The sequence below is a fragment of the Muscardinus avellanarius genome (assembly GCF_963383645.1).
Source record: "Muscardinus avellanarius genome assembly, chromosome: 7".
Lineage (NCBI taxonomy): Eukaryota > Metazoa > Chordata > Mammalia > Rodentia > Gliridae > Muscardinus > Muscardinus avellanarius.
In genome coordinates, this window is record NC_137793.1 from 104,101,601 (window position 1) to 104,389,958 (window position 288,358).

The 288,358-nt window shown below is 47.4% G+C and overlaps 3 protein-coding genes across 3 annotated transcripts in view; 1 reads left to right on the forward strand and 2 right to left on the reverse strand.

Moving 5' to 3' along the window:
* Nucleotides 1-28,294, reverse strand: part of SMG7 (SMG7 nonsense mediated mRNA decay factor) — a gene marked incomplete at both ends in the record, with an annotated part of 85,804 nt that extends 57,510 nt beyond the window's left edge. The window contains one exon of the mRNA XM_080699174.1: nucleotides 28,266-28,294. Within this exon, the coding sequence (XP_080555300.1) occupies nucleotides 28,266-28,294 (29 nt within the window). The remainder of the gene's footprint in view (nucleotides 1-28,265) is intronic.
* A 44,943-nt stretch (nucleotides 28,295-73,237) lies between these two features.
* On the forward strand, nucleotides 73,238-222,348 carry NMNAT2 (nicotinamide nucleotide adenylyltransferase 2; the record flags this gene model as incomplete). The annotated part of the gene is made up of 11 exons (XM_080699287.1): nucleotides 73,238-73,322; nucleotides 190,244-190,332; nucleotides 191,117-191,184; nucleotides 194,115-194,193; nucleotides 196,141-196,267; nucleotides 197,244-197,324; nucleotides 198,960-199,004; nucleotides 203,264-203,340; nucleotides 219,318-219,419; nucleotides 219,561-219,628; nucleotides 222,246-222,348. The coding sequence occupies 11 exons, from the start codon at nucleotides 73,238-73,240 to the stop codon at nucleotides 222,346-222,348; spliced, it is 924 nt and encodes a 307-aa protein (XP_080555413.1).
* Nucleotides 222,349-232,833: 10,485 nt separating this feature from the next.
* LAMC2 (laminin subunit gamma 2) overlaps nucleotides 232,834-288,358 on the reverse strand; it is a gene marked incomplete at both ends in the record, with an annotated part of 74,835 nt that continues 19,310 nt past the window's right edge. The window contains 22 exons of the mRNA XM_080699003.1: nucleotides 232,834-233,087; nucleotides 235,781-235,880; nucleotides 235,973-236,131; nucleotides 238,841-239,040; nucleotides 240,752-240,866; nucleotides 241,379-241,528; nucleotides 242,595-242,739; nucleotides 244,356-244,505; nucleotides 245,763-245,842; nucleotides 250,465-250,670; nucleotides 250,942-251,098; nucleotides 252,479-252,624; nucleotides 255,182-255,427; nucleotides 256,397-256,579; nucleotides 257,256-257,474; nucleotides 259,184-259,296; nucleotides 260,791-260,980; nucleotides 262,269-262,391; nucleotides 264,001-264,137; nucleotides 267,682-267,780; nucleotides 274,502-274,637; nucleotides 283,278-283,466. Of these exons, the coding sequence (XP_080555129.1) occupies nucleotides 232,834-233,087; nucleotides 235,781-235,880; nucleotides 235,973-236,131; nucleotides 238,841-239,040; nucleotides 240,752-240,866; nucleotides 241,379-241,528; nucleotides 242,595-242,739; nucleotides 244,356-244,505; nucleotides 245,763-245,842; nucleotides 250,465-250,670; nucleotides 250,942-251,098; nucleotides 252,479-252,624; nucleotides 255,182-255,427; nucleotides 256,397-256,579; nucleotides 257,256-257,474; nucleotides 259,184-259,296; nucleotides 260,791-260,980; nucleotides 262,269-262,391; nucleotides 264,001-264,137; nucleotides 267,682-267,780; nucleotides 274,502-274,637; nucleotides 283,278-283,466 (3,497 nt within the window). The remainder of the gene's footprint in view (nucleotides 233,088-235,780; nucleotides 235,881-235,972; nucleotides 236,132-238,840; nucleotides 239,041-240,751; nucleotides 240,867-241,378; nucleotides 241,529-242,594; nucleotides 242,740-244,355; nucleotides 244,506-245,762; nucleotides 245,843-250,464; nucleotides 250,671-250,941; nucleotides 251,099-252,478; nucleotides 252,625-255,181; nucleotides 255,428-256,396; nucleotides 256,580-257,255; nucleotides 257,475-259,183; nucleotides 259,297-260,790; nucleotides 260,981-262,268; nucleotides 262,392-264,000; nucleotides 264,138-267,681; nucleotides 267,781-274,501; nucleotides 274,638-283,277; nucleotides 283,467-288,358) is intronic.

Genomic DNA, 288,358 nt, shown 5'->3' on the forward strand with positions numbered 1-288,358 from the left:
AAGTCCAGAACACAGGCAGAACCAACTGCCAAGTGGAGCAACAGGAACTCTCATTTACTGGTGGGATTAAAAAACAGTACAGATAATCTGAAGGACAGTTTGGCAGCTTCTTATAAAACTAAATATATTCTTAAAATAAGAGCCAGCCAGCAATTGTGCTCCCGGGTATTTACCCAACAAAATGAAAACTTATGTATACATAAGAACCTGCACACATGTTTATGACAGTTTTATTTATAACTGTCAAAACTTGGAGGCAATCAAGATGTCCTTCAGTAGGTCAAGAATCTGTGATATCTACAGGCAATGGTTATTTATTACTCAGCACTAAAAGAAATGAGTTTTCTAGCTATGAAAAGCCATGGAGACCCTTAAATATTACTAAGGGAAAAGAAGCCAATCTGGAATGGCTCCATGATACAAGATTTCAACTATATGACAATCTGAAGAGGAGACAGTAAATGATCAGAGGCTGGTGGGCTGGTGGGAGAACAGGGCAAGGATAAATGAGGGAAGCTCAGATTTTTTTGGGGGGGCAATGAAAATACAGATACTCCTTGGCTTATGAGAAGCTTATATCCCAATGAATCCACTGGAAGCTAAAACTATTATAAATTGAAAACACATACAATACACCTAACCCACCGAATACCATAGCTTAGAAGCAAACACACTCTGGCTTGCTGCTAGGGCCCAGCATCACAAGAACACTGTACAGCATCTTGCTAGCTCAAGAAAAGATCAAAATTTCAAATGCAAAGTTTCTATTGAATGCATATGACTTTTGTACAATAGTAGAAAAAAAATCATTAAGTTGAACCACTCTACATTCAGAAATGTCTATGCTCTGTGCAGTACTATAATGGCAGATACATGTCATTACACATCTGTCCAAACCCATTACAACACCAAGACTGAACCCTAATGAACACTGAGCATTGTATATGTGTGATGTGTAGAAGTAGGCTCATCAAGTATGACAAATGGACCAGAGTGGCAAATACTGGTAACAAGCAGGGATCCCAGTGTGCAGCAAGGGGAATACAGGAAATCTCTATATTTTCCTCTTAATTTTACTTGTGATCTTGTAACTGCTCTAAAATTTCAGAAAAAAATCTTAAGGAAAAAATAAAACAGGTATGTGGTATATGCCTGTAATGCCCCAGTATTTGGGAAGCAGAGAATGGAAGATCACATGTTCAAGGACAGCCTCAGCAAGTAGTGAGTTTTTCTTATCAACCTGGTGAGATTCTGTTTCAAATAAAGACTAGGGCTGGGGGTATGGCTCAGAGGTAGAATGCAGCTAGTTTCACCAGCACCACTAAAAATGAATGAATGAATGGAAAGAAGGAAGGAAGGCAGGCAATGGTGTGAGCAAGCAAGCTGGGTATGGGGACATACACCTGGTGTGGAAAGCTGAGACAGGAGGATCACAGGCTTGAGGACAGTCTTAGAAGTGTATCAAGACTCAGCAACTGAAGGAAATCCAGTTTCTTTCCTTTTTCTGCGCCCGCCCCTCCTTCCCTCTCCCCTCTCCTCCCCTCCCTTCCCCTCCTCTTCTCTTCTTTCTCTTCTCTTCTCTTCTCTCTCTCTCTCTCTCTCGGTACTAGGAGTAGAACCCAGGGGCTTTTCTACCTCTGGGCTATACTCTCAGACCTATTTTTATATTTTATTTGGAAACAGGGTCTCACTAAGTTGCTGAGAGCCTCACTAAATAGCTGAGGCTGGCTTTGAACCTGCGCGATCCTGCGCGATCCTCCTGTCTCAGCCTCCCAAGTGCTGGGATTACAAGCCTGTGCCACCACACCAGGCTCCCCAGCCCTATTTTGAAACAGGGTCTCACTAGGGCCTCACTAAATTGCTGAGGCTGGCTGCAAACCTGCAATCCTCCAAGTACTGAAATTATAAGCATATGCCATCACGCACAGTGACCTTGTTTTAAAATGAAAAATAAAAAGGCTTGGGGGAGGTGTAGCTTGGAGGTACTGGGATCAATCCCTAGTACCAAAAGGGGGGGGGGGCAACAAAGGTATAGCTATGTATCCTTTGACAAGCGACAGGGAGCAAAAATTGGTTTGGAAAAAGAAACAGCAAATTGTCAGTTATGTAATATAAAGCAACAAATAAATCTGGAGTAGGGAAAAACAGAATTCAACTTCCAAACACAGAATAGGTATGGCCAAATTAATTCAGCGATTAGCAGAAATATTTAAGATGCTGTTTGATTTAACTAAAAAGGATCTATAAATTATTATGGCACACATTGAATATTCTCTACTTCTAGGTATTCTCTGAAATTAAACAATAAAAGATACACAAAAATCAAATGTGATCTTCAATCAAAGGACCATTAACTTAACCCATAAATTCATAACTTTGGGTTCAAACTAAACTAAGATAGTTTTATCTAGATAGTTTCCTGTTTATCTTCCTATCTGAACAAAAAGGTGCTATATTATAAGCAAAAATATAACAAGTCAAACCCGACTCAGAGATAATACATAGCCTACAATGAATTATTTCATTAATGACCCCCAAAGAATCACATTGACACTGCACACTCATGAACTCCCTTTCACCTGTAGCCTTGGGTTTGGTCATGTGACTTAGTCAATGGACTTCAGCAAATGTGACAGAGAGCCTCAATGAGCAGACTTGAGCACTGGTAACACCACCAACACGTTACGGAGCTGAGGATGTGAGAACACTTGGAAAGAGAGGCTCACTTTTCCTAGTTATCAGAGCCACACCACTGCAGGCCCAGGCATTTGAATGAACTGGACCATGAAGGTCAGGATCAAATTTATCTATTCTGAGAAGTAGACCACCTCTGGGCAAAATCTTCAGAGATTTTACAGAAAGATATAACATGATCTAACTTAGATTTTGACACATTCCACAAGGAATTTTAAACATTTACTGGCTTGCCATTAGGCAGCAGTAGAGACAGTGGGAGGTGGGCAGACACTGACCAGTAATATTTGTCAAAAGACAATGTTGAGTGGAAAAAAAAAAAGATGACTGCACAGTTTTCAGCCTAACTAGTTGGAACAGAGGATTTGCCATTCACTTACTAACATGAGGAAGGCAAAAGAAACAGGTTTAAGGGGACGAGTCCATTTGGGGACAACAATGTTTGGCATGCAATGTAAATGAGCATTTGTTATTATTTTTGATAACGATACATCTAAGATGATTCATTAGACACTTGAGGAAATGTAACTAGCAGTTTTTTAAAGTCTGGGGTTCACAGAAAAGATTGGGAATACAGATACACATTTGGGAATCATATAATTTAAAGCCAGAATGGCATTATCAAGGAAATGAAAGAGAAGTTTGAGAAACTCCAGCATGTAAAGGCTAAACTGGAAAGGCAACAGTGAACAGTTTTATTAAAACTGGCCTTAAACCTATGATTCCCCAGTCTCAGCCTCCCAAGAACTGAGATTATAGGCTTGCACTACCACGTCCAGCCCACATTTGATTATTATTATTTTTTTTTTTTGCAGTACTGGGGATGGAACCCAGGGCTATTCTACCTCCAAGATACACCCCCAGGCTTAAATTTTATTCTTTATTTTTGAGGCCCTGAGTTGCAAAGGGCCTCACTAAGTAGCTGAGGCTGTCCATGAACCAGGATCCTCCTGTCTCAGCCTCCCAAATGCTGGGTTTACGAGTTTGCACCATCACACCTGGCTCACATTTGATTTTTTGACAGTGTAAGATCCATGTACAGCCTCTTTCTTTCCCTCAAACCTGAAATCCTTCTGGTTTTAGCTTCTAGCATAAAATCTTTTCTAGGAGGTATCTCTCTAGTTCTTCCTACTTTCTCTTCTTCAACACAATGCAAAATAAAAACCTAATTTTAGAAATCTTTGATTAATATGACAAGTACCAGATGACACTAGTTCCCTAACACTTCTCACATAAATTATAGACGGGAAATAGAGGCTACAAGAGCAATTGTACAATGTTCTTAGAAGTGAGTCTCAGTCATCATTACAAATAATTTTTCCTATGATTTAGGGCAAAAAACCACTGCTCAGAAAAAGTTCTTAAATACATGACGGAGTGGATGACAAATTTTCATGCTATGCAACTTTCTTCAGTAGCATCGGAAAAAAAGTAAGATCAAACAAATTCTATTATACCATCTTCCCATTCTACGAGTCAAAAGTAAAGGCACAGACCACATCACTCCAAATCAGTTTGTCTCGATTAAACAACTAAAAAATTATCAGACCTTCTTAAGTTACTAAATGTGCAGGAGGCAAAGTACAAGTCTATACCATATAAACAAAATCAAATTACCAGTTTACTTGGGCAACTCACCCCAAGAAGTTAGAGTTCATAGCAAATCTGGTGGATATCGATTATTTTTTTAAACAGGCAAAAAAACAATGACCAAATATTTTCCAAATTTGATAAAATTTATAAAATCATAAATCTACAAAACCCAATAAACTGTAATTAAACACAAAAGAAAACTCACAAAGGCATTTTAATCAAATGGTTGAAAAACAATCACAAAAGAGAAAATCCAAAAAGCAGACAGAGAAAAAAGACATTCAATAAGATGAACGTCATAAAATAAATAAATAAGAGCTGGGCATGGTGGCGTACACTTGTAATCCCAGCATTTAGGAGGCTGAAACAAGAGGATCTGGGTTTGCGGACAGCCTCAGCTAAGGCCCTTTGCAACTCAGTGAGACCCTGTTTCAAAATAAAGAATAAAAAATAGGGCTGAGGGTAAAGCTCAGAGGTAGAATGCTCCTGGGTTCCATCCCTAGTACTGCAAGCAAAAAAAAAAAAAAAAGAGAGAGAGAGAGAGAGAGAGAGAGAGAAAGAAAAAGAAAGAGAGAGAAAGAGAGAAAAGAAAAAAGAAAAAAGAAAAAGAAAAAAGAAATATAAAGGCAGGCATATTCAAAGTGTTGAAAGAGAAAAACTTAGTCTATGGTTTTATATTCACTGAAAATAGCCTTCAAAACTGAGGTTAAAAAAATACATCTTCAGAAATAAAATCTAAGGAAATTTGATACGAAACAGATCAACACCACAAGGAATGTATTTAAAAGGAAGCTTCTCAGGCTTAAGAAACATGATACCACCTGGAAACCTGGAATGAAATAAAGAAATGAGGACTGCCAGAAATGATAAACATGTGAGTAAATGTAGTTTTTTGTTCCTTATTTTAAAATTTATTTAAAAATTATTTAAGCCAGAGCTGGGCATGGTGGTGCACGCTTGTAATCTCAGCATTTGGGAGGCTGAAACAGAAGGATCGCAGTTCATGGACAGCCTCAACTACTTAGTGAGGCCCTTTGCAACTTAGTGAGACCCTGTTTCAAAATAAAGAATAAAAAATAGAGCTGGGATGCAGCTTAGAGGTAGAATGCCCCTGGGTTCCATCCCCAGTAACACACACACACACACACACACACACACACACACACACACACCACACACACAATATGTATGTATACATATGTATATGGTATATATATATTTAAATCAAAATTATATGTTGGAGCGTAAAACAAATTTAAATGTTTTACGATAATAGTACAAATAAAAGGAAAGGGAAATGAAAGTATGCTGTTGTAACATTTTATATTATATATAAAATGGCATAGTAGATGCGCAGCATAAATCCTAAAGCAACTGAAAGTGTGAGACAAACTTAAAAAACAATAGAAGAGGTAAAGGAAAACAAAGAAACAGAGAAAAGAGAAATGGATAAATCTACAACTATTTGGAAGTTTCAAAACTCCCTCTCATTAAATAAGAGAACAAACAGAAGACCAGTAAAGGCTGACGAATACTATCAACCTCAACCAAACTGATCTAACAGCATTTATGGAACATTTTACTCAACAAAATAACACACCTTTGTTGCAAGGGCACAAAGGAGTCTCCAGAAATTAAAAACCAGCAAACCACAGAAACTAAAATCACAAAAGCACAAATCAATATCAAAAGCCAGCTGGAACTGGCTGTCTAAGTTGAGGAATAAAGTTACATAACTCTTCAAATATTTGTACATAAGACAATGTATTTCTAAATAACCAAAGGTCAAAGAAGAAATATCAAGAGAAATGTGAAACTACTTTAAACCAAATGAAAATGGAGACATACCTAATGTGTAGGACGCAAAAAAAGTGGAGCTGCCGTATTTATAGCCTTCAATGTTCATATTAACAGAAACATCCAACAGCACTGACCTAAGCATCTCCCTCGGGAAGCTAAGAAGAGCATATTGAGCCCAAATGAAGAAGAAAAATCTAGAGTAGAAAACATATGAAAAATATGTAAAGCCAAAAGTTGAGTCTTTGGAAATACCTGTAATTCTTCCCATACTGACCCATACTTATAATTCAAGTCCAGAAAAAACAAAACAAAACAAAACAAAAAACAGAACAGGCTGTTTTGGTAGAAACTAGTAGGCTGATATTAAAATTTATCTGGAAATCCATATATCTAGAAGATCCAAAACAATTTTCAAAAGGAATAAAGTTAGAGAACTTACACTATTTGATTTCAAACCCTACTGAAGAGCTATGTAGTCCTGGAGATGTAGTTCTATTATTTACACACACACACACACGCACACACACACACACACGCATATATGTGAAACAGAGATCAGAAATAAACTCATCTACTGTAGCCAGTCAATTTCTGACAAAAGTGCCAAGGAACTTGATATGGGCAAATAATTTTAACAAATGAAGCTAAAACTGAATGAAAAATTTTAAACTAGAAAAAACCTCAAGCAATACAACATACACACAAATTTAAATGGATCAAAGATTAATTTATAAGATACTGGAAGATTTTTTTTCTTTTTTTTTTTTTTTTTTTTTTTGGTAGGTCTGGGCATGGGACCCAGGAGCATTCTACCTCTGAGCTACATCCCCTGCCCTATTTTTTATTCTTATATTGAAACAGGGCCTCACTAAGTAGTAGCTGAGGCTGTCCATGAACCCTGATCCTCTGGCCTCAGCCTCCCGAATGCTGAGATTACAAATGTGTGCCACCATGCCTGGCTTACTGGAAGATAACTTAAGAGTGAACTTTTAAAATTTATTTTTCTTTTGGCAGTGCTAGGGATCAAACTAAGGACCTTGAGCCTAAGAGGGAAGCTATCCACCACCGAGCTATACCTCCATCCAGGAGTAAACTTTACCAACTGCTATGATTGAAAGGCTATGTCGCCCCCAAAATGCATGTAGAAGCTTAATTTCCAAAACTACAGTATTTAAGAGGTGGGGTCTCCAGGAACTGATTAGTCAATGACAGTGCCACCCTCATGGATGTGAGTGGCCTGTGGGCTAAGAGAAGCCAGACAGTGTGACACATGCTTCGTAATCCCAGTACTTGGGAGTCTGAGACAGGAAGATTGCGCTCTGAGGCCAGCCTCAGCAACTTAAGTGAGCCCTCCACAACTTAGAAACTGCTTCTAAATAAAATAATAAAACGAGGCTGGGAGTGGAGATTGGAGGTAGAATACCCCTGGGATTCAATTTCCAGTACCACTAAAAATAAAATAAAAAATAAGGAGGCTAGGAGAGAATTGGCTAGCCCTCTGTTGCCCTTCGGTACCTTCCCATGTGCAAGGACAAAGCAACTGTCCTCTGTGGAGGATGCAGAAATAAGGCATCATCCTGCAAACGGTCGCTAAAACAGAAATTTCTGTTGTTTATAAATTACCTCTTGTCAGGTATTTTGTTATCAATAGATGCACAAATGGACAGAACCATTACCCCACAGTAAAGAATTCTTAGATAAGACTCAATAAAAGAAGTTAATAAATTGTTTTGATCAATATTTAAAACTTCTGCTCTTCAAAAGACACATTAGCAATAGTTTTTGATTACTGTCCTTTGGTTATGAGAGTAGCTGGGTAAAGGTACAAGTGGGGGCCTTCTGAACTACTTTTCCAATATGGAACTATAAAAATATTTCAAGATGAAAACTTTAAAATCTGAAAAAAAAAGACATTAAGAAACTGAAAAGGCGAGCCACAGATCGGAAGATATACACATATTTACATATGTTTGTATATTTGTGAATATGCATGTATGTATATGTATATACTTTGGGTTAAAATCTTTTGTACTAACACCCATCCACCCATCCATCCAGGCTGACATTGAGGATACAATCCTAACACAAAATTTGTATCTCAAAGATACATACAGTCATGTGTTGCTCAACAAGGTATGATGTGAGAAATACATGATCAGGCAATTTTGTTGCTGTGTAAACATTATGCAGTGTATTAGCATAATACCTAGATGGATAGTCTACTCCACATGTAGTGTGTGTGTGTGTGTGTGTGTGTGTGTGTGTGTATCATATATATGTAGCATGTAGCGTACACACATACATACATATATATCTTTACTCCTGGGTTACAAACCTGGCATACAACCCATAGTGTAGACAATAAATATTTATGTATCTAAACATAGAAAAGGTATAGTAAAAATACTAAGTGATGGGAATTTTTCAGCTGCTGTATAATCTTATGAGACCACCCTTGTATATGCAGCCTAACATTGACCAAAATACCCTCACTTGGCACAACCATACAAAAATGTATGCATACACACACACAAATCAAGAATGATGAAAAAATATATTCACAAAAAGCCTTTTAGGTGAAGCTTTATTTACAATAGCAAAAAACTAGAAACAGCCCAAAGGTTTATCAAAAGGTGAGTGGATAACTGGCATGTCCATGCAATGGAATACGATTCAGCAGTAAATGTATGCAACAATGTGCATTCATCCCTTGACATATTTTATGCCACACAAAAGAATTCAAACCTAAGAGTACATATTGTATTATTCAACTTATGAAATACTCTAGCAAGCAAAGTAATCAAGAGTGATAAGAATCAGAGTAGTAATTTGCCCAAAGCACAGAAGACTAAATTAAGTCAGGACTGACTGCAAGGGTGCCTGAGAACCTTTCAGGGATTTGGAAATGTTCTGTATCTTGATTAGGGTGGTGTCTGAAGAAATGTGTCAAAATTCAATATATATATATATATATATATATATATATATATATATATATATATATAACAGAACCCAGGGGGCATTCTACCTCTGAACTATACCCTCAGCCCTGTTTTTATTCTTTATTTTGAAGCAGGGTCTCACTGAGTTGCAAAGGGCCTCACTAAGTAGCTGAGGCTGTGCATAAACCACGATCCGACTGTCTTCGCTTCCCAAATGCTGGGATTACAAGCCTGTGCCACCACGCCTGACTCCAAACTATATTCTTATTTATTTTTTGTGGGTCTGAAGATGGAACCCAGGGGCATTCAACCTCCAAACTATACCCCCTGCCCTATTTTTTTTTTATTATTCTTTAATTTAAAACAGGGCCTCACTAAGTAGCTGTGGCTGTCTGAGAACCATGATCCTCCAGTCTCAACTTCCCAAATGCTGGGATTACAAGCCTGGGCCACCATGCCCGACTTCCAAACTATATTCTTGAAGTGCATTTATTATATAAAGATAATCTGATTAAAAACAGGTACATGCTGGGCTGAGGGTATGGCTCAGTGGCACAGTGGTATGTGTGCCTAGTATGTGTAAGGCCCCAAGTTTAATCCCCAGCATCATTTACACACACACACACACACACACACACACACACACACACACACACGACAGGATATGCTTATAATTTTGGGTTTTTATCCATGGTTTCTGGCTTATAACAATCTCAACCTGTGGGATCTGTGCCATTTCCAGGTAGAGTGACAAAACTAAACTGGATCAGAAGACACATGGCTGGTGTCTAATGCTGAACTACTGACTTATCTTTATGGCCACAGAAGTTAAAGCGTTGATTGTGATGTGACAGTAGAGAAAAAAGTTTTGTGGGTGTTTTCCTAAACACAATACTTAACCTAATTAAATTCATTAACTATATATGATAAATGCCTATTTTTACACTTGTTGGGGGTGTAGATCAGAGTGCGTAGAATGCCCCTGGGTTCTACCCCCAGTACCGCAAAATAAATAAACAAATAAATAAATGAATAATTATTAAAAGTCATCAAGAATGGGAATTGGAGCTGGCCCGGGGGTGCACGCCTATAATCAAAGAACTTGGGAGGCCTCAGCTACTCAGTGAGGGCCTCCACAACTTGGTGAGACCCTAAAGAATAAAAAATAGGGCTGGGGGTGTGGCTCAGAGGTAGAATGCCCCCGAGTTCAATGCCCAGTGCCTCCCTACACACACAATACTATTTTCTTTATAAATTACCCAGTCTGTGGTACTCTCTTATAGCAACACAAAAGGGACTAAGACAGTGATAGAAATAATTGTATTATACAACTTGCCACTGAATTCTTCAACAAATTTTGGAGGGCTTACTATATCCTAGACACTATTCTAGGCCTGGGGACACAGCAGTGAAGAAAATGCAGAAAGCTGATTTCATGGAACTTACATTTTTGACCAGAGGTTGTAGGAAGATGAATTAAGCATATCAATATATAAAATAATCTAGTGGGAACTACTAGACTGGGAAATGTCAGATCTTTCCCTGGAGGGTGAGGCCCCAATTCAAGCTGTCAGGCCCAGGAGTTAGGTGTACAATAGCTGGGGTCATCTACAACCAGTCTCAGGGAAACTACACTTGGCCCTTCCCAAGCAGAGAGATTAGACATGAGCTTGAGAATGAAGCCCAGAACTGAGCAGAACACCCAGATCTTTTGCTATTTTGGAAAAGGACTTCCCAGATATGATGAAATGAAGGATTTGGGCAAAGGGAGACTATCATGGATTATCTGGGTGTGCCCAACGCAATCACAAGGATTCTAGTAAGTGAAAGAGGGAGAAAAGGGTGAGAAGAGATGAGGGAAGCAGAAGGCAGAGATTCGGGCAAGGGAAAGGATTCTCCCCAGGGGATCCACAAGGAGCAGCCTCAAGTTTAGCCCAGGGGGACCCACTTCAGACTTCTGACCTCCAGACCTGTAAGGTAACACATTTGTATTGCTTTAACTCTTAACACCAGTGGTAATGTGTCACCGTGCCAAAAAAAGCTAATACAGTTGTTAAACATGCCTCCAGCCCTTTCATGTTTAAATGAAACAGAATAGTTTCATTCTTCACGATTAAGACTCTAACATAGTCTCATGTTCCCATCCTTACACCTTAAAAAGATAATGTGGTTTTTGCTTCTCTATTGCTTAAAGCAAATGTACTTAGTTTTGTTTACATACTAATGAAGAATATTACTGATTCAGACTACTATTCCTTGAAGACCAAGAAATGTCAATTATTATGAGAAATTCATGTAATTCAAAATGATTGAACAAGCTCATACATTAGTCAACATTTACTGAACATCAGTGTGGCTCTAAGGTACTAAGAGAAAGCCATCTCTTCAAACGCTATTATGGGAACAAACATGGTGAAAACACACAAAAGTAACATGACCAATGTAGAAGACTACACAGAGACGCATCTAGTCATTTATCTGAAAAAAAAAAATCAGGATGATTCAAACAAAGATTTTCTGGAAGCATTTTAAAGACAACACATGAAGTCACATTAAAAGAAAAAAAAAAAAAAAAAAAAGACAAGCCGGGCCTGGTGGCGCACGCTTGTAATCCCAGAACTTGGGAGGCTGAGACAGGAGGATCGCACAGGTTGGAAGCCAGCCTCAGGTACTTAGTGAGGCTATCAGCAACTTAGTGAGACACTGTCTCCAAATAAAATAGAAAGTAGGTCTGGGAGTACAGTCTGGAGGTAGAAAGCCCCTGGGTTCCATCCCCAGTACCACATACAAAAAGTACAACAGTAATAACTGGTTACTTTTAATTTAAAAGTCACACTTGGGACTGGGGATACAGCTCAAGTGACAGAGCAGGAGGCCCTGAGTTCGATCCCCAGTACAGCAAAAATGAATAAATCCCAGGGAATTTTCCTTTTGAAGCAACTTATTAAGATTGGCATTTCACACATGACAAATCATATCTTACAGTGCTAGAAGCTGGCATCTAAACATCTCTACGTAATACCACTGAGACAATAAGAGAGCTCTAAGTTATAAAAACTGGAATGCCATTCTCTTGTCCCATTAACCCATGTGGGTCTGAATTAGGAGTTCACAGAACAGGGGGTTCTCAATATTCTCAAGGGTTCTGGGAAGTAGAATGTATCTAAATATCAATACCAAAGGGAGCCAGGTGTGGTGGCTCATGTTTGTAATCCCAGCATTCAGGAGGCTGAGACTGGAGGATCTCGGTTCATGGACAGCCTCAGCTACTTAGTGAGGCCCTCTGCAACTCAGTGAGACCCGGTTTCAAACATAAAAAGACTATATAAAAAAAAATAGGGCTGGAAGTGTAGATTGGAGGTAAAATGTTCCTGGGTTCAATCCCTAGCAACACACACACACACACACACACACACACACACACACAAAGGGAGAAGGTGCAGAAAGAGTAGGTATGATAAAGGAGAAGTCATAGGTCAAGTAGTCAGTAATATAGAGCAGTCAAAATAAATTTATTTCAAATATAAAAGAAAATAAATCTCCCCTACCTACTCCCTTACAGAAAATAAGTGCACTGGAAAGGTTGCAATTGATGAATCATGTATACTATGCTTGATATGAATATAAGAAACACGTAAAACAAAAATAAAAATCCTACAACTCTAAGCAAAAATGCAGCTACAGAGATCCAGTTGGTATGATACACAGTTAAAAGCACGGGTTCTGAAGCCAGACTCCTGGGTTCAAACTTCTGTGCATGACTTCGGGTTTAACTATTGTGAGCCTGTTTGCCCATCTGTAAAACAGGGCAAGAGCAGTATAGACCTCGTGAGACTGCTGTGAAGATTAGAGAATAAACATAGCGTTTGAAATGGTGCCTGGCACAAAGTAAGTGGACGGCACCACGCTAAGAACTTTTACTGTTACCTCACTTATTCCTGGTCAACCCTAAGAATCTTATTATCTCCATTTTGCACTGAGGTAACTAACCCACTGGAATCTGAAAGGCTAGGTAACTAACCCACTGGAATCTGAAAGGCTAGGTAACTAACCCAAAGTCATACACTCAGTATTCAAACTCAGGGCTGCGAGAAAGCAAAGGCTTTGCTCTTAAATCACTATACTTTTAAGTGCTGGACTTGAGCAATACTCCATTTGAAGTATCAAGTTACACTTTCTGACAACAAAGCTCCATTTAATCAATTAATCAATTAATTAATTATAGTTCTGGGGAATCTACTGGCACACTACTTCTGAGCTACACCCCAGCCCTATTTTATTTTTTATTCTGAAACAGGTCTCACTAAGTTGTGATGCCTCGCTCAGTTGCTGAGGATGGGTGCAAACCTGTGATCCTCCTGTCTCAGCCTCCCAAGTACTAGGATTACATAAAGTTCCATTTTTTAAGGTAAAGTAAGGAACTGATAAGGTTTGCCTTATCACATGAAACCTGGGCAAGTACAGATAGTTTCAGGGAGTGTGGGGGCAAAAACCTAAAAGCAATGCAGTAGAGAAGGCACTAACTACATTTTTAAGGTGCTAAATACAGATGAGAGAGGAATGGTTGGGAAGAATGTAGAGGTTAAGGGGAGCTTGTTTAAATATTTATGATGAAGCTCCCAAAAAGAGAAGTTAATGTAAGAAACACTGATATCCAGACCAGACAGCAACCTTAATATGGAAGAAGGGAACTTTTTCCATTACACTACAAACAGAAGCCAGACTAGTGGAAGAGGCAGCAGGAATAAGATCAGTCCCACCAAAAGCATTCTATTTTTATGTCAGCTGAAAAGGCCATCTGCTAAGGGGAAAGTTCAAGAAAATAGAAGTTTAAAATTACTACCGTAAAAGAGTAAGCAAGCCAGAGGGAAAAGAACTAACAGATATCCCAGTGGAAAGCTATGTATTTAAACAGCAACTACCCAGTCTCTAAGATTCCCCCCTCCCCCGTGAAAGCAGTGCTCGCCATAACACCCCAAGAAGCAACAACGCGTACTGTCAAAGCACCCCCCAGTCTCTCCCGCAGTCTGGGAGCCAGGTGGCCCCAGTGTGAAGGGCAGTGGAGCATGGACTATCTGCGTCCTTGGCTCCAGGTCCCTAGTGGGCTGCAGGCACCCACATTTTGAAACAGGGTCTCGCTGCATTGCTGAGGCTACCCTCCAACCTGTGCTCCTCCTGCCTCAGTCTCCCCAGTACTGAGATTCCAGGTATGTGCTACCATGCTGGCTTGTAACCTTTTCTTTGACACCCTGGACGAAAGCGTGGCCTACACCAGTGTCCGCCTGTTTTTGCAGGTGTGGGGTTTTTGTTCATCCCCTAAGCTTTTCTTTTAGTCTTCGGCTGCCCTATACCTGTCAGTGGGACTGTTCCCAGTGAGCTTACTTACAAGTCAGTGGCCTTCTGTATGGTTTAAAACCTTCTGTGGTGAGCCAGGTGTGGTGGCGCACGCTTGTAATCCCAGCGTTCAGGAGGCTGAGACCTGGAGGATCATGGTTCGCGGACACCCTCAGCTACTTAGTGAGGCCCTCTGCAACTCAGTGAGACCCGGTTTCAAAATAAAGAATAAAAAATAGGGCAGGGGGTGTAGCTCAGAGGTCAAATGCCCCTAAGTTCCATCCCTAGACCCGCAAAAAAAAAAAAAAAAAAAAAAAAAAAACACCCTTCTGTGGCTCTGAACAAGAGATGCTCGAGACTGTTAAACCCCAGAGCCAAGGTAGCCAACACCTGGGAAGCTTCTCTTCCCAACCAGCCACTCTCCAGCTCACTGAGCCCCACACATGGCCCAGAATCATCACAAAAGCAGCTCTAAGTGCAGATTTGAAGAGAGTTGAAAAATGATTTTGCTACAGAAGTCTGGTTTGGGCTTAAGGAAGCTGCACCCTGTCCCACTGGGCTGGCTGCTTTCTGTGGCTGTAACAAAATGCCTGGGATAGTCAACCTGAAGGAGGTAAGGATTCTTTTGGCTCGCAGTTTCAGAGATTTTTTCCATGATGGTCTAGGCCTGTGGGGAGGTGGCAGAGCATGCTGGGGTGTCTGGTGGAGCAAAGAGAGGAGGGTGGGGTCCCAACACACCCTACAGGGCAGTCCTGACCTGTGACCTAACTCCCTCCCACGGGGCCCCACCTCTGAAGGGTGGGTCCAACCTTTAACATAGGAGCCTTTGGGCGACATTTAAGGGCTAACCCACTTTGAGGGGGGCAGGGGTGCTGATTACCTCTCCCCCAGAAGGAGCCAGGGGAAGGAGTAGTTGTCCCATCCTGGGTCTAACTACTGTCAGGAGACCACCCTGCCCTTCCTACACATTGGGTCCTATGTGGTTGCCATGGGTAACCCAGCTGCACATCAGGAAGCAAGACAGTCTTTGGGTGCGGTGTGTGCAGATCAGCCTGGGACAGGCCAGGAGGAGGTGGACAAAGGCCACGGAGGCCCAAAGGGAGGCAGAGTTTCCACGGCATTGAAAACTCAGAGCAGAGGTGCCATCAGGGGTGCCTGGGCTCCGCTGTGCACTAATGTCCAAGACCAGGGAGTCCTCGGAAGCAGAAACCTTCCCCTCAACAGACTGCATTTAGAGTGGCAATTGAAGATAGAGGGTAAGAGGACAAGATTTTAGCAAGAACCAAGTTTCCATCACTAAAAACCCACCTTGTATGGGCAGTGCCAGTTCTAGCTGCTAGTCTCCATCCAGGCCTCTGGGGTCATGGAAGGTCATAAATACTCAGAAACAGCTCAGTTCCATAAAATCACTGAATCCAACTCCTCCTCATGCCCTCCTGTTCTGTCAATCTATCTGTCTACCTACCTAGCATCTATCCATCTGTTGGTTCTGAATCTACAGCCTTTTAGCATCCCATAACATTTTGCATTCTTGGCTAACTAAATCAGGACCTTCCCTTTTATCACCTGCAACTGTTGGGTGCGGAGACCAAGGAGAAAACACTTGGCCATCTCAAGCCCTGGAGGAGAGAGTGCAGGATGGAGTCCTGAAGTGCCTCTGTGGCCCTGGCTCTGTACCTGACCTTCCCTTTGGCTGTGGGTGCTTCTGCTTCAGGTTCCCAGGAGGCCCATGCTGCCAGGCCCCCTTCCCAGCAATGTGTGGGGCTCCCACATTGTAAAACGCCATCTTCCACCTATTTCCCTTCTTTCCTTGGCCACCAATCCTCTTCAAAGACTTCCTACCCCTACAACTCTACCCCCTGGCCTTCCCCTAGAGAGTCCAGCTGTTCACCAAGTTCTAAAGAAAGACTCTGCTTCTGGAGTATCTCTGGTTTCAGGTCCCCTCTTCCATTTGTACTTTGTTCTCAGTTTACTGGGCAATGCCCATGACTGCAGATCAGTCTCAGCATCCAGTGGAACCTGAAGTCTCCTTGCAATTCATTTTCTCAACTGCCCTGTAAGCCTGTTGCACTTGTCCTACAGAGCCACCTCAGGTTCTGATAAAGGCTTGCTTCCTACTGGGGTCATTCACTGACCATCCCGCAGGCTTCAGGCCATGCCTCTGTTTTTCTGACATTTCTATCAAAACCCACATGTAATGATACTGTATGAAACTTCTCAGGTTTCCCCAACCAAACAGCCATCTCTTGGATCCCTTTACCATCAGATGCTTCACGTAGGTGTTTACTTGTTTTCCACTACAATTTATCATATGCAAAATTTATTTCTTCTGCTAGACTCTAAGTTTCTGAAGGACCAATGTCTTAATGAACTTTATGCCTCTTACCCTATGTGCTAGCTACTCAGAGTCCATTCAACACACATTTGTTAGTCGAGCATGGTAGTGAGTAATGCATGCCTGTAATCCCAGTTCTTGGGAGGCTGAGACAGAAGGATTGCAGGTTCAAGGCCAGCCTTGCATCTAAGCAAGGTCCCTTAGCAACTCAGCAAGACCCTGTTTCAAAACAAAAAATAAAAAGAGTGTAGCTCAGAGGTAGAATGCCTTTGGGTTCAACGTTCAGAATCAACAAAACAAAACAAAACAACAGCATAAGCCAGCTGTCATGAGCGATGTCATGATATTCACATAGACCAAACATTTTTGTCTTTTTCCCCTCCTTTTTTTGTGGTACTGGAGATGGAACCCAGGGGCATTTTACCTCCAAGCTACACCCCCAACCCTATTTTTTATTCCTTATATTGAAACAGGGTCTAAGTTGCAGAGGTCCTCACTAAGTAGCTAAGGCTGGCCACGAACCCGCCATCCTCCTGTCTCAGCCTCCCGTGTACTGGAATTACAAGCGTGTGCCACCAAGCCCGGTTCAACTTTTGGGGCTTTCTATAATGTCAGAATTTACTATATAACAATAAATTCACAAGCTCCACTACTTTCATCAGTTTTTAGTTGCTGAGTACTTGTAGTACTTAAGTTCTTTTATTCCAAACTTAATATCTATAATGCTCAGCGCACATAACATACTTCACTCAATGATATGCATAGGTTACAGAAAGGCAAAGGAAGGGTTAGGTGGCCTCGAGGGCTCAGGAGGCTTTGCAAAAGCAAAGGCAGAGCAGATAGGAATGCAAGGAGTCGGTGTAGGTGGTTAGATAAGAGTTTTAACAAACCAGTTCTGCAGACATGTCAAGGCCAGGCAAGGATGCAGACAGAGAGGAACAGCAACTTCAAAGAGGCAGCTTGAGAGGCAGCTTGGAGTGGGCCCTGCACTGTCTTCACAAGCAGGGAAGCCAGGCTGGACTGAAGCCCAGAGGTGTGCGGCTGGGGTGACATTCCTGGGCAAGGCCTGTGCAGAGTGACTCCGTGACCGGGTCAGTGTGCTGCGGCGGCCAGTCTTGGGGTGCTCCCCCTTTTATGGGTCTCAGGTGATGGGATGCTTCATTTGGTGGTCTGGTGTGTTTCATAAGCGCCTGGGCCTGGTTTTTCTGATACGGGGCTGAAATGCATTCACACACTACTGATTTGGTAAGTTCACAGGTGATCATTTTTTATTTATCAGTCTGCGTCTTATGGTATGCTGTGCAGACGCTGAATGTTTAGTTGTACAAACAAGGTGCAGAGTAATTTTACTTCAGCACTTACATTCTCAAAATAGAGTAATTCATGACAAAGATACCATGGAATTAAAACATCATCAAGAACTGTGACAGAAGCCTAGAGGTACAGCTGAGCGGCAGAACACTTGCCTATCACGTGTGAGGCCCTGGGTTCAATTCCCAGCACAAGGAAGAAAGAAGAGAGGAAGGGAAGGATCAAAATGTGCACCATCAGAGAGGAGCCCGCCGGCCAGCTGGTGCGGCCTGTAAGCTGAGACAGAAGGATCTCAGGTTCGAAGTCAGCCTCGGCAACTTAGTGAGGCTTTCAGCAATTTAGTGAGATCCTGTTGCCAAATAAGAAATGAAAAAGGGTATAGCCTGAAGGTAGAAGGCCCCTGGGGTCCACCCCTTGTACCACAAGAAAGAGAGAGAGAGAGAGAGAGAGAGAGAGAGAGAGAGAGAGAGAGAGATATCCTCCAAGTATTTTTCTCTTTCTTCCTTTCTTTTTTGTGGCATTGGGGATGGAACCCAGGGACATGCTACCTCTGAACTACACCTTCAGCCCTATTTTTTATTCTTTGTTTTGAAACAGGATCTCACTAAGTTGGGGAGGGCCTCACTAAGTACCTGAGGCTGGTCGAGAAGCTGCAATCCTGTCTCAGCCTCCCAAATACTGAGATTGTAAGGATGTGCCGCCACACCTTGCTAAGTATTTCTTTCTTTATGACAGACTTAAGTTAAATCCAGAGAAACTCCACTTTATCTCAGTAACTAAAGACTTACGGTGTTTCATTGGTCCAATGCTATGGAACTCTTTTCCTCTCCTCTTACCTCCATTCTACAGCTGCTGTGTTGAGAGATGTGGATTCTAAAAAACAAATCCTATCAATTCAAAGTTGGTTTCAGAATTAAGTGTATTTCTTAAAATTCTCAGTATCTGCCACATAATTCAATAATGTTCTGGATAAGTAATTTTTACTTAAGATAAAGCTACTTATGAAAGTCAGGGGAGGAAACCTAAAACCTGCTTATCTCAAAGGAAGTATTACAAGTACTGCAATAAATACCCTTCTCTTAGCCAGGTGCAGTGGTGCACACCCATCAGTAACTGGGAGGCTGACAGAAGATACAAAGTTCAAGGCCAGCCTTAGCAAGTGAGACTCAGCAGCAAAATAACAGCAACAACAAAGGTTCTGGGGGTGTAGCTCAAGGGTAGAGTACTTTTGGGCTCAATCCCCAGTACTGCAAAAAAAAAAAAAAAAAAAGTTTATCTTGTGTCTCCCTATTTCAGTAGGAATGTGTATATCAAACATTAGCCATTTCCATTTGAATATAAATTGCAAGCAGGCATGGTGTCACATGCTTGTAATCCCAATATTTGGGAGGTTGAGATAGGAGGACTGCAGGTTTGAGGACAGCCTCAGCAAGTGGTGAGATTCTCCTCAACCTAGTGAGACTCCATTTCAAAATAAAAATAAAAGGGTTGGAGGTAAAATGTCCCTGAGTTCCATCCCCAGTACCTAAATAAATAAATTGTTCCCTTATGATTAATAACCAGGTTCTTGGAAAGAGAACCTTGGATTCCCAAGGGAAAACACAGAATAAGATGGAGACTAAGCAAAATCCCTTTAATTTAAAAGATATAATCTGACTGCCAGTCTCATCTGATCATATTGTATCAAGCAAGCTCTCAATCATTCCTAATACTGAATGTCTGTGTGTATGTGAGTGAGTGTGTTACTGGGGATTGAACCCAGGGGCATACTAACTCCAAGCTATACCCTCAGCCCTATTTTATTTTTATTTTGAAACAGGGTCTCACTAGGTTGATGAGAGCCTCACTACTTGCTGATCTGTCCTAGAACCTGTGATCCTCCTGTCTTGGCCTCCCAAGCACTGGGACCACAGGTGCACTACCACACCCGGCTCTAATATTGAGCTTTCTAAGAGTTCTAAGGAAATACTGCCCTGGGACACTTAATCATTTTGTTCCTCTGGTTTCTACATTCTCCCTTCTTTTTTTTTCCCGCCTGGCTAATCCTGCTCACCCTTTAAAACTCAACTCAAGCTGAAGACAAAAAGTAATGCTGAGGAAGGCCAGGGGTGGGGCATGCCTTTCTTTTTGTCACTAGTGGGATCAGGCAGGCCAGGAAAGCTGAGCAGGCAGGGCAATCAGGATTTCCTTTGAGTGCCAGAGCTCACAAGCATCCCACAGGCAGAGGGGATACCTCAGAGCTGGTATCCTCAACAGCCCTTCTGTGAGCTTAGTCAAACTACTGGAGGCCATTTTCCCTGTGTATCCCCAGAGACCTAGGATATATACCTTGGCCCCAGCAGGATGTTTACTAGTAGGATGGATGGATAAATGGATAGGAGAGAGGGACATAGAAAGGAGAACAAAAGTGTGCTTATGACAAAGGAAGGGAAGCAATCCGTGGGTTAATGGTCACTATAAGGTCTTTGGCACCTTTGGAAATACTAATTTCAATAAAGTACTAAGAAAAAATAAGTGGATGGCAGTAAAAAGAAAAACATAGTAAACTTGAAATGCTACCCTTCCACCCCCCCCCCCCAAAGAAGAACAATTAAAGAACAGAATTTAAAGGGAAAAATCAAACTTGGAAAAGACTATTACGGAAAAACTTGAGACTGGTTCACAGAAGAGAAGACGAGTAGAGGGGATAATTACAAGACTAGAAGGAGGAGAGCGCAGCACAACTGAGAAGCCTCCTAGAGGAGTGCTACGCGTGTATTCAGAGCCAGGCGACAAGGTGTCTGCAGCACCGACTGAATGCTTTCCTCTCAGGGCCTTTACCAGATAGCAAGTCTTCACATCTACCTCCTCCACATCTCTACTTCTCTGTCCAAAACTTATCTAAGAAAAACTTAAAAGCGGCCTGGACAAATTTTGAATAATTCTTTTGGAATAAAGGAGCCATGAGATGTTCCTCCTGCTTGAAATGCCAATTTGCATTAAGATCCACTTTTAACACGCCCACCCAGCTTTCAATACTTAGGTCAAACCCTGCCTCTTTCAGGATGCGCTCCTCATCCACCTCCACCTCTGGGGAATAAACACCCTGATACTCACACAGCACCTCTGCTTCTCCATCATAGCACTTACCAGTTCATCAGCTATCTGCTACATAAGTGTCCTTCTCCAGCCACCTTGAATTTGCCACAGGCAAAGCCCCAGTAATTGTGCTCCACACATAGTAAGTACTCAATAATTGCCAGTAAAAGAAAACTCAGATTAAAAATTAAAACAAGTCCGAGTATTTATGGGTATAGTATGAACATAACTAGCCTACTATTACCTAAGAGAAGACTGATCAGAAAAAGCTTAAGAAACACTCTGTGGCTGAGAGGAGGAAAAAAGAAGATGGACCTATATAAACTAGCTGTTATGATTTGGTTCTAGAAGGCCTCACAAGGCCCTGTACTAAAAAAGCTTGGTTCCTACATGATGCCTGCTACTGTGAGGCCGTGGAACCTTGAAGGAAGAAGCTGCAGGTCTCTGGGGTGCCCCCTTAAAGGACACTGTGGGGAACGAGCCAGGCTCTCTGCTCCGGTAGCCAGTGAGCAGCTTGCTCCACCACACACTCTCCACCAGGAGGCGCTGCCTCGCCACAGGGCCAAAAGACCACGATGGAGACCCCAAACTGAGAGTCAAAACAAACCTTTTCTCTTGCTAAGTTTACCAATCTTCCCTTGGCTATTTGTTACAGTAATGAAAATCTGGGAAGCCAGCTGACACACTGTGCATAAGAAATACATCTTCATCTTCCCTGTATTCATATTTGTGTGTGTGAATAGAGAGAGAGAGAGAGAGTGAGAGAGTGAGTGTGTGTGTGTGTGTGTGTGTGTGTGTGTGTGTGTGTTTTACTGGGGGTGGAACCCAAGGGCCTTCTACTGCTGAGCTACATCCCAGCCCTGAGTTTTTTACTTAGAAACAGTCTTGCTAAGTTGCTGAGGCTGACTTTGAACCTGCAATCCTCCTGTCTTAGCCTCCCAAGTGCTGGGATTACAGGCGTGCACCACCACACCTAGCTTCCTGTATATAAATTTTTTGTCACTGGTTCTCAGTTGAGGGTGAACTTATACTTCCAGGGAACAATCTGGATTCCATCTGGCAATCTGTAGAAACATTTTGGTTGTCACAAGTAGGGGGAATGATTTTGGCAATCTAATGGGGAAAGGCTGGGAATGCTGCTAACACCCTACAATGCACAGGACAGCCCCTGAGAATAAGGAATTATCTGGTGCCAAGAGTCAGCAAATAATAGAGAAACCCTGCTCTAAATGAAGGAAAAATGAAAAAGAAAAATCCAGTTGCTATTGTCCTGAGATTCCTAAGCTCTTTTTAAACAATGTTAGCAGAATCTTCTCTTCTTCTGACTAAAAATTAGTTCCAAGGGAGAGTGCCTAAGCAGCTAATAAGAAAGGAGTCGGTTTTAAGTTCTCACTTACAAGCCACTGGTGTCTGTCCACAACAATACAGCAACTAAATGTAAATACAGCTTGAGTGCAAAACTTAGTGATATGTGATGTGCAACTGCCAACATACTTATATACAAATGAATAATCCACTGTATGCAAGACATCTGCTTAATAATTCAGTCTCTGAACAAGACAGACTACTCCATCGAAACTTTCAGACACTCATTCATGCCACTAATAACAAAAATCTGAAATGTAGCTAGGGTTAGAGATGTAGCTGAAGCTGCAATTACTACAGTATAAAACAAACTAGCCCTTTTAAAGTCTGAACTACCCTCTTATCCTAAAACTGCCTCATGAGAAACTTGCTATACTGGTGGGTCTAGATCTTACAGGCCCATTAAAAGCACCAACAAAAAGCTCCACAACTGCTTCCTGTCATGAAGGTAGAAAGCAGTAGCTATTAGGAAACAAAGAAATGAAACACAGGCTAAGACAAGAAGTATATATTTTGAATCCCACGAAAACCACAAGGGAAGCAGAAATCAACTGCCAAAATAACTCAGCCAGTCAATATCCACACAGGTAACGTACTACTATCACCATTACAGCAAAGACTTAAAATCTGCAAGGGACAGTCTTTATTTCAAATATTTTACCATATTTGGTAAATCAGCCATGCTTAGCTGATTTTCTGGGACCAAAGCTACTTTATATCCTAATAAAAGATATGCCTGATGGGAAGAGGGAGATAAATCACACATATTAAAACCAGTATGTGGTACAGAATTTTCTTTTGCCAGGTGTAGTGATATACACTTGCAATCCCAGTACTTGAGAGGCTAAGACAGAAGGACTGCAGGTTCACAGCCAGTCTCCACAACTTAGCAACTGTTTCAAAATAAAATAGGGCTGGGGATATAGCGCTCAGAGGTAGAATGCCTCTGAGTTCAATCCCCAGTAAGAAAAAAAATTTTTTTTCTTTTTCTTGGGCTTTTAGTGGGGGAGGGAGGCTTACTGGGGACTGAACCCTGGGTCATTCTACCTCTGAGTCACACCCCCAGCTCGATTTTATTTTGGAACAGGTCTTGCTAAGTTGCTGAAGCTGGTCTTGAATCTGTGATTCTTCTGTCTCTGCCTCCCAGACAAGGAGATTCCAGGCCTCTGCACCCAGCTGGCAGGTTTCCTGAAGCTTCAGGGGCAGTGAACAGCCTGGAGCCCCCCCCCCCAATTCACTCACCCCTCAGTGCTCACTGGCCTTGCAATTCCTCTCCCCAGAACAGGGGAGGCCATACAGTTACTCCATCCAGTCTCATTAGTGACACATCTTATCTTACAATACAGTGGATATTTTCAGTACAATTTAAATGAAAACCACTTTCCTGCTATCTTAGAAATTAACTCTGTTACATTGTTTCTACCACTGGAAACAGTTTCTGACATTGAAGGGCCACTGGAATGGCCTATTCACCAGATGTAGTTTAAAAAAACAAAACAAAACCTTAACAAAACAATTTGTGGATCTTCCCAATAAAGGCATCAAACACTATGGGTTAACAAAGTGGATCTCACTGAAATAACCACAGCATAGGAAGAAATGAAAGAAGAGAACAGGGGCGGAGGGAGAGGCAGCTGAGGGCGTACCTGGCAGCAAGTGTCACTGGTGCCGCCTTTACAAGGACCTGCCTTCTTCCACTGGTCTTCCTATGGCTATGCTCATTCTACTTTCTCCTCCTCCAAAACGGCTCTGATGATGCCTTCTCTAGGCTACTTTCCCACTCTTGCTTTCCATCTTTGATATGTTAACATCCCATTTCTATTCTTTCAAATTGCCATCATTTAAATAATAAATTGTAGCAATAAATTCAGAATGTCAGTCAGCCTAGGAGAAAATGATAAGTCCCTTGCCAGGCGTGGTGGCGCACGCTTGTAATCCCCATGCTTGGGAGGCGGAGACAGGAGGATCGCACAGGTTTGAAGCCAGCCGCACTGGGTTTACGAGACCCTGTTTCCAAATAAAAAGTATAAAACAGGTCTGGGAGTGTAGCCCGGCAGTAGAAGGGCTTCCAGGAACCCCAGTACCCCCCCAAAGAAAAGTCCCTTCTAACAACAACAACAACAACAACAACAACAACAACAACAAATCTCACTATCACTGCTTGTTCAGAACATCCCCTTTCCCATGTGGAGGGGTTTTCATTTCATCTCTGCTCTGTTTCTACAACTTGGGACTATTCAGTCCTCCTGACCTTGACTTCCCTCTTGGTCTGACTGAGGCTTCTTACTTCATATCATTTCTTACTCTTTTGAGACTGCGTATTACTCCCTGGTTCCCACCACCCTCCCATTCCTCCTACCATCCCCCTTCCCCCCTCCTCAGGATGGTACTGGGGATGCGACCCAGGGGCATTCTACCTCTGAGCACACCCTCATCCCGATGTTTTATTCTTTATTTTGAAACAGGGTCTGAGTTACAAAGGGCTTCACTAAGTAGCTGAGGGTGACCATGAAACGGGATCATCCTGTCTCAGCTTCCCAAAATGCTGGGATTACAAGCTTGCACCACCATGCCTGGCCCAAACCCCAGCTCATTTATTCTAAGATATTAAAATTCAGCAAAGAGTAAAACTTAATTTCATTGACATGAAAGAAGATCCATACTATGCATTTCAAAACTGCCAGGTCAGGATTTTCTGCCATTGACAAAGGTAGGCAAAAATCTTCTTGAAGTCAAGGTCATGCCGGGCATGGTGGCACAGGCTTATAAATCCCAGTACTGAGACAGGGGGATGGCAGGTTCACAGCCAGCCCCAGCTACTTAGTGAGGCCCTCTGCAACTTAGTGAGACCTTTTTTCAAAATAAAGAATAAAAAAGTGTTGGGGGTGTAGCTCAGAGATAGAATGCCCCTGGGTTCAATCCCCAGTACCAAACACGAAAAAAGTCAAGGTCACGGATAACAGCTATATTCCCAACCACATTCATTCAGCAATACCCAGCAGCCTCCCTGAGCTCCTATAAAAACCAATAGTTTTTTTTCTCCTAAGACTCGCGTTATTTCCTTGGGAAATCCAGACAGGAGTGAGAAAAAACTGATGCCTAGGAATCTTGAAGGGACTCCAAGTCCTATGCCTCCTTTTTGCTGATTCAAGCTCAGCTGGGAATACACAGGTTAAACACCTTGTCCATCCCCCTCCCTTTCTTCAAAGACCTAAATTCATCACACACTGTCTCCCATTGATTTCATAACCTAAGGATAAGTCTTCCTGACCATGTGGACTTAGAAGACACATTAGCACAGAAGCTTCTCAAAGCCCACTGATCTTCCCATTAAAAATAAAACCAGTTTCCCAATCTGCTTTTCATCACACCTTTCTAGCCTTACTGCCAAGACCTCAGTGCTGGCCCTGGATACACACCATTATAATATACAGAGCAGTTTTTCTAATATCTAGCTATGAACGTGGGAGATTCCCAGCAATCGAATTATCTTGTGTTTTCTACGGTCTACTCATTTCAACTATAAACTGTAGATCATGACATTCAAGACCTTCTTAAATATGGACACCTTATTAAATAGAATTTTCCTGAACACTGTGTATATAAAACAATACATTCCTGTCTTACTTTTTCTTCCTTGCACTTGCAACTACCTGGTGCATATTTATTGCCATGTTTACTGCCTACATCCCTCTACTGGCATCAAGCCCTTCCATGTTTACCCTTTGGTTCACCAGTGTATCCTCAGCACCTAGAATATAGTAGGCTCTCAATACACTGGGAAGAATGAAAACAGACATGAAATACAGTATAGCTAACTTGAAGTAGGAAGACCTACACCTGAATTACAGTTTCTACATACCAACTACTGGTCCCCAACAAGTTTAACTTCTTTGGCCTCACTCTCCTAATCTGTGACAGGAAGGGGTCAAACTTAATACAACCCTAAGCTTTTCCAGCTACACTACACTACATTCTTTTGTCTAACTAAACATCTCTCCCCCTCTCCAAACTTCCTTATATGCATATCTCTTTCCAGTTTCCTTCCATTTGGAATCTCCTCTTCTTAATCCACACCTGTCAGAATATCATTCATCCTTAAAGTTCACTAAGTGCAATTTTCTTTGTTAAATCCTAACAAACTGGAAGCCTGTAAAAGGAGGGTGGAGTTCTTGCTTTCTATTCTCAGCAGCTGGTACAATGCCTCCCATACAGGTGATCAACCAAACATCTGATGAATCATGAGTGTACAAATGAGCAAACCAACCAAGAAGCCTTTCCTGATCCCCCAACTGCTCAGGCAGTCTGCCTTTGGACTCATAATATTAGTATCTTTTATGGTCCTTAACTACATTACACTGTGTGCTGTACTTAATATACTCACCCATTTGATACTAAACTGCAAATGTCTTAAGATTAAGGACTGCCCTGATGTTTTCCATATCTCTATGCCACCTACCATTGATCTGTGCCACAGCTGTACTTAAGTGTATATGCTAAAAAAAAAAATAGATAATAGGAGAAAAGGTCTCAATATATAGATACCATTCCAAGTATTGTATGGTCACCGCACATACATGTTGTGTTAAACTCAGGCATTCAAACATAGCTCTAAGATCTCATCCTTTATTCCTCTCCATACTCTGCTTCAAAAAACTCTGGCTACTTTCTAAAGTAGAATAGAAATCCTGTGCGGCACATAACTGCATACCTTCTCGGGTATGTGTGTGTATATATGTATGTATGTATGTATGTATGTATATTTCCACAGGCATTAAAATTTCAATTCACTAAACAGCTAAAGTGACTCTTGTATTCATTTCAGACTTCTACGCCCATCAATTCCCTCCTCTGCAAGGTATGAAACCACTTTTTTTAAAAAAAACATCTTCCATAACGCCTGCCTTTCTTAGTTCTGCTTCTAAAGGACAAAAAGGCAGTTTTAAAGCCTTCCCCTTTTCTAAGCGGGAGCAACTCCCCCATTAGTCTCAGGCTCCAACCTTATTTTTCTCTGCCAACAGGCTTTTGATCGTCTTTAGCTCTACCTCCAAGCTCTTATTCAGCTGCCACGGAAGCTCACTGGCTGCACAATAAGCTGATGTCTTTCCATTCAACGTGCTCTACCAGGTTCCACTAAGTTTCGTTGTATCTGCACCTTCCCCTTCCTGAAATGTGCACCAACCGCCGCCCTCCCCGCCCCGGCACACACCTCACAGACACACTGCACCCAGGCATCACTGTACCTCCACTCAAGTTCCTTACACCACTCTTATTGAATGCACACGCCTCTCAGAATGGTATCTTCCAGTTACACCGATTCTAAGCCAGTTTCTTCGGGGGAACACAACCTTGTTCACCGGATCTCCCTCTTCCCTCCCTTCCCCATCCATCCCCCTCTTCGCAGGACCCCCCACCCCGCCAACTAACTACCCAGGGCGTCCATTCCCCGTCCTCCCGCCCGCCCAGCAAGAACGAGCTCCGGTTTCCTGCGGCCTTCCCCCGCTCCGGCGCGCCCTCCCCCAACACCAGGTGCGCCGACTTCCAGCCCGGGCTCCCGAGCGCCGCCCCGGCCGACCCCCGCCGGCCAGTCCCCGGCCGGGCGCGGGCCCCCACCCGCTCCGCCCGGGTCGCGGCGGCCCGGGCCTCCCCCGCCGGGCGCGCGCTCGCCCGCGCTCCCGCTGCTCCCAACCTCCCCGGCGCCGGGAGCCGCGGCCGGAGCAGGGCGCCGCTCCGCCCCCGCCGCAGGTCCGCAGCCCCCGCGGCCGGCCGAGCCCGGGCGCCCGCGCCGCCGCCGGCCGGCCCCCGCCACTCACCGGAGATACTGCGCGCTCTGCAGGCTCATCCTCCGCCGCCGCGTCTCCCCGCGAAGCCTCCGGGGGTCTCTCAGGCTCCTCGGAGCGGCCCCGCGGCCCCGCGGGTGCTGGCGGCCGCCGCCATCTTCCTCTCCTCCGGCTCCTCCTCGCCCGGCGGGGGGTGGTGAGTGAGGCGGCGGAGGGAGCGGGGAACGCGGCGGTGTGCGGCTCCGGCCCGTGGGGCGCAGGGACGCTCCGACCCGGGAGGGGGAGGAGGCGGAGGGAGCAGGGCCGGGGCGGGGGAGGGGGCCACCGCGGAAGGAAGCGGCTCGCTCTCGCGAGACTTCAGCAGCGCCGGCCGCGCGGGCTGGCTTCCGCCGCTCTAGAGCGTTCCCCCCCGGGCTCCGCCGGCCCCGCGGCGGCTCTGCGGCGGCCGAGGGAGCTGCTGCTGGCCCCGGGCGACGCCCCGCCGGTCCTGCCCCTCTCCTCCCGCGCGAGGGGGCGCCCCCAGTGTCACCAGGAACATCGAGCCCAAGTCGACCGGGAGTCACACTCAAAGTCTTCCCCCGTCTCTCCACTCCGCCCGATTCCTCGCTTCCTCTTTCCCTTCTTCCACTCTTCCCCACCGGAAACGCTGCCCCTTCCTCCTACAGTTCCGCCCGCCAGTCCGTCGACTCTCGCCTTCCCTCGCGCGCTACTGACGCGGTGGCCTCCCCGCTCTTTTTAGCTGCCCCTCCCCAAGCACGCTGGGAGACTTTTGGAGGAGATAGGGTGGAGTCCGGGGAGGACGGGAGAGTAAAGCCATTGGGTTGGATAAACCGCTGCCATGGCAACTGGAAGATGTGGTTGTATTGTCATAGTAACCGGTGTGTGCGGACCGGGTGACCCTCCCCTTGACGAAAGGATTCCCGGGAAACCGCTCAGGATTCCCCCCGGCTTCCCTTTCATCTCAAGACCTCCCCGGTGTTGGGAGTCAGGTAGCGGTCCCCGGCCACGGAGCCATTCCTCCTCCCTCCCCCTTCCCGCCCCCCTCCCCCTCCCCGCCGCAGTTGGGGGGGGGGTCACGCTGAGGCCTTCGCGGGGGGCATCTCCACTGCCCGCGGGCGGGAGCCACCTCCGAGGTTTCCTCCCCCAGCGGGGCATGGAGAGGGCCGGGCCTGCGGAGGAGATGCAGGGCCCGAAGGCGGGGCTGGAGCCGGGAGGGCGAGGTGACGGCGCCGGGCCGACCTGGAGGGCGAGAGGCTGCCCACCGCCGCCTCGGGCTGGGGTATCCCGCCAGGACGGGGTCCTCGGGGGAGGAGAGCGGCAGCCGATGGCCGCGATCGCTCTCCCAGCCACCAGGACATCAGATTTTTCCTGCCCAGCTGAGCACTTCCTGAAGTCATCCCCGCCGCACCCCCCTCCCCCCCCACGGGGCGACTAAGCTTCCTCCTGCGAGGAGGAGGCCCCTGGGAGGGTGCGAAGGCCTCGGAGGAGGCTAGTAGGTGGTTTTCAAGCTTTCAGGACCGAGGACGAGCTCACTACTGCCATCCCTCCTAGAGGGATCCCGCGTGGACCCCGCCCCAGTCTCCAATTTCCCGCCTCTGCAGCCTCTTGTCTCTGTATTTGGGGGCGAGGGGAGGAATCTTTAGTAAAAATCGTACCCAGAAGAACCTAGGTATATTGGCACAGAGGTCCAATGAAACGAGTCTAGGAAAATAATTTTTCATTGTCTTGAGCAAATCTTCCTGAAAGTCTTATGTGTACGTTGTGACAGGTGGGGGGGGGGGCTAAGGCGTAAGCATTAAGGATGAGACCAATAAGAAATACTAAGGGATGCATGGGAATATGGCTAGAGAAGTCGTTCCGATTCTAAATGGGTTGCCATTTTACAAATTCTATTTCCACCTCAGATTGCGGAGTCATGTAAACAGCCGTCCCCAGACTGAGAATATGTAAGGGCATAAAATCCTCCAGGAACACAGCCCTCACTGGATAGTTAAAGTCAGGATTCGAATGGACTGTTCGAATCAGGACCTGATAACTGCGACCTTTCCGTGATAGCTCCAGAGACCCTTTCTAATCCTCCTCTGAGAGGTCACCTATTAAAAGGCAGGACCCGTGTTTATTTGGAACATGATGCCTAAATTTGGAGGAAAGGAAAGTACAGGAAACTAATCCCAAGGACAGATTGTCGTAAATGAAACTAAGTGACCTATGCCCCCGCAGCCGCCAGGAAGCGCCTAGTGTGATGCGCTGTGACGCGCAGCGGTTGCCGAGGTACCTTACCCGCACCTTCTTGCCGGGCACCCAGGCGCCGCCCACCCCCGGGAAAGAGGGCCATCTAGCGAGAGGTGGTTCTCATCGCTGGAAGAGCGAGCCTGCTCTTCCTTTAACCGCGAGAGCCCTAGGAGGGTCTGTTTTGGGCAACCCCAAATACCCTACATTTCTCTCCCTGAAACTTGGTTAGATTCTTAAAGGGTTTTAACCAAAATACAACTTTTATGTCAAATAATTACACCCTTACTAATCATCATAATTGGTTAGTAAGGACACCTGACTTCAAATGTCTGGGTCACGTGTCTCCACTACACCGTGTATGAGCAGATCTCTGACACTTGTAATATGAAATGTATGAAAATATTACTGTCTTCTCATTATGGAAATAAAATGGGATCAGAGAGCTGAATGCTGTTGTTATGCTTTGCTGGTTGAGTTATTCAATAAACATTTACTGAGCACTTTCTATATTTTAGGCACTGTCCAGGTTACTATGACTACCATGATGAAAAAGACATGGTTCCAGTCTGGGAAGACCCTACCTTCTGGTAGTGAAATTTTAGTAGAGAAATAAATAAGATGCAAAATGATGGATGCAATAATTGAGGTAAGAAAAATAGGAACACAGATGAGGTCAGAAGTAATCAGCCTTGTATTTTATAGCATCTTCCATAGGCATTTTAAAAGATTCTCTGATAGTATCACACCTCCACAAACTACATAGAACAAGAGTAATGTTTTATAGATTATTACACACTGCTGCTAATCTTAAAGATAACTTTAAAATCAATAGGACTCAGAAAATTAACACCTGGAATTTCCATATTGATAATGCACATTTTTCTAGTCTCGTCTATTTCTACAGCCCCCATCATCTATAACTAACAATCAACAATTTGTAGAATACAAACCTCTTTCTGCAGGGGGCTTTATTTTTCCCCCTAAAGAAGTAAATTACATCTAAACCAAAAGAAACCAAAGAGTTACCTCATTTCTATTAATCCTACCTGCTTTTAAGTTCTTCAGTTTGTGTCTTTGACATAAGCTGACAGTGGTGAGACTCTCATCAACCTAGCGACAGCCTATTTCAAAATAAAAATGAAATAGAGTTGGGGGTGTAGCTCAGAGGTAGAATGCCCCTGGGTTCAGTCCCCAGTGCCAAAAAAAACCCCTAATACAGCATAAAAGGGGAATTCTACCTCCAAGCTGTACCCCAAGCCCTATTTTATTTTTTATTTGAAGTCTGAATCTAAGTTGATGAGGCTACCTGTGATCCTCCTGTCTCAACCTCCCAAGTACTGGAATTACAGGCTTGAGGCTTTATTTTTAAGTAAGATAATTTTTAAGTAATACTCTTGTCCTTGTCCACATTATTCACAGATCTGAGGACACATCCGAATTTATCATGCTAGGAGATAAATTTCTTTATCCATGACTTTGATTATAAAGAGCACTGTGTCAAGACATTTTGAGTCAGAAGTTTGAAACTTCAGAAATCTCACAACCAAACACCCTCATATAATAATATTTATGCCTAAGTAAATTGACCACTTGTCAACCAAGCACTGAGATCTTGCTGAGATGCTACTCTTAACATTTTCACCAAATATGTATGGAACTTCAGTAACCTGATAATTCCCACATAGCAAGCCTCCTCCCTGTTATGATGACAGATCTCACCTGTGTGAAACCATAACAGGCTCTCATTTATTTTAATATTTAGCCTACATATTCTGAATGTTTCCAGATCGTGTGCACCATTAGGCACTTAATAGATATGTTTCTATTTTGATGGGAATCAATTGCATATTCAAGCATGCAGTGTATGGGAAGCTGGTGTTCTGTAGCCCACACCTTCAACCATGGCACTGAGTCAGTCAAGGTAGTGATTCATCCTTGTCAAATAGTGAGTCAGGTGAAGACTGACGTTTAAACTTAGGTCTTCTGTTCCTAAGGAGTCCCTGTTTCAAATATAAAACATAAAACTAAGGCTGGGCTCAATCCCCAATACCATAAATAAATAAATAAATAAATAAATAAATAAATAAATAAATAAATAAATAAATGGTGAATTAGTGTGTGTGTGTGTGTATGTATGTGTGTGTGTGTGTGTGTGTGTGTGTGTGTGTGTGTCTGGGGATTAGACCCAAGGCATTCTGAGAGCTACACCCCCAGCCCTCTTATTTATTTTTTTATCCTGAAACAGGGTCTCACTAGGTTGATGAAAGTCTCACTACTGTTTCTGAGGCTGTCCTTAAACCTGCGATCCTCCTGTCTCCACCTCCCAAGTACTAGGATTACACCCATGTACCGTCATGCCTAGTTTTTTACATTAAGTTTTTAAAATAGTTTTTAAAGTATCCATTGGCTTTCCAATACCCTTAGGATAAAGGTCCCAATCCTTAGAATGACCCGAGTGTCTAGCCCCTGGCTGCCTAACCACCCTTCACACACTCTGCCCTAATGGGTCCCTTAGGTCTCTGAACAGGCAGTGTTCTTTTTTTCTCAGAGACGTTAAACAAATTGTTCCCTCCCTATGAATAACTTTTCTCTGCAGACTATTCTTCTTTCTTCCTATGTTTCAAGTCTAAATCTAAAATTATTTGGAAAACTTTTCTCTGCACCTCAGGCCCCACCATCAAGCTCGGAAGCTCAGAAGCTCCACTCCTGTCTCTTCCCACAGCACCAGGCCCTGCCGCTTCATGGCATTCGTCATGTGTGGACCACTTCGTTCCGGGTCTCCACTAGATGCTCTGTCACGATAGCTCTGCCTGCTTTGCTTACGTTTGTATTATATCATTCCCTAGCAGAGTGTCTGATAGAAAGGGTGATCAGTAAATTTTGAATCAGTGATTTTGGGTCTGAGGATTAAACCCAGGGCCATTCTATCTCAGAGCTACACCCCCAGCCCTATTTTTACGTTTTTTTTTTTTTTTAAATAGGGTCTTGCTAGGTTGATGAGCGTCTCATTACTTGCTGAGGCTAGCCTTGAGCTTGCAGTCCTCCAGTCTCAGCCTCCGAAGTACTGGGATTATAGACATGTGCCACCATCCCCGGCTTGAAGTAATGAATTTAAGAAAAATTAGTATCTGGGCATGGAGGTGCATGCCTGTAATCCCAGTACTTAGAAGGCTGAGACCGGAGGACTGCAGGTTCAAGGACAGCCTCAGCAAGTAGTGATACTCTCATCAACCTACTGAGACTCTGTTTCAAAATATAAATTTAAAAATAGGGCTGGGGGTGTAGCTCAGAGGTAGAATGTCCCTGGGTAACACAAACACACACACACACACACACACACACACACACACACACACACACACGATGCACTGCTAGCAGAAGATGGCAAGAAACAAAAGCTAATCAGAAAGTAGGACATGGAAGGAAATTGGATAGCATTATAGAATGAAAAGCTCAGTGGCCTCTATTTTTACCAGAGAGTATTTATAAATTCTAGCATTATTAGTTTTTTTCTCCTGTAATGTGATAGGGCTAAATAAATTGAATGTAAGATTCTTAAAGAAAGAGCCATATCCAATTTCAAAGTAAATGAGATCACTAAACTATGTTTCTGGAGGCAAGTTGTCCAATTAAATAACATATGTAACATACCTTGCCGTGCCTGGCAATTAATAGAAACTCAACAAATGGTGCTGTTCTTATTTTGCACATAGGGTGAATAAGAGCTTCCTAACACACTCAAATGAATGTGGGTTAAGCTTGCTTTTTAAAAACACACACCAAAAAAACTTTCATAGAATTGCATTGGCAGAGAAGAAAATACACAGCACGCTGCCTTGACATCAATAATGTCATAACAAAGTATGAATTGCCAAGAGAAGGCTGGATGCACTGAGACTGCAGGCTCAGGCTTATAATCCTACTACTTGGGGAAGCTGAAACAGGAGAATTGCAGGTTTCCCAGCCAGCCTCAGTAACTTAGTGAGGCCCTCTGCAACATAGTGAGACCCCGTTTCAAATTTAAAAAATAAAATAGACTAGGAGGTCACTCAGAGGTAGAATGCCCCTGAGTTCAACCCCCAGCACCAAAAAAAAAAACACCAACCAGCTCCAAGAGAGAAAATAGCTTTCACCAAGCAGACAGGGCCTCATAGGGACAGAAAGCAGCTGCTCCTGCCTCCCTGCCTTCTTTCAAACTAACATGAAATGGCTCAGGCTCACATGTGGCTGCCCTCTCCGTAGCCTGCAAGCTTGCTCTCATTCTCGCTCGACCATTGGCTGATGTCTCTGTAATGGGCCTGCAAGTCCTCTGGTCCTTTGTCCAAGAGGACACGCGTGGTTTCAGTTCTCCTTTGACAGTGTTCCGAGTCTATAGCATGCCACATTGCCAAAATGGAGGCAGCAGTGGTCCTGAGGTGTCAACAAAGGTTATTATATGTCAAAAGAAAGTGACGTTAGTGTAAGAACTGGGCATTAAAGTAAGAATACTCGGGAACGGTAAATGTTCAGGGTCTGTAGAGAACGTTCAATCGATGAACTATCTCTACTTTTCCAAGACAAATCTATATCTAAATGAAAATGTTTTCTACTTTGGGGAACCTTAATCTGTATGTATCCTGATACTAAGGAGAAGTTTGCTGAGTTATGGATTCTCTAGCATTTTAGTGTTTAGTCATTTATTCTTTTTTTTTCCACGTAGTCTTCAAAAACATCAAGGCCAGGCATGGTGGTGCACTCCTGTCATCCCAGTACTTAGGAAGCTGCAACAGGAGGATCGCAGGCTCAAGGACAGCCTCAGCAAGGAGTGAGACTCAGCAACCTACGGAGACCCTGTTTCAAAACAAAAAAATAAACTTACAAAACAGGGGCTGGGGTTATAGATTAGAGGCAAAATGCCTCTGACTGCCCCAGTCCCCCCAAAAATGGAGAAAAGAAAAAGGAAAATAATATTGAGAATTAATTGAATCATATGCCAGTCTCTTGGGATGCCAATGGTGAACAATACAGTCTTGTGCCAGAGATAAAAGTGTAGAGGAGAGATAAGAAAACGAGCAGTTAGCCAGGCATGGTGGCGCACGCTTGTAATCCCCGCGCTTGGAAGGCAGAGACAGGAGGATCGCGCAGGTTCGAAGCCAGCTGCGCGCGCTGGCTTAGGAGACCCTGTTTCCAAATAAAAATATAAAAATAGGTCTGGGAGTGTAGCCTGGAGGTAGAAGGGTTTCCAGGAACCCCAGTACCACCAAAAAAAAAAAAAAAAAAAAAAAAAGACCCCTAGCCTCCAAAACAAATGGTATCATTAGAATTTGATCTTTGAAGCCAAATGTAGTTTAATCCCAGGTACTGGGGTTGAGGTGGGGTACTGAGGAAGGAGAATAGTGAGTTCCAGGCTAGCCCAGCAATGTAGTGAGAGCTTCTCTCAAAATAAATAGATGGAAGGCCGGGCATGGTGGCGCATGCTTGTAATCCCAGCATTCGAGAGGTAGAGACCAGAGGATTGTGGTTTGCAGACAGCCTCAAGTACCCAGGCCCTTCACAACTCAGTAAAACCCTGTTTCAAAAAAAAATAGACTTAAAAAAAAAATAGGCCTGAGGGTGTAGCTCAGAGGCTCAATGCCCCTGGGTTCCATCCCCCATACCACAAAAATAAATAAATACATACATACATAAATACATAAACACATAAACAGATGGATTTGAGTACAAAGTAGAATGTCACCCAACTTTTAGGAAGAGTAGAAACATCATTTAAAACAAAGCAAAAAGCAGGTGGGGTCGTAGCTCAGTGGCAGCGTGTATACATGCTTGAACCACAGTGGGATTCCAGCACTACAAAATGGAACCAAAACGGCAACAAAAATCGCAGTGCAGTCTAGACAGTTTATTAGATTGCAAATGCTTTCCAGATAGGGTCTTAAGATAAGAACCTTTTACCTAAATATTATATCATTTTTTTTTCAAACTTTCTGAATCATTTGGGAATACTAAGCATGAATTGTGGTGGATTTATTGAAACTATTTTTTTTTTTTTGCCTTGAATCTAGTGACATAATTTCTTTATTCTACCACTTAACCTCATTTTTGTTTTATTTTGCTTTTGTGGTACAAGGGATTGAACCCAAGGGCATTCTACCTCCAAGATGCATCCCCAGAGCTTTTTTATTTTTTATTTTGAAACAAGTTCTCATTAGGTTGACAAAGACTCTTGCTTCCTTCCTGAGGCTAACCTCAAACCTGCAATCCTCCTGTCTCAGCCCCCCGCAAATCCAAGAATTTGGATTACAGGTGTGTATCACACCATGCCTGGCTTGGATTTTTGAAATTTTACCATGCTCTTCCAATTCAACAGTTCTCTCTCTGGGACACGTTTAGTGTTTGTCTCATTTTTATTATCACATCTCTATTTTTCTATCATTTTTTCTACTTGTCTGTCATATCTTTTGCACTTATTTCTGTGTGGATCTGTGTTGGGGGGGCACTGGGATTGAACACAGGTGCATTCTACCTTCAAGCTACACCTTCAGCCCTATTTTATTTTTATTTTGAAACAGGGTCTCACTAGGTTGATGAGAGTCTCACCACTTGCAGAGACTTGTCCTCGAGCCTGTGACCCTCTAACCTCGGCCTCTCAAGAACTGGGATGACAGGCGCAAAGCACACCTAGCCTTCTGCATTTGCTTCTTTAATGTTGATTATTTCTTTATATTTTTACTGCACTTATTTTAAAGACATTTTAAGATTATTATTTCATCTCGATTTCTATTCCAGTAGGAATGGATCACCTCCAGGAAATAGAAGACTTCTGGAATGCATCCGTGCATATTTAAAACCCACCCACCCAGCCAGCCAATAGTAAGTATTCTTTTCAAACACATATCAAACATTTATATAATTTGACCATATACTAGATAGGTCAAGTATTTCAAAGAATCACAGTACAGATCACATTCCTTGGCCAAAATTTATTTAACTTAGAAATTGTTTTCATGTTGGAACCTTAAAAACACATTTCCTTTTATAATGATTTTTAATTATTATTTATTTATTTATTTATTTATTTATTTATTTATTGGCAGTACTGGGCCTGGAACCAGGGGCATTCTACCTCTGAGCTACAACCCCACCTCTATTTTTTTTATTATTTTTCTTTTTTTTTTTTGACAGGTCTATGGATGGAACCCAGGGAATTTGACCTCTGAGCTACACCTCCTGCCCTATTTTTTATTCTTTATTTTGAAACAGGGTCTCACTAAGTTGTGGAGGGCCTCAATAAGTGGCTGAGGCTGTCTGTGAACCACGATCCTCCAGTCTCAGCCTCATGAATGCTGGGATTGCTAGCATACACCACCATGCCGGCCTTATTCTTTATTTTAAAACATGGTCTCACTGAGTTGCAAAGGGCCTCACTAAGTCGCTGAGGCTGGCCACGAACTATGATTCTTCTTTCTCTGCCTCCCGAATGCTGGGATTACAAGTGTGCACCACCATGCCTGGCTAAAAACACATTCCTAAATAAGCCTTTTATTTTAGTTATAAATTATAAAACCTTTAGAAAAGAATAACAAAGAAAATACTGCATGAAAGCACTTATATAAGGCACGCAAGGCAGTCATTTAAGTGAAATTTATGGCATTAAATGCATTTATTCAAAATTATTTCCAGAGGATGGGCTAAGCATTTACCCTAAAAAGCTAAAACGCGTGAACAGAATCAAAAAGTAAAATTGATCAATAAGATCAAAGCTGGTTCTTTGAAAGGACCTATAAAATACACAAATCTCTAGCAAGGTACACTGTAAAGAAGATGAAAAGCATAAATAAGCAACATTAGGAATTCAAAGAGGGCCATAACTAGAGATACATGCCATAGATTAAAAATACCATCCATCATAACAAAATTTATAAGGTTGAATGGTTTATGCCAATCAGTTGAAAACTGAGGGGAGCCAGGCATGGTGGTGTACACTTGTAACCCCAGTACTTGGGAGGCTGAGACAAGAGGATCGAAGATTTACAGCCAGCCTCAGCAACTTAGTGAGACCCTGTTTCAAAAGTAAAGAATAAACTGGGCATGGTGGCGCATGCCTGTAATCCCAGCACTTGGGAGGCTGAGACAGGAGGATCGTGGTTTGTGGACAGCCTCAGCTACTCAGTGAGGCCCTTTGCAACTCAGTGAGATCCTGTTTCAAAATAAGGAATAAAAAATAGGACTTGGGGTGTAGCTTGGAGGTAGAATGCCCCTGGGTTCCATCCTTAGTACTGCAAAAATAAAAAAATAAAAAACAAGAATAAAGAATAGAATAGGGTTGGAGTTTGGAGGGATAACTTGGAGGTAGAAGGCCCCTTGGTTCAATCCCGAGGACCAAAAGAAAGAAAGAAAGGACCTGACAATTTGTCAGAGAAATACAAATTAAATGTGACTCAAGAAGAAAAAGGAAGTCTGAATAAATCAGCCATCAATAAGAAAATAGATCAGCGTCGGGTATATCCCAACACTTCCCTATCCATCTTATCCCCTCCTTTGCCAAAGGAAGCTGACTACTTGGTTTTTCAGGCAAATTTCACCAGATTTTGTGGAATAGATTACCCTTCTTTATACAATATTCTAGACAATAGAAGAGGAGTCAGCCAAGCGTGGTGGTCCATGCTTGTAATCTCAGTACTTGGAAGGCTGAGAAAGGAGGATTGCAGGTTTTCAGGCAGCCTCAAAACCTCATCAGGCCCTCTGCCATTTAGCAAGACTCTGTTTCAAAATAAAAAAATAAAATCAGGCTGAGGGTATAGTTCGGAGGTAGAATACCACTGGGTTCAGTTCTTAATACCACCAAAATAAGTAAATAAATAAATAAGAAGAAAGTAAGGGCTGCTGCACTTATTTTATGATGTACTAATCTTGATACCAAAATAGTAGTGGCCCATGCTTCTAATCTCAGTATTTGGGAGGCTAAGACAGAAGGATCACTGGTTGATGGCCAGCCTCAGCAACTTAGTGAGGCCCTCTGCAACTAAGTGAGACTCTGTTTCAAACTAAAAAATAAAATAGGGATAAGAGTGTAGCTCAGAGGTAGAATGCTCCTGGATTCAATCCCCAGTACCACATGCGCGCGCACACACACACACACACACACACACACACACACACACACAGAGGAGCTGGGTATGGTGGCACACACTTGTAATCCCAGTACTTGGGAGGATGAGACAGAAAGATCACAGGTTTGAAACCAGCCTCAGAAATTTAGTAAGGCTCTTAGCAACCTCCCGAGACTCTGTTTCCAAGTAAAAAATAAAAATAGAGCTGGGCGTGGTGGTGCACGCTTGTAATCCCTGCGCTTGGGAGGCAGAGACAGGAGGATCCCGCAGGTTCGAAGCCAGCCGCGCTGGCTTAGGAGACTCTGTTTCCAAATAAAAATGTAAAAATAGGTCTGGGAGTGTAGCCCGGAGATAGAAGGGCTTCCAGGAACCCCAGTACCACCAAAATAAATAAATAAATAAATAAATAAATAAATAAATAAATAAATAAATAAATAAATATAAAAATAGGTCTGGGGATGTAGCCCGAGGTAGAATACCCCTGGGTTTCATCGCCAGTACCACAAAAAGAAAATTAGAAATGAATCATTTTGAACAGTGGCATGAACATCCTACAGTAGTCATGACATCAGATCCAGCAAAGAATTCAAGTTAATACATCAAAGAGAAGTAGTTCAGCATAAATACAAAGATGGTGCCACAATTTATTTTTGTTTTATTTTATTTTACATTCCCAACTCTATTTTTTAATTCTTTCTTTTGTGGACTGGGGATGAAACCCAGGGGCATTCTACCTCCTAGCTATAACCCCAGCCCTATATTTTATTCTTTATTTTGAAACAGGGGCTCACTGAGTTGCAGAGGGCCTCACTAAATAGCTGAAGCTGTCTGTGAACCGCGACCCTCCAGTCTCAGCCTCCTGAATGCTGTGATTACATGTTGTGCCACCACGCCCAGTTTATTCTTTATTTGGAAGCAGGGTCTCACTAAGTTGCGGGGGCCTCACTAAGTAGCTGAGGCTGGCTGTGGACCTCCTTATCTTGTCTCAGCCTCCCAAGTGTGGGATTACAAATGTGCACCACAATGCCCAGCCTTACTACAACTTAAAATCTAATTTACCTCATTGTCAGATTAAGAAGACCTAGATAGTCCTCTTACTAAATGTAAGTATTAAAAATCCAAGAGTTGGATTGTGGTGGCACATGCTTGTAATCCCAGTACTGGGAAAGCTGAGACAGTAAGATCACAGGTTCGCAACCAGCCTTAGCTCCTTAATGAGGTTCTCTGCAGCTTAGTGAGACCCTGTTTCAAAATAAAGCATAAGCGCACTCTTGTAACCCCAGTATCTGGGAGGCTGAGAGAGGAGAATCGTCATTCGAGGACAGCTTCAGCTACTTAGTGAGGCCCTCCACAATTTAGTAAGACTCTGTTTCAAAATAAAGAATAAAAAAATAACACCGGGCGTGGTGGCACACGCATGTAATCCCCACGCTTGGGAGGCAGAGACAGGAGGATGACACAGGTTCGAAGCCAGTCGAGATGGCTTAAGAGACCCTGTTTCCAAATAAAAATCTAAAAATGGGTCTGGGAGTGTAACCCGGAGGTAGAAGGGTTTCCAGGAACCCCAGTACCACCAAAAAAATAATAGTAATAATAATAACAAACAAACAAGCATGCATGCATGCATAAAAAAGGAGTAGGGGTGTAGCTTGGAGGTAGAATGCGCCTGGGTTCAATCCCCAGTACAACACACACACACACACACACACGCACGCACACACGCGCGCGCTCCAGGAATTGTAATTAAAAGCAAACATCTTTTTAGTTAACTGGAAATATTAACTTGATCTGAGTATATATGAAAAGTCTAAAACAACATATTTAATAATGAGATTCCAAGCTGGTAGTGGTGTCACATGCTTGTAATCCTAGTGTTTGGGAGGCTGAGACATGAGGGGCATAGGTTTGAGGGGAGGCTGAGACATGAGGGGCATAGGTTTGAGGTCAGCCTTAGCAACTTAGTGAGGCCATCTGCAACTTAGTGACCCTGTGTTTTATTTTTTTATTTCAAAGTAAAAGAATAAAATAGGGGTGGGGATGTAGCTTGGAGGTAGAATGCCCCTGGTTCCATCCCCAGTAAAACACACACACACACACACACACACACACACACACACACACACACACTCCAGAAGCATTCCTATTAGAGGAAAGGACATGAGCCTGTTATAACTTCTACAATTAAACATCGCACAACAAGTTCTAATCACTATACTTAAGAGAAAAAAGATAACAGATAATTAGCAAGAAAATATAAGAAATCTTGGTAGACAAAATAATTTCTTAGCTAGACACTCCAAGAGGCTCAGCAAGAAAAAAAAATAGAAAAACTATTTAAGCAATCTTGCTAAATGCACGATCAATATGAAAAATCAATAGCGATTCTACATACCTAAGTGATAGGAAATCCTTATACCTATGTAATAGTGGAGGAAAGATAATAATTACAATTGCAATAGAAACAATAAGATATTTAGGAATCTAACAAAAATGTGTAAAACCTTTATGAAGAATATTGTGAATCCTGAAGGGTAAAAGAGAAGACTATCATACAAAGTACTTAAGAGTAAATCCACAGAACAGGAAATCAGTCTTTTAAGGATTATGATTCTCCACGATTCTTGCAGTTTCAGTCAAAAATCCCAACAAGGTTTGTGTGTTGCAGTACTGGGGATTGACCCCAGGGGCATTCTACCTCTTGAATTATACCCCCAGTCCTAATTTTTATTCTTTATTTTGGAATAGGGCCTCACTAAGTAGCTTAAGCTGGCCTCAAACCCTCCTGTCTCAGCCTCCCAAGTACTAGCATTACAAGTGTGCACCGCCACACCCGGCTCCAACAAGGTTTTTTAGTGGAACTTGAGAAGCTGATTCTAAAGTTACTTATATCAAGAAAAGGTTTAAGAAGAACCAAGATAATTCTTTGTGTGTGTGTGTGTGTGTGTGTGTGTGTGTTACTGGGGGTGGAACACAGGGGCTTTTCTACCTCCAGGCTATACTCCCAGACCTATTTTATACTTTATTTGGAAATAGTATTTTGGTCTCACTAAGTTGCTGAGAGCCTCACTCAGTAGCTGAGGCTGGCTTTGAGCCTGTGCGATCCTCCTGTCTCAGCCTCCCAAGCACTGGGATTATAAGCGTGCGCCACCACGCCCGGCTAAACCAAGATAATTCTAATAAATGAAGGAAGTGCAATTTGCCCTCCCAAAAGGAAGATTCCTTGTAGAAGTGTCGTCATTAGATAATTCAACCTATCCCAGGAAGAGGATAGGCACAGTATATATGGGACATTGGCATCTGATAGAGGAGTTATTATCGACCTGGTGGGTTTGCAGGACTTTCCATACCAAAAAAGGACAAATACTAGGTATCTGTCTCAATTCTCAAATTTTTTGGTTTTAGGATTCCTTTACATTCTTAAAACTTATTGAAGACCTCATAGATTATTTTGCTTATGTATATTATATACATATTAAAAGTTAAAGCTAAGAAATTTATAAAACACACGAATAAACACATTTTATTTGCCAGGAGTGATGGCATCATTACTTTTTGGTAGACCTCTAGAAGATTCCACTCTGCTTGAGGGAATGATGAGGAAAAGGATAAGTAAGTCTTAGTAATATTATTAAAATAGTTTTGACCATGAAAACCTCCTGAAAGAATTTGGGGAAATTTCCAATTTCTCCGTTTGATTCGCACTACAATTTGAGAACCATTTGTATAAATTAAGTTCCAGATGAGGAAGATCTAAACCTGGAACAAAACCTTCATTAGAAGAAAGTATAGAGCCTGGTGTGGTGGTGCATGCTTGTGGATTTCAGCATTCGGGAGGCTGAGACAGGATTGTGATTCAAGGACAGCCTCAGCTACTACTTAGGCCCTTTGCAACTCAGTGAGTCCCTGAGAAGAAGAAAGAGGAGGAGGAGGAGGAGGAGGAAGAAGAAGAGGAGGAGGGGGAGGAGGAGGAGGAGGAGGAGGAGGAGGAGGAGGAGGAGGAGGAGGAGGAGGAGGAGGAGGAAAGTATAGGAGCTGGGTGTGGTGGTGCACACTTGTAATCCCAGCACTTGGGAGGCTGAGACAGGAGGATCAGTCGTGATTTATGGACAGCCTCAGCTACTCATTGAGGCCCTTTGCAACTCAATGAGACCCTGTTTCAAAATAAAGAATAAAAAATAGGGCTGGGAGTGTAGCTTGGACGTAGAATGCCCCTGGATTCAATCCCCAGTACAGAAAGAAAAAAAAAAAGGAAGAAAGTATAGGAGAACGCACATGTGATCACAGAAGATTACTTAAATGTGAGATCAGAAGCACAAATTATGGAAGAAAAGCTTAATAAATTTGAACACTTCAAATTTAGTACTTCTGTTTGATAAAATATCCCATAAACAAAACTGAAAAGAAAGCCACAGACTGGGAGAAGTTAATTATAACATATATATCAAGTGAAACATTAGCATTCAGACCATATAAATCTACTTTTATAAATAAAAGGAAGAATCCCCAATAGAAAAATAAGTTAAATCAAATATGCTCAACCTCACTAGGAGGAATACACATCAAATCCTGCATCAGATGCCAAAATGTCCAAGTCTGAGGATATTACGTACTGGCCTGGACCTGGAGAAGAGGACACTGACCCATACTGATGGCAGTGTAAACTGGTACAACTGACAGAGTAGAAGAAATAAATAGGTAGAAAGAAGACATAAGAGAAATGGAGGGAAATGTAGCTTGACTGCGTGCGCGCGCGCGCGCGCGCGTGTGTGTGTGTGTGTGTGTGTGTGTGTGTGTGGATTGAACCCAGGGCCATCTACCTCTGAGCTACACCCCCAGCCCTATTTTATTTATTTTTTATTTTTTTATTTTTTGGTGGTACTGGGATTCCTGGAAGCCCTCCTACCTCTGGGCTACACTCCCAGACCTATTTTTACATTTTTATTTGGAAACAGGGTCTCCTAAACCAGCGCGCGCCACTGGCTTCGAACCTGCACGATCCTCCCGTCTCTGCCTCCCAAGCGCGGGGATTACAAGCGTGCGCCACCACGCCCGGCCCCTATTTTATTTTTTATAAATAAAAAAGCCTCCCGAGTACTGGGATTACAAGTGTGTGCCACGATGTCTGGCTAAATGTAACTTTAATATGGAAGCCTGTAACAAGGCCCGGCGGACCCAGAGTCCCTGAGGAATCTGTAAGAGATCCTGAGCACTGTGGACCATCCTTAGGGTAGTGTCTGTTTATCAGACAACAGGTAACACGGAAGAGGAGTCTCCTTAGTCACTACTAAGAGGGCAATCTTGTCATCTTGTTGGTTATCCTTGAATAGTTTAGAAGGACACCTGATGGTTAGAAAGTCAGCTCAGGACCAGGGTACCCTAAATCATCTTGTGACATCTAGAGGTCATCCCACTTAAGACCTGCCCACCCCTCATGGAAGTCCTCCATAAAGGAAGAGTCTTGCATTCCCAAAGTGCCTCCCTCCCTCCTGAGATGATTCACATTCTCCCTTGAATGTGTATTTCCTACTTTCCTAAGTAAACCTCTGTTCTCGTCTCTGACGACATGGCCAAATTCTTTCAAGTTCACCAAGGACACCCCAGTCCTCACCTCCCACACAACGGCTCAGGAGAGCCATTCGGAAACGCTTTGCTAATTGAAACCGCATACAGCCTGTGATCTGGACACATTGATAGTTTAGAAAAATGTTGAAAATATGCACTAGGAAACAAAAATTCATTTATTTAGTGAAAAAAAGTTTACCAAGTTCCTGTCTAAACCAAATACCATGCTAAACCTTGGGAATAAAATAACATGCGATACTTCGCCCATGAAACGAGACCGCCTCAGGGCAAGCACGCTTATCAGCCCCGGTAGTGGTGACTGGGAAGCAGGGTCTACAGTCCAGGGGGTGAAGGATCAGGCAGGAGGTTGCGGTTCTAGGCAGGATGCGCAGGAGAGTGAATCTGAAGTAGGCGAGGGAGCAAGGTCTGTGCTTAATTCTGAGGAAGGCGTATTCTAGGCAAGAAGGAATGGCAAAGTTAATGCTCCGAGGAAGAGCTTGGAACGTTGGAAGAGACAGAGAAGGCCTGTGCAGTGAGGTGTACACTGGAGCAGTGCGTGGGAGAAGACGAGTCTGGAGGGTAAGCCAGGGCTGGATCACTTAGGCCTTAGGCTGGTGGCGAGTTGGACTTTTTTTCTAAGAATGAGAAGCCATTAGAGGGTTTTGTGCAGGGCTATTGTTCATCTAATTTGCATTCTGTGTGTGTGTGTGTGTGTGTGTGTGTGTGTGTGTGTGTGTAATTGAATCCAGGAGTATTTTTTTTTTTCTCTAGTAATACTACTGATGGAACCCAAGGGCATTCAACCTCCAAGTAACACCTCCAGCCCTATTTTTTTTATTGTTTATTTTAAAAGAGTCTCACTAAGTTGCAGAAGACCTCACAAGGTAACTGAGGCTGGCCACAGACCTGTGATCCTTCTGTCTCAGCCTCCCAAGTACTGGGATTACAGGTGTGCCCTGCCATGCCTGGCTGAGATTTGATCTTTATCTGTACTGTTTTATTTCTTTGAAAAAATATGTGAAGGAATTATAAAGAGCCGGGTGTGGTGGTGAATGCTTGTAATCCCAGCACTTGGGAGGCTGAGACAGGAGGATCCCGGTTCGAGGACAGTCTTAGCAACTACTTAGTGAGGCCCTTTGCAACTCAGTGAGACCCTATTTCCAAATAAAGAATAAAAAATAGGGCTGGGGGTATAGCTCGGAGGTACAATGCCCTTGGGTTCCATCCCCAGTACCACCAAAAAAAAAAAAAAAAAAAGAAATATGAAGACATAGTAGCATCTATTCATTCTGGGTCATAATGCATGGATGGTTTATATTTTTTGTACTTTTAAATATTTTATTTTCATAATGAGGTCCTCCCAACTTAATGAGACACTGTTTAAAAATAAAAAATAAGCTGGGTGCCGGGCGTGGTGGCGCACGCTTGTAATCCCCGTGCTTGGGAGGCAGAGACAGGAGGATCGCGCAGGTTCGAAGCCAGCCCCGCGCGCTGGCTTAGGAGACCCTGTTTCCAAATAAAAATGTAAAAATAGGTCTGGGAGTGTAGTCCGGAGGTACAAGGGCTTCCAGGAACCCCAGTACCACCAAAAAAAAAAAAAAAAAAAAAAGCTGGGCATGGCAGCGCACGCTTGTAATCCCCGTGCTTGGAAGGCAGAGACAAGAGGATCGCGCAGGTTCGAAGCCAGCCTCGCTGGCTTAAGAGACCCTGTTTCGAAATAAAAATATAAAAATAGAGTAGCCCAGAGGTAGAAGGGTTTCCAGGAACCCCAGTACCACCAAAAAAAAAAAAAAAAAATAGGGCTAGAGTTCTGTCTCAGAGGTAGAATGTCCCTGGGCTTAATCTCCAGAACAACAACAACAACAAAAAATTATTTTTATGAAAGGACAAAGAAGGACAGAGTGGTACCCAGGACCCCTGAAGCCAGCCTCTTGCAGTAGTGCAATGGCTTCCAGTATCTCTGAGGGCCTGTGGAGCTGGCAGCCCCAAAGTCCCAGCTCTGCTGGTGATCATATGGCTGATGACGGTGATCTGCTGGCCGCCGGTGCATACAGTTGATGCCTGTGGTCCATGACATGGGTCTCCCAAGCCGTATCCCACTCTTTATGGCATGCACAGTCCCCAAACTCTGAAATTTAGATACAACCCCCAAGAAAAGGAAGTAATTAGCCAAGATAGATTTCTGCCAGTGTTAGGTTGGAGGCATATAGCTGACGTCAAATGTATTTATAGAAAAACAAGATTTTATGGGAGGGTTATGGGAATTGAACTCAGGGGCATCTACCTCTGAGCTAAACCCCAGCCCTATTTTATTTTGAAACAGGGTCTCACTAAGTTGCAGAGGGCCTCACTAAGTAGCCAAGGCTGGCCACGAATCTGCGATCCTCCTGTCTCAGCCTCCCAGGTACTGGGATTACAAGTGTGCGCCACCACGCCCGGCTAAAAACAAGATATGCGTAAGGAAAAAAAGAAGCAAGGATGGGTAGCTGCGTACATAAATTTCTCACTGGAGAGAAGAGCAGGAAGTATTGGGTCAGGGAAGGAGAGGAAAGGGGAAGGGGCCTAGGAAACTGAAAGGGCAGTGTGATTGTAGCACCGGAGAAAGTAGCTGTGGCCAGATATGGAGAGGCGTGAATTAGAAGCTTGTGAGGTTCAATGCCTCCAGCTCCTTTTTATTTTATTATACTCATTTATTTATGATACTGAAGATTGAACCTTGGGCATTCTATCTCTGAGCTACATCCCCAGGCGCGCGCGTGTGTGTGTGTGTGTGTGTGTTGCCAAAAAAAAAAAAAAAAAAACAGAGGCATTCTACCTCCAAGTTATACTCACAATCAGATTTTATTTCTCATTTGGAAACAGGTCTCATTAAGTTGTGGAGGGCCTCACAAAGTAGCTGAGGCTGGTTTCAAATCTGAGAGATTATCCTGTCTCAGCCTCCCAAATACTGGGATTACAAGCATGCACCACCATACCCGGCTGAAAAAATTTAATAATTTGGTAATAGCGATTACATCTGATGAGGAAAATAGGATTGCTGATGGATAGAGTATGGAGACAAAACTACTTTCCATGATATGCTTTTTTATACCACTTTATTTATTTATTTATTTTGCTATACTGGGGATGGAACCCAGGGACATTCTACCTCTGAGCAACACCCCCAGCCCTAAATTTTTATTCTTTATTTTTGAAACATGGTCTCAGTGAGTTGCAAAGGGCCTCACTCAGTAGCTGAGGCTGTCCGCGAACCACCGTCCTCCAGTCTCAGCCTCCCAAATGCTGGGATTACAAGCATGCGTGCGCCACCACGTCCGGCCATTTTTTATACCTTTTAATCATGCATATATGTGCTACCTTTTTGAAAATAAGCAAAAACTTTAAAAAATCTATAGTAACGCAAAAATAGCCATTTATTTGTCCATGAAATATAAGTAGTTAGGTGTGGTGGCACATGCTTATGATCCCAATACTTGGGAGGCTGAGACAGCAGCATTGCAGGTTCAAGGACAGTCTCAGCAAGTAGTGAGACTCTCATCAACATAAGGAGATCTTGTTTCAAAATAAAAATAAGCCGGGCGTGGTGGCGCAGCTTGTAATCCCAGTACTTGGGAGGCTGAGACAGGAGAATCGCACAGGTTCAAAGCCAGCCTCAGCTACTTAGTGAGGCTCTTAGCAGCTTAGTGAGACCCTGTTTCCAAATAAAATAGAAACTAGGTTTGGGAGTGTAGCCTAGAGGTAGAAAGCCTCTGGGTTCCATACCCAGCACCACAAAAATAAAATAAAATAAATAAAAATAAAATAGGACTTGGGGTGGAGCTGGGAGGTAAAATGCCCTTGAGTTCAATTCCCAGTGCCACAAAATAATAATAAGTAAATGTAGACACAACCCCCTACACTTAAGTTACTTATGAAACACTGTACTTGCAATTCTTGAACTGTTGAGAAAATATACCACAGAGTTGAGCATTCGGACTTCTCCAAAGAGAGCATTATCCAGCCAATTGAGTTTTCTTCATTTAAAAAGATAGGCAACCTCTTAAACTGGGCATGACGGGGCATGCTTGTAATCCCAGTACTTAGGAGGCTGAGATGGGAGGATCATAGGTTCAATAATATAGTGAGACTGTCGGCAACCTAGTGAGATCCTGTTTTCAAACAAAAAATAAAAATAGGGCTGGGGAAGTATCGTAGAGGTAGAATACCTCTGGGTTCCATCCTCAGGACCACAAACCAAAAAAAGAAAAGACAGGCGACGTCTCAAGCGGTACCTCCGAGAATCATTACGGAACCCTTTATTTAACCCACAACACTTTGTTCCGTTAACTTGCTCCAATTCTGGAAACCTCTTACCTTGAACTTTTCTAGGTCTTTTAGTGGAAGGGCATTACATTCTCAGGAAGCCCCTGTCCTGCTGCAGATGCATAACCTGCCTAACCTGGAGACACTGAGATGGGTTTCTTTGTAGGTTCCCAGGAGAGGACTGTTTCTGGAGGAGTGAGGTGGTTTGAGGAGAGGGCGTTTAAAATCTCTGATGCAGGCAACCCTGCAAGGGAACTGTATACCCTGGAGATTCACCACCTGGGATTCCTGTGTAGTAACAGACATCGTAAAGGTACTAAGCATTTAGAAGAAATGGGGAAAAGAAGGAAATTTTGTTGAGAGTGTCAAATACAGATTTATGAAGCAAACCCTCCCATATAATAGTAGGAAGGTCACAAGTCACAGCTCTTCAATACAGGTTGACAATAGGGCCGCAGCCTTCATAGGGTTTTTTTTTTTTTTTTTTTTTTTCTGGGGGTGGAACCCAGGGGCTTTCCACCTCCGGGCTATACTCCCAGACCCATTTTATATTTTATTTGGAAACAGGGTCTCACTGAGTTGCTGAGAGCCTCACTAAGTAGCTGAGGCTGGCTTCGAACCTGCGTGATCCTCCTGTCTCAGCCTCCAGCACGGAGATTACAAGCGTGCGCTACCACGCCCGGCTTCCAGTATGGATTTTTAAGATTGTTTTACTGTAATAATAATATGACCTGTTATAAAATGGGTTTATATATACCATCTGCCTCAATATTAATTGATACTTGTTCTGGATAATATTATACTAGTGTCTTCAGATATTAATAAATATTGCTAAAATTATATATTCCATGATCAAATAAGTCTGGGTAACAGTAGTTTACATCGGCTTTTCTTTTTCTTGGTGGGATTTCTCAGAGCTTATAACACAGAAGTATACATTTTCCCAAGGTAGAAAGAAAAAATGTACTGTGCCCAAAATTGTCTTTCCACAGAACTCTTTTCAACATAGAGCATCTTACAGATAAATGTTATAGGAGACGCTTGGGAGTCGCTGATCCTTCCTCTTTTGGTCCTGGCCCTTCCCATTTCTTCCTCCCCTCCCCTCCCCTCTCCTCCCCTCCCCTCCCCTCTCCTCTCCCCCTCCTTCTACCCTTCCTTCCTTCCTTCCTTCCTTTTTTGTACTGGTGGTTGAGCCCAAAGGCATTCCACCTCTGAGCTACACCCCCTAGCCCTATTTTATTTTTTTTATTTTAAAGCAAGATCTCCCTAAGTTGCAAAGGATCTCATTAAGTTGCTGAGGCTGGCCTTGAACCTGTGATTCTCCTGTTGCTGCCTCTCAAGTGCGAGGATTACAGGCATGTACCCACTATGCCTGGCTCTGGCTTCCCATATATATATATATATATATATATATATATATATATATATATATATATATATATATATATATATATTGGTGGTACTGGGGTTCCTGGAAGCCCTTCTACCTCCAGGCTACACTCCCAGACCTATTTTTACATTTTTATTTGGAAACAGGGTCTCCTAAGCCAGCGCGTGAGGCTGGCTTCGAACCTGCGCCGATCCTCCTGTCTCTGCCTCCCAAGCGCGGGGATTACAAGCGTGCGCCACCACCACGCCCGGCCCCCATTTATTTCTTGATGCTCACTTTTGTGTTGTCCACTTTACTGTCCCCCGAATCTCCACATATCCTCCATTATGATGTTCAGACCTGGAAAATACTGCTGGCATGAGAAGTGACGATGGCGCCTTCACCCAAGGTTTCTCTTCACAGTTGTTACCATCCTCCTGTGCATGCGTATAAGGGAAGGCTGTGCAGAATTTTCTCAAGCGAGTAGAATGCAATGACTCAGAGCTCAGTGTCAGTGGGGGCTGACCTGGGAGCCACATCTTACGGGCACGGAGGCCACTGCATGCTCGCTGGAACCTCGTCATGCCTTCTCTTAGGACTCAAAACCTGCATCCAGGGCTTGGCCGTCGGCCTCCCTGAAGCAATCAGAGTGTCCTTTTCCACCCTTCCTTGTTTGATTCACCCGAATTTTTAAATCCTTTAAGGCTAAAATTAAAGTTAATTAGAGCTAGAAAATCCAGACCATGGAATGTCACCTCTCTAAAAATTTTTCATGCCTTGAGAGTAGAACAATCTGGTCAACAATCTCCAAGGGTAAAAGATGGAAGTAGATGGTGGTCCTACCGATTAGCTTCCTCCAGAGAGTCTGAGGGCTGAGGATATAGATCATTAGTAGAGCACTTGCCAAGTATATGCAGAATTCAATCCCCAGCACTGAAAAAATAAAACAAGAAAGAAGAGAGTCTGGTTACATATATATTTGTTGTTGTTGATTTCGGTGCTGGAGATTGAACTCAAGGCCTTACATGGGCTAGGCAAGCACTCTACCACTGAGCTACTCTACAGCCCTCTGATTGTGTATTTGTGAAACCAGAATAGGGCTTTCTTCAGCTTTAATGTTCATCTGAACATTTTGTCTCATTCAAAGAATCACCAGTCCATCTTTAAAGAGCTTTGAAAACTAATTTGTCTTCACCAAAGTTGCTTGAAAAAGTAACAAAGCAATTGCTCATGTCACAGAACAACAATAGAACTTAGTTGAGATCCTTTTCCTAGGCATTTCCCAAAAACCCCGCAGAGCAGCTGCTTCCAAATATCCCTGCTCTGCTTTCCAGTCACACTCTCCTCCTCACTTTCCTACTTTATCCCTTTCTTCTTCCTTCTGGACCTTATATACTGCAGGTAATTTTTCTGTTTTCTTTAATTCCATTTCTGCTATCTCCCGTCACTCTTTCTTTCCATTAACTCTCCCCATGTAGCCCATCCACTGGATGAGGAAGGTGGAAACAGAATGAAGATGGTCAGTTCTGACAGGCATACCTGTGTCTGACCTACAGATGCTATGTGCAATCTATTTGTCATGCATAACACATCAAGCCAATGTATATGACATATACATTGTGCTATGCCGCGTTTCCAGCAGAGTGTCATGGTAACAGTCTTTGTCATCTGTCCTGCAGTCATCTGATTGCTAAATTAATGGATCAATAAGGTATTTTCTTTGGATGCTCCAGTAACTAGCTTCCTTTTAACTATTTATACTCTTTACTCGATTCCACAGTGTAACAAATGGTGTTCTTAGTAGTTTCTCCAAAGGCTGTGTAATTGAGCTGTATGTGATTAAAGCAAATGGGCAGTACATTGATGTGTTGGTCATTTGTGTGAATAAATGTCCGTCTATGGCTTCTCTGGTCAGATAACCTGAGCTCCTGGAGCAGGACCCTTTTGTGTCTTGCTTGTGCTAAGCGAGATAAGAGAACCATTGAGCAGGAACTAGGTCAGCCGCCTTGACTGCTTATTACCATCATCAAAGCAAATTTCTTAGCGTGGAAGTTTCCTGTCTTTTAAATGGATTCCTTGTTCTCTTCTATTCAGACCAGAAGGGCATGTGCTTATCATCCCACTTCCAAGCAAGTTAATACATCAAAGTGGTATGTGTGTGTGTAGGTTTACAGGATTTTTCTCAAATTATTATTTTTGGCTTGAATATTGAATTATTTGCTGAACAATGGCTTCATATGTAATAACTATGCAAATATACATATTCAGGCTGAAGACAAAATGTTAGAATAAAAAGTAGAAACTTCAGAGAGAGACCAGACTTGAAGAGAAAATGTCAAAATATACTCCCGAATCCTTCTGCTGCTTGATCTTGGTCAGAGAGGAATCAGGACTCGGGGTGAGGACCACATCCTGTTGCCATGGAAATGATTGTGCTGTCACAAATTTAGCACTATGACTTCATGGTGAAAAGAAACAGATGGTCTGGAAGAGAATGGAAGCCTAGGGTTAGTGCAATTGTTTGGGAAATAAGCCAGCCTGGAGCCTTTCTGGAAGTAGGTGGGAGTATAAATAATAGGCAAAATCTACTTCATTGTAGCTTTTACAAAGCTACCGAGCAAGAAAGAGCTCAGCCAGGGTAAAACTAGAGATTTTTTTCAACAAAAGGGAAAAAACTAAGCATTTTAACTAGGCATGAAACAGAGGTAAGAAAAGAGAACAGCTTTCAGTAAGTGCATATTCCAAAGCCACTTCTCCACCCATCCCGGCCTCCCACTGTCTGAACACTATTGAAGTCAGTAATACTTTGAATGCTTACGACTAGCCGTAAGGCCCAGGTGGACTATACATTTTTTTTTTTTTTTTTTGCAGTGCCTCGCACATGCTAGACCAGCACTCTGCCACTGAGCTACCTCCAGCCCTTACGCACTTTTCCCACTGCCTCCCTTCCAGCATCTTAGCCGTTCACAGTGTTGGTTTTTGTTTTGTTTTACTGGGGATTGAACCCAGGGCATTCTACCTCTGAGCCATGTCCCCAGCCCAATTTTCTTTTTATTTTAAATTGGTTCTCTACGTTGATGAGAGTCTCACTACTTGCCGAGGCTGTCCTTGAACCTGCAACCCTCCCGCCTCAGCCTCCCAAACACTGGGATTACAGGCGTGCACCCCCACACCCTGCGCTTGCAGTGTTGCTTGATATGTCAAAGCACAGGCCTGGGCTTGAGCTCCCAACTGGGCTGGTAAGTTTAGAGCCCGCACAGTAAAACCAGGGACACGCGCAGCTCACTCACCTCGCCCCTGAGAAGTCGTGGAGACAGTGCCAAATCTCTAGCCACGATGGCACTCGAAACTAGTCTCTGCTGATAGGACAATAAAACTGAGGTATCTCCAGCCACTCCCTATCAATGGACATTGATTCAAAGTACTAACCCTTACCTGCATGTGATGACACATACCTGCAATCCCAGCACTTGGGAGCCTGAGACAGGAGGATTACAGGTTCGAAGCCAGCCTCAGCAACTTAGCCAGACCCTGTTTCAAAACGAAAATTAAAATAGGCTGGGAGGCGTACAACTTGGAGGTAGAATGTTTCTGGGTTCAAGCCCCAGAACCACACACACATACACGCACACCACTGTCTTTTTATACTGTCAGCCTGGTATCTTTCATTCATGATTTTGCTCATTAAAAGGTCAAATAGAAGTCATATATGGGAGCACATGCCTGTAATCCCACTACGTGGGAGGCTGAGACAAGAGGATCACAGGTTCAAGGACAGCCTCAGCAACATAGTGAGACTCTCATCAACCTAGCAAGACCCTGTTTTAAAATAAAAATAAAATAGAACTGAGAGTGTTGCTCAGAGGTAGAATGCCCCTGGGTTCAATCCCCAGTGCCCAAATATATAAAAAAATTTTTAATCAAAACTCCAAAGTTTGAGTGTGTGTGCATATGCACGTGGGCGTGCGCACACACACGCGCGCGTGCGCATGCTAGAAAAAACCAACAAACCCCACTTAATACTCGGGAAAACCCCGTCCTGCCCAAGCATGCCTTTTCCCTCGGTGAAACTCTCAGGAAAGGTTAGGTACAAGTGAGCGTCACTCTTCCCAGGCTGATGAATCGGGTCCAGGTCACGCTCGTGTGGGAAGCGCGTCCTGTTCTTTCAGCCTGCAGACCTGCTGGAGAGCACAGAGAAATGGCAGGCACAGCCACCAGCCCATCACTTACCGCTGCCTGTGTGGTGAATCGCCGCCTTCTGGTCGCATATTTAATTTTAATTCACATTATGGCTCCTGCACTTTCCCCAGAGAGGCTGACAAAGCAAAAGACCCATCATTCCTAATTATACGAAGTTTGATTACTTCAAAGTACCCTTGCAGTGCCATTTGTATACGGAAATGAGCCCTCCAGTGTGGCGTGCTGACGCCTCCTCTCTGTGATGAATCGGCTCAAAGCATTCTGGAAGCCTCTTTAGCTCATAGGCTTTCTCCAGCCTGGAGGGGATTTTAAAGCATTTTCATCTCAAACGGTCTGCACTTCCCTTCTGTCAGAAGTCTTTCTTGAAAGCCAGGTGTGGTGGCAAGTGCTTGTAGCTTGTAATCCCAGTAGTTGAGAGGCTGAGACAGGATCGCGGTTCATGGACAACCTCAGCTACTTAGTGAGGTCCTCTGCAAATTGGTGAGACCCTGTTTTGAAATAAAAAATAAAAAATAGGACTGGGTAATTGGATGATGTGTGCTTGTATATCCTCTCAAGTCTTGTATTCCAATGTGATATATGATTACAATGCACCAATAAAAATAAATTTTAAAAAATAGGACTGGGGGTGTAGTTCAGAGGTAGAATGCCCCTGGATTCCCTCTCCAGCACCACACACACACAAAAGTCTTTCTTGAAAGAGGTGTGCTGTGGTTAGGTGTGGTGGCACAGGCCCATGATCCCAGCACCTAGGAGGCTAAGATAGGAGGACAACAGGTTCAAAGACAGCCTCAGCAAGTAGTGAGACTCTCATCAACCCAACCAGCCCTGTTTCAAAATAAAAATAGGACTGGGAATGTAGCTTAGAGATAGAATGGCTCTGGGCTTAATCCCAAGGAAGGAAGGGAGGGAGGAAAGGAGGCCTGTGCTGAGACTTAGCAAAGCGTTGTCTCTGAGGAGCTAGGGAGGACTCAGCAGAGATGTGTGAGGGGACGGGGAGGCAGAAGAAAGCGCTGATGATCACCCACACGGAGCGCTGCCCGTGGGGCCCACACTCCACGGGGATTCCACCTGGGACTCTGGCTGGGGTCACTTCTACACACACAGATGCCCTCAGCTGCTGGCTGGAAATGTTATTGGGCTAGAGTGTGGGGCGCGCAGTTGCGCCTCCTGCTCCAATTCAAGATAGTCATCAAGAGCCCAAAGGAGCTGGGCGGGGTGAGTCATGTCTGTAATCCTGGCATTTGGGAGACTGAGACAGGAAGACCGCAGGTTTGAGGCCAGCCTCACAACTCAGGCCCTTTGCAACATAGATTCTATTTCAAAACCGAAATAAAATAGAGCTGGAAATGTAGCTCCAAGGTAGAATGCCCCTGGGTTTGATCCAGTAATGTAAAAAAAAAAAAAAAAGCCTCAGGTAAACCATTGGAGAGCCTCACTACACGCTCAGTTCTGCGGTGGAGAGGCAGCTGCATGCTCTGGTCTACGAGTCTTCTTTCAAAACTGCAGCGTGGGTGAGAGGAGAGCGCCGGGCGCAGGTGCACCTGGTGCAGATCCCGGCTCTGGCAAAGTATTTGACCCCTGTGACTCTTCTCATAGGGCAGATTGTGTTAGAATCCCTGCTGACCACTCTCGGCCCTTCTGTGACACACACAGGTAAGAAGTCAGAAAGTGTATGGCTGTGTGTGTGAGAGAGGCTGGAGGTCGAAACCAGCGGCATTCCATCTCTGAGCTGACCCCCAGCCCTATTTTATTCTTTACTTTGAAATATGGTTTGGCTAGATTGCTGAGGCTGGCCTCAAACCTGTGATCCTTCTGCCTCCGGCTCCCAAGTCCTCAAATTACAGGTGTGTGCCGCTATGTCCAGCTCATGTATCACTTTTAAGAGTCTCCTGAGAGTTTTTTTTCTTCCTTCCCTTGAAAATACATTTCCTGAGATGCTATGGAGAGCCAGAGGAGCCCCTTCCAGAGAGATGGCGGGAGGAAATGAAGGCTACTTTCCCTGCACAGGCTGGTGAGGTGTGCCCAGAGCAGTTTAGGAGCGCATTCATTTCCAGGTGTGATAGCCCATGCCTGTTATCCCAGGATTTGAGAGGCTGAGACAGGAGGATCACAGGCTCAAGACCAGCCTCTGCAACTTAGTGAGGCTCTCAGCAACCTAGAGAGACCCTGTTTCAAAATGAAAAATAGAAAAGGCTGGCGCAGAAAAGGTGGCATTCTGGAGGCAGAATGCCACCTGGTTCAAACCCCAGTTGAAAAAGAAGAAAAGAAGAAGGAGGACGAGGAGAAGGAGGAGGAGGAGGAGGAAGAGGAGGAAGAGGAGGAGGAGGAGAAGAAGAAAAGAGCACATTAATCAAAAGCAGCTAAGGATGGGAGAGAGTGGTGGCACACATTTGTAATCCCAGTACTTGGAAGATTGAGGTAGGAGGATCACAGGTTCAAAGCCAGCCTCAGCAATTTAGTGAGTTCCCCAGCTATTTAGTGAGACTGTTTCAAAATAAAAAATAAAATAGGAGCTCAGAGGTAGAATGCCCCTGGATTTAATCCTTAGGACAAAAAAAGCCATTAAAATGAGTCACATAGCCGGGCGTGGTGGCACACGTTTGTAATCCCAGTGCTTGGGAGGCAGAGACAGGAGGATCGCGCAGGTTCGAAGCCAGCCACGCGCGCTGGCTTAGGAGACCCTGTTTCCAAATAAATTGTAAAAATAGGTCTGGGAGTGTAGCCCGGAGGTAGAAGGGCTTCCAGGAACCCCAGTACCACCAAAAAAAAAAAAAAAGATGAGTCATATGAGTCATATAATATACACTCCCCACATGCTTTACCAGATGAGATCTCAGAACATTTAAGGCTTGGAACCTCTAAGCGCATCTTTTCCTCCTCAAGCAAAAGAGCCATAGGCCATCTGTCAGAATTAAGACTGAGGATGTACATATTATTACAGCTATCCAATGTGAATAGTGTCCTTTGTACATCTTTCTAGAATAAATCTGTCAGTAATGTTTAAAACTACACATAGAGCTGGGCATGGTCGCGCATGCTTCTAATCCCAGCATCTGGGAGGCTGAGACTGGAGGATCGCGGTTTGCAGGCAGCCTCAGCTACTTAGTGATACCCTCCGCAACTTAGACCCTGGCTCAAAGTAAAGAATTAAAAAAAAAAAAAAACAGGGCAGGGGGTGTAGCTCAGAGGTCGAATGCCCCTGGGTTACATCCCCAGACCCACAAAAAAACAAAAACAAAACAAAAAACTACACATTGACACGCAGGGTGGCTCTCAATCCCCAGGCTCCCCTCTCCTTCCTTGAGTTCCTTTTAGATTCTCTTTTCTGAAAGATAATTGCAGGTAAAGTAAGCTCATTTCTTCCTTCCTTTCTCATTTCTTTATCTACCAGGGTAGCTCCAATTCCAGCTAACCCTAGGATCACTGTCGCCTGGACTTTCCAGGACAGGCTAGACAAGGGCAACTGCCACCAGACCTGACGGAAGTGGGGAGCCCATATTCCATTATCTCCCTAAGAAAGTGTTTTTCCTTTCTTTTGTGGCTCAGAGGTAGAAAGTTCCTGGGTTTAATCCTCAGTACCAAAAACAGAAAGAACAACGTGTGGAGCACTATTACCGCTAAATTACTCATGAAAAAATTATTAGATCTTCGTAACTCTTATTATTCCAATTGGCTCTGCTATTCTTGTACAGAACCCTAGAATTCTCTGCTCACCCCAGCCCTCTCTTCCCAGTCATCTACATCATCCCGTCTGATTCATCTTTTCAACCTCTTCCTTCCCTGACTCATGAAACACACGCGTGCACACACACACACACACACGCACACACGCACGCACTCACACCCTGTAAGTCTTTCATAGATTATTCCAATTCCTGTCAGTCAGTGTCTTACTCATCACACATTTACATTTCCCAAATAATTGCATTTACATGTAATTTTCTCTTGCCCCACACACAAAGTGGGTTCAGCAAGACACAGCAATTAAGGGGGTGTGCCATCCAGGCTTCATTTCAGGAAACGGAAACAGCTCTAGGTATTTTAAGCAACAAGAAATTAAAAATAAGGAGTTAAGTGCTTATGGAATTCACTAGAAGAGCTAAAGAAACTGAAATTAGTGGCCACCATGAACTCTAAATTTCAAAGGCACAGTACCATAGCTACAGAGCAGAGTCAGCTGCCGATACTGCCTCTCGATGCCGTCACAGTGATGACTGGAATTCCGTGAGGACTGAAGTGTGGGTGCTGGCCTCAAACACACATGGACAGTGCTGCTCAGCAGCAGTCACAACAGGAAAATGAGTTCTTACTCTGCCTCCTAAACCTCACAGAAGGTCATCTTCCTGGTAGAATCTAATACATACAAAAATGTAGCTGCAAGGGAGTCTGAGAAATGTAGTTTCTAATTTTGTAGCCTCTGAAGTTCAAGCATGACCATAGGAAGCTTGGAGAATGGATGTCTACCTTTGGCTGACAATGGCACACACAAAGGAAGAACTCTTTTTCTAACGAGAATGAACAACACAGCCAAGGTCTAAAAGAAAGCTTAAGGAGAGAATGGAAAGGAGCTTAAGGAGAGATGGAGAATGGAAAGTAGTGTATACTGATCTTATGGTTGGAGGCTTCACAGATACCTGTTGGGATTCATTATGGGCAGTCTTTTTCTTAGTTTTTGAGACATCTCAGAGTGGGAATAAAAAAATAAATATGTATGGAGAATGGATCCAGCCATAAGTCAAAACCATTTCACACTTATTATACAAATATTTTTAATACTATGTGCTAGACTGTTAAAGACACTGGAGGTATAATAGTAAATAAGACAGAAGCAGTCCCTGGAGGGTTTGCAAGAGGAGAGTATTGGGAAAGCCTAGCTGACCACCCAGAACCAAAGCCCGCCTCCGCCCCTAGCTAGCTGTATTGCTTGAGTGGTCTAGTTAACTTAATCTGTACAACAGATGTAATCAATGAACCTATATCAGAGATATAGTAAAAATTAAATGAAACAATGTCTAAGCATACTGCCTGGTGCATGGTAAATGAAAAACTGTTGATGGTCTGAATAAATGTTGGTGGGAAATATAATCAAAAGGCAGTTGCAACCAGGCATGGTGGCACATGCCTGTAATCCCAGGATGATCACAGGTTTAAAGACAGAGAGCAGTAATTTAGCAAGACCCTGTTTCAAAACAAAACATTAAAAAGGGCTGGGGGTAGCCAGGTGTGGTGGCGCACTCTTGTAATCCCAGTACTTGGGAGGCCAAGACAGGAGGATCACGTTTTGTGGCCGGCCTCAGCTACTTAGTGAGGCCCTCTGTAACTTAGTGAGACCCTGTTTCAAAATAAAGAATAAAAATCGGACTGGAGGTGTAGCTCAGAGGTAGAATGGCCTTCGGGTTCAATCCCCAGTCCCCCCCCCCCAAAAAAAAAAAGAAATAGGGCTGGGGATGTGGCTCAGTGGTAGGAATTGCCCCCCATTTCAATCTGCAGTAACACACACACACACACACACACACACACACACGGCAATTCAACATAAGGCATTATGATAAGTGCTACAATGCAGGCAAAACAGCACATATGAAGAAAGAGGCTAATGTGGCCCCGGGGGCTCCTGAAAGGTCGAGAGGTAAATTCTGGGTTGAGCCAGAATTAGCCGTAAGGGACAGGGATGAGAGAGTAGTGAGAGCATGTCACTTTTGGGGACTAAGTTCCTAATTTAAACAAATGAATAAGATAAAGATAACTGAGGGTGAGCTGGGCGTGGCGGCACACACTTGTCATCCCAGTACTTGGGAGGCTGAGACAGGAGGTTCACGGGTTTGCGGCTGGCCTCAACTACTTAATGAGGCCCTCAGCAACTTAGTGAGACCCTGTTTCAAAATAAAGAATAAAAAATAGGGTTGAGGGTATAGCTTAGAAGTAGAATGCTCCTGGGTTCAAGTCCAGTACCACAAGTAAATAAATAAAAATAAGTTAGGACACAAATTTTGACCTCCGAGCTATACCCCCCTGCCCTAGTTTTTTTATTCTTTATTTTGAAACTGGGTCTCACTAAGTTGCGGAGGGCCTCACTGCCGTAAACCAACTCAGTCCAAATGGGACGCGAGTCCACTCGCAATCGAGAATCTCAGAAAAGATGGGGAAGGATAGGGTGACGTACTGCAGCCTTGCAGCCTCTTATCTGCAGCGATTCTTTCCCTTCTAGGAACTAAATTTCTTTAAGTTCCTACTGGCGGCGCTTTCTGGAAAGAATCTGATATGGACAAGAGCTTCTTGAGCTAATGACACTTTATTACAAGAACCCTGAAAAATTTATACCCTTCACCAGTAAAGTTAATAATAAGAGAAAAGGAGGGGAATGCAATCATTGTAAAACAATAGTGAATAACATGTAAACAAAGGTAAAAAAAAAAACTTTCGGCTTTCAAGAGATTAGCTCCGGATCTTCTCCCGGATTTTGCAGATAGGCAGTTCCAAAGGGCAATCTTCCAGAAGAAACGGGCACGCCCAAAGGCTTAGAGGCCTCTCGGGGAATCTTCTTTAACTTTCTTGGAACTTTCCATTTTTGGGGCTCAGTCTGTATGGCAGGCATGGGGAGATGTGGTGATTCAGGTGGATGTGATAGAGTTTTCTCAGGTGTTGCCGTCTTACCTCCTAAAATCTGAAAGCTTAAGCAAACTCACAACACAGTTTGGCAGACAAACACCAAAAATACCATGTAGTTTTTATATTTAGTTGTCAGATATACTTCCTTGGCTGTGAAACACTTTTCCCCCAAATGATAGGCTTATTAGAAACCTATTCATCTTATAAATAATCCATATTCCTGTCCCAGACCCTTTGCAATATCCTTTCCTTGGCCACGTGGCACCTCTCCCATCTCGGGCAGGGCTCATACTGGGTGTAAAGGTCAAGAATCTTCCTAGCCTTCAGCTCCATTGTATTGGGCAGTATTAGTTGCTCATAAACTGGGTTGCTTTGATGTTACACCCAACGTTTGTCTTCCCGTATCTGGGCAGGATCACAAAGAGAGGTAAATAGAGGCATCGGGTCGCCTCCCCCTCTAGGTTAGTTAGTGATTAGGTTGAAGGTCAGAGATTGAGAGGAAATCTGCGTTTGTAATTATTGACTGGAATGCCACAACTGCATCTAATTTCTAACTAAGTTCTATTACCATTTGAACAAAGCCAAGGACATTTAGAGGTTTGGACGAATTACCAGAAATTTTATTTTCCACGGACTCAGTTTCTCTCACAGTCCTGATCTTACACCACCGGAGCAATTCATGTGGAGAGTTAAAAGAATCATTATTAAAAGAATAATAGTTATGAAAGAATATCTAAAAGTGGAGAGTACTTTCGGCCAGCGACCACACCTTCTCTCAGGGCTATTTCTCACTTTGAGATTCTGCCTATGGACTGCATGAATAATTTACATGCAGATGCCGAGAGGGCGTGGCTGTAGCTGGTATCTGCACCTCACTAAGTAGCTGAGGCTGTCCACTAACCGTGATCCTCCAGTCTCAGCCTCCCGAATGCTGGGATTACAAGCGTGTGCCACCACACCCAGCTCAGGAAACAAAATTATTTAGATGATATATCCTTCTGGATAACAGTATGTGAGTGGCCTCCAGAAACACATATCCCATGGTAGTAATTTTTTTTTTTTTTTGTATTGGGGATTGAAGCCAGGAACATTCTACCCCTGAACTACACCCCAGCCCTATTTTATTTTTTATTTTGAGACAGGATCTCACTAAGTTGCGGAGGGCCTCACTAAGTTCCTGAGGCTGGCTGCGAACCTGCAACCCTGCTGTCTCCGCTTCCCAGCTACCGGGATTACAGATGTGCGTTACCACACCTGGCTCCGTGCAAGCCACTTCACATTATTGCACATTTAGGGCCATGTGGGGGAAAAAAAGATGTGCGGGGACTATGTTTGCAGTTCACTTTTGCTTTGGTGTCACTCAAATCCTGCAATGAGTGCAGTTTAGAAATGGCCATCCGTCTCTTCTTAGGGAAAGCTCTTTATCTGAGCTACATCTCTTAGGGTAAAAAGAGGGATCACATCACACCATCCTTACCATTCTCTTCCTAGCTCCTGGCCTGGTGGAGTTTAATTTGGGGTGTGCTTTGGGGAAGGTATTAGAAGTGCAACAGTAGCCCTTAAAACCCCCACCGAAGTGGTAGATAGAAGCAGACCCATTTGGGGGTCCCAGATGAGTGAACAAAGACAGTCCCGCGAGCTTAGAGGATTCTGCGTTAACAGGATTCCTTCTACAGTGTGAGCCAAGACACAGACACTGAGGTCAGTGGGGCCAGGAAGCTTCCAGAGGAGGATGGTACTGATGCACGGTCCGAACAACAGATTATAGTGGGAGGCAAGGAGAAGGAGAGGCCGTGAAGGGCATGAGAAGCTCCTAGATCCACCCAAGCTCTCATCCTCCAGAGGCTCTTTCCAACATTCCTCTCCATCCCTGAAAGCTGCAGCATGAACACCTTGCACTGATGGAGGACCACATTTACCTCGGAGTGCCCGCGCCTTTCTCATCAGCCTCTGTCCTCCTTCCACAGTCAGTAAAATCTGCCTATTTCCTACATGGTACTCGAGTTCTAAATACTAAAAAGATATTTCCTGAGCTGGGTATGGTGGCATGTACTTGTAATCTGAGTACTTGAGAGGCTGAGATAGGAGGATTGTGGGTTCGTGTCCTGCCACACAACTTAGTGAGACCCTATTTAAAAATTAAAAATAAAAAAGTTTGGGGGTATAGTTCAGAGGTAGAAGTGTCCAGGGTTCAATCTATCTCAAGTACAAAAAAAATAATAATTCTGGATTCAATGATCTTGTTGAGCTGCATGTCTAAGTCTTTTTAGAGCAGTGATAAATAAGGATATTATTTGCATAATTTTCTTTGCCTTAGAATATTACAGACCCAGCATGTGGGTGCAGTCGGCTTTCCTGCCTGATGAGGTTGGCCAATGAGAATATTTCCTCTTTCCAGTCACAGCCATGATCAGGGAGGGCAGGACTAATCAGAGTTTCCCTTGAGACTTTCACCAGTGTTCTTGAAAGATGCTGTCTCTTTCAATGGGATGAGGTCTGTAAAGACAATGTCATTTAAGGCTGCCAGCATTCTCCTTGCTTGAGCGTGGCAGCAGGCCCCTGCAAATAAAGCAATCACAGAGAAAAGTAGAGATGTTGAGAGAAAGAAACGGAGACTTGATGTTATTTGAACTCTTGGATACAGCTGTGCTGAAAGCTAGATCAGTCCTTTAGACTCCTTGGTCACATGGATCAATCAATTCCTCTTTAGCCTAAACTCTAGTTTCAGTAGAGCTCCCATTATTTACTTTTTGGGGAATTCAAGCAACTTAAAAGTCCAAGAGTGTACAGCTAGTAGCTCTGAGTCACCTCACTGTGTGACAAAAGAATGAACAAGTCCTGAAACTTGAGACCAGTGAGACCGAGTGTGCAAACTTTTTTTTTTATGCCTTTGTTCCCTCTGGAATTAGTTTAGTTATCACTGGATTCGTGACAAGTGGTTAGTGTAGCTCACCTGCTGCACAGCTGTTTTTTACATCTAAGTTTCAGGAGACATGGGATGGAAATTCCAGGTTGAATCTGACTATATTGTGAAGTAAAGACGTATTGGAAAAATCCTTTTGTATTTTAAGTTCCCTATGCTTAATGCTGCCTTGAGTCAAATGTGTTTTTCATTTGAGTAACTTAAAGGAGGGAGCCAGAGTACTTTCAGATGTCACTTCAGGGAATAATTTTGCTTCTTGATGAATGATACTTCTTTCCAAGTCTGTTGGAACTGACTTTCCGATCTCCTATTTCTGTTTTTTGGGGCCAGCCTCAGCAACTATTTCTGCTTAGGGGAAAAGAAATATAAGTAGTGATATTTATAGTCTTTAGATTAAATAATTATTGGTATCACCCCCAAATAATTAAAAGAAATCATGATGAACAAAAAACCAAATATCTGAGTTAGCTGCAGAAAGTGGCCTTTAATGGTATACAAAGCTTATTGGCCGTGGAGACCTGCCTATTCCCATTTTACCACAGTAGCAGCAGAATTGTTATGTTCATCATTGATAATCAGGTTTTAAAATTTAGAAACATGGCACCCCAGCCATTTTTAAATTTTGAAACAGGGTCTCTAAGTTGCTGAGGATCTGAGGATCTTCCTAAGTTTGCTAAGATTGGTCTCAAACCTGCAACCCTTCCGTCTCAGCCTCACAAGTAGTAGGATTCCAGGTGTGTACCACACTGCCTGGCCCTAAAGGCATTTTTAACTGCAAAGGAGGCAAAAATATTTGCTTGTAGGGAAGAGGGGGAGAGTAGTGTCAGTCATTTTACTCTACCCCAGAAGATGTTTATCTTGAAGAGAAGTGGGGAAAGATAAGGAAAGAGGTCTATACAAACGCAGAGAACTCTAGTGAATCCTAAGAAAAGTAATGGCTCTCTCAGAATAATATCATTACTAGGAAAACATAATATAAACATTTAGCATCAGACTTGAGCCCATAACTGAGAGGGCCACATTTTGTGCGTGTCTTCTTATCCCTCCTATGGAGGATGGTCCTTAAGGTTATTTTGGAAGTCAGATTATAAACATGGAATGTTCTCACCCTGATTTGTAATGAAAATGCATGAGTAATCTTCACTAGGTAAATAAGGAGATAAATGAGCACACATATTCACTGTTAGACTTTACATATGCACATTTCAAATCAGACCCAAAAGACACTTAAGCCTGCCCCATAAGAGCAGACCTTTACAGCAGGGAAAATTCTAGGCTGGACTGTCCACCTCGAGTCATTAGGAAACTAACCTGGCTGGAGCAGACTGCAAAGTTGAGGCAGTGGGAGAGTGACTCTAGCTCCTTCTTTTCACCTTAAAGCAATTCCCAGCCATCAGAAAGTTGAAATAGCAGACCAATTTCTATTGCCTAAGTTAAAAAAAGCACTCCTGAGGATAGATCGTGACATATATTAAGGTGCATCTATTATGCAAGAGCGGACACGCCTATTTCTAAATCTCACACACCAGTGTTGGAATCTTGACTGAAGACAAATTCATGGTTGGTATGTTTTGGGCTGTTTGTTTTCACTGCAGATATCTCTCTCTCTCTCTCTCTCTCTCTCTCTCTCTCTCTCTCTCTCTCTCTCTCTCTCCCTCCCCCCCCTCTCCATATATATATCTATCTGCATTCCAGAATTGTTATTTTCTAGAACAGGTACTTCTGGAAACATCTCTGACAAACCAATCAATAGAAACAATGAAACATTTAGAAACAATAGGTTTTCTATCAACTGTGCAGTTTGACCTAAAGCTAACAATATATATATTTTTTTAATTTATTCATTTACTTAATCTATATAGCAACCCTGTAAAGTACACAGGGCATGTACCATAATATCCCTCATTTGATGGATAATAGTGTGGCGTGTGTGTGTGTGTGTGTGTGTGTGTGTGTGTGTGTGTATTATCTTTCAGGCTCTGGTCAATTTTGTAACACACACACACACACACACACACACACTCATTCACACATACAACCTAAAGGTAGGCACAGTTCAGTTGACAAAAGACAGGCTCAGCAATAAAGGACTGGTCCAAAGCCACACAGCTAGCACGTTGCAGAGCCAGGTCTGGCTCTCATGTTTTCATGTTCAAATTCCAGAACCCTCTTTAGGTATACATGACTTAGAGACAAGAATAATGAAAATTGCAGGAGACTATTAGGATCACAATCTAATATCAGAATGTAAACTATTACTTAGTATACAACCTACAAGGCTAAAAATATGTCCATTGCATGGCATTACAAATCCTCACTGTTGCTCCCTGGGCACTGAGCTGGCAAAAAGATTTTTGTGTTTAATTCATCAGTATTTACTAAGCACTGTTCTGTTTGGAAATCTGAGTTGAATATTCTTCCGTCTTCCCTTTGTTCATTCTTTTTTTTTTTTTTTTCTGATACTAGGGATTGAACCCAGAGGCATTCTACCTTCAAGCTACACCCTTAACCCTATTTTATTTTTTATTTTGAAACAGGGTCTTGCTAGGTTGCTGATGGTCTCCCTATGTTGCTGAGGCTGGCCTTGAACCTGCAAACCTCCTGTTTTCAGCCTCTCAAGTATGTGGATTATAGACATGTGCTAGATATGTGCCACTACACCAATTTATTTTATTTTATTTTACTTTTTGTGGATCTGGGGATGGAACCCAGGGGCATTCAACCTCCAAGCTACACTCCCTGCCCTATTTTTTATTCTTTAATTTGAAACAGGGTCTTACTGAGTTGCGAAGGGCCCCGCCAAGTAGCTGAGGCTGTCCGAGAACTGCAAACCTCAGGTCTCTGCCTCCCAAATGCTGGGATTACAAGTGTGCGCCACCACGCCCGGCCCCCAATTTATATTTTTAACTAAAATTAACTTGAAGAGTTGAGTGTCCAGTCATTGCCCAGTTGTCCATCTTTTTCCTGGATACAGAGGAAGGGAAACCCTGAAGAGCTAGTGTCTTAGCCCATTCGGCTACCTCAAAACGTGCCGTAGACTGGGCGACTTATGAAAAGAAGCTCATTTCTCACAGGGCCGGGGGCTGGGAATCCAAGTCAAGGCACCAGTAGGTCCAGTACCTGGGGAGGGCTGGTTTCCCGGTTCCCAGGAGGCACCTTCTCAACGGTGTTCTCCCATGCTAAAGGGGGCTATCTAGCTCTCTTGGGGCCTCTTTTATAAAGGCATTAATCCCATGCATGAGAGCTCTACCCTACGCCCTGGTCACACGCTCCAAAAGCCTACTTCTCCACACTATCACACTTGGAATTAAGTGTCAGTGAATGAATTTTAGGGGGCACAAATCTTCAGATTGTAGTACCCGGCAAGGCAGTTCTCAGTCTATCCTTCACCCTCTGCTACAGAGTCCCATTCCATTGCTTATCTTCTGTGCACTCACTGTTCTACCTATGCCAACTCGATCTTCACGTCTCTGAGGTGTGGCGGGTACTGTAAATCCTCAGATTTATTGATTTATTTATTATTTGCTAAGGATAAAACCCAGGGGCATTCTGCCTTCAAGCCATACTTCCAGCCCTATTTTGTTATATTCCCCCCAGTACTGGCGATGGAACCCAGGGGCATTCTACCTCCAAGCTACACCCCCAGCCCTATTTTCATTGTTTATTTTGAAACAGGGTCTCACTGAGTTGCAAAGGACCTCACTAAGTAGCTGAGGCTGGCTGCAAACTGTGATCCTCCTGTCTCAGTCTCCCAAACGCTGGGATTACAAGCGTGCATCACCATGCCCAGCTATTCTTTTTTATTTTGAAAGAGGGTCTCACTAAATTGAGGATGGCCTAAGTTGCTGAAGCTGGCTTTGAACCGGCCATCCTCCTGTCACAGCCTCCTAAAGTACTGGGATTACAAGCCTGTGCCACCACGCCCGGCTTAATCCTCAGTTTTAAAATACTGTTTGTAGCCGGGCGTGGTGGCGCACGCTTGTAATCCCCGCGCTTGGGAGGCGGAGACAGGAGGATGGCGCAGGTTCGTAGTCAGCCTTGCTGGCTTAAGAGACCCTGTTTCCAAATAAAAATATGAACATAGGTCTGAGAGTGTAGCCTGGAGGTAGAAGGGCATCCAGGAACCCCAGTTACCACCACCAAAGGAAAAACAAAACAAAACATGGTTTGTATATCACGAGAGTGAAACAAGAGGAGAAAATAGCCTTGGTTCTAGAGCAGGGCCTTTGACCCAAACTACTAAATGTTGAATCTGGCTTCCTACATACTATTTAATCTCAGACCAGTTACTTAAATTCTGTGTGCCCCCTGTATGCTCCTCTCCATTAGGGATACAATCACATATAGTATTTAAAAGGCTTGAAATAGGAGGACTGAAGGTTCGAAACCCGCCTCAGCAACTTAGTGAGACTCTTAGCAACCTAATGAGACTTTGTTTCAAAACAACAACAACAACAACAAAAATCTGGCAGTGTATCTTGGAGGTAGAATGTTCCTGGGTTCAATTACAAGTGCCACAAAATTAATGAATTAATTAATCAAACAGCTTATAGTGCCAGGGCTTCTAATAACCACTAATGAAGGTTGGTTGCTGTTATTAATTTGGTGTGTCCCAGGGCTGAATCTGAGGGCCTCTCCTCTGTATATCTGTTTCTCCCTAGGTGACCCCATTCTATCTCATAACTTTACATATAAACTATGTGGTAACTCCAAAATGTCTATCTCCTACCAAACTAGTACATCCTGAATGTAAGGTAGCTTACATCAGGCCCTCCAGTCTCTATCAGCAAAAAAGTCAAGAACCTATCCAGTGAAAAAGCCAGGACCAGCCGGGCGTGGAGGTGGAGACAGGAGGATCGCTCAGGTTCGAAGCCAGCCGCGCTGACTTAAGAGACCCTGTTTCCAAAAATTAAAAAGTATAGCCAGGCGTGGTGGCGCACACTTGTAATCCCCGCGCTTGGGAGGCGGAGACAGGAGGATCGCGCTGGTTTGAAGCCAGCCACGCTGGCTTAGGAGACCCTGTTTCCAAATAAAAATATAAAAATAGGTCTGGGAGTGTAGCCCGGAGGTAGAAGGACTTCCAGAAACCCCAGTACTACCAAAAAAAAAATAATAATAATAATAAAAAGTATAAAATAGGTCTGGGAGTATAGCCCGGAGGTAGAAGGGCTTCCAGGAACCCCAGTACCACCAAAAAAAAAAAAAAAAAAAAAAAAGCCAGAACCCTAACCTGGGCCTCCACAGTCGGTCCTTGCTTTTCTGTCCTGCCTCCCGGGTTTCTGTGTTCTCCACTTCAGCCTCGCCCTCACTGCGCGTTCCCCAAGCTCCCTCGCTCTTCTGCCTGGTATGCTGGTTCCCAGACACACAGAGGACATTTTCCTTCACTTTATTTAGGTCCCTTCCCAAATATTGTCTGGTCGGAAAGCCGCCCCTGACTACCTTAAGTAGAAGAGGACTTCCTCTCCTTCTCTTTTCTTTGTTTTCTCCTCCTTTTCTTTTTCTTTGTGGTGCCTAGAGCTGTTATATCTATCCATTTGATCATGGGCTGCTGTTCTTCTCTACAACATGAGTTGCATTAAAGCAGGAACTTTGTTTTAGTCACAGCTTTTATTTCTTTAATTTTATATTTTGTGGTACTGGGGGTGGAACACAGGAGCTTTTCTACCTCCGGACTATTGTATATTTTATTTGGAAACAGGGTCTCACTAAATTGCTGAGAGCCTCACTAAGTATCTGGGTCTGGCTTCGAACCTGTGCGATCCTCCTGTCTCAGCCTCCCAAATGCCCGGCTATTTTAAAAATTTTGCTGAATAGCGAATCAACCCTAATATGCATAAAATTTCTGGCTTTAATACAAGAGTATTAAACTGGGCATGTACCACACCTGCCTGTAATCCCAGATATGAGGGAGAGTGAGGCAGGAGGATTGCAAGTCTGAGGCCAGTTCTGGCAATTTAGCGACGCCTACTTGAAAATAAAATTTGTAAAAAGAGCTGGGGATGTAGTTGAGTGGTAGAGTGCTTTCCCAGCATGATTGAGGTCCTAGATTCAATCTGCAGTACCACAAAAATAAATAATAAATAAATAAACAGAACCTCAGAACTAATATATAAAGCTGGGTGTGGAGGCACATGCCTGTAATCCCAGTACTTGGAAGGCTGAGGCAACAGAATTACAGGTTCGAGGACAGCCTTAGCAACCAGTAAAACTCATCAACCTAGTAAGACCCACCCTGCTTCAAAAATAAAAATAAAATAGGGCTGAGGTATAACTTGGAGGTACACCCCCAGTACCACACACACACACACACACACACACACACACACACACACACACACACACAAATAGCCGAGCATGATGCCAGATGCTTGTAATTCCAGTACTTGGGAGGCTGAGACAGGAGGACCACAGGCTCATGGCTAGCCTCAGCAACTTGTGAGGGCCTCTCTTCATGAGACCCTGTTTCAAAAATGAAGAATTAAAAATATATATATATTCAGGGCTGGGGGTATAGCTCGGAGATAGAATGCCCCTGGGTTCAATTCCTAGTATACAGCCGGGCATGGTGGCGCATGCTTGTAATCCCCGCTCTTGGGAAGCTGAGACAGGAGGATCGTGCAGGTTCAAAGCCAGCCTCAGCTGGCTTAAGAGACCCTGTTTTCAAATAAAATATAAAATAGGTCTGGGAGTGTAGCCCGGAGGTAGAAGGCCCCTGGGTTCCATCCTCAGTACCACCAAAATAATAATAATAATAATAATAATAATAATAATAATAATAATTCCTAGTATACAAAAAAAAAGAAACTGTATATTAGTCCCATACATAAGAGCTTTAGTGCCTTCCTTTTGTGATTCTGCTCTAAGTCTTTCCACTCAGAAAACCTTCTGGGCCATCATCCCAGCCTCCCAGCTGTACTCAGTTTGGCCCTGACCACCAGCACAGTGTCGCCTACCTTTTCCCTCGTGCCCGCCCAGTCTGTCCACCTGTACCTTCTTTCTATGGGCATGGGAAGCCGTTCCCTATCCTGAATACTGGCATCAGCAACTCCATCTCGTCTAAATGGTCTCACCCTAAACATTGTCTCTCCAGAGAGGCTCTCACAGACCACCTTATCTGTCCCCGCCTGCCCCCTATCTGATCTGTCAGAGAGGGAATTACATCCATTTTTGTGCATCACACAATGGCAGTGTCTCCCTCCAGCATAATGTAAACTCAATAAAGAAATGGGCAGAATAGCAGTGAGCACGCAGTACTCAAGCAACACTGGTCGAATGGCAAAGCTTTGTCTCAACTGGATAGCTTAAGACTACAATCCTCTCCTCCTCCTCCTCCTCCTCCTCCTCCTCCTCCTCCTCCTCCTCCTCCTCCTCCTTCTTCTTCTTCTTTTTGTGGTACTGATAATTGAACCCAGAGGCATTCTACCTCTGAGCTACACCCCCAGAACAATTTCTTTCTCTCTTTCTTTCTTTCTTTATTTTGAAACAGGGTCTCACTAAGTTGCAAAGGGTCTCACTTAGCTGATACTGGCCTTGAACCTACATTTTTTTTTAATCTCAGCCTCTCAAGTACTAGGATTACAAGCATATGCCACCATGTCTGGCCCAATTTTATTTCTTATTTGGAAACAGGGTCTTGCTAGGCTGATGAGAGTCTCACTACTTGTGGACACTGTCCTCGAACCTGTGATCCTCCTGTCTTGGCCTCCCAAGTACTAGGCTTACAAACGTGTGCCACCATTCCCCAGGTGCTGCAATCATTTTCTAATACAGCTTTGTAACCCTCCACATCCTCTCACATGATGCTTCAAAGCACACAATGGGTGTGTGCTTTGAAGCATGTGTCCCTCTTTCTTTCTTTCTTTCTTTCTTTCTTTCTTTCTTTCTTTCTTTCTGGTGGTAGTACTGGGGTTCCTGGAAGCCCTTCTACCTCCGGGCTACACTCCCTGACCTATTTTTACATTTTTATTTGGAAACAGGGTCTCCTAAGCCAGCGCACGCGGCTGGCTTCGAACCTGCGCGATCCTCCTGTCTCTGCCTCCCGAGCAGGGATTACAAGCGTGCCCACCACGCCCGGCCTCTATTTCTTTCTTGGTAACTGCTAGGCCGCAATATGGATTCAGTTCAACAGTTCAGAGTCATTCGATCAGGAGGAGAAAGAGCGGCAGGAAAGGAGCCGGCTGAAACGGCCCACTGTCACCTCTCACTTAAAATGTCGAGGAAGTGAGAAATAAGATCCATGAGATCAAGACATATTTGGAGTCAGAGATGTTGGAGAAAGTAGATGGGAAGAAAAAAACCCATTAGCTGAGGGAGGAGGACAAATAGAGGAGTCAGGAGACAGCGCGCACTCCGTGCCCTGAGCACCCAAGGTTCTGGGCTTGGGTACCAAGTCCTGCCCTGCAGATAAACACCAAGGAAGAGAGGGTGACCGAGTGGAGTGGGGCCGGGGGAGAGAAAGGCGAGGGAGGGGCGCCAGGACCAGAGATGTGGGGAGCGGGAGGAAGCTAGAAAGAAAGAAGGGCTGAGCGGAGAGGGAGGGCGCCGGCAGCCGGAGCTGCAAGCGTTAAGGGGAGGCGGAGTGACGCGCTGTGCGTCTGGAGCGGCTCCGCGGAGTCCACAGCACCCACAGCGAGCCTCGCCTTCCTCTCTCCTCCGCAGACGGATCGAGACACAATAAGAGGCCACCGGTGGACCAGGCGAGGGGCCCACCCGCACCATGACGGAGACCACCAAGACCCACGTCATCTTGCTGGCCTGCGGCAGCTTCAACCCCATAACCAAAGGGCACATTCAGATGTTCGGTGAGCGCCCCTTCGCGGCGCCGAGGGGCGTGCGCCCACCGAGGCGGGGGTCTCGGGGCCTGGGGCGGGGCGGCGGCGGCGGCGGGGGTCCCTAGCCGGGGCGGGGGCTCTAGGCGGGAGAGCTGGGGCGCGGCGGGCGGGCGGGGGGCTGGGCTGGGCGGCCGGGCGCGGGGCGGGCCGGGCGGGGGGAGCGAGCTGTTTGTTTGGGCGGCGAGGTCTGCGGAGTTAACCGCGCCCGGGGCGGCGCGCGTGGGTTTGGGGATTGTGACCCTGTGCGGCCCGCGCGGGGCGGATGCCGCGTGGACGGGGAGGGGGCCCGGGCTGCCCACGCTGGGCCGCCGCGGGGACCGTGCGCGAGCGGGTGTAGACGGATCAGGCCCGAGCCGGCAGGCTCGCGCGTGCGGGGCGTGTGCACGGCGCGCGTGGCGGGGCGGGGGCGCAGCAGCGCGCGTGTTTCCTCCAGGCTTCGGGGCGTAGAGAGCGGGAGCGAGCCGGGGCCTGCGGGTCTGAGGTCCAGCGAGGCCGGGCAGGGCGCTCGCTGGACGCGGGCTGGACGCTCCCCCTCGGCGGAGAAGCCGCTGCTCCGGCAGCACCCGGAGCCCGCGGGCGCGTTTCGGCCCCCGGGGACAGCCGCGGGGGCCACTTTAGAAGCAGGATGAGAAGTTGGGAGTTGGGGTGCTTTGTCCTGGGCCTCGGGGCCCGGGAGCGGGCACCGGTGCGCTGGGGCGGCGGGCCGGCCTGGGGCCGGCGCTCTCCGCAGCCCGGTGCTGAAAGCCGGGTTTACCGAGCCCAGCGCGGCCGCAGCGACCCGGCGGGCGGCGGGGGCTCCAAACGCCCCTAAGCCGAAAGGCGCCGGCCCGGGCCCGCCTGGTCAAAGCCCCTCGGGAAAGAACACCGGCACCGAGCGGATCTGGGGGTCGCTGTGCAGGTGGAGGGAGGGAACCCGAACGAGACCGAGCGTCCCTTCCTCCGGCTCCTTCGATTTTAACGTGGGCTTCTCGTGTTTGTTTTGCGCTAAGGCCACTCGGTGCAGCGAGGCTGTTCGGGGCTCGCCAGCGCCCAAAGGAACCGTCCGCGCCCTAGAAACGCGCCGTCCGCTTCCCGGGGCGGCCCCGCGCCCCGCCCGCCGCCCGCACCTCCTCTGCCCCGCGTGGATGCCCTTTGGTCCCCTCCCTCGGCCAGGCCGGGGAAGCGCTTTGCGGGGGAACTCCTGAGCTGCAGGAATCTGCAGGCTCTTCTCTTCTGGGGCCTAGAGAAGTGGCTAATCCTGCTTGTTTTACATTAGAAGAGGGACCGATTTAAGGGGAGAACTCGGGACTCTGGCTCTGTCCTGCAGCTGAAGAAAGTTCAGGAGCAGCAGCTATAAAGGCCTTTGTTAAGTGGGTGTTGATCTGTCAATTCTCCAAGAGCTTCGACTTGTGACATGTGAATAGAGGCCCGAGCTGTAGCAGAAGGGTTTATGCAGAGAATAGGCCCAAGAAGATGTGGACAGCGGTGATTATTTACTTAGTATAAGCACTTAGGACCAAGCAAGAATATCTGTCCACAAAGCCCTTCGAGTGCCTGTTAGTTGATTATAACCCAAAGAGCAACACAGAAAAAAAAAAAAAAAAAGTGATGTGCTGACTGGCTTCAGGGCGCTCAGTACCTAATGAAGGACTCGGCACATAAAAGCCGAGAAGAAAGCAAGAACAAGAAGGCAAAATGCATATTCTAATTATTTTTGTTGAATCTCTTAAGGGGTTTTTTGAGCTCTCTCTCTCTCTCTCTCTCTCTCTCTCGAGCGCGCTCACGTGTGTGTATGTGTGTGTGTGTGTGTGTGTGTGTGTGTGTGTGTGTGTGTGTGTGTGTTTTACTGGAGATTGAACCCAGGGGCATTCTATCTCCAAGCTATACCCCAGCCCTATTTTATTCTTAATTTCAAAACAGGGTCTTATTAAGTTGTAGAGGGCCTCACTAAGGTGCTGAGGCTGGCCTTAAACCTGCGATCCTCCTGGCTCAGCTTCCCAGGTTTTGGGATTTCAGATGTGTGCCTCCATGCCCAGCTACCCCACATTTTTGATCTCTGAGTCTTCCATACTGCATGACAGGCAGGAGGTGCTCATTAGCTTTCTGATTGCTAAACTCTGAAACCCTCCATTTCCTTCCAACAGATACTAACAGATTAGAATCAAATTTGCCATTAACTCACTGGATTCCTAAATATGCATTTCCTTAAGAGCTCATTTCCATCTCTAAAGAAACAGATTACCTATGAATGATTTCCTTCTTTTAAATAGGTTTTTAGAAGCTGGGCATGGTGGCCTTTTTATTTTTTTCCAGTACTGGGGATGAAACCCAGGGACATTCTACCTCCAAGCTACATCCTCAGCTCAATTTTTTATTCTTTTTTATTTTGAAGCAGCATCTCACTGAATTGCAAAGGGCCCCATTAGGTAGCCAAGGCTGACCTCGAACCGTGATCCTCCTGTCTCAGCCTCCCAAATGCTGGGATTACAAGCGCACACCCCCACTCCTGGCCTCCAGCCCTATTTTTTATTCTTTATTTTGAAACAGCGTCTCACTGAGTTGCAGACAGTCTCACTAAGTAGCTGAGGCTGGCCGTAAGCTGCGATCCTCTTGTCTCAGCTTCCCAAATGCTGGGGGTACAAGTGTGAGCCACCAAGCCCAGCCATAAAACATTTTAAATGAGTTTTTCTGTTACTCTGAAAGGGAAGTTGATATGACTTCTGCTATGTTTGACTATGGAAACACACAGGAAAAAAGGTTTGTGCTAAAAATATTTAAAGCCAGACATGGTGGTGCATACCCGTAATCTCAGTACTTGGGCAGCTGAGACAGGAGAATGGCAGGCTTGAGGACAGTCAGCAGGTTGTGAGACTCTCATCAACCTAGTGAGACCCTGTTTCCAAACAAAAAGTAAAGTAAAAAATAGGGTGGGGTATAGCTGGGAGGTAGACTGCCTCTGGGTTCCATCTCTAGTCACACACACACACACACACACACACACACACACACACAGGTGTTTGATATGTATATATTCAAATTATAACTAAAATGTTTTCAGGGATGAATAAAATTTAGGGCAAAGTAAACCCATAAACTAATGACGTCATGTGCCACTAATGATGTCATGTGTCACTAATGACGTCATGTGTCACTAATGACGTCATGTATCATGGGGCTGCTGCGTTATATAAGAAGCTAATATGAAGCTAGAAGTTATTTTTAATGTAAATTATTTGTTTTGACAACTTTTTTTGTGTGTGTGGTACTGGGGTTCCTGGAAGCCCTTCTACCTCCGGGCTACACTCCCAGACCTATTTTTACATTTTTATTTGGAAACAGGGTCTCCTAAGCCAGCGCGCCCGGCTGGCTTCGAACCTGCGCGATCCTCCTGTCTCTGCCTCCCAAGCGCGGGGATTACAAGCCTGCGCCACCACGCCCGGCTTGTTTTGACAACTTTAAGGAAAGACATACCCAAGTATAATCTTACCAAACTGTGTAGTTTCTACATGTTTAATCACTAAGAACTTTCATTACTGTATTTGTCAAACCCACCACTGGAAGTCATATAGCAAGTTTAAACAGTAAGACAGAACTGATAAGTTATTTGGCCATTAAAACGAAAAGAATTAGGGGATTTAATAAAAGTAGAAATATATCCTGTTTTTTTATGGTTGCTAAATAAGAAAGGCTTCATTTTCTCTACTTTACAAACAGTAAATACTGAGGCTTCCAGTATTCCTATTTCAAAATAATTCTGCTTCAAACAAGTTAAGTCTTTTGAAAAGATGCAGGATCCAATTATGCTCCTCTTAAACGTTAATGAAGAGGGCTCTCTGCTCGTGTGGTTGGAAATGCAGCTCCTGTTGCTACAGTTAGAATCTTGACAAAAAGGAATCTGAGTGGCTCCTGATGCAGAGAAGGTTCAGAAATCAACAACGTCTTTAATAAGCTCAAAATGCTTCTATCAGACATGTTGGCTGTGCTGGCACATGCCGGCAATCTCAGTACTTGGGAACCTGAGACAGGAGGATCACAGGTTTGAGACCAGCCTCAGCAACTAAGACATTCTCAGCAACCTAGCAAGACCCTGTATTTTATTTATTTATTTATTTATTTATTCATTCATTCATTCATTCATTTATACTGGGGATGGAACTCAGGGGCATCCTACCTCTGAGCTATGCCCCCAGCCCTGTTTTACTCTTTTATCTTGAAACAGGGTCTCACTAAGTTGCAGAGAGCCTCACTAAGTTGTTGAGGCTGGCCATTAACTTGCAATCCTCCTGTCTCAGCCTCCCAAGCACTGGGATCACAAGCATGCACCATCACGCCTGGCTAAGACCCTGTTTTAATATTAAAAATTTAAAAAGGGCTGGGGATATAGCTCAGAAGAAAAATGTCCCTGGGTTCAATCCCCAGTAGCAAAGAAACAAGCAATATGTTTACAGTGTTGTCTTTTATACTTTTGTACCACAGTTTCACAACTATGAGACACGATGAACCTACTTAGCGAAGCTCTCAGCAACTCAGTGAGACCCTGTTTCTAAATAAAATATAAAATAGGCCGGGGGGTGTAACCCAGAGGTAGAGGCCCCTGGGTTCCATCCCAGTGCCACAAAACAAACAACAACCTCAGGAAAGAACTAGTTTCAGGACATACAGACTGGCTCTCATTCATGATTCATTTTCAATATTCCCTTATAATTACAAGAATGATATTGAGATTCATTCATTAACTCCTCTGAAAGGAGGAATCATCCCAACTTAGCTGTCAACAAAGAGTAATGGTAACTTTGTACATTTTTTTCCCTTGGCAACACAGGCCAAAACCAAAATATATTTAACAAAGATAGCTATTCCCAATATCTCATGCTTAAGAGAAAAGACAGCCAGGCATGGCAGCGCACTCTTGTAATCGCAGGACTTGGGAGGCTGAGACAGGAGGACTGTGCAGGTTGGAAGCCAGCCTCAGCTATTTAGTGAGGCTCTCAGCAACTCAGTGAGACCCGGTTTCCAAATTAAAATATAAAATAGGTTTGGGAGTGTAGCCCAGAGATAGAAGGCCCCTGGGTTCCATCTCCAGTACCACACACATACAAGAGAGACAGAGAGACAGAGAGAGAGACACAGAGACAGAGAGATGGCAGCCAGGCACAGTGGCACCCAACTGTAGTCTCAGTATTTGGGAGGCTGAGACAGGAGGACCACAGGTTTGAGGCCAGCCTATGCAATTTATTTATTTTTTTTATTTATTTATTTTTTTTGGTGGTACTGGGGTTCCTGGAAGCCCTTCTTCCTCTGGGCTACACTCCCAGACCTATTTTATATTTTTGAAACAGGGTCTCTTACGCCAGCACGGCTGGCTTCGAACCTGCGCGATCCTCCTGTCTCCGCCTCCCAAGCGCGGGGATTACAAGTGTGCGCCACCACGCCCGGCAAGCCTATGCAATTTAGATCCTTAGCAACTTGGTAAGACCCTGTTTTAAAATAGAAAAATCAAACAGGGCTGGGGGTGTAGTTCAGGGGTAGAATGCCCCTGGGTTTTATCCCAAGTACAAAAAAGAAAAACTTTCTTTTCTTAGTTCTCTTGGGTTTTCTATTTAACTGGGTCCACAGACCGTTCTTTCCACCACTTCTCCCATCTTCTCCTTCTTCCCTACTCTGTCACCTCCAGTAGCCCCTGTCCACCTTCAGCGTTTAGCTTCAGCAGTACTCTGTCGGGGCTCTCCACTGCCTCTGGCTATACTCACATTCGTGCCCACAACCCTTCTACTTTTTCTCTTTAATTAATTAATTCATTAATTTGCACTTAGGATCAAACCCAGTGTGGATTCTAATTCCAAGCTACGCAGCCAGTTCCTGTATTTCTGTTTTGAAGCCAGGTCTCGCCAGGCCGATGAGAGCCTCGCTGCTCGCTGCGCTGCCCTGCCACCTGCTCCCATTCCAGCCTCCCAGACGCTGAGGGTACAGGTGCGCCCAGGCCTGGACCTTCTACGTTTTCAGGCCACTGATCTCAGCCGGTCTGTGTTCTGGCTGTCTTCCTTGCTAGGGCTTTGTCTCCGTGAGAACAGAAACAACCCGTCATCACACCACTGACATGTTCCTCAGTACCAATAGTGGCTGAATAAATAGAAAATAAACGAATGGCGAGAAGCTCGTGTCGGCAGAGGAAGCGGCCGTGTCCGAGGGCGGGGCTGATGGCCCGAAGAGTCGTGCATGGTACGACCGACCGAGCAAAGGTTCAGAGGACTCGAGGCAGAGACCAGTGAGCCGTGGGGCGGAGGGACAGAAAGGTGGACGTCTGATCCGTTACGGAGGCTCACAGGGTGTGTTAAAGAATCTCAACTCTACCTCATGAGGAAGAGATAGTCATATATTGATTAGGATTTCGTTGGATTTGGGACGTGGATTGGCACAGGCCAGGGTGCAGTGACTACTTGGGCGCAGTGTATCTCAGCAATACAGAGTGAGCTGGAGAAGATGGTCGCCTGGCCCCGGCTGGAGGCGTTTGGGATGGAGAAAGAATGTGTTTGAGAGTTATCTAGGAGGTCAGAGAGATGCTCACTCGGTAATTTGTTGCTCTCTGTTCAAGGGTTGTAAGTAGAAAACAATAGATGTAGGAAATGCAGATTTGGTTGGTTGGGAAAGGGAAGACCCGTGTTTCTTATTCTAAAATATTGGAAATACAGCCGAGCGTGATGGCACACCCCCGTAATCTTAGTCCTCGGGAGGCTGAGACTGGAGGATTGCAGGTTTGAGGACAGTCTCCATAAGTAGTGAGACTCTCATCAACCTAACAAGACCCTGTTTCTAAATAAAGAATTTTAAAAAAAATAGGGCTGGGCTCTAGCTCAGAGGTAGAATTCCCCCTGGGTTCAATTCCCAGTACCACAGAAAATATAAAAATAAAATAAAATATTGGAAATATGTGTTCTAACTAAGCCTGATGCAAAAGAAAAAAATACCTAAATTCAAAGTCTCTTTGTAGCCTGAGATAGCTGAGTCTTAGAATAAAAGCTCCCAGGAGGCTCTGGTTGGATTATTCAAAGTTATTCATAAGAGAAAGAGATCAAGGGTTAGCAAGTCAGTGAGACCATGTTTCCAAAAAATAAAGAATAAAAAATAGGGCTGGGGGTGTCGCTCGGAGGTGGAATGCCCCTGGGTTCCATCCCCAGTACTGCAAAAAAGAAAAAGGAAAGGTCAAGGTTCATTAACATTATGAAGACAAAAAGAGGTGGTTATTTAGCATTAAATGAGAGAGAACCAAGTTCGTAAAACTGAGTCAAGTTCTTAGAATGTTGAGCTCTGCGGCCGGCAGCAGCTGACAGCCCACAAACCCTCCAGCCCTTGCCGAGAAGGCGCCCGCCCGCGGTAAGAGCCTCAAGTTGCTCTTTTAGAATCTACCCAACTTGTTGATAAGTTGAAGGGCCAGGGAGGGCAGCGTGTGGGTCACTCAAGGGCGTCTTCCAGGAGGAGCTGACGTAAGAAGAGTGGGTTGAAAAGGAAGAACTTGACATTTTGGCTCCTGCAAGCAGGTGGCTTGACTTGCGTTCTCCTGCTGATTTCTTGGCTGAGCCTCCTGTGAACCTGAGCTGGGCGAGTGGCCGCTCTCCTTCGCAGGCGTCCGGCCCCAGCCAAGCGACAGGAGGCAACCCACTTGTGCTCGGAGAGTTTGGCAATGAAGAACTCTTTATTTCCAGTTCTTCTTTGCTTTTACTTGATCCCATTCTGCATAGATAAACTTTATGCTTAGAATGAAGAGGCTCATATGTCCTTCTTCCTTTTCTCTTCTCTTCTTTCTCTCTCTCTCTCTCTCTCTCTCTCTCTCTCTCTCTCTCTCTCTCTCTCTCTCTCTGTGGTACTGGGGATCGAAGCCAGGGGCAGTCCCAACCCTATTTTTCTTTCTTTCTTTATTCCTCTCTCTTTCTTTATTCCTCTTTCTTTCTTTCTTTCTTTCTTTCTTTCTTTCTGTTTTTGTTTTTGTTTTTGTTTTGGTGGTACTGGGGTTCCTGGAAGCCCTTCTACCTCCAGGCTACACTCCCAGACCTATTTTATATTTTTATTTTGGAAACAGGGTCTCTTAAGCCAGGGAGGCTGGCTACGAACCTGCGCGATCCTCCGGTCTCCGCCTCCCAAGCGCAGTGATTACAAGCATGTGCCACCACGCCCAGCTCTTTCTCTCTCTCTCTTTCTTTCTTCCTTTCCCTCCCTCCCTTCCTCCCTTCTTCCTTCCTTCCTTCCTCCCTTCTCTCTCTCTTTCTTTCTTTCTTTCTTTCTTTCTTTCTTTCTTTCTTTCTTGCAGTACTGGGGATGGGACCCAGGGGCATTCTACCTCCGAGCTACGCCCCCAGTCCTATTCTTTTATTCTTTCATGGTCTCACTGACTTACAAGGGGCCTCACTAAGTAGCTGAGGCTCTGTTTGCAAACCGTGATCTTCTGGTCTTAGCCTCCCAAATGTTGGGGTTACAAGCACGCGCCACCATGCCCAGCCTCTCAGCCCTGTTTTTTATTCTTTGTTTTGAAACAGGGTCTAACTGAGTTGCAAAAGGCCTCAATAAGTAGCTGAGGCTGGCCATGAACCCGGATCCTCCTGTCTAAACCTATGGTATTACATCACCATGCCCGGCTTCATATACCCGTTCAGAAATAGACTGGCACTTTCCAACACAAAGAAATGAGAAATGTTTAAGGAAAAGAAAAACCTGATTTCGTTGTGTCTATCATATGTATGGACAGATGTGAATTATTACACAGTGCTCTTTAAGTGTGTACAACTATTATGTGTCAAAAAAAGAAATAGTTTGAGCTCTTGTTTGGTAGGAACAGCCTTTGAAATGTTCTAAATCTTAGAGAAACATTTATATACAAAACCCAATCTTAGACCAATTCAAATGAACAGCCCAAAGCGTGGAAGCGAAATAAAAAACATAATCTGCCAACAGAAAGAGTTTGAACCTCTCTGCTTCCAAGACACCCTGAGACATGAGAGGAAGTACAGAAGGATGGAATATATATTATATATATATATATTATATTATATTTATTTTATTTTCTATTTTCTTTTTTGTGGCACTGGGGTTTGAACCCACCATGCCTTCCTCCTTCTGATAGCCAAGAGTTGTGGGGAAAGAATCTGGAGGACTGGGAAAACGGAAAACGAATGATGAAAACTCAGTTTTGAAAATGTTTCTTTGAACCAGGCGTGGTGGTGGACTCTTGTAATCCCAGCATTCGGGAGGCTGAGACCGGAGGATCATGGTTCGCAGACAGCCTCAGCTACTTAGTGAGGTCCTCTGCAACTCAGTGAGACCCGGTTTCAAAATAAAAGAATAAAAATTAGGGCAGGGGGTGTAGCTTGGAGGTCGAATTCCCCTGGGTTCCATCCCCAGACCCGAAAAAAAAAAAATGTTTATTTGAGCCAGGCATGGTGGTGCACACCTGTAATCCCAATACTTGAGAAGCTGAGACACGAGAATCCCAGGTTCACAGCCAGCCTCAGACACTTAGCAAGGTCCTCAGCAATTTGGTGAGACCCTGTTCCAAAATAAAAAAAAACAACAGTCGGGTGTGGTGGCGCACACTCGTAATCCCAGCATTTGAGAGGGTAAGACAGGAGGATCTGGGTTTGCCGCCAGCCTCAGCTACTCAGTGAGGCCCTCTGCAAGTCAGTGAGACCCTGTTTCAAAATAAAGAATAAAAAAATAGGGCTGGGGTTGTAGCTCGAAAGTAGAATGCTCCAGGTTCCGCCCCCAGTACTGCAAAAATAAATAAATAATTAATTAATTAAAAATAAAAAATAACATAGGGCTCGGTCTATAGCTCAGAGGTAGAATGCTGCAGAGTTCAGTCCCCAGTACTCTACACACACACACACACACACACACTACACCACACCGCACACACACACAGAGGGAGGGGGAGAGAGAGAGAGAAAGAAAGAATATATTTCTTTGAAAGATTCAAGTCTCTTCTGTTTTTTTTCTTTTTTGGTGATGCTGAGAATCACCATTTATGTGCTAGTCTATACCCACAGCCCTAAGATTGAGGTCTAAATTCCATACTGTTCTCTCAGCCGCCAGTACAGTGTTCTGTGTGTGGTGGTTGCTTAATTAATATTTGCAATGCCATGAGATATTCCTTCTAGTACAGTTCTTCAATTTTAGAGTTTGCAGATCACCCAGAATTGCTCAAAAAGGATTCTAAATGCACCGAGGAATGCATTCGCTCTTTTCTCAATACCTATTTTTGTAATCTTCAATAAATTTTGTTGAGACAAAGGAATCTAGAAAAATTCCTTAGGATTTGATGTCAGAGCCTAAGACCTGGGATACAGAAGTTCACCTTATAAAGGATTGCATAACTCTACTTAGGGATCTGATCCCTAGCTCAGCCATGTCCACGCAGCATCAGTTCACAGGGTGGGAGGGGATTTCTACTGCCAGAGATCTTCCAGTTACAAGCGTTCAACTGCGTGGAACACATTTCCTTCTTTGGGGTACAGTTTGGCAGCTAGCCGCAGGAGTGTTTTTGCCTTAAAAGCTGTTTCCACAGCTTACGTGGTGTGACCACGGCCAGCCTCTTGCTTCTGTATTTTGCATCTCCATGACTGATGAGCCCTGCCGCAGAGGCACACACTGTAGTGACCAGCATCTTCACGGTCTTCGTTATCCTAACAGCAGAGCTGCCTGATTTTGAGCTTTTGAAAATCCTACTGCCACTCATCAGGTTTCCAATAAGTGTATTGCATAATTCTCTTTAGTTTTAGATAAGTAAGCCAGCCCAGGCAGTTCTTACAATTCTGAAGAGAGAAGGTTAAGAGGAGGGGGTAGCCAGGGAGCCAGACGCCAAGGCCAGACCCTGGACATGGTGGCAGCTAGTCAGCCCTCTTGTGGGGGAAGGGGGATATTGAGGATTGAACCCAGTGGGATTAGACCTCCTAGCTATACCCCCAGCCCTATTTTCTTTTTTTCTTTTTTCTTCTCTGGTCTTAGGGATGGAAACCAGGGATGCTCTACCTCTGCGCTACACACCCAGCCCTATTATTCTTTTATTTTTTAAAGGGGTTCTTTTTGTGTGTGTGTCTCTTTGGAACCAGGTGCTTTGCTACTGAGCTACATCCTGGCCCCTATATTCTTTTATTCTGAAACAGGGTCTCACTAAGCTGTGCAGGGCCTCACTATTTTGCTGAGGCTGGCCATGAACCTGTGATCCTCCTGTCTCACCCTACCAAGTACTGGGATGACAAGCGTGCGCGCCCACACCCGGCTTACTATTTTTATTTTGAAACAACTCAGTTGCTGACGGTCTCGCTAAGTTGCTGAGGCTGGTCTTGAACCTGAAGTCTAGCCAGCGCTCTTGTTTCCCTCTTTTCTCCTGCTTCATAGTGCTTCTGTAGACGTAGCCATTTGACCATTTACCGGACAGTAGGACCATGAGTGAACCACATCCCCAGAGAAAACTAAGTGCTCGTAGCTTTTCAAGTGTGTAGACCAAAGATCTTGGACTAACGCTCCTCTCTTCCTTCTTCTGCACCCCTGGCTATGTCAGCAAATATTGCGGAATCTTTTATGGTTGTAATGGTGCTATAGACTCTTCTTCCTCTATTCAACTATGATTTGTTGAATAGGGAAATTAAAACTAATAGGCAGCTTGGTGCAGCTTTAACAAGTCTTTATTACAAGCTCAGTAAGAAACAGAAAGAGAAGAGAAGAAAAAGCAGTGTGCCCAGGGCATGCTAAAGAGCCCAAAAGTGGAACTCTGCCCCCCTCTCCATCCTTGGCCTTTAAGTAGATTCTGTATTGGTACGTTTTTATCAGCGTTACCAAGGCAATGGGCGAGGAACTTATTTCTTAGGCCAGTGGTGCCTCTTTGCCTCTGGACAGTGCACTTACTAAGTGCAGGGGTCGATGTCTACCTGGCTTCCACCTCTATTGTACTAGGCCGCATTGGCTGCTCATCAACCCTGGATGCTTTGAAGCAGCTCGTAGAGTTTATCTTCCCTATACCCAAGCCAGGTCACAAAGGAGAGGAGGTAAGCAGAATGCCTCTACTATTTTTAGGGCTAAAGGCTTTAATTGTGTCTAGGGCTTCTAAGGCCAAAGGCCTTAATTTCCTTTACGTTCTTACTATAGGTTAACCACTAAAGCAAAGGGTGGGGCAGGGGGAGCTCTGCAGTGTAACAGCAGCCCCCTCCCCGCCTGAGCGCCTGCGCAGCACCCGGACTCTGACTGCTTTTGACATTTTGGAAACTGATACCAGAGCAATTTTTTCAATACCGGTATGATTTTTCTTTCTTACAGTAGTAACCTGGATGTCAGGTGTGCCGCCCTGAGGACCCCCACACGGAGGGCACGATATTCAAGAATAAAGAGCAAGAGCTTAGCATGGCTTGGTTTGGCTTGGTTTGGTTTGGTTTGGCTTAGTTTGGCTTGGTTTGGTTTGGTTTGGTTTAGCTTGGTTTGGTTTGTTTATGTGGAACTGGGGATTGAACCCAGGGACATTCTGCCTCTGAGCTACACCCCAGGCCTCTTTTATTTTATATTTTGAAACAGGAACTCAGTAAGTTACTGTGCTCTCAGCCCAGACAGCTGCTCTCCAGCCAGGCCACTGGGTAGCTCTGGCTTCTAATCTCAGACTCTCCCTAGTACCTGCCCTGATGGCCCTTCACCATCCAGAGGGCAGCTTCTTCCTCTGGGCATCCTTTTACTCATTCTCACCTGTCTTAAGATATCTGAACTGCTGTGCTTAGTTCATTACCCCAGGGCAGAGGAAACACTCTCCTCCATGTGTCTATTCCCGGCCTAGCACAGTGCCTGGGGCACATCCATTGAACTCGCTGAACACTGACAACAGCCACTGAGCCCCTCAGGACTCACCCTTCCTGCCCACAGATCTCCCAAAGACCCCGCAAGGCTGGCAGGGAATTCTGACGTTTTATTCATTCATCACACATTTATTTAGCAAAGTAAACAAAGGACCCCGACCATGGGGAACGCCATTCTCACTAAGGAGACAGACATTAAATAACAGACATAGCAAACAAGAAAATAACGTGTTTGTTAAAGGGTAATAAGAGCCTATAATTTCAGTACTTGGAAGGCTGAGACCTGAGGACCATGGGTTCAAGGCCAGTCTCAGCAATCTAGTGAGACCCTGTTTCCAAATAAGTAAAAAGGAAGCTGCGTGTGGTGGTGTGCACTTGTAATCCCAGCATTTGGGAGGCTGAGACGGGGAATCGAGGTTCAAGGTTTGCAGATGGTCTCAGCTACTTAGCGAGGCCCCTGGCAACTCAATGGGACCCTGTTTAAAAAAAAAAAAAAGAATAAAAAATAGAGCTGGAGGTATAGCTCAGGGGTAGAATGCCCCTGGGTTTCATCCTCAGTACCAAACAAAACAAAACAACCCCCCCCCAATAAATAAAAAGGGCCAGGGTTGTAGCTTGGAGGTAGAATGCCCCTGGATTCAATCTCAGTACAAAAAAATTAAAATTAAAATTAAAAAAAGGTGCTAGAGCTCAGAAAAGACAGAAGCATTGGCGGACAGGGGCTGAGGGCACCATGTGAGATTCTCTATTCTGTGAGGGCAGGAAGCTGGCCCCACGGAGCAGCCTGAAGAAGGCCACACCAGAGCGAAGAGGGAGGAGAGTGAGCTAGATGTGGGTGCAGCCACTCGAGGCAGAGGGGCCCTTGGTACAGAGACTCAGGCTGAGGCAGGGACATCAGGAGGGTGGCCAAGGATGAGGCGGCAGAGGTGTGGGCGGGTGGCAGGTGTGGAGGCCTGGGGGTCCTCGGGGGCCTGGAGTCTTCCTCTGAGCCAGAGTGGGAGCCACTGAGGATTTTGAGCAAAGGAACACCTGGCTTCCGTTTTCAAAGGATCACTCTGGCTATTTGTTATTATTTTTAATTTTTTGTGGTACTGGGGGTTGAACTCAGGGGCATTCTACTTCTGAGCTACATCCCCAGCTCTATTTTTTAAATTTTATTTTGTAACATAGTCTTGCTAGGTCAGTGACTCACTACTTGCTGAGGCTGTCCTTGAACCTGTGATCCTCCTGTCTCAGCCTCCCAAATATTGGGATCACAGACCTGTGCCACCACACCCAGTTTATTATATTATTGTTTAAATGTGCTGACTTTCCAGCGAGGAGTGGGGCTTCCCAATGCTTTATTCCTCAATATTTTTCTAATCCTTCATCTTGGTGTCCACAGAAAGGTAGAAGAGACATTCCATGGAGCCCGAGATTAAACTACATCAATGCTATTGCTGAACTATTTATTTTTTTATTTTTTATTTATTTTATTTATTTATTTATTTATTTTTATTTTTTTATTTTTGGTGGTACTGGGGTTCCTGGAAGCCCTTCTACCTCCGGGCTACACTCCCAGACCTATTTTTACATTTTTATTTGGAAACAGGGTCTCCTAAGCCAGCGCATGCGCCTGGCTTCGAACCTGTGCAATCCTTCTGTCTCTGCCTCCCAAGCGCGGGGATTACAAGCGTGCGCCACCACGCCCGGCCTTGCTGAACTATTTATGTGCTGATAAATATTTGGCAGACTGTCACTCATCACATGCACTAGAAGTTCTTTGAGATAAGGCCATTTTGCTGGGTGTAGTGAGACATACCTATCATCCCTGCTAACCTTCTAGGCTGAGGCAGGAGGGTGGCAAATAAGAGGCCAGCCTCGGCATTTTTAGGGAGACCCTGTCTCAAAAACAAATATTAAAAAAGGGCTGGGGGTGTAATTTAGTAGTCAAACACTTGCCTAGACTGTGAGGCCCTGGGTTCAACTCCTAGTAATGAAAGAAAGAAAGAGAAAAATGAAATAAAGAAAATGAAGACAGGATTTTTTAAAATTCAGAGATTGTCACCCACTATAAATGAAAATGCAGAAAGACAGTAAAATCTTGTACCTATAAATTCAAGCCATAATTGTTTTATTTACCAGGATCCAACCTCGCTAAGCATCATTTGAAAGTTGTTTACTTGTTATGCCCCAGGGAATCAAAGTTGATAGTTATTATATGGTTGTTTCATGCACGTATAAACAATGTGGCTTGAAAAAGTAGATGAATATTCCAGTTTTTCCTATGACTCCATTTCTTTCTTTTTCTATGAAAACTAATAAGTGAATGATTATTCTTTTTCACATACCCTTAGTCTCCAGGAGCCCTATTCTCTTCCTTTGTAAGAGAGGGTGACTGATAGAACCCAGGAACTGGCCAACTGGCCTGTGGCCCAAGGTGGCCTGCCACCTGTCTTTGTAGGACATGAAAGCTAAGAATAGCTTTTATATTTTTAAATGGTAGGAAGAAGATGTAAAAGAAGAATCGTATTTTGTGACACATGCAAGTTTTATGGAATTAAAGTTTTAGTATTCATAAATAAAGCTTTATTGGCTCATAGCCACCATCATTCACAGGTGGATTTATGGATTTATTTTTGCACGAAAACAGCAGAGTTGAAAAGTTGCAACAGAAACCTTGTGGACTGCAAAGTCAAAAACATTTGCTATCTGGACCTTTAAAGAAAAAGCTTGCCCACCGTTTATTTAACTTACCTGTGGGGTTGGAGTGAAAGTTAATCTAAAAGGTTCTTAAAACAGGAAGTGCTGTTGAAGTCCATTACCCAGAGTACAGCTTAATGAACAATTTTCATTCTAAACTAAATCTCTAAAAAGACTCATTTAAGCAGTAAATGTAGTTTCAGTTTCATAATTGTAAATTTTCTGGCTGACTGGATAAACGATCATGTTCACAGTGGAGATGGTTTTCTGGCATCTGATTTACACTGGACGTTGATTAGCCCCTCTGGCTAATGCCGGACATTTATCTGATATTAGTAGACTTTCCCATCCTTTTCTTGATTCTCAGCTACTACCTCTTTTAAAAATGTAATATTCAAGCTTAGTGTGGTAGTGCACACTTGTAATCCCAGTAGTGGGAGGCTGAGTCAGAAGTATCATAGGTTTGAGGACAGCCTCAGCAAGTAGTGAGACTTTCATCAACTGAGAGAGATCCTGTTTCAAAAGAAAAATAAAATAGGGTTGGGTGTGTAGCTTGGAGGTAGAATGCTCCTGGGTCCCATTCCCAGGGCCACACAAAAAAGTAACAGTCATATATCTCATGTTTGAGGATAAAAAACTTAGCACAGTATTTGCATGAGGGCTTGCAGGAACATCCAGTTTTTCTGCAGCCTCTCGCCTCTTCTGAACTTGGATAACACTTGATTTGTACCTCTCTTATAGCACTTAGCACATTGTGCTGGGTTGGAGCTATTTATGCCATACTTCTATTCCCTTTCAGACTTAGCCACTTGCCAGGTCTTCTGGTTTGTTCTCAATCTCTCTCTCTCTCTCTCTCTCTCTCTCTCTCTCTCTCTCTCTCTCTCTCATATATATATATATATATATATATATATATATATATATATATATATATATATAATCTCCGAAGGTACCTAGCATAGTGCTCTAAGCACCTGGCAGATATTAGAAATATTTAGCAAGTGAATGAGTTATTAGACCATTAGGAATATTTAAAATCTCAGCATCTACACAAAATAGGTGGTTAGGAAAAAGACAAGTCTTTGGGAACCAGGAAAACAGAGACTCAAGACAGAGCCAGGGAACAAGACAGGTAGCAAACCCAAGGTGCTAATGGTGCAGGGGCTTCAAAACGGAGGTCATTCTTGCCGCAAGGCAAGAGAGATGGAGCTTGCTTCTTAGGATGGAGCCCCAGTCTGGAATATAGTCGTCCCAGATCTGCAAGTCACATGGTAACCTGAGAGACATGTTTGGGAGCCGCTGTGAATGTATATGTTAGATGTTACATTAGTGGCCATACGGTCTCATAAATCAGAATAGAAACTGTTTGCAGTATTGCTTTATCATTATTATTATTATTATTATTATTATTATTCTTTTGTAGTACTGGGGGTTGAACCCAGGGGTGTTCTACCTCTGAGCCCTTTTATCTTTTATTTTGAGATAAGTTCTTGCTAAATTATTGCCTGCTGACCTCGATCTGGTCCTCCTGCCTCAGCTTCCCAAGTACTGGGACGTTTGCAGTACGTCTAAGCACAAGCATTCACCCTCAGACTGGTGCCTTCTAGCTAAGTACTCAGCTTCTGGGCTTTTGCTTGAGTTGTTATCAGTTTGGATAGGCCAGTTCATACTGATTCAGAGTCTGGATCGGTAGCCATAGATAATGTTTGATGGGTGAAAGAATGGGAGGACTTTTTCTTCCATGTCCTCACAGATGGAGAAAATAACTAAACAAACCCCACCTGGTGACAGAGTTGACGCCTTCTGAAGTCCTGGCTTGTTTGGCCTGACTTTGAACTCTGTATAAATTAAAAGTTCAGCCCTTTTTTACTGGTCCCTTAATCCTTCCCTCCTGCTGCTTTAAATCAACTTTGCAAAGTGTATTGTTACGCAGTTTTGTTTCATTTGCATCTAAATGTAGTGAAGAGACAGCTCCTTGACTACACCCTGTTCACCCAGTGAAAGTTTAAACCCAGTGGCGTCAGTAAATCGCAGGGCTCTGAATATTCATTTAAGAGGCCAGCCTGCGTTCTCGTTTGATAAGAATGGCTCTTTGTGGTTTTGTTTGGGGTTCTATGGCGCTCCGGCAGATGGGGAAGGCATGAATGGTGAGGAGTGGGTAAGGACGGTGCCCCCTCAGGCCACCTAGTGCTGATTATCTTTCTGGTCTTGGTCCCCTCCTCCACTTAATGCAGCCCACACTTCCTTACACACACACACACACACACACACACACACACACACACTCACTCGTGCTCGTAAACCCTGAGCAGCTGCAGGTCTCCAGCCACACCTCTGCACGCATGGATGGCTACAGGCATCACTTCACACTTGGTGTGTTTCGCACACGCTCTGTCTAAAGGAGCGGGATGGATGGGTTGATACCAGCAACCGTGGCCAGTGTCTGCCCTGTGATGCCTTGCGGGTGGAAGGCTGGAGAAGCGGCTGAGAGGCAGAGCAGGGCTGGCGACTGCCATCCAGGCACGTGGGGGGGCGGGCTGGGGTCTCAGAAGGGCCTCAGACATGTGGACATAGTCAGCCGGCATCCAGAAGCCACCACGAGCGTCCCCAGAGTATTATTCAATAATCAAGTTGTCCCGTCTGGAGCCCTTTGCTCTTCTTTTTTATGGGTTCACGAGTGGCTTATCTGTCAGTGAGAACAGAGGGACTGGCTGAGACATCTGCCGTGTCCAGTGGGCAGAGGACCTCCTGAGACGTGGGCTCCGTGGGCCTGGGGAGGCAGGGAGGCTCGCGCCCCAAGGATCAGGCCAGCTGTCAGGTGCCAGCGCATCCTCCGTGAGGCTGGCGAGAGAATCATGGTGTGCGCCTATCCCCACCTTGTCACCCTCCGTCGCCCTTACAGAACCTCTCACTGGAACAAAAGGTGGCTTGGGGTGGAGAGAGGCGCTACGGAACAGAACTAATCAGGTTTGCCCTGGAAGCGGCTTCGGAGGTCATTCATTCCCTTACTGGATACCTTCCAGGACAGGGAGCTCATTCCCAGTCTTGCTTCATTGCTGGGCAGCTTCATTTGTTAGAAAGCTTTTCTGTCTCGAACTTCATCTGTGTGCCTACCTCTATGTCTGCCCTAGCGCGACCTTTTGCAGGCATTGTTTTCTTTAGCTTTAATATCAGCCCATTTCCTACACCTAGACTGGGAGTCTTGAAGTCTTTGGTACCCAAGGTGTATACTACATTTGTAGCCGTGTGGAGCGCAGTCCAGGACTTGTGAGTAGCCTGTTATAGCAAATGCTGGCCGTCTACGGCGGCTGTCCAGCCTCCCCGCCGGCCTCCATCAAGAACATAAACCCCATGACAGTGTGGCCTTGCCCCGGCCTATAATGTCATGTTCCATATCCATATCCTATGTTTAAATATCCTAGAATACAAGAAATTCTTGGTTAGTATTTGTTGAATAATTGAAGAGCCAAATTAGGATGGTGACAACCCTGGATTCTGTTGGTACTCATCTCAGCACTCTAGAGGGACAAGTGGAGTGTGTGTGTGTGTGTGTGTGTGTGTGTGTGTGTCACTGGAGATGAAACTCAGGGGCGTTCTACCTCCAAGGTACACCCCCAGCCTGATTTGTTTATTCTTTATTTTGAAACAGGGTCTCACTGAGTTGCTGAGGGCCTCACTAAGTAGCTGAGGCTGGCCATGAACCCGGATCCTCCTGTCTCAGCCTCCCGAATGCTGGGATGACAAGCGTGCATGCACCGCCACATCTGGCTGATTTTTTTAATTAAATTAAATTAATTAATTTTATGGTAATGGGAATTTCCAGGGACAGTCTACCTCTGAGTTACACACCCAGCCCTTTTAATTTATTTTATTTATTTATTTGTTTATTTTATTTATTTTTTGGTGGTACCGGGGTTCCTGGAAACCCTTCTACCTCCGGCTACACTCCCAGACCTATTTTATATTTTTTTTATTTGGAAACAGGGTCTCTTAAGCCAACAAGGCTGGCTCCGAACCAGCGCAATCCTCCTGTCTCTGCCTCCCAAGCGCCAGGATTACAAGCGTGCGCCACCACGCCCAGCTTATTTTATTTATTTTTTAAACAGAGTCTCACTATGTTGCTGAGGCTTGCCATGAACTTTGAAATCCTCCTGTCTCCAACTTCCAAGTGCTGGGATTACAGGCGGTCCGCTGGTATAGCAGCAGTGATCCTAGTCCTGGAGTCCGGATTTAGGCTCATCCCAGCTTTGCGCTTATTATCCAATGACCCTTAACACCACCAACAACCAATACCTGAGCAGCGACTGGGTGGAAGCATCATTCCACTTGCTAGATGGACAGCAGGGAGAAAAACACAAAAATCCCTCTCCTCATGGTCAGTCTAGAGGAGGCAGAAAGACAACAAACAATAAATAAGTAAAATATACAATGTAAGATTATAAATGTCAAGAAGAAAAAGAAAAAAAGATGGGGAAGAGGGAGTATGGAGATGGGGTTGCACTTAGAGGGTAGCTGGAATCGCACTGGGTGACACTGGAGCAGACTTGGGGATAAAGGATTTGCCCTGGATGCTGGGGGAGAAAGCATCGCAAGGAGAGGACACGGCCAGCGCAGAGGCCCACGCCGACAGCTGCCTTCGTATTTCCAAATGAATGGATAAGTAAAAACAAGATAGCTAGGCGTGGTGGTGCACACCTGCAGTCCCCGTACTTGGAGGCTGAGATAGGAGAATTGAAGGCTCAAAACCAGACTCAGCAACCTAGTAAGACTCTTAGCCAGACTCTTGGCTGTAAAAACTCCCGCCATCCATTATCTTTCTTTCTTTCTTTACTTTTTTTTTTTTTTTTTTTTTTTTTTTGTGTGTGTGTGTGTGTGTGTGTGTGTTACTGGGGATGGAACCCAGGGGCCTTCTACCTTCAGGCTATACTCCCAGACCTATTTTATATTTTATTTGGAAACAGGGTCTCACTAAGTTGCTGAGAGCCTCACTAAGTAGCTGAGACTGGCTTTGAACCTGTGTAATCCTCTTGTCTCAGCCTCCCACGTACTGGTATTACAAGCATGCGCCACCATACCTGGCTTCATCCATTATCTTTCTAATACCACCTATCACTCCATCTCTCTTCCCTCACTCCAGACACACTAGTCTCATAGTGTGTGTGTGTGTGTGTGTGTGTGTGTGTGTGTGTGTCTGTCTGTCAGTCTGTCTCAGCTCTTTTTTTTGGGGGGGTACTGGATGAAACCCAGGGGCATTCTACCTCTGAGCTATACCCCAGCCCTATTTTTTAGTCTTTATTTTTGAAACAGGGTCTCATTGAGTTGCAAAGGACCTCAGTAGCTGAGTAGCTGAGGCTGTCTGCAAACCACAATCCTCCTCGTCTCAACTTCCCAATGCTGGATTTACAAGCATGTGCCACCATGCCTGGCTATTTATTTTTGTTTTGAAGCAGAATTTTACAAAGTTGAGGCTGGCACCAATTTGTGATCTTCCTGTCTCAGCTTCCTGATTATTGGGATTTACATATGGGTTCTACCATGCCTAGATTAATATATAATACATATATGCCAGAGATTGAACCTAGGAGCATTCTATCTCCAAGCTACACCTCAGCCCTGTTTTCTTTTATATTTGGAAATGGGATCTTGCTAAATTGCTGAGGCAGATTTTGAACCTGTGATCCTCCTCCAGTCTTAGCCTCCAAATAGTAGGATTACAAGTGTGTGCTGATTTTTAAATTTTGAAACAGTGTCTCTAAGTTACTAAGGCTGTCCTTGAACCTGAGATGGTCTGATCTCAGCCTCCCAAGTACAGGAATTACAGGCGTGTGCCACTGCACCTGGCTAGCCATTTGGAAGTCTTTCCGAGGTGCGTCACATGATCTGACATCTCCCTAGATTTATTCTGTCTGCAGTGATGGTTCTAGACCAGAGTCTGGCATCCAGATGGAATGGGTTAAGGAGATGCTGCCTGCAATCTAGAGGAGAGATGATGGAGGCTTAGACGAGGGAAGTGGGGGTGAGAAGTGACAGGATTCTAGACGGGCTTTGTAGGGACTGCCAAGAGGATTTACTGCCAGGTCTGTTTGGGGGAGAGAAGAGACAGCAGGAAGATGCGCCAAGGGCTTGGCCTGAGCCCTGGGAAGGAAGGAGTCACCATGTACTGATGGGACTTATCGGGTGCTTAATCTCAGATGTGTTACTTCTGAGAGGATGATTAGACATTTGAGTGGCCAAGAATAAAAAATAGGGCCGGGCGTGGTGGCGCACGCTTGTAATCCCCGCGCTTGGGAGGCTGAGACAGGAGGATCGCGCAGGTTCGAAGCCAGCCTCAGCTACTTAGTGAGGCTCTCAGCAACTTAGTGAGACCCTGTTTCCAAATAAAATACAAAATAGGCCTGGGGGTGTAGCCCAGGGGTAGAAAGCCCTTGGGTTCCATCCCCAGTATCACAAAATAAATAAAATAAATATAAAAAATAAAAAACAAATACATCGGGAATCATCAGCATGGAGCTGGTATTTAAAGCCACATGACTGGCTGGGAATACCAAGGGAGTGAGTTCAGACGCAGAGGTCGAGGACGCTGCCACCTCTGGAGCCTGCGGAGATGGGCAAGGGACAGTCGTGACAGAGAGAGGAGAATCGGAGAGTGTGACGCCCTGGGCGCCAAGGGAGTGTGTGCGTCAGGGGACTGGTCAGGTGTCAGGAGTCCCCTTGAAACGTTGAACTTACTCTTGGCGTCTCAATGCGGAGCCGGAGACGCTGTGAAGGGAGCACAGTTCTGGAGTGGTGGGGACGGAAGCTGTGACTGTAAGGTAGAGAGGGGCGTAGCTGTGCAGCACATACTTAGACACTCTTTTGAGGATACGTTAGAGGGGGACAGGGAAGGGGATGGCTGGTGAGGCCATGGGTCAAGAAGAGGTCTGTGTAGTTGGGCATTCCGGGGCATGCCTGCAATCCTAGTACTTGGGAGACTGAGACAGGAGGATCACAGGTTTGAGGCCAAATGCTGGTAACTTAGTGAGACCCTATTTCAAATCGTAAAAAAAAAAAATAGGGGTAGGGGTGTAGCTCAGAGACAAAATGCCCCTGGATTCAACCACCAGTACAGAGGGATTGATTTACTTTTTCAAGATGGAAGAAATAACAGCATGTTATTTATATTGATGGGACTCATCCAAGAGATAAGGGAAAACCTATAGTACCAAACACATAGGGGAGAGATCTTTGAAGGCAGTCCTTGAGTAGGTGAGAGGTGTTGGATCAAGGCAAAATGCCGACCAGCACTGACCACGCATCCATCGTAGTAGAAGAGAAGATGGAACGCGGCGTCACGCACAGGTAGGGGACGCGCAAGGTGGGGGAGCATGGGATGTTCTCTCCCGAGAGCTGCTGTTTGCTCTTGAAATAGAGAGAAAGGCCTTCCTCATAGAGTAGGGATCGGAGCTGGGACTTGAGGTGAGAACTATGTGAAAGGCAGGGGAGGGAGGCGGCGTTCCTCCAGGGCTTTGGGCATTCCACTCTGGAAGGGAACTCCTCTGTGCAGATCCAGATGTCCCTGCCTTTTCTTCCAGCTTTCCTGGTCAGACTCCTAGCAACTTTCAGGCCTAAGTTCTGCCCGAAGCTCACCGTCCATCACTTCACATGATTTCAGGCCCAGGCGCTATCCAAACAGTCGTGCTATTTTTAAAGTTTGACTTTGTGAAAAAGAATGTTTCATACTGACCTCAGCTGTCCTGAATTTCTGCAGCATTGCATGGTTTAATTTTGCCTTCACACTGCTGGTTCGGAGGTCAGTCCTGGTCTGGGAGAGGAATCATTGCTTTTGTTTTGGACAAATGTGCTACCTTTTACATTTCTTTCTGGCAAAATGGCTTTGGTTTATCTGGCTTGACATTTGCAGTTCAAGTTACTTTATGTATTTTTCAAATTTTAGGGGCTTACTCGAATCACTACCTTTTAGATTTCAGCCAAGAGTCCTCAATTTTGGTTTTAAGTATAATTTGCACACCTCCCTTTAGACTCAGTCAGCATTTGTGAGGCAATTATGACGTGGGTGACAGAGTGCTCATGCCTGGCCGTTACAAAGTGCCAATGACAGCAGGGTGGGGTGCCTTCTCAGCTCAACTTCTCATTGTAAGAAGACTGAGGACTGGGGAAGGGGTGACAGGTTTAGGGCACAAAGGTGACCTTGGCTAGTGACATTTTCTCACCATAAGAACTAAAGAATATTCCTTCAGATTGTTAAGATGGGTCTGTCCCTTTCCAAGGGCTGCCTGGCATGGTGGCATTTTCAAGTGGCTATATGAACCAGTGATGCCCATGTTACTCACCCTACTCAGTAACCACTGCAGCCCACAGGAACTGCCCGGTACGGCTGATGACTTCAGAGGTCCTGGTACCCCAGAGACCGTGTTCTAAATGGCAGTGTGTTTATATTAGATATTCTCTTGGTCCCTGTGTTAGTCAGAGTTTCAATGCAGTGGCCAAAATACCTGACAAGAGCAATTTAGAGGAGGAAAGATTTATTTGGGCTGATGGTTTTGGAGACTCAGTCTATGATTGACTGGCTCTAAGGCCAAAACATCGTGGCAATAGGACAGGTAGAGGAAGCTGTGTGGCTCATGAAACACACACACACACACACACACACACACACACAGAGAGAGAGAGAGAGAGAGAGAGAGAGAGAGAGAGAGAGAGAGAGGCGCGCAGAAAGGGGCCAGGTACAGATAAAGTCATCAAGGCCATTGACCCCTTCCCCAGCCATGCCTCACCTCTGCATTTCACCATGTTGCCTAACACATGAGGCTTGGGGGACACATTTCAGGGCCAAGCCCAAATGACCTTCATGGTTTCTTTTAGGTTGTTGAGAGTTTACTTGAAAGACAAAGAGAAAACGAATGTCTTCCTACTGCCTCCTCTGCACCAGCTGCTTTTGCCTGTTTTGTCCTGTTTAATTCTCAAAAGAGCCAAGTCAGTTTTATTCCCGTATTTATAAGACAAGGAGACCCAGGTGGTGAGATTTATGTCCTTTGACCGAGATCATTGCAACTCTAAAATGGTAAAGACTGGGCTTCAAATTCAGGTCTCTGTATGGGATAGGAAAAGATAAAGATATTTGTAAGAGAGAAAAATTATTGTTAATTTTCATGCTCCTTTCTAAGGAGAGGGATCCCAAGGGGTATGTCCTTTGCTCAATAGGGAAGACAGGTGTGAGGAGGTAAACTAGAAACTCTACATCGCTCAGCAAAATGAGAAGAGGGATTTGGAGTTACAGGAGAAATGAAGATTGTGACCGGCAGTGCTGGAGGCCTGGCAGATCAGAGGGCGTAGGGAGGGCCAGCTGGCAGGCGAGGAGCTTGCTGGGGACAGTGGGCCCAGGAGAGATGCAGAAAGGACCAAACTGCTGTGCTCCATGGGAGGTTGCTTCCCCCATCCCCAGCTCCTCTAGACATCTCCATCAAACTCCTTCCCTGTGGTCCACGGAATGTGAGCTTCATGACACGAGGGTTTTAAAACAGCGCCCACACACTAACTCCGAGCTGGCTGGCTGCTCACAAGGGTCAGGGGAACATCTTCAAAGCCCATTCTTTTTCAAATATTCACTTCATGAATATTTGCCGAGTTTTTTCTATGTGCCAGGCATTATTCTAAGGTGCCAGAAATACAATGTTAAACAAGAATGAAGTCTCTGCCTTTATGTAGCTTCTATTCTAGCCAGAGAAAGAGGGAGAGAAAGAGAAAGAGGAAAAGAAAGAGAAAGTGAGGAGGGAGGGAGGGGAAGAGAGAGAGAGAGAGAGAGAGAGAGAGAGAGAGAGAGAGAGAGAGAGAGAATGCTATAAAGAAAAATACAACAAAATTTTTGAAATGTTGGGTAAAAATCTTTTTAAATATCTTTAACATGTGTCTGCTTTAGTAAAGAGAGACAACTGAATTGAGGAATACTGGCTTATGGATATTTGTTTAGCAAGAGTTTTATTGATTAGTTGCAATGTGCAAAGTCTAATTCTAGATACTTTGTGAGTTGAATGTGGATCTTCAAGGAGCATCTATTTAATAGCAAAGATGTGACAAGTTTTATTAGTTATTTTAAAAGGAATGAATGGAGCATGGCATGCACACCTGTAATCCCAGAACTAAGGAGGCTGAGACAGGAGGATCCAGGTTCGCAGGCAGCCTCAGCTACTTAGTGAGGTCCTTCACAGCTTAATGAGATCCTGTTTCAAAATAAAGAATAAAAAAAAATTAGGCTGGGGGTGCAGCTTGGAACTAGAATGCCCCTGCATTCAATTCCCAGCACCCCAAGAAAGAACGAAAGAACGAAAGAGGGAGGGAGGGAGGGAGGGATGAGGAGCTGGAAGTGGTGGCGTACGCCTATAATCCCTGTACTTGGGAGGCTGAGATGGGAGGACTGCAGGTTCAAAGTCAGCCTCAGCAACTTACAGCAAGACTCTTCATAACTTAGTGAGACCCTGTTTCAAAAAAAAAAAAAATTAGGGCTGGAAGATTAGCTCAGAGGTAGAAGCCCCTAGGTTCAACCTCCAGTACCACAAAATAAATAAGTAAATAGAAAAAAGAAAAACAATACAAATGCAGCAGGTATGTACACTGTATGGGTCTTCCAGTGTATCTGGCCAAAATGTATTTCTTTAAGACCCTGACACTGGGCCAGAAAGGGGAGAGAGCCCTTGCGGCTTCCCCGTGCACCCTCAGGTGACTGTATCTCTGCCTCCGAATGCTTCGCCTTTGGTCCCCAACGAAACACGTACAAAACACGTGTGCCTCTGCCCCCTGCCTTCCAACCTGCCTTCCTGCACCTGGCTGTTCTCTTACACCACCATAGGAGGCGTCCTCACCAAGACAGAAAGCCCAAAGTTTCTGTCCATGATTTCTTTCTTTTTTTTTTTTCTTTCTTTTTTTTTTTTTTGGTGGTACTGGAGTTCCTGGAAGCCCTTCTACCTCCGGGCTACACTCACAAACCTATTTTTTATACTTTTTTATTTGGAAACAGGGTCTCATAAGCCAGCGCGTGCGGCTGGCTTCGAACCTGCGCGATCCTCCTGTCTCTGCCTCCCAAGCACGGGGATTACAAGCGTGCGCCACCACGCCCGGCCTTCTGTCCATGATTTCTTAGCAGTACCAGTGTGGGTAATACTATACCTGCTTCGTGCAATTCTTGTGAAGATCATATTTATTTATTCACTTATTTATTTACTATTTTTATTTTTTGTGGTGCTGGGATTGAACCCAGGGGCATTCTACCTCCAAATGTTTTTGTTTTATTATTTTATTTTATTTTATTTTATTTTATTTTTGTGGTACTGGGAATAGGACCCAGGGGCCTTCTACCTCCGGGCTACACTCCCAGAGCTATTTTATATTTTATTTGGAAACAGAATCTCTTAAGCCAGCTGAGGCTGGCTTTGAACCTGCGGGATCCTCATGTCTCAGCCTCCCAAGCATGGGGATTACAAGCATGTGCCACCACGCCCGGCTCTACCTCCAAATGTTACACCCTCCCCAGCCCTGTTTTATTTATTTATTTATTTTTTATTTTAAGTCAGGGTTTTAAATCATGGTTTTGCTAGGTCGAGGATAGTCTCATTCCTCACTGAGGCTGTCATTGAACCTGTGATCCTCCTGTCTCAGCCTCCCAAGTCCTGGGATTACAGGGGTGCACCACCACACCCAGCTGAAGATCAGATTTATGTAAAGTAACTAGAAAAGCACCCGGCACACAGCAAATTTTGAGTTAGACTCAGCACTTATGACTTTGGTGTTATCTAAGTGTCCGTTATTATTTGGCTTGACCTCACTTGCCAGGACCTTGAGATCAGCTGGGCTGAGAATCCACCTCCCCACTCCAATCCCAACAGGAAGGTCACAGTGCCGAGCCATTGGCTGTGCAGAAGAGGTTTACTTCTACTAGAGACCTGCAAAAGTATGACCAAGTGGTACCTGGGTTGGACCTCAGAGACAGGGAGAACACGAACGTCTTATGGGAAAAAGAGAGGAAGGCCATGCTGGTCAGAACACCAGGAGCACAGCACAGTACTAGAGTGTTAGACAAAAAAAGAACACAATCTTTTTCATTTCTTGGCACAGTCTTCTCAGTGGGCATCAGGGATGAGCGTTAACCCTCTTCTCTCCGGGGCTTCTGTCACGTGGCTCGGCGTGATGCGATGCGGGCTCTCAGCACCGGGGCCCTCAGCCATGGATCTTGAAGTCTGGATTGACTTGTCTGGCTTTTTAACTGGATGTGAGGTGATCTGAGGGCAGACGCGGTGTCTCCATTACTCCCTCAGTCCCTGGAATTCTGCTTGAGAAGTGAGTAAACAAGAAAGAGCCACGCAGCCGCGGGCGATGAGGAGCATCCCAGTATCTTAGAGAGGCGGTCCGCATCTGAAATGCTGCCATACGCAGACTTTAATGTCTGTTGATCTCAACCATGTACACACATTCAGATTGTCCCCATCTGTTGCCTGGATGTACTGGTGGCCAAATCTCGTACGTGAGGTGAGGGAGGGAGGCCAGGCGACACCGGCAGCTTCAGTGTGGAGACTCTTCTGAAAAAAGTCCAGGCTCCTTCATTTATTGACATGCAGGGCATTGGCTGTGTGGTGGTGCCGAGCTGCCCGCCTGCCTTCATGGAATACATGCAAATTTAGCCAGTCCGTGGATCGCTACCCTCCTTTGGTTTTTGTTTTATTGCTGCTAGACCTGAACCCAACTTTATCCAAGGCTGTCTTCTGAAAGTGTGGTTTTAGATGGTTAGTAGCTGATGATTTTCCAGGAATTTCTGGCATCTATGGAGTGTGTGTGTGTGTGTGTGTGTGTGTGTGTGTGTGTGTGTGTGTGTGTGAGAGAGAGAGAGAGAGAGAGAGAGAGAGGAAGAGAGAGAGGGGAAGACTGAGATTGAACTCAAGAGCGTTCTATCTCTGAGCTATACTTCCAGCCCTATTTTATTTTTCACTTTGAAACAGGGTCTCACTAAGTTGCCGAGGACCTTGCTAAGTTGCTGAGGCTGCCTGCGAACCTGCGCCCTGCCTGTTTCCACCTCCCAAGTACTGGGTACAGGTGTGTGCCACCATACTCAGCTGTGTCTGTGGACTGGAGACCATCACTTTATCCACCCCAGCCACTGTCAGTAGCTCACATTTCCCAACCACACAAGCTCGTATTCTCTGCCGGCATTCGTGTTCATAACGTTCTTGCTTTATTCTGTAATTAATTAATTAATTTTGTGGCACTGGGGATTGAGCTACACCCCCAGCTCCTTTCAGTTTTTGTTTGGAAACAAGATCTCACTAGCATACTGAGAGTCTTGCTACTTGCTAAGGCTGTCCTCGAACCTGTGATCCTCCTTTCTCCCAAATACTGGGATTACAGGCATGGACCACCATCTAGGCTATTTCATATTTTATTTTATTCTTTTAATTAAAAAAATTTTTTGGTACTGGGGATTAAACCTAGGGGTGTCCTACCACTAAGCTACCCCCTCTTCAGCCCATTTTACTTTTTATTTGGAAACAGGATCTTGCTAAGTTGCTGAGAGTGTTGCTGAATTGCTAAGGCTGGCTTTGAACCTGCAATCCTCCTGTCTCATCCTCCCAAATACTGAGATTACAGGCATGCATCACCATGCCCGGCTTCTACTTCCTATTTTACATTGGTCGTGATCACAGTTCGTATGGCATCTTTCCCAGCACTCTGCTCAGTCGTCCCTAGTGACTGGCTGGGCACAAAGTATGCCTATGGGCATTCATCTTCAGCACCTGCTTTCACATTTGTGTTACCCTCTCAGCCAGAAATATCAGCATTTTCTACTTCGGGGCCGTGAGGAGTGCTGGCTGGGTAACGATGTGCACTGGGAAATGATTACTGGGACCAGAGTAATCAACGTTAGAGCACGATGGCACAGGGCCTGGATGCAAACCCAGATGCCTGCACTCGGTCATTCACCAGCTTCGTGATCTGGAGCAAGATTCTTACTCTCTCTCAACCTCGAATCCCTCCTCTTTTAAGTGGGTGTAAGAGTCTCTAACTTGTAGGAATTCTGCAAGGAGCGTTGCATTAAAATATGTGAAGTACCCCCCACAGATTAAATGTTATTCTAAGTCTTGGTTATTTATTTACATATTTATTGTCGTGGTACAATAGTAGCTATTTGCATTGGCTCTGGCTAACTGGAAAGGAGCTGGCTACCATGATCAGCACAAATTGGGTCATTCCCTCCCTGGCAAGGGAAGGCAGAGGTCAGCTGCGCTTCCTCTGCACTCAGAAGTGGGAGCGGCGAGAAGACCATCAGCCTGCAGTCTTCTGTTCAGGACCACGATCATGACGGCGTCCATCATGGAGAGCCTATTGTGTAGGCCCATTGTTGCCCACAGTAATGGAACAGGCCACTGGGCTTGGAGAACCTCCTGTAGAAGGATGAGGGGCTCAGGCCCCATACCTCTCACTTGCCTTCTGCTCTGGCCAAAACCTCTATCTCTTGCTTCATACTTTTATTTAAGCCATTTTTCTTTCCAAATTATCTTTCCTATCACTTTAGCCTATCAAATTTCCACCTTTAAAATTTAAAGAGAGAGATTACATTTTTTTTTTTTATTATTTTTGGTGGTACTGGGGTTCCTGGAAGCACTTCTACTTCCGGGCTACACTCCCAGACCTATTTTTACATTTTTATTTGGAAACAGGGTCTCCTAAGCTAGCGCGCGCAGCTGGCTTCGAACCTGCACGATCCTCCTGTCTCTGCCTCCCAAGCGCGGGGATTACAAGCGTGTGCCACCACGCCCGGCTAGAGATTACATTTTAAATGAAGCTGTCTTCCCCAACATTCGCCCTCCTGAGTCCATTTCTCACCCTGTCAGAATTTTCCTTATTTCTCCATAGTATTTTCATTTTTGTAGTGTGTGTGTGGTACTGGGGATTGAGCCCAGGGGCGTTCTACCTATGAGCTACACCCCAGACCTTTTTATTTTGAAACAGATTCTCACTAGGTTGCTGAGAGTGTTATTAAATTGCTGAAACTGGTCCCCGACCTGTGACCCTCCTGTCTCAGTCTCCCAAGTACTTTGATTACAGGCAAGAGCCACCGTGCCTGGCTTCCATAGTAATTTTTTTTGGATCTCCATGATAGTACTTAGTACAGATTGACTTATGATATTTGCCTTTACTTATTTCAAAACTACTTTTAGATGGCTAACAAAAAATGATATAGTAAATTTGTCAAAACTCATTTAATAATGCTTTGAATATGGGTTCATTTTATTATTCACAAATTATACTTCAATAAAATTGACTTTAAGGGGAAAATGTAGTAAAAGCATGGCAGAACAAATGGATGGAAAAATTGGGGTGAGAGAAAAAAGATGGAAAAGTAAAATAAATTCAAGGATAATGTTAGTACCAAAAAATGCATGCTACAACTTTCCACGGGCTAAAAATATTTCCTCTGAATCTCCTAGATGCCAAAGGAAATAGAGAGTTATAACAAGAGAAATAGAGACTTTTCTAGTTTTGAAACATGAGCAAAAATCCCTCTCATGAGCCCTCGTGAAGAGAACATCGTGTGAGCTGTTGACAGTTTCTTTTTCCACCAAAACCCTCTGTCAAACCCAATAAAGAGTGATATGGGTTGTTTCTTATCTCAGTTCAAATTACTGGCAGAACATCAAAGTGCAATTAAGAAAAGGGTCCACGAAGGACTAAAATAGTACGGTTTAAGTGCACAGCTTTCTAATGGTTTGGCTGGATTAGGAGGTATATTTTAAAACAGCTATAAAAAGAGATAGACTGCTTATCCTTTAAGCAATCCCTGGAATCAGTACGACTCTATCACCAATACATCTTTTGTCACTGAGGGAGTTTAAGGCTGAAGAGTTGGCCAAATGCTGGAGCACAAGTGACTGCTGATACCAGGCGGGGCAGACCTTTGTTTCTGAAGCTCTGTTGTAAGGTGTTGTGTCTTCTAGTTGACTTGACCCCTTGATCATTATATAGTATCTCTCTTAATTCCTGACAGTATTCCTTGGTCTGAGTTGTGCTTTGTCTGAAATTAATACCTCTACGTTAGCTTTCTTTCAGTTAGTGTTCACCTGTGTGTCTTTCTTCATGCTTTTACTGTTAACTTAGCTATGTGTTTATATTAAAAGTGAGGTTCTAGGAGATAGTATAGAATTGGATTCAACCAAGAGGCAGTCTAACTCTGAGCTACATCTCTAGCCCTATTTTATTTTTTATTTTCATTTTGAAACAGGCTCTCACCAAGTTGTGGAGGGCTTCACTAAGTAGCTGAGGCTGACAGCAAACCTGCAATCCTCCTGTCTCAGTCCTCCCAAGTACTGGGATTCCAAGCATGCACCACCACACTCGGCTAATATCTGTTTTATTTTTATTTTTTGTGGTCTGGGGATGGAACCCAGGGGCATTCTACCTCTGAGTTACACCCCCCCGCCATATTTTTTATTCTTTATTTTGAAACAGGGTCTCACTAAGTTGCGGAGGGCCTCACTAAGTAGCTGAGGCTGTTCATGAACTGTGATCCTCCTGTCTCATCCTCCCGAATTCTGGGATTACAAGCGTGCGCCACCGCGCTCGGCCTAATATTTGTTTTTTAACTAGTGTGTTTATACTATTCGTGTTTAAAGTGATTATTGATGTGATTGGGTTAAACGTTACCATCTTGCTTATGATTTCTGGTGGTTCCAGTTGTTCTTTGCTTATATTTTCTTTCTCTGTCTTCTCTAGGTTTAATTGAGAAGATTTTATAATTCTATTTTATCTCCTTTTATACTTATTTATATTAGTGATTATGCTTAAAGTACATATTTTAAATAGTTTGTATCTTAAAATGATATAATACCACTTTAAATGAAATGTCAGGACCTTACAACAGTGTATTCCAACTCCTTCCCATTCCTTGTGCTATTGTTATTATATTTCACTTTTTTTGGGTGTGTACTGCAGATGGAACCCAGGGGACTTCTACCTTCGAGCTATAGCCCCAGCCCTATTTAATTTTGAAACAGGGCCTCACTAAGCTTCTGAGGACCTCACTAAGTTGCTGAGGTCAGCTGCAAACCTGCTGTCCTCCCGTCTCAGCCTCCCAATCTCAGTACTGTGATTACAAGCGTGCACCACCAACGCCTGGCCTATATTTCACTTTTACACATGCTATAAACATACATGTTTCCCTTTATGTTTCTCAGGTGCCTTTTAAGAGAATTTAATAAATAAGAGAAAATATTTTATATTTCCTTCTTTCTTTCTTCATGTTGATTCAAATTTCTAACCTATATTATGTATCTTCTGCCTGAAAAACTTTCTTTAATATTTCTTATAGAGTAGGTCTACTGGTAATGAGTTCTGTTTTTGTTTGTGTGAGAAAGTCTTTATTTTTCCCTCACTTTCAATATCTATTTCTCCTAGATATTAGAATTCTGAGTTAAAAGTACATCTATAGCCCGCCCTCCCTTTCTTTCTCTCTTTCTTTCTTTCTTTCTTTCTTTCTTTCTTTCTTTCTTTCTTTCGTGGGTCCGGTGATGGAACCCAGGGGCATTCGACCTCCGAGCTACACCCCCTGCCCTATTTTTTATTCTTTATTTTGAAACAGGGTCTCACTGAGTTGCAGAGGACCTCACTAAGTAACTGAGGCTGTCCGCGAACTGCGATCCTCCGGTCTCAGCCTCCTGAATGCTGGGATCACAAGCGTGCGCCACCACGCCCAGCCCCTGCTTTCCTTTCTTCCTTCGTCTCTTCTCTTTCTTTCTCTCTTTGTGGTTCTAGGAATCAAATCTACTTTATTTTGAAACAGGGTCTTGCTATGCATCTGAGGCTGGCCTTGAACTTACAACCCTCTTGTTTTAGCCTCCCAAGTAATGGGATTATAGGTATGCACCACCATGCCAAGCTTTCAACTTTTTATTTTTTAGACCAGAAAAGCACAAACAAATAAATAAACAAACGTGGGACTTTGAGGAACCACCCATGATCACATTTCAGTATGCAAGGATATTTCATATATCCACACATACCTGCCAAAATATGAAAATTGTACTTTTAGAATAGTCAACAGTCCATTCATTACTTGTAATAATTTTAACTTTCCATACTGTGAACTTAATTTCTTTCCTCTGGATAACAGATCAGTGGATGTTTAGTTATGAATTAACACAAGTCTTATCTCAGTACTCAGGAGCCACTAATACAAAACTTAGCTATTTTTGTATGTGTGTGTGTGGTACTAGGGATGGAACCCAGGGGATTCTACCTCTGAACTACACCCCTAGACCAATTTTATCTTTTATTTTGAAACAGGGTCTCACTGAGTTGCTGAGGGCCTCACTAAGTTGCTAAGATTTGCTGTGAACCCGCAATACTCCTGTCTAACTAACATATCTGGCTGGCTACTTTTTTGTATATTGCTGGCTTCTGTGTTTTTGTTGTAACTTCCTAGAAAACAGAATCATGTCACATTTACCTTTCTATCTCTAACTTGACTCTTAAATGTGGGCCACCTAATAGGTGCTCAGCTGATGATATATCAATGGCTAATATTAATTATTCATATAGTAATTATCATGGATTTATTATATGAATATGTATTTTTTTTGCGGGTCTGTTATCCCAGACCCGCAAAAAACCCAGAGGCATTTGACCTCTGGGCTACACCCCCTGCCCAATTTTTTATTCTTTATTTTGAAACAGAGTCTCACTGAGTTGCGAAGGGCCTCACTAAGTAGCTCAGGCTGTCCCCACGCCACATCATTGTCAAAATGACCAATGTGGAAGCCAAGCAGAGAATCTTAAAGGCAACAAAAACAAAGGGCCAAGTGACGTTCAGAGGCAAACCAATTAGAATCACTCCAGACTTCCCAAACCAAGTCATGAGAGCCAGAAGGGCTTGGAGTAACATATTTCAAACTCTGAAAGAAAACAACTGCCAGCCAAAAATTTCCTACCCAGCAAAACTTTCTATCAAATTAGATGGAGAAATAAGAAGCTTCCATGACAAACAGAAACTGAAGGAATTTATGTCTTCAAAACCAGCGCTAGAGAAAATACTCAAAGAGATTAACTACAAAGAAGAAATAGGTAACACACACCAGAACCAGAGAAACAAGATTTTCCATCCAACAGACAACTAAGATTGGTTATCTGTGGAGATTCATTATTTATGTTAGTCTTTTACCTATCTCTAAATGGTATTGTTTGCCTTTATTGTTGTCATTTTTAGGATTTCTAGTTGGAATATTAATATACCTTCAGATATAGCATTTGGAAATATTTTATCCCATTCTATTAGTAACTGTTAACTCTGTTTACATTGTCTTTGGATATGCAATATTTTTTTTTAATTTTTTAGGGAGTTTGTATACTCTTCTGTTGCCTGTGCCATTGAAATCATATCCAAGAAATCACTGCCAATTTCAGTGTTGTGAGGTTTTATGACCCAGATTTTCTCCTAAAAGTTTATAGTCTTAAGATTTATATTTAGGTCTTTTATCTATTTTGAGTTAATATTTGTATATGAGATTAGGTAAGGGTCCAACTTTATTCTTTTCCATGTAATTATTATGTTTCAACAATATTTAGTTAAAAGATTATTATTTCCACCACCAAATGTTCGTGGAAACCTTGTCAAAAATAACTTGACAATATAGGGAAGAATTTAGCTCTAGGCTTTTATTTAACTCCAATGGTTTATATATCTGCCTTTAGAATAGTACTACACTGTTTTAATTATTGTAGCTTTATATGGTTTGAAATCAGAAAATATATATCTTCTAGCTTTGTTCTTTTTCAAGATCGTTTTGGGTATCTAGAGTCCATTTTCCATATTAGGATAGATTTTTTTCTGAAAAATAAATATATAAATATATGATAGTTTCACCTAAAAAAAATAGAAAAAAAATATTCTCTGGTAAGAAAGAAAGTAAAAAGAAATATTGAAATGTTATCTTTAAGTCATCAAAAGCTTGGTATCAGACAAATGAAACTGTTATGTGAGATTATCATTTTTAATTTTGGATAAATTGGTATAATACTATATGTCAACCACTAAGCCAAGCATGGGAGGGAGGGATGGGGAGAGAATGGGGTGGGGATCGGGTGGGGGCTGACTGGGCAATGTGTACATGTATGTCTACAAAAGTTTGTATCCCACTATGATGTATGAATACAGTGCACCAATTAAAAAAAAAAAAGTGAACTGCTCTCCTGGGACACCCTCCCCAGCTCTCCTGATGCCCTTTGCTAGAGTCTCTCTAGGCCTATCTGTGACGACAGAAACAATGTTATCACCTCCCATCTTGGTAGCATTGAGCAGGCGCCCTCTTTTATTTATTTTTAGTAGTGCTGGATATTTAATTCAGGGGTGCTCTACCACTGAGCTACATCCCCAACCCTTTCCTTCATCCCTTCATTTATTTATTTAGACAGGGTCTCACTAAGTTCCCCAGGCTGGCTGGCCTTGAACTTGTGATCCTCCTGCTTTGGACTCCTGCGTAGCTGGACTAGTGTGTACCACTGTGCTCGGCTTGGTTGCCCACTTTTAGATGTTATGGAAGATTAAAAAAAAAAAAAAAAAAAGATATGTAAGCCAGATGTGGTGGCGCGTGCCTGTAATCCCAGTACTTGGGAGGCTGAGACGGAAGATTGCAAGTTTGAGGCCATCCTTAGTAACTTAGCAAGACTGTTTCAAAATAAAAAATAGAAAACTCAGAGGTAGGATACCCCTGGGTTCAATCCCTATTACCGAGGGGTGGGGGAGGTACATAAGTTTGCCCTTAAGTAATTATAAAGGCTGTGTACCCAGGTGTTTACAGCACTAAGCAGAGCGTGGCTCATGCTCTAATTATGAATGCAGGTGCCATGAGAACAGAAGAGAGTGTCCATGTGCCCGTTTTCCTGTGAGTACTCTCTAGTGGCTGTTTTGTTCTGGGTTTATGTGGAGGCAGGAGAACATAGACTGCTTTTGATAGGTGGTGGTCAAGAAGTAACACCACCCAGGCATGAGGAAAGGACAGAGGGATGTCGAGGAGCGCAGTGATGCGGCGAGGGGACAGGCCCTTCTAGAGGACGGGGGATGGCAGGTGGCCAGAAACAGAGCTAATGCTGACCGCGGGAAATTTGAGGTGGTGTAGAGAAAAGTGGCACTGGAATCGTCCTTGAGGCTGGGTACTGCTTGGATGTGTGAGTGTGGAGGAGGGGAATTTGCCATTGGGCAGAGCCCAGGGAAAGGCACAGAAAAGGAAAAGCACCGGTCAGAACCAGGACATGGAGCCGGGCATGGAGGTGCATGCCTGTAATCCCAGTACCTAGAAGGCTGAGACAGAAAGGTTACAGGTTCAAGGATAACCTCAGCTACTTAGTGAGGTTCTCATCAATTTAGTGAGATGTTTCCAAGTAAAAAATAAAACAGGGCTGGGGGTGTAGGCCAGAGGTAGAACACCCCTGGGTTCCATCCCCAGTACCAAAAATAAAGAGAGAGAGAAGAGAGAGAGAGAGAGAGAGAGAGAGAGAGAGAGAGAGAGAGAGAAGAGAAGAGAAGAGAAGAGAAGAGAAGAGAAGAGAAGAGAAGAGAAGAGAAGAGAAGAGAAGGAAGGAAAAGGAAAGGAAAGGAAGAAGCTGGGAGTGGTGGTGCATTCCTGTAATCTCAGTACTTGGGAGGCTTGAGACAGGAGAATCGTGGTTCATAGACAGCTGAAGAAAGAAAGAAAGAAAGAAAGAAAGAAAGAAAGAAAGAAAGAAAGAAAGAAAGAAAGAAAGAAAGAAGAGTGTGGTGGCTCATGCTTGTAATCCCAGTACTTTGAAGGCTGAGACAGGAGAATCACGGAGAATCACGGTTCATGGACAGCCTCAGCTACTTAGTGAGGCCCTCTGCAACTCGTGAGACTCTGTTTCAAAATAAAGAATAAAAAAAAAAAATAAGGCTGGGATGTGGCTTGGAGTTAGACTGTTCCTGGGTTCCATCCCCAGTATCACACAAAAAAGAAAGGATGGAAGGAAGGAAGAAAGAGAAAGAAGAAAGGAAGGAAGGAAGGAAGGAAGGAAGGAAGGAAGGAAGGAAGGAAGGAAGGAAAGACGATCAGGACATGGGTAGGCGCACCGTGTTGGTGGGGGTAGGAGCATGGATCCGGGGTGGGATGAGACCTGGCTGGAGAGGGTGTCCAGAACCAGATGGCCAGCACAGAGCAGCTGCTCAGTAAATATCTGTCAAATGATTGGATAAAGAAATGGAGGCCTTTAGACATAGGTTGTAGTTACTGTATTCATTTTGGTGGATAATGGCTTTGGACAAGGGGGTGGGGCGGTCGCTTCTGGTGTCAGACCTGAGATGAAGGTGAGACCGCGGGCTGAGGGGGCAGCCGTGAGGTGGGCAGCTGTGGCCTCCCTGCTCCCAGACCGGCTCTCTGGATTCGCTGCCTCTCAACAGGCAGCTGGCACGCTTCCCGCTTCTGAAATGTTTATGGGTCAGTGGCTGCCAGCGTGCCAGCTCAACACAGCGCAAGTTAGATGCACGCTGGAACATCGACACGGGTCGGCTTCTCGGAAGAAGGCTCAGGCTGCCCAGTTGCATTCGGGCCAGGCCGGCCGGCTGCACAGAAACCGGGAGAGGGCAGCTGAGTGTGACCGCGGGTCCTGAAGGCTGCCTCGGCCTCCGGGAGTCCTGAGCTTGACGGCGCTCATTTTCTTTTCCGGGGACAGAAGACAGAGAGCTGTCTGACGTTGCTCTTAATTCTCATCCACTCGGTATTGACATCCACACGCAATGAAATCACAGGACCCAGATGAAATGAATCTATTTGCTTCGCATGTGGTGCAACACAGTTGGAAAACAAGAAACAAATCAAACGCTTTGAAAGCAAAACGATGCAAAGGAAGGTCTGGAGAAATCTGTCAGCCGCCAGCGCTCGTCTTGCCTTCCTCTCCCCTTTATGTCTAACCAGCACCGACTTCCTGAAGCTCGGATGTGAATCACAGCCCCATCCGGAGTGTCTGATCACGGCCGTGCCCTGGTTTCGGCACACTGTCGCCTACATGTGGGGGGAGAGGCTGGCGTCCATGGGCGGGAGGCATCGGGCCCTCCTAGCCTGGTCCCTCGTGCTCCTCGGGAGGCCGCTCAGAGCCAGGGGCATGCACAGATCCCGAGAGTCTGTCTTTCCTTTTGATGAACAGCAATCTGTATTTTTTTTTTTTTTTTTTTTTTTTTTTTGGTGGTACTGGGGTTTCTGGAAGCCCTTCTACCTCCTGGCTACACTCCCAGACCTATTTTATATTTCTTTTATTTGGAAACAGGGTCTCTTAAGCCAGCGAGGCTGGCTCCGAACCAGCGCAATCCTCCTGTCTCAGCCTCCCAAGCGCGGGGATTACAAGCGTGCACCACCACGCCCGGCTATTTTTTTTTCTTTTATTAATGTTTCTTGTTAAAAATTTTAAATGGAGCCGGGCATGGTGGCGCACGCTTGTGGTCCCCGCGCTTGGGAGGCGGAGACAGGAGGATCGCACAGGTTCGAAGCCAGCCCCGCGCTGGCTTAGGAGACCCCGTTTCCAAATAAAATAGGTCTGGGAGTGTAGCCCGGAGGTAGAAGGGCTTCCAGAAACCCCAGTACCACCCCCCCAAAAAAATTTTTTTTAAATGAAGCCAGGCATGGTGGCTCATGCTTGTAATCCCGGTACTTGGGAGGCTGAGACTGGAGGATCATGGTTCTGGGTCAGCCTCAGCTACTTAGTGAGACCTTGTTTCAAAATAAAGAATAAAAAAAGAAGGCTGGTTCCATCCCCACTATTGCAAAAAAAAAAAAATTAATAGCATAATAGCGTACTGCTTGAGAGCATGCCTCGGGGTTGGAGAGGACTGGTTCAGACCCGCATCCCCAGATATGCGTGATCTTTGGAACAGTTCCTTAATTCCTCCAAACTTCATTTTCCTCCCCTGAAATGGGGGACAATAACTCTCAACAACACCTGGTCCTTGCGTAAGGGTTGGGTGATAGGATACACCCCATGAACTTAGCCAAGTGGCACGCAGGGAGTGCTCAGCCCGAGGGAGCTCCTCCTCACTAATAACAATGATTAAAGCTCTCCTATCTTTTGAAAAAATTATACTTTTAAAAAATATTTATTTATTTATTTATTTATTTTGCGTGTCTGGGGATGGAACCCAGGGACATTTGATGAAAAATTACACTTTTATTGGTGCGTTGATGTCTCACAGCATAATGCAATTCAGAGTGACAGGGACGCGCGCGCGCACACACACACACACACACACACACACACACACACACCGCACTCCCTCCCGCTCCTTCCTCTTCCCCCGACATGATCTTGAGATTGGCGTTGATAACTCCGTGTTTACCTAGCATCAGTGGAGGCGTTTCCTTCATCTGGCCTCCCTCCCTGTCCTCGTCTCTCTCCCCTAGAGGCTCCACTGGGGTTTCTCCTCATTTACCTGGAGTCTCTCTCATTTCTCAGTTTCTCCCCACACGAGAGAAAACATACAACCCTTCACTTCTGTGGACAATAGTCTCTAGATCCACCCATCTTCTTGCAAATTATATAATTTTGCTCATCTTTATGGCTGAGTAGAATTCCACTGTGTATATAGCCCATAATTTTGTAACCCACTCATTTGGTGATGGCACCTCGGCGGGGCCTGTGACTCGGCTACTGTGAATTGTGCTGCTCTAGACATGGATGTGCAGCTGGGCAGAGTGGTGTGTGCCTGTGATCACAGAACTTGGGAGGCTGAGACAGGAGGATCGCAGGTTTGAGGCCAGCCTCAGCTACTTAGTGAGGCCCCCTGCAACTTATCAAAGCCTTATTTCAAAATAAAATAAGGCTGGGGATGTATTTTGGAGGTAGAATGCCCCTGAGTTTAATCTCTAGAACCATACACACACAAAAATAGGAAGAGACAGACAGACAGACATTTTATTTGGCAATGTTACCACTACCTCTTCCTCTTTAAGATGACCAGGAAATGAACTTGAAGGCACGCTGGGGTGGATAGAGAAGCCACCCTCAGCAGGTAGGGGGCCCGGGCCCCTTATCCCACCTAGGGTGGAGTGCCGCAGAACCTCAGCTCACCCAGCACCCTCCTGGGTCCTCCAGCCCAGTAGCCACGTTTAGATTCCGTCGGTACAGAAGGGGGACAGTTGGGCTCTGTGGCCTGCCTGGGGAAAGCCGCACCTTCCCCTACTGAACCCGGAAAATGAGATACTTGGGCCTTCTGGGTCACAGGAGGATCCCAGGAGGCTGTTTGCAGCCCCGGCAGGCCCTGGGGGTTCACCTTGAACACTCCTTCCTGCCCCGTCTCCAGCCACTCGCTGTGTCAAGGCCCAGTTATTTTCCCTGCCCCCAGGATCTTATCTCTGCATTGACATCCCTGGAAACCCAGCTGCTTGCTCCTGCGCTTTCCAGCTTCACACTTTGGGATTTGCAAGATTTGCCTTGGAAATTATCTAACCATTAAATTAAAGAGAGAGGGCATTTCTTTTTTTCTGTTTTGTTTGCAGAAGTAGAGCACGTGAAGGGAGGACAGGGACCCGAGGCTTTTGCAGCGGGCTCTGAACATTGTTTCCCTGAAAATTGGAATCTGTTTTATTTTGAGGAACAGAAAGGACCTGGGGCTCCATCTGCTGCTGCACACGGGCGGCCCCGCGCAGGCAGATGACAGCTAGCGCTCTGCAGGCTGGCTCCCAGGCTGGCTCCCGCCCGGTCTTGCCATCCTGCTCCTGCTCCTGGGCTCGGCCTCCCCTGGCTCAGCCAGTCTCTGCCTTTGCCTTGCTGGAGCTGGTGTGGACGGCCATTATTGTTGTGCCTGTGTCTTTCTGATCTGCTGGGAACCTTTTGTTCCTTCTCCTCTTCCTCCTCCTCCTCCTCCTCCCTGAACACACACACACACACACACACACACACACACACACACACACACACACACACACACACTACTCCAGGGGCCTTCTACCTCTGAGCTGTACCTCTAGCCCTTTATTTTTCCCTTTATTTTTCCTTTGTGATTCTAGGAATGAAACTCAGGGACATTCTACCTCCAAGCTACACCCCCAGCCCTATGTTTTCTTCTTTATTTTGAAACAGGGTCTCACTGAGTTGCAAAGGGCCTCACGAAGTAGCTGAGGCTGGCCACAAACTGCGATCCTCCAGCCTCGGCCTCCTGAATGCTGGGATTACAAGCGTGCGCCACCACGCCGAGCTCCTCCAGCCCTTTTTAGTTAGTTTTGAAAGAGAGCCTCGCTAAGTTGCTGACGGTCTGTTACTGAGGCTGGCCTCAAACCCATGATCCTCTTGTCTCAGCCTTCTAATTACTATAGGTATGAGCCTCTGCATTCAGCTTCACACTCCTTTGTTTAAAAAAAAAAGACTTCCATTTTTTTAAAATGCCATTTTCATCTCTTCTCTGTGGTTAGTAACACAATACCACAGGCCGGGGGAGTTTTAAAGACAAGAGGTTAATTCTGTCTGCGGGTGCTGGAGGTGGCAGGTTGCGGGGTCACAGCTGGTAACGGGCCTCTTTCTGCCAGGGTCCACGTGGCGAGAGACGGGGAGCACAAAGTCCACCGTGACTCAGTCTTGGGGGCCCCACCCAATGACCCGATCTAATCCTAACCGCCTCCCAAAGACTCCACCTCCAAACACCATGGCCTGATTGAGTGTCCACCCTCCGAGTACCGCGCCGTGGGGATGAAGTCCAACCTGAGTTTCGGAGGGGATGCGCCGTGTCCACACCGCAGCCTTCTCCGGGGGCCTGCTTTCAGCCGGCCACGCAGCCCTTCTTGGATTTAGAGTTGAGTGATTGAGACCATCAATCAAAGCCAACCCTTGTCCCGCTTTTGATTCCTTGTGGAATCCCATCTGAACCCTAACCCTAACCCTAACCCTAACCCCTGTCCAGGCAGTGGACCTGCTTCTCTTTAACAAAAGCGCACCAGGCCCTGTGGCCGGGCACAGGCTCCCTCGGGGCGGTAGGTGCATCTGCCCCGGGTGCCCTGGGGGTGCACTGGAGGACCCCGCGCAGCAGGAGCTGTCCAGCGCCCGCTGGCCTGCAGGGGTTTGGTTTCCCGCAGCATTGGCGGCACCAGGAGCCATCAGCATTCTCTTGCGGTTTTCCCACCAATACTTGGGAAGCCAGAGGCAGAGCACACTTCCCGGGGATTTCATCTTATCCCCCGGGATCGATGGGTCCTGCTGGAGGTCTCCCCACTCCAGGGCCTCGCCCTGTACCTCAGTCCTCTCTCCCTCACGCACTTGGCGTGGCGAGCAGCTGCAGGCTGGCTGGCCTCCTCGTGCTCACGGAGGCCTTGCAGTTTGCCTCCAGGGCAGGGTTTAGTGGGAAGGGGACGGGGTCACAATTCCTGAGTTTCTGCTGCGTCAGGCGCTCGGCTCTTATTCTGAGCAAACCTGCGGTAAGTCCAGGGAAGTCTCTCTGGATCGCTCCCTGTCCTGGGCTGCGCTGTCTGCTCTCTTCTGAGCGCCCAGGGTCTTTGCACACCATGCAGTAAACATTGATTTGAACAGACTCGGGGTGTTTGGGAGGATTCCCTGCAGGGAGTCTGCAGGTCTGAAGGATCTCCGCCCCTTACCAGGGTGCAAACCCCATCCCGTAGTCTACTGTGCGCGTCCGCCTCCCTCTGCAGTCCCACCTCAGGCCCCTTGCTCCCCACCCTCTCGCCCTCCCCACCCACACTCCATAAACATGCGCTGGCAGAGTCAGCAAAAACATCCACACTTCTCAGACAACAGGAACCGAGGTCACTTAACTGGATGTTTTCCTCTGTAGGTTTGTAATTTTGGGGGCGGTACTGAGGATGGAGCCCAGGGGCAGTCTACATCCGAGTTATATCCCCAGCCTTATATTTTATTCTTTATTTTGAAACCGGGTCTCACTGAGTTGCGAAGGGCCTAAGTAGCTGAGGCTGTCTGCGAACTGTGATCCTCCTGTCTCGGCCTCCCAAATGCTGGGATCACAAGTGTGCTGCAGTTTTTTTGTTTTTGTTGTTCTAGTTTAACCACCAAAATTGGCCAGGCACCAGAGCCCACTAGTCATGGGCTGAGTTTGTGCAAAATGGGGACATTTACAAGCAGTGCTCCATGGGAGACAGATTGCTCCCAACGTGGACGTCCTCTCTACGCTCACTGTGGGCTTCCAAATGGCTGAAATGTTGAGATCTGTGTTTGTTTGTTTCTAAGAATATTTTACCATAACTGAAAAACCTTTCTTGAAAGCCGGGCGTGGTGGCGCACGCTTGTAATCCCAGCATTCAGGAGGCTGAGACCGGAGGATTTTGGTTCACAGACAGCCTCAGCTACTTAGTGAGGCCCTCTGCAACTCAGTGAGAACCTGTTTCAAAATAAAGAATAAAGAATAGGGCAGGGGGTGTAGTTCGGAGATGGAATGCCCCTGGGTTCAATCCCCAGACCCACACACACAGAAAAAAGAATATCTTTCTTGAAGGATTTGGGGGAGGCTAGAAGGAGATACTGTGTTAAGCACGTAGGGTCAAGCCTGGCCCTTAAGTCAGTACTCCACAAATGGACTGCTCTGTGCTCCAGCCTCTGCCTCCTTCAGGGAAGTCCTGGAAGCCGAGGCAGGGTGGGCAGTGCACGGCTGTCTCTCGGCTCCAGTGGCCATGAGAGGGGCTCTCAGCAGCGCCCAGAGCAGTTCCTTGTCCCGGAGATTACAGGGCTGTCAGGACAGGGACGGAGACTATGCACGTCCCTGGAAGAGCGCTCACTGCCAGCGGGCACGGTGGCGCATGTCTATTATTCCAGTATGTGGGAGGCTGAGACATGAAAATCACAAGTTCGAGGCCAGTCTCAGAAACTTAGTGAGATCTTTTTTCAAAAATCAAATAAATAAATAAATAAATAAACAAAGAAAGAAAGAAAGAAAGAAGGAAATGGGCTGGGGGTGTAGCTGAAGTGTAGCTCAGTAGTAGAATGGCCCTGGGTTCAATCCCCAGTACAAAAAATAATGTCCAACGCCAAGGTTATAAACGGAGCGCTGCTTGCTAAATTTCCCCACTTTGCACAAACAGCCTATGACTTGTGGGCTCTGGCGCATGGCCAAATTTGGTGGTTAATCTAGAACAAAAAAATGTACAAACCTCCCCCGGAAAATATCCAGTTAAGTGAGCTCAGTGAGCGATGTCTGAGAAGAGGGTGCAGTCTGGATGTTTGTGCTGACTCTGCCAACGCCGCATGTTTGTGGAGTGGGGTGGCAAGGGGGAGGAGCTGGGCTGCGCGTAGAGCTCAGGTCAGGAATGGCAAGGGGCCTGAGTGGAGCCGAGGAGGGGAGGGAGACACGCGCAGTAGACGTGGCCACTGGACCCGCATCGTGCTAAAGGGCCAAGGTCCTTCAGACCTGCAGACTTCCTCAACGGATCCTCCCAAACACCCCAGTTCTGTTGAGACCAACATTGATTGCATGGCGTGTAAAGACTCTGGACGCTCAGAAGAGAACAGACAGCCCAGCCCAGGGCAGAAAGCAGGCCAGAGGAAGACTTTCCTGAGTATGGCCTCCAGACCCTTCCCAGCACAGCCGTGGTTCTGGACGCAGAGGACCCGGGCTCTCTGCAGGGACTCCCTCCAGCATCCTCCGGGCAAAGGACCCAAGGCTGCTCTAGAACTTCTCAGGCCCTTTTGAGGGGAAAGATTCGATTTCTGGTTTGTTTTGCTTTGTTCTGAGTTTCCAGTCTACAGTGGAATCAATACTTTCATATGATTAGTGTGAGTGATTGGTTAACTTCACTTGGTAAAGAAAGGAAGACATCAATTAGAAAAATGAAATAAGAAACAGAGAACGAAAAAGCTCAAGCCGATGTCTTGAAATTATTGCATCGGCATTCGCACACCCCCGGCTCTGTTTCTGTACGGGTTCTTGGGTGCACGCTCTTTGCTTTGGCATTTTTCTGTGTCACAGACTGGTGCCCAAACGGCCTGGGCCTGGTCGGGGGCCCTTGGCAGTGGCTCTGTTCTAGGTCACTGGTCTCCGGAAGGGCGTGCCGAGGGACCCATCAGGCACGGGACAAACACTGGCACTTCTACTTATGTTTCTTCTTTATCTCATTCTCTTCTAATATTTATCTTTGTGGACTCCAATAGTAAAATAAGACCCAAATATAATATATCGGCACATACATGTTATAGATACACAGATTATCTATGGTGAGTCTTACTTGGAATCTTTTTACTGAAAATTATGTGGTCAACAAAATTTGAGGTCTGCTGCCTTTATTGATGTAAAAAGTTGTTGCTGGGAAGGGGAGGGTGTGGGGAGGGACCGTGGGAAGCTCACTAAGTGCTGTGTGCACTTGTGTCCCCATCACTCTGACTAGATTAGGATTTAACGCCTACAATGCACCAAAATAAAGGTATATTTTAAAAAATTAATACTTTTTTTGCGGTACTAGGGATTGAACCCAGGGGCATTCTATTGCCAAGCTCTACCCCCAGACCTATTTTTTAGTCTTTATCTTGAAACAGGGTCTCACTGAGTTGCAAACAGCTTCACTAAGTAGCTGAGGCTGGCCGCGAACCGCGATCCTCCTGTCTAGGACTCCCCAAATGCTGGGATGACAAGCGTGCGCCACCACGCCCGGCTTGATATGTATTTTTAAAAAGTTGTTGCTCTGAGTCTTAAGATCTCATACATTCAAGCCTATCCTAAAATTATACTAAAATTATAAATTCTGCCATGGTGGTACCTGCCTATAATCCCAGTACTTAGAAGGCTGAGGCAGGAGGATTGCTGTTTTGAGGCAAGATCTTCAGCAACTTAATGAGACCCTGTTTCAGAATAAATTAAAAAAAATTAAAAGGGACTAGGAGTAGTTTGGAAGTCCCATGCCCTGGGTTCAATCCCCAGTACTACCCCCAAAATTAATAAATTATTTGAGGCACTATGCTTGTTTATGCTCGTGAAGGTGTTTATTAAACCGAGAAGAGCTTAGATGGGAGGCCAAAATACTGCGTGAGGGTGCGGGAATATGACGATAGCTAGGAATCCATGTCCACTCCCTAGGATGCGCATGGCTAGGTCTGGACCGAGATTAGGAAGTTGATCATTGCTCCCAATACAAAATGCAGTCAAAATAAGCTATTGTGGCCCAGCGTGGCGGACCACACTTGTAATCCCAGTACTTGGGAGGCTGAGACAGGAGGATTTCAGGCTCGAGGATAGCTTAAGCAAGTAGTGAGGCTTTCACCAACCTAGTAAGATCCTGTCTCATAATAATAATAATAATAATAATAATAAAATTATTATAATAATTATTAAAATAATTATTAAAATAATAAAATAATGGTGGCGCATGCTTGTAATCCCCGTGTTTGGGAGGCTGAGACAGGAGGATCGCATAGGTTTGAAGCCAGCCTCAGCTACTGAGTGAGGCTCTCAGCAACTTAGTGAGACCCTGTTTCCAAATAAAGTATAAAATAGGTCTGGGAGTATAGCCTGGAGGTAGAAAGCCCCTGGGTTCCACCCCCAGTACCACCAAAAAATAAAATAACAACAACAACAACAACAATAATAATAATAATAAATAGGGCTGGAGTGTAGTTCCTAGGTAGAGGGCCCCTGAGCTGAATCTCCAATATCACAAAACAAGCTGCTGTAAGAAGCGAGCCCTAGACATGGAGAGTGGGCATCTGTCCGGGGTGTGCTCGGCGGAGGCTTTGCATGCGGCGGGCCCGGGATGTTTGGGTAATATGAACTAACATTCTAAAAGGCCCAGAGGTCTTCAGGGCTGCCAGCTCTCCTTCCCTCCTGTGGCTGTTTACATCTCGGTGATCCCCAGTCTCTATTCCAGATCTCTCGTCTTAGCATAAGGTCTGTTAATCCACCTGCCCCCCCCCCCCCGTCAGCTCACTCTCGGCGCCCCATGGCACCGCCGTCGGCCCCTGTGCCCACTCTAGACCCTCCCCTGCCACCCACAGCCATTCTGTGCCCGCCTGTTGGTTCCACCCCGTCTCTGGGTCTCAAATGCACCCCCTCTCAACATCAACAATGACTGCACCCTTCCTAAAGCCGCTGTTTTTTTGTTTTTGTTTTTGTTTTTTTACCATTATTTGTTCTTCCAAGGCAGGGGCTGGACTAAATCATCTTAGAATTTCCAGTGGCTGACAGAGTTCTTAGCGTACCAGAGCACGAATATCAGGGATGAGAGAGAGGGAGGGAGGGAGAGCGAGAGCAAGCGCGAGCACACCAGAGAGAACAGGAGTCTGATGTGGATGGTCTTGATGGACGGGAAAAGGAGGTTGGCTGGTTCTGGTTTGGTTTTGTTTTCTTTGGGTTCTGGGAATTGAATCCAGGGACAGTCTACTTCCAAGCAATATTCCTGGCCTTTTTTTTTTTTTTGCAGGTCTGGGGATGGAACTCAGAGGCATTCCACCTCCGAGCTACAACCCCTGCCCTATTTTTTTATTCTTTATTTTGTTTTGTTTTTTTTTTTTTTTAATTAATTTATTTTTTAAATTGGTGCATTGTAGTCATATATCAATCACATTGGAGTACAAGACTTGAGAGGATATACAAGCACACATCATCCAATTAGCCCTCCTCCAGCCCCCGTCCCATTCCCTCCCCCTCCCTCCATCCCACACTTCTTTGGTGATTTACTTTGATACATTTGTTTATGTACCTCCTGCATTTTAAAGAGGCTCCGTCCTCCAGTATTACATACCCTCTGATTGATCACATTAGTTGCTTCACTATAGGGCCCTTTCTATAGCTCAACCTCTTCCTGTTGCCCTTTTCCTCCTAGTTATTGCTGATTAAGAGAAGCGTCTGATTTATATTTTCTGCGATATTTCTCTGTGCATGCTGCGTTGCAAGTACCAATCCCACTCTTGATGGTCCCAGTAGTGGCCTGGCTACTCAGTGGACTGATCCAGACCTCGCTGGCTCACGCAGCGGCCTTGCCTCATGGGAGGACCCAGTTCTGGTCTCGCTGGCCCCTGAACCGGTCAAACCCCTAAGCTGGCTTTGGTCCCGACCTTGGAGGCCGCAGGAGTGAACTTGCCTCACGCCAGGCTCCGATGCTGGCCATTGGCCCCTGCACCGGTCTAACCCCTTGGCAGGATTCCAATCCCGGCCTCGGAGGCCCCAACACTGGTAATGCCTCACGGCAGGCTCCGATGCCGGCCTCACTGGCCCCAGCACCGGCCTAACCCCTTGACAGGCTCTTATCCTGGCCTCAGAGGCCCCAGTACCGGCCTTGCCTCACGGCAGGCTCCGATGCCGGCCTCGCTGGCCCCAGCAGCGGCCTAACCCCTCGGCAGGCTCCGATCCCACCCTCGGAGGCCCCAGCACTGGTCATGCCTCAAGGCAGGCTCCGATGCCGGCCTCGCTGGCCCCAGCACAAGCCTAGCCCCTTGGCAGGCTCTTATCCTGGCCTCGGAGGCCCCAGTACCGGCCTTGCCTCACGGCAGGCTCCGATGCCGGCCTCGCTGGCCCCAGCACCGGCCTAACCCCTCGGCATGCTCCGATCCCGGCCTCGGAGGCCCCAGGACTGGTCATGCTTCACGGCAGGCTCCGCTGCCGGCCTCGTTGGCCCCAGCACCGGCCTAACCTCTCGGCAAGCTCTTATCCTGGCCTCGGAGGCCCCAGTACCGGCCTTGCCTCACGGCAGGCTCCGATGCCGGCCTCACTGGCCCCAGCAGCGGCCTAACCCCTCGGCAGGCTCCGATCCCAGCCTCAGAGGCCCCAGTACCGGCCTTGCCTCAAGGCAGGCTCCGATGCCGGCCTCGCTGGCCCCAGCACCGGCCTAACCCCTCGGCATGCTCCGATCCCGGCCTCGGAGGCCCTAGCACTGGTCATGCCTCACGGCAGGCTCCGCTGCCGGCCTCGTTGGCCCCAGCACCGGCCTAACCCCTCGGCAAGCTCTTATCCTGGCCTCGGAGGCCCCAGTACCGGCCTTGCCTCACGGCAGGCTCCGATGCCGGCCTCGCTGGCCCCAGCACCGGCCTAACCCCTCGGCAGGCTCTTGTCCTGGCCTCGGAGGCCCCAGTACCGGCCTTGCCTCACGGCAGGCTCCGATGCTGGCCTCGCTGGCCCCAGCACCGGCCTAACCCCTCGGCAGGCTCCGATCCCGGCCTCGGAGGCCCCAGCACTGGTCATGCCTCAAGGCAGGCTCCGATGCCGGCCTCGCTGGCCCCAGCACCGGCCTAACCCCTTGGCAGGCTCTTATCCTGGCCTCGGAGGCCCCAGCACTGGTCATGCCTCATGGCAGGCTCCGCTGCCGGCCTCGTTGGCCCCAGCACCGGCCTAACCCCTCGGCAAGCTCTTATCCTGGCCTCGGAGGCCCCAGTACAGGCCTTGCCTCACGGCAGGCTCCGATGCCGGCCTCGCTGTCCCCAGCACCGGCCTAACCCCTCGGCAGGCTCTTATCCTGGCCTAGAGGCCCCAGTACCGGCCTTGCCTCAAGGCAGGCTCCGATGCCGGCCTCACTGGCCCCAGCACTGGCCTAACCCCTCGGCAGGCTCTTATCCTGGCCTCGGAGGCCCCAGTACCGGCCTTGCCTCACGGCAGGCTCCGATGCCGGCCTCACTGGCCCCAGCAGCGGCCTAACCCCTCGGCAGGCTCCGATCCCGGCCTCAGAGGCCCCAGTACCGGCCTTGCCTCACGGCAGGCTCCGATGCCGGCCTCGCTGGCCCCAGCAGCGGCCTAACCCCTCGGCAGGCTCCGATCCCAGCCTCGGAGGCCCCAGCACTGGTCATGCCTCAAGGCAGGCTCCGATGCCGGCCTCGAGGCCCCAGCACCGGCCTAGCCCCTTGGCAGGCTCTTATCCTGGCCTCGGAGGCCCCAGTACCGGCCTTGCCTCACGGCAGGCTCCGATGCCGGCCTCGCTGGCCCCAGCACCGGCCTAACCCCTCGGCAGGCTCTGATCCCGGCCTCGGAGGCCCCAGCACTGGTCATGCCTCAAGGCAGGCTCCGATGGCGGCCTCGCTGGCCCCAGCACCGGCCTAACCCCTTGGCAGGCTCTTATCCTGGCCTCGGAGGCTCCAGTACTGGCCTTGCCTCACGGCAGGCTCCGCTGCCGGCCTCGCTGTCCCCAGCACCGGCCTAACCCCTCGGCAGGCTCTTATCCTGGCCTAGAGGCCCCAGTACCGGCCTTGCCTCAAGGCAGGCTCCGATGCCGGCCTCACTGGCCCCAGCACTGGCCTAACCCCTCGGCAGGCTCTTATCCTGGCCTCGGAGGCCCCAGTACCGGCCTTGCCTCACGGCAGGCTCCGATGCCGGCCTCGCTGGCCCCAGCAGCGGCCTAACCCCTCGGCAGGCTCCGATCCCAGCCTCGGAGGCCCCAGCACTGGTCATGCCTCAAGGCAGGCTCCGATGCCGGCCTCGCTGGCCCCAGCACCGGCCTAGCCCCTTGGCAGGCTCTTATCCTGGCCTCGGAGGCCCCAGTACCGGCCTTGCCTCACGGCAGGCTCCGATGCCAGCCTCGCTGGCCCCAGCACCGGCCTAACCCCTCGGCATGCTCCGATCCCGGCCTCGGAGGCCCCAGCACTGGTCATGCCTCACGGCAGGCTCCGCTGCCGGCCTCGTTGGCCCCAGCACCGGCCTAACCCCTCGGCAAGCTCTTATCCTGGCCTCGGAGGCCCCAGTACCGGCCTTGCCTCACGGCAGGCTCCGATGCCGGCCTCACTGGCCCCAGCAGCGGCCTAACCCCTCGGCAGGCTCCGATCCCGGCCTCAGAGGCCCCAGTACCGGCCTTGCCTCACGGCAGGCTCCGATGCCGGCCTCGCTGGCCCCAGCACCGGCCTAACCCCTCGGCAGGCTCCGATCCCGGCCTCGGAGGCCCCAGCACTGGTCATGCCTCACGGCAGGCTCCGCTGCCGGCCTCGTTGGCCCCAGCACCGGCCTAACCCCTCGGCAAGCTCTTATCCTGGCCTCGGAGGCCCCAGTACCGGCCTTGCCTCACGGCAGGCTCCGATGCCGGCCTCACTGGCCCCAGCAGCGGCCTAACCCCTCGGCAGGCTCCGATCCCGGCCTCAGAGGCCCCAGTACCGGCCTTGCCTCACGGCAGGCTCCGATGCCGGCCTCGCTGGCCCCAGCACCGGCCTAACCCCTCGGCAGGCTCCGATCCCGGCCTCGGAGGCCCCAGCACTGGTCATGCCTCAAGGCAGGCTCCGATGCCGGCCTCGCTGGCCCCAGCACCGGCCTAGCCCCTTGGCAGGCTCTTATCCTGGCCTCGGAGGCCCCAGTACCGGCCTTGCCTCACAGCAGGCTCCGATGCCAGCCTCGCTGGCCCCAGCACCGGCCTAACCCCTCGGCATGCTCCGATCCCGGCCTCGGAGGCCCCAGCACTGGTCATGCCTCACGGCAGGCTCCGCTGCCGGCCTCGTTGGCCCCAGCACCGGCCTAACCCCTCGGCAAGCTCTTATCCTGGCCTCGGAGGCCCCAGTACCGGCCTTGCCTCACGGCAGGCTCCGATGCCGGCCTCGCTGGCCCCAGCACCGGCCTAACCCCTCGGCAGGCTCTTATCCTGGCCTCGAGGCCCCAGTACCGGCCTTGCCTCAAGGCAGGCTCCGATGCCGGCCTCGCTGGCCCCAGCACCGGCCTAACCCCTCAGCAGGCTCTTATCCTGGCCTCGGAGGCCCCAGTACCGGCCTTGCCTCACGGCAGGCTCCGATGCCGGCCTCACTGGCCCCAGCAGCGGCCTAACCCCTCGGCAGGCTCCGATCCCGGCCTCAGAGGCCCCAGTACCGGCCTTGCCTCAAGGCAGGCTCCGATGCCGGCCTCGCTGGCCCCAGCAGCGGCCTAACCCCTCGGCAGGCTCCGATCCCAGCCTCGGAGGCCCCAGCACTGGTCATGCCTCAAGGCAGGCTCCGATGGCGGCCTCGCTGGCCCCAGCACCGGCCTAACCCCTCGGCAGGCTCTTGTCCTGGCCTCGGAGGCCCCAGTACCGGCCTTGCCTCAAGGCAGGCTCCGATGCCGGCCTCGCTGGCCCCAGCACCGGCCTAACCCCTCAGCAGGCTCTTATTCTGCCCTGGAGGCCCCAGCACTGGCCTAACCCCTCGGCAGGCTCTTATCCTGGCCTCGGAGGCCCAAGTACCGGCCTTGCCTCATGGCAGGCTCTGATGCCAGCCTCGCTGGCCCCAGCACCGGCCTAACCCCTCAGCAGGCTCCGGTCCCATCCTCGGGGGCCCCAACACTGGCCTTGCCTCACGGCCGGCTCCGATGCCGGCCTCGCTGACCCCAGCACCGGCCTAACCCCTCAGCAAGTTCCGGACCCGACCTCGGAGGCCCTAGCACAAGCCTTGCATCATGGCAGGCTCCAATGCCGGCCTCGCTGGCCCCAGCATCGGTCTAACCCCTCTGCAGGTTCCAATCCCGGCCACGGAGGCCTCAGTAGTGGCCCTGCCTCACAGCAAGCTCCGATGTCGGCCACTGGCCCCGGCGCCCGCCTAACCCCTCAGCAGGTTCCGATCACAGTCTCTGTGGTTAGTATTTCAAAGGTTCCAGTTGTAATGTATCAGATCTCTGCCTCCCCCGAATATTGGCCACTGGCATTGCCACTGCCTCCACCGTTTCAAATCCTTCCCAGGCTCTTTTTCCACTCTGAATGTTGTCCAGTGTTCCTAAGCATGCGTGATGGTAGCATTCGACATTTGGTGTAATTTCTCCAAAAAAATAAAGTTGGTAAGATCCGGTTTCTGCTTCTCCTGAATACAAGTCTCTACCACCATCGCGAAGAACTCTTTCAGCACCGCATTTCTCCTTGGTCTCCGCTAAACTCTCTCCTTATATGTGGTGTCTGAGATTCTTAACAATATAGAGAAATAGCAGTCCTCTTTCACGGCGAATTTTTCCATAAGTTCCAGTGCATTTAGATAAGTTTTGTCTGCATCTCCAGTGTCCTGGCATCCATAACGGCTTTCTTACCACCTCTCCGATATTTTTCTTTATCTTTTTCTGTTCTGGGCCCGGTTTCTCCAGGGGTCTGGCGTGCTACTCGCAGTTCTGCCTGGGGCCCAGAGTCCCGCAACCCGGGCCCCATCTGGCGTGCCCAGCCCGCGACCCCTGCCCAGAACCCAGCGTCTTACTGGGTCTGGTTTCTCCAGGGGTCTGGCGTGCTACGCACAGTTCGGCAGGGGCCCAGAGTCCCGCGACCCGGGCCCCATCTGGCGTGCCCAGCCCGCGACCCCCGCCCAGAACCCAGCGTCTTACTGGGTCCGGTTTCTCCAGGGGTCTGGCATGCTACGCGCAGTTCGGCAGGGGCCCAGAGTCCCGCGACCCGGGCCCCATTAGGCGTGCCCCGCCCACGACCCCCGCCCAGAACCCAGCGTCTTACTGGGCCTGGTTTCTCCAGGGGTCTGGCGTGCTACGCGCAGTTCGGCCCGGGGCCCAGGGTCCCGCGACCCAGGCCCCGGCTTTTGTGCGCCGCGCGCGACCCCTGCCCAGAACCCAGCGTCTTACTTGGCCCGGTTTCTCCAGGGGTCTGGCGTGCTACTCGCAGTTCTGCCTGGGGCCCAGAGTCCCGCGACCCGGGCCCCATCTGGCGTGCCCAGCCCGCGACCCCTGCCCAGAACCCAGCGTCTTACTTGGCCTGGTTTCTCCAGGGGTCTGGCGTGCTATGCGCAGTTCGGTCTGGGGCCCAGAGTCCCGCGACCCGGGCCCCATCTGGCGTGCCCAGCCCGCGACCCCCGCCCAGAACCCAGCGTCTTACTGGGTCCGGTTTCTCCAGGGGTCTGGCATGCTACGCGCAGTTCGGCAGGGGCCCTTATTCTTTATTTTGAAACCGGGTCTCACTGAGTTGCAGAGGGCCTCACTAAGTAGCTGAGGCTGTCCGCGAACCGCGATCCTCCAGGTCTCAGCCTCCCGAATGCTGGGATTACAAACGTGCATCACCACACCCGGCTTTCCCAGCCCTTTTTATCTTTATTCTGAAACAGGGTCTGGCTGGGTTGCTGAGGCTAACCTCAAGCGTGTGACCCTCCAGTCCCCGCCTCCCAAGCACTGGGGTTACAGGTGTGCACACGTTATTTGGTTGGAGGTATGAGTCTGGGCGGATTATCTGCAGTTGGTACCTGCAGAGCCACGTTGGCATCCTGCCTCATCCAGCCCTTGCCACAGAAACATCGTGACGAATGTCTCCCAGGGAGCCATATACCTGGGGTTTATACTGAGCCATGCCACCTGTCATTGTCCCTTATTTTAAAAACCCATTCTGTGCGCGCTTGTGTACAGACACACACACACACACACACACACACACACACACACACCCCTCCCTATCCCCTTTGGAGCCTGGTTACCACAGACTGTTGGTTATATATCGAAGGGAAAGCAGTGGAAACACTCCCCATGCCCTCGCTGCCCTCCGCCACCAAGTAAATGCTAAGACACCTCCACTTCTCCTGCTCCTCGTTTCCTTCTTTCGTCCTGGCTAAAAATAAATACATGAATAAACAGCCCACTCTGATATGTGGTTGTTGGAATCATCGGGACAGGTTGGTTCTCCCTCTTCACTTTAAACATGAGCAAACAGGGTTCTAGAGAAAACAGGGGGCACAGGTTGGATGAGAACCCTTATCAGGTTCTGGGGGACATGAGAGGTAGAAATCATTCTCCCCTTGCCTAAATTTCTTCCTGCAATTTCTGCTTATATGTAACAAATCAAAATGCAAACTGCCAAGCGTGGTGGTGCATGCCTGTAATCCCAGTACTGGGGAGGCTGAAACACGAGGATTGAAGGTTTGAGGACAGCCTCAGCAATGTACTGAGACTCAGCAAACTAGCAAGACCCTGTTTCAAAATGAAAACATAAAAAGGGGCTGGGAGTGTAGCTTGGAGGTAGAATGCACTGTGTTCAATCCCCGGTAACTAACACACACAGGTGCGTGCACGCGCACACACACACACACACACACACACACACACACACACACACACGCTTGTGTGCACGCACACCAACAAAAACCCTGCAAGCTGATTTTAATACTTTTGTGTGGTTTCACCCATTTTTCTATTTAGAAAACCCACTTAAAGATTATTTATTTCTGCCGGGCGTGATGGCGCACGCTTGTAATCCCCGCGCTTGGGAGGCAGAGACAGGAGGATCGCGCAGGTTCGAAGCCAGCCGCGCGCGCTGGTTTAGGAGACCCTGTTTCCAAATAAAAATGTAAAAATAGGTCTGGGAGTGTAGCCCGGAGGTAGAAGGGCTTCCAGGAACCCCAGTACCACAAAAAAAAAAAAAAAAGATTATTTATTTCTTCTCTGCTGGTGTCCTTCTCCAAAATATGCCTTAGCGTGGAACGGTGGAGAGCCGGCTGTGCGTACCTCTCCTGTCTCCAGGGCCGTCTCTTCAGGGAGGGCTTGCCCTTGGGACACCTGCGGGAAGATGGCCCCTCGCTGCCTGCTCTTCTTGCAGGTCCCACTCTGTGGGCTCCAGTGTCGAAATTGCTTTAGAGCGATCATTGAAATACATCCGTATTTGTAGATATCTGTTCGCCCGACACATCACGAGCCCTTTGGTGGCACACGTCTGTATCATGGCTCCATCTGTGTTCCTAGCACGTGGTGCCAGGTCTTGCCCGTGGTGCCTGCTCAATAAATGATGGCAAGATTAATGGCTGAGCCAAGCATAGTGGCGCACACTTAATTCCAGCATTCGGGAGGCTGAGACAGGAAAATCGAGGTTCGCGGGCAGCCTCAGCTACTTAGTGAGGCCTTTTGCGACTCGATGAGACTCTGTTTCAAAATAAAGAACAAAAAATAGGGCTGGGGGTGTAGCTCGGAGGTACAGTGCCCCTGGGTTCCATCCCCAGTACTGCAAAAATGAATGCCTGAGAGCAGTTATCAGTCCGGCCATTCATTCTGGGTGTCTACTTCCTAATAAGGAAGACTACTTAGAGGAGAAGGCATTTGAGCCACGTTGTAATGGGAAGAAAGACAGCAGAGGGTAGCAGGAGGAAGAAGGTTGTTTTGATGCACGTAGAGCCAGCCAGACAAAGGCTTAGAGTGGGAGACTAAAATTACTAGGTTGCCCATCAGGAAATTAAACAGCCTATCCATTCATTAGAGAAAGAACAAATGACAGGCCTATGCCTTTCCAGACACTTAATAAGCCAGGGCCAGACTGGCTGTCACGGGAAGCCAGACTCGGGATGTCAGGCTCCCCAGCACTCTAGGGCCACCGGTTCTCAAAGGCTTGCCCTTCCAGACTGCAAAGCCCGTGCAGCGCGCCGCTGCCGGAAGGAGGGTTGGTCCCCCTCCTGCGACTAGGTCCTCTTTCCTCCTGCTTCTCAGGGACCGACATGGGCTGTGTCTGTTCAAATGATCTCATGCTGAGATCAGCAGGGCCATGTTACTCTCATCCCCAAGTGGAGGCTGTGTGTGTGTGTGTGTGTGTGTGTGTGCGTGTGTGTGTGTGTGTGTGTGTGTAAGGGAGACCTCAGAATATGACCTTCCAAGCAGCTGGGCATGGTGGCACACACCTGTAACCCCACTACTGAGTCAGGAGGGTCACAGGTTCCAGGCTAGCCTCAGCAATGGAGGAGGCTTTCAGTAACCTAGTGAGACCCTGTTTCCAAGAAAAACAAAATAAATTAAAAAGAGCTGAGGGTGTATGCTCCTGGGCTCAACCCCCCAGTACCACACACACACACACACACACACACACACACACACACACTACTCCGAGTTGGGAGACTACCTTTTAGACTTCAGTGCCCTCCATTAGCCATGTGGAAATTTGTCTGTGAGGTCAAAGACAGCTTCCTAAGGAAAACACCTAAAATGAGAGCAGAGAGCCGGGCGTGGTGGCGCCTGCTTGCAAGCCCAGTCCTCGGGGGCTCGCGGCCAGCCTCAGCTACTTAGTGAGGCCCTCCACAGCTTAGTAAGACCAAGTAAAAAATAAAAAATAGGGCTGGGGATATAGCTTGGAGATAAAATGCCCCTGCGCTCAATCGTCAGTACCCCAAAATTTTAAAAATAAAATGAAAGAAGGGGGCTGGGAGAGTCTAACAAACTGCCGACTGTCTGTCAAAGGCCGAAACGGCGTTGGGTGCTCTGCACTGCTCATTTGTTCCTCGAATTAGCCCTGGGAGAGGGATATGACCCCCTCTTTTTAAATTTTTTAATTTTTTTCAGACCATAAGGCTAAGGCTCAGAGAAATGAAACAATCTTTCTTGAGGTCGCAGAGCCAAATGATGGAGTCAGAATCCAGCACGGGCCAAATGCAGGGAGCCCCTGGCCCTCCCAGTATCCTCTACACACCGTGGCTAGACAGACACATGCGAGTAGCCCGAGTTAGAATGGGCAAGAGATTTGAACATCCCTCCAAAGGAGGCATCTGAATGGCCCAAAGGCGTCTGCGAATGTGCTCAGCAGCGTTAGTTATTAGGTACATGCAAATCAGAACCACTTCACACCCACTAGAGTGGCCATCATAAAAAAATGATCCGTCGGGAGCAGCGGTGCACACCTTAATCCCAGGACTTGGGAGGCTGAGATAGGAGGGTTGCAGGTTCAAGACCAGCCTCAGCAATTTAGTGAGATCGTTTCAAAATAAAAAAACAAGACAGGGCTGAGGTGTAGCTCAGAAGTAGAATGCCCCTGTGTTTAATACCAGCACCATGAAGAAAGAAAGAAAGAAAAAAGAAAGAGAGAAAGAAAGAAAGAAAGAAAGAAAGAAGGAGAGAAAGAAAGAGCCAGTCACCAAAACCATTGTATTTAAAAACCCCAGAAAGGGCGTTTTTATCTGTAGGAATAAAAGGTAGATTAGTGTTTGCCAGGGGCTGGCAGGGGTTCTGAGAAAAGTGGCAAGTGACTGATAGGGCCATGAGGTTTCTTTTTCCCAAATAATCTTCTTGGGGTGATGGGAAGGGTCTAGAATTAGATAGTGGTGACGGTTGCACGACTCTGTGAATACATTAAAAACCACTGGCCCGTCCGCACGAAAATTAAGGATCCAGCTTATGGTCTCTGATTTATATAATCAATAAAGCTGTTTAAAAGTGCACCTGAGGCCGCGGGCTGGCATCAGCAGGTGTCAGGGAGCCACACTCAGGGAGATGCTGGGCGTCGAGCGGCCTCCGCCATGACTGAGGCATCAGCCATGGGCGGCTGCCGGCGCCTGCTGGGAGCGTCTGGACATGGAAGGCTGGGCTCTTCATAAACAGCCCGAGGGGAGAACAAACGATGCTCCACTCACTCTAAGTCATATGTATGTGTCTCAGGTGCAGGTTCTAGGGAGGATGCTGTCAATTCAGAGACAGGATTGTTGTTTACTTATTTGTACCTTTTTGTGGTACTGAGGATCGAACCAGGGCATTCTACTGGGGATTGAACAGGGACATTTTATTCTGAGCTACACCCTCAGCTCTTCATAATTTTTGTTTGGAAACAGGGTCTGGCTAGGTGGCTGAGAGTCTCCCTACGCTGCGAAGGCTGTCCTCGAACCTGCAATCCTCCTGTCTCAGCCTCCCGAGTACAGGGATTACAGTCGTGTGCCAGCATGTCCATTATCTGTAATGCAGTAGTATGATAAAGGTAAACTTAGTACTAGGATTCACTACTGCCACTTTCATTTATTAGAAAATATTCATTGAGCACCAGGACGGTGCCAGGTTCTTGGCCAATTGTATTTTAGTTTTTACATTTATTTCTACACAAACCCCTCATGCTGAGGGGATTAGTGTCCCCATTGTACAGAGGAGAAGACTATGCTCGTCGAGGTCAAAACAACTGCCTAACACCGCGCCGCTACGGAATGGTAGAGACAGGATATATGCCAACATTGTCTGATGTGGAAGCTGAGGGTCAGGTTACAGAGTTAACCTGAGTAGAAGCACCTTGTCAGGTACGGACAGCTTGAAGACAAAAAGGATGGGGGTGGGGGGTGCGTGGCGTCCAGCCCAGACCCTGAGGTTAAATGCCTGGCTCCAGTCTCGCCTCTTTCACGTCTTGGGTTGTTGTGCAGATTTAATAGGTGTGTGCGTGTAAGAAGGCTCACGGCAGTGCTTAGCACGCAGTGCACACTCAGTGCACAGATTTTATTACTCCTCTCTGCACAAGCTCAAGGGCAGGGCTCTGAGGTTAAGAACTGTCACAAAGACAGAGAAGCCTCTCTGACTGAGAGTCAAAATGTGGATGAGTCTGGGGTGTGGGTTTGGGAGAGAGGTAAATAAAGATGATGATGGCTTCTCTCTTCCATTAATTAATTAATTTATTTATTTTGCAGTACTGGGGATGGAACCCAGGGGCATTCTACCTCTGAGCTATACCCCCAGCTCTGTTTTTTTACTCTTTATTTTGAAACAGGGTCTCACTGAGTTGCAGAGGGCCTCACTAAGTAGCAGCTGAGGTTGTCATCAAACCGTGATCCTCCCGTCTCAGCCTCCCGAATGCTGGGATTACAAGCGTGCGCCACCACGCCCGGCTCCTCTTCCTTATTTTTATAAGGTTTGAGTTTTCTTGCAGTCACACATGCATTGCTTTTTAAAATAAGGAAAAATGCATCTGATAAAATGCTTCTACTGATTAAAGAATGCTTGTACTTGGGGGGTGGGGGGCAACCCCCGGAGAGCTGTGTTTATCTAGTTCTTAGGGAAATCCAGAGAGTCCGTCTTCTCCCTGCAGCCACGGGCCAGAGTCGTTGCAGGGAGGGCACGGTGCCAGTCTTATAGGTCCACTCTTTGCTCCTTCGGCCTGTTTTCCACTCTGGGCAAATGTGCTGTCATCTGATCTTGACATGACCTGGCAGATATTTCTAGACCTCAGCTCTGCACCAGGCACCTCTCGGATGCCTCCCTGCTGGGTTTGCCCCAGATGGGCGACCTTGGCAGGAGTCTGTGAGCAGGGTCTTCCTCTGGGACCCGGGGAGACTCGTGTAGGGGGACCTGGGAGTCCATCGGGGTGGAAGCTCCGGCTGAGTGGAGGGAGGAAGAGGAAAGGAGGAGCAGCTAGCATCCTTCTGGATGTGAGAAGCCGGGGGTGAGGAGTGGCTGTCCAGCCCACCCGGCCCGGAATCCCCGTGTCAGCTCCGTGGTACTGTCCCACTGTGGCTGAGACTTGGTTTTTCTCATCTGCGAAATGGGCTTCATATATACTTTGTTCAAAGAATTTAGGGAAACCAATTTAGCTTTGGCCCGAAAGGTATTGTATAGTTCCCAGAGTTAAAGTACTGAGCTTTTTCATGATGGAGAATGAAATGATAGAGAAATGAGGACAGGGCAGAACCGAGTAACTTATCGTTGGGCTTGGAGGAGCCCCAGGGTGTGTGAAGACTCCCAGCTCACATTTAGATTTAACAGCGTCCAGAATAGAGTCTGTAACTGGTGACAATTCAATGCACCATACTTCGTGTCGAGCAAGGGTCTGCTTGGCACAGACGTCAGGGGCACGAGAGGAATGATTATTTTACAATGTTGTAAAGAAAAAGAAAAACCAACAAGCAAAAAGCTGATCAGATCGCAGGTCTCTATAAGAAGAATAACTAGGAATTTTTATATCCAGGCTAAAGTTCCAAGAACAAATGTCTCCCAGCGCTTCCTGCTGAGCCAGATCTTGGCAAGGCGAGGGCAGCAGGCAGCGGGAAGGCTGCGCTCGCACAGCCTGGGCTTGTCTCCGTCTCCGCATCTCTTAGGGTAATCATGACGTGGTGTCCCGACCTGTTCTCCTGCGCATGCGCAGAGCTTTACCCAAGGCCAGAGAGTGTCCCCAGAATCCAGGGATCACATGACTCAGGATACAAAAGGACCCAGGCAGTCAAGAGAGCAAGCTGGGCGCGGCGCACGCTTGTACTCACCGCACTCGGGAGGCTGAGACTGGAGGATCGCAGTTCACAGCCAGCCTCAGCTACTTAGCGAGGCCCTCTGCAACTAGTGAGACCCTGTTTCCAAGTAAAAATAAAATAGGGCTGGGGAATGTGTAGCTCAGAGGTAGAATGCTCCTGGGTTCAATCCCCAGTACCCAGAGAGAGACCACACACACACACACACACACACACACACACACACACACACACACACCCCAAGGCCTAGACCAAGGGTATCTTTTGCCTATGACTTTTCCTCTGTTCTGTTTGTTTGTTTGTTTGTTTGTTTTGCCGGTCTGGGGATGAAACTCAGGGGCATTCGACCTCCGAGCTACACCCCCTGCCCTATTTTTTATTCTTTATCTTGAAACCAGGTCTCACTGAGTTAGAGGGCCTCACTAAGTGGCTGAGGCTGTCCGCGAACCGAGCTCCTCCTGTCTCAGCCTCCTGAATGCTGGGATTACAAGCGTGCGCCACCACGCCCGGCTTCCTCTGTTTTTTATCCCCATGGAACCAGACAGGGCAAGGTAGGCTGTTACAGTTGATTCAGCTGACCAGCAAATGGGGAAAAGAAGGGATTTCCTTCTGAATTTTTCACTCCTTATGGGAAGGTGTCTAGTAGTAGCACGCATGCGGGCTATGGAAAAGTTCTTCATCTATACTGTAATCTGTGGGGAAGCGTGGCCCTGGGAAGGCCGGAAGGGACCCAGGGTACAGGCTGGCCCCCACTTCCAAAAAGAGAGAATGTTTGGAAATGTGATAGAATTGTTAAAATTCCATAATGAAATCAGCTATATAACAATGACAGTCTGTGTGTTCTGTAATTGGTATTCTCATTTTAAAACAAACATAAAGACTGAGCTGGGCGTGGTGGCGCACGCTTATAATCCCAGGACTTGGGAGCCTGAGACAGAAGGCTCACGCAGGTTCAAAGCCAGCCTCAGCCACTTAGTGAGGCTCTCAGCAACTTAGTGAGACCCTGTTTTCAAATAAAAAAATATAAAATAGGTTGGGGCTGTAGCCTGGAGGTAGAAGGACCCTGGGTTTCATCCCCAGTACCACATACAATAAATAAATAAATACATACATACTGAAAGGGAATCATTTAAATTCACTGGATTATATCAACAATCAATGATACTTTTTTTTTCAGTACCTAAGGGCATTCTACCTCTAAGCTATACCCCCAGCCCTATTTCACTTTTTATTTTGAAACAGGGTCTCACTAGATTGCTGAAGGCCTCATTAAGTTTCTGAGACTGGTCATGAGCCTGCAATCCTCCTGTCTCAGCCCCCCAAGTCCTGAGATTACAGGTGTGCGCCACCACGTACAACACAGAGGTGCCTGAATAGCACCATCTCTGTCCAGATGTTTCCTGCCCACCTACTTGCACTAACTTTGTTCAGATGAACGCTGGCTGAGCTCAGCGTCATCGTGATGCCACTGACCTTGGATCATTTACACACCTAGCCTGAGTGAATGAGGACAGGCTTTGAACCTCTCAGTTTACTACCATCCAAAGAGAAAAAGGAAGTAAGAAGGCAGGATAAGAGGACCGTCACGCTCTCGCCCTGACTGGACATCCTAGAAACCTTTAGGACCCAGCATGTTTGGGAATGGAGCGGGCAGACACGCAGAGAGGGAAAAGCGACGAAGCGGACCTCCCTGAGTGCCCCCCGGTAGCTGCTTCTCACTAGGTGTGGTGGTATACCCTGGTAATCCCAGTGCTTGGGAGGCTGAGACAGGAGGATTACAGATTCGAGGCCAGCCTCAGCAATTTAGTAAGACCTGCGGCAACTTAGCAAGATCTTGTTTCCAAATAAAAACAGGCTTAAGAGTGTAGCTCAGTGGTAGAATGCCTTTGGGTTCGATCCTCAGTACCACACATAGACTCGATTCTATCTCTACATATATACATACATACATATATATATATATATATACACACACATACATACATATATAAGTATACATATGTACTTAATCACTTTTTTTCTAGTATTAGGGATAGAACCCAGGGGCATTCTACCTCCGAGCTACACGCTCAGCCCTATTTTTTATTCTTTATTTTGAAACAGGGTTCACTGCATTGCAGAGAGCCTCACTGAGTAGTTGAGGCTATCCTCGAACCACGATCCTCCCATCTCAGCCTCCCAAATGCTGGGATTACAAGCGTGCGTCACCATGCCTGGCTTGCACGTAATCTCTTTAAGGCGCATTTAAGAAAACTTTGAAAGAAACAGCCCACTCCATTGCATTAAGACTGGACGAAGTGGAGCGTCAGGCACTCAGGTAATGCCCAGGACATGCCAGCTCTTAGGAGCTGACCACGCTGCGTCCTGTGCCCTGCTCCTGGCCGCAGCCCTGCACTGGTCCTGGCTTCCCAGCAGGAGGCGCTGCTCTGGGAGGCCTGTTGTTGAACCTGGGCAGTCGGAGGAGCTGTGCAGGGAAGGAAGGGCCTGGCCGGTGGGGAGGACAGTGGCACGACTCTGGTTGCTCAAAACATTTCCTGAGTGAGGCTGAGGGCCGCCGGCCTGCTGCGTCCCGAGGCCAGCAGGACCCGCGCAGGCTCAGGACGCACTGTGAGCGGAGCCTGGCTGGGCACCTGCTGGACAATTAGGCGCTACCGTCCCAGCGCACAGCAAGCTACGAGGACCAGAAGCCACCAGGGCGGCCTTTCAGATCTTGGTCTCACTAGCATCCTTCCCAACCAACCAATGTGACGCCTGTCTATCAGTGCCTTCACTCGACAAAGCTTCATTAAGCACCGGCACCATCCGAGTCAGGCTCTGAGGCTCCCAGGGTGTTCACTGACCCGGGGACCAGGCGTCCGTCAGTTTGCCACAGGAAACGCAGAGCAGTGGTGCTCAAGCCTCAGTGTCCAGACTCACGGCCTCTGCGTCGCCCTCGAGCCTTATCTGCTGAGCTCAGGACAGCCACAGAATGAGCTCAGTGCTGCTACCTCTGCTTAACCGCGGCCACGCTGAGTCGTGCTCTCAAAAGCAGCCTAGCCCAGCTGCAATGGCGCACAGCCGCAATTCCAGTACTTGGGAGGCTGAGAGAGGAGGATCCTTGGCAGTTTAGCAAGACTCTATTTGTTTATTTGTTTGTTTGTTTTATTCTTTATTTAGAAACAAGGTCTCACTAAGTTGTGGAGGGCCTCACTAAGTAGCTGAGGCTGGCCGCAAACCTGGATCCTTCCAAGCCTCCCAAGTACTGGGATTACAAGCATGCACCACCATGCCCGGCTCAAGACCCTGTTTAAAAAAACAATAGGGCTGAGGTGTGGCTTAGAGATAGAATGCATCTGGGTTCAACCCCCTGTACCGATACATACATACATAATACATATTAGATCACATAACCAGGTGTGGTGGTACATGCATGTAATCCCAGTACTTGGGAGTCTGAGACTAGAAGCAAGGAGATTTGAAGCCAGTATACCATAATTTAGGGAGACCTTGTGTGTGTGTGTGTGTGTGTGTGTGTGTGTGTGTGTGGGTGTGTGGGGGTGTGGGGGTGTGTGTGTATGTGTGTGTATGTGTGTGTGTGTGTGTGTGTGTGTGTGTGTGTGTGTGTGTCACTGGTGATGGAATCCAGCGGCTTTCTACCAGTAGCCCTATTTTTTATTCTTTGTTTTGAAACAGGGTGTCACTAAATTGCTAAGGGCCTCGCTAAGTAGCCGAGGCTGGCCTTAAACCTGTGGTCTTCCTGTCTCAGTTTCCCAAGTACTGGGATTACAAGTGTGTGTCACCACACCCGGCTGGGAGACCTAGTTTCAAGACAAAAAGAATTTGGGTGGGGACATAGCTTAGAAGTAGAAGGCCCCTGGGTTTTATCACCTGTACCACATGCACACTAAGTGTTGTAGGTTATTTTGTTGGGCGTGGTAGTGCACTCCGGTAATCTCAGTATTTGGGAAGCTGAGACAGGAAGATCACAAGTTCAAGGCCAACCTCAGCAACTTGGCAAGATCCTTTTCAAAATTTGAAAAAGAGCTGGTGGTTTAGTTTAGAGGTCGAATATTCCTGGGCTCAATCTCCAGTACAAAAATGAAAGCAAGCAAGAAAGCAGGAAGCAGGAAGGAAGAGAGAGAGGAAGGAAGGAAGGAAGGAAGGAAGGAAGGAAGGAAGGAAAAAAAAAAAGAAAAGGCGAGGAAGAGGCGATCCGCGAGGGCGTGTGCGGCATGCTGGCTCCCAGGTAGAAGTAGGTCACAAGCTGCAGTGGGAACAGGAACAGGAACAGGATGTCCCCAGCCGGGGTTTGGACACCGCTGAGTCAAAGTGGAGGTTCCCATGGCGATGGAAGGCCGCCTCTCTTTGAGCCCAGCAGCCCAGCGATGCGGGGGCCGGTCAAGCGCTGCTCTGAAAACCCGCTCGCTTCTCCTCTCTCCCGTCCCGATTGGAAATGCCTGTGCGACTTGCCCCGGGCCTGTGTGGAGTTTCAGATGGCTTCCCACACGGTGCCATGATCTGCAGATGAAGCGCTCCAGCCACACACGGTCTTTCCCCACAGCCCCCGCAGATCCCTAGACAGTGGTCCACTTTAAGGCTCCAGCGGTGTGAGGCTTTCTGCTAGCCGAAAACTCGAGGTATATTCCAAGTTTTCTTATTTTATTCCTTCAGTACTAGGGACTAAACCCAGAGGCATTCTACCTCGGGGCCACACTCCTAGGCCTTTTAATTTTTATTTTAAAGCAGCATCTTGCTAAATTGCTGAGAGTCGTACTAAGTTGCTGAGGCTGGCCTTGAACCTGCAATCCTCCAGTCTCAGCCTCCTAAGTGCTAAGATTACAAGCATGTACCACCAGCTAACTTTTCTGATTTTAAAAAATATTAAGAGAAAGATGAATGAACGAGATCCTGCTGTTTCCAAAAGATCTCTGAGAACTTTGGCCCTGGATTTTTTGTTTCTTTCTTTTTAATGTCTCTTGGGGATATATTCAGGAAAAGATGGTTAGGGCCTCTTCCCTTGCTCCCTCCCTCCCCCGCCTGGTTTCCCTTGTTCATCCTGGTTCCCCTTGTTCATCCGGTTGGATCACATGCCTAAACCACCCATGCACCCGCACCCGGTGCTCCATCTTAGATAAGACATAGAATTCTCAGTTCACAGGATCTCAGGGCTGGAAACTGTGTTACCCCAGAAAGGACTGAGCACAGAGCTGCTGGAGACTTTAAGACTTTAATTAGACGAGGCGCGCCCTTTTGTGCAGGGCTTTGGTGTGGTTGCTGTCTTCTTGGGTCCTGCCATTCGTTTGATAAGTCCTGGTCTTATAAACCGACTCACAGTAACCAGGCTTAAAATAAACTAACATATAAAACCAAAAGCCCATATTCGTGTTTTACAGTAGGGGATATTCATTTTCAGTGATAGAATTCTTAGGCTTCTCTTATTCAGTGGTAGAGTATTTAGGAGGTTTAATTAGTAAGCCAACACTCGATTATCGATAAAAATCCTCAGCACACAGGGAGGCAGACAATCTGAAGATTCTTAGCTCTGGAACAGAAACCCCTGATAAATATCCCTGCCCAAGACAGGATCATAGAAGAATACTCTATGATTCTCTTGCCAGGACACCCCTGGGAAAACAAGGATTGCTAAGTTCTGCTCCTTTGGGCTTCTAGAGGGTCCCCTGAACCCCGTTCTGTTGGTAACACATCGCAGTTGATCGGGTTTCAACTGTCCCCAGGCTAAGATGATTTGCAATGATAGTTGTTTTCAAACTGCGTCTTGGTCACTGTGAGTCCTGATTTACTGATGTTCTGGTAGAAGGGATTGGTTGCGAATTGCATCTCTTTCCAGGGCATTGAATTTCCATATTCCCACAGGAAGCCTCCTAGGGCCTCCTCCGGCGCTCACTCAGTCCAGCACTTTAGAACGTGAATCCCCAGCGCCGTCTCCCCACCGCCATGGCTTGGGTGTGGAGCTCACCGCTCCACGGGGCTCCAGACTTTCCAAGCAAGATGTCGGCAGAGAGTGGGAACCAACCAGGAGATCTGATCGATGCCCCATCACGCGCGGCTCCCACCCTGGGGACGAGATGTTCTAGGTGCTGTGGGATATAAAACATAAGTGCGATCTGGAATCAGTAGCTGGCCTGTTCCCAAAGCTCTGGGACACGAGGGCTCGGGCCTTTATGGACTTGGCACTGTGTCCGTAGCAGCCCAAAGCTCGTTCAGTTTCCTAGAACAAAGCTACTGGTGTCTGTCTAGGGGTCTGTCCATCAGGGCTCTGAGTGTCTGACACTCTGAGGGAAACAGCTGAGCGTGTGGCCCCCGTGAAGAGCTGGGAGGATCTGGGTGCGGTGGTGGCGCACGCCTGTACCCGGTGCTTGGGAGGCTGAGACGGGCAGAGCACAGACTCAAGGTCAGCCTCAGCAACTTGGCAAGCCCCTCAGCAACCTAGTGAAACCCTGTTTCAAAATTAAACAGGGGGCTGGGCGTGGTGGTGCACACTTGTAAACCCAGCGCTTGGGAGGCTGAGACAGGAGGATCGTGCAGGTTCGAAGCCAGCCTCAGCTACTTAGTGAGGCTCTCAGCAACTTAGTGAGACCCTGTTTCCAAATAAAGTATAAAATAGGTCTGGGAGTATAGCCCGGAGGTAGAAAGCCTCTGGGCTCCATTCCCAGCACCACACACACACACACACACACACACACACACACACCACAACAGGACTAGGGGTATAGCTTAGAGGTAGAATGTTCCTGGAGGGCCAGGACCCTGGGAGGCTTATCAGAGTATTGAAAATCCTCTCCTGCTTTGTACCCTCTTGGCAGGGCTATAGCACTTTCTTTCAAAGATTCTTGTTAGAATGCAAATAATTTTGCATGAAATCAGTAACAGGAAGACCTAAGTATAGGAGCAAAGAGTGAGACCTTAAGATAAGGGGCGGGAGGAGGGGCTTGAATGACCTGGGTCTGCTGAGGATGGTGCTGAGACACGGCTGCCAAGGGCTCCGATCCCCAAAACAAGATTCTGTGCTGAGGTTTCTTTGGCCTTTTTTTTTTTTTTCTTTTTCGCTGACACAGTTCTAAAACTGGGGAGTTTTCCCTCCACATCTGTCTTGAACCCAGGGAACTGGCTCCTGGTTGAGGCCTCAGCTCTCCAGCCTGCTGATGGCAGTGCAGCCTATGCCAAGGTACTTAATTTCTCTGAGCCTTAGTTCACCTAACTGTGAAAGAGAAAAAGCAACGCCTCCCCAGCGGGGCCGTTTGTGAAGATTAAGGGAAATTGCCTGTACCGTGTGGCACGCGGTAGACATGCAAAAACAGAAGTTATTATTTCTCCTTTAAAGTCCTAGCCTCTTCCCTTAATGATGTCCATAAAGAATTCCTTCTGCTCCGTTCCCCGGGGCTTATCTAGGTACCGCATTGTTGACTCACGTAATGCGGGAGCCGAATTATAATCAAGGCTATTAACAAACGTGACTTCTGACAAATTAGCGTCGGCCTTGGAGGGTCAGAAATGCAAGCGCCTCGCCACGGATAACTTACACGCTTACATGGTAAAATCACGTTCAGTCAGGCGTCCTCTTCCTGAAGGAGGGCCTCATTCTTTCCTGCTATCTTCCTCCTTTTCCCATCATTAAGATGGTAACCTGCAGGACATCTTTGAGCAGATTTCTCTCCCTATTTCCCCCCTCCCAGGTTGGTCAGGGCTGACCACGGCAGCTCCCCAGTCTCTGGGGGTGAGTAGGAGTGAGGTTCCCGTGCCCTGGATATTCAAGGTCACAGCTTTTTTCTTGGTGTCTGATGGAAAGAGAAAGAAAAAAGGGCCCCCGCTGTCATGTCAGGTTACCCATAGCTCTACCCGCCATCCTCAGTCATCCCCCCCGGGAAGGTGAGCCCCAGGAGGACCGGGACACGCATCAGTACATGGCGGCTAAACAGCTGCGTGATTGTCTGAGGCTCTGGCTGCTGGAGCAAGGTTGCCTGGCACATCTGGGAAGTAGCCCCGCTCTGGAACGTCAAGCCACACCCGCCAGTCCAAGCAAGGGAACCTCCATTCTGGTCCTGAGACCGCATCTTCCAGCAGCAGCAGCAGCAGCAGCAGCAGCAGCAGCAGCAGCAGCAGCAGCAGCAGCAGCAGGAGGAAGCCTCCTGCACCTTCCTTCCCAGGAGAGCCTCCTAGGGGCGGCTCTGAGTCCGCACGGCCATTAATCATTTTGAGGAGGAAATCAGAATGTAGTGTCGCCTTTCCCCAGTGTTGGCCTACGGTGTGTGTGAACCTCACACCCGGCTCTCGCCAACCAGATGGGAGGTTTCTCCTCTGGCGTTTGCCTTCTGGGCCCGGGCCACCCACGAGTGCCGGGGAGTTTGGCCACATCATTTTCTGCTGCTCTGGATGCCAACAGCACACTCAGCAATAGAGCCAAACATGCCAAGACACGGCTCTCGCCTGCCCCAGAGGCTTGTGGGGTAAGTTAAACAGACAATAAAAAGCAGGCTTCAAATCTGCCAGAGGAGAAGGCACTTAAAACTCTCAGCGGGGGCTGGAAAGAGAAGGCTTTTAAAGTCTTTTCAATTCCTCGTCTTCGCTTGCCTTCAGCATCCGAGCCGTCTGGGAATTGTCCTGCCTCTTCTCTGTCTATGTGACCATTTCAGGATGACTGACTGGTCCTTTTGTGAGCAGGCAAAGGTTTGGTGATGTTGGCTGTGGGTGTGCAAAGCTCGTCCCGGGCGGCCCAAAGCAGCGGAGGCGCCTACACTTGGCAGCAAACACCTCCGCGCCTGCTTTTCTTCCCAGGCAAGACGCTATTACTGAGCTGATGATTCAAGATCACCAATCAGCACAGCTCTGTCCTTTGGGGGAAACATAATCCATAGGACAGCTTTCACCTGGGCTATTTCTGAACACCGCGAGCCAGGGCCCAGGACGGGATATTTTAGAAGGTAGGAGAGCCGGGCGCTGTGGGCCAGGCAGCTCCTGGGCTGGCGTTTCACGGGTGACTCCTCACTGCCCGGCTGTGAGTCAGATGTCCCTGGGTCACCTGGGTGCGCCAAGCCCACGAAATGTCCCTTCTCCTCACAGAGTCTGACCTGGATCCCGTCCGGCTCCTGAGGAGCGTGAGGGAAACTGCAGTGTCCTCTGGGGTTTCGCTTTCTGGTTCCTGCTGGATGGCGTTTTAAATAAAAGTTATGTTCGCTGGCCAGTGAGAGCATCAGAAGTAAGATAGTGAATTCAACAAGTCAGGCACGAAGATGGCACCAGAACCCGAGACCTAGGAAGCATCATGCTTCCTCAGATCTGGAGTGGGGCTCCGCCCGGCCCAGTAAATGAGGGGGCTCCGTCTGGGTTGTGTTAAAGCCAGAGAGCTGGCCTGAAAGTTCCTTCTCCCTGCATTTCTCCCTCCCTTCCTCCCTTCCTCCCTCCTTCCTCCTTTTCTTCTTCCCTTTTTCCCTCCCTCCCTCCCTTCCTTTCTCCCTTCCTTCTCTCCTTCCTTCCTCCCTGCCTCTCTTCCATCCTTCCTTCCTTCCTTTATTCCTCCCTTATTTCCTCTCTCCCTTCCTCCCTTCCTTCCTCCCTTCCTCCCTTCCTTCCTCCCTTCCTTTCTTCCTCCCTTCCTCCCTCCCTCCCTTTCTCCCTTCCTTCCTCCCTTCCTCCCTTCCTTCCTTCCTGTTATGGTTTGAAATGGTGGGGGTTCTTTTTCATATTCAACTAAGGTTGGTTGAATAGAAAAATTTAAACTAACAGGCAGCTCAGTGCAGCTTTAACAAATCTTTATTACAAAATTAGGAAATAGAGCAGTAAGAAATAGAGACGAGAAAGAAAAAGCAGCATGATGACCCGCGGTGCTGGAGAGCCCGAAAATGGAACTCCGGCCCCTTTTGGGGACCCCAACCTTTAATAGATTTTGTGTTGGTATCTTTCTCATCAGCGTTACCAAGGCAATGGGCTAGTTACTTATTCCTTAGCCAGGTGGTGCCTCTTTGTCTCCGGACAGTACGCTTACTAAGTGCAAGGGTCAAGAATCTACCTGGCCCTCGGCTCTATTGTATTGGGCAGTATTGGTTGCTCATCAGCTAGGGTGCTTTGAAGCCGCACACAAAGTTTACCTTTCCTATGCCCAGGCCGGATCCCAGAGGAGAGGAGGTAGACAGAGGCACTGGTTGCCTCTATTGTAATTTTAGGGCTAAAGGCTTCTGTTGACTCTAAGGCTTTTACTGTAGGTCAGTGATTAGAATGAAGGGCAAAGACAGGGAGGAACTCTGCATTGTAATCGCTGCAGCCCCCTCCCTGCCTGAGTGCCTGCACAGCACCCAGGCTCTGACTGTATTTTACACTTTGGAAATTATCAAAGCAATTTTCCAATAACAGCATATTAATACATTTCGATGCCTCTTCCCAATGCTGGCACACTTCCTTCTTTCCTCCCTTCTTCCCTCCCTCCCTCCCTCCCTCCCTTCCTCTCTCCCTTCCTCTCTCCCTTCCTCCCTTCCTTCCTCCCTTCCTCCCTCGCTCCCTCCCTTCCTTCCTTTCTCCCTTCCTTCCTTTCTCCCTTCCTTCCTCCCTTCCTCTCTCCCTTCCTCCCTTCTTCCTCTCTCCCTCCCTCCCTTTCTTCCTCCCTCCCTCCCTTCCTCCTTCCCTCCCCTCCTTCCTCCCTCCCTTCCTTCCTCCCTCCCTTTCTTCCTTCCTTCCTTTCGGTGCTAGGGGTTAAACCCAGGGCCAGTCTACCTCCAAACTATACCACAGCCCTATTTTTTCTTTTTTGAAACAGGGCCTCACTTAGTTGCTGAGGCTGACCTTGAACCTGTGATCCTCCTGCCTCCGCTACCCAAATATTGGGATTCCAGGTGTGTACCACCAGGCCCTGCTAATCTTGAGGATTTAATACAGTGATCTCAGGGGCTGGAGCTGAGGTGCCCACCCATAAAGGGACATTGGTCACTGGGAACCTGGGGAAGGGACTGAGGGGCAACCGGCGGGACCTTGTGAATGGAGCCAGCAGAGGAGAGCGTGAATGGATTCTGACCTCCTCCGACATTTCCCTCTCTCCTTTCAGCCCTGCCCTCCTTAGCTTACTTCATCTCCTAACAGCCTGAGGTCAAGTGGGCAGCCTGGGAAAGGTTTCCTGGCCAAGGCTTCAGACACAGGGCAGTTTCCAGAGGCTTCTTGCTCTCAGGGGTCAGCCACGGCTCCTCCTCCGCAGCCTCTGGAAGCCAGAGGCCGCATCCCAAGTCCCCAGGTGAAAAATAGATTTCTGTCTGAGGTCGGCCGTGTAGTCTAGGAGCCGTTCCTCAGCCTGATGGAGTGTACTCGGGAGACCTGGTTCCAGTTTTAGCTTCTCCACTTACCAGCTTGGGCCATAGTAATAATAAACATTAATACAGAGTTGACAAAACAGCTTCTCACCCCTTCCCGGATTTGATTCTCCTAAGATTGTGTGAGTAATCAGGACAGATTTTGTTATTTCTACTTTATAGAAGGAAACCTGAAGTTAAGCACGTGACCAAGGTATCATTTCTTGCTGGCATATGTCTGTGATCCCCATACTTGGGAGGATCACAGGTTTGAGGACAGCCTTAACAACTCAGTAAGGCCCTTTATTCCAAATAGAGAATAAAATAGGGATGGGGGTATAGCTGCCCTGGGTTCAGTCCCCAGCACACCACACACACACACACACACACACACACACACACACACACAGAGTGTTATTTCTTTAATAAGTGAAATCCAGGACACAGAGCTATGATTTCTTAAGTTGAAACTCCAATACGATTCCACATTGTTGTTCCCTGTTTCTGCCTTTGTCTCTGTCTCTGTCTCTATGCCTCTGTCCCTCTCATTCATTTTTGATGTGTTAAGCGAGGGTATTTGGAACAAATGATCTCTGAGGGCCCTTCTAGCTCTCAGCTAGACTCCAGTGTCTTTCCGTTTTCTGATGCACCTGTGTTCATCCAAAGGACTCGGAGTCATGACCGCCGCAGCAGCGTTATGATCATTCAGATCCCTTCCCACTCTGTTATCTGTATCCCGTAACACTTTTTATAATTCATGGCAGACACTTTGTACAAGGATGGGACCTATTTGGATCAACAATAGAGGACTACTAGTTTATTTCTTGGATTCTACTAGCAAATAAAGAAACAGCCCACAAGGGCGTGCACACCCCAGCATTCCCATTACATGAGCCCTGAACGTCTAAACACAGCGTAGACCTCAGCTATCCTTCCACACAGATGCCAAGTTCAGAACATCTCCCTCATTGTCTAGGATCTAAAGGCATTTAGATCCTTGGGAAACGGCAGTAAGAGTGCAAAGGGATGGAGAATATTGATGCACACGGCCTCTAAGTGATGAAGAACAGAAATGGAGCAGGGAATGATTAATGCCAGCAGAGAAGCTCCAGCTGAACACTCAGTCCATTAATTGCAAAAGCCACAGACTGAAAGCAGCTCTCGCTTACAGAGGCTTCTTAGACATATGGTGTTTTCTGCTGCAGAGAGGAGGTGGTTAAGGTTATTAGTGGAAAGAAAACCTAGATTTAAGATCTCATTTATTAGTGCATGGCTTAACCTCTTTTTGTTTTGGGCTTGTTATTTATCACATCTAATTTGCAGTCATAAAAAATGATGTATCAAATAATGGCATAAAGTTTTTCAAGGCAAATTTGTATTGTTTCAAAATAAAACATAGTCACGGCCTTCAAAGTAGCCTGGGATCATCAGCCTGGCATGGTGGCACACACCTGTAGTCCCAGTATTGAGAGGCTGAGACAGAAGGATCGCAAGTTCAAGGCCAGCCTCAGCCTTTAGTGAGGCCCTCAGGAATTTAGTGAGATCCTGTTTAAAAAAAAAAAATAGTTTAAAGGTCTGGGGTGTAGCTCAAAGGTAGAATGGCCCTGGGTTCATTGCCTGATACCAGAAAAAAAAAAAAAAAAGTATCATAGACAGTGATAAGCAGCAGGCTTTGATTACTTCTGATAGGAACTGACAGTAGACTCTCCTCTCGCCCTGAGTTGCTGTGGTTAAGAATCCATGGGCCATAAGCGTGCAGGTCTCTGTAAAGCCTTTAAATCAGATTGAACTTCAGCGTTGACTCTCTATCTTTTTTATGTCTCTCCTATTGTTCTTTGTCTTCCTGATTTACTTCACGTGATGTCCTCAACCTGTTTTTCCAGAGCTGTTTAGAATTTTCAGTTTGGGCTGTAATTTTATTTTATTTTATTTTATTTTTTAGTACTGGTTATTGAACCCAGAGACATTATGTCTTCGAGCTACACTGGCAGTCCTTTAAAAAACATTTTTTTTTTTCCTTCGAAACAGGGTCTCGCTAGGTTGCTGAGAATTTGGATAAATTGCCGAGGCTGGTCTTGAACCTGCGACCCTCCTGTCTCAGCCTCCCAGGTAGTAGGATTACAGCTGTAGGTTGCCGCGCCAGCTTGGGCCGTGGTGCTGTTAATCAGCAGGAGTCTTTGCTTCTCATATTTGTTCTTTGGCCTCCATCAGGTCTTTGCTCAGATGTCAACTTGCCAGTGAAGACTCTCTGATCACTGCATCAAATTTATAAAACCCCTCTGTGTTTCTGCCAGCCCTGCCTAACCCCATCCCGTGCTATTTGTTTTTTTCTCGGTAGCATTTATCATCCTACGGCATATTATGTTTAACTTACAGTTTTATTACTTCTCTGATTCTGTCCACTAGAATGAAGGCTTCGCAAGAACCATGATGTCTAAGTGTCCTGTACACTAGTGCACTGCTCCTAGGACCTCCAATGGCCTCTTATACAAATAGGTGCAGCTAATATCTACTGAATGCACTAACGGATCATCCTTTTTTTTTATAGTATTCAGTTCTTGTTTCATGGACACAAGATCTTCTTATAGGCCTCTGAGGCTATAACGACATCTCTGATTTTTTTTCTTCTATTCTGGGCATTTCCTCTGTTCCTCTGAGTTCCTCCCACCCCACTTGGTTAGTTGGTTCTCCCTCTTTCTTCTGGGTGCTTCCTTCTAATGCCGAGTGATCTTTGGCTGTTCCTTCACTGGGCCCAGGTGAGTGAGTCACGGATGGAGCTCGCTGACCAGCCAGCTTCATGGATGTGTGAAGATGTTTCCATAAATACCTACCTACGTTTTCTCTTGAGCAATTCATTTTCTGCAAAGACGAGTCTTCAACTTTCTGCTTGAGGATCATAAACCAGTCAGCTAGTGTTCTGGGAGCCTCATGGGAAAGAGGACTGTAGGTCTCACTGTTTAGCAAGGAGACTTCGTGCACCTCCCTTCTGCCCCTTGCTTGTCTGGTGTCTCTGGATTTAGAGCCTCTGGGGATTATTTGCTCCCGACAATAAGATTCCCAATTGCTGTCAGGATTGAGGGGGTGCAACAAACCTGCTCTGTAGAGAGGTCGGGGAGCGGGGCCTAACAACCGGATTTCCACCCACTGCACCTTTCTAAGGTAACTGTGCCTCCGACCCCAGGCTCTGAGTCAGCGGCGCGACGTGGCTGGCTTATCATTGGCGTTCCCCCCGAGCACGCTCGCTTGACTTTCTCCCTTCTGCCGAGTCAGTTGCCGTTCCATGACTCAACTGTCCACTTTCCAGACCGTGGACGCCCACTGTCTAGGGTCACGCTCCTCCATGTCCTGGGCCCTCGTGTTTTTCCTGTTTTATTCCTTTACGATCACTTCAGTGGTGATTCAGAGAGTGGAAATCGACGCCTGTATTTAATCTGCTATGTGTAACAGAAGTCTGGGGTAAGGACCACATGAAGTGAAGGGACCCACTGTGTTAATGCTTACTATGTTTAATCCAGTCACCCTGGCTCCATTTCTGAATCTGCTGGGATTCGGGTACGGTGCTGTTATACTCGAGGAACACTGCCACGCTGGTGCTGGTTAAAAACCAACAAACTCGCTTCGCCGTGCAGATTTAGGAAGCCCTTAGAGTCTGGTGCCAGGAAATAAAGTAAGTGCGAGAGGAAATCGCATAAATCCCGGGAGCAAGTTCCGAGTTTGCTGCAGTCCTTCCCAGAAGGGAGTGCTGCCGAGTTTCGGATGCTCTGGCTGGGAAGTTCTCTGCTTCCAACTCCCCTTGGAGACCTCCTCAGCCCCCGAGTCATCCCGTGTCCAAGGGGAAGGTGGGTTTGTTGTGCCCATGGATCGTTTACCCAACACACTTTGATGAGTGCCTCTACTGCGTGAGCCGCTGGCAAGGTGGGGGTTAAAAGTTGAATTCTGAGCTTCTGCAATCTAATTGGCAAACATACATTACAAAATAATAAAATAAGCTGGGGGCTGTGGCACATGCCTATAATCCCAGTACTTAGGAGGCCGAGGCAGGAGCACTACCATACCTGGCTCTTATTTTATTTATTTATTTATTTATTTATTTAATTTATTTTTGGTGGTACTGGGGTTCCTGGAAGCCCTTCTACCTCCGGGCTACACTCCCAGACCTATTTTTACATTTCTATTTGGAAACAGGGTCTCCTAAGCCAGTGCGCGCGGCTGGCTTCAAACCTGCGCGATCCTCCTGTCTCTGCCTCCCAAGCGCGGGGATTACAAGTGTGCGCCACCACGCCCGGCTCTTATTTTTAACGTATTTTATTTATTTATTTGTTTATTTATTTATTTATTTATATTTATTTGTGGTACTGGAGGTGGAACCCAGAGGCTTCCTACCTCCGGGCTATACTCCCTCCCAGACCTATTTTACATTTTATTTGGAAACAGGGTCTCAGTGAGAGCCTCACTAAGTAGCTGAGGCTGGCTTCGAACCTGCGCCATCCTCCTGTCTCAGCCTCCCAAGTGCGGGCATTCGGGGATTACAAGCGTGCGCCACCACGCCCGGCCTTATTTATTTATTTATTTTTAGTACTGGGGATGGAACCCAGAGGCATTCTACCTCCAAGCTACATCCCCAGTCCTATTTTTTATTCTTAATTTTGAATAAAATTAAAACAATTAATTTTGAATAAAATAAAAACAGGGTCTCACTGAGTTGCAGAGGGCCCCACTAAGTAGCTGAGGCTATCCGCAAACCATGATCCTCCTGTCTCAGCCTCTCAAATACTGGAATTACAAGCATGTTCCGCCACCATGCCCGGCTTCTTATTTTTTATTTTGAAACAGGTGTCAGTAAGTGGCTGAGCTGACCTCAAGCCCATGATCCTCCTGTGGTGGCCTCGCAAGTACGGGCGTGTGCCACCACACCCAGCTAAAACCTTTGTGTTAAGTTAGGCCCATGTGAATGATCATTAACTTAATCACATCTGCAAAGTAATTCTCACCATGAAAGATGATATATTCACAGATCCTAAAAATTAGGATGTGGACGTTTCTGGGGGGCCAATATTCTGCTTATTGCAATAGGGGTAACCCTCTCAACCCACTGCTGGCTTGCATTTTCTCTTAACCTACAAGTCTATCTTTGGGCCTTTGGGCCTCTCTGGGAATGCTCAGTAAACAACAGAGGTGCTGAAATATTCAGGACTTCATTATCATTATTATTATCATTATTGTTGTGGTGCTGGTAGTGGTACTAAGGATCGCACCCAGGGACATTCTACCTCTGAGCTACACCCTCAGCTCCATCTCATTTTTTTATTGTTGAAACAGGGTCTCCCTAAGCTGCTGAAGGCCTCACTAAGTTGCGGAGGCTGGCTGCAAACCTCGGATCGTCCAGTCTCAGCCTCCCAAGTCCTGGGGTAGTGGTGTGCACCCCCACGCTCAGCTTAGAACTTTACTTTTCTGGGCTCTAGGTAGCCTGTGTGTAGCAGGGTGTCTCTGGACACTAGCTTCCTCCTGGGTTTCGCTTCTTCCCCCAAAGGGAAGTTGTGCAGCTGGCTGGGCTTCTTCTCTGTGGGATTTTCCAGTGGGAGCCAGATGTGTCCCAGCTCTGCCAGAGCGGGAGCCATGGCCCAGATGCTGACATCGCAGCCTGGCTAACAGAGAGGCTGAGGGACAGCTTTCTGCAGCCATCATCTCTCTGTGCCATTACTAGCAGACCATTGCTACTATAAACCAGAGGAGACCCATGCAGACACAAGCGTGGAGGGCGGAGGAGAGGGCACCCAGAGCGGGGCGAGGCTGGGACGTTTCCATGCAAAGTTTGGATTCTTTGAGAAATGGCTAGATCCAAAGAAGCTGTGGAATTTCCTTTTGATCTGGAAGAGTTTAAAGAGATTTGGAAGCCAGTCGTGGTAGTGCATGCTTGTAACCCTAGCATTTGGGAGGCTGAGACAGGAAGATTGTGGTTTGAGGACAGCCTCCCTCAGCTTCGTGAGGCCCTCTGCAACTCAGTGAGACCCTGTTTCAAAATAAAGATTAAAAAATAGGGCTGGGGTGTAGCTCAGAGATAGGATGCCCCTGGGTTCCATCTTCAATACTGCAAAAACAAACAAACAAACAAAAAAACAAACAAAAAAAAGCAATTTGGGGTAGTCCTCATGGCCTTGGCTCAAAAGTGGCTCAGGCTCAAAGGTGGACAAGTGTCTTTAGGATGTCTGTAGAATCTTTCTCCCGTGGCCACAGAATCTGGTTACATCTCGCTTTTATCCTAGAGCCCACGAAGACGCCAAACCTCATTTTCAATCTCTTCTCTTCTTGCCTCAGTTTCCCTTTGGTTCCAGTCCGCATGACTCAGTAACTCTAATTTATTCAGCATTCAGTGCTTTTTAAGCTGAATATTCTCAGTGATTAATAGCACATCCTGTACCTTATAATTTAATTCTGCGGTGCATCCTGGGTTACCATTTCCCCGAAAGACAGATAAGGTAAAACTGCCAGTTTTTTTTTTTTTTTTTTTTTTAATATTCCCATATTGGTGAGAGCAGAGAAGACAGAAAGGAACAGATTTAACTTTAAGAGTCTGGGCTCCACGTGCAAATTCTAGAAAAGACCCACTGCCCTTCAGGGTAAATAAGCAGTTCTCTAAAGAAAGCTGGACGGCTGGCTGGTCGGGGGTGCTTGGATCTGAGGCCACAGGTTCAGTTTGGTGCACGGTAGGGGTGGCTTGTGCCTCTGGCCGGGGTGGGCTGGGGAGATGCGCTAGCAGCAGCCACCTTTGCGAGGCTCCTGGAAGCTCAGCCTCACTGCGGGGGCCTGCAGTAGCTCATCCCACAGCCCTTCAGGAGAGGCAGGAGCCCAGAGAGAATGCCTGGTGGCTCTTCATTAGGAGAGAAAAGGTGTTTCTGTTAAGGGCTCCTGGACTCCCCTGGCCACCCCTGCTCAGCTTCCCTCTGCCACTTAGCTCCTGGCTGTCTCCTCTCCCATCATCCTGCCTGTCCAGCAGACACTCTGCCTGCTCATGAGCAGCCCTCCTCCTCCTCCCCCCTCCTCCTCCACCTCTCCCTCCCCCTCCTTCTCCTCCTCCTCCCCCCTCCTCCTCCACCTCTCCCTCCCCCTCCTTCTCCTCCTTCCCCCTCCTCCTCCACCTCTCCCTCCTCCTCCACCTCTCCCTCCTCCTCCTCCTCCTCCTCCTCCTCCTCCTCCTCCTCCTCCTCCTCTTGTCCCCAGCTGTGAGCTGAAAAACAGGCTCTGGCTGCTCTGAAGACCCCTCCTGGCTGCCATGCATGTTTTATGACTGCGGCTGTGATTGATGTCTGTTGCTCCCCCAGCCGCCCTCGCCCCCTACAGCTCTGCATGCTGGGAGGGGTTCTTTTTGGGGATCTCAGCTGAGTCTCAGCCTGAAAACCCAGCCTGGACCTGGAATAAACCCAGGGAAATGGGTGGGGAGGGAGAGGCAGACAGAGGAGGTTTCTTCGCATTTCTAAGAGTGCAGATGGGCATGGGCTCCTTAGACAGGGAAGGGGACTCTGAGCCCTGAAGGGGGGGACATTTCTCTCTGCATATTTTACTGTAGACGTCTGAGAGCACATGAAAGGGGAGGACTCTACCTACTGGAATAGACTACACCTCTCTAATCCCGTTTGCATTAACCCTTAAAAAGCCAGGTGGGCAAAAGAAATAGACACTTGTAGTTTGATAAGAAACAGCGCGTTTATTCCAGAGTCCCTTTGGACACCACCCCTCCCAGCTGCTCACTTAAAGTCATGGCGAGTTGACTCAGATTTCCTGTTACTACCTGCCGCCTTCTTCAGCAGGAACCTCAGGTGCCAACCCCTCCACCAGGACCCGCTCAGGAGGGGACAGGAACTGATGATCAGATCAGCCTGAGGCCCAGGGGCACCACCGGCTAACGCTGAGGAGGAGTTTGGAGGGCTCCTGAGGAGGAAACAAGGGGAAGCCCTCTGCCAGCCAGCCGCTGCCCCACCCTCCTTTGTTCTGGTCCTGGCCTGGCTGCTTTTACAACACAGCCTGGTACTGAGGGACCCCTCCCCTGGTGTCCCCATGGCTCCCCACCAGATCTAGGATCGGAGAGGCTCCGCGTTTGTTTAACAAATGCCCATCTGCAGTGTACCATGTGCCAGCGCCTGTTTAAAACACACACAGCCCTGTGTGGCGGGGACCAGCTTCATCTCCCTTCCATGGATGGGGCAGCTGAGGCCACACAGGTTACGTGGCTGGCCCGCGGGCACACAGCGGGAGTGCTGGAGCTGGGATTGGACCCTGGGTGCTGGGGCTCCAGACCCACGCTCCCCATCACTGCCGCATCTCCCCGTGCTCCCTGCCTCCCTGTTGGCCGTCCACCTCCCCACGGGAAGGGGGAAGAGCAGTGGGAGCAGAGTGAATTGAGCTCAGAACTGGGGGTGGATGACCCTGGGCCGTGTGCTGTGTTGTGTCCTATCTGTGCACTTAAGCTTTCTAAGCCCGGTTCTGCATCTTGCTGAGGAGGGGCTGGAGTGGGTGACCCCTCCACTGGGCTGAGTTTGGGCCTGACTATCACTGTAGCTGTTTGGACCTCACCTTGGGGATGACCAGGGGAAGGGAGAACAGGGAGGAGGGCAGACTCCCTCAGCAAACAGTGGTGGGTGGGCAGCCTGTGTCGGAGAGGTGTAGAGCTTAACGTGGCTCTGCCTGTGGCCCTCCACGGGGGGACAGCAAGGCCTTAGATAATGATCCTAGCAGGTTATCCGCATGGCAGTCTAGGGATTGTTAAAAGCTACTCTTAGGCCTTCTGCCACACAAGTGGTGACACAGATTCTAACTACTCGTGAACGGCTTAGAGACATAGAGTTTAATTGGGCTGATGTAGACCATTTACTGAATTAAGGACCAAGGAGTTTTTTGTTTATTTGTTTTTTTGTACTGGGGATGGAACCCAGGGGTGTTCTACCTCCGAACTGCAGCCCCAGCCCTATTTTTTATTCTTTGTTTTGAAACAGGGTCTCACTGAATTGTGGCGGGCCTCACTAAGTAGTAGCTGAGGCTGTCCACAAACCCGGATCCTCCTGTCTCAGCCTCCCAAGTGCTGGGATTACAAGCGTGCGCCACCATGCCTAGCTGGACCAAGGAGCTTAAGATTAAAGTGTACTATTTCTTCCACACTAAAGTATCTCCTTTTTCTATGTACCTGTCTGATATTGGAATAAGTCTTATAACCATCAAATATTATTTATTTATTTATTTATTTATTTATTTATTTATTTATTTATGCAGCCATGGGAACTGAACCCAGGGCCTTACACATGCTAAGTAAGCCCTTTACCACAAAGCATGACCCTCAGCCCTTTTTATCTTTTACTGTTGAAACACACCTGCTGTTAGGAATCAATGGTGCATCACCTCAGGGGAGCTACCATGATCACCAAGGTGGTTTTCCTAGGGCGAGGCTTTTCCATTGCACTCCGGATGTGCTGACCCCTGCGATTTCCCCAAATGTGGGAAACTCGACTATATAATTTGTGGTAGTTGGGGACCATGTTCGCGCCTTCCCCTGTAAAGAAAAAAAAAAAAAAAGAATCGATGGTGCTTGTCAAAATTAAGAAAATATAATAGTATTGCTCTTGTTCTGATCTATGTTGGTGGTGGGTTTAGAAATCATTTCAGTAAAAAAAAAAAAAAGGCACTTTATAAATAATCATGAATACATACACAGAGGCAGAAGTGGGTCTCAGGGAGACTAGAATCCCAGACCTGGAAGGTTGTCATCTCTCTCTTCCTTCCACGTATCTTTGTGCCAACTTCTTTCCTCTAGATGTACAGCATGGCCGGGCGTGGTGGCGACGCTTGTAATCCCTGCGCTAGGGAGGCGGAGACAGGAGGATCGCGCAGGTTTGAAGCCAGCCGTGCTGGCTTAGGAGACCCTGTTTCCAAATAAAATATATATTTATAAAATAGATCTGGGAGTGTAGCTCGGAGGTGGAAGGGTTTCCAGGAACCTCACTACCACACACACAAAAAGTACAGCATGGAAATGACCAATCACAGTCTCACAGAGAAGGTAGATCCCTGTGTTCCCAAGCCTGCCTGCCTGCCTGCCTGTCTGTCTGTCTGTCTCTCTCCTCCCATTGCAGAGGAGGGAAGGAATCCTGTTGGCACCTCTGCCCACTCAGCCAAGGATGAGTGAGGAGTGGGGTCACAGTGTCCAACCTGGCAGCCAAGTTCCTACCAATACAGGCCCACTGGTCCATGCAGAAAGATGCCGTAGATCAAGCAGACACTTCACAAGGTCTCTCCCAGAGGGGACATAGACGTACAGGTGCACAATATCATTCCCATTGGGCTGGGAAGGGCCGTGGTCAGGGCACTGGGAGACGAGGGCACCTGAACTTGAGTCAGAAGGATCCCAGCTCCTGACCAAACCCCATGGTCAGATCAGCAATGACCATGTAGATACAGCCTGTGGCTGGCCAGGGCTTCATTCTGATCTCCACCCCCATCAGAAAGAACTGGAGGACGAAGGGCAGAGGTGGCGCGTTCCAAAAGAAAAGCTATTAGCCTTTTTGTGAGCACCTAGAAGGCCCTTTTCAAAATGCTCTCCCAGGGACCAGATTTTGCTGATTTCAGCCCCTTTGTGCAGAGGAAGCTCAGCCCCTCCACAGAGGTGAGAAGGAGTGGGGAGGAAGCCAGGCAGCCAAGTTCCTGGGCTGCAGAATCTGGCCCCTTGCCTGTTTTAGAGTCAAGTATGTGGGCAGACGGCTGCAGTTCCACCAGGTGGTGGCCCCCACAGGGCTCTGCCTCGCTCCCCTCCCTGCAGCCCGGGGAGCCCAGGGGAGCTGACGTGAGCACCAACCCAGAGCACTGGCAGCAAAGCGGCTTGCTGCATCAGAGAGGACGTCAGGCAAGAGCGAGTGACATTCGGGGCCAGCACCTCCCAAATCTGGGGAGCCAGGGAGCAGAGGGCCAGAGAGGATGGGCCGAAGCTTCCTGGGCAAAAGAAGAAAACTGGCAACCAAAAGGTCAATTTTTCTATCCAGTTCTCCAGGCATCACTCCCAGGAGAACTGCCTGAGTCACTCGGAAACGTCCTTGCGACACAAAGACAGCGGCCAGTGTGTGAGTACAGAGGACTCTGGCTGTCGAGTAAACATTCCCATGGCACACGATTGTCTTGGAAAAATACTGGTCTCGCGGCCTCTAAAGATACCCGAATTTGGGAAGACGTGCTGGGACACAGGCAGTGAGAAGCATTGCTACAAGCAAGCTGTCAGCCTCAGGAGAAGGCATGCGGGCAAATGCGGCCCACTGGGCACGCGGCGTTGGTGATTCTTATGCCAACATTTCTCTATAAGAGGCTGTGTGAACTGAGAGAAACGATGTCACCAATGTCTGTCTACCTGTTTCTGCTTTTCCATAAGAAAAAACAAAACCAAAAACTTCACTTTTGGAAAATGATCATGGTAATGGCTATCCCAACTCTTTGACTCCTGGGTGTGTGACCGGAGACTAAATCTTTTTTTTTTTTTTTCCTGTACTGGGAATTTAACCCAGAACATTCTACCTTGGACTTATACCCACCAGCCCACTTTACTATTATTATTATTATTATTATTATTATTATTAATGTGGTGATGGAGATTGAACCCAGGGGCATTCTACTTCACAGCTACACCCCCAGTCCTATTTTAATTTTTTATTTTGAAACAGAGTCTCACTAACTTGTGGAGGGCCTCGCTAAGTTGCTGAGGCTGGCTGTGAACTTATGATCCTCTCATCTCGGCCTCCCGGGTACTGAAATTACAAGCTTGAGCCACCACACCTGGCTTATTTTTAAATTTTGAAACAGGGTCTTGCTAAGTTGCCGAGGCTACTGCCATCCTCAGGTCTCAGCCTCCCAAGCACTGGGATTATAGGCATCCACCCTGCACCCTTGGCTTGGAGACTAATTCTTTTCCCCACATTACCTTGGTCCTCTCCCAGGCCTCTTCCTCCTGCCCGGTTATCCAGTCTCTTCTTTATATTCAGAGCCAAGGCTGCAGCCAAGTGGCTGCTCCTTCCTGCGTGCATATCTGGAGGCCCCTCTCCCTTCCCCCTCCTCGGCCACCGCAGTGCTGGTCCCCTATCTTCTCAACCCATTTTCCACACAGCCCGGTATTTTCCTTAGGAGATAAGTAAGATCATGGTGCTCCCTTCTCAAGTCCCCTCAGTGACTTCGCATGTCCCTCGGGGTGCGCCCAGCATGAGAAGGTGCCTGCCGAGCGCTCCAGCAGCACTGCACACTCCTGGTCTAGAACGCCCAGATGCCCATCTCAGGTCTCTGTCCACACTGCTACTTCCATTTGGAAAGCTAAGCTCCCAAGTCTCAGACCCCTGGATCCTCTCCTTCGTTTATGTCTCCACGTGAGCTTTCTTTCAACATACCTTCCCTGCCAACTATCTAAAGCGTTCTCGCCTGCCTCCCGTGTGCCTGATCGCTGCGCTCTGTTCATTTATACAGCTTTCTTCATTTGCATTTAGAAACATATTTGTGCACATACTTCAAAATAGATAGCCATGCCGTGTGTCTCCCTCCCCCAGGCTGCAGGAGGCTCTCTGGGCAGAGACCGTGTCTGTTTGGTCCAGTTCTGAGCATCAGCACCCATGCCGGTTGCCCAGGATACAGCAGTGCTCCATAAATATTTATTTACTTCCTTTTAGAGCACTCACTCAGCGTAGCGAGCTGCCTGATGTGCTGAGCACAGGAAATAAAGCACACTTCCTGTGTGGGGCCAGCAGTCATAGCACATGATCTATTATTTGAGTGCCAGCAGAGAAAAGATGGAGGCACTTTAATATCCAAAGCACACTCAAATTACATTTAAACACCCAAATTAGAGCAGGCGTGGTGTAATCCCAGTACTTGAGTCAAGAGGATCACAGTGTCTAAGCCAGCCTCAGCAACTTAGTGAGACCCTGTTTCAAAATAAAATAAGAGCCGGGCGTGGTGGCACACACTTGTAATCCCAGCATTTGGGAGGCTGAGATGGGAGGATCGAGGTTCGCAGACAGCCTCAGCTACTTAGTGAGGCCCTTTGCAACTCAGGGAGACCCTGTTTCAAAATAAAGAATAAAAAATAGGGCTGGAGGTGTAGTTTGGAGGTACAATGCCCCTGGGTTCCATCCCCAGTACCTAAATAAATAAATATATATATAATATACATATATATATGTGTATATATATATATATATATATTGGAGGTATAAAATGTCTCTGGGTTCAATCCCCAGTCTCTCTCCTTCTCTCTTACACACACACACACACACACACACACACACACACACACACACACACACAGGAACATACCAAAACAAAACAGAGGAACAAGACTTATCTTTTTTTCTATATTTTTCTATGTGTGAAACACTCCATTGGGGAAGTAATATGAGATGAAAGATAAAAGCCAGATGTAAAACTTTGGGCCCATTGGGCCATTTTCTCTAGAGGTTTCTGGAGTGGTTTTGTTTTTGTTTTTGTTTTTGGTCAAGCCTTCACAGCATTAAACCAGTGAAAACCTTAAAGATGGCCCGGAATCTCTTAAAACACATGCTATTTTCATTATTTTCTCGCAGATCTATGTATGCATCTCTCCAGAGTGGTCATGGATTTTGGTCCTTTTATCAGTTGGCCACATTTGTGTTCAACTACAGGAGAAAACCCCTCTACCTATACCAAGGAAGAAATTGAATTAGGTTGAAGCTACCAGATGTGGGGTGAGACGCTGCTGAGTAAAGGAGGCTCAGATGCTGCGTCCAGTTCTACCACTAAGCAATAGCATGTCAGCCAATCTCAGTAACCTAGCTTTTGCACTTGGAAGGTGAAGAAACTGAACTAAATTTGGCATCACGCTGGTAGATCAGAATGGAAACTCTGGGCTAGGACCCCCTAGTCATATACTGCATATCCAAAGAGATAACTGGTGTGACTGTGGTTCATGGGTAACCATGGGGGATGCTTGGTTGAACGACAGTCATTGAACTCATGTTTACCCTGCAGTAGACACACTATTGGGCGGGCCTGGGAATCCAGAGGTTTATTAATTCAACAAATATTTTCCAAGCATCTCCTATACACTGTGCTAGAAGCTGGGTACCTAAAGGTGACAAAAGGATGTCTAGTCGCTGCCCTCAGGAAGTTTAAGTCTAGTGGGGAGACAAGTAGCAAAAATTAAAAGAGAAGTACAATGTGAAGTGCTATTTTGGTCAACATTCTCACTGTTGTCAGCCAAAATAACTGCCCACATAACTTAGAGGAAGGAAGATTTATTTGCTCACAGTGTTTGGAGATTTCAGGGTTCCGTTCACATCAGGCTGGGTCTGCAGAGCTCAGGGCACAGAGGCAGGAAGCATAGAGAGGGAGAGAGCAAGTCTCTGTTCTCACACCATGAAGGATAGAAGCCAACAAGGGGATTGAAAGACAAAGGCACAGCCCCTGGCCACACCCCCAGGAACCCCTCCTCAACCAATCCCTACCTCCAACATGGCTGCCTATTCTCCAAGAGGTCTCAGGAGGCATTATAAACCCAAACCATTCCAAGTGCTAAGAAGACAGAAGATAGAAGACAGCACAGGGAAACCCCCTGAAAGTGGTCCCAAAAGACTTCCCTGAAGGATCGGGAAGCAGGAGGGGAAATGGAGAGTAGGCAGGGAAAGAGCTCAGAGTGGAGGAGAAACAAAGAAATCCAGAGAGGCCCCAGATGGAGACTTGACCTACGCATGGTGTGGAAAGCGGAACCCAAGCATGCAGGGCCTTCTGGGTCATTTGGAATTTAAGCAAAGGAACTGGTATGATCAAAGTTGCATGTAACAAGCATGAAATTTCCCACTTCAAACAGTATGCAAACATTTAATTTTGTTTTCCCGTGGTGAAACTTGGCTTAGCCCCTAAGAGTTATCTCTTCCTCATCAAGGCAGGGAGCATATTCACTTCCAGCACCCATGCAGCAGTTTCAGAATTCTTCCTCTCTTCTTTCTTCTTGATTTCTCCATGAACGTGCTTAATGTTCCAAGGGGCTGTGTGTCTTCCTCGTGGCAAAGGAGGGTCACCTGCCCCTGCTGTTCCTCCATGACCACCTAATAATAAACCTTGGCATCTGCCCGGAACTATATAAAGGGGACTCTCTAGGGGAGCTGAGGGGCCTCGGCTCTGTCCTCATCTAAGCTCTTACTACTACACTTCCCGCAGGCCTCCAGTTTGGGCCATCCATCTGAAGCTTCAGACACTGTGTCCCTGGCCTGATTTGCAGTGAGACCCCAGCAGTCTCCCAAGCTCTCAATCACAGGCAGCTTTTGTTCTACACTGGCCCCGTCCCCAACCTCTCTTCCCATTTGCCTAAATAGATTCCTCTTCTCTCCAGATTCCCAGGCTTCCTCTCTTCTCCTTTCTCCTCCTCCTCTTTCTCCTCCTCTTCACTTACCTCCTCCTCCTCCTTCTCTCTCCCTACCCCCCTTATTATGTATGTACTTTGACCTCTCCTAGGAAGAGAGAATTTTTGTACACAGGATTCTTTTGCATACAAAGATTTTTGTATCCAGGGAAATAAATTTTACATCTTTGTCAGAAATATTCCGTGTCCTAGGAAGCAAAAATGACCAGGGCCCGGGGGAGGTTGTAGGGAAGATGGTACTCAGGCCTCTTTCTGCCTCGATCTTCTCATTTACGTGAACAGAGCATCTCCTGTCGGTGCAGGAATCCCCCTCCACAGCTGCGGAGGGGAGTCAGGCCAAGTGCTTTCCATTCTCAAATGCCCATAATTCTTGAGTTTTGATTCCATGCATCAGGGATTGGGGGTAGGAGCACTTTCTCGTCTCCTTCCTCTCTTGGCCCCCTTTACCATTGGTCTTTCAGACAAGACATGGAGCCTCCTGGAGTATGATTGGGGGTGGAATTCAGAGGCTCTGGATGGGTTGGCTGCGGGGGTTTAGGCAGAGAAAGAGGACCCTCTGGTTTCTGGCTTCAGCGGGTGGGTTGTTGGGCAGTGCCTTTGCTGCAGGTGGAGAAGGGGCAGGCAGTGGTGGTGGGATGAATATGGAGATTCTGGTTTTGTATGTATTAGATTTGAGATGTTTTTGAGAGACACCCAAGGGATAGATGTCAGGCAGGTAATTAGATTTCTGAGATTAGCACTCAGAGGAAAGGTCTGCAAGGTAATATCAATTTGGGAGATGTCAGCAGGCAGATGGCATTTTAAATCTTGGGAATAGACCTCAGATGGTCTCAAGTGTGCCGGTGGGGCTTAGGCTTTTCCGTATGGTCCTAAAATCTCACCCTGCAATTTGAGTGAGAAAAGCTTGGGCTCCAGATGGCTGTTCCGGGGCCCTCAGGACCCAGGGGGGTGGATCATGGATCCCCTGGCAGCTCCTGCTGCTCAATCTGTAGACTCGATTAGTCTGGCAATATATGGGAGCTCCCACTGGGGAGAGCAGTTGGGACAGGGCCAGCTTTTGAGGAGCAGGAGGAGCAGGAGAATGTGCCTAGCTAGATGGGGTGGTAGAGGAGGGGAGTTCCAGACAGGAAGTAGGTGCTGACCCGTAAACGATCTCAACCATTCCTTGAGCCTCAAGGCTCCAGGTATAGCACAAAAGAATGAAGTAGAGCCCAGGGCCCACCTTACCCAGGTCCGAGGAGAGCCTGGGGCCATGCACCTGAGCATGGCCTCCACGCAAGGACCTCAGAGTCCTTCACACTGAGTGTCCCTCACACTGGTACCCCTTAAAAGTCCAGAAAGCCACCTGCATCAGTCTGAGAAGGAGTCATGTTCAGGGAAGTCAGTTCAATCCTCGTTTATAATTTAAAAGGAATTCATCAAAGTTAATAAAGCCATTTGAATATATAGTCCAAGTTACATGAATTACCTTCTTAGTTCCTTGCTGTATACCTGACACACCAGAGCTGCTCTGTACCACCATCCTCAAACCTCTCCCTCACTCACCTCAAGAAACTCTTCTTCATCATTCCCCAACCCTACCCTACCCTCTCCTCTCTTCTTCTCTTCTCTTTCTCTCTTTTATTGTGTATTTGGTTTGGCTCCCACTTACAGATGTTCTTTGACTTACAATGAGGTTGTGTCTCAATAAGCCTATTGTGAGTTGAAAGTGTATTTAGTAGCCCTACCATATACTGAGCACCACCGTGCACTGGGGAGTGCCAGTGGCTGTTTACGGTCCTGACTGCGTGGCTCCCCGCTGCTGCCCAGCGTAGGAAGAAGGCGTATTGGAAGTCAGCGACAAGACCAAAAGCCAGAGTTCTGTTCCTTTTGCATGCATGGGCTTCTGCATCATCACAGAGTCAAAAACAAAACAAAACAAAAAACCACAACTGGAAAACCTCATAGGTCGGGGATTATTTGTACATAATAGAGAAAAGAATCTACACTTTCCACCAAAGTAGAAAAGCTCCATGGAATCCGCCTGAAATTAACAGACTCTCTTTGGTGGGATGAAGGAGGGGTGTTTCAGCTTCAGCTCACACTTAAGGTCCAAGTACACTTCCATGATTTCATGGGACTTCCCCCAACATCTAGCGATATTGTTCTTTGTGTTTGGGGTGGGTGGGGGGTGTCTGGGGATGGAACCCAGGGGCATTCAACCTCCGAGCTACACCCCCTGCCCTATTTTTTTATTCTTTATTTTGAAACCGGGTCTCACTAAGTTCCGGAGGGCTCCACTAAGTAGCTGAGGCTGTCCGCAAACCACGATTCTCCAGTCTCAGCCTCCCGAATGCTGGGATTACGAGTGTGCACCACCACGCCCAGCTAATATTGTTCTTATTAATCCAATTTTTTTCACTCCTGGGGATTAAACCCAGCAGCATTCTACCTCTGAGCTACATCCCCAGCCCTACTTTTTGTTCATTATTTTGAAACAGGGTCTTTCGAAGTTGCCAAGGGCCTCACTAGGTAGCTGAGGTTGTCCTCGAAGCTGTGACCCTCCTGCCTCAGCCACCCAAGTGCTGGGATTACAAGCGTGCACCATCACACCCAGCCACTAATACAATTTTATGTGAGAATAATTTACAGTTCAGGTATGAAGTGATGTGCTCAAAGCCACATCATTTTAAAAAAAGTTTTTAAAGGCAGAACAAGATCCCAGCGCTTGGGAGACGGTGACAGGAGAATCTCACAAGTTTAAAGCCAACTTAGTGAGGCCCTGTTTCCAAATAAAGTATAAATAAATATAGGTCTGGGAGTGTAGCCAGGAGATAGAAAAGCCCCTGGGTTTCACCCCCAGTACCACCAAGAGAGAGAGAGAGAGAGAGAGAGAGAGAGAGAGAGAGAGAGAGAGAGAGGAGGCAGAGCAAGGACTAGAACAGCTTGCTTGCTCATATGAAGCTGGTTTAGATGTTCAAAGTCCATGCACGGTGGAGAGAAAGAGATGGTCTCCCTCCTCAGCAGCAGCAGGACAGAGGAGGTCCCACCCTCTGGCTAAGAAATTAGGTGAGAATCAAAGAACCAAGAGCGAGGAGCAGGCGGGCAGGCGGGCTTGGCTGGCTCAACCTCAGGGAAATCAGGGTAATCCGTGGATTCGCTAAGCACTGCGACGTGTCATCTCATGTAAACTTACAACACTTGGGCCCGGAGGCACCGTGTCACAATGATGATCTGTTTCTAAGTCACCCTCCCAGCTGGTGTCTCAACTCCGCCAGGGCAGGATCTTCATCGTTGAAATCCTGGACTCCCTTTCTCAGCCTCAGGCACCGGCACGTAGTAGGTCCTCGATGTTGGCGATATGGCAACAAGCAAAGCAGATGTTTTTTAGGTGAGCCAGTTAAAGTCTGGACCAGCTGCCAGCTTCTGGTGAGTTAGGACAGTCGCTCAGTAACCTTGACTCTTATTTCAGTGAAGTTCCCATTGCTGTAGGGTCCTGTGAGTGAGGAGGGCGGGGCGCATGCACCTGCGTCCCCACTGAGCCGGAGCAGGACAGTGAGGGATGCGGGCTCTGACTGCCATCCTTTCTGTCCTCATCAGCAAGGGCTTGGCTTCTCATCTGTAATTGCTTAATGGCGCCACCCCCAATAGAGCTGGTGTGAAAATCACAACAGAAGGGTGAGTTTCAAATCCTTGGCTGGCCCACATTTCTTTATCCTTCTGTCTTTCTTGCCCTGGGGTTCCCAGGCCTCAGGCCACACAGATGTGTTTCTGGGGTGTGAACACCCGCTGGCCCTGTATCCAGTTTTAGGAAGTCCATCAAAGGCCTGTGATTTCAGAACTTGAGTGGCTGAGGCAGGAGGATCGAAGCTTTGAGACCAGCTTCAGCAATTTAGTGACACCCTGTTTCAAAACAAAAAGGGCTGGAGGTGTAGCTTGGAGGTAGAATGCCCCCTGGGTTCCATCCTCAGTACCAAAAAAATAGGCAATGTGGAGGTGAGCAGCAGGGCGCGGTCCTTCTGTGGCTACAAGCCCTCAGTAGATGGAGCCCGAGGCCTCCTGCTCGCTACAGGCAGGAAGGACTCAGGCCTTTCCCAGGGAGGGGGAGTTGTGCCTGCCTCCCTGCCCCTCCCAGGCCTGCCCTGCCCTCAGAAATTCCTCCCACCACCCCTTTTGGGGGGTTTTCTTTCTCAGCGGGAACAAGATGACCTCTCTCTCTTTTTCAAAACTGACTAGGAATAAATCTTCCAGAGCTGACCTGGCTTTCAACACAGAACTCAATTCCCTCTTCGCCTCCACATCCTTCCTTCTTTAGCCATTTCCACATCTGGCCTGGGCCTTTTCCCTAACAGACTGGGCCAGGGCCTGCAACAGGCAAGAGGACTTTCCGGGGGGCAGCCCACAAGGCCCGCCCGAGACAACAGAGAGAGCGCTCGCAGGATGCGGGCTCAGGTTATACCATGGGGTCCCGGGCCTGCCGGGGTGAGGAGCCCCGTTTCCCCTCTGCAGGTGGGTCCCAGAGCTTCCATAGCACAGGGGTCGAGACGCTTTTGAACAGTGGTTGGTGTTAGCATGGATAGAGGACTGTCCCTGAGTGAGGAACAAAGGCCCTGAGGTCACAGCCCTAGGCAGCGGCTCATGAATCCTTTTCCAACCGTGGGGTTCTCTTAGACACTCACTGGACCTTCTCTACTCTTTCAATAAAAACGAGAGGAAAGTGGTGTCCGTGCTGTAGGGCTTCTCTGCTTCCAAAGACTGTCCAGAAATGGCTTGGTCAGGAGGTGAGGAAGGACCCCAGGAAGTCCGTAGAAATCAAGGTAGGCTTAAATCGGCTGTGGATCCGAGGCGTGGCAGGGTGATGCCGGGCCTCCTTGCTGTGATGAAGGGGCCAAGCAGCCAGGCTCGCATGTCCTGTGGCTGCCACTTTTGAGGTATGACCAGAGAACTCCAACCTAAAAGGTCGCCCCACTTTGACCAGAGTCCATTTTATTTGGTCCTGGGGATTAAAGCCAGGGGGATCCTACCTCCAAGCTACATCCTCAGCCCTATTTTATTTTTTTATTTTGAAACCAGGTCTCTCTAAGTTGCTGAAATTGGCCTTGAATCTACGATCCTTCTGTCTCAGTCTTGCAAGTACAGGGATTACAGGTGTGTGCCATCACTTGGGGCTCTGAAATTCCTACCTTAGATTCCCTCCTTTGGCGAGAGAAGCTAGGGGCTCTTGTGAAATGCATGTGTGTGTCATGGATCAGGTAACCCATATCAAATACATGCATGTCCAGTGACGAGATGTGTCAGGTTACTAAGTCACAGGAACCGAGGAAGGGGCGCAGAGCTGAGATGCCAAGGATGCTGAATTCAGGTTCCGAAATGTGGGGCCAGAGACCAGCGTGAGGACTGCGGAAAGACCTCAATGTGGAAAGAAGGAGAATCAGATACAGGGTGATTTCCAACCAATTGTGCCCAGCACACGGCAGTCCTACGGCCAGGCCGGCTCGGGTCAAGTCCCTTGGCTTGCTGCGTATCAACAATTGAAGGTGCTCTGTTAAAGGCTGGGGTGGGGTGAGGAAGACAGCAACCTGGACGAGATACTTTCCTGACCTCCAGAAGGCCAGCTGAGATCCACACCCCAGAACAGGCCACCAGCTATCCACACCCAGCCGGCTCCGAGGCCCTGGGTACCCAGCGAGGTGGACTTGGCCCCGCTAACGTGGTCTTTGAAGGAAATCTGGAGCTATCATTTGGCCTGGCATATGATCTCCATAGACATGAAAGAGAAATAGGTCAGAGACTGAGAGACAGAGAGACAGAGAGAGTATGTGTGATGAATCCGCTCCCCTTTCAAGCCGAAGGGCCTGGCGGGGAGAGAGGGGCCGGCCCTCTTCTCTGCCTCATGTCCCACAGAGCGGCCATTGATCTCAGGGAGGAGCTGGGGCGGCAGACCCCGGGTGACACAGACATTTGGCCTGCCACCCGCTCCACCCTCATTGTTCACACGACTCTCTGTGACCTGTGCCAAAATGAATTCCAGATTCCAGGGAGGAAGGTCCCTGGGAACTGAGCATGTGGGGTCAGAGAGGGGACTCTGGGCTCGTAACATCACCCCACCCCTCCCGAGCCAAGTGCGCCTTGCTGCCTCAATACCCAAGGTGCAGACAGTGCCAGAGACCGGCACACACGGAGCCTGACAGAGAGAAGCCAGGACACCCCTCCCCGGGGACAAAGTTTTATTTCAGTAGTCATTAAGAAGAAAAATAAACTCTGAGAATCAAGGATTGCAGACTTTGGTCACTCTGAATTTGGTGGGTTTTGCTGTTCATGGGCTATTTTAATATCCTAAAAGTAGTTTGGGTATATATATATATATATATATATATATATATATTTTTTTTTTTTTTTTTTTTGTGGTACTGGGATTCCTGGAAGCCCTTCTACCTCCGGGCTACACTCCCAGACCTATTTTTACATTTTTATTTGGAAACAGGGTCTCCTAAGCCAGCGCGCGCGGCTGGCTTTAAACCTGCGCGATCCTCCTGTCTCTGCCTCCCAAGCGCGGGGATTACAAGCGTGCGCCACCACGCCCGGCGTTTGGGTATATATTTTTAATTAGACTAAATTAGAGAGATAAAGAGAGAGGACAAGTTTATTCTCCATGACTTATTCCCACTAAAGCAATTCAGGGCTGGTTGTTGTCACGTTACTGGAACGAGCAATGCATTTGTGAGCGTCCGCCAACGTGGAAATGGTTTGTCAGTGGTGCAGGACAGAATCGGCTTCACCCCTGCGGGTCAGGGAGGGCGGCATGGTGAGCTGGATTTTGAAGGTTGGCAGGTGTTACCAAGGTGAGGAAGAGCCTCTCACCAGAAGGAACACGTAGGTGAAGGCACACAGGGAGAAAGGGTGTGTAGGCGTACAGGAGAGAGCCAAGGACTCAGATGTAAAGAACCTCCAAATGTTGGGCCTTATCTTTGAAGAAAGTAATTGGCATGGAAGAGTATGAACGGACGCTTCTGGAAGTTACCAGAAGGTTCCAGGAGGGGGACATTAAAGGCCGCCTCTGACGTTCACCTGTGTCTGCTTCGTGAACACGCGGCCCAAAGCTTTTGCTCAGCAAAAGCCACCCTGTTCCCAGTGGTTGCGTAGCCAGCAGGTCCCTGGAGACAAAGCCCAGCTGCAGCTGTTGCGCTTGGGTTCGGGGCTTTCTGCTTCAAGTTTTTGCTTGAACCGCCCCCATTAGGGCCGCACACTGGAGGTAACGGGTGAGTAATTAATACGCGCTGCTGGTGTTGGAGTCTAAGAGGTTTATTGTCAAAAGAAGTCCTTGAAAGTGAAAATATCTAAACATTTACTGAAGGTGCCAGGAATAGTAAGTTTCTATTAAAAACATGTGTCTTCCTTTCTAACCAAATACCCAGTTATCCATGCCTAAGGAAAGAAGGTTCAGCTGGTTGATCTCAATACCAGAGGCCAGGTTTCTGCCTTCTCACAGTGATAATAACTCACACCGCGTCCCGTTGCTTGTTAAGAGATACTGAATCTCAGGCCCACTGGATTCTTTGCGGTTGTCCTGCTTAATAACCTTCAAGAAGTGGTGTTTCATTCTATTTTGCTTTATTTTATTTTAGTGGTATAGGGATAGAACCCAGGGGCTTCCTACCTCCAGGCTGTACCCCCAGACCTATTTTATATTTTATTTGGAAACAGGGTGGGTCTCACGAAGTTGTTGAGAGCCTCACTAAGTAGCTGAGGCTGGCTTCGAGCTTGCGTGATCCTCCCGTCTCAGCCTCCCAAGTGCTGAGATTCCAAGCGTGCGCCACCACGCCCGGCTTATTCTTTATTTCAAAACGGGATCTCACTGAGTTGCGAAAGGCCTCTCTAAGTAGCTGAGGCTGTCCGCGAAACCGCGATCCTCCTGCCTCAGCCTCCCAAATGCTGAGATTCCAAGCGTGCGCCCCCATGCCCGGCGAGTGATGTTTCGTTCTCATCTGGTCTGTAGCATGCTCGCACATTCCTGACTTGGTCACGGTTCGTGGAGTAGAAGGCGAGGATGCGTGCGTGTTGGAGAAGCCGGTGATGAACTGGCTGTGGGAGAAATTAGGGAAGTTGTGTTTAGTGAATGTAGACTCCCCCAAGGAAAATGGGGGGCTGGACCTCATTGGAAAGGACACTGGTTGGAGGAATACTGAAGAATAGTAAACTTGAACAATTACAATAACATGAAGAGAAGAAAAGAGATGATAGTACCAATAACAGCAGTGTGGACTGTGATCCCAGTACTTGGGAGGCTGAGCCAGGAGGACGGCAGGTCCAAGGACAGCCTCAGCAAATCGGCGAGACTCTCTGCGACCTAGGGAGACCCTGTTTCAAAACAACAACAACAACAACAACAACGCTAAGTATGAGGGTGTAGCTCAGAGGTAGAGTGCCCCTGGGTTCCACCCCCAGTACCACAAAAAAAATAAAAATAAAGAATAAAGCAATGTGGATCTTGAGCGTGGTGTCTCATGCACGTTGAATCTAGGCACAGTCATAGTTAGTGACGTGATCTTCACGGCACAGAGGCACATCACTATCGCTGCTTTGCAGGTGAAGAGTTTAAAAATTCGAAAGGTGCCAGGCAGGGCAGTGTGTGCCCATCATCTTACTACTCGGGAGGCTGAGACGAGAGAATCGCAGATTCAAGGCCAGCCTCAGCAAGGTAGGTGGGGCTTGCATCAACTTAGCAAGATCCTGTTTCCAAATATAAAATAAGCCTGTGATTGTAGCTCAGAGATGGAATGTCCCTGGGTTCCATCCCCAGCACCATGCAGAAATAAATTAAAAATTAAATAGATGTCCGAAGTCACAGTGGGGGAATGTACTAGAGTCAGGATGGGACCTAGACACACTAGAGAGCCTTGGGGAATCCCATCCTTCAGGCACAGACTTCTAAGCTGTTTGCCAAATGGCCATGTTTGGAATGCCCCCTCAAAAGCTCATGGTCCCCAGCGCAGGGCGAGTCGGAGGCGGGCGTTGCTGGACGAGGTGAGTCGCTAGGCAGGCGAGGACTGTCCCGCTGCCTCCTCTAGCTGACTCCGCGTCCGCTGGCCAGGAGTTGACTGGTTTCCTCCCTATGCATTCCGCCTCAGTTTCTCCCTGGAGCCGGCTGACCTCGGATCAAACTTCTGAGACCATGAAGCAAATAAATCTTTCCTCCTCTACACTGTCCTTGTTCGGTATTTTGGTCACAGCGACGAAAAAGCTGGCACCAAATGTTTATCCTTTCCTCAGCTGGAAGTGGGTGAGCTTGGCCAGCTGTCGCTAAGATGCCCTCCTCAGGAGCACACACCGCCGAATTCGCAGGAAAGAGGGAACTTGCCAGCAAAAAATATAAAACGGAATAATAGTGTGAATATGCAGATGGTAAAAATAATTAAGTAAACGTGGTAAGATGTTAAAAACGAGGCATTTGGAAACGGGATGCAGGAGTCTTTGTCTTCTGTGTGCTTATAAATCTGAAAGTATTTAAAAATAAAATGAATTTTTAAAAACCCCAAACCCTATGACTAATGTGCCTAGGAGAAATAAAGGTTACCCTTTTCTATTTCATAGTACGCTTAGACATTTCTAAATTTATTGTGGTCAAATTGAGCAGGATGTGAGAAGGGATGGTGTATGGTGTATGCATGGTGTGTGTGTGTGTGTGTGTGCGCGCGTGTGTGCGTACGTGTGTGTGTGCGTACGTGTGTGTGTGTGTATGTGTGTGCGCGCGCGTGTGTGCGTACGTGTGTGTGTGTGCGCGCGTGTGTGCGTACGTGTGTGTGTGTGTGTGTGTGTGTGTGTGTGTGTATGTGTGTGTTTACAGAGCCTGAATTCAGAACTGGCATCTTTGCTCCGTTCTGAGAGGGAGCCCATTTTTGGGGACGTGCATGAGAAAAGAAGAGTAGTAACTGGATTGCACAGCCGTTCACCACCCAGGCTATGAAGTGAGAGCCCGTGACAGGCGGCGGCAGGTCCCACTAAGGAGCTTGGCTGGGGATAAGCTCCTTTGTTCACCCCTACCCGTATAAGTTCAAAGAGGGCTCTGCCATTTGAACTTTCAGGAGAAAAAACAAAGGAAAAGAAAAGAAAAAACCTTATCAGTGGAAAGGCAAGAAACCAGGGCAATGAATTTTACCTGATTATTATACAATATTATTTTGAATCTAGAAAATAGACACCTGCTGAAAAAATCTTGTCACTGCTGCTGGCTGAATTATTCCCTCCCTGCTTTCCATAAAGAACCAATTAAGTAGGGCCTGGAAAAAGAAGGGGTCTCTCTTGATCTTTGGCCAAGAATTCCCCAAATCACCTAGTCTGCTCGTTCCAAAGGCCTGTGCTCTTAACTGTGGGCACAGAAGTCGGCTGCGTCAGGTCCGGGTGGGTTTGCGGCTTGGATGTCTGACACAGGAGGCTGGGATTTGGCTTGTAAAGCAAAGGGGAGAAAGAAGGAAGGTGCACAGAAGCCTGTTTCAGACGGCAATCTCCATGCGCAGCCTCGCGGGGGCAGCAGGAGCTTCAAGAATGGCCTCTCTGGACCCTCTTGTGTGGCTTGGAAACCCCTTTCCATGCAGAGCATTTATCGCGCTGGTGTTTGACTCAGTCGTTTTTTCCAATAACAGTCCCTTGTGCTAAGAGAGGCGGGGCGGAATGGCAAGCTCCGAAATCCCAAGGCCCTCGTTTTATCCTCTCGGCCATTGATTATTCCCCCTGTGTTAGCACGGTTAGTTTCCACTTTCAGATGGGAGCCTTGCTTTATGCACCTAAAATAGGCTTCCTCGACCTTGGATCTGTTCAAGGACAAAAATCACAACCATTTTTAAAGATCTGAATTGGCTTTATTCTCTGGCCTAGAATCTGGCAACATGTCATTCCGTAAAATAGAAGAAGTGCTCTAATGAGCTGAGCAGATGAGGTTTTATAGACAGAAGAGGACTTGGAGAAAGCAGAAGCAGAAGATAAAAGGCTGGGTGGTCACGCAGTCGCCTCCCGTGTGAGGCAGAGACGGGGACGCAGCAGCAGGACAGTGACTGAAGGCTGACAACCCCTGCTTCAAGGTGACTTTTTCTGTGAAAGGATTAAGGCAGAGGAAACTCCATTATGCTAATTAAAACTGGCTTGTTTGGGAGATTAGGCTGTTAATCTATAGTCTTGCTTTCTCGGGTCAGATAAACAGCTTAGTTCAAGCTTGGAGATGTGGAGTTTAAGCATGAGAGGCACCATTTTGATTTTTAGTCTGGTCTGTGGGGTCCAGTGCAGAGCCGTAGTTCAAAACAATGAAGTCGGCCATTTCTGGCCTCCTAGAATTTTTAACAGCATTATTAACATATTGGACCAGATAATTCTTTGTTGTGGGGCTTGTCCTGTGCATTATAGAATATTTTGCGGCATCCCTGACCTCTACTCACTAGATGCCAAGAGTCCCCCCATCCCAGTTGTGACAACCCCAAATGTCCCCTCCAGATGCTGTCAAATGTGCACGGCAGGTAGTGCTCACTCTGGCAGAGGGTGATGGGTCTAGAACTCCTGCAGGGACAGGGGCCTCCCTGGTCCTCTCGGGAAACCACAGGATACAGAAGAGAGACCAGAGCGGGGCGGCGGAGTTTAACTCAACCCTCGGCTAGTGGGGAAGGAGAGATGGCTCTGATTGATGTCTGAAGCGTTTTGGAGACCAGCCTGGGAACCATGTGACCCTCTGCACCGCTGTCCATCAAGGAAAGGAGTCCCGAGATGGATGCCGACCTAGAGATGCGGAGATCCAGTCTGCCAAGCCTTGGTCTTCAAACAGTTTCAAAGAAGGCACCCAAAGAATGTCAGGAGTCTATCGGAGCGCCACCCAGGCTAACTCTTCCACTCACCTAATCCTGGCAGTCTTTCTTCTCTTCCCTCTCTAATTAAAACTGCCCTATGTGCAAAAGGTCACAGAATTCATCTTTTACATTCCAGGAACTGAGCTGTGGACCGCCTGGGGCGAACACCCATGATTCTACAGGCGTCTGCTCAGAGGGCTCACCTGACAGAAAATATTTGCAGTGCTTTAAATTAGGCTGCAAAAAACAAAGTCCTCTCTTCTAGAGGGCATTGCAACTTTAGCTAAAGAAAGAACTAAAACAGTCAGAGAGCAGTGTGTGGAAGCGCATGCTTATCGCATTTATGAGCATGAGAATATTGGACCATACTTCTACTTACAGGTTTTGTTCAAGTATTCTTAGTTCCTGGGGTCTCTCATTGACTCTTGGGGTGGCGGGGCAGCGCTACTACAATAAACACATAATATAATACCAGGCTGATGAGTACAGTTCGGCATTCTGGGAACGGAATTCACCCAGGTCACATACAATCCTAACAAAATCATCAGCATAATTCATGAGCTATAACAAAGTTCAATTCTATCACAATGCAGTCATACGTCATTTAACATCATTTAACGGGGACACATTCTGAGAAATTTGTCCTGGGGCAATGTCATGGGGTTTTGCAAACATCCTAAAGTGTACTTATGTACAGACTTGATGGCTACATCACTAGGCTATATACTCTGAGGCGACCCGCAGCGTACATGCCCTTGGCCAAGATGTCACATGGTGCGTGACCTATCACCCTCCACTTAACGTTGGCTTTCTGGGTTTTCACAATAATCTCTGGTTATCAAGCATTCCAGGATGCCTATTAATGTATGTGACTCAGAGGGAGATGGTGGGAGACCCAGAGGCTCGTGAGCTCGGCCGTTGTCATTCCTCTCCTGGACTTCCCTAGTCATCTCCTATGGGTCGTGCTGCTCCTGCTCTTAGCCCTCGTCGTTCATTCTCCCCATAGCCAATGGCCTTTCAGAAACGTACCTCTGGCCCTTCTCCCACACAAAACCCTCTGAAGACCGAAATCCCGAGCTTCTCGGCAGTGCTTGGCTCCTGCTGAACTGACCAGACTGGCCTCAGATCTGTAATCCTCCTGCCTCGGCCTCCTGAGATGACAGGCACCCGGGCCTGGTCACGACTTGATTCCCACTCCACCCACACACCTAATAATGTCTTAGAAATCGTCCTGTGCTAGACCATAGCTCTACTTCATTCCTTCCCGTGGCTTGCTTTCTTTAGATATGTGTGCCATGATTGGTCTAACTGCTTCCTTATTTAGTTCTAATCTTTTTTTTTTTTTACTACTACGAATGATGCTGAAGCGACGCGTCTGTCCAGTGCGTCTATGTGCACAGGCGCGAGTCTTTCCCGTAGTAGAGATTCCTGGAAGTGGAGCTGCCGGGTCAGAGGTCGTGCTCACTTGTCATCTTGATAGATGCTGCCTGCCACATTGCTTTTCTAAAAGGCTTCATCAGTTTATCCTCCCACCAGCTGTGGGTTAGTGTGCCCGCTTCCCCTTCATCCTCATCGACGACGATGCTAATTCATATCAGTTTTTTTGTTTGTTTTGTGGGACTGGAGATGGAACCCAGGGGCATCCTACCTCCGAGCTACACCCCCAGCCCTATTTTTTAGTCTTTTTTATTTTCGAAACATGGGCTCACTGAGTTGCAAAGGACCTCACTAAGTAGCTGAGGCTGTCCATGAACTGAGATCCTCCGGTCTCAGCCTCCCGAATGCTGGGATTACAAGCGTGCGCCAGTTTTTAAAGATGTTTGCCTTGAGCAATACGCAACAATGGTATCTGATTCCCCGGCAAAAATCCTAAAGGGCATTTCGTGCTGCCTCGGTGAGCTCGGAGAGTTTCCCAAGACAAATGAAACCTCTTGGAGTGGCCTCATCCATCCCAGAAGAAACTTCTGTCCTACCACCAGCAGAGCCCAATCAATAACCCTGCGAGCAGTGCGCCAGCCCGATACTTCCTGCCTGCAGCTCTCTCTCCCATCCATCATCCAAACACACCCAGCAGCTCAGCTGAGGCTCTAAGTGAGTCCATTGGCTCAAGCACAGCACACCGCCATCCCAAGGGCTTCTCCCACAATGCTCAGAACCTTTTGTCTGGGTCACTTAAAGTTTCAGAATAGTCAGGCCCTCTCTCTCTCTCTGCAGATGGCTTTCCCAAGCTGAGGGGGAACATCTGCTCTCTCCAAGGGCGACAGGACAAAAGAGACAATGAGCACCAAGAAAAACATCCCCACCGGGCATGGTGGCTCAGGCTCTAATCCCAGTACTTGGGAGGCTAAGATAGGATCACAGGTTCAGGGACAGCCCCAGCAGCTTAGCGAGACTCTCGGCAACCTAGTGAGACCCTGTTTCAGAACAATAATTGAAAAAAGGGCTGGGGGAGTGGGGTGTTATCTCAGAGGTGGGAAGCCCCTGGATTCAATCCCTTATGCCAAAGAGAGACAGAGAGGATGAGAAAGGAAAGGAAACTAAAAGAAAAGGAAAACATCTCCTTGGGGCCACTGACACGTTTTGCTGGCCAAAAGTATGATGTGTGTGTGTGAGAGGAGAGAGAGAGAGAGAGAGAGAGAGAGAGAGAGAGATTGATTGGGATTAAATCCAGGGACATCCTATCTCTGAGCTATAACCCCAACCCTATTTTATTCTTTTATTTGAAAACAGGGCCTCACTAAGTTGCTGAGACCGGCCACAAACCTGTAATCCTCCTGTCTCAGCCTCCCAGGTACTGAGATTACAAGCATATGCCATCACACCGGGCTCAAAAGTACGACTTCTCAGATTTACCATTCTCATGTTGGCGAGCTGCATATTTTTAGAAGAGTTTTTGAGCGTTTTGAGCGTTCCTCATCCTCTCTGCCTTCCTCCCCAAGGGAGCCGTGGGACTTCCCTGGGAAATAAAAACTTGGCCAGCAGTTACTGAATGCTGATATTCTGCGAAGCTCTCTACATTTATTTTCTAACAACTCTACGAGCTGGATAATATCCCTCCAGGTTAGAGACGAGTGGGCAGCAGAGCTATTGAGCAGTGAGTTGGGTCACCCAAGATCACCCAGCTCGTAATGCAGGGCTTGAGCCCAGGACCTATAAGCTTATGCCCTCTTGCCTCCTAGCTGGGGGCTGGCGTCTTTATCTAAGGAACCGCAAAAGCTTTATGTTGGGGTATTTAGAGGTTATTGTGAATTTCTTTAGTTTTAAGTTTTTTGGAGAAAAGCACAAGATAATGGTGGAATTATTTTATTTAGTTATTGAGACAGGGCCTCTCCATGTTGCCTAGGCTAGTCTAGACTCCTAGGCTCAAGGGATTCTCCTGCCTCAGCCTCCCCGGCATTGGGACTGCAGGTGAATACCACCTCACCCAGCTGGAATTCTTTTATTTATTTATTTATTTATTTATTTATTTATTTATTGTGGGTCTGGAGATGGAACCCAGGGACATTCAACCTCCGAGCTACACCTCCTGCCCTATTTTTTATTCTTTATTTTGAAACCGGGTCTCACTGAGTTGCAGAGGGCCTCACTAAGTAGCTGAGGCTGTCCGCGAACCGGGATCCTCTGGTCTCGGCCTCCCGAATGCTGGGATTACAAGCATGCGCCACCAAGCCCAGCACTGGAATTCTTTTAAAATTATGTTCTTTCTGTGTTCCCCAAAAAAGTCCCACACATGGTGTATTTTCTCCACTTCTGTGGTAGTTGGTACCTGTTCTTTGGTTCTATGCTCCAGGGGTTCACAGATTCTCTGGGCAGCCTGGTCCAGGGAAGGGTAACCGCTAACTGTATTAATTTCCTTTGGTGCTATAATGCATTCCCAGAAACTTACTGGCTTAAGACAACACTGATTTAGCTGGGTTTGGTGGCACATGCCTGTATAATCCCATTACTTGGGAGGCTGAGACAGGAGGGTCACAAGTCTAAACCAGCCTCAGCAATTTAGCAAGACACTCAACAACCTAGTGAGATCCTGTTTCGAAAAAAAAAAAATTAAAAAGCCTGGGGTATAGCTCAGAGGTAGAACGCCCCTTGGGTTTAATCACTAGCACCACAGAACAGACAAAACCCCACACAGATTAAGTTTTCCTATAGTTTTGGAAGTCTTAAAATCAATGTGCATTCTCTCTGGGAGCTCTGGGGGAAATTCATACCTTTGCCTTCTATCAGCTCCTCAAGGACATCTACATTTTTGGTTTCATGGCTCCAACTCTGGCTTCTAAGCCAGCACTGTAACAGCGCTCTCTCTCTCTCTCTCTCTCTCTCGCTCTCTCTCTCTCTCTCTCTCTCTCTCTCTCTCTCCTCCTCCTCTTCCTCCTCCTCTCTTTTTTCTCTTTCTCTCTCTCTCTTCCTCTCTCTCTCTCTCTGTCTCTTTCTCTTTCTCTTTCTCTCTCCCTCCCTCCCATCTGCCTGTTTTCACGTCTTCTTGTCTAGCTTTGACCCTGCCGTGTCTCCTTTATGATTGAGCTGTGCCCATCCACAAAAATTCAGGCTAATTTCCTCTCTCAAGGTCCTTCCGTCACATCCGCAAAGTCCCTCTGCGCTGTAAAGGTGACATTCACATGTGCCAGGAGCATGTTCTTGGAGGGCCTGAATTGACTGATAACACCACCGTCTCAATTTGTCAGGGACTAAAGTCTCCTAGGACATGGGTGTGTGTGTGTGTGTGTGTGTGCGCGCGCGCGTGCGTACGTGCTAAAACCACGAAAGTGGCCAGTGAGCCTGTACAGTTCACTGTACAGAGGGGAGCTTCCACTGCAGGAAAATACTTCTACTTGGGGAAGGAGAGAGAGACGGTGAACACCAGTAGCAAAGCTGTGAGGGACCCAGGTTTTCTTGATAGAAATCTTGAAGGCAAGAGCAACCTTCCTCTTTTTCTGTGATTGAACCGGGCCTAACATATTCTAGGCAATCACTCTCCTGCTGAGCTACATCCATAGCCCTTTTTTACATTTTGTTTGGAAAGAGGGTCTCACTAAGTTGCTAAGGCTGGTCTCGAACTTGCCTCGGCCTCCAGAGTAGATAGAATCACAGGTATGTGCCATCGTACCAGGTCAACCTTTAACCTTTAAAAATAATCTCAGCACTTGGCTGGGCATGGACACATACCTGTAAATCTCAGTACTTGGGAGGCTAAGACGGGAGGATCCCAGGTATAAAGACAGCCTCAGAAAGGTAGCAAGATTCTCAGCAACTTAGACTCCGTCTCAAAATAAAAACTAAAATAGGGCTGGAGGTGTATCTCGGAGGTAGAACATCCCTGAGTTCACTCCCCAATACCACAAAGGGAAGAAAAAAAAAACCCAGCAGGACAGCCCCCGTTGGACCACATCCTCACAAAAAGAAAACTTCTGTGCTTAATACTTGCACACCTGCTTTACCTGATAGAAACAGAGGTATTTCCTGAATAAACGATTCCAAACCTGAATCCCTAAGCAGGAAGCCTATATGGTAAACTTGTATTTTAAAAAAAGGTTAATAAACTGTGGATAATAGAACTGTGGCTAAAAATACAGCCTGATTCCAAGCAAATGACAGAGACTTGATAGGCGACCGCGACGCCGGCGGGCTGACACCAGTGTTCTCTGCCCGGCCTTATCCTCCCCTCGCCGCCCAGTCCACCCACCATCCACCCAGTTATATTTAGTATTATAGTCCGTGGGCTTCTAAAATAATTCTCTCATGTGTTTCTGTGTCTCACTGAAGGAAGAATCTTCATTTTTGTGTCATATTTTTATGTATATATTTAGTTTGTCATATTTCTATGTTTATATTTAGTTTGTGTCTTATTTTTACCTATATATTTAGCTTTCCACTTCTGAAGATATATATATATATATATATATATATATATATATATATATATATATATAATTTTTTAAATCTTTTCAACAGTGGGTGAATTCCAAGCAGCCAGAAGCCTAGTTTCAAGCGGCTGAGTGGGGATGGGGGGTCCTGGGTCATTTTTCCAGGGGAAAGGATTTAAATGTGTCAGACTTCTGGGGTGGCTCCTCCCAGCTGGGATAACACGAGAGGTTCTCTCTGCAGAGCCTGTCAGAAGTGACAGTTGAGGAGGTGACGGTCATAAATCATTTCTGAGCCCTGAAGACAGGGACTCCCGTTTTTCCCAGCTACAGGTAGTGGAGTAAGCAAGACCAACAGTAATACGGGAGCGCCCTCTGCGTGGCTCGCGGGCGGCCAGTGCGGGCTACAATCAGTGGCTGCAGAAGCCAGAGGAAGGGCTAGAAATTGGAAATTAGAGGAAATTGAGGCAGGTGAGAGGCTCTGGGTCAAGGTGCACGCCATGGGGGGAGGGCTGGAGGAGGCAGAGATGGTTGTAGAGCTGATTCTCATCTGTAGTGGACCAGAGACTGCTCCGTGCACAGGTGTCTATTTAGCGGCCTCAGCCCATACCCGGATGCAGGCAAGCCCAGCCCATCCCTCTGCTGGTCCACCACTGGCACAGAGTCTGGGAAGAAGAACATACTAGATCCAGGCACCCCATCATCCCTGTGCACACTCCAGCTTTCACCATATGCCTTCCCGATGCAAAGACGCAGGACCAAGAAGGGAGCTTTCACCCTAAAGAAGAAACTGGCCTTGTCACCCCAAGGGATTTCATATGTTATAGCTTCTTCTATAGTTAGAGGTGAAGGTCTGAGAGAGGAGAGAGGCATTGTGTTGGGGTGTCCACGTCTAAATCCGTAACTAGCCCATACTTATTTGGGGCCTCAGCCTACTTAGCTAATCATGGCCAAGGGATGCCATGGTAGACTCCCATGGCCCCACCTCTGGGTCAAGTGTCAGAAACATCTGCTGCATCAGTCAGCTCTTTGGTCACTGTGACCAACGATCCCTGACAGGGACAACTTGGGGAGGAAGGTTTATGTGGCTCATGGTTTCAGAGGTTCAGTCCATGGTTGGCCGGCTACAAGGCAGGCACATTATGGCAGCAGGACGGGGCGGAGGTAAAGCTGCTCAACTCAGAGACAGAGAGGAAAAGACCAGGCACAGACGTCGTCCTCGAGGCCACGCCCACAGTGGCCCACCTGCCCCATACGCCCCACCTCTGAACCTTGCTGCACTGGGGACCAGACTGTCAACACATGAGCTCTTAGGGGGACATTTCAGATCCAAACCACAACACCTACCCTTTTATACTTATTTCAGATTTGAGTAGAAATCTCACTTGAAAACTGTTTTAAGGTAAGACATAGCCTGGACAAAATAACAAGGAAGGGTCTGGAGTGGTCGTCTATTTCATCCACCCAGGAGAATGTGATTTCCCAGCTCCCTGCTTTCCCAAACCATCCAGTTGTGATTGGAGCATCTAGGACTAGCAGACAGCCCAGGAAGGTGCTCCAGGTTGTGTGGGACGGTATGAGATACCTTAGTAGAAATAGAAAGTGGGTAGAAATGGCATCATTGCTTTTTTTTCCCTTTTCTGATCATTATTTTTAATATTTATTTATTCATTTATTTATTTATTTTGGTACAAGTGGCCTTGAGCCTGTGATCCTCCTGTCCCAACCTCCCAAGCGCTGGGATTACAGATGTTGATCGCCACACTCAGCTTAAGTTTATTTAATTAATTAATTTATTTATTTTGGTGGTACTGGGGTTCCCGGAAACCCTTCTACCTCCGGTCTACACTCCCAAACCCATTTTATACTTTTTTTAAATTTGGAAACAGGGTCTCTTAAGTCAGCGCAGCTGGCTTCAAACCTGCACGATCCTTCTGTCTCCACCTCCCAAGCGCGGGGATTACAAGCGTGCGCCACTACATCCAGCTTAAGTTTATTTTCAATTGACAAATAACTTACACATATTTACAAGGTACAGTGTGTTTATTAATTGAATACATATATATTGTGTGTAATAACGAAATTGGGGTCATTTAGCATTTCCATTTCATTAGGTGTCATTGCTTTTCCTCCAGTGGCACCCGGAGGCTTCATTCTTGACTCTCTGTCCGCTCACAGTGCCTTTCCACCCTAGAATGAGTGCCTTCCTTCTGCTGTGGGGTAGAGGTTTTATTATTTTTTTCGGAAAGGCAAGACCATCAGATCAAGAGATGACTACCCTTGAAAAGACGGTGCCTGCTGCTCACAGATCCCAAGAGGAGGGGCGTGCCCCACCAGGGGGACACAGGCAACACTACTAGGGTCAGCCAGGAGGCAGAGGAGTGGGGAAAGTGGGCCCAGGCGTTGGCTGTGGCTTCTGTGGGAGGAACAGGTGAGGCAGCGTGTGCAGACTCACCGTAACGCCTCGGCAGGCTCGGGGGCATAGGCAATGTCCCTGGTTTTCTGGTATCTGGCCCAGGGGTGATTAGGCCAGGGGAATAGTGGCCCCCAGTGTGAGAACCTAATAGGAAGCTGGTTGGGGTGCGATTTGTGTGGGTTGCTGAGTGTGCATGGAAAAGTTGTGCTCAGGGACCCATTGTTTACTATCTTGTTTACTTTTTACTAACCAGAGAGGAGTATTCCCCCAGGGTCAGCAGGGGCCTGGATGTCGAGGCATTGAAACACAGAAAATTAACCCAGCCTGGTGGGTCACACCTGCAATCCCGCTACTAGAGAGGCTGAGGCAGGAGGGTCACAAGTTCTAGGCCGGCCTGGGTGACTTAGCAAGACCTTGTCTCAAAACTAATTTTGTTTAAAAGGGCTGGGATGTAGTACCGTGGGTTCACTCCTCAGTGGTGCCACCAGTAGAGGAGGAAGAGGAAGGAGGGTACAAGGAAGATGGAGGAGGAGGAAAGTAAGAGACACGACTTCCTCTTCCAGCCGGCATCCCGCCCAGCCCAAGGTCACGTGTCCTAGGGATGCTTCCTCTTCCACCACCTCCTGGGCTGGCTGCCTCCCCCACAGTCCAATAGCACTTAAGGTCCCTGCTGTTCACTTTGTTATCTATTATCTGTGCTGTGTCCACCTGCCAAAACCCTAAACTCCTAGGAGATGAGGATGGTGTCTTATTTCCCTAGGTCCCTTATGGCAACTGGCACAAGAGTGAGTCCTGAAATACTCACCACAGTTTGTCAGGGAACATTCAAGTTTCAGTTTGGTAGGCCAGAGGAAGGACTACTTTTAAAAAATATATTTCTTTTTCTTTCTTAATCCCCGAGCAGAAATAACTCTGCCTAGAGGGGCTCACCGCTTGATTTCTTCCTTATTATCCAGTATTTAATCTTTCCGCAATTTAAAATGCTTACAAATCCACGGGTCTTTGTGAAATTCACAAACAAGGGAAATGCAAGTAGCTGCAGCTGTGAGCACAACTGAGAAGGGGTCATTTCTAATTGCAACCGAAAAGGACAAATTGAGTCAGCATCGATGCCCTGACCACAGCGCTTCCTCCATGTCCTCTCTGGAAGGGGAGAGTAGATTGTACACGCGAGCCAGGTGCGCCGGGTCGGCAGGAGGCAGATGAGACATGCCTGACTCATGCATTTTCGTTAGTGGGCAAATCATTTGTGTCGTGTCTGTCTTCAGCTGGTCAGTCAGGCCCCAGCTACCGGGGAGGAAGATCTGCCTGGGTCCGAGTGGCCTGGAGCACGCCGTGGGGTGCAGCGGACGCACAGGGTGTTGAGGTCAGCACAGGGTGCTGCTGCAGGCCCTGGGCTCCTCTTCCACCAGAAGAGAAGCAAAGAGGGTAGACCAAATAAATGTAGAGCGGGCCAGACCTGAGTGCAAAGTGTTAGAGCAATTTGGCTTCTTCCCTGGGACAGAACTGGGAGACAAAAATAGATGACTCTGTGGGAGGGGCCTGGCATGAAATTAAATTCCAAGGCCCAGACTACAGCTTTGCCTATGGCCCAGCCTCCTGCCTAAGTCCAGAAATGCCTCTGTCCTGCAAGGCAGAGGTGGCGGTGGAGTGGGGGAGGAAGGAGAGCTTTTGTCCTGTGGGGACGCTGCATCACGGGGGCTGCTCCATCTGTCTAATCCTGGCTCTCCAAAGTGGTCTTGCAGACCAACCAGCAGCATCGACCCGTTTGGGAGCTTGTAGAAATGCTGAATCCCAGGCAAGGCTGCGATCAGGGTGAATCGGGGGAGCTGCCCCCTCGGTGCAAAATTTAAAGGGGCGCCTAAATAGTAATGAGATAAACCCCTTAAAATCCCAAAGTAATGCAAAAAATCTATGATGCACAAAATCTACAATAGTAATGAGATAAACCCCTTAAAATCCCAAAATAATGCAAAAAATCTATGATGCACAAAATGTACATTTTAAATAAAGGCAGGAGCTGACCTCCCCTCACGTGAAAAACCCCAACACACTCACCTCCCCCCTATTTTTGGCTCTGATCTCAGATTCCACCCTAGATAGCTACAGAATCAGAATTTACGTCCTAACAAGACCTCCAGAGGATTCCCATGCACACCAGAGTTTGAGGAGCAGAGCTTTAGAGGGCACCTTCATGCCATAACAACCCCAATGCTTGGAATCCACACAGCAACAAAAAATGGAAACCAGAAAAGAAAGGGGCAGAGATCAAGTTCCAGAAACATCCAACTGGAACCAGCTTGCTTTGCCAATTGCCTGGATTTGCATGCCTTAAATTTGCAGCATTTCATAGTTTACCATAAACTTTCTTTTTTTCAGTACTGGGGATGGAACCCAGGGGCATTCTACCTCCAAGCTACACCCCCAGCCCTATTTTTTTTATTCTTTGTTTCAAAACAGGGTCTTAGTGAGTTGCAAAGGGCCTCACTAAGTAGTAGCTGAGACTGATCTCAAACCACAATCCTCCTATCTCAGCCTCCCAAATGCTGGGATTATAAGCGTGGGCCACCATGCCCGGACACTATAAACTTTTAAAGAACATTTTATTTTGAAATAATTATCAACTGATGGGAAGTTGCAGGGACACTAGAGAGTGATCTCATGCACCTTCCCCCAATTTCCACAAATGGCTACTGTCTTGGTCCATTTGGGAGGCTATAGCTAAATACCTTAGACTGGGTAACTTGTAAACAACATAAATTTAATTGCTCAGAGTTCAGTGGCCGGGAGGGCCGCGTCAAGGCGTGATTCCATTTGGGTGAGGCTCTGTTTCTCATGGGTGGTGGCTTCTGTGTCCTCCAACGATGGAGGGCAGCAGAGGGCAAATGAGCTCCCTCGGGCTCTTCCATCAGGGCGCTGATATTCACGAGGGCTCCGTTCTCGTGACTAGTCGCCTCTCCAAGCCTCACCTCTTTTATTGTTAAATTTAATTTTTTTGTGGTACTGGGGATTGAACCCAGGGACATCCTACCTCTGAGCTACACCTCCACTCCATTTTTACTCTTGTTTTTTGAAACAGTCTCGCTAGGTTGCTGCGAATCTTGCTTGCCGAGGCTGGCCTGCTTCAGGCTTCTACGTACTGGGATCATGGTTGTGCATCATCATGCCTGGCCAAGCTTCGCCTCTCAGTACCAGCGCGATGGGAGTCAGAATTCAGTTCAGGGACTTGAGAGGATGCGAACATTCAAACATCCACATGGCAGTTACACTGTGTGTAACTTTAGAGCGGTATCAAAGTAAAGAAACTGACATTGGTAGAAGGCATATGACTATAGTGGCAGAAGATATGCATCATTTTATCACAAATGTAGATTTGTATAACCAAAACTATGCAGGCACCGTATGTATTAGCCAGCTTTCCTTTGCTGGACCAAAATACTTGACCAGAACAGCTTAGAGGAGGAAAGGTTTATTTTGGTTTATGGGTTCAGAGGTTCAGTCCATCGTCGGCCAGCTTCAAGACAGAAGCATTATGGCAGCAGGATGTGGTAGAGGAAAGACGCTCAGATCATGGCAGCCATAAAGCAGAGAGAGAAACAGGAAGTCCCCAAGGACACACCCAAGTGGCCTCTTCCTCCAGCCATGTCCTACCTGCCCCTTGTTTTTACCGCCTCCCAGTAAATCCATTCAAATTATTATTATTTGTGGTACTGAGGGTTGAACTCAGGAGCATTCTGCCTCCCAGATACAGTCCCAGCCCTATTTTATTTTTGTTTTGGAACGGGATCTCACTAGGTTGATGAGAGTCTTACTACTTGCTGAGGCTGTCCTCAAACCTGTGATCCTCCTGTCTCCGCCTCCCAAGTACTAAGATTACAGGGATATAACCCCACGCCCTGCTTCCATTTGAGTTATTATTCCATCAAATAGATTACTCCAATGATGACGTGTTGAGTCTTCTAAGTATTAAAATTATATCTAAGTATTTCATATTTTTCAAGTAATTACAAGTTGCCTTGCATTTTTATTTCAGTTTCCATGTGTTTGTTGTGAGCAAATAAACACAATTAATTTTCTTATGCGGATCTTTTATGATCATGCTGAACTCAACTCACTTATTGGTTCTAGGGGTTTCTTTGTGGATTTCTAAGTAAATCGTTTCATCTAAGCCAGTCATGGTGGCATACATTTGTAATCCCAGTACTTGACAGGCTGAGACAGGAGGATTGCAGGTTTGTAGTCAGCCTCGGCAACTTAGTGAGGGCCTCCACAATTTAGCAAGATCTGGTTTCAAAATAAAAAATAAAGTAGGCCTGAGCGTGCAGACTGGAGGCAGAATGCCCCCAAATTCAGTCCCCAGTTCCACACAAAAAATCACGTCATCTACAAACGGAAAGTTTCTAAATTCCCCTTTTGATCCATATGTCTTTTATTTCCTTCTCTTGCCTAGAAATAGTGATCCTACGTCAAATAGTAGTGTGGGAATCAGACACCCCTGCCTTGTTCTTGATCTTCAGGAAAAAGCATTCAGTCTTTCTTCATTAAGTACAATGTTAAGCATAGGTTCTGTGGATGTTTTTATTAACCTAAGAAAGTTCCTTTCCATTCCTACTTACTGCCAGTTTTTATCATAAATGAAGGTTGAATGTGTCAACCGTTTCTTCTGCATCGGTGGGCGAGATGATGTGATTTCTTTCTTTAACCTGTTAATATGGTGGATCACATTGGATGCGATTTCAAATACTGAAAGGGCCTTGCATTCCTGGAGTACATGCCATTTGGTCATGGTGTATAATTCTTTATAAACACATATACACACACCATATATCTATAAACAATTGAATTCAATTTGCTATTTTGTTAAGAGTTTTTGTGCATGTGTTCATGAGGGGTATTGGTGTGCGGCGCCTTATTTTTGGACTGTCTTTGCCTGGTTTTGGCATCAGGGTAATACAAGCCTTACACAGTGAATTAGAGAGTATTCCTTGCTTTTCTGCTTTCTAGGAGAGATTGTGTAGAGGGGTGTGTGTGTGGGGGGGTGTTATTGGGGGTTAAATTTGGAGGCATTCTAACTCTAAGCTATATCCCCAGCCTTTTCATAGTTTTTGTATTGAAACAGGGTCTCACTATGTGGCTGAGGCTGGTCTCAACCCTGATCCTCCTGTCTCAGCCTCTTAAGTACTGAGATTGCTAGCATGTGGCACCAAGCCCAGCCATAGCGTTGATTTTAATTTGTGTGTTTGTTAGGGCCCTCCAATAGAACCGTCTGGGTGCTGTGTACTTTTGTATTCAGCATCTGAGTTGATCCTCTTAAGGATCCCACAAAGAGGGCATTTTAAGGTTCAGAGAAATCGAGTGGCTTGTCTGAGATCTAGAAATAGTCCCATCTCACATTCAGCATTACTTCCGGTATACCGCAGACCCCGAGTTAGTCTAGGCAGACTTTTCAAGCATTTGGAATGTCTTTGGGAAGCAATAAAAGAGAATAGTCTTACCTGCATCCGGCCCTTTTTGTTTAGCTGGGTGCTAGATTTTTTTTCTTGGCTGACCTTCCATTTAAATTAAAGGTTAACAAGGCAACTAGCAAATTGCAGAGATTAAACCTAATTCCATTAGTACAATCACAAAGGCACAGTCTATAAGATTAATGCTGGGGGGGGGGGCACGCCAGGGATGTGTCCAGCTGCAGAGCCCCAGAGGCAAAACAAAAGAGTCTGAAGGAGGAGAAAACCCTGCTTTCAGTTCCTAAGCATTTCCTGGGATGTTTCCATGGGTCAGTGCCCGCATCCTGCCCTCCCATCCCTTCTCAGCCCACCTCCAAATGTCTATCTTGGAAAGACATTCGTTCTCTCTGTGTCTGTCTCTCTCCATGATAGGCAAGTGCTCTACCACTGAGCCATACCCCAAACCATTTTTAAAAAATAAATTTAAAAATTAAAAAAATTAAATTAAATTGTATTAGTTATACAAATAAGTCCAGAGACTTAATTAAGCCCAGGGACTCTCTGCCACTGAGTACCCCCCAGCCTTTTTTAAAATTTAAATTACTTACTTTTGTAGTTCTAGGGATTGATCCCAGCTGTGCTCTGCTGCTGACCTACATCCCCAGCCCTTATTTTATTTTTGCTTTTTGAGATGGAGCCTAATTTGCCCAAACTGGCCTTGAACTTGCCCCTCCCGCCTCCCTCAGCCTCCCTACCTGGGATTACAGACCTGCACCAGCACACCTGGCAATTGTTTCTTTTAAAAGAGGCTTTTTTTTTTTTTAACTTTTCCAGACATTTTTTATTGCCTTTTCTATGTCGCATGTGAATTTTTCTTTTTTCTTTAAAATAGGGTCTTGCTGGGTTACTGAGAGTCTCACGTCTGTCCTTGAACCTACCTGCTGTTTCAACCTCCCAGGTACTGTGAATACAAGCCTATGCCGCCAGGCCTGGCTCCTGTGACCAGCTTTTTGCTCAAATTTATGACTATTGGAATAGAATACACAAGAGATGTCAGTGGGCAGTGCTGTAGTCAGGGTCTCACGGTGTTCGTTTCAGTTACATATATATACATGCACACACATATGCATGTTTTGTCATGACTTTACATGTATTTTGCACCGCGGGCTGCAGCACAACACTGCAAGTCCCTGCTGTAGCATTCATCCCACTTTGACCTCATGGGCACCTTCAGGTCAGTAGAGCTCTCCCCCATTACCGTGAACCTTTGGAGAGTAATAAAGTCCTCTTTACCCTCACACCCTTAGCATCCATCCGGAGGCTTTATGTTCAGTAAACATTTACTAAATTGGATTGATATGCATGATCACAATAGTTCTTCAGGGCTTCACTGCTGCAGATCAGGGATCGGGTTTATACCTTTTGGAAACTGTCTTCAGTGTGGTGAACTCTGGGCCTTTGCCAGGGGCAGCGGCTCCTCATCTTGGCCGGGAGAAAAGCTCCTCAGGCAGTTCATTGGGGGAATGTATTTCCCTGGGAAATTCTGGAGTGTGGTTCGAGGAGCGCAGTGGGCAGCTCTCTGGACCACGGTGCCTCATGGAAGGACACCCTAGAGGTGCAAGGGCAGGGTGTGGCCCTTCTTGAGCTTTCTGGGTGTGAACATTTACTGGTCATCTTGTACTGCTCGGTAAACAAGTCCTTGTGCTGAGTGCTTAACCGACAAGGAAGTCTTTGGCTTGGTGACAGACTGAACCACATTTGGGCCACAGATACGTTGTCTCCGCCCCTCACAGTGGTTCAAAAGGCAACGTCGACCTTGTTTGACCTTGATTCGGCTTGTTTTACACACAGCCAAATGCGAGTCATTTTATGCTGGCTTGCTCTTTACCTGTGTGTTAACTGTGCATCTCCCAAAGCCATGAGTTTGGGACCTCTTGCCTACAGCAAATCCAAGAGAAGTTGGGGCAAAAATGCCAGAGACTATTTCTAAGCCCCCTGGACGGGACGCACGGAGAAGTAGCAGGGCTTAAGTGAGAGGAAGGGGTGCTGGACAAAGCAGTGCTGGACTTGGGGGTGAGCTGGGCTTCCGTGGGGCGTTTGCGTAAGAGAAGAGCAAGGAGAGGGCGCTTTTTGGAGGAATGGAGAATAAGTCAGGCCTGGATTATTGCAGTCAAAGGTCTGTGACAGCCAAGGATCAGATGTACGTGATGCTGAAGGAGACGGGGACCACGCACGGTGACGCACACCTGTGATCCCAGTATTTGAGAGGCTGCGACAGAGGGATCCCAGGTTCAAGAACAGCCTAGCAACATAGTGAGAATCTCAGCCAACTAGTTAGAATATTACGCTAAGTGAGATTAGCCAGTCTCAAAGTCAAGCTAGAGAGAGAATAGGTAGCAAAAGGAACTTCAGTGAGAGGAGGAGAGAGACCAGCAGATGAGTAGAAGAGGCTTGCTGGGAGAGGGAGGGAGGGAGAAAAGGAAGACTGGGGAAGGGAACAGTTCAAAGAAGGTCCTGCCGGTACTAAAGGCACCATTACCAACCTCACTAAGTCGGGAGGAGTCGGAAGCTGGGTGCGGTGCCCGGGTGGGGTGCCGGGTGGGGTGCCGAGGGAAACACACCAAGTGCCGCGTGCGTGTAAAGTGATGTTGCGATCACTTTAAACCTATGACGTATAATTACAAGGCACTAATCAAAGTATTTTGAAAAATTCCTTCCCTGTAGGATTCAGGCCGATTTCAGTACAGGCTCAGGTCCGGCTGGGATTTGTACAGCCAGCCTCCTAGACTTCTTAACCCCTTCCTAGTTTGCAAAGCTTCATGATGGAAATGGAATTATGCGTTTCTGATAAATACGGTGTCAGCAACATCACATTCCTTCCAAAAGTGGGGACCAAAAAAAAGCCTTTTCTCTGGCCACACGTCTTCCCCAGTCAACTGTAAGGACAGTGGGTTTACAGGGCTGATGGTTAATTCTCCACAGTTATGTATGAGGGCCCTTAAATTTGTTGTGTGGCTTTTCTCTTCTGAGTAATTAGATGAGGCAATCAGCACATCTTTCATATTATAAGGAGGCTTTCTCTTTTTTAAAATGACTGTTCCTCATTGGAATTTCTGCTGGTGACAAGTGGGGTAAATTCTAATCAGCTGCTCTAATGGCCCTTAATGAGCTGCTTGTTTTAAACCCCTCTGAGCTCCACGAGGCTCCTCCTACAGAGAACCTTTAAGACTGGATTAGTCCTAAATCCTTTCGCTTGGGGACTGAAATCGGCTTCCAGGACCTTTTGAATCACCGACGACATTTGCTTTCAAAGCTGACACTTACAACTTAAATGGCAAGAAATAGACCTTAGCCTTCCAGAGAGGGCCAAATTGATTTCAATTATCACCTTTATTCACACCTTTCCTCTTTGTCATGTGCGGCTTTCTTCTTTTAATTAGAAAGAGCCAGAGACTATCTGCACAAAACCGGAAGGTTTATCGTGATTGGTGGGATCGTCTCCCCTGTCCATGACTCCTACGGAAAGCAGGTGGGTCCCTGACTTTGCCGGCTCCTCCTTCTCCCTCCAAACGCCCATAGCTCCTCTGGATAAAACTGGTCCTTGGTCATCTCCGCTAAAATTCCCGCAAGTGTAAAATGGGGGGAAACAGGTGTCCCAGCTCCAGACAGGTCGGTCAGACCTCAGCAAGTGTGTGTTGTGGCTGCAGCTGGGAGAACAGCTGCCAGGGACAGCCTTCCATTCATGGCGCCAGGCCTGGCCACAGCTCCTTAAGAGGAGCGGTGCGCCTGATTGGTGTGACGCCACCGCGATGCCAAATTGGCAGCTGGTTCCTGGCTGAGCTGCACTGGACAAGCCTTCCCTGGGATTTTAGGGGAGGATAGCTCCTTCTAATCGGATCTGAAATTCATTTCCCAGCCCCTACCCTCCTGTTGCATATGCCCCCCCAAATTCAGAAGCCCTCCCACTCTCCCCCTTTCTGCACCCTCGTAGGCTCTGGGGTCTGACCAATCAGACTGTGCCATAAGTCGAGGCAGCACTCGGTGAGTTAATCCTGGCGTTTATGAAGGACGTGCCCGACGACCTCAGAACTTGAGACTATGGATTGGCCCCGGACGGGTGGCACTCAGCAAGTGTCCTTCATCCTTTCTCTTCCCCTCTGCCACTCCATCTCTGTGTGTGTGGCAGGGGGACACGTGGAGAGGACATGGCCCTCCTTCCCTCCTGCCGCCAGAAGCTGGCTGTCCCGTGCTAATGGGTTGCAGGGCCCCAGGGCGCAGAGCAAGTGTGCCAATGACTTCTGTGTTGTTTCCAGGGTCTTGTGTCCAGCAGGCACCGACTCATCATGTGTCAGCTGGCTGTCCAGAACTCCGACTGGATCAGGTAGGGTGGGAAGAAGTCTCTGCGGTAATCTGGATCCTGTATGTGGAGGGAGGGATACCCCCGTGAGTGCAGTAATGAATCAGACCCCAGGCAGGGTCCAACTGCTAATCTGATTTTTTAACCTTGCCACAGTGCTCATGAAACTAAAGAGGGGGCCAGGCATGGAGGTGCACGCCTGTAATCCCAGTACTTGGGAAGCTGAGTCAGGAGGATTGCAGGTTCAAGGCCAGCCTCAGCAAGTAGAGAGACACTCATCAAACCTAGTGAGACTGTTTCAAAATAAAAATTAAATAGGGCAAGCCGGGCGTGGTGGCACATGCTTGTAATTCCAGTACTTGGGAGGCTGAGACAGGAGGATCACGTAGGTTCAAAGTCAGCCTCAGCTACTTAGTGAGGCTCTCAGCAACTTAGTAAGACCCTGCTTCCAATAAAATATAAAATAGATCTCGGAATATTGCCCAGAGATAGAAAAGCCCCTGGGTTCCACCCCCAGTACCACAATAAATAAATAAATAAATAAATAAATAAATAATAGGGCTGGGGTGAAGCTCGGAAGTAGAATGCCCCTGGGTTTGCTCCCCAGTACCCCCCCCACACACACACAAGAGGGAGCTCTCAGGTGCCATGTGCTCTGGTGCCCTGGGAGGGACCTGGCATGATTCTTAGAGCATCCAAAAGCACCCATGGGTTTTGGTCGGGGCATGGCTGGACAATCCCGTGCTCCCCTCCTCTTATCCCCCTGACTCCCACGAACTCCCGCTTCCTTTCAGGGAATGTTCTCTGTCCTTGGCAAATGCTTATTCCCAAGCAGGCTCCGTCAGGGGCCCACACCACCCGGGAGGGATGCAGGACCTGCAAGGAGCGCCCTTTGCAGCGTCCACACAGCCATACGCAGAGATGGCTTTCTGCTCAGCGCTTTGCCTGGTCAGGCGGTGGTGATGGCGGAGCCCTCGCCCACCCCTGCTGAGCTTGCGGCCGTAATTAAAGCAAGCTTCCACTAATTACGCTCATTATGCTCTCCCTAGTTCCTACCGTTATAATTTGCATGAGATGATGTTTAAAAAAATAGCAGTGCACGGTGTGCTTTAATTTCCCCCTTTGGAAGGAGCCGGGGCAGGGGCTCCTCCATGAGAGCTTTCCATGAAAGGAGGGCAGGCCTGGGAAGGGAACTCAGAAGGAGGGCTGAAGTTTGAGGGAGGGAGGAGGAGAGGGAGAGAGAGAAGCGACAGTAGTAATTACACAGCGATCCCATCCCAGCCACTGGTGCTCAGTGACTCCTGAGACGCACATGCCCTTCATAGTCACTCAGATACAGGTGGCCAGGGAGGGAGCTGCTTTTTCTCAGAAGAGAGAAAGGCTTGGAGAAGTCTAGGCACTTGTTAAATTCTAATTGAAGCCGGGAGCCAGGCGTGGTGATGCAGGCTTGTAATCCAGCATTTGAGAGGCTGAGACAGGAGGATTGTGGTTCGTGGCCAGCCTCAGCTGCTACTTAGTGAGGCCCTTTGCAACTCAGTGAGACCCTGTTTCAAAATAAAGAATAAAAAATAGGACTGGGGTGGCCAGGCGTGGTAGCGCACGCTTGTAATCCCCGCACTTGTAATCCCCAGGACACCTGGCAGAGAAAGGAGGATCGCGCAGGTTCGAAGCCAGCCGCACGCGCTGGCTTAGGAGACCCTGTTTCCAAATAAAAATGTAAAAATAGGTCTGGGAGTGTAGCCCGGAGGTAGAAGGGCTTCCAGGGATCCCAGTACCACCAAAAGAAAAAAAAGAAAAAATAGGACTGGGGTGTAACTCAGAGGTAGAATGCCCCTGGGTTCCATCCCCAGTACTGAGATAAAAAATAAAGAATTGAAGCCAGGCTTGGTGGATGCACACTTGTCATCCCAATACGTGTAAGCACAGGTTCCAGGCCAACTTCAGCAACTTAGAACGAGACCCTCTGCAACTTAATGAGACCCTGTTTCAAAATAAAAAATAAAATAATGCTCAGAGGTAGCACTCCCCTGGGTTCAATCCTTAGCGTGGGAGCATGTACACACACAAAAGAAATAAATAAAATAAAAAATTAGAATTGAGATCACTAGAGAGGCTACAGACAAGCTCTAGGCCCCACCCGGCAGTCTCTGTAGCCAGCCAAGGGTCAGAGCCTCTTCAGCACCGTGCGCGCCCACAGCAGTTGGCACAGGGCAAATCCTTCGGATTCAGAAGAGATCTGTCCCCGAAAACCTGAGGTATGCGGATGCAGTAAGGGGTGGACGGGGAAGGCTCAGTGCTAAGAAATGTTTCATCCCCAGTTATCAGCTGATTCCATTAACGAAGCCTGAGCCCCTCAGTCCGTGGCTGAGCCCCACTCTGTCGCCAGCTAGTGTGCCCACGGCTTGGCCGCCCTCGGGTCCCTGCCATCTAGTCTGACTACAGCACGTCAAGCCCATGCCCTCAGCCGCCCCTCTGCGCAGGGAGGCAGACCGGGCTGATTCTCCAGAGCTGGCGAGGGAAACCTCAGCCCTGCTGGATGAGGGCCTGGCTCATTCCATCCTTATCCCAACCCCGTGGGGTCCAGAGGACTCCCTTCTGTGGGTACGAACAAGGCAACGCACTCTACTAAGCATTCGATGCGATGCGTAAGATGTCCAGAGTCCTTCTAAGGAAGCCATAAGATAGTTGCAATTGCCACGCCCATTTTACAGATGGGAAAGGGAGGGCTGACTCTCCCAAAGGCGCACAGCTGGAAAGTGCTGAGGCTGGGGTTAAACCCACGTGGATGGCTTCAGCATCTTTTCTCATCACCGAGGCTTTGCAAAGTTTCGCACCCAGGTCTTACCTGATTGAGATCTAAGCACACGGTGTGTCAGGGCTGCTAAGCTGAGCTCTGGTCTTTGGGAGGAAAGAGTATGGGGATGGAAACCAAGGGAGACCTCTCTCGACACTAGGGTGGACCCATGGGAGTGCTACCAGGACACCTGGCAGACGACGTGCAGTGTGTTGGAACACCATCGGGACCTCATGAAGGTGAGCGGGGCCATGGCTGAGGGGCGGGCGGGCCCCTGGGGTGCAGGAGCGGGGCACGGAGCCAGACAGAGCAGGGCAAAGGGCAGCTGGCCTGATGGCCTGGTGTCAGCTCCCTGCTGCTCTGCGGGCGATGAGAAAGTCCGCCTGTGAGTGGCAAAGGAAGGAGGTGAGCCAGGAGCAGCAGCAGGGTGGCTCCCGCCTCCCACCTCTACCAGGGCGCCACCTGGATAAGCTGCTGCTGCTGCTGCTGCTGATGATGATGAGATACTCGGGCAGCCTTCACCTGCTGGGAGCAAGTCTAGGGTGGGATTGAGGGGGCCATAGCTGGAGGACATTGGAAAGTGAGGCAGGAGGAGGCCGGGCAGAGAAAGGTAAGAGCAGGGAGGTGCACTTGGAGTCGGTATACACTGCCAGCTTCCTGCCCCACGTACTGAGGACAAGGGGGTCCCCTTAACCCAGAACAGTGCTCAGCAGCCCTGGCACCATGGGCCTGCCGGCCGTTGTACCTCATTCCTGTTTGTCCCTCCTGGTCAAGCCCCTGGGGGAACGTGGCATCTGGTCTCTGTTTTAGTGGGCAGAAGGAAGCCCAGAGAGGAGCCCCTGTACCCAAGGACACGCCGTGAGCCCCTGTTGAACCTGGCTGGATGATTGCTCCTGTCTTCCCCCTGGGCCTGCATCTAGGCTGCAGAGACTCAAGGGCTGGCTGCCAGCATAGAAAGGGCCATACACGCTAGACGTGGCGGTGCACACCTGTAACCCCAGTACTTGGGAGGCCAAGATAGGAGGATCGCAGGTTCAAGACCAGCCGCCACAACTTAGGCCCTCAGCAACTTAGTGAGACCCTGTTTTTAAAATGAAAAATTAAAAGGGCTGGAGTGTAGCTCAGAGGTAAGATGTTCCTGGGTTCGATCTCTAGTATTTCACACACACACACACACACACACACACACACACACACACACACACACAACTACACACAGCTAGAAGCACCAGCCAGAGGGTGCAGAAAAATACATCAAGCTCATCTCCCTGCATGTGATGCAGAGCTCTTAGGCCCAGAGAGCAGACAGCAAGGCACTGCCCTGACCCAGAGAGCCCCTCCGCTCTCTTCCTGCTGTTAGAAGGCTTCCGGGGAAGGAACTTTGAATAAGCAGATGGAGTGACCGCTGCTCCTGGTGCCTGTGCCCTACCGCTGGTCTCTGACACACCGTGATCAAGGCAGGGCGGGCCGCCTCTGAGCCAGCTGTGCAGAGCACCCTGTGGTCACTTTTCTGGGCATTGGAGGGAGCGGCAGGCCTGATAACACAGGACAATGCATAGTGAGTTTCCGCTCAGCTCTGGAATGCATGTTCACAGGGCGAGTGGGCCAGAGAGGGCTCCAAACCCACCCACCTCCGCACCCACCACTTCCTGCCACACACACACACCAGCTCTGCCTGGCATGGCTCTCTGGCTTGGCTGTGTTCCTGACATCACCACAGGTGGTGGTAGCACCTTGTGCCTGCAGACCTTTCCCAAGCTTGCAGAGCCCTTTTGCAGACGTGATCTCACGTGAGCCCCCAGCAGCAGGCAGGGAAGGCCGCTATCACAACACGCAGGTTACCCCGTCGGCCATCTGTCAGGCTTGCTGTGGGCACCTTGCATATATTTGCTTGCATCAGCCTGCCAGGGCCAAAAAGGCAGGTGCGTGGTTAGGCTTGAGTGGAGGTGCAGGAGAGATTAGCTGTCGAAGGCAAACACGGAGCCCAGATTTGCATCCACGTCTGGGGACCGCCACGTTCCGTGCTTTCCCCACGGAGCTACCCCGTCCCTGGCTGGCCGAGTGACTACGTGGTGCAGCAGGGTCTGGAACCCGCTCCAGGCCCCCCGAACACTTGAGGCCCCTGGGAAGCGCTTTGCAAAGTCGCCTGGCTGATGGGCTGGCTGAGCACGTCTCTTTCTCCCTAGAGGGTGACCGGCTGCATCCTCTCCAACGTCAACACACCTTCCATGACCCCTGTGATTGGACAGCCACAGAACGAGGCCCCCCAGCCCATCTACCAGAACAACAACGTGCCGGCCAAGCCCACCGCAGGTAGGGGAGCACTGGTGCAGTGTGGGACAGAGCCAGGGCAGGGGCTGGAGAGGAGGAAAGGAGGATTGAGGAAAGGAACAGCTCAAATGATGTTGTGCGGGCCGAGTGTGGTGGCGCATGCTTGTAATCCCAGCATTCAGGAGGCTGAGACAGGAGGATCGCAGTTCGTGGACAGCCTCAGCTACTTAGTGAGGCCCTGTGCAACTTAATGAGACCCTGTTTCAAAATAAAGAATAAAAATTAAGGCTGGGGGCATAGCTCGGAGGTAGAATGGCCCTGGGTTCCATCCCCAGTACTGCAAAAATAATAATAATAATAATAAATAAGATAAGAATAAAAATAAAAGGACTAAAAAAAGTAGGGCTGAAGGTGTAGCTCAGAGGTACAATACCCCTGGTTCCATCCCCAGTACCGCAAAAAAAATTAATAATAATGTTGTGCATCTATATGACGGCATCACTACCAATCTCATTAAATGTATGGGAAGGGGGTGTGTGAAGGGAGTTTACCAAGTGTTGCGTGCATGTACATCTGTATCACACTGAATCTCAACTACAGTGCACCAACAAAAGTATGAAAGATGAAAAACCCAATAACACATACACCCTTTATATGTAGAATCCGTTCCAGCTTAATGTTGACATACCTGCCTGGCATACATTCTAAAAATGGAAGAAAATAAAGAATTTACCAGATGTTTACAGTGGTTATCTCTAGAGGTGGAATTGCCGGGACTTTTTTCTTGTCCTCTTCTGAATTTTCCAAATTTTTAAAACATAATAAGCGTGACCAGAAAGCAGGTTCCAGCCTATGGCTCAGTGCGCTTGACTGTACCTCGGACTGTGAGTGAGGAGGGACTAGGGCTGCCTGTTTCTGATCCTTCTGCCCTCCGGGCCCCAGCGCCCCCTGCTGTTCGCAGTGTGAGTTGCCAGCGGCTCTTTCCCACCGTCCCTGTCTCTCTTGTTCTCTCCTGTAGCCAAGATTTTGGGAAAGGTGGGCGAAAGCCTCAGCCGGATCTGCTGCGTGCGCCCGCCTGTGGAGCGCTTCACCTTTGTAGGTGAGCAAGCAAGGGCCGCTTGAGCGGGCCTCTCTTTCTTCTTTCTTCCCTCATTCATCCCATCCCTCCCAGCACCTGCGGCATGGTCTGAATGTTTGTGTCCCCCTAAAATTCATACATTGACATTTGAGCCCCCAAGGAGATGGTGTCATTAAGTGGGGCCTTTGGGAGGCCAGGAGGGTGAGGCCCTCCTCAGGGAGATTTCTGCCCTTCGAGAAGAGGCTCCACAGAGCTCACGCGTCTTCTCTTCTACCATCTGAGGACACGGTAAAAGGTGCAGCCCACGAACCAGGAAACAGGCCCTCGGCAGGTACCAAGTCCGCCTGCATCTTGATCTCGGGCTTCCCGGCCTCGTCCCCTTCTGTTGCGTACAAGCCACCCGTTTGTGGTGTTTTGTAGCATCCAAGACAGACAAGACAGCCCATTATTGGGTGACCATTTGTAGAGCCGTGATAAAGACGAGAGGCTGCGGGAACACGCCGAGGCCCTGAGAGCCGAGCTGTGATAGTGACTTGTACACGCCACGCCCCCCCAAGCGGAATCGCACACGAGAGCACAGCATTGGCTCCGCCTTGCACATCTTCCTTGCTCTCGCTACATTCTACCAGAGGAGACTCAACAGCCCGAGCTCTTCCCGTTCTGTAAAGCAGGGAGCCTGTGAGGAGAGGCCCCTCCTGTGACTACAAACGCTGCCCGCCAGGTTGCAGCGATGTGGCTCCTGTGGGCAGTTTCCTTGAGATAAGGGTTATGGGGCTGGGGGTGGAGCTCAGTCGTGTACTTGTTTAGCATGCATGAGGGCCTGGGGGAGGGGAGGAGGAGGAGGAGGAGGAGGTTTTGCTGGGCACAGTATTGCAGGCTTGTAATCTCAGTATTTAGGAGGCTGAGACAGTAGGATCACAGGTTCAAGGCCAGTGCACGGTAACTTAAGACCCTGTTTCAAAATTAAAAAATAAAGCCAGGAGTGGTGGCGCATGTTTGTAATCTCAGTACTGGGGAGGCCAGTACTGTGTTAGTACTGGCAGAAGTTAAGTTAGACAGGAAGATTGAAGGTTCACAGCCAGCCACAGCAAGTTAGTGAGACCCTGTTTCCAAACAAAAAGTAAAATAGAGCTGAGGTGTAGCTCAAAGGTAGACTGCCCCTGGGTTCCATCCCCAGTACCACACATATACATAAAAATAATAATAAAATAGGTCAAAGGGTGTCACTCAGAGGTAGATGCACCCTCCCTATCCTGGGCTCAGTCTCTGGTACCAACAAATAAATAAATGACACAGAGTGTGCCCATGTTCATCATCGGTTCCTCAGCAAGATGAGTGAGAGCCCAAAGTGTGCAGCTGTGCCCAGGGGTGCTCTGTGTGCTGCGGTGCACTGTGTGCCGGGGATGCACCATGTGTCAGGTGTGCACTGTGTGCCAGGTGTGCTTTGTGTGCCCAGGGGTGCACTGTGTGCTGTGTGTGTACCATGTGCCAGGGTGCACTGTGTACTGGGGGTGCACTGTGTGCTGGGTGTGCACTGTGTGCTGAGTGTGCATTGTGTGCTGGGTGTGCCATGCTCCATTCACTCCTCCACGTCCGCGTGCTACGCCCGCGCCCCTGTCCCCTCCCTAACACTCCTGTCCCCCCTTTCCTCCTCAGATGAGAACGCCAACCTGGGCACAGTGATGCGGTACGAGGAGATTGGTGAGTGGGGCGGTGAGGGGGGGACGCCTGGAGACGCAGGGAGGGCAGAGGCTTGAAACCCTGGGCCGTTTGCAGCCACATCTCCTCGCAGACGAGGCTGAGATCCTGGCCTCACCTACTCAGCCCCCCAAGTTGCTATCCTAGCTGTACCTACTCCCCCTTAGCGTCCTGAACTAGACTCAGGCCAGTCCCGGAGGCAGGACCACGTCAGCGGGCAGCTTTCCCTTCCAAGCCTCCCTCCCTCGTCTAAGTCAGACTTCGGTGCCAGCTGGAGCCTCTTCATTTGCCACTGTTCCCAAGCAAGAGAGGAGAGCTCGCCACCTTCCTCATCAGAGGTTTTCATCCCTGGATGGTGGAGGAGGTGGAGGGCCCAAGATCCGCCTCCACAGCCGCCCTGTAGGCCTGCCCCGGCTGCGGGGTCCCCTGGCCACCCCAAAGCCAGAGCGGTGGAGGACGGTTACACAGCTTTCAGGAAGAGAAGGTGCTGACAGCCTGTCTCAGCAACTGAGAAGTAAATCAGTGACTTGAAACCTTTCCAAGGACCAGCGTGGGAGGCCGGAGCGGGAGCCGGTGCCGAGGCTGGGAAAGGGCAGACAGTCGCCAGGATGGCGCTGGCATGGGTGTCAGGTGACAAGGGGGGGTGGGTGACAACAGGAACGACTGATGTCCACAGCCATCCTCAGCCTAAACTCCCAACTTAAAAGATCCTATGGAGCCAGACAAGGTGGCGCTTGCCTGTAATCCCAGTACCTGGGAGGCTGAGACAGGAGGATTGCAGGTTCAAGGACAGCCTCAGCAAGTAGTGAGATTCTCAGCAACCTAGAGAGACCCTGTTTCAAAATAAAAATAAAACAGGGTTGGGGGTATAGCTCAGAGGTGGAATGCCCCTGGGTTCAATCTCTAGTACCTAAGATAAATAAATTCATAAATATATACATATATGCATACATGATCAATCCTGTAGATACTGCCCTCCCACTCCTCCATTCTCTAAAGACCTGGAGGTCAAGGCCTCCACCATGACCCTGAGAGGTACAGGTGCATCTGCACACCTGGCTGCCCCAGGAGGCCCAGCAGGGGCAACCTCATTTTGAGGTGCTTCTCCTAGTCTCATCCTCCGATCTGAGATGCAGCTGTGTGCCTGAGTCAGCTTAGCTTGGTTTGCTTGAACCATGTAAAAAGTCTTAAGGAATTTTGCAAACCAATTGTCAAACTTACAGTTAAGTTGGGTGTGGTGGCACACACTTGTAATCCCAGCACTTGGAAGCCTGAGACAGGAGGATCACACAGGTTCGAAGCCAGCCTCAGCTACTTAGTGAGGCTCTCAGCAACTTAGTGAGACCCTATTTCCAAATAAAGTATAAAATAGGTCTGGGAGTATAGCCCAGAGGCAGAAAGCCCCTGGGTTCTACCCTTAGTACCACACACACACACACACACACACACACACACACAAAAAAAAAAAAAAAAAACTTACAGTTAAACTGTGTTAAAAACAAAGGTTTGATGCTGGGTGTGGTGGCACATGCTTGTATCCCAGCATTCAGGAGACTGAGTAGGGAGGATCACAGTTCACGGCCAGCCTCAGCTACTTAGTGAGGCCCTTTGCAACTCAGTGAGACCCTGTTTCAAATTAAAGAATAAAAAATAGGGCAGAGGGTGTAGCTCAGAGGTTGAATGCCCCTGGGTTGTATTCCCAGACCCGCAAAAAAAAAAAAAAAAAAAAAAAAGTTTGAATATACAAACTACACTTGATTATTTGAATTATTGAATTACTTGAATACCCAAACTGCACCTAATTATTTTACTATACTCTAGTATGCTTTATTCACAAGCACATCACTGTCCGAAGGCCACAGGAAGGAAGGCCTGGCCTCCTGATTGTTCCCTAAACAAGCAGGGGAACTTGACTCCACAGTCCCAGAGCACCCAAGGGCAGAGACGGGAGCAAAGGTGCCAGAGGAGGGCTGAAGGCCCCGCACTCCATCTCCCCGCAGCACCCGGGGCTTGTGCTGGGCCATCCTGCCCCAGCTCAGGGAGCTCCCCCTTGCAGACAGGTTGACGGTGACCCCCGCTTGCACAGTCCGCTCCTGCCATTAGCTCTGCATGGCGCTTATATTAGCGTGCAGCAGCTCTTGAAAGCAGAGGTGGCCGGCCTGCTCCTGCTGTGTCCTCACCGCACGGCAGGTTTGCGAGCCCGCCACCATGGACACGGAGCTGTCAGTGGCTCCCCTGAGGCTCTGCCTGTCCACCTGGCAGCCCCTCTGCTCCCTGAGTGCGTGTCTTACAGGCAGGAGAGAATGAGGAGCTCAGGTCCTGAGGCAGGGTGGCCACTGCTATCAGTTGACCTGGCTGTTGCAGGGGCCTCTGCCTTGGGGTGCCCTGGGCGTGGGTGGGCTGCAGGACCCGGGCTTCACATAGCTGGGATTCCTGGCCGGGTGTGTGGAGGGAGAGCTGGTTTCTGGCTGCTGGCCCTGGATAGGGGTGAACTGGGGAAGGAGGCGGGCCCAGCAGAGGGAGAGGGAGAGAGCCAGCCTGCCTCCTGACCCTTGAGCTGGGCCGGGCCCTGAAATTCACCAGGCCTTCTTTTAAGAATCCAAGAAAAAGCCGTCTTCTGGCTCCTTTAGCATCTGTGACCCCATTGTCAAGTTCTAAAGAGCTGGCTGCTCCTCCAGGCTGCCCCAGGCCAGGGACTGTGGGCTGGAAAGGTGTGAGGTTCATTTAATAAACGGGAGAAATCACTGCTGCCCTCCAGTGGCCTCACATGGAACCTCCAGCCCAGCCCCTGCTGCGGATCAGTAAAGACACATTTGTTCCGGTCCTGCAGGCAGAGACCACATTCTAAATTTCTGTGCTTTGGCTAATTTATTTTTAAATCTCACATTATACTTGGGTGGGCAAGTGAGTCTTGACCCGGGAATAGAAAGATTCATTTCAAGGCCATAAACAGGGTGCCATAACCTTGGCACTACCGACGTTTGTAGGAGTTTTCCTATGCATTTTAGGGTGTTTAGCAGCACCCAAGGTCACTGCCTACTAGACACAGTGCCTACTGTGTGCCAGCCACTCTGCCAGGCCTTGGGGGTATGAAGCTAGGTGAAGGTTTCCGCACATAAACAGATCCTTGGGCCGCAGTATTCGGGAGGAGGCGGGATGCTGCATATCTAAGGCTCCAGCCTCAGTGGGGTTTCCCTAGGCAGCCCCTGGGGCAGTGAGATGGTGTGTCCTCAGCCCAGCACCCTGCCCCTGCCTCAGAACACCAGGACTGCATTCCGCAGCAGGAACGTGCCCTGGGGTGGAGGGCAGGTCGTCTCACATCCGGGTGGCAGTGGGCTCCAGCCTGGGACCCACACACAGCCGCCACCCTGTCGCATCCCAGGTGGAGGGCTCTTCCTAGACTCCCTGGATTCCTTTATCCCCCGTTGCTCTGTTTTAAGAAGCACAGTTTGTTGCCTGTTGTGTGTGTGTATGTGTGTGTGTGTGTGTGTGTGTGTGTGTGTGTTACTGAGGATGGAACCCAGGGCATTCTACCTCTGAGCTACACCCCCAGCCCTATTTTTTTACTCTTTGTTTTGAAACAGGGTCTGAGTTGTGGAGGGCCTAAGTAGCTGAGGCTGGCCACAAACCTGCGAATCTCTCTCAGCCTCCCAAGCGCTGGGATTACAAGCGTGCGCCACCACACCCAGCTCTGTCGCCTGTTTTAAACGGGCCTCATTAGGATCATTCCTAGAGGGCTTAGTAAGGGAAGAAAAGCAATCAACTGGCAGGAGGGGGGAAGGGAAGAGGAGGACGAGGAGGGCTCTCCTACCTCCCCACCCTTTGTGGAGGACATTGAAGAAGAAAGCCGAGGCCGGCCCCAGGCCTTGACTCCATGCTGTCCCTACAGCGCTGGCACTTGCGACTGCAGACAAACTCCAGAAAACAAGGGAAGAGAAATCCAAGCCCTGTAGCCCTTGAGCTCAACAGAGAGCAGAGAGAGTCTCTCAGACCCTAGACGTAGAAGGGGCGCTCTGCTGGCTCGGGCTCTGCAGGCCTGTTAGGGTGACCAGCCAGGAAAGACTGATGTTCTGAGGACAGGAACAGCTGGCCACCCTCCTCTCCCTGCAGGAGCAACTCCCACAGGAGACCGGGTGGTCTGGACAGGAGCCCGAGGGAGGCGGGCAGAGGTCTCCGCACCGTGCACGCCTCGGGCAGTGCTGAGGGTCCCGTGTCTACCACCCGGCCTCGCAGGCCCCCCTCACTCTGCTCTCTCTCCTCAGAGCTGCGGATCTTGCTGCTGTGTGGCAGTGACCTGCTGGAGTCCTTCTGCATCCCAGGGCTCTGGAACGAGGCAGATGTGAGTAGCACAGCTGGGACAGGGAGGATGGGGAGGGCATGCTGGGCTCTGCTGCTGGTCCTCCGTCCTCCACCCAGAATCTCTTGCCTCCACTGAGCTCCCAAGAGGCACTCTATTCACATGGCCTTGGGAGAATATTCTCACCAAGCCCCAAGCTTTATCTCCAACCACATTCTTACACTGCTCCTCCTCATGCTCGTTCTGAAAATATCTGCTGTGGGCAGTGTTCTGGCTGTGTGGGTGCTGGGGGCTGGGGAAAGGGAGGGAGGAAAAGAACCTTTGCCCTTTTGAAATTACAGTGTGTTTTGTTTTCATTTGATGGCTTCTGAAGAGGTGGTAAAATGCCACCCTTGAGTTCCCTCAACAAAAGAAAAGGGGTCGAAAGGGGAAGAGGGAATGGCAAAGGTCAGGAGGATCCTTCTGGCAATTGGCCTGGGACAGCGGGATCAGTGGTCAAACACCTGCTGCTTCCAACTTCCATCGAGATCGTTTGATGCCAGACCTCACTCTGATGGTCTTAACCAGCTAATCCACAAACGACTCCATGCATGTTTTCATTTTTGCCTTCATTAATTCAGCTAAGAGCCTCAGCTAAAGCTAGCTCCCAACCCCATAAACTGATGCAACCTGAATGGCCAGGACGGCACTTTCAGACCCAATGGGTTTCTTGTTGTTTTGTTTTATGAACTTGCTGTGCTACATAAATCCCTCACCTCCTCCGGTTACCCAGTGGGGCCCACTGCTGCCAGCTGTGTAGTACGCAAAACACCAAAATGACGTGTTTTGCAAAGAAAAAAAGAGAGTTTATTCATGAGACAGCCAAATATGATGTCTCTGTAAACATTCTCACCGTGTAATCTAAAATAACTGACCACACAACTAACTTGGGGGAAGATTTATTTGCTCACAGTGTTTTATTTCAGAGTTCAGTGTATATCAGGCCAGGTCTGTGGTGCTCAGGGCATGGTGCCAAGAAGCAGAGAGAGGGAGGGAGCAAGGCTCTGCTCTCACATCATGGAGGCCAGAGCAGAGAGAGGGAGGGAGCAAGGCTCTGCTCTCACATCATGGAGGCCAGAGCAGAGAGAGGGAGGGAGCAAGGCTCTGCTCTCACATCATGGAGGCCAGAGCAGAGAGAGGGAGAGGGCGAGGGCTCTGCTCTCACATCATGGAGGCCAGAGCAGAGAGAGGGAGAGGGCGAGGGCTCTGCTCTCACATCATGGAGGCCAGAGCAGAGAGAGGGAGGGAGCAAGGCTCTGCTCTCACATCATGGAGGCCAGAGCAGAGAGAGCAAACAAGTAAGGGGATTCAAAGACATCCCACCAGCTTGGTTACCACCCAGTAAATCCATTACAATAAATTTATCTACTGATGAAATTATTGCATCAACTTTGAACATTAATATATGAGCACTTCTGGGAAAATTCTACATTTAACTGAAAAAACAGCTTAGGCAATCATTACTACCATGACTCCAGTACCCAGGTGTTATCTATAGCAAAGCTGAGGGGAGCGTACCGCTTAGCTGTGTGTCCTCTAAAACTGGTGAGAAAGTAGCTAAAAAGAAGCAGAGCGAGAGGGTTTAGCCAGCCTTTCCCTCCGATTCACTGAGGGCACAGTTGTTTTATAAAATCTATGTCTAGCTGGGTACGGTAGTGCACACCTAAATTTCAATACTTGGGAGACAGAAAGATTGAAGATTCAAGGCCAGCTTCCAATATCCTTTACAATTTAGCAAGATTCTGTTTCAAAATTTAAAAAAAGGCTGGTGTGTAGCTTGCAAGTGGAATACCCCCACGGTTCAATATCCAGTACAAAAAAAAATATGTCTATAGAATGTTATTGGCAACACTCTGAATTTTGTTGTTTGCTTAGTTGTTTGTTTTTAGTACTAGAGATTGAACTCCGGGGTATTCTACCTCTGAGCTACACCTCAGTCCTATTTTATTTTTTACTTTAAAACAGAAGTAAGTTGCTGTGGCTGGCTCCAAGCTCCTTTCTCCTGTCTTAGCCTCTCAAGTACTGGGATTACAGATGTGTGTCACCACACCTGGCTAACACTGAGTTTTTAAGGATATTTACAACACAGTTCCTGCCCCCAGTCTTAGCAGGCATGAGATATTCATGTATCTCTAGAGAGACAGGGAAACAGATAGGAGAGAGGCAGCCCTCAGGCTCAGACTCAAGACTGCAGTTCTCCAACACAGCTCTCATTCTGAGCCTCAATTTCTCCCATCTCTGAAATGGATGTAATAAGTGCCTACCTCATATGGTTTTCTGGAAGCCTTACATGACATTTTCTGTTGAAGGCATCTAGCCCAGCTCATGCCACCCAGTTACTTAAAGCAAATGTTAATAAGAGAATTTAACAAATGTTAAACACACATGTACATATAGCTATTTGAGCTGAAGGGTATCACGTGCAGTGTAACAGAGCGGAGGGAGAGTTTCAGTGCTGCAGGGAGACCGAGAGGGGAGGCAAGTTTCAGGGAAGCAGATTATACTGCAGGATACTTGCATCGTTGCCCTGCCCTGGAACCATTTCCTGCAGGTGAAATTTTAAACCTCTTTTCAGATCTGGATTAAGTGGCTTAATTATCTTTTGCTTCCCTGGCTGCTTTACTAGGCACCTGTGAATGCAAAAGCAAGGCAGGCGAGTTCTGTTCAGATCTCAGCAGAGCTTCTCTAAGGACCCAGGCAAAGCTGGCAGTTGCGTGGGGCCCCACCAAAGGGGCGGCCTGGGCAGGGGAGGCGGAACTCAGAGGGATGAAGTGGCGGCTGGGACAGCAGTCTGAAGTGCCACTTGCGGGAGCAGGAAATCCCTGGGCTCTTCACCAAGGGTCACCTGTAATGAGCCTCTTCTCAGGGGCAGACGCAGGCTTTGAGGAGCCTGAAACTTAAACAAGTTGGGGCCCTCACTGCACGGTCAACCCCTCCCCGTCCACCCAGTTAGGTGGCCGAATGCAGGTCCTCTAGCTTCTCTCCAAAGGGGCTGCTCTTGGTGTTGACGGGCACCAAGGTCAGAAGACCAGGATAAGAGCCCCAGGTCTCTTCTCTTCTGGTTGATTCCTGGTGCTTAAGCCAGGATTGGTGGTTACAGCAGAACACTTAAGAAACCATGCAGTCGCAGCGGAAGGCCTGGACCAAGCCGACCTCAAAGCTGTCTTCACAGCAGACCTGTGTCCGCACCCCTGAAGCCTGTCACTCTTTCCTTGGCCCAACTCACCCCCAGCCAGTCTGTGGTCCTTAGAAGCACTGTGTCTGAGACAGAGGGGGGAAATATCCAAGGAGCTGTTTCCTTACATAACGTGGGTGAATCTCTGCCCACAGCAGAGGTGTGCCAAAAAATCATGTCCAGTGTATTTAATCAAGTTACAATTCCACGCCTAGTCCCTGGTGGGATCTCCTTTCTAGAAGCTAGTTTCCAGGAATGAGAGCGGTGAGACCGCTACTGCCCTGGGTTTCAGCCATTCCTTCTTTTATCCTCTTAACAGACGCATTTCTCTCTTAGCTGGTGCCCCCAAGCAATACGCGCTGAAGGAGACCAAAGCCCTGACTCTGTCCATGGCTGAAACAGAAGGGCGGTAGGATATGAAGGAGATCAGCTTCTTAGCAAAGTCGAGGCTCTGGCTATGGTCTTCTACAGCCCAGCCTCCAAGGTCTTCTCCAGGATCCTCAGAAGCAAGGCAGGAGATTAGCCCTTGGTTCAAACAGGTGTGGGGATCGATAACAGTAGACTGAGAAGCCGGGCATGGTGGTGTATGCCTGTAATCCCTGTAGTTGGAAGGCTGACACAGGAGCGTGGCAGGTTTGAAGCCAAGGCAAGGCTCTCAGCAGCTTAGCGAGACCGTTTCCAGATAAAATAGGGCTGGAGGTGCAGCTCAGAAGTAGAAGTAGAATGCACTTGGGTTTAATCCCCAGCACAACACACACACACACACACACACACACACACACACAGTATTTTTTTTTAAAGAGCAGGTGTGGGAGTAAATAGGAGATTTTCTCCTTCCTTAAGTAAAGCTCAAAGAGGACAGAGGAAGCAGCCAAGACTGCAGGACCACCTTGGCCTCTCATACTCTCCCTGACTCAGGTTTCCTCATTCTTTCACCTTTGAGTCCTGAAACAAAGCTCTCATCCAGAAATCTAGTTACACAAGGACAGGGACAGCCTCTCCCCAGGCACATTCCGACGGCATTTCCCATTAGTCACAAGGACCCATTGGCTCACAGGGAGTCCTGACCTTCCCTGACCAGTGACACACCCTTCCCCTTACATTCCGCATGGAGAAAATTCCACACATAGTAGCAGTTCCACTCAAGTACAATACAAAAGAGCTGCTGTGTGGCCTGGCGGGCATTTTCCTTCTGCTCGAGAGCCAGCCCTGGTCCAAGATCTGGGCCCAGGGCTGGCTCACCATCCCATTCTCTCTCAATAGAGAACGAGCCTCCCCAGGAGATCCCGTCTTTGCTTCCTGCGCCCTGACTGGAGCATCCAGGCAGGCCTGCAGGCACAGCCCAGGACCCGGGAAAGCGGGCCGAGGCTGGAGCTTAGCCAGGAACGCTGAGGCAGAAAGCCCCTCTCCTCTCTCCCTCCTCAATTAAAGCCCACCCTGCCAGTCTGAGGCTGCCGGCTTTATGTTGCAGGGGACAGCGGGCAAATCACTTCCAACTTAAGCGTTCCGTCTCCAGCTGATCCCTCAACAGCACCCATACCAAAGCAGCACATACCGGCCCTCGAGGGGCCTGCAGTCTAAGAATGCCTTACTTTTTATTATTTCTTCATATAACATCAAACAAAACCTGAAGGATCTAGAAAGGTTCCTGAACCCGTTCAGTACTCAGTAACTGCTGGCTGTCTTTCCTTCACTTATTTAAGAGTATTTTGGGGGCACCTACTATGTGACAGGCACTGTTCTATGGCTGGAGTAGCAGAGAAACCCCAAAATGCACTTGACCGCGCCATACTGTATGTTCTAGAGGGAGGCACAGACAATAAGCACTTTTTTTGTTTTGTTTTTGGTATTAGGGATTGAACCCAGAGGTATTCTACCTACCAGCTCACCCCCAGCCTTATTTCATTTTTATTTTTAAAGGAGGGTCTCAGCCTGTTGATAAGAGTCAACAGACTCATTATTTGCTGAGGTGCTGAGGCAGTCCTCAAACCTGCGATTCTCCTGTCTCAGCCTCCCAAGTACTGGGACTCAGCCTCCCAAGTACAGGTGTGTGCACCATGCCTGGCTGACAATAAACACTTCGATCACAGCTCATGGATTATCTCGTTTAACTCCTAGAACACCTGTGTCCCATTTTAATTTTTAATTTTTTAATTTTTCACAGTACTGGGGATGGAACCCAGGGGCATTCTACCTCCAAGCTACACCCTCAGCCCTATGTTTTATTCTTTATTTTGAAACAGGGTCTCACTGAGTTGCAAAGTGCCTCACTAAGTAGCTGAGGCTGGCTTCGAACCCGGATCCTTCTGTCTCGGCCTCCCAAATGCTGGGATTACAAGTGTGCACCACCATGCCCAGCAGTAATTCCATTTTAGAGATATGAAAATTGAGGCTTAAATGTGACTTGTCCAAGACCTACAGCTTTTGGATGGCAGAGCGGGCTTCGCACAGGACTTCAGATAAGCCAGACAAGTGGGAATACTGGCATACATACCTCTCTGGATCAGGGCAAGGGGTCGAAGTACCCTGTGAAGGAGGCTTTGACTCCTGACTGTCTCCTAGGTGGAAAGAGAGGAGCTCTCTGCATAGGGAGGAGGCTGCGGAAGGGCCAGGGGTGGGAATGAAGCTTTTTAGGGAGCTGGTCTTGCTAGCTGAAAAGGGTTGAAAGGTAAATACCTTATCAGAAGGAAAGGTATGCACTTTTACGCATGCAGGCAGCAGTCCTTAAGTGTAATGATTACCCAGCCTGTTTTTGAGGACATTTCCATTATAAATGAGCAGTCCTCAATATGTAACCCCAAAGGGTGGAGCCTAAAGGGGGAACACAGAGCCGGGCCAAGGAGGTAGCTGTGTTTTTCCTCTCTCCTTCTCTTTTTGTACTCCTCAAAGCCTGGCGTTCCACAGGTTGGTTCTAATTGGCTGAACCCTACATTTCTCCAGCCAACCAGTCATAGGCTAACCGCTTCCTACATCCATCAACTATGGGAAAACCACCAAAGAAAACAAACAGAGGAAGAGCCTGGGGCATTAGGCACTCCAGAAGAAATCCCAGGGCCCCCAGATAAATGAGCAAAGACAAGCATGGGCTGTGCAGGCTCAGATGGTTTTGATCAGACAGCCTGTCCACTGGGAAGCCTGGCCTGCTGGGTTCTGCCAGGATCAGGCACCCCGCAGGCTGATGAGGCCATGCTGAACTCACCCACCAGGCTTCCACTGTGGGGCTCTGGCTGTTCTCCTGTGAAAGGGTGCTTTGGTTTCAGGCTTTTGAGTCAGGAATCCCCGGCCTTCCCACACTCCTAGTTAAACCGGCAGTGGGAGCGGGACGATTTCCTCTGGGAAGCCCCTTTGAAAAAGCTGTGGTGTATTCGCATGGAGAGCCATCCCAGAAATGCATTCCCGCTCTTTCAACTCTGAGCGCACACACACACACACACAGCAAAGAGATACAAAGTCAGGACAGCACAGAGGATTCCATCTGGAAACAGGGCGCGTGATCGGAAGCGCTTCACCTCCCCTCCTGGGTGGCACTGGGAGCTCTCTCCTCAAACCCTTGATAGCCCTCCCAGAAGTGTATACAGCTGTACAGTCTCGAGGGTGAGGAACAGCAATGAACTGAGGACATGGTACAAGCTAATCTGGGAGAAAAACCAAGGTATGTGAGTTTCAAATCACAATATTCTCCCCACCCCCAATACTGGGAATTGAACCCAGAGACATTCTACCCCTGAGCTATACTCCCAGCCCATTTTTAATTTTTGTTTTGAAATAGGGGTTTTCTAGGTTGCTGAGGGCTTTGCTAAGTAGCCAAGGCTCTCCTTAAACCCACCATCCTCCTGTCTCAGCCTCTCAAGTACTAAGATTACAGGTGTACACCAACCAAGGAAGTTTCAACTCACTAAATATATGAGTTTATCAGCAGATCTAGAAGAAGTGGGAAATAATGGGAAGAGTCTTTAAGAGAGACCAGAGAGGGTTCAGATTCACTTACCAGCTGCAAAGCGTGGGGAAGTTATCGAATCTTACTGAGTGTTGCTTTCCTTGTCTACAAATAAGAATAAAGGCAAGTAGACTGGCCAGTCACAGTCCTTATAAAGAAACAACGTGATGATACATACAGCTTCAGGAATTGTGCCCGCACATAGCAGACACCTTCATAAATGTTTCTTTTGCTCCTTACCGATGGCCCGTGTTCATCCCTGGCCATCTTTCTCTGGAGAAGACCTACAAGTGGGTGCAGTCACTTATGACTGTACTTGAGAAGACAGTGGCATTTCAGAGAGAAGGTCAGGATTCTGAACCCTAACTTGGGATGATTCCGCAGAGGACGTGACCCAGGAGGTCTGCAAGGGCAAGTCAGTACAGCCCTGTGGCTAAGGAGTTGAGCCTTTGTTTAAAATACTGTAACGGGCCGGGTGTGGTGGGCATGCTTGTAATCCTCTCACTTGGGAGACAGAGACAGGAGGAAGGCGGAGACAGGAGGATCGCACAGGTTCGAAGCCAGCCACGCTGGTTTAAGAGACCCTGTTTCCAAATAAACATATAAAAAATAGGTCTGGGAGTATAGCCCGGAGGTAGAAGGGCTTCCAGGAACCCCAGTACCACAAAAAAAAAAATAAATAAAATAAAATACTGTAATGGGCCGGGCGTGGTGTTGCACACTTGTAATCCCTGCACTTGGGAGGCTAAGACAGGGGATCACACAGGTTTGAAGCCAGCCTTGGCTACTTAGTGAGACCCTGTTTCCAAATAAAATATAAAATAGGTCTGGGAGTATAGCCTGGAGGTAGAAAACCTCTGGGTTCCACCCCTAGTACCACAAAAAATCCAAAACAATAAAATGCTGTAATGGCCTGGCGTGGTGGCACATGCTTGTAATCCCTGGGCTTGGAAGGCGGAGACAGCAGGATTGTGCTGGTTTGGAGCCAGCCTCACTAGCTTAAGAGACCTTGTTTCCAAATAAAAAGTATAAAATAGGTCTTGGAGTATAGCCTAAAGGTGGTAGAAGGGCTTCCAGAAACCCCAGTACCGCCAATAAATAAATAAATAAATAAATAAATAAATAAATAAATAAAATACTGTAATGGCTAGCCAGGCATGCATGGTGCATGCTTGTAATCTCAGTACTTTGGAGGGAGAGACAGGAGGACCTCAGGTTTAATGCCAGCCTCAGCAATTTAGCAAGACCCTGTTTCAAATATAATTAAAAAAATAAATGGGTTGGCTATAGCCCAATGGTAGATCGGCCCTGGGTTCAATCCCCAGTACTAAAACAAGAACACTCTAACAGGGGCTCTCTGTAATAGGAAACCTCAGCTTCCTCAGTGACCTAGTCCTTGTCTACTTTCCAGGCCTCTCTGGGCTCCAGGCCCACCTGCTCTCTTTATTTGACCAGTTTTCCCACCTCGGGGCCTTTGAAGAACCTGTGGCCTCACTGGGGGTGCCCTCCCCTTCTCGTTTTGGTGTCAACCTAAAGGGCATCTTATTTCATATTCAGTATTATACTCAGCTCTACCTAATATCCTCCTGTTTTTATAGATTCATTTGTTTATGATCTCTTCCCACTGGAAGGTAAGCTCTGGAAACTCACCAGAATACTGTCCAGTTTACCATGGACACTCAGTAAAAACTGACTTAATGAGGGCCAGGCATATGGGTGCAAACCTGGAATCTCAGCACTTGGGAGGCTGTGACAGGAGGATCTCAGGTTCAAGGCCAGCCTCAGCAATTTAGTGAGACCCTGTTTCAAAATAAAAATGAAATCAGCTGGGGTGTCGCTCAAGGGTAGAATGCCCTTGGGTTCAATTCCCAGTACCTAACACACACACACCAACACACACACAGTTGTTCATGTAAAAATGAAAGTGTGTCAGGGGCCTTTAGTGGAACGAGCACCAGCAATAAGTCTGCCTCCACCACCAGAGCGACCCAGACCTTTCCCAGTTACCCATAATATATTAGCCACTACAATCCGTCCTTATCTATCACAGCAGTACATACAATGGAACTTAAGTCCCGGGGTTTGGTGGTACATACCTATAATCCCAGTACTGGGGAGGCCAAGACAAGAGGATAGCAGGTTTAAGGCCAGCCTCAGGAATTTAGCAAGATGTTGTTTCAAAATTAATAATTTTAAAAGGCTGGGGGTGTAGCTTGGAGGTAGAATGCTCTGGGTTCAATAGGAAAGCAAAAAAGGTAAGAGAAAGGGCCCTCTCCTTCCCACCCCACCAGGTGGTGGCCCAGTAAGAGAGTGAGTGGGTCCTCTCCTTCCCACCCCACCAGGTGGTGGCCCAGTAAGAGAGTGAGTGGGCCCACTCCGTCTTGCTCAGCCTTTACCCTAGGGCCAGGAAGCTGCAGGCCAAGACACAGAAACCCACCGCCCCAAGCCCTGACTCCAGCAGAACAGCTCCCGAAATTCAGCCCACATTCCTTTCTGCAGGCTGGGCCACGGTGCCCTCTCTCCTGCCTGGACACGTCTCCCACCCTTCTCTGAGATTCCCCACATTGAGGAAGCAGAGTGCCCCCTCCCACTTCCTCCCCCTCCTGCCCTGGGGAGCCTCTGCCCAGAGATGAAAAGATGTGATCAAAGCTGTGCCTGTGGCAGGAAGGGGAAGCAGGATGGTGCTGTGGACCCCCACCTCTGAGGCCAGGGCTAAACTGAGCAGCCATTGTGTGCTGAGGGGGCCTGCCCACAGGGGTCACGCCGGCCCCGTGGGGAGTGGGGTCTGCCAATCTGGGGGGCTCTCTGCACTGACAACTCATCCCCCTCCCCACAAGAAGATCCACAGAGAACTCATGTAGACAAGAGGGGCTGACCCCTCCTGCTGGAACAGCTGCCCAGTCCCGGAGGCCTGATCACCTGGGATTTCTGGGTCCGATGTCTGTCCCAGTCACTCTTCAGGGGTGGGGACCTCCAGAGGTCCCGAGGTGTTTGTCCTTTAGGTGTCCCTTTTTTTTTGCATGGAGGTTGAACCCAGAGCCAATCTACCTCCAAGGTACTCCCCCAGCCTTAACTTATTTTATTTTGAATCAGGGTCTTGTGGAGGCTGGCCTCAAACCTTGGAGGCTGTCTTAGGGGGTGTGCCATCACACCTGGCTGGGGGTCTCATGTTTTACCTCATCCCAAATCAAGCCAGAGTGTGAGTAGCTCGGGCAACTCTCCACGGGATATAAAGCAACAATTCCCAAAGTTAGATGATTAGGAATAGATTTCAGAGGCCCTGGGAGGAGGTTGATTTTATTTATTTACTTTTTCACAAATAAGACATTCTGTCAACATTATAAGTCTGAATTTTAAACAGATGCTCGCTCAGGCCCCTACACGTGTATCCATCAGTTGATTCAACTAGGGTGCCTGTCTCACCCCCAGGAGTTTCTCCAGAACGATCACCTTTACCACAAAGCTTACTTTTTAATTTTGAAACAGGGTCTCTCTAGGTTGATGAGAATCTCGCTGCTTACTAAGGCTGTCCTTGAACCTGTGGTCCTCCTATCTCAGCTTCCCAAGTATTGGAATTACAGGTGTGCGCCACCACGCTCAGCCTATGGGGCACATTTGTCCCCATTAATATCCACACCACGGACGTTAGCTAGGCTGTTTTTGCTCTAAACATCCTCAACAATTAGCTTGAATTTTCTAAATGCAACTTCAACATTCTGCAGACCCTCAAGGCTCACTCAAAACACGCCCCTTGAGGCTCTCGGATGCACTGTGGCTCCTTGAGTCCCTGACTAGTGTTCTTCTAACATTTCTTTTTCTTTTCTTCTCTCTCTCTTTTTTTTTTGGGGGGGGAGGGGACTGGGGGTTGAAACCAGCAACATTCTACCCCTAAGCTACATCCCCAGCCCTATTTTTTCTTTGTTGTGAAACGGAGTCTCACTGAGTTTCTAAGGGCCTCACTAAGTGGCTGAGGCTGACTACAGACCTGGGATCCTCCTGTCTCAGCCTCCCAAGTACAGGGATTACAAGCATCTGCCACCACACCCGGCTTACCATGTCTTATACTGAACATCGCATCATACCACTCTTTCTTAGAAATGGATCAAGCACCTTTTTTCGGCTCCTCGGTTGTACTGCCTTCTAGAAGGCATTTGTTCTTGCCAGCCACTACAATTATGCTTGAAAAGGTGAAAATGTAACTCTCATAAGAATTTAGAATTGCTGCACCTGCCTGTGGGGCAAGAGCATAGGGATAAGTTTAAACAGTGAGTTGGAAGGTGATGTTTAACCCAGGAGAGGTAGTGTGTGCCTGTCATCCCAAGACTTGGGAGGCTGGGGTTCTGCACCAAGGAGCAGTGTAATTTGATTTTATGCCTTAACCTTATCGATCCAGATGGGGAAATAGTCTGGAAAAGTCAAGAAAATGGCAGGGAGACCAGAGAAATCCATATGAGAGATGGTTGGTGGAGGCGAACTAATGTTCTGCTGCTACAAACTTGATGACTTAAAACTACAGAGATTTATTCTCTTACAGTTCTGGAAGCCAGAAGTGTGAATAGGGTTTCACTGAGCCAGAACCAAGTATTGGCAAGCTGCACCCACTCCTGAGCTCCAAGAGAGATCTGTCTGCCTGGCTTCCCACATTTCTTGATCTTAGCTTGAAGCATTTTTATTTATTTACTTATTTATTTATTTATTTGGAACTGAAAGTAGAACCCAGAGTCATTCTACCTCCAAACTATACCCCAGCCCTATTTTATTTTTAGGTTGAAACAGGGTATCACTAAGTCACAGAAGGCCTTGCTCAACTGCTGAGGCTGGCAGCGAGCCTGCGATCCTCCTATCTCAGCCTCCCAAGTACTGGGATTATAAGGAGAGTGCCACTACGCCTGGCTTGTTTCATTTCTTGGTTTGCCCTTCCTCATCTTCAAGGACAACAGTGAGCATCTTGGAATCGCTCTCTGCTCCATCTTCGCATCAATTTTCTGTTAATAGAAATGCTCATTTTTCTTCTTCCTACCTCTTTTTTCTTCCCTCCTCCTCCTCCTCCTCCTTCTTCTTTTGTTGTTGTTGTGTGTGGTACTGGGGACTGAACTAAGAGACATTCTACCTTTGAGCTATACCTCCAGACCTATTTTATTCTTTATTTTGAAACAGAGTCTCAAATAAGTTGTAGAAGGCATTACTAAATTGTGAAGGCTAGCTTGGAACCTGGGATCCTCCTGTCTCCACCTCCCATTTGGGATTACAATTGTGTGCCACCATGCCAGCTCTCTCCCTACCTCAGGATACTTGCGTTCAGGGCCTGCCCGGACCCAAGATAATCTCAAGATCTTTAGCTTAATCACATCTGCAAAGTGTCCTTGCCGCTGAGGTTAGAGTCAGAGGCTCCAGGGATTAAGACCCGGTGTCTCTGGGGTCACTACTCAGGATCCCAGAGACTTGGACCAGAGTATTTGTAAGAATGAGCAGTCTTCACATTTATTTTGAAATAGAGTAAACTGTTATCACATTACCAGCTGAATGTAGGATGTGAGCGAGAGGAAACAAGGAAAATGCCAAAAGGCTTGCTCTGAGCAACTGTTAGAAACAAAAAAGACCGCAAGCAAAGCCACGCCTGTGTGTGCCAGTGGCGCAGAGGTTCTCACGGCCGGAGCTGAGGTGCTGCAGCCACGCCGGGATATGAGACTGGAGTTCTGGAAAGAGGGCTATGTTGGAAAGATATACTGAGCACCTTTTGTGTGTGTTTAAGGCTTTGAACTGAATGAAATCATTGAGGGTGTAAATGCAGATGGAAAAGAAAAGCACTCCAAGGCTTCAGTGTGGTGACTCCAGGTCAGAAAGAGGCTGAGGAATAAAGAGATGGGGACCCAATGAGGCAGGAGGACCCTGGGAGGAGGCGGCTGGAGGCCTGGGCGACATGAGGTGGTGGCATAGACAGCTGGCCCTGAGGGCTGAGCAGAGAGGCTCTTCCTCCTCCGGGGCAGTACTGCAGAGGCGCCACAAGCACTCTGGGCTTTGTGTCATGGACCCTGATCCCTAGGGCAAGCCTGCCACCTGTTTCTCTCAAGCAGCAAGGCCTCCATCTGCTTGCCGCCCAGAGAGAGCCTGGCACAGTAAATCGATTGGGTGTCAGGTCATTTGCTGTCACCCACGAGGCAATTCCCCCATGAGGACTGACTGCCGTTCTGGGCCATTATTTTTGCGCTTTAAACTAGAGCACTCACTTTAAATTATGCTGCTATTGCATGCGTCATATATAAAGCATCCATCTGGCACTCAGAGTCAGTAGGAAGGCAGAGCCTCCAGTGTACATCTATGCCATATTATCCTGAAACATCGACCTAGCCAGGCAGTTTCGGAATTTCCATGCACATCTGCTTGAATGGATTCTTCCTCCTCCCTCCTCTCCACTCTCTCCTCCCTCCTCTCTCTTTTCTTTCTCTTTCTCTGCCATGCTAATTTCTCCAAAGTTTTAATTCAGTAAGTAGGCTACTGCCCCTCTCAAACTTGGTTGTATATTGGAATCACCTGGAGTGTTTGTTTAATACTGATGTCTGAGTTCCATGGTGAAAGATTCCAACTTGTTACCAGGAGTGAGCTGAGCTTTGGGATTATTTTTAAAGACCCTCCAAGTGATTCTACTGGGCAGCCAAGACTGAGAACCAGTCACTGAGTAGTGAATCCCACTGCCATCTCCTAAAAGCTATGGCAAGAGGAGCTGGATCCCTCTCCAAAGCCGGGCCCTGTCCTTCCTGACATCCCTGGTCTGTAGGACAAAAGACTTGGTACCAATTTACCCGATTGGCATTCCTGCAGTAGGTGCCGTGGATCACGCTCTGTGCCTTCCAAATGGCAGATGCAGTGAGGGATGCTGTGATCTTCTACACCTCTTTCTCGCTTTTAGCTTCTCGCCACAACTTCCCTCCTACGGCACTCAAGACCTTTATTTCAGCAATGAGAAAAGCAGAGTTAAGGTGGATGGAAATAGCCATGGATGCATGTACCACACACACACACACACACACACACACACCACCAGTGAATCAGGCCTACAAATTGAACTCTGTTTGTATGGGAATCTTCTTTTTTTTTTTTTGGTGGTACTGGGGTTCCTGGAAGCCCTTCTACCTCGGGGCTACACTCCCAGACCTATTTTTACATTTTCATTTTGGAAACAGGGTCTCCTAAGCCAGTGCGCGGCTGGCTTCGAACCTGCGTGATCCTCCTGTCTCCGCCTCCCAAGCGCAGGGATTACAAGCGTGAGTCACCACGCCCGGTGTGTATGGGAATCTTCTAACAGAGGAGAATGCACTGATGCAGCATAATATGTTTTGTGGTCCATGTTTGAAGAATTATAAAGAAAAACCTGGATCCTCGGTTCCCAAAGCAGGTCTTGCTCAATGTGCGCCACTGCCTGGAAGCAGCAGCCTCTTCCTCCCTCCCCTTTCTGGGATCCGTAATTAGCAAGATCTAAACAGTAATGTGCCCAGACCAGATCCAAGTCGATCAAATGACATAGCGTCTGGGCTCTTAAAAATAAAAATTGGCACAAATGTCCAGAAAGCAACTTGGTAATATGTGGCAAGTTTGAAATATACCCCATTCGTATTCTTTTACCCAATTATTTTATTTAATAATCAGAGATGTAGTAAAAGGTTTATGGATAATGATCTTCATCAAAGTGTTATGTATACTTTCAAAAAATTAGAACTACACATTTTCTATGATATAGGATTGATTTAATATGCCATGTACTTCTGCCACAACAGATGCTGAAATACATCAATTATTAAAACTTAGTTTTGAAGTATTTTAGTAATGTTGGAAAAAAGGCTCACAATATAATGCTACATGAAAAGATGCAGGTAAAATGACTGTTTGTGCATGACAGTCTCATTGTGGGTATATGCACCTACTTGTAGATGGGGAACCACTGGACAGAAATACACCAAAATGTTAGCAATGGTTTCCTGAATTGTGTGGTCACAATTGATTTCTAATTTTTCCTGGATCTTCCAAGCTCATATTGCATCTATACTTAGAGAAACAAAGTAATCTTCCCAATGAAAATAAAGTTTTATTTTTCATTAAGGCATCAGGCTTCTTCTACCAAAGGCTGATTTCAGAAGTGACCTCAGTAAGCTAGGGGTGGTGGCACACATCTGTAGTCCCAGTACTTGGGAGGCAAAGTCAGGAAGATCGAAGGTTCCTAGCTAACCTCAGCGACATAGTAAGACCCTCCACAATTTAGTGAGGCCTTGTTTCAAAAGAAAAATAGGGCTGGGGGTGTAGCTCAGAGATAGAATGCCCCTGGGTTCAATCCGCAGTACCAAAAAGAAAAAGTGACCCCAGTCATAATCGGCACCATCTTGTCATGGCCTGTGCTGCGTTCCGAGCTCTCCTCAGGGCTGACCTGGAGTCCCACGGCAGCTTTGGTGGGTGAGCTAGGGGAGCATGCCCATCCCTCCCATGAGTGCAGCCGAGGCTGAGGCACGCTTGCTGGACAGTGGGCATCTACCAGGGAAAGACTGCATGCTATCTGTTATTCTGCAACGTTATGAACTGAACGGGAGCCTCGGGGATTGGAGAGGTCTTGCCTAGACATGCAAGAGAGCATTTATTTATTCATCTACAAGTATTTATTGAGGGTCTTCTGTGTGCCAGGCAAAGTTTCCGCTCATTCTACTACACTATTACTGATTGTTATTGTTGGTTTACTGTTGGGACTGAGAAGACAAGTTGGAGATTAAAGTTGAAGTTCTGCGTGGAGGACAGTGGCACCTGCTGAGTAATGACTTGGTAGGGAACTGAGGTCATGGGTTTCACCAAGGGACATATTCTCATTTTCTCTCTCTCTCTCTCCAGATGGAAGTGATTGTTGGGGACTTTGGGATTGTGGTGGTGCCCCGGGACGCAGCTGACACAGACAGAATCATGAATCACTCCTCAATACTCCGCAAATACAAAGTGAGTCCTCTGTCTCCCTGCTGGGGTGTGTGTGTGATGTGTCCCTTCTCTGAGAGTCCTGAGAGGACTGGAGGAGTGTGGGAGCAGGAGGGGGGTTTAGTAAAAGGGACCAGCAACCTACTCTCTCTGCTCTACCCCCAGAACAACATCATGGTGGTGAAGGATGACGTCAACCATCCCATGTCCATTGTCAGTTCGACCAAAAGCAGGTAAGTTGGACGAACTGGCTCACAAGCTCCCATGCAGAAACCCTTCAATTCACGTGGACACAGCTGCTGCCCCAGTGTCCAGCATCCTATCTGGACCTCACTTGCTCTCACTCATTGCTTTTTCAAAGGAGAAACAGTATATTAGCTAGTTATATACTAGCTGGATTGAGGAAAGGGTGGATACTTTCAGTTGTGGAGATTTGGTTTAAGATGTTTATGAAATATTGTATTGATAAGGGTATTGGCTGCCAGGTGTGGTTGTGCACACCTGTCCCAGTACTTGGGAGGCTGACACAGGAGGATTGCAAGTTCAAGGCCAGTGTTGGCAGTTTAGTGAGATGCTCAGCAACTTAGCAAGACCTTGTTTCAAAGTAAGAAATAAAAAGGATTGGGGGTCATATTAGCATTTCCACAGCCATAATCTAAAGAACTGACCACATAACCTAGAGGAAAGAAGATTTATTTGCTCACAGTTTTCTTTGGAGATATTGCCATGTGAGGCCAACATCTGTATCTCAGAGGTGGTGGGAAGCAAAAGGGGGGGGGGGCACGTGGGCTCCTCACATCATGGAGGACGGAAGCGAGAGAGAGCGGGGGAGAACCATATATAACCCCAAGGCTGCACCGCAGGGACCCTTCCTCATCCAGCTACATCCTGCCAGCCTGGGTCAACACCCAGATAAACCCAGTGCAAGGGATCTACCCAGTGCTGGCATACAGCCCTCATGGCTCAGTTATATCAGTTTATGAGCTCTTCAGGGGCAGTCCATATTTAACTATAACAGGAGTGTAGCTCGGAGGTAGAATGCCCTGGGTTCAATTCCCAGTACTACTAATACTAATACTAATAATGATATTGACTAAGCACCATAAAACCCCAATATTCAGAGTTTCAAATAAGGCAGATGTTTAGTTTCCTCTTCCAGAAACCCAAAGGAATGGAATCTCTGGTCTCTTCCTGCACTGGGTCCCCAGCTGCTGTAATGGCTGCCGTTCTCAGCAAGGGAGAAAGGGTGAGGTGAAGTCAAATGCAAGAAGGTCTGTCTTTAAGGACTTGAGCCAGGGCTGCACACACCACTTCCCTTTGCATCGCACTGGCTCAGAGATGGGGGGGAGGCTGGGAAACAGACAGTCCCACCTGGCAGCCATATGTCTAGATACAGTTCTGGAAGCTCGATTACTAGCCCAAAGGAAATAACCAGTACTGGGGCCAGTTAACAGTCTCCACTGCATACCGCAGGGGAAGAGTGAGATAAATAGAACAGCCCTGGGAGTGTGAAACCGTGAGCATACATGTCAGTTAAGATTTCGGGTGTGGATGAACTCCCAGAGAGAGTCAAGAAGAGAGCTGGGTGCCATGGTGCACGCCTGCAATCCCAGCTACTAGAGAGGCCGAGGCAGGAGAGTCACAGGCTGGAGGCCGGCCTTGGCAACTTAATGACCCCATCTTGAAATAAAGCAAAAAGTGCTGGAGGTGTAGCTCAGTGGTAGGCACTTGCCCAGCAAGACCAAGGCCCCGGGTCCATCTGCAGTAACACCCTCCCCCCACACACATGCAAAAGGAGAGAAGGCAGCTATAGAGAACCTTGCAAACATTAGCATTTAGACAAACCTAAGGAGCATTCAGAAGCCCAGCAGGTTCTGCCCAGGAGCCAAGGCGGGGAAGTTCCAAAGAAGGCTGCATTGTCATCTGTGTTTCGGAACTTTATTTTATTTTATTGGTAGTGGGGATTGACCCAGGTGCATTCTACCTCCAAGCCACACTCCCAGCTCTATTTTATTTTTAATTTTGAAACAGGGTCTCACTAAGTTGCTGAGGCCTGCTTCAAACCTGCAATCCTCCTGTCTCAGCCTCCCAAGTACCAGAATTACAGGCCTGTGGTGTATTCATTTCGAGTCACCCCTCCATGCCAGTCTGGCATGGAGCTGTATTTCTATTTTCTGTATTTCTATCTTTCTAATAAACTTCTTTAAATCTTAAAAAAAAAAAAATTACAGGCCTGTGCCGCCACACCCTGCCAGGTCTTCTCAAAGTCTCCTAGATTTCTGCCTTGGAAGGCAATTTTGGGAGGCTTTCTCAAGAGTATTAGCAATTGGGAGGGGAGAGCAGAAACCCTCCAGTGGGAAGTGGGAGAAGAGGGGAAAGCCGTGGTCCCAGAGGCAGCTGCACACCAGATTCGTGTGAAAAGCTACACAGCAGCACAAGTTGCTGGTCCCATTCTGTTCCACCCAATCAGAATTTGTTGGGGTTGGACTTAGAGACCTGCGTCCCAAATGAGTCTGATGACACTGGGACTGGCATAGGCACGGCTCCAAAAAGCTCTGCCTTGTAAGGTAAGGACAGTGTATGCCTCGGAAGACCCCGAGCCAGCCAGGCCTGGTGGCAACCCTCGTATCTGGGAGGCTGCAACAGGTTCAAGGCGAGTCTCGGCAACTTAGTAAAGCCCTCAGAGACTTAGTGGGACCTTGTTTCAAAATAAAATAGGGCTTGGGTGTAGCTCAGAGGAATTCAATCCAGTACAGGAAAAAAAGAAAAGGAAAGGAAGACAGAGGAAAGAAAGGAAAAGGGAGGGAGGCAGCGGCGCGTGGCTCCCTCTGACCTCTCTCCTTCCTGCAGGCTGGCCCTGCAGCATGGCGACGGCCACGTGGTGGATTACCTGTCCCAGCCGGTCATCGACTACATCCTCAAGAGCCAGCTGTACATCAACGCCTCGGGCTAGCGGCGCCCGGCTCGCCCCGGCCTCCCGCGTCCTCCGCACACCCGGCCTCGCCTCGTCAGTCCCTGGTTTCCCTCCTGCCTCTGTTTCTCCATCTTCTCATTCTGACTGTCGTCTTCACTCGCTGACTGAACCCCCACAGTGTGGGGGCCCGCGAAGAACCATGGTGTTCCCTGTGCGGTCGTTCTGGACCAACTTTCCTCTGGCCTCGGGGTGGGGTGGGTGAGGGACGCGGGGAGGGACGGGCCCGCGCGGCCCCCGGGGCGGCCTGGCGCCGGGCTCCCAGCATGCTCTGGGGAGGCGGCTCTGGCGCCCGCCCTCCCAGCATGCTTTGCTGAGACTGCGCCAATGCCCGCCCTCCCAGCATGCTCTGGGGAGGTGGCGCCGGTACCCGGCCTCCCATCATGCTCCGGGGAGGCGGCTCTGGCTCCCGCCCTCCCAGCATGCCCTTTACTGCGAAGGGCTATTTTTCGTTCTTTCTTTTTATTTATTTATTGTTCACTTCTCGTAGAACTTGGATGAATCAGTGTCTGGTCCTCTGTAGTCTCGATGCACTCCTGTGGTATTTCTTCCCTTTTGAAGGACACTGGAGCCAGCCTTAGCACTCAGTGGGGCCACACCCGGCAGAGAAGGCCTCGCCGCCTCTTCCCCAGCACACACGCATCCACTCGCACACATGCTCACACATACACAGACACACCCACTCACATGCTCACACACAGACACACCCACTCACATGCTCACACACAGACACACCCACTCACACATGCTCACACACAGACACACCCACTCGCATGCTCACACACACACACCCACTCACATGCTCACACACACAGACACACCCACTCACACATGCTCACACACAGACACACCCACTCGCACACATGCTCACACACATACACAGACACACCCACTCGCACACATGCTCACACACATACAGACACACCCACTCGCACACATGCTCATACACAGACACACCCACTCACACATGCTCACACAGACACACACCGACACACTTGTATGTTCACACTGATATACATACACACACTGACACATACATGTACACACTGATACACTGACACGCACCAATACATACACACACTTGCTACACATGCATACACAGACATGCACACAGTGACACACACACACATTGATACATACACTACACACTGACACACGTGCACGCACGCACAGACACACAGCAGCAGTAGCAGCCGCCTTTGGTCAGGAGGGAGCCTTTGAGGTTCTAAAGCCTGGGACACACGCCTGGGAAGAGTAGGGTCTTTTGGAACCCTAGTTTTCTTCCTTATTTGGGAAGATGTTTATCTGATGCTCTGGACCTATGAGCTTGCAGAGCGTCCATCTTCGTGTCCTGGTGGTCTCTGGACATTGACTTCTGTGGGCTGTAGCTCATGGTACCATGTGGGCTCGACATCTTCGAATGGCCACCCCAGCCCTTGAAACCCATGTCTATTAAGATGCGCTTCCTGCATCTGAGAAGAATCCCACAGGCAAGGCCAAATCCTGATGATCCAGTCATTTCCTTTAAAAAAAAAATGCTAGGAACCTCTCAACCCTGGAGATCTTTGCTAATTAGGATTATTTAGTGCCCTTTGGCTGGGAACACTCTTGTAAATCCAGGGTGACCCAGGAGAAGCAAGTTGTTGCCCTGAGGGGGACGGATGTTCTCATCCACTCCAGCTGAGGTCACCGGCAGAGCCCCAGGTCTCTTCCCCCTGGAGAAACAGCACCTTGGCCTTGTGTCTGGCCTGGTCCCCTGCTTCGAAGCTCAGCAGCTGCAGGAATTGCCAGCATGGGAGTGGGTTCATGAAAGAGAGCGCAGTAAGGAGTTGGGAGCCACTCAGCTGTTTCGGCCCTTTTCTCCCTTTTTTTCTATTTTTATTTCTGCCCCTGGAGACAGTTTGACAGATTGTGTTGGGGCTGTGAATGCCTCATGCCTGCCCTGCCTGGAAACTGAAAGGAAATTACTCTTGGGCTTCGTGTCTCTCATCTAGTCTCTGGCTCTTGGGTTTCTGGTTGTCTTTGAGGAACGGCCCCTAAGTATTAGGATACTTTGATCCAACCTAGTGCCAGCTATGGCCTCAGTGGGACCTGAACCTAGGAACAATGATTGACACCTGCTGCACCCTTCAGCTGCCCTGGGAAAAGGAAGTGGGCTGGAGAGGAGCCTGGGAGAGAGGCACCCTCTACCATGAGCCACCCACCAGGAGAGGGGTGTTATTTCTCTTGGGTTATGGAAATAATCTTTGAAGAAGAAAGAAAAATCCTATCTTTGGATTCAGTGTCTGGCTAAGAATCACAGGATTAAAAAATTGAGTACAACTTTAGAGACCATTCACCCCAACACTCTCCTTTCAAAGGGGAGCACGCAGAGACCAGTGGGATTAGATGGCTGCTCCGACGTCACGCAGCAAGTGCCGAGCCTGATGATAAGATGCTCTTTTCATGAGATTGAAGAACCGGGGAGCCGAATGTCCTGGGGAAACAAGCCATTCTCAAGGACCTGGCGTGTGTGGACGGCATTCATGAGGATGCATATGTGAGACCTGAGAAAGACTCGGTTTCCTTTTTTCCTTCTACTCTGTTAATCTGCTGAACTCTGGTCAAGCCCCAGAAGTCCATAACACACAAGAAGGCAATGGCCGGCTCTGCACCCCCAGGTGGGGCAGGAAGGTGTGTGGGAGCTAGGAAGGGAAGTAGATATGCTGAAGGCAAGAGCGGGTGCAGTCAAGGTAGGTTCCTAGAAATGAGACGGGGCAGATTGTATCTTGGTATATCACAGGGGTGTGTTCAAAATAGCTTTCCAGCTGGGTGTGCTGCGGAAGCCTCTAATCCCAATACTTGAGAGGCTGAAGCAGGAGGATAACACATCCAAGGACAACCTCAGCAACTTAGTGAGACCCTGATCTAAAAAACAGAAAGGGTGAGGAGTGTAGCTCAGAGGTAAAATGCCCCTGGGTTCAATCCCCAGTCTCCCCACCCCTCCAAGAAAATAGCCTTCCTTGACTAAAAGCAGAAGGAATCCCCTTTCAGATGGAACTGTCCATTTTTCACCCAGCCTGTTCTTTCTTCCTGGAGGATGGTCAGAGCATATCTCTGAGTCCAGAGCAGGACATTGTGAAGGCCACCTAGCCACAGCCTATACCAGAAAGATGGTTTTGAGTTTTAAGTGGTACCCCAGGCATCATCAGCAGGATAACCTCTAGGCCCCAACTTCCCTTCTAGGATCCTGCTCCTTCCTTTACAGGCAACCCGAGACTGGTGTGGCTCATAAATAGTGAGAAAAGCCTGGACTGCGCCTTTCAAAAAGGGTCTGGAGCCTCATTTCCTGCTACAAGTAAAAAAGTCCCTCCTATTTTTCTGAAAGTGGCTGATGTAAGAGAGACGGGAAGGAGACCCTTTGCGTCAATGGCTTTCTCCTCTGGGAGCTTTGTGCTGTTAGCTGGTACCTCAATGTCACACACCCCAAACCCCAGGTAGTCCCTTGGCCTTCTGGCTTTCATTTTCCTTGAATGTACATGGGACCAGGGAGGAGAGTCACTGAAGTGCCTGAAACCAGAGCTAGAGCTTCTAGAGACGCCGGTCTTCCTGTCTCCAGGTGGCCAGTCTACCACCAACATGCTCTAGTCTCAAGCTCCAGCGTCTCAGAAAGAACTCAAGAACTCACCGCTCAAATTAAGTAGAAAGTAAGACTCAATCATCAAACTACAGCAAAAGGCAGAGAATTACAGGGAGAAACTTGTACTACAGCCTCCATCTTTTCTCCCCACACTGATAAAAACACACGTTAGGGAACTGAGAGAAAGAAGCATGCTCTTGTGTCTCTTTTCTTCCTTGGCAGAGTCATGCAACAAGAAAGCAGTAGCATGTAAAAAGCTCAGGATCTCTCCTGAGCTTAGCAGGAGAGCCCACAGCTGAGATGGGAAGGATGGAAACAGGGACTGATTTTGTAGCTCATGTAATTAGGACACCTTAGAAATAGCATCGTGGTAATGATGACTCTCTGCCCCGCCAAATCCACCCAGTCTGCACCTTTCTGTAGTTGCCCAGTAAACTCAACTCTCCCCATGGTTTCTTGGTAGTGTGAGTTTGGAGTGTCCTATTAGTCTGTTTCGATTAGTAAGGAATGAGTTACAGCTCTTTCCCTCCACCTTCAGTCTAGGTCCAGGGCCCTGAGCGTCAGCTTGATCCTCTTGGTCTGAGGGTTGGTATGGAGAGGAGGAAACTTTCTTGAATCACTTTTTAATCATATAATCTACCATTTAAGAGTAAAATTTTGCGTTATGGAAATCAATTCATTAATAAAATACTACATTCAAGTTGCAATACCATTTCACAGTGAAATATTTTGAGTAAAAAATTTTGTTGCTAGAATAGTCATGGGAACAAGAGTTTTATCAGCAAAATGTTTCAATTATGTTAATAAACAAGACAATGCCACCAGAGTCCTGTGTCTTTGTCTCGAACCTTCCCTCTGAGTTGCTCTGAGAAGAAATCGCTTTTTCCTCATACTCTTGCTTGACAGGAGACAACAGCTGTAAAAACGTACTTGGAATAAGAGATTCTGCCTGGGTTCAGTTGGTGCCCACATGGGATGCACTCCTCTAATCCCAGAGACTTTGGAGGCGGAGGCAGGAGGATGGCAAGTTCGAAGTCAGCATGGGAAACCTAGGTAGACCTCATCACAAAATAAAATAAAAAGATCTGTGGTGTGGCTCAGTGTAGGGTACCCCTTAAGTTCAATGCCCAGTACTTAAAGAAAAAAAAAATCATATACAAACACACCAAAGGATTATAAGGAGAAAAATCATTTGCAAATTCGCAAAGTATGCCTACATTTTCTCAGTTAAAAATAAAATTAAATGCCGGGCGTGGTGGCGCACGCTTGTAATCCCCGCGCTTGGGAGGCAGAGACAGGAGGATCGCGCAGGTTCGAAGCCAGCCACGCGCTGGCTTAGGAGACCCTGTTTCTAAATAAAAATATAAAATAGGTCTGGGAGTGTAGCCCGGAGGTAGAAGGGCTTCCAGGAACCCCAGTACCACCAAAATAAATAAATAAATAATTAATTAATTAAATTAAATTAAATCTTAGATCCTGCTCACAAAGTCTTAGACTAGCTCACATAGTCTAGTGTTGGTTAATTTTATTTATTTTTGTGGCACTGGGGATTAAACCCAGGGACATTCTACACACACACACCCATCCCTATTTTCGGGCTCATTAGGTTGATGAGAATCTCGTTACTTGCTGATGCCATCCTTGAACCTGTGATCCTCGTGTCTCAGCCTCCCAAGTAATAGGATTACAGGCATGGACCACCACGCTCAGCTTTAGTGTTGGCTTACTTTAGCTCTGTAATGACGTTCACACTTTATGAAATAACATATTTGTGGAAATTAAGAACTAGTTTGGCATCAAAGATCTAAGAAATCACTATTTGCACAATTTATCAGTATAAACAAGCAAAAATTAATAATTTATCCAGGCATGGTGGTGCACACCTGTAATCCCAGTACTCGGGAAGATAAGACAGGAGGATCCCAGGTTCAAGGCCAGCCTCAGCAACCTAGTGAAACCCTATTTCAAAACAAAAACTTTTTTTAAATAGCTAAAGGGCTGGGGTTATAGATTAGAGGAAGAATTTCCTGAGTTCAACCCCCAGCACCCCACACTGACACAATGAATAATTTGTTAATTGTTCAATCTTTCTGGGATTATTAGTATTTCACCTCTAATTATAAATTCTGTATTGGTTTTGGCTAAATGGTGATTGTCATTAGCTAATCACCAGTTGCAATTGAGAAGGTGAACCAGCAACTTCCTGTTTGGCCAGCTCAAGTAAGGGTGTGAGGAACTTGTTTGGTAACTTTATTTTAAAAATATATTTTGGGCTAAGCACAATGCTATCCGAATGCAAACTTGGGAGGCTGAGACAAGAGGATTGGAGGTTTGAGCACAGCCTCAGCAAATAAGGAAGTCACTGTTAAAAAAAAAAAAAAGTGCTGGAGATGTAAATTGGAGATAGATTGCCCCTGGGTTCAATACAAACACACACACACACACACACACACACACACACACACACACACACATTTTGGTTTGTACTGTTCCTTTTCAATTTTTTGCTTAAAATTGGAATTAGCCAGTTTTGTGTGTAGCCACGTGGGTTTTGTAGCACATCAAAATGATACTTGATACGCCTTGTAAATTAATGACTTGATTTATATTTGCTATTTTGTTCACAAACCTAAACACTGCTTTTTTTTTTCTGTCCCGAGAATGCGTAAGGAGGAAAGCATGTTTAAAATTGGGTATAAACATTGGTTTCATTTGCTGATACTAACTTTAAATAGATATTCTAACACGCGTATACATCTTTCCGTATGATCTGTACGTCAAATCCATACTTCAGCTCTCTGGATTTCCTAGGAAATTCCATGTGGCCGACAGTATAAAGAAAGCAGAGAACGTTTCTACTCTTTGTTTCCCACATGGGAAAATTAAACTACAACTGAATTCATAACATTCCCATGACCATGTAAAACGTTAGAAGACAGGATAAACAGATTCTCAGTCCTTGAGATTTGTCCCAAACACTAGACGGTGCTAAGAATCTTCTTACTCTTTCCTGGAGCCTCCCAAGATACTGGAAAGAAACCACATCCTGGGGTAGGACCAGAAATGTGTCTGCTGAGAAGCCCGTCTACACACAGCTTCCCTCTCACCCACCATGAGTCAAAGCAGACTATGCCGTAATAGCCTTCCAACAGCATGACTCATCAGAGAACGCTGGGAGGAGAAATGCGCAGAGGAGAAATGCAAGGACCTTTTCACTACAAATTCAATACTGACAGAAATCAGAAGGAACGCTCCTTTCACACACAGGGCCAGGTCAAGACTGGCAACCAGAGGTAGAGGTTGGGCAAACTTCTTCTAAGCCATATCCTCTTCCTTCTCAAGGTCAATCTTTCAGGCCATTAAAAGTGAGGGAACCATTTCTCTACCAAGAGAGTCCATTTGTCACCTCTAACCAGGGATCCTGTCCTGTTTGTCGGAAAAGAATATTTTTGTTTTCCTTGTGGTGCTGAGGATGGAACCCAGAGGCATTCTACCTCTGAGCTATACCCCCAAGACCTTTTTTTAATTTTGAAACAGGGTCTCACTAAGTTTCCTTGGGTCTTGCTAAATTGCTGAGGCTGATCTCAAACCTGTGATCTCCCTGTCTCTGCCTCCCAAGTACTGGGTTAACAGGCACGCGCCCCCACGCCCGGCTAAGTCGGGACATTCCTATGACTTTAACAAGTGACCCATTGAGGAATCCCTTTACATGGTACATTCCCTGGTTACTGACTAGCAGATTGCTCACCAGGTTCCCGGGAATGTATACTATCTTGTCTTATCCTTGGCAGAGACAGAAAGCCAACCACCAATAATACACTTCCTCCTATTGTAGTATAGATTTATCACCCCCAAAAAAAGACTTTCCACCAAGGGACTATAACTTTCAAACCTCTTGCAAATTAGATATGATCACAATATAGGGTATAGGTCAAAATGAACGTGAGCTCCTCCCCCAGACCTGACCCACAGAGACCCACGTGTCTCTTTCTTCCCTTTTCCAGCTGGAATGGTGACCACACACCGCCCCCCCCAGCCCACACTCAATCCTGGAAGTCACATGTTCAAATGGGAGGGCCTCTGAAACGACTATGTGGAAGGCCACCCAGCCACCCCGCCCTTTACCTGGTATATTACAGGACAAAGACAAAAACAGTCTACTGTGTTTAAGTTACTGCATTTTCTGGGCGTTAGTTAATTACAATAAGAAATTTGTACTACGTGTGACTGAGAGTGCCAAGACAGGATTTAAATTCACTGCCACAAAATGCAAAGTGGTCAAACCTATCAGAATTTGGGAGTCAGTGCGGACAGGAGCAGAATCCTTTCCTCAGTCACTTGGGCAGCTTGGTCATTTCAGAGAGACAGACAGAGAGAGAAAGGTTACTGGGGATTGAAACTAGGGGCATTCTACCTCTGAGCTGTACCCTCAGTTCTATTTTATTATTATTTTTATTTTGAAACAGGGTCTGCCGGGCATGGTGGTGCATGCTATAATCTCCGCGCTTGGGAAGCTGAGACAGGAGGATTGCACAGGTTTGAAGCCAGCCTCAGCTACTTAGTGAGGCTCTCAGCAACTTAGTAAGACCCTGTTTCCAAATAAAAATATAAAATAGGTCTGGGAGTATAGCCTGGAGATAGAAAGCCCCTGGGTTCCACTCCCAGTACCACCAAAAAAAAAAAAAAAAAAAAAGAAAAGAAAAGAAAGAAAGAAAGAAAGGAAAGAAAGAAAGATGGTCTCACTAAGTTGCTGAGGCTGGCCTCAAATCCACAATTCTCCTGTCTTGGCCTCCTGAGTACTGGGATTACAGGTGTGTGCTAACTTGCCTGGTCCAGGATCTTTTTTTTTTTTTTTGGGTGGTGCTGGGGATGGAACCCTTCTACCTCTGGGCTAAACTCCCAGACCTATTCATATATATATATATATATATATATATATATATATATATATTTTTTTTTTTTTTTTTTTTTTTTTTTTTTTTTTTTTTTAATTTGGAAACAGGATCTCTTAAGCCAGAAAGGCTGGCTTCAAACCTGCGCAATCCTCCTGTCTCCGCCTCCCAAGCACAGGGACCTTAATTTGTTGATTTTTAATTAAAAAAAAAAAGCATGACATAGGTACCACAAACTATTGATGTTACATTTATTTTATCATGGACAAGGAAAAAAAAAAAGGTGACAGTGACAGGAATAGCATTTATACCCTCCACCCAGCTTCTGTTCTTCTAAAAGTACACCCTCTTGCTTAGGATACAGCACCAGCTAAGTCTCACAAAGTGTTCTCCTGGTCGGAAAGGGCAAACCAAAATACCTGGAAATAGGAACTAAAAACCCTAGCTCTATGGCCTGTCAGGGTGCGATTGCTTTAATGTTTCCATTGCAGGCCTCAAGTTCAATACAGCCAGAAACTGACCCCAAGCATCTAACAATTATTTTTTTTTAATTTTAAAATATGTCTTAAAAATAAAAGCCAAGGAAACGTAGAAGCAAGGCAGGACTGAGGTCTTCCAAGTTGGGGTGGAACTGGGTCTGGCTCCTCAGCAATCAATCCCCACCGGCCTCAGCGTGCCTCCGCTGTCTGTCGCAATCCCATGCTGAGGAGGTGGAGGAACAGCTGGACTTCGGGGAAGTGTGCACAACCCAGAGCCATTTCAGCCTTGCCCGGACTCAAGTGTTCCCCCGGGAATGTCTTGCAACACATGTTCAGTCGAGAAAAGAAATTGCAAACCAAGGGTGATCACAATAAATACCACGCGGGCTGAGCAAGGTTTGAAAGTTAGATTTTTTTAATGTTTGTCTTCATCCTTAGAAAACGAACTCTATGAGGGAAGAGACTATGTGGGCACTAAGCTGTCCACCCCGGCACATAGTAAGGACTCAATAAATAAATGTCGGAAGGATGGATTCTACCCAGCTCGTGCGGGCAGAAATATTCTCAGCTATAAGGAAAGAAAGAGAAGATAAAAATATGTGGATGCATATAGTTTTTAGGGTTTAAAAACTGGGCTTGAATGATGACTAATAGATCTTCTAGAAAATTTCACCTTTTTAAATGTCCAAACAACATTTTTCTATCACTTCAAGGCCCCAAAGTAAATTCCTGCTCCCAGTGTTCAGTTTGCTGGTAGGAGATGCTTTATCAAAAACGCGGTCTCTAAGTTGACGTGGCGTCATTAGGAGAAAGGCTGTCGCTCCCAGGTGCAGAGCTGGAAGGGGGTGCACCAGCGACATGCTGCTCCACGGGCTGGGCTCGCAGGGCCTGGGCTTGTCGCAGCCTGCCTCCTCCAGCTGAAGGCCAAGTTCGTGCTCCTGCACGGGGTGGCAACCTGGAGGAACTCTGGCCAACCAGAAACTTGCAGAAGACCGTATGAAGCAATAGTATTTTACTGGCCACTGTGCAATCGGTTCCACTCTCTGCTCCGACATTAGGCAGAAGAATTTTATGCCTGGGTCAAGTCACACTGTGACCAAGTCACAGTACTCAAAGAATAAGCCGACTCTAATCCAGCTCTGCTTGTGCATGCTCTGGGACTCTGTTTCCAACCATTCTCAAGTCAACGTCTGCCTGGGCAGTTTTTCCTTCCAACCAGTCTACTTTTGGGTGCCCAGGCCCTTGCTCAGTCTTGAACCCTATTGGTCTCATTTCCCTGGATCAGGAAGCAAACTGTACCGTGCTGGCGCAATAACACATCCACCTGGCCAAGGTCTCCGGGATGGGGTCAGGTTCAACTGACCCAAGCACACCCAGTAAACACGTTCAAAAGTCCGCATCCCACCCACCCACACGAGCAAGCTCCTGGGCTCCCGGGTCTGTGTCCCAAGAACCTCAGCTGAGACTTGGGACGGCTTCACTGTTGCTCAAGAGCCTGGGTGTTGTAGCAGCCTGGAGGCAGGTTGTCTCTAATGTTCTCCAGGTTCTTTACATCTGCCAGAATCCCGTCTATGCTTGTCTCCAGCGAATACAGGTGGCCCTTCTGTCGACGGGCCCTCTCTTCCAACTCTGCCATCAAGGGCCTCAGCTGGCTGTTAATCTGGGTCTTGGCTCGGAAAAGCTCCTGCTCCAGTGAGACCAGTCTTCCTTCATCCACACTGCCAGGTTGGTCTATTTTAAGGAACAAGAAAGACATTAGCATAGAAAAGCTGTGGTCAGATCTCACAGAACGTGTGTGTGCTCTTCGGTAGCCTGCACAAATTCTTGTTTCCACCTGCCTAGAGCAAATAGTCTATCATGCACTTAAAAGACGATTTGGGGGGGGGGTACTGGGGATGGATCCTGGGGGCATTCTGCTTTTGGGCTATACCCCCAGCCCTTTTTACTTCCTATTTGAGGGTCTTGCTAAGTTACTGAAGGTCTCATTAAGTTGCTGAAGGTCTCGCTAAGTTGCTTAGGCTGTCCTCGAACCTACGATCTTCCTGTCTCAGCCTCCCAACCACTGGGATTACAAGCATGTACCACCACATCCAGCTTAAGACTTGTTTTAAATTGAAAATAATCAAGAAAAAGTTTTGAGAACACTAGCCTAGTCATTTAGCTATGAACAATCCAGTTCAAGTTTCTGAGCATTATAGCAAACAAAATTTGGACTTCTCTTATGTTAGAGTCAAGAAATCCTACCCTGAAAAGATGGAGGCTGAAGGTCACAGGGCCCTGAGCACTATCCCAGGTGTCTGCCCAGCCCAGCTCACCCCCAGGATCAGCATCCATTCCAAACTATGTTTTGTGAGTCACCCTTAGGAAATATCTTGCTGTTTTCTATTAGAAGACCTTTAAAAACTGGCTGGGCTTCAGGGTTTAGAGAGGCCAAGGTATGCTTGCTGTTTGAGAGATGGATTCCAGCTGTAAGAGAATGATGTAAGACTATGTTCCGGCCTCACACAGTGGGAATCTGGCTAGGTATTGGTTTATTTCCAACGTGAGATGTGATCACATTTGTTCAGGTATGTTTGACCCATAAACTAAATAAAGCCAGTGTTGGCATAAGGGGCACCCAGCCAGACGCGCCGAGTTCAGCTGGGTTCAAGTGGTTCTTAGTCAATTCAAACTCAAGATGGGTGTTTCACATATGGGTTTCAGTGATAGTGCTTGAGGCTGTGAGTTTACTGTACCTAAGAGCAAACAACCAGCTACTGCTCCGGAACCCTAGAGGGCACATGGAGTAGGCACGGTACCATCACAGAAGTGCTGGCCCGGGGGGTCTGTCACCTGGGGACAGCACAGGGGAGAATTCAAGAATTCAGGGTTCTGTGAGATCCAAAGGAAGTTCAGTGAGCCTGGCAACAGGGCAGGAGCGACTACAAACAAAAACCAGGAACACCGAGACAAGAGATCTCGCTTTGAAGCCCGCCTGCACGATTGCATCTGCAGCCCAGGTTTGTTCCCTTGCAAAAGAGAATAATAAAAATAATAAATGCTGAGCGTGGTGGCGCACACTTCTAATCCCAGTACCTGGGAGGCTGAGATGGATGGATCACAGGTTCGAGGACAGTGAGATCCTATTTCAGTGCAAAAAATAAAAAAGGAATGGGGGCTATAGCTGGGAGGTAGAATGCCCTTGGGCTCAATCCCCAGTACCAAATAATAACAATAATATGACGCTACTCACAGGACTCTTCAAAGATGAAAATGGTCTGACACCATAAAACAAACCCGGCTTAGAGGCTGATGCACAGTAAAAGTTCAACAGTCCCGCTACCTCTTCCCTCCTGCTCTTTTCTCCTTAAACGCTTCATGAGTTTCATTACCATCTTCAGAACACTAATCGACACTGTTTAAATCTCCGCTGGGGAGTTTTTTTTTATCCTTAGAGGGCATTTTCCTCTTTGGGGCTTACTGGGCCACAAAGCAGATCCATTAGTATAACGACACAGACAATATTGGTCTCTCAGGGTACCGATGGCACTCCACCGAGAAAAAAAAAAATCAGGTTTTAAAATTGTTCTCCTGAAATAAAAACATTGATCTAAGTCTTTTCCTGATGGTCTCTGGAACCTAGGACCAAGTCCCTCTCTCCCTCTCTGCTGCAGTCCAAGCTTGACTAACCAGGCCCAAGGAGGGGTCGGTACCAGTTCTACCTACATCCGGCATTTTAATTAAAGTCAGTTCCCTCCTGGGAGTGACTGGGGAAACCTGTCACGCGGTGCCATCAGATCTACTTTACCCTACAGCTTTGCAGTTTCTCGTTGATCTTCCCATTTCGTCTGGGCCATCTATCCAGGCAGCTTAAATTTCCCCCAGTTAGTTAGTTCAAGGTATAACTTTGGTTTGGAAGAGAACTGGCAGGTGGTCCTCGACTTTACAGACCAGGAGAATCTGCCCAGCATGTTTCCCCTCTCCACACCTCCTGGTTCAGAGCAAGAGCTTGTCATCTTGTGCCTCGATTTCCAGAAGAATCCTGAGTGGTCTCACCTGCCTTCTGTCTAACCCTCTTCAAGCTCCCTTCTACTCAGCTGCCCTATTGATCTTTCCAGAATGTACAGTGACAGTATATTCTTCCCCGGCCTAAAACTGCCTACTGGCTTCTTGGGATCAAAGCCGAACTCCTTAGCAAAACCCTCGTCTTCTGTGAAGGCTCTAGAATACGGCCAGTTCTTTGATGGCCCTCCACCTCTCAGTGCAACAGGTGCTCAGCGACCCTTAGAGATGGCAGAGTCCAGAAACGTAAAGCAAACTGTAGCAGGTGTCTGGGCTTGGACACAAAGCACACTTCCAGACACCTTTAAGGAAAGCTGAGATTCCCGTTGTCCGGGGCCAGGTCCCGGAGCTTGGGGCTGGGAGGCTGTGGGTTCGCCACAGACCTATCAGGTGGAGGAAGCCGTCCAAGGCAGCGAGCGTGTCTTGGATCGTCACCCCAGCGTTCTTGGCTCTGCTATCCACTCTCTGGGCTTCGGTAACCACCTGAGGATAAAGAAACACAAACGTGTCTTGAAAGGGCACTTTCCACACTGGCGGCTGTGAAGGGGCCCAGGGTGGGCGAGGCGGCCGCTCACCATGCGCACCGTGTCCACATCCGTGTCAAACTCCAGCTTCTTCCCGGCCAGCTCTCCGTCCACCGCCCTGATCTCGCTCTTTAGAGTAGCCAGTCCCTTTTCCAGGGCCAAGGCCCCATCTGCTGTCACGTTGGCCTCCAAGTTCAGACTCTCGATCTCCTGGGAGCAGAAAAGGAGCCAGGGACGGAAGAGGAGAGAGAGAGATGAGACACAAAAACATCCCAGGGACGAACGCAGGAAAAATACAGCTGTGGCCAGGGCCTTATGGGGTAACTGGATGAACAGCACAGGGTCAGACGCGGGGCACGCCCTTCCCCCAACTCTGCCTCAAACAGCTTAATACTGGGATTTGTCTCTAGGGCCTGGAGCGTCGGCCTCAAGACACCGCTGCCCGCTCAGTCCAGCACTCACCAAACGCTGAACACAGTCAGGAACCATTTGTGGACATCCCAGGCCACTGTGGTCCTTTGAATGACCTTACTAGGATCCCCAACACAGTTGAGGTTGGAGCAAAGAAACTGAAGGAGCTACAGGGTTGAGTTCCTAGTTTTTATAACAACCAAGCTGGTCAATGTCTTTACCAATAAACTATTATCGAGCTTCAAATCCCTGATGTCTTTATGCTAGAAGTTGTAGAAAGAGAAGTACCAGAAACTGGTCTCTACTCTCAAGGGACTTAAAATTAGAAATTATTAGCCGGGCGTGGTGGTGCACATAATCCCAGCACTTGGGAGGCCGAGACAGGAGGACTGCAGGTTCGCAGCTCGCCTTAGCTACTTAGTGAGACCCTGTTTCAAAATAAAAAGAATAAAAAAATAGGACTGGGGGTGTAACTCAGAGGTAGAATGCCCCTGGTTTCAATCCCCAGTACTGAAAAAGAGGGGAAAAATTATTATTATTATTATTATTATTATTATTATTATTATTATTATTATCGTGTGTGTGTGTGTGTGTGTGTGTGTGTGTGTGTGTGTGTGTGTTTACTGGGAACTGAACCCAGGGCCATTCTACTTCTGAGAGGTAAAATTCTACTCCCAGCCCCATTTTACTTTTTATTTTAAAACAGGGTCTCTCTAAGTTGCTGAGGCTGGCTGTGAACCTGCCATCCTCCTATTTCAGCCTCCCAAGTAGTGGGATTATAAGCATGTGCCACCACATCTGGGTGGGTAGAAATTATTTTTGCAGGTTACCAAGCAGTTTAAAAGTGAGATCAGAGCCGGACGTAGTGGCGCACACTTGTGATCCCAGGGTTCAGGAGGCTGGGATCAGAGGATCTTGGTTCAAGGACAGCCTCAGCTACTACTTAGTGAGGCCCTTTGCAACTCAGTGAGACCCTGTTTCAAAATAAAAGATAAATAATAGAGCTGGGGATGTTGCTCAAAGGTAGAATGCCCGTGGGTTCCATTCCCAGTACCTAAAAGAAAAAAAAAAAGTGAGATCAGATAGCTGAGATGCTGAGAGTTTCCTCCCGGCTTTCTACAGTGGCATGAACTTTCTAGAAGTAGTGCTTAATTAAGAGCTAAGATGTTCTCTTCCACTGTAGCATTTAAATACAGGTCCTAAGTACAGCCCGCGTGTCTACCCCTTACACTGAGTGAGGACAAGCGCCGGGCGGTTCTCATTGTGTGAACCCAGCACCACAGCCTAAGCCCAGTGGAGAGCTGAGAACAGAAGTCAGCAGAATTCAGACTCAGGTTACAGACCAGGACCAAGGAGCCAGAGCTCCAGAAGTTCATAATCTGGAAGCACAACGCTGACGATCGCTGTGACTCCCCAGAAGACATGTTGATGTCCTAAATCCTAGCACCTCACAATGCGACCTTTCTCTGACATTGGGTTGTTGCAATTTAATTAGCCACAATGAGGTCACACCGGAGAAGGGTAGGTCCTTAATCCAATATGACAGATAACCTCCCAGGAAGAGACAGACCCTGAGAGAGACACTATGATAACAGGGACAGAAATCAGAGGTGCAGACTAAGGGACATCACCAGAGGCTCGGGACAGGCCAGGGCAGGCTCACCCTGAGAGCCTTCAGAGACACTCCGAACTCCGATTCTAGCCTCCATTGCTGTGAGACAATAATTAGTGTTGTTTTAGGCCAACACTAATTTGTGAGGTTTTGTTTGAGCAGCTTTAGGAAACAAATACAACAGTCCACAGAAAAGAAAACCTTGAGCTGGGCAGGTGGTGCATACCTGTATTCCTAGTACTTGGGAGGCTGAGACTGGAGGATCGCAGGTCCAAGATGTAGCTTGGAGGTAGAATGCCCTTGTGGGGGTCCAATCCCCAGCACCATGTGTGCACACACATGAGGGGGGGGAGGAGGGGAGGGGAGAGAGAGAGAGAGAGAGAGAGAGAGAGAGAGAGAGAGAGAGAGAGAGAGAGAGAGAAGAGAGAGGGGAGGGGAGAGAGAAGAAGAGAGGAGAGAGAGAGGAGAAGGACAGAGAGACAGAGAGAAGAAGGGGATTTTTCTTTTCTTTTTGGTAGTAGTACTGGAGATGGAATCCAAATACATTCTACATTCTACCACTAAGCTATACTCCAACCCTTTTTATTTTTTTATTTTGAGACAGGGTCTCACTAAGGCTAGCCTCAAACCTGCAGCGATCCTCCCATCTCTGCCTCACAAAAATTAGGGTTACAGGCATGGGCCAACAAGGCCAGCCTAAAAACAAACAAAAAACCCTTGATGGTTCTTCTCATGGCTGTCTGAAAGGGAGGTAAAGTGGGGGCTCTGGCATCCGGTCGTTTACAGACCTGCAAATCCATCGAGCCCAGCGGTGGCCATGTGAGTCCGGTCTGGGGTTTCCATGAACCAGGAGAGGCTCGCTCTCTCCTACACCAGCCCCGCCCGGGCCCCTCTACCTGTTCTATCTCGTCGGCGATCCCCAGGGCCTCCCTGGCTGCGTTCCTGGCGCGCTGGGCATCGGCGGCGGCGCTCCCCAGGGCTGCCCCGGCTCGCTCAGTCTTGTCGCTGGCGTCTGCGACTTTCTGGCTGATGTGGTTGAGTCTCTTCATGGCCTCCTCGGCTTCTGCTCTTCTGTCTTCAACCTGCAGGTCAAACTCTGAAAGCAAGAAAAGGTGGCCAGGCAGATGGAAAATAATTTGCAAAGGGGGGAAGGGGTTGATGTTTTCATGAAAAAATTCCTGAAAGAGTATTATTACCAGCTAGAATTACTTTTTATTTTATTTTAGTTTTTGTAGTACCGAGGATTGAACCCCGGGGGCATTCTATCCCAGCTCTATTCTATTCTTTTATTTTGAAACAAGGTCTCACATCTCACTAAGTTGCAGAGGGCCTCACTAAGTTGCTAAAGCTGGCCTCAAACCTATGATCTTCCTGTCTCAGCCTCCCAAGTACTAGGATTAGAAGCATATACCACCACACCTGGCTTAGAATTACTCTTTCTTATCCAAGGGGAAATATTTTGTGTGTAGGGGGGTGTCTTGGGGCTTGAACCCAGGGGCATTCTATACCCCTGACCTTCTTTTTGGTTTTTATTTTGAAACAGGGTCATGCTAAGTTGCTGAGACCCTTGCTAAGTTACTGAGGCTGGCCTCAAACTGGATCCTCCTGCTTCAGCCTCCCAAGTACTGGGATTACAGGCGTGCACCACCACACCCAGCCCAGGGAAAGCATCTTAAAGCTTGTATTGGAGGGGACATGGTTAGTCTTTTGCTTAGGAAAGCTGACAGCCTGCCCTGGGTCTCCACTGCTCAAGTATATCAAGACCCCAAGTGGATAAAAAGCAGGTAGAATTTTGGAGCCTTCAGCCCTAAGCTACCAATATCAAGAGCTGGGGTTTGGGTAATGTGAGCAGAGAGAAAATCTGAAGACTTTTGGAATATTTTGTTTGTTAATGAAGACTCTTACATTTTACCCAAATCTCTGCAAGACACAACCCAAACCTCCTGAGACTGGGACAGCCACCATATTGGTTCCAAGAGAAAAGGAAAAATATCTGTACAGCAGTGATATGTTGGATCTACGAGGGACCTTTGAGATAAGTTAGTGCAACCTGTTCTCTTCAAAGAAGATGGTAGCATCTAGAAAGGTCCTGTCACCAGCTCAGCCTGGTCATGTGGCCCAGCAGAGAGACTTTCCAACATTTAGCTCAATTCTTTCTACTGCCTACGCCAAATATTAATAAGTTTTCCTCTTTAGAAAGATATTCACTAAGGATCTATTAATAACCCAATATACCTGCCACTTAAAGAGATGTATGAGAATTCAGAACACATCGGCCCTGACTTCACCTTTAGAATGTCCAAGTGCCAGGTATGGCGGCATGTGCCTCCCAGTACTGGGGAGGCTGAGACAGGAGGATCACAGGTTTGAGGTCAGCCTCAGCAACTTACAAGGCCTTCAGCAACTTAATGAGACCCTGCTTCAAAACTAAAATGTGGAGCCGGGCGTGGTGGCGCACGCTTGCAATCCCAGCATTTGGGAGGCTGAGACAGGAGGATCTCAGTTCACAGACAGCCTCAGCTACTTAGTGAGGCCCTCTGCCACTCAGTGAGACCCTGTTTCAAAATGAAGAATAAAAAATAGGGCTGGGAGTGTACCCTGGAGGTAGAATGCCCCTGGGTTCTATCCCCAGTACTGCAAAACAAACAAACAAACAAACAAATAAATAAATAAAATAAAAAGTAAAATAGGGCGGGGGGGGTATGGGTCAGAGGTAGAATGTGCTTGGGTTTAATTCCCAGCGCCACAACCATTAAATTAAATTAAATTATAAAATACTGGAGTGATCTGAGACGGGGAGCACTAACCTCTGAGGTTCTTCAGGATGTTCTCAACTTCATAAAAAGTGGCGTTGCCCACACTGAGCGCTTCTTGGGCCCTGCTTTTAGCAAGGTTGGCACGGGAAAGCAGCTGATCCGATTTCTGTAAATAGACAGAACAAGATTAGAGTAAGTGCATTCCTGCTAGCAAAATCACCCGGACACAGTTCTCTTCATGACAACAGAGTGCTCTGCTTCACTGCGAGGCCTCGGGGCGCCGGAGCAAACCCCTCTGCCATCTGAGGCAGAGAAAACTCTGAAAGCCAACAACATGTGCCGTACGGAGAACCGTCTCCAGAGGACACAGACCGTTTTGCAAGCCATAATATCAAACTCTTAGCTACTTCCTGAAGCCAAGCTCGTAGACAGACCAAAATTAGACCTAGGGTGCTTGGGTCCTGTTCCTAGGTTAGGGCGCTGACTCAGTGGGCGGGGCTAAGAACATCCAGAACTTGTCTCAGTGACTGCATCTGATGCACGTCATGACCTTCAGATACTCTGTCTATGCACACCATGACCTTCAGAGAACTTCCGAGAACTCTCCTCACCAGGTCCCTTCGCGTGGTAAGTCGCTCAGGGCACGCTTCCTGAGTGAGCGAGTTAACAGAAGGTTACCTGTCTCCCATCTTTTCCGCTCTGCAAGAGCTGCTGTGTTTCTCTTTCCCACGTTCCCAGATTATTCTGCACACGTTTGAACTCATCTGTATGCTGGGTCACCAGGCTGGACAGCGAGTCCGCTTTCTGTCGGATCCTCTGGGCTTGCGCCTGTGGGTGCAAAGACATGGATGGGCCTGCCGTTCCCTCACCAGACACCGCATCGGCCTTCATCATTGTTTGAAAATAGCCAGAGCTTTGAGAAGCCAAGGAAACTGTCACCAGCCATCCAGACCCAAAGCTTAACAGAAATGAGGCCACCTGCCCAACGACAGACAGCAGGTCCCCCAAGCACCGGGCAGATTTTGACTTTTTGTTAAGAAATTATTATTGATTTTACATCTGAGCTTATAAATTCACAGGAACATCTATCTTTGGGAATTGTCTGAGTGCTTTTTGCTCTGGGTAGAAGGCCGAGTTTTCTTAATCTGATAAAGGGAGAAGAGCTAAGGGAATTGTTGGCAGGAACAAAGTAAAACTTTTGATAACCAAAGTCTTCTCACTGGCTGTACACAGAGACACATCGAGCTTTCTAGCAATTTCCCACAGATTGCAATACTCCCCAGAACTAGGGAAGAACTATAAAACTCTGACCCACTATTAGGTTCAGAAAATGGCCAAAGACTTTCAGAGACTAGAATTAGGGTTTAAGAATACAAAAATGGGTACTAAGAAGGATGATTGCTCTTTTCACTCTAAATCAAGAAGGGCCCAAACTATGGTTTGCGTATGGGGAGTATCCCCCATATGTTAAGGGTTTGGTCCCAAGGGTGGGCCTAGTACTAGGTCCTTAGTAAATATCTTAAGTCATTGGGGATGTGCCCTCAAAAAGGATTTTGCAACCCTGCCTTTCTCTTCTCTCTCTCTGTTCCTGGCTCAGGATGTAAACTTTTGCTTTGACCCATCTCTCCACTATCATCCTTCACCACCCTCACAAGAACAGAGCCAGTCCTGGTGCCATGTCTTTGGGCCTCCAAAAATGTCAGCTAAATGGACCTTTTTTCTTGATAAGTTCATTATCTCCAGCATTTCATTGTAGTAATATGAAGTTGACTGAAAGAGTCAACATGGAGAGAAAGCTGAGTGGTTGAACACAGGATCCCTACAGAAGAAAGTCCTTGTGTCCTTGGTCTATAAACAAAGTACGCAGGCTAGTACAGAGGCTAGATGCCCTCACCTGAAAGGACTGGTCATTGACTCCCCGAAGCTGAGACGTTGAATCCAGAAGGCGGAGACTGTGCTGATAAGAACTATCTGCTTCCATGTCAGCTTGAGTAGCCTCCTTTGACAACTGCTGGGCCAGGGACTTGGTTTTCTCCAATCTGTGGGGAGGAAGAAATGATTTTTTTAAAAAGGGCTTGGAGAATTTATTCTTTTTTAGTTTTTTTCTAGTACCAAGGATTGAACCCAGGGCCTTGCACATGATGGACTGGTGTTCAATCACTGTGCAACACAGCGAGCCCTTTTTATTTTATTTCAAGACAGAATTTCATTAAGTTGTACAGGCTGGCCTTGAACTTAAGATCCTCCTGCCTTGGCCTCCTAAGTAGCTGGGATTAGAGTTAGGCACCACTATGTCTGGTGAGAATTTACTCTTTTTTTTTTTTTTTTAGTATTGGGGATGGAACCCAGGGGCATTATTATACCTCCGAGCTCACCCCCCACCCTATATTTTAAAAATTCTTTATTTTGAAACCAGGTCTCACTAAGTTGCAGAGGGCCTCACTATGCAGCTGAGGCTGTCCGCGAACCGCGATCCTCCGGTCTCAGCCTCCCCGATGCTGGAGTTACAAGCCTGCACCACCACGCCCAACTAGAATTTATTCTTTTTATAAAAGCGAAACTTTCTCCTGTTGCTTAAAAGTGTATAGTTGGAATAAGCAGAAAAATCAAACAAGGTTTATGTCAGATATGTCACCCGCTTCACAGTCTAAACATGTGCCTTGGAGTTGATCCAGGTTGATCAGAAAAATTCAAGTCAGATTTCCCAATTTCTGGTAATATAACTATGTGATTCTTATATCTTCCATACACTACAGAGGGTAACCATCTTTCCAAGTTCTGCAACCTCTCAATCAGAACACAAATTTTACTTAATCAACCTTTTCTTCTTCCAGTTTTAAAGACATTAGCTTTTCCCAAAGTAACATGTTTATTCTCTCATCTCTTCTATTATTAATATACATTTTATTTATTTATTTATTTATTTATTTATTTATTTTTATTTATTTTTTTGGTGGTACTGGGGTTCCTGGAAGCCCTTCTACCTCCGGGCTCCACTCCCAGACCTATTTTTACATTTTTATTTGGAAACAGGGTCTCCTAAGCCAGCGCGCGCAACTGGCTTCGAACCTGCGCGATCCTCCTGTCTCTGCCTCCCAAGCGCGGGGATTACAAGCATGCACCACCACGCCCGGCTATTAATATACATTTTAAAAGAATCATGGTGCCTCTCAAATATGGTCTGCATTATTCTTTTGGAGGACCCAGTTTTTCTTAATTGTTGCTGTTGTTTGTTTTGGAGTATTGGGTGATTGAACCCAGGGAGCTCTACCACTGAGCTATGCCTTCTTTTTTTTTTTTCTTTTTTGGTGGTACTGGGGTTCCTGGAAGCCCTTCTACCTCCGGGCTCCACTCCCAGACCTACTTTTACATTTTTATTTGGAAACAGGGTCTCCTAAGCCAGCGCGCGCGGCTGGCTTCAAACCTGCGCGATCCTCCTGTCTCTGCCTCCCAAGTGCGGGGATTACAAGCGTGCACCACCACGCCCGGCTTTTTTTTAAATTTTGAAACAAGGTCTGGCTAAGTTGCCAAGGCTGGCCTCAAACTTGCAATCCTCCCGCCTCAGCCTCCAGAGTAGCTGGGATTACAGCGTGCCTCACCACCCTTGGCACAGACCCAGGTTTTATGGCCCAAACAAGGACCCATTGAAACCTACTTTCCCACCAGTCCTTGGACCACCGTGCTGTCGGGGAGGCTGCTTGGGCCTCCTCCACTCAGAGCCTTGCGGACCAGCGACAGCGCCTGCTTAGAATACTCCTCGGCCTCCCTGGCCAGCTGCTCCACGGTACTGGCCGACTCAATGTGGCTGAACAAAGTAAAAATAAAGAGTTAGAGTTTTCCTAGCAAAGGACTTTTTTGGTCCTTCATGAAAATAAAGAGTGAACAGTAAGGGAAGTGGTTGGGCTTAGAAAAAATTGAACAGGACTGGGCCAGATTCTATGGAATTAGAAGACCTATCAAGAAGCATGCGTTTTTTTGTTTTTACGTTGTTGTTTTTGCGGTACTGGAGATGGAACCCAGGGGCATTCTACCTCCAAGCTACACCCCCAGCCCTATTTTTATCCTTTATTTTGAAACAGGGTCTCACTGAGCTGCAAAGGGCCTCACTAAGTAGCTGAGGCTGTCCGCGAACCGCGATCCTCCTTTCTCAGCCTCCTAAATGCTGGGATGACAAGCGTGCGCCACCACGCCTGGAAGAAGCATGTGTTTTGGAGAACAGGCCTCCCGGAGGGTCATAACCTGTGGTGGTCTTTTCCGCTCATGGTGCACCCAGGGGAAGTGGGGGCGGCCTCAGTAAGCCGCGCTCTCTGCAGAAGAACCTCCAGGCCTTACTTCATTCAACTCCCTACTCTCTTGCCGCAATTCCAAACGAAAAAGCCTGTCCGTAAAAGCCCGCTAGAAGTTTCTGTTCTCTTCATTCCAGGAAGTGATATTCAAATAAATAAGTAAAAAAAAACACCAGGGGCTCAGGAGGCAGCTCATGTGCAAAACCCTAAACCAGCCCCTTTCCACTCTCTGACTGAATTCCAGGTGGGATTAGCAGAGCCAGTCTCCCCGCAGAGCACAGGCTGCAAGCAACCCTCTTAAAACATGCTGGGGTTTAGAGTGCCCACAGGGGCCGCCTCTTATCTGGGGTCCTGCAGAGCAGGTTCCAGGAGGAAGTGCCCCTCTGCACGCGGTGTTCAGCCCCCACCGGCCGGCAAACAATCTTTACAAGCGGTTCCCAGGCTTAGGGTGGGAGCCCGGGAGTCCTTTCCAAAGGCTGATTCATTTCATGTGGACTGAGGAATCACAGCTGACATCCGCCCACCAAGGCCTTGCTGTGAGTCATCCAGAAATGTGGGAAACACCTCCACCCCCAACTCCTGCCAGAGACCCTTCCCAGCGTCCACCCACACATGCAAAAAGCCAAGTGATTAAAAAAAAAAAAAAAAAACCGGCTCCGAGGGAGGGGCTGGCTGCAAAGCCCCCCCCCACCTCCCAGGAAGTGCTTGGGTCCTTAATCCACTGCAGGTCTTGTTCGAGCTTGACCTCCAGGGCCCGCCTGCGAGGTGCCGCTCACCTGTCTGCCAGTCTCCCGGCCTCCTGAGCCAGGCTTTTAAAGCCATCTGACCCCGCGAAGTGCTCCGAGGAAGGAATGTTCTGTGGGAAAAGGAGAATTGGTTCAGGCTCAGCACTTGGCTCTGGAGCCTAAGCAGGTGCAGCTCTAGTGTGAGAAACTTCGCCATCATCCACACAGAGATTCCAATCCCCCCACACCCGCAGCCCCCGACACCAAGAGCATCTGTTTCTAAAACATCTGCGTGGACAACAGCAAAGCAGACACCCAAGCTCGCCAAAGTATGTAAAATATAGATGCATTTAAAAACCATAAGCAAGCCGGGCGTGGTGGCGCACGCTTGTAATCCCCGCGCTTGGGAGGCGGAGACAGGAGGATCGCGCAGGTTCGAAACCAGCCTCGCTGGCTTAAGAGACCCTGTTTCCAAATAAAAATATAAAAAATAGGTGTCTGGGAGTGTAGCCCGGAGGTATAAGGGTTTCCAGGAACCCCAGTACCTCCACAACAAAACAAAACAAAACAAAACAAAAAAACATCTGCAGCCGGGCCTGGTGGCACACGGTTGTAATCCCAGCATTTGGGAGGCTGAGACAGGAGGATCACAGTTAGAGGTCAGCCTCAGCTGCTTAATGAGGCCCTCTGTAACTTAGTGAGACCCTGTTTCAAAATAAAGAATAAAAAATAGGGCAGAGGGTATAACTCAGAGGTCAAACGCCCCTGGATTCCATCCCCAGACCCACAAAAAATAAAAATATATATGCACATATGTATTTTTATATGTACATAAAGTCCAGTAGGAAATACTAAGTTTTAACAGTAGTTATTTAGTAGTCATAGCATCATAAGAGTTATATATTTATGTCTCCCTCATATATATCTTATATATATATCTATGCTATGTATGTGATATATTTCATATATATACATGTTTTTTGGTACTGGGAATTGAACCCAGGGGTCCTCTACCTCTGAGCTGCACCCCTTGCTCTTTTATTTATTCTACTGAAATAGGGTCTCACTGAGTCAGTCACTAAGAGCCTTGCTAAGTAGCTGAGGCTGGCCGTGAACCTGCGATCCTCCTTTCTCAGCCTCCCAAGTACTGGGATTACAGGTGTGCATCCCCATGCCGGACTTCACAAGAGGGTTTGGGTTTTTTTTGTATATCATACAATAAACATTTTCATAAAAAGAGAGAAAGTCAGTACACGTTGCTTTTAATGTGATTTCATCATATTATCTGATTATCTTCTAATTTCCTTTATTCATCTCCTCCCATCCATTTACATTATTATCACCATGGGATCCTTTATTCAGAAACAGAAAAAAGCTCAATCCAATCTCTCTCTCCTACCACACTGCACTGTTAGGAAAATCGCACTGGCAATATTTTTTCATTTGCAGAACTATGTGCTTTGCTGTGTTGGTACTGGGGATTGAATCCTCTGAGCTACACCCCCAGCTCTATTTTTTGTTTTTTATTTTTTTCTCATAAAAAATAGAACAATATTGTACATCCAAAGACAATGTAAGCAAAATTAAAAGTTACTGATAGAATGGGATAAAATATTTCCAAATGCTATATCTGAAGGTATATTAATATTACAAATAGAAATCCTAAAAATTAGCAACAAGCCAGGCGTAGTGGTGCATGCTTGTAATCCCCGCGCTTGGGAGGCAGAGACAGGAGGATAGCACAGGTTCTCTGTTTCCAAATAAAAATATAAAATAGGTCTGAGAGTGTAGCCCAGATGTAGACGGGCTTCCAGGAACCCCAGTACCACACACAAAAAAATAAAAATAAAAAATAGCAACAAGAAAAGCAAACAATACAATTTAGAAATAGGTAAAAGACTAAAATAGATAATGAATCTCCAAAGATGTTTATATGACCAATAAACACATGAATATCACTCATCATTATCATAATATAACTAATCATTAAGGAAATACAAATAAAAACTATAGTGAAATACTACTTCACATTTGTTAGGATGGCTACTTAACATGAATTACCTTGCTCCAGCCCTTTACCTTGAGTTTGTTATTATCTTTACTTGTAAGGTGTGTTTCTTGTAAGCAGCAGATGGATGGATTCTGGTTTTTAATCCATTTGGCCACTTTATGTCTTTTTATTGGGGAGTTGAGGCCATTTACATTCAGTATGATTATTGAGAGATAACTTTTAATTCCTAACATGTTAAGATTTTGTTTCTGTTTGAAATACTGTTTATTCTTCTTTGCCTAGTTGTCTGCTGGATGGAAAATCTTGTTTCTCTGGTTCTGGTGTATATTACCTATTTCTTCTTTGTAATTAATCTCTTTGAGTATTTTCTCTAGCGTTGGTTTTTTTTTTTTTTTTTTTTTGGTGGTACTGGGGTTCCTGGAAGCCCTTCTACCTCCGGGCTACACTCCCAGACCTATATTTTATATTTTATTTTTGGAAACAGGGTCTCTTAAGCCAGCACGGCTGGCTTCAAACTTGCGCGATCCTCCTGTCTCCGCCTCCCAAGCGCGGGGATTACAAGCATGCACCACCACGCCCGGCTCTAGCGTTGGTTTTGAAGACATAAATTCCTTCAGTTGCTGTTTTTCATGGAAGCTTCTTATTTCCCCATCTAATTTGATAGATAGTTTTGCTGGGTAGGAAATTTTTGGCTGGAAGTTGTTTTCTTTCAGAGTTTGGAATGTGTTATTCCAAGCCCTTCTGGCTTTCATGACTTAGTTTGGGAAGTCTGGAGTGATTCTAATTGGTTTGCCTCTGAATGTCACTTGGCCTTTTGTTTTTGTTGCCTTTAAGATTCTCTGCTTGGCTTCTACATTGGTCATTTTGACAATTATGTGGTGTGGGGAACCTCTTCTCTGATCCTGTCCAAAGGGAGTTCTATAAGTTTTCTGGACCTGTGTATCAAACTCTTGCTCTATGTTTGGAAATTTTTCTGCTATTATTTCCTTGAAGAGATTGTTGATCCCTTTGGTTTCACCTTCTTTTCCCTCCTCTATTCCAATTATTCTTAGGTTAGCTCTCTTAAAATGGGACAATATTTCTTCAATGTCAGATCCCTGCTATATAATTTTTTTCTAAGTTGTAGATTATGCATCGTTTTTGGAGTGATCATCTTCTAGGAGATTCTATTCTCCGTGTGGTCTAATCAGTTGTTTATACTTTGAATTGATGCCTTTACTTCAATGATTGCATCCTTTATTTCTTTTAGACTCTCTCTAAATTCTTTTCAAAAGTCCTGTATTATTTCTACAGTTATATTCCTGATTTGATCTTCTGGAGATGTCTGAATTTCTGTGTTATCAGGTTCTGATATTATGGGGTTGTGGGCATTCATTGCTCTATTTGTTGTTCCTCTTTACCATGATTTCAGAAGTTTGTACCTTCTCTGGGTTCTTCCCCGGGTCACCACTATTTCACTTAGGGTGCTCTGGATCTCAAGTTTGTGGTAATCTCAGCCACCACTACTCCTTTACTGGGTTGTATTGTAAAAGTCTCAGACCCAGGGAGTTAATCGAGGCTGTGCGAGACCATGGGGTGCCAAGCTGGGCGTTTTCTCATGGGAAGCTGCGACTATGATGTGGTATCTTTGCCACCACTACTCCTTCACTGGGTTGGACTGCAAAATCTCAGACCCAGGGAGATTATCAAAGCTGCACAAGTCCCTGGAGGTGCAGTGCTGGGATTTCTCCTGTAGGAGCCGCAATTTCACTTACAGTTATTGTGTGCGCTGATCTGGAGCTGTCAGGGGCATGGTGAACTCACCACCGCTTTTGGCAATATGGTGCTGCTGCCACGCCCTCGGACGTGAGGCTGGCATATTTCTTTTCTGGTTTTGAGCTCTGTTCTGAGTCCCTGGAAGGCATGATGAGCTTGGCCACTGGGAGTGTTAGACTTTCTTTGCGCTGAAAGAACTGCTGAATTACACCTGAATGATCCGCAGCTGCTCACTTCAGCTCCTTGTTTACCTTTCCTCTCTGGAGCCTGGTGCTGTAAGGCATGATGGAGCCGGTACAGCTCCACAATGCCCGCTGAAACAGGGGCATTGTTTTTGAAACAGGGTCTCACTGAGTTGCTGAGAGCCTCACTAAGTAGCTGAGGCTGGCTTCGAACCTGCGCGATCCTCCTGTCTCAGCCTCCCAAATACTGGGATTCCAAGTGTGCACCACCAAGCCGGGCCCTTTTTTTTTTTTTTTTTTTTTTTTTTTAATAAGGAAACAGGGCCTCACTAAGTTACATAGGGCCTAAATTTTTGAGGCTGTTCTCAAACCTGCGATCCTCCTGTCTCAGCTTCCCAAGTACTGGAATTACAGGTGTGTGTCACCATGCCCAACAAGAACTCTGTCTTTATTGGGCAGCTTCCTCCTGCCTGCCTGCCTGCCTTTATTCTTCCCTTCCCCTCCCTCCTTTTTCCATCCACCCATCCATCCAACCATCATCCATCCATCATCCATCCATGCTGTAGACAATTATAACAGCCACATGCCATGTCCTGGGCTGAAGATGCAAAAACAAACAAAATTAAACCCGCAGAAAGAAGAGACCAGAGGCAGGGCCAAGATGAAGCTGTGGTTAGAGACCAATAAAGGAGAAAGAAGGCTGTAATACAGTACAGTGGGAAACAGCAGGAGGCGCAAGACAACCCGATAGACGCGGCCTCCGCATGCGCAGTGAGTCTCCGTTCGCTGACCCAGCCAAACCTACCGCACCTCGCAGGGAAGCTTCGCTCTCCGCCAGGCTCAGGCGCAGCTGAGCGATGAGCCGGCGGGTGTCCTGAACCTGGCTCTCATACTGACTGCCCAGGGCCCGAATCCTTTCTGCGGCGCCCTTGAGGTCATCCAGGCGATTCCGGTAGCTGCTTTCTTGGCTCCTCACCTTGGCCACCTGGAGCCTGAGGGCTCTGCTCACACCTAAGTGCACAGAAGAGACGGGAAGATGAGCACTCTCCAGGTGGGCACAACGGAGGGTAGACTGGCTTATGGCCAAGGATAAAAATCCAACCCTTAAACGCAAGCAGTTGCTCTTTAGGTCCCTGGGCCGTCACAGATGTCCTTCCACCTGGGCAAGGGCTGGCTGAAGGCCCTGCCCAGCTGAAGTCCCTGAGAGGCTCTCAGACCTGGCGGAGCCGTTCTTTCTAGGATGGGGGTCTCTCCGGTCTGAAGGGAGGTCGGCCTCTCTCACCTTCTGAGATCTGGGCTTCTCTCAGAATGTCTTGGAGAGCCTGCTCGGCCTGCTGCATCCTGCCTTCCAGCTCCGCGTTGGGGACTGCACCACCGTTGCCTTGAGCCTTCGAAACCAGAGCCTCCAGGGCCTGAAGCTGCTGCATAAACTGGCCCATCTGAAACCACACAGAAAAGGGTCAGAAGGGAGGATGGAGACCAGGGCCCAGCAGCACCAGGTAGCCAGTGGTTACCAGCCCAAAGCCCAGGAAGGCCATGGGTCGTGGTGATGGGAAGTGTAGACTCTAGAGCCTAGGCTCCTTAGGTAGGAATCCCGGCCCCACTACCCTACTGCGTGGCCTTGGGCGACCAGGAACCTAACAATACTATCTCACAGAGTTAGGACTTGCGCTAAATGAACTAATATTTGTAAAGTGCTTAGAATAGAATCTGACACCAAGAAAGTGCTATAAACAGCTTGTTACCTAGATGAATTAAAAAAAAAAAAAGATGAATACATTGTGTTCTGTGTGGGCTTTCTTCTCCTCCACTCCAGAAAAATAACAACCACATCAAGTTCATTCTTCTCTGAAACTTGAATAAGAAATTTCTGGAGGCTCTTCCTGTTTGGAAAGCCGTGACCCCTCCAGTAGTCTGAGTATCTATGATATGTTTATGCTCTGAACAAGGACATCTCTTGCAGTGTGTGGAGGGGGGAACCTGGCTGGAAAATGGACATCTTATAATGGTAAGAGCACCGGACTCAGTCCATGGCTAGGGTGACACGTTCCGGGTTCCCCCGGCCATGCCACTGACAAATCACAAGCTATTTAGAGACTGTCTGATCAGTGAAAATGAAGGCTGGAATAGTTTTTATTCCAACTAGACTGAGTTATCATGAATACCAAATGAGATGGGATCTGCAAGGTGGAGGTTTAAAATGGTATCCATACAAGATAAACCGGCAGTATTGTTCCTGTTATTATACAAAATCTTTTTAGCGCAGCACCTATCTATCTATCTATCTATCTATCCATCTATCCATCTACCTTCAATACTGGGAACTGAACCCAGTACTGCTCTACCACTAAGCTAAATCCCCACGCTTTTTTGAAACTGGGTCTTGCTAAATTGCCCAGACTGGCTTCAAACTTATGATCCTCTTTCCTGAGCCTTTCAAGTACCTGGGCTTACAAATATGTACCAATGCACTCAGTACATTTAAAAACTAATAATTTATACTAGAGATTGCACCCAGGGCCATTCTACCTCTGAGCCACACCCTCAGCCCTATTTTATTTTTTGTTTTGGAATAGGGTCTTGCTAAGTTGCTGATGGTGTCACTAAGTTGCTGAGACTGGCCTCAAATCTGAGATCTTCCTGTTTCAGCCTCCCTAGTACTGGGATTAGAGGCTTAGTGCAACAATTTTTGAAGAAAGAGAGAGTATCCTCCCATCCCCAGGAGATGGGGGGAGGGTCCTAGATCTGTGATGGAACCTCCCCAGGGACACATAGGATTTGATTGTGTGCAGGCGGGAGGTGAGGAGACACAGACTTACCTGACTCTTCACTTGACTGTAGCAAGCCGGACAGCCGGGGGATACTCGGCGCTCACAGTTGAGGCCACCAAATCCCGGCTTGCAAACACAGCTGCCGTCGCTTCGACACTGTACGGGCTCCGAGCCCAAGGGATTGCAGTTGCAAGCTAGAGACAAGAGACAGGCAAATGGAGCTTGCTAAACTCAGCCCAGAGGGTGGAGGAGGTACAGCAAAGCAAAAAGGAAGATCTGAAAAAGCAACAAAGGAAAGAAGGAAGGAGACGGCTCTCCAGTGCGCGGTCTGCTACCGCCCTAGTCATTCACTTTGCGTTAGGATCATCCCCTGGCTACCCCAACCACACTCACAGCACAGGGAGGCCCCAGGAATCACCTGCCAGTGTGTGCGCGTGATGGGGCGGGGGAGACCACTGCACCCCTGCCGGCCTCGCACTGAGCTGTGAGCCCGCTGCACGTGGCCCTCGCACTCTGGCTTTGCTCGTAAGGTGAACGGCATCTCCTCTGGGCCTATTATGTGCCAGATGCTAACGTGGCCCTCTCTCTTACAGATAAGAAATGTGAGCTCAGTGAGGGAGAAAATTTCCCAGGGCCCTACAGCCAACGAACGGGCGGCCACAAGGAGGGCTCTAGTCCTTCTGTTGCCTTTGAGGTTGGACATGCAGTGAGAAACCAGCACCGTGGCTCGTTCGCTCAATGTCCACCGACTGTGTGCCACGTTCGGTGTGAGGAGTCAAGGATGGACCCGTCCTTGGTCACACTGGAGCGAGCCACCGCTGCAAGGCACCGGTCAGGTGTAGTATCATCATTTGCATACATTTTTATGTCTTCTTTAGTAGCGTATGAGCTCCTTGGGCGCTAGCACTGATTTATTCATCCTTATGACCGTAGTATCTAGGTCTACACTAGATACATGGTTGGTGCTTGGCATAGAGCTGAATGAAAAAAATATGTGATCCAGAGCCAATAAAACCCCTACTAATAATACTGTATAGGTGGGAATTATAGAGCTGACAGTGTGCTTTAGCATACACTTTATTTTATATACTTTCTCATACATTTTATTTATTGTGTTACTGGAGATTGAATCCAGGGGCATTCTACCGCCAAGCTACACCTCCAAACCTGTTTGTTTTGTCTGTTTGTGTGTTTGCTTGCTTGCTTGAAAACAGTCTTACTAGGTTGCTGAGGGTCTCACTACATTGCTGAGGCTGTCCTTGAACCTGCAACCTTGCTGTCTTAGCCTCCCAAGTAATGGGATTACAGGCATGCACCACTGCACCTGGCTCCATTTTTTTTTTCTTTCAGTCCTGGGGATGGAACCCAGGGGCATTATGCCTCCGAGCTACACCCCCAGCCCTATTTTTATGCTTTTTATTTGTTTGAAACAGGGTCTCACTGAGTTGCAAAAAGGGCCTCACTAAGTCGCTGAGGTTGTCCACGAACTGTGATCCTTGGGTCTCAGCCTCCCGAATTCTGGAATTCCAAGCGTGCACCACCACACCCGGCTACCCAGCTCCATCTTATTTTATCTTTGCAGCAACTTTGAGTTAAATGTTCCTTGCACATATGAGGGAAGCAAGCAAAGTACAAAAGTATGTTAAAAATCTGGACTCCCACTCTCAGGCAGGCTCTTCCTGTCATGGGGGCTTCTTAGCACATCGCAGCTAGTCTCTAGGCTGGGGTCATCGCTGGTCTGGCCCCAAAATCCCCAAGGATTCGTAGCCTGGAGAGAAGCCCCAGTTTGTACAGATGTGGCCTTTCCAGATGGAGGCTTTGTGTGACCGTACAGAAGGCTCACTACTGTGTTCTGGCATCAGGACACCTGGGACCTTCGTGACTCTGGGTCTGGGGCCCAGACGCCCCTCCGGCCTTCGACTCTCAGGCATAGAATGTGTGCAAAGGTTCGAGCTGAGCGGGAGGCCCGGCCTGTATGTTCACGCTTTGATCTGAAGCAGCCTCAGGAATGCTCCGTGATAGCCGCTGCTTTGAAGCCGAGTCTCCTCGGAAGAACTTTCAACAGCTCCTTCTATACATCAGTTGTGCTGGCTTCCTGAGAGGGTCTCTCCAACCCCTTCACAGCCCTCTCCCCCGGCTCACGTGTGCTCAGGCTCAATCTCTAGTCATTTATTTCTGTCCTGTAACCAACCAGTCTGGCGGCCACTTTCCTGCCCACCTGCTTAGGATTGAAGGACCAGCCTCTGCATTATCTCCTCTTCCCCTTAGGAATGTAAACCCAACCTGACCCTTCCGGCTTCTCCAACCCAGCTTTAACCCTTTGAGAGCCTCCAGCTCTGTCGTCCGGAGCCCTGTGTACAAAGGAAACCAGTCTTAAGACCTCTGACAGGTGCCGGGCCCAGTGGCACACACCTATAAGACTAGTACTAGGGAGGCTGAGACAGGAGGGTCGCAGGTTTTGAGGCCAGCCTCAGAAACTTAGGACTCTGCAACCTAGCAAGACCACGTTTCAAAATAAAAAGAAAATATGGCTGAGGGTCTAGCTCAGAGGTAGAACAACCCTGACCCAGTACCAATAATAAAAACGAACCAATTATGATATTTACTGCCCTCGATTTGCCTTTACTTACACACATCCACACTAGCAAGCTCATATGTGGACACACAGACACACGCACATGCGCACACACACACACACACACACACACACACACACACACGTCTGTCTGGGGGCACGGGTTATAGTCCTACCTCGACACTTGTCTGCTGGGTTGGGAGCCAACGGGTCCCCAAAGTAACCCTCTTGGCACCGGTCGCAGTTGGCGCCGGCCGTGTTGTGGATGCACTTCAGACACCTGCCTGTCAGCCGGTCGCAGCTCCCGGGGGCGCCGGGGTCCGCGTTGCCATTGCACTGACAGGCCTGGCAGGGCCGCACGGGGCCGTGCTCCCCAAAGGGATCCCCGAAGTAGCCGTCGGCGCAGAGCTCACAGCGGGCACCTGGGAGGGAACAAAGGAAGCAGTGTTCAGCCCTGCCCAGGTCTCAAGAGCAGGGCCACAGGACAGGCCGTCCCTCTTGCTCAGCATCACTGAAGGTGTGACCAGCCGGAGGAAGCCGCAGCGACACAGAAAGGGGAGATCGGAGTGATGGTCCCCAGGCTGCAGCCCACATGTGCATTCTGCTTTCAGATGCAGGACCAGCAGAGGGATGCCCCGCTGAAGAGGTGTCTAATGGCGCACGCTTGTAATCCCAGTGCTTAGGAGGCTGAGACAGGAGGATCACACAGGCTCGAAGCCAGCCTCAGCTACTTAGTGAGGCTCTCAGCAACTTAGTGAGACTCTGTTTCCAAATAAAGTATAAAATCGGTCTGGAAGTATAGCCCAGAGGTAGAAAAGCCCCTGGCTTTCACCCCCAGTACCACACACACACACACACACAGAGAGAAATGAAAAGCACCCTAAACCATATATTTGGTCTGTAATTTTATCTCTTGCTCACAAACCTCCCCAAACAGGTGTTTCCTTTTGTGACTGCGCTCACTCCGCCTAGCTCAATCTGCGTCGCCTCTCGGGCATCGCAATATTCTTATCTTTTTTTTTTTTTTTTTTTTTTTTGCGGGTCTGGGAATGGAACCCAGGGACATTCAACCTCCGAGTTACACCCCCTGCCCTATTTTTTTATTCTTTATTTTGAAACAGGGTCTCACTGAGTTGCAAAGGGCCTCACTAAGTAGCTGAGCCTGTCCGCGAACCGTGATCCTCCAGTCTCAGCCTACCGAATGCTGGGATTACAAGCGTGCGCCACCACGCCTGGCTACAATATTCTTATCTTAAAAATGAGTATGTTCCAATTAACTAGAAGTCATTATGATTTCCTAGGAGTTCCTTGGAATGGAAGCTACGGGCATGGATTCACGGCAGGGCGTGATGACAGGGAGTCGCTGGCTGCCTGCAGGTGTGTGTCCTTACCCGTGACCCCGGGGGGACAGTTGTTGCAGACCACCTCCTCCGTCTCGGGCATCACGGAGCAGCTGAAGCCGTTGTGGCAGGGGCATGGCTTACAGCTGCGGGGATCTTGCGGGTCATTGTAAAAGCCAATGGGGCAGTCGGCACACTCGATGTCGGGGTTCTCATCCCCCGAGTAGCAGTCCCCTGGGAAGCAGAAGGATGGAGGGGCAGAGAAATAAATGAGCAGGGTCTCCATGCACAGCCTTGAGTGTGTATGCTGTGTGGGATGGGCGTGGAGAAGCCCAAGCCTTCTTTTCTGAACTTTTCCCCTGTTGGAGCACGGGCAGTCACCCCTACCCTTTACCAGATCTAAGCATGGACAAGACCTTGAATTTCAGCCTCACTTTTCCATGCTAATCAACTCCCCTTTACATCCATATTAAGTACACTTCCTTTACTATCCATAACTTAAACTATCACTGTCCCGGGACCTCCCCTCCCTGGCCGGACACCATTTCCTGGCACCTTCATTTAGACCCTGACTTCGCCTTTGATCTCCCCACAAGATTCTTGCAACTTGACACCAGCCGCCCATCTGGCACTGAACCGTGACAGCCATTTCCTGTAACCTGGCACCCCTCGCACAACCCGGGGGCATTTTCATAATGGAAAGGGATTGAGGAGGAGAACAAGGCCCTTGTCCATCTTCCCAGACTCCAGCCCTGCCCTCCCTAATCCCTTTCCATCTCCGAAATGAGTTGGGGCATAGGAATTCTTCCTCAGCCCCATCCCTTCCGCAGGAAACCATGGTCACCAGGCTGCTCCCCCCGCGGGTCACCTGGCTGCACCTGTCACCCGGCCCAAGTGCCATTTTGCTCACCTGTGTCTGGATCGCAGGCCCCTCCCCCTCGGCAGTTACAGGGGACGCAGGTGCCAAAAGGCCCCAGTCTTGCAGAATCTCGTTTGTAGCCGGAAGCACAGTCTTGGCAGAACTGTCCCTTGTACCCTACGGGGCACATGCAGTGTTCAACCCAGGGGGCGGGGGCTCCAGAGACGGGGCGGGCTGAAATCAGGACCACATTGTCCATGTACCCTGTACCTGGAATAGAGGGGTCAGGTTAGACGAGGGAGCGGGAAGAGCTGCGGATCCCAGACCGCGCGTCTCTGGGTTTGATTTAGGTCCCCAGCAGGCAGTGTTCATGCATCATGCCGCACAGAGCGGCACAGAAGCCTGCTTCGGGACCCAGCACGCGGGCTCCGAGTCAGGTAACTCGGGGTTTAGATTCTGGCTCCATTCTCAGGTGGGGTGTGGACTGAGCCCCCGGCCTAACCTCTCCAGGACGGCGACTCCTCAGCTATAGAAGGGAACAGCAGCGTCCGTCTCCTGTGTCTGCCGTGAAGATTCAACGGCACAGCACAGGTTCTAGCGTGCACACACACAGTTCAGCAAATGGCTGGGAAAGGCCTTTTCTGCTCCCCACCTTATCTGCTGAATGTGTGGTATGGAAATGATGCAGGCAGCCACACTTCCTTTTTTTTCATGAGGGAATCTTTTTTTTTTTTTAATTCCCTTTGGGGACTGAAATCAGAGAACTGCAGCAAGCTATGCATATCCATGTTCATAGCAGCGCAATTCACAATAGCGAAATTATGGGACCAGCCTAGATGTCCATCGGCAGCTGAGTGGATTACAAAATTATGGGAAATACACACAGTGGAATTCTACTCAGCAATAACAAAAGAACAAAATTATGTCGTTTGCAGGAAAATGGAAGGACCCGGAGAACATTGTGCTGAGTGAGATTAGCCAGGCACAGAAAGGGAAGGGGCATATGTGTTCTCCAATATGTGGAAAGTAGGGGGTAATTGGGATACAGAGGAACTCCTAATAACGGAGGAGAAACGTCAGTGGAGCCAGGGAGGTGGTCTGGGGAGGGGGCGGGGGTAGAGAGAGGACCAGTGAGGAACGGCTGCCATCAGCTATGTGTCAAGATGTGAGAAAGCACTGCTCAGTACCCTGCACGGGGCAGGGACAGACGGAGAGGCAGTGGGGCAGGGCGCCCCGTGGGTCATGGATGTCACTGGGAACATGATTTACGTTATGATGTGAGACCATAATGCACCAATCAAATTATATTTAAAAATCAAATAAAAGTCCCTTTGGGATGAGGAAGTCCCAACATGTTAAGTTCAAAAAAGGGAGTTAACAGAACACAATGGTGTCCTGACACGGCAGCCTTAAGTATAATCCCCAAAGCAGAAGCCACTCAAAGAATAAACAGGGCTGCGATGTAGACACAGTTTCCTGGCTGAGGAAACACGCTCACTGTTGATGATCTTCCTCAAATAATCAGCTTTAGTTGATATTCAGATTCTTCTTTTGCTACCAGGGATTAAACCCAGGGGCATTCTACCTCTGAGATATACCCGCAGCCCTTTTATAAATTTTGTTTGTTTGTTTGTTTCTGGAAGCCCTTCTACCTCCGGGCTACACGCCCAGACCTATTTTATATTTTTTGAATTTGGAAACAGGGTCTCTTAAGCCAGCGAGGTTGGCTCTGAACCAGCACGATCCTCCTGTCTCCGCCTCCCAAGCGCAGGGATTACAAGTGTGCGCCACCACGCCCGGCTAAATTTTGTATTTTGAGACAAGATCGCATTAGGCTGCTGAGGCTGGCCTGGAACCTGCGATCCTCCTGTCATTGCCTCCCAAGTACTGGGATCACAGGTGTGCACCACCGCGCCTGGCTCAACTTAGTGAAGCAACCTAAAATGTAAGAAGCGAATTGGGCTTCTCTCGGAGCTTACTGTATTCTCCATAGGTAGCTCGGATCCGAAGGGCCGTGAGGTTCCGTAGTAACCTTCGATACTCAAAATAACTCAGCTGGGGGCTCCAGTTACTGCTCGGATGTTCATTCAATCTGCACAATTTAAAATAAAAGTTCAACTCATATCACATCGCCACTTGATACACATCGTGACCAAGAGTGTGGTGTCAGCTAAGCCCCTCGGCCATCCTTCTTAAAGAGGACACAAGACTAGCAACCAAGTCTTTTTTCTTCTTCATTACCAAAGATTGAATCCAGGAGTGTTCTACCTTTTTGCAAAATCCAGTTTCTATTCTCCTTCCTTGTCCACATCTAGTACTTAATTTGGCTATCAGCGGCCTGACTGTATCATGTCATTCATCCTGGTGCTGTTCTTTTTAATTCCATTCTTTTACTGAACTATTGTTCCCAAGAACAGCCCTATACCCCCCCCTTTTTTTTTCATTCATTCACTGGTTAAACAAAAGTCGATTGTGCACTCGGCTTGGCCAGAAGGCTGCGGGAAAAGACAACTAGGCCGAGGGGATCAGCGTCCAGCCAGGGTGTTGGTGGAAAAATGTTTAGAAGAGATGAGGTGAGCACTACTGCAAATGCATTACAAGAAGACCAGGAACACACACAAGAGGGATCCCGCTTGACCTGGGATTCTGAGAGGGCAAATCCAAAGAACAACTAAGCTGAATCCCAAAGAGCAAGTTCCCCAAACAACAAAGGTAGAGGTGGACCTTCCAGGCAGGAGAACCGTGTGTGCGCCACTGGAATAAGCAGAACCCTGAGCAAACAAATCTTTCTTCCTCTAAGCTGTGGTCATCAGGTATTCTGGATCCCAGCAGTAAGAATACCAACCGAACACACACACCGTTCAAAATCCTCACAGTACAGGGTAAGAGCAGTGTCCATGAACACACAGGGCGCCCCACGCAGCCTCGCCGCCACCTCTCCCCGCCCTCACTCCCACCATCTTCCTCTGCCCCGTTCCATGCTCCACTCATATCAACTACAGGGAATTTCTTTGTGTGTGTGTGTGTGTGTGTGTGTGTGTGTGTGTGGCACTGGGGGGTTCCTGGAAGCCCCTCTATCTCCGGGCTACACTCCTAGACCTATATTTTTGAAGCAGGGTCTCTTACGCCAGCACGGCTGGCTTCGAACCTGCGCGATCCTCTCAACTACAGGGAATTTCTAAAAACAAAACTTCCTTAGCATGGTATTTCCTCTACGCCATCACCCCACTAGCCTTCTCCCCACTTCTTTCCTTTGAAGCTGCTGAAGAGCAGTCCTGACCTGCTGGGAAGCTTTTCTGGTCATTCTGCTACAGGTCGGCTGTGCCCTCACATGTGTTCACAACACCTGTGTCCCCATCTGTCCCCATCACCTGATGGCCCGCTCTGCTATCATCTGCTTATTTTCTCTCCCAGTACCCTGTCTGATGCTTAAAGGGAAGGAATCATTCATATCTTGGCAGGACGCCGTATCTGGAAAGTAAAATATGCTCAGCGAAGTTTGTTGACCAATGAACGATGGATGACTGATGGACCCGGGCTTCGATCGCAGTCTGCGCTATTTGACCCCAGTGCGGTCTCTTTTTACCTGAATGTGTAAGTCTTGGTGATTCCACAAGGCAGCGTCTTGCCAAGAGGCATCAAGGGAGCTCTGATCTGCAGCCCGGCACCTTCCAGGATCACGTCGTGGGCAGATGGGTGTCGGCCTCCCCGGTCCACTCGGTAGTCAAAAGACAGGTTCTGCCCATAGCTCACCTGCTGATTCCCAAGAAATTTGGCTGTGAAAGAGAATTTTTTACAAGATCAGTTGTGAAGCTGGCATTGCAGACGCATGTGCAAGCATGCATGAGTGCTGACAGTTTCTTGGGTCTTGTTACCCGCCCACCCTCTGGCCCCAGCCCACTGTACCAGAAGAGCGGTACACAGCCCTGGGTGTGGCTGCACCACCTTGGCTGCGGAACCGAGTTAGTTACTGAAATTCTGTGTGTGTGTGTGTGTGTGTGTGTGTGTGTGTGTGTGTGTGTTACTAGGATTGAAACCCAGGGACATTCTACCTCCCAGCTACGCCACCAGCCCTATTTTTTATTTTGAAACAGAGTCTCACTGAGTTGCAGGGGCCTCACTAAGTAGCTGAGGCTGTCCTGGAACCGCGATCCTCCTGTCTCAGCCTCCCGAATGCTGGGATTACAAGCGTGCGCCACCACGCCGGACAGTTACTGAAGTTCTTAAAGGGCCTCATTATAAGACAGTTCCATCTATTAGATGGTCTATAGCATGGCCTTAGGAAAGACTAATATGTAAAGATCCCAGGTAAATCAACAATAATGCCACTTATTATATGATGTTTTGAGGTTTACAGAATGCTTTCACAAACACTGGATGACAATCATTCTTGAAAACTGGAGTTCCCGTTCCCATATAAGAGAGAGCTGAAGTTTAGAGAAGTTAAAAGAATAATGTGACAACGTGCACAGGAATACTCACTCACTGAGAATGAATTATGATGTGGCTGCTAGCCGCAGCTTTTCTATCTAAGCACATATAACTGACTTACATGCATTCTACATATACATATGATACATGTATAAGACAACATATACCTATAATACATATATAATATATGCAGTATAATATAAAACATAAAACATAGTATACATGCAATGTACTATAAAATATAGCACGTATGAATATAATATAATACATATATATGTAATTTACAAGCATTTAAAGCTTTAATAAATGCTTTGATTTTGCTTCCATCTTTTCTTAATAGAATCACAGATTCGACTGTGCTTTTTGATTTCTTATCTCCATGAGAAACCTAGAAACTTCTGTTTGAAGCAGGCATGTCCACCCCAGGACCTGACCTCCAGGACGCTCCATTCTGCTCCTGAGTGCCATGTCTTAGTGACTTTATCAAAATGGGCTAAAGCCCCAGCTATCTCCTGGAGACACCGGCACCCTGAACATCAGTAACATGGAGCCTACATTTTCTAAGCCAGTTTTTCAATCCTGACTTTCTAGACCCGTACATTGGCTGCTATAGGAAAAGTTGCTCTGACATACCAGGAGCCACAAAGTAGACGGGGTCCAGTCGCCGGGCTGAGGTGTGCACGTCCCGATGGCGCTGTGACCAGTGGAGCTTCACAGGTGACCCATCTCTCTGGACAGCCTTCCAGCCATCAACATCTGGAAAACAAAAAACACACCACACTGGGGACACGCCCTCATCACCCATAAGTTCAGGCAAGTCTTGGGTCCTCATGGAACTCATGGGTCCTCGAGGTGAGTAGAAAGGGGGTTTCCTCGGTGTTTCCACAATCCCTTATTGTGCTCATGGGCCCCCTCACCTCAATGCTTGGGTCTCAACTTCGTCCTCTCCCGCCCCACAGCTGTTTCAACTACTCATCTTTGGGTCCGACTCTTGCATAAGAGTTTATCTCCCTGCAATCTGTATTGTTATATTTACATAAATGGATCTGGCCTTAGTAACATGAGAGGATCCATTATATTTTTTTAAAAAAAGCTTAGACTAGTTGATGTAAAATCAACTCTCAAATATTTTTACAGAGCTCCACAGCTTGGTCATTAATTTCAGATATATGAACTCAATTAATGTATGCAAACGCAGTCTTATTAGTGAGTGTGGATTCTAGGGGCGCTCTTATGAATTCCCCAATCCAAATGAGTAATTCTTTTGTGATTTTTGAAATAGATGTGGGTGGGAAACACAGGGAGATAAAAAAAAAAAAAGCTAGTTTCTTTTAAGTTGTTTTTTAAAGTTATCTCTAACCTGGGCATGTGTGGTGCAAACATAACACCCCCCCCCCCCAGTACTTGGGAGGCTGAGATAGGAGGATCACAGGTTTGAGGACAGCTTCAGCAAATAGTGAAACTCTCATTAACCTAGACAGACCCTGTTTGAAAATACAAATAAAAATAAAAAAGCCAGGCATAGTGGCACACGCTTGTAATCCCAGTACTTGGGAGGCTGAGACAGGAGAATCACAGGTTCACAGCCAGCCTCAGCTACTTAGTGAGGCCCTCTGCAACTAGTGAGATCCTGTTGCAAAATAAAGAATAAAAAATTTGGCTGATGATACAGCTCGGAGGTAGAATGACCCTGGGTTCCATCTCCAATGCCACAAAAAATAAAATAAAATAAAATAGGATTGGGGGTATATCTCAGAGGTTTTTAATCCCCGGTGCCACTAAAAATAGTTGTCCCTATGCTGGTGTGAGCAAACAGTTCAGCTATAACTTCTTCAAGACATCAAAGTATGCCTTTTGACCCCAACAAAACAATATACGTTAAAAAAAATTTTTTTTTGGTACTGGGGTGGAACCCAGGGGCTTTTCTACATCCGGGCTATACTCCCAGCCCTATTTTATACTTTATTTGGAAACAGGGTCTCACTAAGTTGCTGAGAGCCTCACTCAGTAGCTGAGGCTGGCTTTGAACCTGTGCGATCCTCCTGTCTCAGCCTCCCAAGTACTGGGATTACAAGCGTGCGCCACCATGCCCAACGACAATGTACATGTAAAACCACAAAAGAGCCAAGTGTGGTGGTGCATGCCTGTAATCCCAGTACTTGGGAGGCTGAGACAGGAGGATGGCAGGTTCACAGCCAGCCTCAGCAACTTAGTGAGGCCATAGGCAACTCAGTGAGACCATTTCAAAATAAAAGAATAAAATCGGGCTAGGGGTATAGCTCGGAGGTAGAATGCCCCTGGGTTCCATCCACCACAAAATAAGTAAACTAATAAACACACACACACAGAATATGGGACACTTTACCTCGATGGAAGGAAGAGGTGATCTTATGAACACTGTAGTCCACGGAGCTGCGGCAGCTGGCTGAATGTCCGTAGCAAAAACACTGGGTGCAGCCCTCGGGGTTGGCCCTGTCCAGGTGATAGTGGCCTGGCCGACACCTGCAGCAGCGTATCAGAAATCACATGATAGGTTATTGCTTATTCTGTATGGAGAACACAAGGACGGCTTCAGCCTCTTCCTTCTCTCTCTCCTGACAGACAATCACCATGCCCCAAACAAAAGAGCAAGAGCGGTCACTTTCGACAGAACCCCGTTCGCCGTGGTGGTCTGGAAGCTCAGCGGCTGGCCCGTCCTGGGCGAGGGATGGCGGGGCAGGGCTGGGCAGAGCAGTAAGACCACCAGGTGCTGAGCAACACACGGGGCTCACACCTGCCCCCATCCCCGGCTCTGGCCCCCAGGGGAAAAGTGGGCAAACACAGGACAAAGATAAAGAAGGATATTAGAGGCACTGGGCAAAGCAGGTGCAGGCCCCCTCCACCTCTGCTCCCGGCCCCACCCGCCATGGCTTCTCTGCCAGGCAGGGCTCAGATGGGGGCCCAGGGAAGAGGGCGGGAGCTGGGAGGACTTGCTTTTCTCTGTTCACGTTAACGGCCACATGAAGTAAGGACAATTTTCATGATCACTTGCTCAGCACTTATGCTAGGCACTGTATGTATACACCCTCTCATTTAATACTCCCTGCAATCCTAGAGACAGGCCTTGTTATTTCTAGTTTTCTAAGATGAGGCCAGAGAGATTAAGGAGCTTGTCTAGCCAGGTGTGGTGGCGCACACTTGGAATCCAGCATTTGGGAGGCTGAGACAGGAGGATCGCAGTTCCCGGACAGCCTCAGCTACTTAGTGAGGCCCTTTGCAACTCAGTGAGATGTTTCAAAATAAAGAAAAAAATTAGGGCTGGGGGTGTAGCTTGGAGGTAGAATGCCCTGTGTTCTGTCCTCAGTACCGCAAAAGAGAGAGAGAGAGAGAGAGAGAGAGAGAGAGAGAGAGAAGAAGAAGAAGAAGAAGAAGAAGAAGAAGAAGAAGAAGAAGAAGAAGAAGAAGAAGAAGAAGCAGCAGCAGCAGCAGCAGCAGCAGCAGCAGCTTGCCTGACAACTGGGTGTGGTAGAACACATCTGTAATCCCAGTACTTGGGAGGCTGAGACAGGAGGCTGAAAGGTTCAAAGACAGCTTCAGCAGGTAGTGAGACTCTCAACCTCGTGAGAGCTGGGCTGGAGTGTAGCTTGGAGGTAGAATGCCCCTGGGTTCAATCTCTAGTAAAACACACACACACACACACACACACACACACACACACACACGCGTGCGCGCGCCTTGTCTGAGAGCCGGGCATGGTGGCACACACCTGTAATCCCAGGACTTGGATCCCAGACAGGAGGATTGCAGGTTCGCGGCCAGCCTCAGCAAATTACTGATGCCATGTGCAACTTAGTGAGACCCTGTTTCAAAACAAAGAACAAATAAGCTGGGTTCAATCCCCAGCACTACACACACACACACACACACACACACACACACACACACACCATACACACATACACAGGAAGGTTGTCTAAGATCATTTAGCTAATAAGTGGTTGAGGAAAGAACAATTATAAATGAACACGAAGTGTTTTTTCTCTAAGAACAGAGTTCAAAACAATTACGGTTTCTAGGAGAGAAAACCTACAGATTAAAAGAAATTATAAAACAAGGAAGATGGGCGCGGTAGTCCTTGGGAGGCTGAGACAGGAGGATCGAGGCTGGAGGACAGGCTCAGCAAGCAGTGAGACTCTCATCAACCTAGCAAGACTCTGTTTCAAAATAAAAAATAAAATAGGGTTGGGGGTAAAGCTTGGAGGTAAAATGCCCTAGGTCCAGTTCTCAGTATCACACACACACACACACACACACACACACACACACACGGAAGGAAAGAAGGAAAGAAAAAGAGATGGAGGGACAGAGGGAGAGAATAGAGAGGAGAGAAAAAGATAGAGGAAGGGAAAGAATCAGGCTCAACTAAATGACAATGTTCAGGAACGCAGAGGATAACATGAAGAAAGCCAGTAAGACTGGCCTCTTCCAGGGCCGCCAGGGCCACTGGGAAGGCACCGTCTTAGCGAAGGTCTACGTCTTTGTGGGGGGGGGGGTTGACCCCAGGGGCGTTCTACCACTGAGCCCTTTAAAAAAATTTTTTTTTTTTGGTCTTTGTTTTTGGTGGTACTGGGGTTCCTGGAAGCCCTTCTACCTCCGGGCTACACTCCCAGACCTATTTTTACATTTTATATTTGGAAACAGGGTCTCCTAAGCCAGCGCGCGCGGCTGGCTTCGAACCTGCGCGATCCTCCTGTCTCCGCCTCCCAAGCGCGGGGATCACAAGCGTGCGCCACCACACCCGGCTCTAATTTTTGGTTTTGAAACAGAGCCTCTCTAGATCGCTGAGCATCTCACTAAATTCCTGAGGCCGGTCTCAAACCTGAGATCCTCCAGTCTCAGCCTCCCAAGTGTTGGGATGCCAGGTGTGCACCACCATGACACGTGAGTTTTTTTTTTTTTTTTTTTTTGTGGTCCTGAGCATGGAACCCAGGGACATTCTACCTCCAGGCTACACCCCCAACCCTATTTTTTATTCTTTTTTATTTTGAAACAGGGTCTCACTGAGCTGCAAAGGGCCTCACTAAGTAGATGAGGCTGACCTCAAACCGCGATCCTCCTGTCTCAGCCTCCCAAGTACTGGGATGACAGGCGCGCGCCACCACGCCCAGCTGAGATCTACTTACTGGTAGCGATGACGTTTGTTTTGTGCAGCCTTCTATTTCTGTGTTATGTTTTGAAATTAAAAGGGCTTTCAAAACGTGCCTTCTCTCTTAACATGCTTAAGCTCTTTCCCTCAGCAGCAAAGAACTCCCTGAAAACACAAGCTAGGAATGTATGTGGCACTTCCTCCGCCCAGGTAGAAGTGGTTGGCAGGGGGCCAAAGAACTGCTTTCTTACTTGTTAGGAAGCGAGGAGGAAGCTTTGCCTCTGGGGCCAAGCTCACAGTCCCCCTGCTCGGCTCACGGTAGCCTTGGAACAGGGCGGAGCTCGGTCTGAGCCCAGCTGGTCCTCAGGGAACGTCCCACCATGGTGCTGAGCGTGGACAGCCTTGCTTTTCCACCTGCCCCAACATGGCTCAAGCCCAGAGGCTCTTCCATCAGGCCCGCTCATGAGCGCACCTCCCCACCACCCCAGCCCCGGGGCGGCGCCTTTTCATTCTCCACGGTTATATATGGCCATACACGGTGATGTTCCCTCTGACAAGGATTTTCCCAACAGGCTTAATTAGGCCAGGCGTTTCCCAAGACCAGCTTGGGTCACGTGGTCTCATTACTGCATACCACCCCGGATCTCAGCACCTGGGATTCGGAGCCAGCTGGCGAGGGGACTTCCTGGGGCCTCCGCCTCTGTCACAGTAGAAACAAAGAGGGGCCCGAGCATGGAGTCCGGGGAGTTTGGGGGGTTCGGTTATATGTTGTTTAAACGCAGTTTTCAAGGACAAAGGGCAGAGAGAAGCTCTGAACGTTTGTCCAGTGTCTTCTCTCCTGTAACTGCGCTCAATTAATTCCCACGTCTCACGCCAGCTGTCGAGAGCCCCGCCGTCTGGAGGGATGCGGTTCACACAGACCTGTCACAGCGGTCTCCAGTGACAGATGGTTTGCAGACACAGCGGCCAGAGTCGCACGGCCCTGCCACGCCGGCCGGGTCACAGTCACACTTGAAGTCCCTGGGAAAGAAGACAAGGAGATTAGGGACGGTTTCCCAAATACTTCACAACTGTACGCAAAGAGCGGCGCCCACCAGCAGGCTTTGGCAACTGAGGCGTCTCCCGACACCCCAGGCACACTGGGCGGTCGCACCCCACAGGGTCATCCGTGTCGTGCCCTGTGTCAGCACATGCAGTCTTCCAACGGCTGAATAAAATTCACCTGTAAGGATGGACCATATTCTATTAACCTGTTCATCAGCTGATGGACACATGGGTTGTTTCCACCTTTTAGGTATTATGAATAATGTGTCTATGAAAACATATATATAAGTTGCACAGATATACATTTGCATTTCCCTGGGAGGTGGAATTGCTGGATTTGGTTGACTTTTGCGTTAATAGCAAGACTTTCAAGGAAGGTATCCATGCTTTCATGTGACGCTAGCACCATCTCCCTGCCTTGTGATTGGCACTGGCCTTAACACTCATTTTGACACACAATCCTCGCTCAATAACCAAGGCTGTGTCTTCTTCCTATGGCTCTGCTCCTCGCCTGTGATCCCATCAGGATCTTGCCTGCACCTGGAGTCTCCTAGACTCCTCCCTCTCCTCACATCCCCGCCCAATCAGATGCGAGGAGCAGCTGGGCCCCTGGCCAGAATTCCTTTCTAATCTTTGTCTAGCAATTCCCATGGGCTCCTTCCTGTCTTTGCTCCCTCCCTCTATACTCTTTATCTGGGCCAATTCGACGTAGGTTCTCAGCATCTACCGTGTGCTAAGGATCAGGGACACCGAGATAAACTTGAAGTAGCTCTCATCCTCTTACGGCCTCGAAGCTGGGCAGACACATGAACAGAAATAGCAATAAGGAGAGTAGAAGCCACAGCCAAGCCCCAGCTCAGTTCTGGGGCCTCCCTCTGGGGGGACTGGGGGCCCCCCCGCAATGGGCAAGCAAAGCCATCGCGAAACCCACATTCTAGTGGGAAGAATAGACAAGCAAGTGCAGATAGAAAATGAAATTTGAAGCAAAGGAGAGTCAGACATAGAGGGCTGAGGCTGGGGAGGGCGGGCACCTGCAAGGGCTGCAGAAGAAGCCCCTATCTGGGTACGGGTGGGAAGGAGAGCTAACGGGGGCCCAGGGCTGAACAGGGGTGCAATCTACCCCATGCTTCTTAAGGCTTGCAAAGAGGGATTGGGCCTTGGGAGGGTCTCTAAAGATGCCGATGCCTTATCCAATAGGCAATTAGGGCTTCTACGGATAAGGTGTTGGTCTCTTTCCATCCCTTCTTTAGTTTTGACACAGGCCTCTAATCCCAGCACTTGGGAAGCTGAGACAGGAGGATCACAGGTTCAAGACCAGCCTCGGCAACTTAGCAAATATGCTGGTTTTATTTATTTATTATTTTTGTGTGATGCTGGGAATGGAACCCAGGGGCATTCTACCTCCAAGCTACACCCCCAGCCCTATTTTTTATTCTTTATTTTGAAACAGAGTCACACTGAGTTCCAAAGGGCCTCTCTAAGTAGCTGAAGCAAAAGGAAAAGAAAGGAAGAAAGGAAGAAAGGAAGAAAGGAAGAAGAAAGAAAGAAAGAAAGAAAGAAAGAAAGAAAGAAAGAAAGAGAGAAAGAAAGAAGAGAGAGAAAAGAGAAGAGCTGGGGCTGTAGCTTAGAGGTAGACTACTCCTGGGTTCAATCCTTAGTACCCACCCCCAAAATAAAAGGGCCAGGGAAGGCTAAAAGTGAACAATCTATGCAAAGATCCAGAGATAAGAGAACTCTGGACAACAGTAACTGGGACGGGGTAAGTATGGCCAGAGGGCAGTGCCCATCTGGGCAAGGGCTGAAGATGTGATATGGGCAGTGGGGAAGGAGTGTTACCCAACCAGGGCGTTTCAGGCCATTTTCTCTGGAGTCTGAAGAATACTGTGGCCATGTGGTGTTAGAGAAAAATATTATCTTTTTTCTTCCCATGGATTCTTTCCTTAAAGTCTCCCAATTTTGAAGAATGAAATCCATTGGGTTGCGTGTGGATATGGAAAGAATATTTCCCACTGCTTCAGAATTTAGGCGCAGATGGACAGAAGTCTATACCTATTTTAGAACTCAGAACCCAAAGAGAATGTCTATGAGTGGAGATTCCCTAATCCTTCTCTGGTATCAGGCATCTTTGAATTGGGACCCTCACAATGAAGGCCAAATCAGAGGGAAGGAGAAATAGAAACTTGTGCTGATTTTACTCACTAAAGGTATCCTCTGAACCCAGAAACTGCTTTTCTATTGCAAAAGTGAAATTATGTGCTGAAGGTCAGCCGTGCCAAGCCAGGGAAAGTGCCAGGAACCAGCCCTGGGACAAGCGGGCACAAGAGAGATACTGGCAAGAGACCAAGAGCCACTGGAAAAGGGTCCACCTGGACTTTGCTCCTGGCTGGCTTGCCAAATTGTTGCCACACGAGGCCTGCTTTGCCCACCATGCAGTGTGCCAATCACTGAAATGAGTTGTGCAAAAGAGAAAGAATTTATCCACAATGTGCCCGTGTGTGGAAATGAGGGGTGGGGTCTCAAAGGCACTGAGAGGATAGGGTTTAGGGATATTTATGGGCTGAGGCGTAGAGGCAGGTGATTGTAAGCTGGACGCAATCGATGGTCTGCGGATGCCATCTGTTACCCGTCCACGCCCCACATTGCAGAGCTGGGTTGAACATCTCTAAAATTAGTGACTTTTAAAGTCAGCCAAGAGCAAGTACCTCAGAGCAGGGGAAGCAGGGTAGGTTCCGAGGGTTTATTTGGGCCTCGATCGAGTATTGGGGTTTTCCTTGTCTCACCCGTTCCTCAGTCAGCACCCTTCTAGCTAAGGCTTCACTGCAGGACAGCTATGCGATTTTTACTGTATTCTCCACCTCCTTCTGAAAAAGAATTTGAGGATGGAGAGAGGGAAGAGAGACCAAGACCGTGCAGAGAAGTTCTTCTACACCAAGTTCGTTAACACCAAAGCAGATGCCAGGTTAGAATGTGAAAATGCTGTCCCTCCATTCTAATTTACTAAGGGAAGCAAAGGTCAGAGTAAAGAGTGTGATGAGGTCAGGAGCCAAACTCCGGGCTGAATAGCAGGTCCGTCCTCGCTGGTAACATGGGGCACATTAAATTCTCATGGTTTAAAATTCTTTTCTTTTGACTTCTGGGAAGATGGCGACTGAGAAAAGCGGGGCTTAAGAGGCCCGCTAACAACCAATCTCCATTACCACAAAATCAGCACCTTTCATAGCCAGAAAACACCATCACCAGAGAAACAAAAAAATCACCAGGCTCCAGAGAGAAAGTGGACTGAGAACAGAGCTCAGAGCCACAGAGGAGATACACCAGCCTCACGCCCGAGGACGCGGCAGCAGCGCCATACTGCCGGCAGCAGCGGCGAATTCACCGGACGGCCACAGCAAGCCGAGGTGAGCCGCTGCGGAAAAGCCAGGCGGGATCTTTCGGCGCAGGGAGCATCTAAAGCTCCCAGTGGATGAGCTCAGCACACGCTGCAGGACTCAGAGTGGAACTCAAAACCAGAGAAGAAAAAATACGCCAGCCTCACGGCCGAGGGCATAGCAGCGGCACCATATTGCCACCGGCGGCAGCAGCAGCGAATTCACCGAGTCCAGTACAGCTACATCTGCAAACTCAAGAACAGTGAGTCAAATTGCGGGCCACAGAGGAGAAGTCCCAGTACTGTACTCCCTGGGACTTGACCCAGTGGGGGAGTGGCGGTGGCAGAGATATCACACCATAGGAGAACGTGCAACCTGGCACCCCCCATAGTCTAAAGGAGCCTCTATCGACTCTCTGGGTCGGAGACTCTGTGATACAACCCAGTAAAGGAGTAGTGGGGTCTGAGATACCACAGACTCAAGATCCAGAGCACCTTAAGTGAAGTCATAGTGACCCAAGGGAAGAACCCAGAGAAGGCACAAACTCCCGAAATCATGGGAAAGAGGAATAACACTGGAGCAATGAATGCCCAAAACCCCACAACATCAGAACCCAATAAAACAGAAAATCAGAGATTTCTAGAAGATCAAATCAGGAAAATAACTGTAGAAATAATAGAGGTGCTTCAAAAAGAATTCAGAAAGAGCCAAAAAGAGATAAAGGATGCAATTAATGAAGTAAAGGCCTCAATTCAAAGCACGAACAACTGATTAGACCACATGGAGAACAGAATCTCGCTCTTAGAAGATGATCATTCCAAAAATGAACGCATAGTTTCTAATCTAGAAAAAAATGTCCGACAGCAGGAATCTGACATTGAAGAAATATGGGCCCATTTTAAGAGAGCTAACCTAAGAATAACTGGAATAGAGGAGGGAAAAGAAGGTGAAACCAAAGGGATCAACAATCTCTTCAAGGAAGTAATAGCAGAAAATTTTCCAAACATAGAGCAAGAGGTTGATACACAGGTCCAGGAAACTTATAGAACTCCCTTTAGATAGGATCGGAGAAGAGGATCCCCACGCCACATAATTGTCAAAATGACCAATGTGGAAGCCCAAGCAGAGAATCTTAAAGGCAACAAAAACAAAGGGCCAAGTGACGTTCAGAGGCAAACCAATTAGAATCACTCCAGACTTCCCAAACCAAGTCATGAGAGCCAGAAGGGCTTGGAGTAACATATTCCAAACTCTGAAAGAAAACAACTTCCAGCCAAAAATTTTCTACCCAGCAAAACTTTCTATCAAATTAGATGGAAAAATAAGAAGCTTCCATGACAAACAGCAAATGAAGGAATTTATGTCTTCAAAACCAGCACTAGAGAAAATACTCAAAGAGATTAACTACAAAGAAGAAATAGGTAACACACACCAGAACCAGAGAAACAAGATTTTCCATCCAACAGACAACTAAGATTGGTTATCTGTGGAGATCCATTATTTGTGTTAGTCTTTTACCTATCTCTAAATTGTATTGTTTGCCTTTATTGTTAATTTTTAGAATTTCTAGTTGGAATATTAATATACCTTCAGATATAGCATTTGGAAATATTTTATCCCATTCTATTAGTAACTTTTAACTCTGTTTACATTGTCTTTGGATATACAATATATTTTTTTTATTTTTTAGGGAGTTTGTATACTCTTCTGTTGCCTGTGCCATTGAAATCATATCCAAGAAATCACTGCCAATTTCAATGTTGTGAGGTTTTTTGACCCAGATTTTCTCCTAAAAGTTTATAGTCTTAAAGATTTATATTTAGGTCTTTTCTCCATTTTGAGTTAATATTTGTATATGGGATTAGGTAAGGGTCCAATTTTATTCTTTTCCATGTAATTATTATTTTTCAACAATATTTAGTTAAAAGATTATTATTTCCACCACCAAATGTTCGTGGAAACCTTGTCAAAAATAACTTGACAATATAGGGAAGAATTTAGCTCTAGGCTTTTATTTAACTCCAATGGTTTATATAGCTGCCTTTAGAACAGTACTACACTGTTTCAATTATTGTAGCTTTATATGGTTTGAAATCAGAAAATATATATCTGCTAGCTTTGTTCTTTTTCAAGATCGTTTTGGGTATCTAGAATCCATACTCCATATTAGGATAGATTTTTTTTTCTGAAAAGTAAATATATAAATATATGATAGTTTCACCAAAAAAAATAGAAAAAAAATATTCTCTGGTAAGAAAGAAAGTAAAAAGAAATATTGAAATGTTATCTTTAAGTCATCAAAAGCTTGGTATCAGACAAATGAAACTGTTATGTGAGATTATCATTTTTAAGTTTGGATAAATTGCTATAATACTATATGTCAACCACTAAGCCAAGCATGGGAGGGAGGGATGGGGAGAGAATGGGGTGGGGATCGGGTGGGGGCTGACTGGGCGATGTGTGCATGTATGTCTACAAAAGTTTGTATCCCACTATGATGTATGAATACAGTGCACCAATCAAAAAAATAAAAAATAAAATAAAATTCTTTTCTTTTGAAACAGGGTCTCACTAGGTTGCTAAGAATCTAAATTGTTGAGGCTGGTTGTAAACCTGCTATCCTCCTGTCTCAGCCTCCTAAATATGTACTCAGCAATACCACACCTGACCTAAAATTCTTATCTTTTTGTTTGTTTGTTTGTTTGTATGTATGTATAGTACTAGGGATTGCCCGTGGGCATTCTACCACTAAACTATATACCAGCCCATTTTTTTTTTTTGAAACAAGGTCCCACTGAGTTGCCAGGGCTGGCCTCCAACCTGCAATCCTCCTGTCTCAGCCTCCATAGTACTGAGATTACAGACATGGGCCACCACGCCCAGCTTATAATTCTTATCTTTAAAATGAGTATAACGATAGCCGGGTTTGGTGGCGCACGCTTGTAACCTCAGCATTTAGGAGGCTGAGACTGGAGGATGGAGGATCATGGTTCACAGACAGCCTCAGCTACTTAGTGAGGCCCTTTACAACTCAGTGAGACCCGATTTCAAAATAAAGAATAAAAAATAGGGCTGGGGGCGTATCTTGGATGTAGAATTCCCCTGGGTTCCACCCCAGTACCACACACACACACACACACACACACACACACACACACAAATGTATAATGACATTCCCAACCCCTTAGGGTCAGTGTGAGGATTAAACCAGATAGCCCACCTCACATAATCAGCAGAGCCCAGCATGTGGTAGGTGCTCAGTGAGTGGTCACCGATGTGATATAATTACCATCCCGCCAATAACAGCAGTGGTGGGGGCAGATACTCACAGGCGTCTCTGGTCCTGGGTGCACCCAGCTTCCGTGAGCCTGTGAAAGCCTGGCAGACATCGGTCACACCTGTCTCCTGTCACACCCGGCTTACAATGGCACCGTCCAGAGTGGTCACACCGAGCACTGAGCGAACCTGTAACCCACAAGGCGGGGACAAGGAAAGAGGAGAAGGAAATGCTTGACTTCCGAGGCATTAGGAGCGACTGTCGCCCCGAGAGCGCAGTACCCACTGAGCAGTCTCCACCGCTCACTGCCCTGAACAACCGCTCCACACCATCTGGGTACTCCTCCACCCGGGCGGAAAGTTCTGACAGCTGGGGATGTCTGCTTTATGGAAAGAAATGAATTCCTTATAAAAGCATTTTTTATTTTCATATCTGCTCTGGTTTGGCACTAAGAAACATGCAATCCCTGGTCTTTAGGAGTCCAGGGCTGGGGGATAGCTCAGTGGCAGAGCACTTACCTAGCATCTGAGAGACTGTGGGTTCAATCCCCAGCATCACCAGTAACAATAATAATAATAATTATTATTATTATTATTATTATTATTAATAACCTGCAATCCTCCTGTCTCAGCCTCCATAGTACTGAGATTACAGGCATGGGCCACCACGCCCAGCTTATAATTCTTATCTTTAAAATGAGTATAACGATAGCCGGGCTTGGTGGCGCACGCTTGTAACCTCAGCAATAATAACAACAATAATAACAACAATAAAAAAGATAAGAGAGGTCTGTTAAATCTTTGAGATCTCAAGAAAGAGAATATCTATGAATGATTACATCCATATCCGAGAAGAGAACTTGTATCTCACAGTGAGCAACAACCTCCTTTATCTCTGCCAAGAAAAATCCGAGAAGAGAACTTGTATCACACAGTGAGCAACGTCCTCCTTTATTTCTGCCAAGAAAAAGCCATATTTTAGGGGTAAGTGTTTGTTGGTTATGTGTGTGTATGTGGGGGGGGGGTTACTGGGAATTGCACCCAGGAGCATTCTACCTCTCAGCTGAACCCCCTGCCCTATTTTATTTTTTATTTTGAAACAGGGCCTCACTAAGTTGCTCGGGCCGTCCACAAACCTGTGATCCTCTTGTCTCGGCCTCCCAAGTCCTGGGATGACAAGCGTGCGCCACCCCACCTAGCTTGGTAGGATGCAATGTTTTGTGGAGCACAAAGAGGCCCTTCACCCTGGTGTGCCTCACACTGCGCGCTGGCTGCGGACGCACCTTACTACTCAGCTTTCTACAGAGATGCTCTTCCTGTAGATGTAACCTCTCAGATTGCGTGTTGATGGAAAATGAGGAGTGTTCAGGGTGTCAACCTGTGCCAGCGTGGAATTCCACACTCTCTCCCTACCTGCCTTTCCACGGCCCCACAAGCCCTTCCCCCAAACTGCCCCCAAGTTGACCCACTTCTACCACTCAGGTGAGATTAGATATTACTTCTCTACAAAAATCTTTTCTGGCAAGTCGTGGTGGTGCACGTCTATAATCCCAGTGCTTGGGAGGCTGAGACAGGAGGATCATAGATTCAAGGCCAGTCTCAGCGATTTAGCAAGAGTTTCAGCAGCTTAGACCCAGTTTCAAAAAATAAAATAAAATAAAATAAAATAGGGCTGGTGGTGTATCTTAGTGGTAGAATGCCCCTGGGTTTAAGCTCCAGTACAAAAGATAAAGAAAAAAGAAAAGAAAAAGTAAAAGCTTTCCTGACTCCCATATCTAAGCTACCTGTCTGCCCCTGCGCCAGCCCTGGGCCCGGCTTTCCCTACGCTGTCTCTGCTCATGTTGTCTGAGGGATCCCAGCACCCAGCGCGGTGCCAGATGCAGAGAAAGGCCAGAAATCTGCAGTTAATGTGTATGTGTCAAGGAAGAGGACAGGGCTCTGGTGAAAGAAGTTGATGGAGAGTCAGAAGATAATGTGGAAGGCTAGCTAGGTACGCCTCAGCTACTTCACAATCTCCTTGCGGCTGGTAGAACTGTACAATCTTCCCTGTATCTCAAATATCTGTGACAAGCAGGCTAGCTGTAAGCTCTTAAGCCAAGAGAAAATTGACTAGTTGCTACATGTTTTTGCTGTGTGTGTGTGTGCACGTGTGTTTGTGTGTGTATGTGTGTGTGCACATGTGTGTGTGTGTTTTACTAGGACTGAACCCATGGGTGTTCTACCACTGAGTGACACCCCCAGCTTTCTTTTATTTATTTCTTTGTGTACTAGGCATTGAGCCCAGGGGCATTCTACCTCCGAGCTACACCCCTAACCTTGATTTTTTACTTCGAAACAGAATCTCATAAAGTTATCGCTGAGGCTGGCTGGCAACCTGTGGCCCTTATGTCTCAGCCTATCGTTTACTGGGATGACAGGTGTGTGCCACTGCGCACAGGTTTGTTTTTTTATCAATTATCTTCTGTGATCTTTCAGTTTACCTGGAGATAGACTTCAAATCAACAAAGACATTGGCTTTGTTTTTGTGTAGCAAGCGGAGTAGGAAATTAACTCCTCACATTCACAGGTAGAGTCTGGGAGCTTCTCCACAACTCGGCAGGGCCTGAAGCAGCCCTCGGTGATAACGGTGCAAGGCACTGAGTCAGGCTCATACTACCTCGGGGGGAGTTACAAGTTGGCAGCTGGATAGCAGACCCATTTCTGCTATTCAGGGGCAAAGGCCAGCCTGACAAAAGCAGACCAACAGTTTATGTTGTTATTTTATTTTATTTTTTGGTACCTAGGGTTGAACCCAGGGGCATTCCAACTCCACGCTATACTCCCAGCACTCTGTATTTTTAATTTTGAAACAGGGTCTTGCTAGATTGCTGAGGTTGTCTTTGAACCTTCAATCCTCCAGTCTTGGCTTCCCAAGTACTAGGATAACAGGTGTGTACCACGCCTGCGCACTCCTTCCTCCAGCCATGATGGCCTGGATTCGGGAAGCCTGGGGCGAAAAGGAGAGAGATCTGTGAGAGCCATTGTGGATGCAGAACAAACATGCTTAGGGCGACTTTGGGGCTAATGGACAGTGAGGAAGAAGAGCCATGGGGATGACACCCAGGTCCCCAGAGCGCACAGCCAGCTAGACTGGGATGCTGTTTACAAACCCGAGAAGGCAAAGGGAAGGCAGGACTCCCAGAAGGACCATCACTTGCGGGCAGGGAGTTTAGCCTTGGCCAGATGTGCCTGGCTTTCTAGTGGCAGATCCAAGTGGAAACGCTCTCTTGAGGCCCCAGGAAGGGGCTGGCGATGGAGACGTAGGAGCCCTCGGCACACACGCTGACGAGGCAGCCGTGGCAAGCTTGAGATCACTCTGAAGTGTGAAGACAGGAGGGGAAAGCGCTGTGGGCAATCAAGGGAGAGGATGAGAGAGAGAGGAACCAGCCTCAGGTCAGGGCCCAGCCAAGCAGCAGCGGCCAAGGGCGCCCAGGGTGAGGACGGCCAGGGTGGAGGAGCTGGGAGTTTTCAGTGCTTAACACAAGGAAGCGGGACGCTGGAGAGCCTGTAGGGCTTGGTATTTGGGGACCTCCATGTGTGCTGCTCTTAATGGCCAGCAAACAGATAGGAAGGAAAATTCCTTTTTCAATTCTGCTCTGCTAAGTAACATGAACTAGAAGTTTCTCTGTAATGAGTTTTTTTTTTTTTTAATTTAAATGGGTGTTGCTTTGGGGACCCAAAAACCCATTTTTATTTTCTATTCAAGTGAATGGTATTTATGCTTTCCAAAATTCTCTCTGCAGTATTTTTTTTTTGGAAGTGAATTATTACAAGAATAATAAAAACCGCATAAGGTGGGAAAGACCATACTTTGCTTTGGGTTTGGCCCAAATAGTCCCAAATGATATTCTAGAAAACACTCTTCTGAGAGGTATTAACTGTTGTCTGACATCCCATGAAAACAAGAATTGCTTGTTCAAGAGTCTGGAAAATGATATAGCACTAAAAAAAAAATTTACTTATTCATTTATTTATTTTTGGTACCGGGATTAAACCCAGGGGCGTTGTACCTCCGGGCTAAGCCCCCAGCCCTTCCTTATTTTGAAACAGCATCTCACTAAATTGCTGAGGGCCTTGCTAAATTGTTATGGCTGACCTTGAACCTACAATTTTCCTGTCTCAGCCTCCCAAATACAGGAATTACAGACATGCACCACCATGCCTGGCTCTATCCTAAATCTTTTAGAAATTTATAAAGTAATAATAATTCCGTAGGCAAGAAGCTTGCTCAGCTTTTTTTTTTTTTTTTTTTCTCCAGAGCTAGAGATTAAACCCAGGGCTTCACACATGCTGGACCCTTGTTAACGCTTCAATGCCAATGTTTCTAGTGCTTCTAAACATTATTTGACACCCTACGGCAATACCTGTTAGTATATTTTGTTTTGTTTTGAAATAGTGGAGTACTCAGAAAGATGATTCATAGTTAAAGTTTAATCCAAGAGTGTTAGCATCCTTTTGAGAACCCTTTAAAAATATCTTTATATACTTGCATCTAAAAGCATGTTTTAAATAACAATGCAAGTGTTCGCAACTGAATAATCCTCTCAATATAAGTATCCGCTTATATAAGTATGTAAGATATGTAAACAATACAATTACATATTAATTTATATATTAGATATATTTACATATTTATATATAATATATTTTATATATTTATTAAATACATTGTTTATAATGTTTGTGTAAACCTTGTTATGTTTTATTCTAGTATATATTTATGTTATAATGTCATATTGTATTTCATGTGTTTTATGTTCTAGGTTATGTTCTAGGTTATATTTATGTTTTACTTGGTTATATGTTTATACAAAGTAATGTTTACATGAATACATATATGATAGATAAACAATAATAAAGTTAACAGGCTAAGTCTAATAACACCTATGTCCACACAGACCTCAAGAGTTCAGGTGCCATGGGAGGTAAAAAAGTGCCCACCCAGTGACTTTCAAAGAATGTGTAAAAGTTTAGCAGAGCTTAAATACGTGGTCGTGAATTAATTACAACATGTTTCTGTTGCCGAGCCCACAAAGCCATCATCTAAAATTAAATTGATGAGGAAGCGAAGTCCAAAATTTGCACTTCTTGTGGATTGGTAATACTGCTGGCTTCATTCGCCATACATGGAACGGTGGCGTTTTTTGGTAAGCCATGTCCTTGGGCCTTTGAGACTGAATATACAACAAATCCCCCCATCGGTGTATCATTTGAAAGTGACCATTGCCGGGCGTGGTGGCGCACGCTTGTAATCCCAGCATTTGGGAGGCTGAGACAGGAGGGTCACAGGTTCGCAGCCAGCCTCAGCTCCTTAGTGAGGCCCTCTGCAACTTAGTGAGACCCCGTTTCAAAACTTTAAAAAAATACAAATTAGGGCAGGGGGCTGTAGCTTGGGGGTCGAACGCCCCTAGGTTCCATCCCCAGACCCCCCCACACACAAAGCTTCAATTCCTCCAGGTCTATAATGGGGGACGCAGAGCGTGTTATAAGTGCCAAAGAGGACACAGTATATGGAAGCGTGTGGAACGGCATAAAGCATGAGTCAGATCTTAGGAAATAACGCCCGTGAACTTTTCCTTGGACACCTGGTTGTCTGCCTTTGGGGATAAAAGGCCAGCATCCTTTCCCTTTTCTTTTTCTAAGTGGTAACAAGACAGGGAACTATTCTCCAGCAGAAGACCTAGAATATAATTTTGGTTCATCCAATCCCTTCCTGGAGACTTTAGGGCACTCTAACTTTCGAGGGAAGTTTCCCCATTGTTGAAAAATATTTAAAAATACTCACTGCCCATTGGGGGATGTTGATAATAAGTAATATGCTAATAAATAGTTTTAAACCAAATATATGGCTTCTACAAGGCTTCTTTTCACACTTCATTGGGAAAAAAAAAAGGCTAATGTTCCAGGAGGCTGGGACCTTTGACCCTCATCTTAATAATAACAACTACAATCACCTACAACTTACTGTGTTATCTACCACGCTCAAAAAACATTATTTTATATCTGCATTATACAGTGATGTATACTGGAGGAGTAAGAGTTCATGGAATGTATGCCAGGCGGCCCAATGGTGGAGACAGTGCTGAGATCTGAGTTCAGCTAGCTGGCTCCAAACCCACCCCTCTTCTCAACATTGTGATCTTGGGTGTCAGCAAACCTGGGCTTGAACCTTTGGTCTGCCCCTTAGCTCTACAGCCTTGGACAGGCTTCTTCCTTTCCCTCTCCAAGCCTTTCCTCATTTGTCAAATGGAAAAAGATAATTGCGCCGTCTTCAGGAGGCTATCTGTAACCGTTAATTAATTGCCGGATGTGAAGCACTTAGGAAACACATTAGCTGTCACGTAAGATACGGATCATTGAACCGGACGTAGTGGCTCACGCTTGTAATCTCAACACTGGGAGGCTGAGACAGGAGGATCACAGGTTTGAGGACAGTCTCAGCAAGTAGTGAGACTCTTAACAACCTAGGGAGACATTGTTTCAAAATAATAATAAAATGGGGCTGTGGGGTGTAACTCAGAGGTAGAATGCCCTGGTTCAATCCCCAGTACCACATACATACACCCCCAAAAAGATACGAATCATTGTCGGGCTCCGCCCTTCCTTGCCAGACTGTTCTCAGGGAGCCTGGGGTACCTGTTCTCCATAGGAAGCACCAGGCCACCCAACTGCTGGCAAACAGGGACCACATACTGAGGAAGAAGAGCTGGCGAACCCTTCCTTGCCCTCTCTCTTTGCTAGGCAGCAGGTGCCTTGTCTCCTCTGGAATTATAGCCTTGTCTGCGCCAGGCCTTCCAGCCAACAGCTCAATCTCTAATTACCTTCCCCTTGGCCACGGGAGAAGGGAGAGCCAGCTCCAGTGCCCTGCAATGCTCCTGCATCTTTAAGGGGATCCGAGCTCCTCGGGGAGGTAAAATGCCCACCAAGATGTGGTACTTCAGCCAGGCTTGGTGGCGCATGCCTGAAAGCCCAGTACTTAGGAGGCTGAGATGGGAGGATCAAGGGTTGGAGGACGGCCTCAGCAAGTAGTGACGCTCTCAGTAATCTGACGAGACCATTTCAAAACAAACAAAAAAATAAAAAGGGCTGGGGTATAGCTCAGAGGTAGAATGTCCCTGGGTTCAATCGCTAGTAGCACAAGAAAAACAAACAAACAAACAAACAAAAATGTCTCTTCATGAAGTTCTTTGATTCACAGAGAGAAATGCTAGACCTAAAAGATTCTGGATGTCGATTCTCTACCTTAAAGCTAAGCCAATCTGACCCAAGTCACACTGTGATGGCATCCTGGCTGAACTGGGGACCGAGAGCCCGGGATGTGGGTCTAACGCATCACGAGGTCGCCCCAGTTTTCTGTAAGGCGTCTTCCACCAGCAACTCATTTGGACTGAGCCAAAACATGCCCATTTTTAGCTTCTTTCGGCCACAGATATGAATCGGGTCCATAGAGCTATGCTGAATCACATTCACGTACCAAGGCCACGGGCTGTGAGCGCATGAGTGTTTGCCAAGCTGTGCTACTCAACACCTCCTAGGAAAGAGAATTAGAAAATCCCAAGAAAGATAATGGACAAATAAGGCAATTTTTAAAAGCTTATTTAGAGAGGCACCTGCATCTCCTGCTTCTGTTTACGGACTTGGGCTTGCTGTCTGCTCACGACTGTTCACACTGTGTATCTGTGAGTGCAATAAACACCTACGGTTCTGTGACTACAGCATTGGGTGGATACTAATAATAATAAAAAAAAATGGCATGCCAGTGCACGCCTGTAATCCCAGTACTTGGGAGGATGAGAAAAGAGGATTGCAGGTTCGAGGCCAGCCTCAGCAACCTAGTGTGGCCCTTAACAATTTTGTTAATAAAAACAATGAAATAGGGCTGGGGGTGTAGCTCAAAGATAAAATGTCCCTAGGTTTAATCTCCTGTCACATACGCACACGCGTGCGCACACACACACACACACACACACACACACACATACACACACACACCTAGCTCTCCACCACTCTATTAGTTTTCTTTTCTACTGGTTATTTTATTTTCTCTTATAAACATCCTGTGAAAAACGGTTTACTCATGTCTTTTATTAGAACTATTTCATACTGCTAAGCGCCAGAAGCAAGCCTTTCTAATCCCTATTTTTCAAGATGTTTTTTAATGGAATGGAGACATGTGAGGAGCTATCACTGGAAGACAGCTAGCTTCCTTTGTCCCTGGGTCAAACACCTGTCATCTGCCTGGAAAAACCAAGTGGCTCTCAGCACTAAAATTCAAGCCAACATGGCCAAAGGACCCCCACCTTTTCCACCAAGCCAAGCCTAAGAGAAACAATTTCCTCTCAGACTGAAATTGCTAAAAACCCCAACCCTGCTAGAGTCCAATCGCCTCTCAAGTTGAACATCCCTGTTGGCCAATCTGCTTCTTCCTCCTCCTCTTCCTCTCCCTCCTTCCCTTCCTCCTCCCATCAGTCCTTGCTTCCTCTGCCCGTCTTGCTCTCCTTTCTCTCTCTCTCTCTCTCTCTCTCTCTCTCTCTCTCTCTCTCTCTTTTTTTTTTTTGCAGCACTGGGGATGGACCCCAGGGGCATTTTATTTCCGAGCTATACCCCCAGCCCTATGTTTTATTCTTTATTTTGAAACCGGGTCTCACTGAGTTGCAAAGGGCCTCACTAAGTAGCTGAGGCTGTCCTCGAACCATGATCCTCCTGTCTCAGCCTCCCGAATGCTGAGATTACAAGGGCGTGCCACCACACCGAGTTCTTTCCCTCTTCTTCTCCCCCCTCTTCAATCACCTTTGGGGTTGCAGTTGCAGGGCAGGCAGCGGTCCCGGTCCCTGTGCCGGTAGAACCCTTCCTTGCACCTCTCGCAGTGGACGCCATCGGTGTTGTCCTGGCAGTTAAGGCAGCGGAACCCACTGCCCGTCTGTCGCTGAAGCTCCTGATCAAAGATGCACTGCCTGGACTTCCCGTTGCAGTCACAGACTAGGAGAGAGGCGGGAAAGACATCATCAGAAACAAGATCAGAAGCATTCTCCCAGCTGTTCTTATTCTTACTAGCATAAAGGATGCAATGGTGCTACACTTAAGAGTTCATTTAAGCTACTCAGTGAAATAAAAAACAGGAGGGAAATGGGTCACGTGGAGACCACGGGGAGGCTTGCTCCACCTAACAGAGGCGGGTACCACACGGGGCAGGTGGATGGCGACCTGGGAGAACATCCAGGAGCTCAGAGATGCTAGACTGTCCAATTTCATAAGATAAACCAAACATCTGAAATGACATGCTTTGAGGTGAAAACCCATGACTTAACTATCCTCAAGGAATTCATTTAAACCACTATCCAATCTCACACAAGTCTATGGGCTGGAGAAGACCGGAAGAGGCTACAGGCCATGAACTCTGGCCCAACTAAGAGCTGATGGTGCCCACTGCTCAAAACACCCAACACTCGTCCCTCCAGCCATGCTCAGGGCCGAGCAGCTGATGGGACCCCCCCGGACAGGTGTCTCTCCCTCACTTGCACCTTGAACGTCCTTCCCCAAGCCGGATGTCAAAGAAAACCACGGTCCCATGAAGAATGGCCTTCCCACACGTGTCCATGCTGCAGATGTTCCGAAGAGACTTGGAGACAGAGGAACATCTCCACAGGAGACCTAAACGTGCTCAGTGGAAGTACTCAGCATAGCGCCCCACGCACAGTGACATTCAAAACGTTCCAGTCATGACTGGGAAGAGAAAGATGATGGACCCAGAGGTTAAAAGAACTGGATGACACCAGTTCTGCTCTTCCCCTGGGCAAATCCCTTGAACTTTCTGAATCTGTAAATGCAGAGCACGTTATCTGCCTTCCTGGACTGTTAAGAGGATCCCAAGGCCTTGGTGTGTGGGACTCCATCCCTCTCTAAGAGACAAGAAAAAGGCAGCTCAGAAAGGGCAAGCCCGAGCTGGGCGTGGTGGCGCACGCTTGTAACCCCAGCATTCAGGAGGCTGAGATGGGAGGATCGAGGTTCGCGGCCAGCCTCCGCTACCTAGTGAGGCCCTCCGCAACTTAGTGAGACCCTGTTTCAAAAATAAAGAATAAAAAATAGGGCAGGGGGTGTAGCTCAGAGGTCGAATGTTCCTGGGTTCCATTCCCAGACCCACGAAAGAGAGAAAGAGAGAAAGAGAGAGAAAGCAAGAAAGCAAGAAAGCAAGAAAGCAAGAAAGCAAGAAAGCAAGAAAGCAAGAAAGCAAGAAAGCAAGAAAGCAAGAAAGCAAGAAAGAAAGAAAGAAAGAAAGAAAGAAAGAAAGAAAGACGGACGAGCCCGGTGATCCCGAGACAGCTGGATGTGACCCTCTGTCTGACAGTTCGGCGCGCGGCTCCCCTTTCTCCACGCACGCCGCCGGTGCGCGCCGCGCAGCCTCAATGAGAGCCTGCTTCTGGAATGCCCAGGGCCATGGCATAACCAGAGTGAACCAATGTGTCTCCACCTGCCAGACAGCCGCCCCAGGCGGGCCCTGTGTCAGAGGGCCGCCTAAGTGCCACCTCCCAGGACTTTCTAGAACTCACCCTTTTGCTACTTTGGAAGCCATCTAATCCCAGGAAGTTAATAACATCTATCCGGAGCCCACTCTGCTTCTAGAAATTTCCATGCATCAGCTCAGGAGTTTTCACCATAACATTTTAACACGGGTTTATTATCCCTATTTAACAAATGGAAAAATGAATACTTAGGGTGAGTTTCTCGCCTGACCTCACACGGCTAAATGGCAAAGATATAATTTGCTCCCTGTCTGTCTGACTCCAAGGCCCTCACACTTTGACCTCCTTCTCAGGATCTGGGTGGACACTACAGGTAGGCAATCTTGCCATGAATTTCTCACTGAGGCTCCTCTGGCTCCTACAGAATCTACCCTGCTCTGAACACTGGTGTCACACGTCATTTTTAAGGAGTTTCATACTTACCCCCCCCCTCTCTCATCCATTTATTTACAGATAAAATGTCAGACACAGTTTTCCAAGGCCCTGCATCCATCAAGCCTTCGACTCTATGAAGATGTCAACAGTACCTCCCTCTCGCCTTCATGTCCTCCTCCTCAGGTTAAACTGAGACCCGTTAGCACCATTTCTACCCTTCCCTATGTTACGATTTCTAGGTTCTTTTTGACTCTCTTTCCAGCAGCGAACCCTAATTTTCAATGTCCTTGTTAAAAAGATGAGACTTTATCACAGTGTGGTTCCAACAGCTCAGCTCGTAACAGGACTAGAGAATTTCTTTCAGGGATAAAGACTCCCATCTCACTAGACCCCCGGCACGTCACACTCGCTCAGTGTAGAAGCTTGGGGCTTTTCTACAGGACTGGTGCCAGGCTGAATCTTTCTCAACTAATGCTTGTGAAACTGATGTTTTGACTCTCCAGCAGATGTGCCATGCAGCTGTCCTGTGCTGTGAAATTTCTACCAAGCACATGGCTATGCCTGTTACCGGGGGAACTGTGCCCGCCAGCGGTCCCCCTGAGGTTCCCCAGTGGGCTCACACTGAGAGCCAGTACCCTCCTCCCTGCCCTGCTCCTGTTGGGAACAATCCCAAAATAACTGGGCATTGGACCCAGGGCTTTGCACATGCTACCCCTTGGCTAAGTCCCCAGCCCTTTTTATTTTTTATTTTAAGGCAAGGTCTTCCTACTTCTCCCAGGCTGGCTCCCAACTTGCAATCCTCCCGCCTCAGCCTCCTGAGTAGCTGGGATTACAGGGACGTGCCCCCACACCCAAGCAATCACTACAAACTTTTCTATTGTGCCTTTCTAATTCAAGACATGACTTTTGCTAGTAATATCTAACTTTGCAAAGACAGTTTATGATACATTTATTTGGAGTAATATTTTATTTATTTATTTTTTTGGGAGTCTGGGGGTGAAACCCAGGGGCATCTACCTTCGAGCTACACCCCCTGCCCTACTTTTTATTCTTTTTATTTTGAAACCGTGTCTCACTGAGTTGCAAATGGCCTCACTAAGTAGCTGAGGCTGTCCGCAAACCGCAATCCTTAGGTCTCAGCCTCCCAAATGCTGGGATTACAAGCGTGCACCACCACGCCTGGCTCGGAGTAATATTTTATAAACTGACAAACTCATATTCTTTTTTATGTCACATCCCTCTTCTGTCCTTTCTCCTCTAAAGCTCTGTTTTAAAATATATGGATGCTGCCGGGTGTGGTGGCACACACTTGTATAATCCCCGCGCTTGGGAGGCAGAGACAGGAGGATCGCGCAGGTTTGAAGCCAGCCTCACTGGTTTAAGAGACCCTGTTTCCAAATAAAAATATAAAATAGGTCTGGGAGTGTAGCCCAAAGGTAAAAGGGTTTCCAGGAACCCCAGTACCACCAAAACAAAACAAAACAAAACAAAAAAAACATATGGATGCTTTTCTCTAATTCCACAGCCTTCAATGGAGGTGCATTACACTCCAGCCACGGAGGTCCTTAGCCAGCATCTCCCGCTCCAGAATTTGCCCAATAGGTTGCAAAGCTATTGCCAAATTAGCCCTCGGTCCCAGTGGGTTTTCCTAAGCCAAGGGCCGGGCCTGGGGACGAGGGCATGTGTGGGCCTCACATCCAGTGTGTTGGCCCTGGGTGTCCCCACTACATGAGAACCCCACGAAGATGCGCTCTCTCCCCTCGCCTGCCGGACTTTGAGGCTACCAAGCTGGACTGGGCTCCAGCACTCAGTCACCCTGCACCGAGCTCAATACAGAGTTTCCCAAAGATTCACAAACAGGGAAGGGCTCACCCCATGCTCCTTCTGCCCAGAAAGATTCTTCTCATCATTGATGAGTACTTGAGACATGGTCTCTCTTTTTGATAAAAATTTTCTTTCATTTTTTTTTCTTTTCTTGTGTGTGTATGTAGGGGGAGGGTACCAAGGATTGAATCCAAGGACATTCTACCTCTGAGCTACACTCCCAGCTCACTTTATTTATTGTACTGGGGATTGAACCCAGGGGTGTCCTACCTCTGAGCTATACCCTCACACCTATTGCGTTGTTTATTTTGAAACAGTCTCATTAGGTCGTGGGGGTCCTCACTAAATTGCTGAGGCTGTCCTTGAATTTGTGATCCTCCCAAGTACTGAATTTTAAATGTTGGCCCAAATCTCTTTGTGAAACAAAATTGTGGCCAAAAGCAAATCTCCGCACTTGACTCCACAACTCTAACAAGCAGAAAACCCAAGAAAGCGAAGCCTCGTGTGCTCGCGGTGCCTGTCGCAGCAGCTGCGCAGTGACTCCCAAATGATCAATGAGTGGGTATTCTCTCAAATTTTAGGAAATATACAAATGTGTTTCTGCCACTTACAGGACTCCACATGGCCCCACATATCAGGACACGCCTTCAAAATGAAAATACAAGCCGGGCGTGGTGGCGCACGCATGTAATCCCCGCGCTTGGGAGGCTGAGACAGGAGGATCGCACAGGTTCCAAGCCAGCCTCAGCTACCTAGTGAGGTTCTCAGCAATTTAGTGAGACCCTGTCTCCAAATAAAATATAAAATAGGTCTGGGAGTCTAGCCTGGAGGTAGAAAACCCTGGGTTCCACCCTCAGTACCACACACACACACAAAAAAAATGAAAATATAAATTTTTAGCAGCCACTCTCTTCCCCATTCTTCAGAGGCATGCTTTTCCCCACAGAAGCTCAGCTCAGAGAACAATTATAAAGCCGGTTGGATGTAGTGGTGCACACTTGTAATCCAGTTCTTGGGAGGCTGAGACAGGAGGATCACAACCTTGAGGCCAGACTCAAATTTATTGATGCCCTCTGCAACTTAGTGAGACCTTGTTTTAAAATTTAAAATAATAATAATAATAAAACAGGGCAGGGGGTGTAGTTCAGAAGT